The sequence below is a fragment of the Calonectris borealis genome, chromosome 21, assembly GCF_964195595.1.
Source record: "Calonectris borealis chromosome 21, bCalBor7.hap1.2, whole genome shotgun sequence".
NCBI classification, from domain to species: Eukaryota; Metazoa; Chordata; class Aves; order Procellariiformes; family Procellariidae; genus Calonectris; species Calonectris borealis.
The window spans coordinates 9,477,172-9,759,001 of NC_134332.1; the positions used below are offsets into that span (position 1 = coordinate 9,477,172).

Consider the following 281,830-nt stretch of genomic DNA (forward strand, 5'->3'; position numbering starts at 1 on the left):
TTCCTGGGGCTCCTGGGTGCACCCAAGCGTGGTTCGGGGAGGTCCTCCCTCCCTCCCTCCCAGGCATGGAGCCTGCCGTGATGGGGCACCCCATGATAAAGCAGGCGGCTCCGGGGAGGCAGCTGGTGCCCCGCAGCCTCTCCTCTCCGAGCGGAAACGGCATCTTTCGGCCGATTTCTCCTGGTTCCCGTCTTCGTGTGCCTGGCTTTGATTCGCGGCCGAGCCCTGTGATAATGTGGCTGCCTGGGAAGGAAGGGAGTAGAAGGAACTGGCTATTATGCTTGGCCCATCTCCAGGAGGTGTTTTTGCTGGGAGGCACCAAGGTCAGAGCTGGGTGGGAAGCGTTCCGCGACAGCAGCCCATGCGCCCGGCCATGGTGGGGGGGATGCAGGAGCCCCCACACCACCCCGGCAGCGGGGCTGCCATCCCAGGTGCCCATAGCCCAAAATGCCCTGCATCAGCGCAGAAGATGCGCAGTCCCCTCTGCATGCGTTTCAGGGGGGAAAGAGCTGCTTTGCAGCTGCTCTGCGAAATGAAACATCTCCAAATCTTCCCGTTTCCATGCGGAAGGAAAGAGGGGGCGGTGGGTGGGAGCGCCCACGAATGGAGCAAGCAGCAAGGGCTGGGGTGCGGAAAGCACTTTTTCACCCTCTTTTTGTAATCACTTAAGAATTTCAGCTGGTTTCAGCCTGGCACAGGAGCTCCCAGGTCCCAAATCCCATTGCTGTGAGAACAGAGCTGGCACTGAACTGCCCCTGAAACTACCTGCCGGCATCGGTGGCATCCCAGGACCCTGCAACCCAGCCCCCCCAGGCCAGCGCAGCGAGAAGGGGCATGCCCAGGTCTCCGGGAGCGACGTCTCCCAAAAAACCTGCCCGAAAACCAGCACGGAGCGAGTGTCCGCATGGCATGACGTCTTTCTTGAGTGCTCGCCCTGGGAGAGGCAAATCCCAGCAGTGAGGAACTGGGTGAAACTGCGGGGATGCCAGCGTAGCTCAGATGCACTTGGCATTGCACGGCGGTCCAGAAATCCAGTATCAGGTTCATGCCCGGGCTTGTGCACAGAGAATCATGCTTGGGTTTTCACTGCTGCGAGCGATGGTTTTCAATTATTTAATGTAAATATCAGAAGAGGTCTGATCCTGGCCCCTCCACACACTCTGGTGAGCAATTTCTTTGCTGAGACGATGAGAAGTCCCATGTGCCTCAGCAGGAAAAGGAGGAATGGAAGAAAAAGCAAAGAAACGGATGGTTTTGAAAGAAGATGCATATGAAACGCAGGGTGTAAACATGTCCCACACAGCCCGAGGGCTGGGGGCAAGTCTGGGCTGGGGTCTGCACTTCGAGAGAGCCGGGGTCACCACCTGCGTCCCCCCCATGGGCGAGAGCCAGCGGGTGCAGAGCCACCCCCTGCCCTGAGCTGGGTGCCTGCGACACCCGGAGGAATCGCCCCAGCAAGGGAGGGGAAGGGACAGGGACACGCAGGGTCTGCAGCACCAGAGTGCAGGCAAGGACAAGAACAAGCATGGAGGGGACAGGGACAAGCACCAAGGGACGGGGGGGACCTGCATCTGGAGCCAGCCAGTGCAGGTGGGTGCACCCACGTCCCGGCACCCACAAGGGAGCAGCATGGGGATGGGACGGGCGTGGGGCCACATCGTCACCCGCAGCTCCATAAACCCCATCGGCCTCTGTTTACACAACATGGAATGTTTCAGTTGTTTTATGGAGGCGGATAAGAGCAGCGCAGGGGACGGCGAGGCCGGGGCCGGGCTGAGAGACGCCTGCCCAACACCTGCTCTCCCTTCGCAGTCCATAAAGGCATTTTATTTTAAACGTGACATAGATTTTATAGCGCGATAGCGCAGCAGCACCTTTCACCCAGGTATAAACAGTGCGGGGAAATCTGCTCCTCCGGGACATCTCCCCGCCTGTCGCTAATCCCGTGGGTGAGAGTTACTAAGCTGACTTTACACACCGAGAAATGATGGCCAGAAGCAATCCTGCAATTAAAACCAGTTTCAGCAGCCTGTGAGGAGGAAAACCCTGTGGGTGCCAAGCCCGGGCGCAGCAGCCGTGCTGGGGCAGGGACACGCGTGGCACCGAGCTCTGCCCACAGCAGCGAGGGCTGGCTGTCCTCTGTCCCATCCCGACCCCAGACACCCTGCTGGGACCGATCCCCACAGCACTGCCAGGAGGAAAGTCATCCTGCACGGGCACGTGCGGCCAGAGGCGCTGCCATCACCACTGTGGCGGAGGGATGGCGCGATCGGTGCGTTTTCTCCTATGGCCGTCCATTCACAATCCTCCACTCAGCTATTTAAGAAATAAAAAAGAAAAAATCAGGATTTATACCATTCTTGCAAATCCAGCCTCATTTCTCTGGTGCCCCGGGGAATCGCAGCTTAATCCCATTATGGGGCAGCTTTGGCTGGGATAGTTTTACATCACAGACTCCATGTCCGGCTGTATTTTTATCTGCTCAGACTTTCCAGGATGCTCTACCCACTTTGGTTCACGCTTAACTACTAAAAATTGCTTTTTTTGAGAGCGTGAGCAAGGGTGCGGGTGCGTGTAGCAGTGCGAGGAGGGCCAACCCTGTGTGCTGCTCCAAAAACGGGCCGGCGGAGGAATGCCAAACCAAGCACGGCAGGGAAAGCAGGAGAGATCCAGTTTGATGTCTGCCTTATCGGTCCTATTTTTATTGCACTGAATGTATAAGAGCAAAATATTGATTGTGATGATAAAGAGATGAAAGTGTCAAGAAGGAATAGGCACACTAGTTACTCAGGCGATTGGAAGCCGCGTTGGTTGTATTTAACAGGCATTTGCCATTAAAAAAACGCCTGTTTTTATTTAAATAGCCTAGGGCAAATTTCTCACTAAACCAACTTTCCCACGCCAGCCCAGTGCTCTAACTCTGGTTTTTGGCAAATTTTTTCCTGAGCTGTCAAGGCAAAATATATATAAGAATGCTGGTCTCACTTAGGTTTTTTTCCAGCCCCTGGAGACATGAAAATAATTTACAGATGTGCATTACCTGTTTATATTTGTATTAAGTTTTGCTTAACGGACATAATTTTCTTAGCTTGCAGTAACAAAAAAATATTCCCAGAGTTTCACTCATTTAATTTTAACTTATTAAAACTTTTAGACATGTGTGGAGGTTTTATGTTTTTAAATCACTAATCACATGGACAGTTGCCAAGGTTTCTATTAAAGCCTTTTACGAACGCTATTTTTAAAAGTACCTAAAATCCCATTATTTTTAACCCCTGAAGACCACTCAAAATAAAAAGTTGCTTTGGATTTATGTCATATTCACCTCTTATTGCAAAAAGATTTATGCTGAGCGCTGACTTTTCCCTTCCTCCCCTTTTTCTTTAACTGGTAGGAGTCTCTGGGGGAGGCATTTGGGAGAAGGAAACTCGAGGAGGTTCCCTGCGAGGATCTTGCACCAGATCCCCCCCGTACCAGGGGAAGGATGGCACCAGATTAAAGCGGGGCATCTCACAGCAGCGCCTGGCTGGAGGAGTCAACCCCGCGCTGAGATGCTCGTGCCCCCGTCCTGCCTGTGGGAAACCACAGAGGAGCCTTTTACCTCCCCCACGGCAAAGCCTCCCCAGTGCAGAGCCGCCCCACGGCCGTGAGGTCACGGCAGCGCCCCGGTGATGGCAATAAATAGATGTATTTGACCTTTCGTGTTCAGGGGGCGCGGCGGCATGGCTGCGCGGCTGCACGCAGGGGTGTGTTTGCGTTTATCCACAGCCTTGCCCCCGGCTGCCGCGGGCAGACCCTCCCCACCGCAGAGGAAAGCCGGGGCCAGGGCTTGCACATGGCTTCCCACGTGCTCTTTTGGCCCCAGGCTCGCGGGTGTCCAGCACCCCGAGGCGGCGCAGGGGACAGCCGGCAGTGCCCGCCGCGGCAGTGCCGGGGCAGCAGGCAGGGCTGGGTGTCTCCACTACCCGGTCCTGCCGCCGTCGCATCCCGCGCATCCCTGCGCGGCAGCCGGCATCACCACCCCTCCGGCCCCGGACGGCGTGGCACACGGCAGGGACGCCGATGGCCCCATGCACCCGGGCACAGCCACAATGGTCCGGTGGGGCTGGGGGAGCTCCCACAAGTTTTGGGGAGCAAGGCCCTGAGCGCAGCTAAGCTGAATGCGCGGTGCTTTCTGCATGTGGAGAACAAGCCCGGGCAAAGCTACAGCCGGTATTTCCAGGCAGGTAGAGCCGAGATGCTCCCTGCTCGCTGGGCTCCAGCAGGGAAGGAAAAGGGAGAAGATGGAGAGAAAGAGAGCAGAAGTTTCCATCTCCAAGGAAGCCCAAGCAGTGGAAACCTCAGGCTGCCCTCGCAGCTGCCTTGCCTCCAGCTGAGGCTGAAGATGGTGGCATGGTCGTGGTGGCACAGGGACATTGCTCAGCCAGGGCGGAGGCAGGGGCTGCATCCCACTGCCCAGCCGCTGCCATCCTACTCGTATCTGCAGGGAGGATAAAATGGAGGGGGGACACCCACTTCCCTGCCAAGGGTAGAAAATGAGGGTGAAGAGGCATTGCAGCAAAGCGCTCACGTCCTTTGGCATCTGTTATTTGCTCTTGAAACGTGCCGATGGCCTGGCCTTGCCCCAGCTCTGCCGCGACGGAGCGAGGCAAGTGGCATCTCCCCGAGATGCTTTAAGGTTTCAGAGGGGACTCAAGCTCCCAGTGGCACCCGAACCCCGAGCGGCACCATGCTCCACTCAGAGCCCCGACTCCCCAACCTGGACCAGGGCACTGTTTTAGAGCCCAAAGTGACGAATTGAGGAGGAGCAGGGAAGGAGGGGAGAGTGCAGCAGCGAGGTACCGCTGCAGGGCTCACTCCTTTGATCTGACGAGCAGACTCTGCCCTTCGGTTTGTTTAATTGTTTCACACTTGCTCTGGAAATAATTTACAACAGGAAGCAGTGGGATAACACCGGGCCTGGCATGGGATGGGATGGGGATGAGCCCGGGGGCTGGCGGAGAGGTGCCCTGTGATGAGAGACACAGATGACAATGGTGTCACCTCCTTCCCATTAACCCGTTGCTGACCCTCGCTCCTCTTCCTTTTTCCCAAGCTTTCAGCCGAAGGCCAGCAGCGGGCCCCCCATGTCCCCATATTGGAGAGCTGTAAAGGAGCCATCTGATGGCCTCCAACAGCCACAGCTCGGAGGGGCTCGGGGGGAGACCCAGGAGCCCGATGGTTTTTAGGTGCCCCCGTCCCCAGGACAGTTAGTACCCCAAATTCTCTGTGCTCTGAGCTTTAGCCCCCCCTCCCCTTTTGCAGGCACCGCGGCACAGTGCTGCAGTGGCAGACACCAGGCTGCTGTGGCGTGACGCAGTGGACCGGTGTCACAGTGAGCCTTGCCAAGCAGGGTTGGCTCCCACAGCCCCACGAGGAAGCATCACTCATTAGCACCCTCACACGGGCTGTTTCCGGCGGCGGTGTTCTGTGGGTACAGCCGTTGAGCCCCCTCCTGCAGGCACAGCCCTCGGGTGACAGCGGCAAACATAAGTTTAAGTGCTTAAGCCCATCCCCAGGCTCAGGGCCTGGCTGGGTTTTGGGTGGGAGATCTCCACGCCCCCATCCCACAGGCTCTGGGGCAGCGCGGTGTGCCAAGCTCGACCGCGGCACAGTGACCGCGGCTGGGGGCTGGAGCGGGGCTCTGGGGACACGGGGATGAGGGTGCGGGGACCCACAGGCAGCGCTGCGTGTAAAGGAAGCCTGCGCATGTCTGGGGGTTGTTGGGCTGCCTCCTGGGTTTGGCTTCCCTGCTTCTCCTAATTTATTTGTTTATTTGTTGATGCGGCGCATTGGGCTGGCCAGGGCTCTGCCTGCGAGTTCATTAGTTCACAAAACAAACAACATCCGACCCCAGCTCCGCGGGTAGCTGCCTGCACGTATGGTGAAGGCGAGTAGGAAATGGCTCGGCGTACCTGCGTGCGTTGTGGTGCGGGTCAGAGGGTGAATCCCACCCCGTGCCCTGGAGCGCATCCTGCACCCAGCTCTCCCGCGACCCCCAGGGGATGCTCAGCCCAAGCCCTGGTCCTCCGGTGCACCAGCCATTTACAACCGCCCCATTCCTGTGTGTCCCCATGGTTTGTGTGCCCAGGGCCCCTGCGGGTCAGGCTGGGGGCCTGGGTCCTCCTGTGGTCCCTGAGCAGGTGCTGCAGCCCGCAGGGGCTGTGTCTCTGGGGCTGTGCAGGGGCTGGGGGGGCTGTAGTGGGGGGGCCATGCAGGGGCTGTACTGAGGTTGGTTAAGGGGGCTGCACCAGGGCTAGGAGGGGGCTGTACTGGGGCTGCACTGGGGATGTCCAGGGGCTGCATTGGGATTATGTGGGGGCTGCTTGCCGGGGGGGCTGCATGGAGGTGTCCAGGGCTGTGCTGGGGCTCTGCGGTGGCTACATGGGAGGGCTGTGCTGGAGCTGCCCTGGGGATGGGGGGCTGCACTGTGGGGTTGTGGGGACTGTGGGGGGGGGCTGCACTGTGGGCGTCCGGTGGCTGCATGGGGAGGGGCTGCACTGCGGGTGTTTGGGGGCTGCATGGGGGGGGCTGCAGTGGGGATGTCCGGTGGCTGCATGGAGGGGGGGGGGGCCCTGCACTGCGGGTGTCCGGGGGCTGCATGGGGGGGACTGCACTGGGGGTGTCCGGGGGCTGCATGGGGCTGCCCGTGGGGGCTGCGCGGACCCCGCAGCCCCACTCCCTCCCACGCAGGGACCCTCCGTGGCGGGAAGGGGGTTCCCAGCGGCGGCCCCCCGGGCTGGGTGGGGAGGAGCGTCCCGTCCCGTCCCGTCCCATCCCGTGCAGTGCCGTGCCGTGCCGTGCCGCGGCGTCCCGCCCCGCGCCGGCCCGCCCCCCCCGCCCTCCCGCCCGGCCCGGCCCGGCCCGCCGGGGCTGAGCAGCCGCGGGAGGCGCCGGCGCTCGGAGTCGCTGCGCTCGGCGCTGGGGCGCGGTGTGTCTGGGGCTACCGGCGGGGCAGCGCCTACCGGCACCGGCTCGGCTCGGCTCGGCCGAGGCCCCGCGGATCTATGCGGCTGTGAGCGGCGGGAGCAGAGCGGGATGGAGCGGCTCCTGGCGCCCGGCCTCCTGGTGCTCCTGCTGCCCGCCCTGACGCGAGGTGAGGGCCGCCGCGACGGGCCCCGGACCGGCCGCCCCAGCGCCCGGCAGGAAGTTTGCTGAGAGCGGGGCCGGGTGCGGCGTGTGCCCCGGTCCCGGCTGGGCACCGGAGCGCGGCGCCGTCGGGGGGGGGGCCGGGACGTGGGGAACCCGTGGGAACCGGGACTCGGTGCGGTGGGATGCCTGGGAACCGGGCTTAGCTCCTGCAGGGGGACAGGAGCTCGGCGCCGCCGGGGGAAGCGGGGCCGGAACCGTGGGGGGGAGCGGGGCTCAGCACGGCCGGAGGGGGGACGGGGCTCGGTGGCCCGGAGGAGGTGGCGGGGGAACGGCGCTCGGGGCCGCCCGGAGCCGGAGCTCGGTACTGGGGGGTGCCGCGGGGAACTGCGCTCGCTGCCGTCGAGGGGACCGGAGCTCGGGGCCGCGGGCGGCCGGCTCAGGGCGCGGCGGGGAGCCGGGGGAGCCGGAGCTCGGGAGGGGCTCGGCCCGGCGGAGGGGCGCGCAAGGCGGCCGCGCTCCTGCCTGTTGTTCCGCGAGAGCTTTTGACCGTTTTGCAAATTTTTCTCGGTTTCCTGTTTCTTGAAAGTCAGCCGGGGTCCCCCCGGCCCCCCCCCCCCCCCGGCGCCGGCCCCGGGGCGGGTCCGGGTGCTTCTCCGCAAAGCGCTGGGTGACCGTCGGGGGCGGCCAGTCGGGGCCGGGGAAAAGAGCCCTAAAAGTGGCCGGAGGTGCGGGGCGGAGCGGAGAGCAGCCCGGCCCGGGGGGCCGGGGCCTTGCGATGCCCCCGGGGCCCAGCGATGCCCCCCCTCGCCCCGGGACCGAGCGAACTGCCTCCTCCGGAGCAGGAATGTCCTGGGAGGATTTTGGGAAGGGAAGGCAGTGGGGCTGCCTTCACCCCGCTCCGCACCGGGGCAGCTGAGAGCCCGGCCCCTCGGAGGCAAAGTTTGCAGAAAGTTGTGCCGGGCCAGAGTGGTCCCCTGCACCCCACTCCATCCCCCACAGGACACGCGGGGCTGGGGACAGAGCCCCGAGCGCAGCAGGGTGTCCCTGGGGCGCGTGGGGCTCGGCAGCCATCCAGGGGAGAAGTTTGGTTCTGGCGGTGGCGGTGCGAAGCTATAGTCGCTCAATGTGAAACTGCTCTGGCTGCACACGCGTGTCGCAGAACCGGTTACCGTGAAGAGGTAGCGGGGCAGAGAAGGGGAAGAGTGAGCCGGGGTGGAAATCGGAAGCGATTCTGGTACTTTCAGCGAGTTGCTGTGGTAACTGCGCAGAATTTGGCTCTGAGGGCCAGACAATGAAACCTTTACTCATAGCAAGTTTTGACGGGCGACTCATTTCGTTACTGAGTTAATGATAACTAATGGGCCCTCGGGTGGATGGTTTTTCCCAAATGGCATTTGTCACTCGAGCCTGATCTGGGGTTTCTCTCTGTCAGCCCTCCCACTGGAGGAGAAGGCAGAGCCTACCCTCAAGCCCACCCCGAGTTTATTTTTAGGTGAGCCTCTCGGCGCTGGGGCCGTGTGATCCCTGCCCGCCTCCATCACCCTGCGGGTGGGGGCCGCCGGGTGCTGCAGCCCCCATCTCACCAGGCTGCGCAGGGGCAGGGCACTCCAGGGGTCTCGGCGAGCCTGTCCGGGTGGTGCTAGGGGATGCAGCCCCCCACCCGCTGCTGCCTGGGACCTGCGCTGTGGCTAACGCTCTCCTTCTGTTTGCAGGTTTACGGTGCACGCAGCTTGCTGAATCCTGCCTCAACGGGGGCAAGTGTGAAACTTTTCTCAATGGGACGGAGGTGTGCCAGTAAGTATGGAGGAACCAGAGGATTTTCATCTCCCCCGACCAAAGTATTGACATGCATGTTGACTTTGCTTTGAAGGCTCTGGATTTAATAGGGCAAGATGCGTTTTCTTTCCTTGAGTGGCAAGAATAACCTGCTTGTGTAGGAGTCGCCGCGAGTTTGGCAGGATCGGGCTTTGTTCCTAGCTGGGTGGAAAAACATGGGCAAAGGGCCATGTTTTGCTGGTGTTAACCTATGCAGACTGCCCTGCTGATGGAGCAGGAGGTAGGGCCAGCCCGCGGCGCTCGTTGGACCGTCGGGTGGGGAGGGAGGCTGTCTGTCTGTCTGTCTTCCAGCTTCTCCCTCCTGGCCCCGAAGCATTGCCTTTCAGTCCCTTGCACCCTGGCAGTTCATGGTGCGGTGTCCAGCATGTCTCCAATAAACGTTCAAGAGAGATTTCATGGCGTGGCTCTGGCTGCTGGTGCTGCCCCGTTGATGTCCGTGGGTCTGTGGGACATCGCCTGGGGCAGGCCACCTCCTCCCGCAGCCCTGCCGGTGCCAAGCTGCGGTCCAGCCTGGCGTTCCTGGCGGGACCTGGCACCCAGGCAGGAGCTTTCTCCAAGCTGATTGTGGGGAAACGGATGTGTAAAGCGTTGGGACTCTTTGAAGGACCAGCCGACCCACCGCAGCGATGGCCGATTCACTCCAGGCTCCCAGGGAACAATAACCAAGAGAAATGAATAAGACTCCAGCTCCCTTTTTAAAACTATTCCATAAAAGAAATGTGAATGGGCAAGGCTCTGTTTTCCGGCCAGATTTCCCCTCTGCCTGTTGAACGTGGCCTGAGCTGAGAGCAGGCGGGGAGACGTTCCCACCCACCCCAAATTTCCAAATAGGAAGTCCTCGGCGGAGGAACCTGAAGGCATTTCCAATCCCAACCTGTTGAATGGCAGTTTCCCTTGACAATGTGTGTTGCGTTTTGCAAATCCGCCTGGGTGCCGTTACTCTGCCCGGTAGCCGGGCACCTCCCACCCCCTTCACCAAGCTGAGCCCCCCAACCCTTTGGTGCAAATAAATCAGCAAATCAATCAGGCACATGAGCAATTTAATGGACAAAGGCTGGGTCCCTTTGTGAGCCACTAATGAATGCACGCCACTTTTTTTTGCACAGAAGCCCTTACCAACGCTTGACGCTCTAAATCTTGTTTTCTTTCATTCAAAGAGCGACAGCTGGGATTCGGTCGAAATTCGGCAGCTATTGTTAAGGGAGGCAGATTAATGCTGTGTGACTAATCATGTATGGCTTCCCAGAATGCCCAACCCTCCACCCCCTCCCCAACCTTACACCCCTCCTTTTCCTTGTGGTCATTCTTCCCTTTTTTTCTTAAGTCTCTGCAACTCCTGATTTACATTTCGTGTGCAGATGGTGATGGAATCTAATTAGATCTGATGTGTACGAGCTCTATTTGGAGGAGAAGCCTCCAAAGTAGGCTTGGGGTGGGTTTTTTTAGGAGAAAAAGTTAACTTTAAAGAACTACTTCGTTGCTAGCTGTGAATAACCGCCACTCTCTTGGCTGCAGACGCCAGGATGGCTTCGCAAGTGTGTGCGAGTTATTTTTGCAGGAAACCAAGGTGTGTGCTCTCAGCGTGTTAAAGCGCTTGTCCCGTGCAGGGTACGCTCCATGTGCGATGGGGGCAGATATTAGAGGTACTGCCAGACTGGAGGAGGTGCAACTTTCCAAGGTATCTGATAGCAGCTCGCAAAATCCTGGTTTTTCACTTGTTTGAATATCTCTTTACGAGGAGTTTTGCTTCCAAGCTTCTTAAACAAAGCAGAGCCAAGAACACAGATACCAGACGCAGAAAAGCTTGGCACTGCCCTTTGGCGCCTGCGTGAAATGCACCATTTTGGCTGCTGGCCACATCTCTGCTCGGCCTGGCACTTAACAAAGTTTGGCCATAAAGCCCCATTGTGCTGCCCCCACAAATCCAATTAGAAAGTGGAGTGAAATAAATAGCGTATGAGGGAGACGCTACTCCAGCGGACAAGCGTCCCGGCGTTTGTGGTGGGAGAGAGCTCGTTGGGTTACATGAAGACGACTCTGATAACACCAAAACCGAGTTATCAGCCCCGTTACGGAAAGGGAATCGCGGGTGTGAGATGAGGAGCGTTCTCTACCTTTATTATTTTACAGTGATAGCTTGTAAAACTCCAGGTGCCTTATCTTGCTTGTCTCTTTGCCAGGCAGTCCGGGGCACGCAGGGCTTTAATTGAATGGAGAGGACTGAGCATTTGATCGGCTGGAGGGCTCGTGACAGAAGCGGCGCAATTAAGCCGCCTTTGGAGCTGTTTTCCATCTTGGCAGGGGTAGTCGGGTCTTTCAGTGCTGGAAGAGCAGCAGCAGCAGAGTTTTGTGCATCTTGCACAGACCCCAGCTGAAGGCGCGGGGTGTTTGTGTCCCATGCGTGGCACTTGCGCCAGATCTGGAGCTTTAGAAGGTCCGGTCTGCAGACGATGGCTGCTGCGGTGTTGCAGTGTGGTTTCACGGCGCTGGGGAGCTGTGGCTTTCCAGAAAAGGCACTTGCCTTTGACTAAGGCATTTTCCCAGACAAAATGAGAAGGTTTTCCAAAAGGTCATTTTGACTTCCAGTGATAGCTCCTAATTAGACTGTTGGATAACTGTAGTTTTGACTGGCATCCCTGCAAATGAGCGGGACTGATTTTAGATTGCTGTGCCATGTGACATTTATTCCCAGGACCTCCCTTGCTCCGCTAGTTAAAAGCAGATGGCATGAAAGAGGGCTGAGTTTCAAACCCCGCTCCGCCAGTCTTTCACCACTAAAGTCAGAGGAGCTGCGTCTGAGTTGTCATACTCTTGCCCAGAGAAGCCAAAGAGACTGCAAAGGAAAAGAATAAGTTAAATTAATCACTAGGCTTGCGCTGAAAAGGGGGAAAAGTCGGTTTGCTAAAGTACTTCCTCTGTTTATGAATCAGCGCGGCGTTGTAGTTCAGCCGGGGCGATGGCTCCTGAGCTGGTGCCCGTTGCCACCACCAGCTTCCACAGGCAGCGGGCCAGAAACCTTGAAAGAAACGTTCAGAGGGGGACCGTAGTGGGAAGAGATTATTATTTTAGCTCAAAACTCTTTCAGGAGACAACCAGGAAGACAGAGGAGTGATCTGAGCCCTGCAGCTCCCTGTGCCCTTCAAGTTATTCAACTGCTCAGTCATTGTTATCTCATTGTAAAGGGCGGAAGTTTCCTTCTGGTTTGGTTTTTCTCATGTGCTTTAACCCAACGTTATTTCCATGAAATAATAACAAAGAAAAAATGCAGTCTCCGTGCTGGAGAGGAAGAGGGTGGAGTGTTGAACAATCAACCAGAGGAAGCTCTTAAAGAAGTAGACAAGCGGTGATTCAGCCATGTTGAGAACTCTTCATGGCTTTTTCGAGTCTGATCTCATTCTCGGAAAGAACAAGGTGGAAATGGGTAAAAGGGTAGATTAAGAATACAAAAGCATCACCTGTTGCGGATTTTAGTGGAAGAGAAACTTAGCTGAGCAGCCCAGCTGGTGAGGTCACTGGGACAGCAGTGGGATTTATTAGCTCTTTTCTAGAAGAATCTCTGTTTACATCTCTCCTCTCTGCAAGGCGTCTTGATGGTTATCAGTTGTCTCAGGTGGTCCCACTGACTCCTGCTAACTTGCCCTGGGATTTTATTGGTTGGGCTGAGTTTTTTTTGCTTGATTTTTCTCATGGCTTGGTACTTGTCATGGCCAGAGGGTTGTACTGCATTTGGGCAGGGCCAGCATGGGTCACGCTCAGGAGGAGATATCTCGGTGGGTCCCTCAGCAGTACCTGTGGCACGGAGGTGAGCAGGAGAGGTGGGATGATGCCTGCTGAGATGAAGTTGCTCAGGGGCTCCCCAGGATCCAGAGGGGATGAGGTATTTGCAGTGGCCATCACCACCTGAGATCAGAGGGGCTGTTCCCCACCAGGTACTTGCAGCTGTTAAATGTGTGATCCCGCAGTGTGATGCAGTGCACAGGGCTCTGCTCCATGGACAGCTTCTGGAGGTGGCTCGCTTCGTCATACAGAGTACGTTTTATTCCACCAAAATCTCTGATTTGTTGTCTTCTTACCTGCTGGAAGCCACGATATGTCCATTTGTTCCAGCTGATATTACACACCCTGATCTCACCTCCACGGCTGTTACGGTTTATTGTATGTAGCATGAGGGAGACATGCTTGGTCATTGCAAGGCCAAGCTATTCACCAATTAAGGGCTTGGATAACATAATCAGCAGGCAGTTAGCAAGTTTTAAAATAACATTGTTTGGAAATTAACCTGCTTTTTCCAGGCCTAGAGGTGTGCTGACCCTCGTTTTGCTCATGTTGGTAGGTGTCCTGAATGGTAACGGCGTGTGTACCTGAGTGGAATGTGCAATTTATAGAGCATCAGCATGTTTAACGAGGGAGTAGCCTCGGGGTGCAGTTACCGAGAGCTGGTAAGCTCTGGATCTGGATGGAGACTTCTCCATGGTTAACGTGTCACCAAACTCCAGGTGAAGGTTTTAGGCCATGTATAGGAGCTGTGGAGTGGAAGAGCCTCTGGCATACAACTCAAACCCCGCTGGGAAAGCAGACCTGCAGTGGGGTCTCGGTTGAGTCCTGCCTCCATCCCGGGGCCAAAAAGGTGGTTGGGGTCCATCTGCTTCACTGCAGGTGCGTGGCTTTGTGTCCAGCCGGCTCCTGCTGCCACCCAGGATGGGGCAGCACCACGGGGCACTTGGGCTGCTCGCTCACCGCTCCCCAGGCTGGTCTTGGGCTGACCTCCTGCAGCCCTTTGCTTTGGGCACCAGGGTTAGAAAGACCATCAGGCTGGAAAGGTGAGGGTTTGAGGTGATTCCAGATGCTTTCCGAATGGTCTTTTCATCTCATTGCATGCCCTTGGCACGCAGCGCTGAGCCCCAGCACATGGAAGTGGCAGTGCCAAAATCCTGCAAGTCCCTGACATTGCCCTGCTCCATGGTGCCCTCATGAGCCTGGATTTGCTGCGGTAAGAGGTATCCCAGCTTCCCCAGTCCCTCCATCCATGGAAGGGCTCCATTCTGCAGTGCTGGGCTTCTTGGGGTTGGTCTCAACAGGTATCGGCAGCGGTGGGTTGGTGTTACCGCCATCCAGGGACTGCTGGCAATGGGCGTTGCGTTGGGCGCTCACCAGCCCAGCGCTGTGCTCACGCATTGGTCTGGGGTAAAACTGCAGCTACTCATCAGCCAAAGATCTGGAATGAGCGGTAGAAATGCTGCTCTGGTGCGGAGGGGAGTGTTGCAGTTTTGGTTCTTGAGTGTCTGAGCTCGGAGGCATCCAGGAGCAGAGACGTGTGAGGGTCAGGGCCCTGCTTTGGCACTGCCAGCATCAGCAGGGTCTGGTCAGGGTTGCGGAGCAGGGGCTCTGAAGGGCTGAAGAAGACCCAGTTGGACTTAATAGCACAACTCTCTCTGCACATCTATCATGTGTGATGTTGGGAAGTCTTTGCAGCACTCCGCTAGGTCTTAGTGACACCGGACAGTGGCAGCTCCCATCTGCCTGCTTGGAGAGCCCCAGGACAGTTAGAGATGCCCACCTGGGGACACCCCAGTCTTTACTTTGACATCGGACTCTTGCTGGTAGAGCAGCTCGGCGCTGCTTCCAGCTGGCCAAGGTGTGATGGTGCCTTTTCACACTTGCGTGCCCTTGTCTGGACTCTGCCTTCCTCAGTGCGCGGCAGCGCCTGGACCCATTGCAGCATCTCCGTCTACAGCTCTAGCGCGTGTCTGGCGGATCGGGTCACCTCGTCTCACCGCCCCGCATTGGTGAGTGCCCTGCGGGCACTGGGATGGTGGTACGCGTCTGCGGTACGGGACGCTGTCGGGGTTTCCACATACATCAAGGGTCTGCATGGTGCCTCAGTTTCCCTCCATGTGCTGTTGCTTATCTGAACATCAAAACCTGTCTTGGTGCGAGGTGGAGCAGCGTGACCTGCCAGGCGCGTCCTGGCTTATGGAGGTGAATCAGGCGATGGAGGTGCCTGTCGGTAAGCGCAGTGCTCGGTGTGAGATCCAGGATCAGGACCACGACTAAAGGCCGTGTGCGGGGTTGAGAGGGGAGGCATCTGGCTGGGTCCTGTGGGGAGCCCTGCCCCAGGGTGGAGCAGCATCCTGCCCACCGCCCCACGCGCAGCGAGGTTCGTGCCCCGCTGGCGGCCGGCGATGTCCCACGTCTGCGTCTGCAAAGGGCTGTTGGGAGCGTGTGAGCGGTGTGTGCGCTGGGTGCGCTTCCCTCGCACAGCAGTAATTAATGACTACTTCAGGCTTTCACCCGTCACGTCCTGCCCTTCCCCCACAGCAGTCTGGAGTTAATATTGGAAAAGTCAGTTAAACAGTTAATGTTTAGGCCCTGGTTATTAGGCTCTTGCACATTTCCAGCAAAGGGAGCGGAGTTGCATTTTAATGGGAAACTTTCACGCTCAGTCAAGTTGCAAAAATTTATTTGCGCAGAAGTCATTTTCTTTTAACAAGTTTTCACCCTAATTCCCTTCCCCAAAATCTGAATTTAATGGTATTTATATGGGAAATGGATTTATTAAGTTTTAATGATGCTATAACGTTGCCCTTATTTAATATAAGGGGCACCCTGCAGGCAAGCGGCCTTGTGGTGGTGGGCTGGGAGGGCTGGGTGCCGGGAGGGGCACCGATGGGCTGGGGAGCCTGTTGCTTTGGGCTTGATCTAAAGTCAATGTGGCTGAGAGTGGCGGTGCCAGGCTTTGCTTGGACCTCCAGGGCTGTGCAGGATCAGTCCCAGGCTGTTGCAAGTGCTGGGGCTGCAGGGCTGAGCCTTGCCTCCTGCTGCCGATTCCTCCTCATCCTCCTCTGTGGCTCCTGGCACGATGTGACACTACCCGTGTCCACCACAACTGTCCGCAAGAGGAGCAACGAGAGGAGCCTGTGGCACTTGGGCTCTTCCCTTTGTCAACTGCTCTGTCCCATGTCCCCTTGCTGAGAGAGCCGGCGTCAGCGGGGCAATGGGGACCCCAAGTTCCGTACGCTCCCTCCTGGCATCGCTGCCTGGGGGGTTGAGTGTGAGCGTGCAATGGTTTATTTAAGATAGAAATTATCTGCTGTCGATGAGCAGCCGTGGAGGAGAGCATGTCCCCAGCGCTCCCGCCCCACCGGTGCATCCTTGCGCAGGGGGATCAGGAGAAGACGCTCCCAAAGGCACTCACGGCCCGTTAACCCATGGAGTAGCTCCTCTCGGGGCAGGTGGAGGAATGTGGCTGTCGACAGCGGGATGTGCAGCGCCGCCGGCTCCCGCCCTCGCGCCCGCTGCCCGTCGGCGGCTGCAGCCCTGCGCACCGGCTTCGGGGCGGGCTGGGAGAGTGACCCCGCGGGGGAGCAGCCCGGGAGGAGGGGGGGGCCTCTCCCCAGCCCCTATTAAAATGTTAGACACAGACCTCCAAGTCAAAAGGCAGGGCGACAGACGGCCCTTTCACAGGGCCTGCTGCTCCCCACAAAAGGGGGGTTTCCAGGGGAGGGGGGCAGGAATGCGGGCTGCGGCCGGAGGGCAGAGCCGCCACCATTGTCCCCGCTCCCTCGGCGAGGGCGTCATGTTGACACAGGGATTTCTGCCGGCAAAAGGTGTCGGAGGCAGAGTCTTCCCTCCCTCCCTCGCCGTTTCCTTGGTTAAACTCGGCAGCAACAGAAATCCCAGGATACAGATCCCGGGAGCAGATACCCGTCTGCTCGGAGGTGCTTTACCTCCCTCAGGCCATGGTTTCCAAGGGGGCGAGGTTTTTGTTACTAATAACTATTTTCAGGAGCTTTGCTTTGCTTGCAAAGAGAAACCAGCAGCTTCATGGCTGTGAGGTTGGGGGGAGCTGGATCCATCGCTGTCCGGCCATTGCCGTCTTTGGCCAGCCACCGTCTCACCGAAACAGCCCCGGCACGAATTGCTCTGGCTTTCGATAGTTTGTGCCGCAGGGGCACCCGTGTGCTCTGCAAAACCCCCCTCTTCTCCTGTTTATAAATATCGGAGTTAAATATAGCTTGTTTAAACTCTTGGTGGCTGTTCAGATCCTAATCTCAGGTTTTATGTTCAGGATTAGAAGAGTGGGATGGTGGGGTCACACGTGTCGCGGGTGGGAGTTTTCCATATTTGGCTCTCGGGCAGCGCGGTGTTTAGCCAAAACTTGGTTTGAGGGGGAAAAGGAAAAAAAATAAGAGAGTTCATCATCGCTTAGTGAGATGGTGACACCAGCACTGCGTGCGTGCCAGAACTCCCGGGAGCAAGGCAGTGTGAATTCGCCCTGCACAGGCAGCGAGTGTGGGCAGCACTGAGTCCAGAGCGGGGGAAAATGGGCATTTACCCCGAAAGGGATGGGGAGGGGAGGGTGGCCTCGGGCAGCAGCGGTGCTGGGCTGGTGGGTGGCCTGGGTAGGTGGAAATTCCTCATCTCCCCCAACTTTTGACTTTTCCTTCTGTTGGCTTAAAGAATAAAACATTTTAAAATGGAAAATGTTTACAAATGAAAAATCAAAACAGGGAGCAGTTGCAGCGGGTGCTCTCGAACGCCGCAGCTGCTGGGCAGCACCGTGGAGGAAAAGAAGTTGATGGTGTCTAACAGGCACACCAGTCACCGCTTGCTTGAGGGACCGGCCCCAGGACACTTGCCCCTGCCCTGATGTGGGCGGTGGGACCATTTGCCGGCCTCTGCCCAGGTTGTGTTCCCTGGGGATCCTCTGCTGGACCTTCATGGTCGCCCCGTAAATGGGCTCCTCCAAGAGAAGGAGCAGGGACCGGGATGAGCGGGGAGAGCAGAGCTCAGCGCAGGGCAGCCCGCTCCCACAGACAATGGGGCTGTGCGGATTTACACCGGCAGAGGATATAAAAAGCATCAGCTGGGGAAAAAAAAAAATATTTCATAGCAGCCATTGTTGAGGGTGGGAATGAAGCGAGTTTTGTCTTGGTCTCTTCCTTCGACATCTTTCATGTTTATTGTGAATGAAGCTCCATTGAAAGGCAGCTCCTTCCCAGGTAGCCAGTTACCACCCTGTGAATAGCCTGGCCACTTTGCTTAGTAATGGGATTATATTGTCTTTCATTACAATGGGAACTTTGATTCCCAAACTGACCTGACTAATGTCTGCTTAAGAAACAAAGCCATTTTTTTTTCCCCTCTCCCCTTCACACTGGTCGGAGGAACAGGGCTGTAGCATGTTTTTCCCCACTCCTGTCCATGAGTATATCCAGCTTTGGGAATTCCTTTAGTTTCTCTCCCAGATGAAAGTCTGGGTCTTAAAATCTCAATTAGATGGCTTGGGCTAGGTCAAAAATGAAATGGAACAAAAAAAAACACATCAAAGACTTTGGATTGCAGTTTGCTTTTTTTAATTAAATAAGACTGGAGATCTGCTCTTGCTTTATTAACCTGATGTCACTCGAAGTAACCTGCTGCTTTGCCAACCACCCTCCCTGTGTGAGACTCTGTTTGTTTCCCAGGCTGGTGTCCCAGAGTGTTTAATAAAGCAGGGCCTGGATGGGACTGCATAAAAAACCACGGGTTTGGTCTAACGCTGGTTTTCGGTGCTGGGAGCCGCATCGCAGCTGCCGGAGGTGTTTGTGGGGCCATGCCGGCGCCAGGGCCGACGGGAGCTTTGGGGTGCATCGGCCGGTCGGGGTGCCCCACATGGGCGAGGGGGAGCTGGGCAGCTCTGCTTTCTCTGCCTTGGCTCTCCTGGGAGCCGTGGCGAAGCCTTTGGTTTCTTAACGGACGCCTGTGCCAGAAACCACAGAGCGAAGCTGCAGGCGAGGCGCGGTGAGCCCGGCCGTGCCTGCTGCCAGGAGGGGGCTCAAGCGGCCCCCGCCAGCCCCTGGCTGCCAGGGCAGGAGGGAGCATCCACGGCCCCACGTGCCCCAGGGAGGTCAGAGCAGCATCCAAAAGTGTTCCCCGTCTCCCTGCACCCATCTTCCTTCTGCCGGTTCCAGGGGTGCCGTGCCACCCCGAGCAGGGTGGCGATGCCAAGGCAGGAGATGGGACCAGAGCGCAGGGTGCTGAGCTCTGCTTTCCCAGCGGGACCGTTTTCCAGGTCTGTTTGCCTTTCCCTGGCTCCGGAGCGTGCTCCCGTGCTCGGCGGGGTGTTTCCAAGGCAGGCTGACGCTGCTGGACCGTCCCGTAGACGGTCGTACGCACCTGCGGTCCCTGATGATGCTCCGTGAAGGAACACGGGAGGGGCTCGTGGGGAATAAGAGTGGAATAAGAATGAATGGAATAAGATGGAATGGGAAGATGCAGTAAGAAGCAGATCTCTTCTCTCAGTGACACGGAGACATATCCCTGAGCGCCGGCCGTTTCTCTGGTCGGATTGGAGCTGGGGGAGATCAGGGTTCCCTGGGCTGGCACCGAGCAAACGTGTCTTAGGGGAAAGGGTGTAACTTCAGGAGAAAGCTGGGGTGTTGCTTCCAGGCTGTGCCAGGCGGGAAGCCACTGGCACAACTGGAAAAGTGACTCTTGTGCGTGGATGCCGGATGGAAAGCAAGCTTAACGCCCAGGGTCTGCAGCTGCTGGGGTTGCGCCGGGGAGGGGGTGAAAGCAGGCAGTTGTGGTTCCCGTTCGTAAGCCCAAGGGTGACGGTTACCCCGAGGGGTGTGGGGACGGTGGGGTAGGATCGTGTCACCGCTCTGCGGCTGGGAGCAGCGTGCAGTGGCTGTGGTCCTGTGTGCAGCTAAGGGAGACTCTCCTGCTGGTTATTTCTCCTTCCCTCAGCTGTTGCCAGCAAACACGTGAAATCCAAGTGTCCTGCTCACGTTTGGCCACTTGCTTCGCTCCGCAGGGTCCGGACCGCACTGGCACAGGCATCTGCTCAGTCACACAGCACGTTTGCTGGTGCAGAGGGCTCTGCGGGTGTGACGGTCCCTTAGTGGGGACCCTCTGCACCATGCAAGGTCATGGTCGTGGTTTCTGAACCGCCTCTGCACTGGGGTGGCTCTGCCGGGGACTCTGGGGCGCAGGTAGGGTGGCTTGTCCGGGATGGCTGCTCTGGGCCACGGGTACTGGGGAGCAGAGAGCGGCATCCCCCCCAGCCCAGCCTGCACCTGGGGACGGGTGTTGGGGTGAGGGCTGCTCCCTCCGGCGGGCGAGACCCCACACCCAGCGCCTGGGTTCACTGCTGCCCCAGAGGCAGTGGGGACTCTCCTGGCCCCATTAGTCTCAAAAACCCCCCAAATGGGGCTTGAGTAAAGACCTGAGCCTCCCCTCCTCGGCTTTCCCACGGTGCTCATACCTTGGGGAAAACAACCACGGCCGTTTATGCTTCCAGCAGATGAGGGTGAGGAAGAGGTTACGTGATAGCAGCGCAGATAAGAGGCAGCCTGGACGCGGGGCCAGCAGCCGGGATGGGGCTCCCCGCCAGCCCCCCGTCCCCTCCCGCAGCGTGGGGCTGCCCCCTGGACTTGCCCCCCACCATGGGATGGGGGACAGCCCCTGCGTGTCCGGTGGCCGTGCTTCAGCTTACAGCTGGTTTTCATTTTGCTTGTTGGTTTATTTTGTGCGTTTTAAGCCCGAGGTGGGTTTTACCTCCAGCCCCGCCACAGTCTCAGCCCTTGGGAGGACGCCCTGGGGCCGGGCAGGAGAGCAGTGGGTGCTGTGAGCGCGGCCGTTCTCAGCTGCGGGGTGATGCAGGCTGAGCCTCTGCTGAGCCCCCCGCATCCAGGGCATCCCTCATGCGCCCAGCACCTCTGAAACCCCCCCGGGTTCCCGGGCTGCGCTTGTGCAGGGCTGACGCATCCCCAATTTGAACAAAGCCCCCGTGCCGCCATGCGGGAGCCGTGCCGGGGCGGGATGGGCTGCGGGAGCGCCGGGGTGTCATCTGTGCCGGCCGTGGCAGATGGCAGCTTAGCGCAGAAAGGAAAACATTAGTCTTGGGTCAGAGGTCGCAGAAACATCTGCCTCGGGATGCTTTCAGTGCCCACATTGCTGCGGAGGGACAAAACCTGTTGCTGGTGGGTTGGAGGAAAAGCCTTGCGCGCTGCAAGTGGAGAGGGAGCGAACAAAGGGCCGGTGGCGCGCATGGAGCCGCACACACGGAGCACCCGAAGCAGGGGCTGTGGGCTGGCGGGGGGCCTGGACGGGCACCCCAACTCTGCCGGCGCTGGGTGCAAGGGGGTGCTGGAAGCCGCGGTGCCCGGGCAAGCACACGTAATGCAAAGCTGGGGCAGCGGCGTGGCAGCAGGCAGCAGAGGTTGTTGGTTCTCTGATATTTCTGCAGCTCATTCATGCTTTTGATTATATGATCTGCCGAGCTGTTCTGGAGCCTCGCTGAAATAACTGCAGCGTTGGGCTGTTGTTTGTAACTCGTTAAGGATGTGCAGCAGACACAACAAATGCACGTGCCCACGCTGAGCAGATCCAGATTTGGCCTGGGCTCGGCGCTGGGAGCCGGGTGGGAATTCGGGGCCGCTGTTCCCGTTCCCAGGCTGTCCCCCAGGACTCGCTGTCTGACCTTGGACAAGGCCTTCTCCATCACCCTTCGCATCACCCGTGAATCGTGCAGATTTATGGGTCAGGAGCGTGGTGCATTATTAATTGCGCCTCCCCCTCGCAGCGGTTTGCGCTCCGGGCGTGGGTGCTCGCTCGGGGCCGGTGTGGAGGGGGTAGACACGTCGCAGCCTGGTGTCGTGGGAATCCAGCCCCCAGCCTCTGCCTGACCCCCCGAAACAAAAAGCCACCGGGATGGACAGCAGCCCCAGACGCTCGAGTGTGTAAATCAGTGTGTTCGCACCTGCAAGAGGCACGTGCAGCATCCCCATCCGCAGGGATGGGGACCAGCAGCTGTATCGCTGTCCCCTGTCCTGCCTGGTGCTTCGGTGACAACTCTGGTCCCTTAGGTCACGTAGAAAACACCCTTCAAGTGAAAAGTTGTGAGACTGTTCGCCCTGACTTGCTCCTTGTGCTAGCACGGTGCTGGGAGAGGGAGCATTGTGCATTGGAGCAGGGCTCGGCCGTCACCGGGGTCGGGATGCCGTCACCCTCCGTCACCGTCTAAAACGGCGGGGTGGGTCGCGGCTGGAGCGTTTGATGCCTCTTCAGCAGGTTAATGAGTCAACGGAAACGTTTCTCAGCTGCATGCTCAGGGGAGGGAGAGACACCGGTATTTTTAGCCGTTCCTGCCTGGTTCGGGAACGGGGCGTGCGTCATGTGTGGGGCTGGGAGCGTGGCCGCGCTGGCCTCTCCGGGGATTTCGCGGAGGCTCCTCAGGACCCCAGGGAGCTCGGCCACCTTTCACTGCCTTGGAGCTGGTTTCTAATGGCCCTTCTGAGCTGTTTTGATCCTGGAGCACCCGCCCTGTCCTCTGCCAACACATATATCTATAATTAAAGCATAGCTTTAATGTCTCTTATGCTAATTTCCATAAGCTGCTTGGGGTTTGGTTTGGGTAGCCCTCACTTGGGAAATGCCAAAGGAAAAACCACAGGGTGATCTTCACCTGGCTGAGCCCGCAGGGATGTCGCATCCTCCACATCTGCTCGCCTGGGAGCCCTGACGCCACCACCCGCTGGTATGTTTTTTACAGAAAATAAAGCTTAGCTCCCTGGGCTGAACTTCAGGAGAGGTTTTTAGCCCCTGGATAAGTAGATGGATGCATGATGAGGTTGCAGCTGGGAGCTGAACCTGGCTCTGCTGAATCCAGCCTTTCCAGACCTGGGAGAGCTGAAAAATAACTATGTCTTGGGCTGGCCTTATTCTTCACCTGGTTTTTGATCTTTTGCTTTGCATGTGAGGCTTGTCTCCAGGCTTTCCTCTGCAGCCAGGACTCTCTAACGCCGTTGCAGTTGTTGGGCTTTTAAATGCAGCTCCAGAGTCTCTGGCTGTGAGTGAGCTCCGGGACCGGCGCGGGGAGGAAACAGCGAAATTCATCCTGTGGCTTCGGTCCACAGCCATGCTCTTTCCTGCCTCGTCTCAGACTTGCTGTTGCAAATGTGGACAGGAATAGCATCGTTTCTGTGCAGAAGCGTCTACAGATGATGCAGGAGCGGTGTCAAAGCCGCTGGGTGCAAGGCTGCCCGTGGGCATGTCCCGGGCGCTGCTGTGTGCGAGCAGAGGAGCGTCCGGTGCCCTCGTTTTGTGCTCTTGCTGAGCAGCAATATCACTATCGTGATAGTGATATCCCTGCCATCAGAGACCTTTTGCTCTGAAACCTTGAAAAGAAACTGAGATGACTTAGAAGCTGTAGAAGGAGTTTGAGAGGGCTCCTCGAGTTGGGAGCCGGTGCGGTGTGTGCAATGGGTACGCGAGGGCTGTCCCTGTCCCTTCCACGGCTGTGGCTGTGAATTGGGAATCCCCAGGCATCCACAGTGGGTCTGTGCTGCCCAGCTCGGCTCTGCGCAATGCAAACTTCTCTGTGGGTTATAGTGACTACCGGATTTTAAGGGTGCCTGTGTTGTATTGCATTTTTTCTGAAGAGTTGCTTCACCAGCATTTCTCAGTGGCTGGAAATACCCCCTTGCAGGGAGCGTACCCTGGTCCCACCTGCGCACGCGTGCCCATTGCTCAGCTCAGCCCCTTCTGGCCAGGGCAGACCCATGCCAAGCCCTTCCCCGGCATCTGCTGCACCCTCCTCAGTTCTTGAGCTGATTGCATCCATAAACCAGCTCTTAAAACAAATAGAAAACCATTTTAAAAAAAAATTGAGGTGTTTCCTGAAGCAAAAGTCTGCAAAGCACCCAGGCAGCCCAGCCAGGCACAGGGCAGCCCCAGCCCGGGCACTGCCAGTGGCCCCAAACCCCCCTCTGCCTTCAGGCAGGGGCTCCCCTGCCTCCCAGGGGAGTTCCTCCAATCACTAATTAACCTCCTGGCTAATAACTGTGCCCGGGCTCGGGCTGGGCTCTGCTCCGGCTTCCCATCCGTGAACTCAAACCACCACTTGCCTGCACTGAAATTGGAAACGGTCCGAAAACTAATTGGGTGGGAGGGCTTTCGGCTCTGCGCCCCTCGCCCCGGCCTCATTTAAGCCCCGCAGCGCAGGAACCCCGATCCCAGCGATAGCCCCACCGGGGTCCCACTGGCTCGGACCGGCATGCAAGCATCGCCTCCCGGTCCCGGCTGCCCACGGCGGCACCGCCACGAGCCAAAGCCCGCGCCGCGGCGGTTCCCGCGCACTCGGTGGTTCCCGCGCTGCCCCCGATGCTCTTTGTCCAGCATCAATTTTTTTTTTTCTTATTCTTTTTTTTTTCCCCCCACCTTTTTCTCCTGTTGGAGAATCTCATGACGCTTCCCTGTCTGCCAGCCACTGCCAGAGCCCGGAGGATTGTTTTAAGAAAAAAAGCGTGTGTGGTGCGGGGAGGCGGGGGAGAGCGGTGCTTTTAACAGATGACTGCACACTTGAGCGGTTTGCCGGCAGCGTGCCTGCGCCGGCCGCCCGGCCCCGCACAATGGCCCCTCTCAGGCGGCCGCGGCCCCAGCCCTCGCATTCCCCCGCGCAGGGCTGCGGCGCAGCCACCCAGAAGCGCCGTCGCCCCGCGGCCGCAGCGCCCCAGGCTCGGAGCCGCCGGCGAGCCGGGCATCGGCCGCGGGCGCCGGCAGCTGCTCTGCCTCATTAGGATGCACACCTGCTCCCCGCCGCCCTTTGTGTGCCGAGCAGATGCCCTGATTTATTATTATACACATTTTCTTTTTCATTTGGCCTGGATAATGCCGTCTCATTAACTCAAAATGTCTCCGAATCCTGACAAATTCTCACACAATCCTCAACAATGAAATGAGAATTGGGTTAAAAAAAAAAAAAGTAGGGGAAGAAGAGAGGGGGAGTGGGGCCGAAACGTGGTCATGGCGCGGCAAAGCACGGCCAGCACCCGGCTGAGGGTGGGGGTTTGCTGGCTGTGCTTCACCAGAGGAGCCCCACGTTCTTGTTTTGGGGTTTGCAGGCTGGTGGGGTTTGCAGGTGAGTCCTCTGCTGTGCAGCCGTGGGGCTGCAGCGTTCCCTGGGACCCTCCCTGCTCGCCCCAGGGGGGCTGCCTGCCTCGGGAGCCTTGGAGGCCACGTACAAGGCTCGGGGAGGCAAGGTCCCGCCAGCTCAGGTGGTGATGGGTGCGAGCATGTGGTGGGTGCCCTGACCCCCAACCTGCCAAAGCGCAGTGGGGACCGCAGCCCCCCAGTGCCCGGGTGCTGTCGTCTTCCCCGGCCATCACCTCCAGCGGTGGTTGCCTTACCCCGAGCTCGCAGCAATGCATGCGACCACCCCCAGATTTATTTCTGCTCTCAAGGCCTCTGATAGCAGCCGGCAGCCCGGCATGAGCTGAGCGCAGCATGCCCTGCTCTGCTGCGGTGGCATTGCCATCGTGGTGTGGGACAGCAGCATGCTGGTGTCGTCTCGCTCCTCCCATGCCCTACGCACGACGGCTGCTGGGCGCAGCCCAGCCAGGGCAGCAAATCCCCCTTTGGAAGCAGTGTAATGTGAGCAGAGATGGCTGGGGACAAAACGCATGGCATCTCGTGATGCAAGAGATGCTGCACGGGAGGGTTTGTGCTGGGGAGGTGCTGAAGGGCCTTGTCCTCAGGACCTTCGTTGGACGTCAGATGCCCTTGGTCTCTCTGTGCACAGCTTTGCTCTGTCCTCTTCCTGGGGGGCAGCTCCCCGCTCCGTGGGGTCCTTTGCTGGCCCTGCATCCTGCCCAGCCTTGCCGGGATTTGCCCTTGCGGCGTGTCCCCATCACCTGCCCCGGTCCTGCAGCAGGCAGTTGCTCCAGCCCTGTTGGCCAACGGTGACAGATGGTTGAGCCGGTGGCCGCGTCAGGGGGCCTTTTCTCAGGGCCCCCACCCAGAGGGACGCGGCAGCCGGGGCCACTCGTCCCTCCTTGCGCAGGGTTTGTCGTCGAGGAAGATCTCAGCCGGCTGCGAGGAGCAGGAACGTGTCCCACCTGCTACCAGCCAGCGCTGAGCCTGTGTTTGATGGCGTTTGAGTGACTTCTTAGGATGGAGGGAGGATAAAAATCGCCTGGAGCAGGGACCCCGGTGCAGGCAGGGACGCAGGGCTATCCCTGTGCTGCTCGGCCCCGTGGGCCACTGCGGGATTTCCTCTCCCTCGGGGTCCGTAGGTGCCCTGGGTGCGGGTATGGGGTGCCCCTCCCGGCTCCACCGCGTCCCCCCTTGTGCCTTGATTTCCTCTTCAGTAAGGGGGGGGACAAAAAAAGCGTGTTGCGATGAGAAGCAGGACGTCAGCGCTGGAGGCTGCGGTTTTGCAAGTCAGTGCAGGCCCCTCGATGGGGGACGCCTTTGTTCCTGGCGCCTCTTTCATCTTCCTCTTCTCAGCCCAACGCGGCCAGGGCAGAGCCTTGCCATTGCCAAACCCGATGTGCCGGGATGCGGTGCGGGGTTGGGCCCGGGGAGGCGTTCCCGGAGCCAGTCCCTGGGGTCCCTTGGGGCCGATCCCGCTGACGGCGTGTCTTGCCCCTGCCAGGTGCAGCGGTGCCCACGTGGGCGAGCGGTGCCAGCTGCCCAACCCCTGCCTCAGCTCCCCCTGCAAGAACGCCGGCACCTGCACCCCGGTGGTGCGCGGCAGCACCGTGGACTACACCTGCGCCTGCCGCCTGGGCTTCACCGATGAGCTCTGCCTGACGCCCCGCGACAACGTCTGCCTCAGCAACCCCTGCCGCAACGGGGGCACCTGCGACCTGCTGACGCTCAGCGAGTACAAGTGCCGCTGCCCGCCGGGGTGGTCAGGTGAGGCAGTACTGATGTGCGGCATGCGGACACGGTGACCCAGCCGGGAGGGAGAGGGACAGCCTGTGACAGGGGTGGCTCCTGGAGAACCCCCATGGATGGAGAAGGGCGCTGCCTCTGATTTCGGCTTCCGCTGGTGCTGGGGGAAACAGAGGGGGGCGGTCTGCAAACCCGAGTTGGGGCTTGGGAGGGTCCCTGGCTGGGTGAGCTGCAAGCCTCCTGCACGGGTGAGGGTTTTACGGGGCTAGAGGTGGGGGGAATTAGTTGCAAACCCTGTGAACACAGTCCCAGCGCCAGGTCTGCACCCCAGTACAAATATTGCTTCTACCAAGAGCCTGAGCTGCAGTTTGCATCCTCATCCTCCCTCCCTGCTCTCCCCAGGCAAAACCTGCCAGCAGGCCGACCCCTGTGCCTCCAACCCCTGTGCCAACGGGGGCCAGTGCGTCCCCTTCGAAGCCCACTACATCTGCCGGTGCACCGCCGGCTTCCACGGAGCCAACTGCAAGCAGGACGTGAACGAGTGCAACATCTCGCCGCCCGTCTGCAAGAACGGCGGGAGCTGCACCAACGAGGTGGGCACCTACCAGTGCTCCTGCAAGCCGGCGTACACCGGGCAGAACTGCGAGCACCTCTACGTGCCCTGCAACCCCTCGCCCTGCCAGAATGGGGGGACGTGCCGCCAGATCGGAGACACCACCTACGACTGCACGTGCCTGCCAGGTAAGGGCTGCCTCCGAGCGGAGGGACGGGGATAGGGGACCCCCTTGCAGCCCTTTTGCCCCCCCTAAACAAGTAGTGCTCGATCTTCCCCCAAGTTACAGCTCTGGGAGGGACAAAAACGAGGGGCTGTGGGCTCTGCTGCGCCACGTGCGTTTGGGAAGACGTTGGGCAGCGATGCCCGAAGAGGAGAGGTCATCTGGGGGCTTTTTATACTTGGTGATTCACCAAAATAGCTCTTCCAAAACAACTGTTTCAGCAGAGGCCCCTGTGCGGATGCTCATATTCCAGAATAAGAGTGCCTTTTTCCGCTTTAGCTTAATCCACTTCCAGAATGGAATAATTAGCCCGGAATAGCTATTTTGGAAAGTTTCCGAGTGCGAAGGGAGACCCTCCCCGTGCTCGCTGCTGCTCCCTCCGGCAAGTGCCGGAGCAGCCCAGCCGAATGACAGCCTCTGAAATGAAGGGCTCTTGCAGGAGGGAGCCCGGCAGGGGCTGTCCCAAGAGCTCAGCACCCTATACAGAAGCTCAGCACCCTGCAAAGGAGCTTGGCACCCTGCATGCTGGGGAAAAGAAAAGCAGCTGTGAAAGGGCCCTCTGACCCCGGCAAGCCCTTTCGCTTCTGCCCTCAGGCAGCGGTCTGCAGCGCGGTCGGGGCAGGGAGCGGAAGGGGCTGAGCGCAGCCCCACGCTCCCCCCGTCCCCGTGCTGGCTGGAGAAATGAAATAGCGGAGTTTCCTGCCGGCGGCCGGCACAGCCCAGAGCCACGCTGCCGCTTGCTGCAGCCCCACGCTCAGACCAGGCTGTGTTTGCCGTTTCTCACCCGAGCCAGCCACGCCGGCCAGCTGCGGCAGACGCGGAGGGGACGCATCCACCCTCTCTCTTGGAAGGAAGCTGTGGGCAGTGCTAAATTGCCTGAGAAGTCTCTTGTGGGATTGCTTTGATCTCCTGTGGTCACCCATAGCCCCTCAGGGGCTGGGGCAGGACGAGGGGTAGGCGGCTTCTCTGCTCTGCACCCTGGGTGGTGCTTGGCATTACCGTGGGGAGCTCCAGCCTCCCTGCGCTGTAACTCCTGCCCCACCGCCGCTGGGGACGTGGCATCGGGGTGGGGATGGGGTCTCCCAGCTGGCACAGGCATACCCGCATCCTGCTGGCAGCCCAGCCCGGTGCGGGGGGAGGATGCGCGATCCCTGCAGGGCAGCATGGGAGATCTTGTCTTGATCTCTGACACAGGCTCAGAGGTTCAATCCCTTTCCCAAAGCTTTTGGCTGCAATAACTCAGGAGACTCGTTAACCATCCAGGGTTAACCCACAGGGCCCTGCAGGATCTCCTGCTTCCCCTCCCTGCCTGCTCACCCAGGCTGGAGCAAAGCTCCTGTCCTTAGGGGCAGCGAGGCTTTGGGGCTGACCAGGCGAGCGGTGCCGGGAAAGGAAGCCTTTCCTTCCGGGATGAGCTGGTGCAGCCAGGAGCTCCGAGGGGTGATGCTCCGTGGGAGCAGCTCCGAGCCCTGGCCCGGCAAAGCGGCATTGCCGCAGGGACGGGCAGGTGGAGGGGGGCAGGAGGAGCGGCGCTGGCCCTGCCCTGCTGTTCTGCTGACGAGGCACTTTCCCCAGAGCAGCCCAAGCGTCGGGCACGTCGGGGTGAGGTGTGGCCCTGCGGGAGCATCCCTGCTGCGGGGGGGATCGGCGCTTTCACGCCCAGCTGCGGCTTCGTGGGCTGCTTCCAGGAGATTTGCATGCTGCACGAGCTGGTTTGTCTCCCGCGGGGTGCCACGGCACGGCGCCTGCTCTGGGGGGACTTGAGGGGGGTCCCTCAGCACCTCCACCATCCGGCATAGCTTGCTGCAGGAGCTGCATCAGCTTCAGGCAGAGACAGGAGGGACCGGGGGCTGTTTCTTACGATAAGAGGGCGATTGATACGCTGGTATGCAGCACAGCGGACCTGAAACAATGTCCCCTTTTCATTCCCGGAGAGGCCTGGCTGTTCCGGGTTTCTTCAAGTTAAACTAATATCGGCTGTTTTATCATGCCATCGCTGTAGAATGTAACCCTGAGTTTAAAGTAATTGCAGTACTAATTACTCATTCAGATGGTTCAAAATGAGTTAATCCTGGTATCTAGGACATTGCCAGTTATTGCTGTTCAGTCTCAGCCCAGCTGCTTAAGAATGAGGCACAAATCAACGTTATCTGCTTTGGACTCCTACCAGCAATCGTAAATAGCTGTTGCTGCTCCCTGTGTGATGGGGCTGAGGCTGCGGGGGAGAGGAAAACATGGCCCTTTGGAGAGAGCGAGGGGAAAAACCCCAGCTGGGCCAGGGTCCGGGGTCCCAGAGAGGATGAGCCTGGGCATCTGGTCCCTTCCCCGCGGAGGCGAGGTGACGTAGCGAGCTGCCTGCGCAGGGGAGCAGCCTGCTCTGGACCTGCAGAATGCCTTGGGGAGTCTGGGGGAGCTGCAGGTGAACGCCGGCACTGCGGGGAGCTGCCACGGCTGGCATTGCTGTCCCGACCCCGAGCGCCTGGGCAGGCTGGGAAGGCTGATGCCTGACGGCGGCTGGGTCGGAGGCTTTGGGAGTCTTAGAGTAAATGCAGCTCTTAACCCAAGTGGCAGTTGGAGGGGGACGGGGCGGCTTGGCAGATGCCCTGAGAAGGGCCTGGCCATTTCATTTCTGCTGCAGACACCGCGGGGAGAGGCCGGGGGCGGCGCGGTTTCCATGCGTGCCGCACTATCAGGTGGAGGCGATAACATAAACCCGAGCAGCCGGGCTCACCGCACGAGAGGCGGGCTGGGATTAGCGCAGCACCGCGGGGGGCGGTGGTTCACCCTGCCAGGGACTTGGATCCCCCGCCGGGGGAAGCGCTGCTGATGAGGCTCTTTACATGTGAAATTAAAAGTCGGTGATTCAGCACCAGGTGCCGCAAGCTTTCGTGGGAGCAGCCCCGGTTCATCCCGGCTTGCTGTGGAGCCGGATTCTCTGCTGCTCGGGGCAAGCGTCTCCAGAGCCAGGGGCTTTGGCAGGCGAGCCCCACGCCGGGGACGCCCCGTCTGCCCTGCGCGGAGGAAGCTGCCGCTGCTTGCCAGGATCCAGCGATGTCGCCCTGGCAGGGAAACCTGCGTAGCAGAATCAAGCCCCGCAGAGTCGGATGGGGCTGGGGATGAAACCGGGCGGCTGGCTTCAAAGTCAGGCTGGGAGCGCTCGGCACCCGATAACGAGCAACCTGCCATGGGGGGGGGGGGCTGAGGCAGTGGCACGGCTGGTTGCTCAGTCGGCATCATGGCAGACATCTCCTTTGCACAGGGTTCACGGGCCAGAACTGTGAGGAGAACATCAATGACTGTCCGGGCAACAACTGCAAGAATGGGGGCACCTGCGTGGACGGCGTCAACACCTACAACTGCCAGTGCCCGCCCGAGTGGACAGGTAATGCCACCGCCAGCAGTGAGGGTGGCACGGAGCTGGGCTGGGAGGACGAATCCTGCCCCGGGGGATGCTGGGGACCGGGTGGGGAGAGCCGTCCTGCTTCGCAGCGATGCTCGTGGAGCCTGCGGGAGCTGGGCAGCGCCAGCCTCATGCAGGTGCCCTGTCCCTTGGCAGGTCAGTACTGCACCGAGGATGTGGACGAGTGCCAGCTGATGCCCAACGCCTGCCAGAACGGGGGCACCTGCCACAACAACCACGGCGGCTACAACTGCGTCTGCGTCAATGGCTGGACGGGTGAGGACTGCAGCGAGAACATCGACGACTGCGCCATGGCCGCCTGCTTCCACGGGGCCACCTGCCATGACCGGGTAGCTTCCTTCTACTGCGAGTGCCCCCACGGCCGCACAGGTGAGGCCCCGTCCCATCCTGCCCCCTGCTCGCAGTGCAGGGTGGCAGTTCCCCGCATGTCCCCTGGCTCCTAGCTGAGGTCTTGGTGCATGATGACTTGTGTGCCCATCACCCTTGATGTGCGCCTGCCTTTTGCTGCCCAGGTTTGCTGTGCCACCTCGATGACGCCTGCATCAGCAACCCCTGCAACGAGGGCTCCAACTGCGACACCAACCCCGTCAATGGCAAAGCCATCTGCACGTGTCCTTCGGGGTACATGGGGCCGGCCTGCAACCAGGACGTGGACGAGTGCTCGCTGGGTGAGCACCAGGGCTGAGTTCGCACGGGCGGCTGAGGAGCAGCTGGGGAAAGCGCCGGTGCAGCCAGGAGCTCGCGTGCAGCCGGGAGCGTGTCCTGTGAGCTGCGCTTGTGTGTTGCAGGAGCCAACCCTTGCGAGCACGCAGGGAAATGCATCAACACCCAGGGGTCCTTCCAGTGCCAGTGCCTGCAGGGCTACTCAGGCCCTCGCTGCGAGATCGATGTCAACGAGTGCCTCTCCAACCCCTGCCAGAACGATGCCACCTGCCTGGACCAGATCGGGGAGTTCCAGTGCATCTGCATGCCCGGTGGGTGGGCGGCCCTGTGGACCCCTGCCCCGGTGCTGGGTGCGGGTGGCGGGAGGGCTCTGGGTGCCCCTGAGCTTCAGCTCGGTGTTGGTTTGGGTGAGGATCCACGGGAGGCATGTGTGCCTGGGGACAGCACCGAAAAGAAAGAGCTGCCATCTCCTGCAGCGGTGGGGGGACGGGAGGTGAGAGTTGGGCACCACCAGCCCTGCTCTGGACTCCTCCTCTTCCCGACTTTGCTGGCTTGGATAAAGCCAAGGACAGGGAGATGTGGGGTGGACATCCATGGAGCAGCTTGTGCGTCAGGTCCCACCACCTGTAGCACAGCTCCTGAGCTGCCTTTGTAAAGACGGGGGGACCAAATGTGCCCTGGTGTAACCTGCCCGTCCTGCGCGTTGTGCGACCCCGTGCCGCGGTGCTGACGGTGCACCGGGTCTCTCCGCAGGTTACGAGGGGGTTTACTGCGAGATCAACACGGACGAGTGCGCCAGCAGCCCCTGCCTGCACAATGGCAACTGCCTCGACAAGATCAACGAGTTCCACTGCGAGTGTCCCACCGGTACGCGGCATCCGTCCCGCTGCCATCGCGGCAGAAACAAAGCCATGATGCATCCCGGCTTGAGCTGGGAAGGAGCCGAAAATGGGCTCCTTGCATTTTGGAGCCCACCGAAATGGGGAGAGGGGGCTGAGCACCTCTTGGCACTTTTGGTGGGGAGTTCCCCCATTGCGGCGAGGGGCTGAGCCCTGTGCAGGCGATGCTCTGGGTCTGGCCCATGGGAGAGGGGAAGGAGGATTAAACCCCACGGCTTTGCACTTGAAAAGGCCCCTCTTTGGGAAGGAGGGCCGGGGGCCGGGGGGGCCGCACCAGCGGCTTTGAATGTGGTGTCAAAGTCACGGGGTGGAGCGGAGAATGGGGAGACGGTTAATCTGTGAAAGGAGGTTTTGAAGTTCAGAGACTTTGCTCCTCTAGAGATGTAAATAAGATGCTCTCAATGGCGGGTCGCAGCCCCGCATTCAGGGCCCCCAGCAGCCGTCCCCATGGAAACCCGGCGCCCCGGCCGGGACGCGGGGGGCCCGGCGGGATCTGCCTGGCGGCGGGGGGAGGCTGGCGGGTCCGGCCGCTGTGCCAGGACGTGACTTCTCCCTCCATTCCAGGCTTCAACGGGCACCTGTGCCAGTTCGACATCGACGAGTGCGCCAGCACCCCCTGCAAGAACGGTGCCAAGTGCGTGGACGGCCCCAACACCTACAGCTGCGAGTGCACCGAAGGTGAGGGGTTCCCGTGTCCCGGGGGGCTCCGGGGGTCCCGCCCCGCCGGGCAGGAACAAGCCACCTTCTGCCCCATGATGTGCCATAAAACCATGTTGCTGAATTATTAAGTGCCCACCTCCCCAAGCACCCGCCCTGGGGGGAGTCCCCAAACCCCTGGCAGCGGGGTCGGTCCCTGCGGTGACTCCCAAGGGACAGGACCATCCCTTTGCCAGGCGGCAGCGGAGCGAGCCGAGCCCCACTGCCCGCCGGCCCCAGGGCCGGGCGTAACGAGTGCTCATTAGGTGTGGCCCTGCAGCAGCCGTCCCGCCGTGCTCCCCGCCGCAGCGGCGGGCGGCAGCGAGGGGGAAAGGCAGGAAGGAAGGAATAAAGCTGCCTCTATGGGGACGCAAGGTGCAGGGCTGCGGGGGCTCGCCGACCGAAACCCAAGGAGCGGTTGCACAAAATGATGACTTGAGCCCTGGTGGCAAACAGTGGCTCTTTTGTGGAGCAGCTCCCGCCAGAAATCTTCCAGCTGAATGGCCTCTAATTAGTGTCTTGCTAATGCCAAGCCCCGATGAAAAGCTGCTATGTGGGCTTGGCGGGGTCTAGTCAAAGCTGTACTTTGTCCTCAGCTCTCCACCCCCAAACCTGGCAGGGAGGGAGCTGGCCAGGAGAATAGGATCTGCCGGGGGGGTTATTATTCGGGGGTGCCTGCGGCCGGCCCCCCCGCATGCTCTGGGACGAGCCGCGGGCGAGCGCGGGGCCCCGCTCCTGAGCCGAGGCGGCTTAATGCAGGTCATTGTGCGCCCCGGGACAAAGCCCGCGAGCCGGGGTCTGACCAGCCCTGCCGGCAGCACGCCGGGGTGCTCCCCTGCCTGCGCCCCGCTCCCGGGGGTCCCGGGGCTCGTGGCGGGGCGGGTGGGCAGGTCAAGCCACCCCGGTGCGCTGCCTCACACCTGGCCAGGGTGGGAAGGAGTGTCCCCCATCCTCACCCCGCATACCCCATCCTCACCCCATGTCCCCCATCCTGACCCCGTGTCCCTCCCACCGGTGGCAGGTTTCTCGGGCGCTCACTGCGAGATTGACATCGATGAGTGTGACCCCGACCCGTGCCACTACGGGACCTGCAAGGACAGCATCGCCGCCTTCACCTGCCTCTGCCAGCCTGGCTACACGGGCCACCGCTGCGACATCAATATCAACGAGTGCCAGAGCCAGCCCTGCAAAAACGGGGGGACCTGCCAGGACAGGAACAACGCCTACAACTGCCTCTGCCTCAAAGGGACCACGGGTGAGCAGGAGGGACCCCCCGGGGGCTCCACGCGGGTCAGCCGTGCCGCGCAGCACCCCGGTCCCATCCCCGTCCCCGGGTGGGTTCGCCCTGGGCTGCCGCCAGCAGCCGCCCCGGTGCCAGGGCCGGCCTGGGCGGCCTCAGTGAGGGCGAGTTCTCCCGGTTTGGTGCCCGGCTCTCGCAGGAACTGCGCCCCAGCCGGGAGCCGGGGAGCCACTGATGGCGGAGCAGCTTTGTTGTGGAGTTGCGGCGGCGGTCAGTGCCAGGGGGCTTCATTTTGTTTTGTCAGCGGGGCCGGGGACCCCCTAATGGCACCACTCTCCTCCCCAGGGCCCAACTGCGAGATCAACCTGGATGACTGTGCCAGCAGCCCCTGCGACTACGGCAAGTGCATCGACAAGATCAATGGCTATGAGTGCACCTGCGAGCCGGGGTACACAGGTGAGAGCAGGGCATGGCAGCCACCGCAGCACCCTGGGGACTTGGCCCAGATCCAGCCTCGCGCCAAGGAGCCCTGGGATGTCCCCAGTGCCCGCAGCGGTGCAGGGATGCCTGCAGCTGGTGGTGCTGCACACAACCGGGACGAGGGTGCAGCGAGGAGGGGAGGTGTTGCCATCCCACTTGCTGGAGGTTTTGCACCCTCCCGCCCTCCTGCTTGTTCAGGAGGACGACCCTGGCTCAGGCCGAAATCAAAGGGGCGTCTGGTGCCGCGAATTCGACTCCTGCTGCGCCCACTCCCATGGGTATCAGGTTGCCGCCTTGTCCGACTGGTTTGTTTGATCGCTGCTGGAAATGGCGGAGGGCTTTGATGGGAGCAGCCCCCGCCGCTCCCCACTCGCGCGGCCCCTTGTCCTCCTGCCTGCCGGGAGCCGCAATAAAGCCTGGCTTTGTCGGCTGCGGCAGGTAGGGTTACAGGCTGAAACCGGCTCCCTTCGTTACTCCCTCCCGGACCAAACGAGCCCAGGGCACAGCCTCTTCCCAGTTACATTTAATTAAGCCAGGCGGGCGATGCAGGGGTGTGAAGTCACCCTACCTGGAGGGCAGCCCGCTCCTACGCGGCTGGCACACGTGTGCCCGGAGATTCGAGCCTCCGGCAGCCGTTCCCCAGGTGGCTGGAGGGGGACCTGCCCGGTGGGTGCCCCCCGGAGGCGGTGCGCACCCACCGTGCCTGCATCCTTTGGGGTAACGTTTCCTCACCCCCCTTTCCCAGGGCGCATGTGCAACATCAACATTGACGAGTGCTCCAGCAACCCCTGCCACAATGGGGGCACGTGCAAGGACGGCATCAATGGCTTCACCTGCCTCTGCCCCGAGGGCTTCCATGACCCCAAGTGCCTGTCCGAAGTGAACGAGTGCAACAGCAACCCCTGCATCCACGGGAAATGCCACGACGGGCTGAACGGGTAGGCTGGAAGATGCGGGGGCTGCTGGGACCAAAGGGCCACCCAGCAAAGTCAGGGTTAGAGGCAGGGAGAGCAGCCGTCCTCCGTGCCGGTGCTCGTCCGTGTTCTGTGCTAGTGCCGGGGGATGTTTCCCTGCAGGGGCACGATTAGGAGCCGGGGTTTGCTGTGTAAGTGATGGCTGGTGTAGCCAGGAGGGCCAGGATGGACCAGATCCTGTGCTTTATGCCCCAATTTTTCCCCAAAGCTACAGGTGTGACTGCGATCCAGGCTGGAGTGGGACAAACTGCGACATTAACAATAACGAGTGTGAATCCAATCCCTGCATGAACGGTGGCACCTGCAAGGACATGACCAGTGGCTACATCTGCACCTGCAGGGAGGGCTTCAGCGGTAAGGGTGCAGCCAGGGACACTGCCCCGTCCCCCCCACGCTGGGGCCTGGGTGGGAGCTGTGGGTGGGCGTCCCCATGATGCTAGATGGGCTGGGGCTTCGCTGCGGGGATGGTGGAGACCCCAGGCCTGGTTGGGAGATGTGGCAGCGCAGCCAGCCTGGGGACCTTCAGCAGAGTTTGGGCGGCCGTGGCTGGAGCTGAGAGCAAGAGGCTCTTCCAGGGCGATGGGTGGGCCATTGCCATTGTCACCACGTCCCCACTGTACCCTCAGCCCCCTCCCATCGGCACATCTCCATCACAGCCGCTTTTATCTATTTTTCTTAACACAGGACCCAACTGCCAGACCAATATCAACGAATGCGCTTCCAACCCCTGCCTGAACCAGGGCACGTGCATCGATGACGTCGCCGGCTACACCTGCAACTGCCTCCTGCCCTACACAGGTGAGGGGGAGCGCCCCGTGCCCCCCAGGTCTCGCTGGGGCTCTGCGGGGCTGCTGCTTCGGGTGTGACCGCAAATCGGTCCCTCTGCACGTGCAACGAGCTGGCACCAAGTGCGGAGGATTCCCTCACGCTGCCCTGCTGCGGGGCTGCCCATGGCCGCGGCTCCACCTCCCCGTGCCGCGGCACAGCTGGAGGAAATTTGGAGGAGCATTGGGAAGCGGCCAGCCAGAGCTTCCTCCCTCCTCCTCCTCCACCTTCTCCTCCTCCTGGAGGTGGTGGCTCGGCCGCAGCCTGCACCCGGGGCAGCAGCCCCAGGCGGCCGCCCCACTCGCACCCCACCGCCCTGGGGGGTCGGTGCTGCCGGTGGCCCCGTTCTCCTGCCATGATGCTCGTGCTGGAAAAAGCGAGCCCAGGCTGAGAGGCCAGGGGATTCTGCTGAGCCAATTCCTGTTTGCCGGCCTCCCGCTTCCGCTCGCGCAGAGCGGCAGCCGGTGCACAATTGCAGGAAGCTGTGAGCCGTTTCCTGCCCTCGGCAGTGGCCATAGAAACCCCTGGGGGGACGGGGACGGGGCAGTCGGGGAGGGGAAGGCTCTGGAAAATAGCAAAGGCCAGCTCGGGAGATACTGGCTGACAGGGAAGATAAGGGTTTGGAGGGAACGTGTCCCTTGCCTGGACGTAAACAGGAAAAGCGGCTGAGAGGGACAGGGGGGAGCACAAGGGGGGAAGGACACTGTGAGCGGCGCTTCCCTGCCAAAGGAAGTGTGCAGCGCTTTAATGCAGCCCAGATTGCCAGGGCTTAAAGGATTCATGGGGGGCCCGGGGTCATGGGGGACCAGGGATGGAGGAGACAGCCCCAGCTGGGCTGCACCGGGGCAGTGGGGAAGCCCAGATCCTGCCCCAGGACTGGCAGCCGCCCAGGGCAGGGGACAGGGGTAGCAGGGTCTTGGGCCACCCGTCGTTTCAGAGCGGGTGTCAGTGGGTGCTTGTGCCTGTGCAGGAGCCACCTGCGAGGACGTGCTGGCCCCCTGTGCTGGCAGCCCCTGCAAGAACGGCGGCGAGTGCCGGGAGTCAGAAGACTACGAGAGCTTCTCCTGCAGTTGTCCCTCCGGCTGGCAAGGTAGGGGCACGGCCCGTCTGGGGGTTCAGCACACCCCGCTCTCCTCAGCTGCTTGGGGAGTGAAAGATGGAGGGAAGGGAGTGTGGCCGGGGAGCAGCGGGCAGGTGGCTGCCTGCGTGCCCTGCCAGATGGGAGCAGCCCTGCTCAGTGCCCAGCCTCGGGGAGGGCCCTGACCTGCCCCACGGCTCAGCCGGGTGGACGCGGTGGAACGCGGCCATTGCCCGCACCCCTTGGCAAGGGCGATTTGCTGCGGCGGCTCCCGCCCTGGTGCGAGCGGTGCCCAAGATGTCATCGTCGTCCCTGGGGCTTTCACCAGCACCTCCAGCCCATGTGGTCCCTGTCCCGCTCTGTTCCACAGGTCAGACCTGCGAGATCGACATCAATGAGTGCGTGAAGAGCCCCTGCCGCAATGGGGCCACGTGCCAGAACACCAACGGGAGCTACCGCTGTGCCTGCAGAACTGGCTTCACCGGCCGCAACTGCGACACCGACATCGATGACTGCAAGCCCAGTAAGAGCAGGGGCTGCTGCGCGGGCTGCACTCAGCCTGGCCCTGAGCCGTCAGCTTTATTGCCTTTCCTGGGGCTGGGATCGTCCTCCCCGTGCATGGGCGAGCCCCGGCCGCTGCTTTGGCCTGGGCCGTGCTGCAAGCCCTGCTTGGGCTTTCGGGCCACCTCGAGCACGTCCCAGTTGAGCTGCGTCAGTCCAAGGCCAGATGGGAGCTGGCAGGAAGGAGGCTGGGGGGGGAGTGTGACGTGCGGGCAGTGAGCAAGTGTGTCCCGTGTGCCCTGCTTCTGCCCAGTCCCCCGGTGGGGCTGGCCTGGCCTCTGCCTGATCCACGGGCTCTGCCCCATCCCTCCCCGCGGCCAGGGGACGTGTGCGGGGACAATGCTGTGGGGCAGCTCCCGGGCAGGATCCAGGGCTGGACCCATTGCATCTTGACATGCATGTCCCTCCTCTCCAGATCCATGCCACAATGGTGGCTCCTGCTCCGATGGCGTCGGCACGTTCTTCTGCGAGTGCCTGGCTGGTTTCCGTGGGCCCAAGTGCGAGGAGGACATCAATGAGTGCGCCAGCAACCCCTGCAAGAACGGTGCCAACTGCACCGACTGCGTCAACAGCTACACCTGCACCTGCCCCTCTGGCTTCAGCGGCATCCACTGCGAGAACAACACGCCTGACTGCACAGAGAGGTACAGCCCGGCACGGCTCCTGCTGCGGGCACAGCCATCGTCAGGGCTGGAGCAAGGGGCTGAGGTCCCTGCACTGCCCTGGGCCAGTTTGTGGGGGCTTTGGCGTGGGGCACGACCAGCGGTGACTCACTGGGACGTGATGTCTGTGTTCCCAGCTCCTGCTTCAACGGTGGGACCTGTGTGGATGGCATCAACACCTTCACCTGTGTCTGTCCGCCTGGCTTTACGGGCAGCTACTGCGAGCATGACATTAATGAGTGCGACTCCAAGCCATGCCTGAACGGGGGCACGTGTCAGGACAGCTACGGGACGTACAAGTGCACTTGTCCCCAGGGATACACCGGGCTCAACTGCCAGGTAGGGGAGCCTTGGGCTGTCGGCCGCTGAACCCAGTGTCTGTCCATGCGTGCTGGCTGTGGGGATTTGGGGGGGGTCACTGCAGTCTCCGCTCCTGCAGAAGCCCTGCTGGGTCCTGACCCTCATCTCTTGCTCTGCTCCCCCAGAACCTGGTGCGTTGGTGCGACTCCTCTCCCTGCAAAAACGGAGGCAAGTGCTGGCAGACCAACAACCTGTACCGCTGCGAGTGTAACAGCGGATGGACAGGGCTCTACTGCGATGTTCCCAGTGTCTCCTGCGAGGTGGCTGCTAAGCAGCAAGGTAAGTCCCTGCCATGTGTACGGCCTCACAGGGCCAGGGTGGGGCCCCCAGGTGCTCCCCGTGCTGGGCTCTGAGCAGGGGCATGCTCAGTTCTCTTGGTGGGGATCTTTGGCACAACCAGAGCGATCTCAGGGATTGCTGTAACGTGCACCCCCCGGGGCTGCAGTCCTGGCTGCGATCCCCGGTGGGATGCGCGGTGGCCAGGACGTGGCCCTGCGGTACGTGGATGTCACCGAGGTCCCCACGACTCACTGTGCTTTCCCCGGCAGGTATCGATGTAGCACATCTCTGCAGGAATTCGGGGCTCTGTGTGGACACCGGCAACACTCACTTCTGCCGCTGCCAGGCTGGCTACACTGGTAGCTACTGCGAGGAGCAGGTGGACGAGTGCTCCCCCAACCCCTGCCAGAACGGAGCCACCTGCACGGACTATCTGGGAGGCTATTCCTGTGAGGTGGGTGCTGTGGGGGGCAGAGACACCCAGGGAGAAAGCACCAGTTACTGCCTTTCTGCTGGCCAAGGAGCTGCCCCAGCTTCAGGCTGGCTCAGTGCCCCATTACAAGTTGAAGGCTGGGGTGCTGGCTGTGCTCCTGCAGCCATGTGGGAATTGAGTGAACCTCTCTGATAGCTCCCCTCTTTCTTCCTTGTAGTGTGTGGCTGGTTATCATGGAGTTAACTGCTCAGAGGAGATCAATGAGTGCTTGTCCCACCCATGCCAGAATGGAGGAACCTGCATCGATCTCATCAATACCTACAAATGCTCCTGCCCCAGAGGAACTCAAGGTAAATTAATTCCCCAGGCTGGGGCATTAGTGGGCTGAGCGTAGATATCCTCGGTATCTGCTCATTAGCTGCTCAGGCTAGCAGAAGCAAATGCAACGGTAGAGGTTTGTGTTTGCTTGCGAGCTTAGCCATCAAGGCCATGCAACCTTGGACGTGAGCTGCGCGGTGCTGCGCGCCTCCTGCCAGAGCGGTGGCTCAGACTGCCATTGAATTGGTCAGGCTCAGCCCCTTCGCAGGGAAGGTTCACACAAGGGACCACCGGGCACCCCGATACTGTTTGATGAGCTGTGTGGGTTGTTCCCCCATTTCTCTAGGGGTGCACTGTGAGATCAATGTGGATGACTGCAGCCCTTTCTTTGATCCTGTCACCCTGGGGCCCAAGTGCTTTAACAATGGCAAGTGCACGGATCGGGTAGGTGGCTACAGCTGCATCTGCCCCCCTGGCTTTGTAGGGGAGCGCTGCGAGGGAGACGTCAACGAGTGCCTGTCCAACCCCTGCGACGCCCGCGGCACCCAGAACTGCGTGCAGCGGGTCAATGACTACAAATGCGAGTGCCGACCTGGCTATGCAGGTGAGCGCCGCGTCCCCCCGGCTCCCAGCGCCCAACCCTGCAGCCCCCAGCCACCCTGCGCATCTCGCACGCCTTCCTCTGCTCCTCACGCACTCTTCTCCTTCGGCAGGCCGTCGCTGTGACACCGTGGTGGATGGCTGTAAAGGCAAACCCTGCAGGAATGGTGGAACATGCGCAGTTGCCAGCAACACCGGCCGCGGCTTCATCTGCAAATGCCCCCCGGTACGTACCTCCCCTCTCCAGCCCTGAGCGTGGGATGTTGCACGGGCCCTGCAAGTCAGCCCCTTGCACAGAGGGGCAGTCAAGGGGCCAGTTTAGCGCCGAGGCTTCCCCGGCTGGGCTAGCCAGGGGGAGAGGCTTTGCTGCGGGTGCTCGCTGGAGGGAGGTGTATCCGAATATCCCTCCTCACTAGCAAGGAGACTGGGTCAGGGTCAGGGAGAAGGAGGTGGCTCAGCAGGTACGATGCACAGCTCTGTAGGACAGACTCTTGCCTGACCATTATTTGCTCCAGGTAAAGGTAGAGCAGGCAGCTATGGAGAAGAGCTCCCTTCGTTTCGAGGGGGATGCTCTAACATTCCAGATTATTCTTGCCCATCACTAGTTTCAGAGGACGCTCCAGAGCCGTGCCCTGATTCACTGGGTTTGTGCCAAGTTTCCCAGAACACACACGTGTGTTAGGCTGCTCATAGGACAGCGTCAGTCATTCCGACTCCCTCTTTGCTGTCACCTCCCCAGGGATTCGTGGGTGCCACCTGCGAGAACGACTCCCGCAGCTGTGGGAACCTGCACTGCCTGAATGGTGGCACCTGCATCTCCATCCACAAGAGCTCCAAGTGCATGTGCACGCCGACCTTCACGGGTCCCGAGTGCCAGTACCCGGCCAGCAGCCCCTGCACGTCCAACCCCTGCTACAACGGGGGCACCTGCGAGTTCTTCAGCGATGCCTCCCCCTACTACCGGTGCAACTGCCCTGCCAACTTCAACGGCCTCAACTGCCACATCCTCGACTTTGATTTCCAAGGTGGGATCGGGCAGGATATCATCCCACCCAAAATTGAGGAGAAGTGCGAGATTGCAGTTTGCGCGGGGTATGCCGGCAACAAGATCTGCGATGGGAAATGCAACAACCATGCCTGCGGCTGGGATGGGGGAGACTGCTCCCTCAATTTCAACGACCCCTGGAAGAACTGCTCCCAGTCTCTGCAGTGCTGGAAGTACTTCAACGACGGCAAGTGCGACTCTCAGTGCAATAACGCTGGCTGCCTGTACGATGGATTTGACTGCCAGAAATACGAAGGGCAGTGCAAGTAAGTGACTTACTCATTGACCCTCTTGTTTTAAAGCCGTGACCTCTGTGCTGATCGTCTTGGGGGTATTTTCTGGTTGCATCTGCTAAAGCTCCTAAGTGCAGACTTGCTGTTCACTCTCTACATTCTGTTCTGCTGCCTATGGGGCTGCAACTCAAGCAACCACACTTCCCTGTGGTCTTACTGAGTTTATATAGACTTGGAAGCTCTCTGGGTTTGGCTCATTCCAGATGGCTTCCCTGTCCTTGCCTGTATCCCACCATAGATGTGAATTCTCCAACTCACAGGAGAAACACAGTGAGTTTCAGTGTAGGGGGACCCCGGATGGAAGAGCAGCCAGAAAACATGATGATGTTAACATCCAGGCATTTACCAAACATGTCTTTGGAAATAGCAGAAATTTAATCCGAGATTTCTGGACAAACTCTGGTCTGAGTAACTATTCTGTGTCCCCATGTCTTCTCTGAGTCACAGTAATTTGTCCCTTTTTCTGGCATCTAAATTGCAACTTATAGTTTAACAGCTGCTATCTTTTACCTGCAGAAGTGAATGCTTCACAGCGCTGCACGAAACGGTTGCCTTCTATGTAAACTGGTTTAGTGTCTGTCAGGATGAAGAATATTTATACAAAAGAGAGGTCCTTGTGGACCACCGCTTTTATTTTCTCAGCAGATAGGTAATATGCGCAGTACTTGGTCTAATTCATTCTTCTGCCTTTCTTTTTCTTCTGCCCAGCCCTCTGTATGATCAGTACTGCAAAGATCACTTCTCGGATGGCCACTGTGACCAGGGCTGCAATAATTTTGAGTGCGAATGGGATGGTCTGGACTGTGCAAACAACATGCCAGAGAAGCTTGCAGATGGCACGCTGGTGGTGGTGGTCCTGATCACTCCCGAGAACCTGAAGAACAACTCTTTCAACTTCCTGCGGGAGCTGAGCCGCGTGCTGCACACCAACGTGGTCTTCAAGAAGAACCCCAAGGGAGAGTATATGATCTTTCCATACTACGGCAATGAGGAGGAGCTGAAAAAGCATTACATCAAGAGGTCAACAGAGGACTGGTCAGATATGTCCAGTGCTGTCATCAACAAAGTAAAGAGCAGCCTCTACGCCAGGGCTGGCAGAAGGCAGAAGAGAGAGCTCGATCAGATGGACATCAGAGGGTAGGGGGGACCAATGGGTTCCTTTTTCACTGAGCAGCATTTGTTTTCCGTGTTGATAATAGTAACACGCTATAAAGGGAAGGATGTAGGTCAGATAATTGTATTTAGACGTTGCTTTCTGTGTGAATAGAAACCGGATTTTGCTCTCACGTGGGAAAAGCGAGTGATCGCTCAGGAATCCCTGATACAATGCTGCGCCGACTCTCACGATTGAAGGAGTCCTGTGTATTGTTGGGAGCCGGGGCTGGGCTGGGTGGGACCTGGAAGCAGAGGCTGGCCTGACCGACTGTCTGACTGCAGGAAGCCATTAAGTTAAGCCTCAGTTTCTCCCTGGGAAATGCTTTCGAGAGCTTTGTTGTAAAAATTACTGCAAACTGTGTTTGGAGATCTTTGGTATAAACATATAGATCTAACCTTCTCCCTCTCTGTGGGCTCAATCAAAAGCCACCGAAAGCAAAGGAGTTAAAGCAGCGAAACTGATGTGAAAAGATCTGACGGCTCCCAAACAGCATTATTTAAGATCCTGTAGTGTCTGGGTAATTTTAAAACATCGTGAAGCAGAGACTCCCTTCCATTCCTGTAGATAAGGAGTTAGATTTCACAGTATTCATTGAGGCAAATCCAATAGATCATGAGTGCGAGCTGCAGGGCTTGGGCCACAGGGAAGCAAGGAGATGGGTTCCCACCTTCTAATTCCCACTGATGGGGGGTTAAGGAGGGAGGGGAGACAGGGCTCATCTGTCTTCTAGGCGTGGCCATTGCTCCGTGTTTCTCATTGACTCTTCTCTCGCACAGATCCATCGTCTACTTGGAAATTGATAACCGCCAGTGCATCCAGTCGTCTTCCCAGTGCTTCCAGAGTGCAACCGATGTGGCAGCGTTCCTGGGTGCCTTGGCCTCCCTTGGCAACCTAAACATACCCTACAAAATAGAAGCCGTTAAAAGTAAGTACGGCTGGTCGGCTGGGGAAGAGAGACAACCAAAACTTTCCAGCCTTATCCGTGTTTAGTTATCTGTCAGCTGGCTGCATTTGAGCACAGTCTGCTTTTAATAACCTTGCATCTTTTTTTTTTCTTTAAGTCTGTTCTTAAAAAAATTGCAAAAACAGTTTATTATTTTTGCTTATTCCAGGTTTATTTCAAAATCATTATCACTATAAAAGTTATAAAAGAAAAAAAAAAGAAAAAGAAAACCCAACCAGCTCCAATCAATCAGTGACATGCAAGGAGTTGAAGTTTGTATCTTGAAAATCCCCCCTAAATCCTTTTGTCTTAACAGCTCAATGCAAGCGCAATGATTTGAAGTTTGCTAATCCTTTTCCTTAAAGGAGAAAAAAGTGAAGCTGTCTCCTGATGCAGGCTGGCTTGTGCAGCCGAGAATTTGCCGATAGTTTGCAATTCTGATTAATAGCGTATAAAATGACCTTATTTTGGGGGGGCTGATTTAGATCAGACTTAGGTACCTCTATTAACTAATTTTCCTTCATTTCCACTCTGTCACTGGTTTGCTATGCAGCTTAATGTCTCAGCATCTCTTTGTGCCCCACTGTTTTGTAGGTGAAACAGCTGAGCCCACGAAGAACTCCCAGCTGTATCCTATGTACGTGGTGGTGGCTGCGGTGGTCTTGCTTGCTTTCATTGGAGTGGGAGTACTGGTGTCTCATAAGCGGCGCAGGGAGCATGGGCAGCTTTGGTTCCCAGAAGGCTTCAAAGTGACAGAGTCGAGCAAGAAGAAGCGACGAGAACCACTTGGGGAGGATTCTGTTGGACTGAAGTGAGTAATTTGCTTGCTAACCTGTTAGACATAGCACAGTGGGGCTGCTCAGGGCTCTTCTGAAAGAACCATCGGAGTTTTGTTCTCTAGTGCATCATATTGGCTAGCGGGGAGGAGAAAAATCAGGTTTCTTAAAGTTCTGCATGGGGAAAACAGTGTTCCCATCTGGAGGAGGTTTTTAAATGCTTCGTGGTGTGTTTGCACTTGGTAAAAAATGACAGGCAAGCTGAGGGGAACCTCCTGGAAATTGCCTTGTTGATTCTTCTTTCAGTTTGTGCATGTAGATAAACACAGTCCATCACAGACTAGTTCCTGCAGAGGAACTAATTTTTTGTATGGTTTTGTTTCTAAAGACCCCTCAAAAATGCTTCAGACGGCACGCTGATGGATGACAACCAAAATGAGTGGGGTGATGAGGAGACCTTGGACACCAAGAAGTTCAGGGTAAGCTCTCTGCCACGTTCCCTCTCTGTGCTGCAAGTAGTCACACGCTGGATTTTGTCGTGGAAGGAGCAGAGCGCTGCGGAAAGCAGCAGAGCAGAGGGACCCTCGGGGGCCCAGCCTGCGCTGCGCGTTGCTGCTGCCGGCTCCTTTGCAAACCTGCATGTGACAAACGCACCTTTGAGACTTGCAGAGCTTCCCACGCTAGAGCTCAGCCCCCTCCTCCCACCCTGACCTGTGCGCTTTGCTCGGTGCTCATTTCCCGCTGTCGTTCCTCAGTTCGAGGAGCAGGCGATGCTGCCCGACACGGACGATCAGACGGATCACAGGCAGTGGACCCAGCAGCACCTGGATGCCGCTGACCTGCGCATATCCTCCATGGCGCCTACTCCACCGCAGGGGGAAATCGATGCAGACTGCATGGACGTCAACGTCAGAGGTCCCGGTAAGGTGGAGTCCTTTCACTTCTGCGCTGCTTGTCAGCTAATCTAAAATCCTCCCTTACCCCTTGCAGATAAGCAGTCCCAGACAGCCCTACCTGTCTCTATTCATAGTACGGAGTTGCTGCTAGCCGTTCTGCATCGCATGGTTGCTGTTGTGTGTGATTTAGAGATAGACCCTGTCACCTTTTGATGTCTATGAGATCTCTTTTGTTTAATCACTGAGATGGAAATTAGAGAATACAGAAGAAGTACCTATTAAGTAATCCAGCTTCTCTCTGTGCCACTCCTAGATTACTCTCCTCCCACAAAATTGCACGTTTCTCAGTCTTCTTTTCAGGTTTTTAACTATATTAATAGTTAATAGGCATTTAAGTTATTACAGATATTTGGTCTTCCCCACATCTGTGAAATTGTCCTCTGAAATAATAAAAACATTTAAGGCTGCACTGTACTGTACTCAAGTTTGCTTTGAGCAACCTTCCTTATAAATTGCACCTTACATGTTAGTGTGCAAGCTAGCAGATGAAATAGGAAAAGCAGTGAGTGGTGAGATACCACTAAGGAATTTCAGATCCATATCAGAGGAAGGATATTCGTGTTTGATGTTTAGAACCAGTCAGGAACTCAGTCTTGATGCACCCATGAGAATAAGCATCTATCGCAGACAGAGCATCTTGCTGAGCTGCCTGCATTACAGAAGGGTAAAAAGCCTTTTTTCACCGAGTTCCCCTGTGCTTTTCAGATGGCTTCACCCCCCTCATGATCGCCTCGTGCAGCGGAGGAGGGCTGGAGACTGGCAATAGCGAAGAGGAAGACGATGCTCCTGCCGTCATCTCGGATTTCATTTACCAAGGCGCCAGCTTACACAACCAGACTGACCGCACCGGCGAGACGGCGCTTCACCTGGCTGCCAGGTACTCCCGCTCGGACGCTGCCAAGCGCCTGCTGGAAGCCAGTGCCGATGCAAACATCCAAGATAACATGGGCAGGACGCCCCTCCACGCCGCCGTCTCTGCCGATGCCCAGGGAGTCTTCCAGGTAATTGATCCTTTTGCCACCAGTCTCGGGGTTTTCTGGGGAAAGTGCTGGTGCTACGTGGTGAGTCAGTGACACGACTGAGCTTATCGCAGGGTCTCCAGTTTGCCCTGGCAAGGTGCGGGGTGGAAGTCTTGAAACCTGAAGCCCCTGTTGTCTCAGGGATGGGCACATCAAAGCAGCTGCCCTCGGATGTGCACCCCCAGACTGGAAAGGGGGTTGCAGGTCCTGAGACCTGGGTACCTGGAGTGTCTGCTGTCTGTCCCTCCTAACGTTTGTGTTTCCTGCGCTTTGGCCCTTGTTGCGGCAGATCCTGATTAGGAACAGGGCAACTGATCTCGACGCCCGAATGCACGACGGGACCACTCCTCTGATCTTGGCCGCTCGCTTGGCTGTGGAGGGCATGCTGGACGATCTCATCAACTGCCATGCAGACGTCAATGCCGTGGATGATCTAGGTACTGCAGGCAACGGGCTCCCTCAGAGGCAGAAGGAACGGGCTGCTTGCTGTTACTCTTACCACTCACTAATGCACGTTGTATGTCGTGGTCTTCCTCCATAGGCAAGTCGGCACTGCACTGGGCAGCTGCTGTGAACAACGTTGAAGCCGCAGTAGTCCTCCTGAAGAATGGTGCCAATAAGGATATGCAGAACAATAAGGTAGGGGTCTCCTGGGCTGACACAGGCAAGGAAAGAACCATCTGGGGAGTCTGTTAAAGGGTAATTTTTGCCTAAAATACAACACACTGGCACTGAGACTCTGGTTTGATTGTTCTGCTGTCAATGAAACTGTTGGATTTAGTTCAAAGCAGCATTGTGAGATTTGGTCCTACGGGTGGTGTTGAGGGGCCATGCAGTGCTTGGTGAGCAGTATGGTACGGTGTTAGTGTGGCCACCTCCTCGCACGTTCTGGGTCACTCGTAGGGTTCCTGGTTTGATACCAGTATAAGGACATGGCTCAGCAGGGTGGGAACAAGCAGCAGCAAAACCTCACCAGAGGCGAGACGATTACTGTCTCTGCCACCCAACTGCATGGTGTTGGGCACGGAGCTCAGGATAGTGTTAGCCAGGAGAATCTGTGAACTTAAACCTAACCATCTTTGCTGGGTTTCTAGGAGGAGACCCCACTCTTCCTCGCAGCCAGAGAAGGGAGCTATGAAACCGCCAAGGTCCTGCTGGACCATTTTGCCAACCGCGACATCACGGACCACATGGACCGGCTCCCACGGGACATAGCCCAGGAGCGGATGCACCACGACATCGTGAGGCTGCTGGACGAGTACAACCTGGTGCGGAGCCCGCCGCTGCACAACGGCCCGCTTGGGGCACCCACGCTGTCCCCACCGCTCTGCTCTCCCAACAGCTACATCGGCAACCTGAAACCTGCCGTCCAGGGTAAGAAGGCCAGGAAGCCGAGTACCAAGGGCCTGAGCTGCAATGGCAAGGATGCCAAAGACCTCAAAGCCCGGAGGAAAAAATCACAAGATGGAAAAGGATGTCTGCTTGACAACTCCAGTGTGTTGTCTCCAGTGGACTCCCTGGAGTCACCCCATGGGTACCTGTCGGATGTTGCCTCTCCTCCGCTGATGACCTCTCCATTTCAGCAGTCCCCTTCCATGCCTCTGAATCATCTGCCAGGCATGCCTGATGCCCACATGAGCATCAATCACCTCAACATGGCGGGGAAGCAGGATATGGCCATGGGAAGCTCCAGCAGGATGGCCTTCGATTCAGTGCCGCCGCGTCTCTCTCACCTCCCCGTCTCCAGCCCCAGCACAGTGATGAGCAACGCCCCGATGAATTTCTCCGTCGGCGGAGCGGCCGGTCTGAACGGGCAGTGTGACTGGCTCACCCGGCTGCAGAACGGCATGGTCCAGAATCAGTACAACCCGATGAGAGGCAACATGCAACCAGGGGCGCATCAGCAGACGCAAAACCTTCAACACGGCATGATGACCTCCCTGCACAACGGCTTGCCCACCACAAGCTTGTCGCAGATGATGAGCTACCAGGCCATGCCCAACACCCGGCTGGCTTCCCAGCCTCACCTGATGCAGAGCCAGCAGCTACAGCAGATGCAGCAGCAACAGCTCCAGCAGCAAAACATGCAGCCGCAGCAGCAGCCGCAGCAACCCCAGCAGCAGCCACAGCAGCAGCAGCCGCAGCAGCATCACAACCCCAGCTCCAATGCGAGCGGCCACATCGGCCAAAATTTCCTTGGTACCGAGCTGAGCCAGCCCGACATGCAGCCGGCGAGCAGCAGTACCATGGCGGTCCACACGATCCTGCCTCAAGATTCCCAGATGCTGCCCACGTCTCTGCCATCCTCCCTCGCCCAGCCCATGACCACCACGCAGTTTCTAACTCCACCTTCCCAGCACAGTTATTCCTCCCCCTTGGACAACACCCCCAGCCACCAGCTCCAGGTGCCCGACCACCCTTTCCTAACGCCGTCTCCGGAGTCGCCGGACCAGTGGTCCAGCTCATCTCCTCACTCCAACGTGTCCGACTGGTCCGAGGGCATTTCCAGCCCTCCCACGAGTATGCAGTCACAGATGGGACACATCCCCGAAGCCTTCAAGTAAAAGACGGTGTTTCAGAGACGCTGGAGCTCAGTGGGAGTTGGAAGCTTGAGGGAGATCTTTTTTAAAAGGACATCGGATGCTTTTATTAAAGGATCCTTTTTAAATATGTTTTTATGAAAAAAATAAAAAGACAAATTAATTCCTTTTTTTTTAGTATTTATTTATGTACTTTTTATTCTACATGAAAACACTGCCTTTTTATTTATATGTTCTATTGTTAAGAACTCAATGTGGGACACCAGTTGTGTTTCAAGAAATCAAAAAAATAGGTTTTTATAGGACATTCTCTTTTGTTTGGGGGGGTACATTGTGTTTGATTTGAGAGGAAATGTTTATGTAAAGCTATAAGCAGCCATTTGTGATTCTGAAATGCCATTAATTTATTTTTTTTCTCTTTCAACTCAGAAAGAGAGGTGAGAAAGAAAAGGAGAAGGAAAAATTGACTAAAAATACCACTCCTGGGGGGGGGGGGGGGGGAATTAAGTATGGACAGATTTTTGAAATGTACTTTAAAATGTTTCCTTTGCTATTATATCTGAGAGGACATTTTATGGTACCTGTCATGAATCTTTGTTTAAATTTCAGTATTATATAGTTGTACATTTGCCTTGATAATAGAAATTTTTGTTCTCTCTTGTTTTTATATATTAAAAAAATATATATATTTAAATGATTTTTATGATCTAAAAAAAAAAATCAGGATTATAGACCTGTAAGAACAGGTTCTAAGCTAAAAAAAAAACCCTACAAAACATGAATACTGGCCCCCACCAAAAAGAAGTGCATTTGCCAAACTTTTAAGAGAACAAGCCCATAACTATGGAGTATATACCAAACCCATAACTGTGGAGTTTATACACAAAGGAGACTTAATTTTACTTTGAATATCTTTACTGTTTTTTGTTTTCATGTTTGCATTTGAGTAACTGTTTAAGAAATAAATGCCAATATAAACTTGTAAACCACATCCTTATTTTAAGGATGGCCTGCCTATTTTAAAGAAGGTGTGTCTCGTAATGCAGACAACCTGAGTGAGATTACAAAGCATTATAACACTGCCACCACCAAGTGCTCGCCCGTATCCAGCTCCTCTGGCAGCGCGATTGCTGGGTGCTCAGTGGAAAGCGCTGCCGGTTTTGGTGGGATGCTGGACTGGCTAAACAGGAGGGCGAAGGACAGCACAGCCGAGGCTGTGCTGTGAAACGTTAACATTTTGTTCTTGTTAGTCTGGAGTGATGCATCTTTTTTTATATTGATGTACACTCTTTCTGTGTATCATGTAAAATATAGTATAAGCCTGTGGCAGATTTAATGTTTGTAAATATGTTTTTTTTAAGAAAAGGTGGATTTTGTTTCAAAAATCTAAATGAGCAAGTCTTAAATATATCATAAATATATCACCTTATAGAGGTGTTGAAATATCACTCACTCGGGTGCAAAGGCAAGCAGACACCCTAAGACTAGATATGTGTATGGGACAGGCAAATAGAGAGCAGTTAATCAAGAAAACCTAAGAAAAGGTTCCTTTTCCTCATTCCTTTTTATTAGAACACCAAATAAAATGGATATTTCTCAAGGCACAGCGCCTTGCTGAGCACTCATCTTAGTTAACATTTCAGACCATTGTTATTGTGACATGCCTAATATGAGTGATAAAAACATCATGTGGTGTTGAATCTTCCTATGTTTTATAAACTAGAGTGTAGTTTAAGAAAAGATATCTTCTGTAATAAAGTTATCTACATGCAAAGTTGTAGTTTGCAAAAATGATGTATTTTTTTTGGTTAACTGATTTGCAATAAATGATGCTTCTGGGCATCTAGATTTTACTAAAACTGGAACTTAGTGTTTTTGTTACGGATTGATTGAAATCTGGGCTTGATACCCGCTGTCTTTCAATACTGCAGGGCTGCCTCTCGGCACAAAGTACCAGCACTTTCCTAACATCTTGTTCTCTGTGTTAAAGTTCAGAGCAGGGTTTTGGACAATGAAACTTTCTCCTTAACTTGTGCAAAACTCTCACCAACTCGAGACGTCTGGTTTGAGCAAGGCGGGAGGGGCTCTGCGAGGCTCTCAGCCAGGCTGGGCTCTGCCCAGGTAGCCCTTTACCTGTTCTGTGGGTGCTCTGATGTTCTCTCAGGCCTCCGCCATTAGGTCAGGATCTAAGAGGGGAAACATTGAAAAGTTGTTTCAAAGAACGTCGCTCACACATGTTCGAAGTACTGTATTCTGTCACTTGAAAACTTTGCTTTCTGATCAAGTTTTTAGGAGCATTCTCTGGCTGATGAGACAGCCAAGGGTAAAAAATGGCCACGTGCTTTTAATTACATAGTGCCTATGGAAACAGAGCCCTCTACGAGTGGTGTTACGAATTATGTATAGTGCTTCCTACTTCACACATGGCGCTGAGCATGTGGCTGGGCTCTCAGATGTGGTGGCTTGTACAGATAGGAACTGGGAAGCCATCCCATGACACTGCCGAGGGGCAGCAGCACCCGAGGGAAAGTTTCGCTAATGCCACTCTGGGCACAAACAGCACGCAGAAACATTTGCTGTCCTTGCTGCACTCAAGATTTTTAAGGTAATTTAATTTAATTCTTTCTCTTCCCCACAGGGACTCTGTAGTCCAAATGCAGCTGCGAAGTCCCCAAGTAACTGGATATAAATAGCCGAGCCGTGGACCTCCTCCCAAATCAGATAAGCCTGGCAACTCCTGGAATGCTGGTATTTTCCACTCCGCGGCCGGGGAGGGAGTGGGCATGTGTGTACACGTACCCAGTATCCAGCCCCAGACGGATTCGGGGCTGCCAGACATTTGCTGTACAACCGGTCAGAAGCTGGTGCCGCACCAGTGGCATTTTGTGTGCCACCCAGCAGCAGTGAAATGCAGCACCTTCAGAGGTCAGCGAGGCGATGTGCCAGTGTGCACTCGCAAACTCTGTGGAAAGGGTTATTTTAACTGAGGACAAATCCCTCTTCCCCCCTGCAAAATGTGGTTCACCAGTGAGGATCTCGTTACCCCAAGGGACACCCTGGAGATGGGCTTCCTGAGACGTGCTCTTCCCCCAGTTGTGTCTCGCTGCATCCCATCTGGGATACGCTAGATGAAGCGTGTCTGCCTTCACTGCAATTCGCACATGTGCTGTCCATGAATCACGTCTGGGAACATCCAGCCATGTTCCCACGCAGCCCATCCTTCCAGGCTTCTCCCACACGTGCTCATGCCCGTGGCTGGCTGCAAGCACGGCGTGCCTCCGTGCTGCCGGTGAGACTGGGAGATGCTCGTGCCAGTGTGAGGCGTTGGTAAGACTCTCTCCTATCTGGTCTAGTGTGCAGCACTCTGGTCACTCATGGTCTAGGTGGGAATTTGGCATAGAATGGATTAAAAAAAAGGGGTTCTGAGGATGTGCAAAACAACATGTCATTTCATGAGGCAACTAAACACGTGGCTCATTTAAGAAATAAGGGGCTGCAAAGCACATAATTTTCCATGAGGATGGGTCAGAGGGACAGAACGAGGAAAGAGGGGACTAAATACCAGGGAAAGAGGCAAAACAAAAAGGTCTGCATTGGCACATGAATAGATACTAATAAATTCGCCACAAGGTAATTCAAACTAGAAGTCAGAAAATGTTTTCTAAGCAATAGAGGAGTAAGGATACACAGTTTAGTTTTTAAGCGTTTAGCCCCAATGACTTTTACATGTATGAAGGCGTCTGGTGACCCACGAACTCCTGCCAGTCCCTTGTTCTTGCTTTTCTGAGCGGGTACGTGAGATGATCATGGGGTCACAGATCCCCAGCTGGGATTGAGGCAAAGTTAAGTGAGAAACGAGAAATGGCCCCAGTTTCAAACCCTCCCTCCACGCTTGGGGCTTTCCCACCAACTCTCTATCCAGAAGGATTTGCCTTCCCCAATCCCCTCCAACCAACCCATGTTGTCCAACCACAAGCTCATCTTTACCTCATGTTGGTAAAGATGCTGTGAGCTGAGTTTCAAGCTCTCATGTCAACAGAAGATGCCGAGGAATTAATGGGTCACGTCAAGCACAGTTTTAGCATTCCAGGTGAAAAAGGCTGAGAAGCACTAAAATGATATCCCATGCCAAGGGAAGGGTTCAGAAGTGTTTGCGTAAGACAAGATTAGCACCCAGCTATTCTGATGGCAAGTATGTTGATGCTATGAGGAATCGGTGCCTCTGAACTATTTGTTTACATGCTGGAGGGCTTGGTTTTTTATTCTTTGTTTTCATTATTCCTGCTCAATTAGATTGGACATTTAGAAATTGCTACTCTGTATTGCTTTTACCTCCAGGCTATTGGTGTTTGCTCAGAAAGTTGCTAACAGCTGCTTGAACCCTGATTGCCGAATTGTTACTGCAGTTCAAATCACCCCCTTAAGAATGTACAAAAGGAGCCAAATTAATCTAAGGTGTAGCCTCTCTGGAATTACACATGGGTTAAGGTGGCTGGGGTAGTTTGAATAATCACAGCAACGAAACGAATAAATAAATAAAGCTCAGCTTGTCCAAGTTGGCTAACCTGATACAGAATACCGATACTCATAAGAGGAACTCTCCTTTAGCCATTTTCCCTGTTTCCAGACTCAGAGGATGATCCTTTTAATAGCGAGCTCCTGGGGCAGGGCTATGCTTATGGTTGCCTGCAACTTGAAGGCTGAATAAATTATCAGAATTTAATGGGAAAAGGTCAGTATCATTTGTGTTGTATCAGGTAAGCTGATGAAGCAGGAAAGAAGGACACACGCTGTCCTCTTCCCACCAGCAAACCTTTTTATTTGTAATGGGTCACTCTCCAGTCCAGAACTGGCTGCATTTGCTGAGTACAGCAAATCAGTTAGAAAGCTTCAGGGTAAAAAGGGATTGAATGTCTTAATGTGACAATTCTTTACAATCACATACTTACTAAGAGAACAGCAAAGGTGAGAGCCCATCATTAGTGTTTGCATTGTGTATGTGTATAGGTGTATAAGAGGAGGGTTAGATATGTAATGTAAATACATAGCTATAGATACAGATGTAAGCTGTTGATGGTATTTACAAAATACATATGTATTTTTAAAAAGCCAGTCAGGCTAATTAAAATCATGTTTCCTCAGATTACACCTGTTGGGGGAAATATCAAGGGAGGACCAGGGCTTTATCTGCAATTCATGCTTGTGTAGGGAAATTGTATTTGACAAGCTGGTTTATAAGAATGTTCCTACAAAAGAGGGAGATGAAAGGCACTTAAAAAATCACAGCGCTGCCTCTGGTTCCCACACCAGCATCAAAGTGCTGCTTCCCCTGCTTGGACTGGGCTTTGAGGATACTACCCTGCTTTAATGATCAAGCGTGCAGAAACAGCTCTTGTGCTGATAATGACCCTTGATTAAGATGTTTATGTCGTTTGTGTTTTTCCCTCCGAGGCTTGTTGTTGGGTGCAGAGTGTGACAATATCGGCACAGTGGCCACAGCCTGTAAATGAGACACATCTTTCTTACGTTTGAACAGGGACTCCCTCCTTAAAAGCTTCGTGTTTGCATGAAATAGACCCTCAACACAGAACTAGGACACAGAGCAGAGTGGAGAAAAATCTTCAGACTTGCACAGAACTGTTTGGTATCATGCTACGAACTTGTCTTAAAAAAAAAAAACATGCAAACATATGCTTCTCTGGAGAAGTGCTTTTATAAGCCTTTAAAAGTTAACGCATCCCAGCGATAGCTGTGTGCAGCAGGGCTGAACCGAGGCATCTGCTACGCTGCAGCTTTTGGACACTTGTACGCCAGAGTTCGCATGATTAACGTCCCTCCACACAATTAACATCCCTTCACAAATTAATCCCCCATCGACCTGCAGGACAGGGACCTCGCTTTGCAGCGAGTAACAGTTTCTTGCGTTTGCCTCTTCCTCCAAAAAACCCAATTTTTCTCGTTCTCAGCTTCAGCGACCCGGGGCAGTCTCCTGAACCGCCCCGCTCCCCCTCGTCCCCCCGGACCCCGCTGCCTGCAGCTCCCGCCCTGAGAGAGAACGGGCCCCAGCTGCAGCCCGCCGCGCAGGCCGCCCGGGGCCGGGGCCGGCGGTCCTCTGTCCCGCCCTGGCGGCCACCTTCGCAAATGCACCCGGCCCAGGAAACCCGAGGGCTCGGAAGTCCCGGCGGACGCTCGGCCGGGCCGCACCGCGCTGTGCCCGGCGGCTGCCTGAGGAGAGCAGGACCCCCCGGAGCCGCGCTCCGCCAAACCCCGACCGGTGGGAGCGAGGCCTGTGGCGGACAGGGGCTTGGCAGCACGGCTCCCCCGCGGGGAGAAGGGCCCCCTCGGGACGCCCGCAGCCCAGGCTCCGCCGAGCGGACAGCCGGGAGTGCCGCGCCGACCCGGGGAGGCGCAGGGACCGGCCGCGCCCGCAGCCGCCCCAGCCGGGACTCGAACCGGCGATACCGAGTCCGCAGCCGCACTGCGCCTGCGCCAGGCCGCGGCACGGCGATATGGGAGCTGTCGAGGCCGCTTCCGCCCTCAGTGGGGTTTTTTTTTTTTACCCTCCGACGCTTCTGCCTTCCCCCTTTTCCCTTTAAAGGAAGGTGGAAGGGCGGGGGGAGCCGGCGGGAGAGAAACACAAACAAGCGCGCGCAGCGCCGGGCCCTGCACGCGCCGTGGCGTCATCGCGCGACGCGGCGTGACACGTCGGCGGCGGCGGCGGAACTCCGAGCCGGATGTTCCAAGATGGCGGCGGAGGGGGCCGGTGCTGCGGCCGTGAGGGGAGGCGGCGCCCGCTGCTGAGGGGCCTCTGTCGGCGGGGGGGGCTGCCAGGTACCGCGGGGCGGGGCCGGGTGCTGCCGCAGCGCTAGGGGCAGCTGAGGGACGGGGCGCGCCGGGCCGGGGACAGCCGGAGGGCTGGGGATCCCGGGCGGGCTGCGTGAGGAGCGCAGGGCCTGAGGTGCGGGCCCCGGGGGCTGGCGGCGGTCGGTGCCCCCTCTGGGCGGCTGGAGCTGCCCGGCGCCGCCGTGCCTCAGCGCGGGTGGGCCGCAGGGCGGTGGCAGCCGGGGCCGCCTGTGGGAGTGGAGGGAGGCGGCGGGTCGCTGGCAGTCCCGGGACTCGGCCCCTGGTCCCGGTTACGGCAGGTTGTGATGCCGCAAGGAGGGGCGAAGCGCTGAAGCACTGCCGCAGTCAGCGGGGCTGGGCTGCCGAGGCGTCTTTCCTGCAGGATTTGGGCTGTTCTGGGTCGCCTCGAGTACCACGGTGGGACCGGCGCACACACTGCAGGCGTTCCGAGTAATATTTCATGGGGTGAGGGAGAGAAAAAGAGGTCCTGGGGTGAGAAGTATCGCCTGACGTTCGTTATCGCGTATTTCCTTTGACGAGACACAATACTTCTCGCAACTCAGGGTTGTTTTTTCGACTTGTCAAGTGTCATAGGTCTGTGCTTTATTGGAGTAGCAACTGGTGCTGACTCAGTAGTACAGTTGCCTGAAAGTGTTCAGGACCTGCTGGTGTGATGAACTGGTAGACAGTCTCCTTTACAAAACAAATGGGAATGTTTTATGCTGCTGCTGTCTGTGAATCATATTAAGCTCTGTGTTTTTGATTCCCAAAGAGCTCTTTTTGCTGAATAACATTTGTAACTATGAGAAAGCCGGTAGGAAGCCATCAGCAGTACTAAAGATGTAGAGTGTGTTCAGTCTGAGTGTCATCCACATGTGTGCAGATGTGCAGCTGTCTACATAGGAAAAAAAATTAGAAAAACTAGTGTCCCAGATACTGATTTTAAAGCTGCAGATCTCATTTTTCAGCTATTCTTGTCTTTGGAATTGCAGTGGGTTTTTTATTCACTTTGTTCTCGTTGGTAGGAATCTGTGTATGTGAACATGTTATTTATTCTTTGGTACATGCACATATGTGTGCAAACGTGTGTGTGTATATATAGACACACATGAGAATTAATATTAGTACTCTGTAACCTGCTTTGTGGGCATACTTATTCTTGTTTAAGAGTAATTTATTTAGCTTATGTCCCTTGGAGATAGGATTAAATTAATTCCCCCAAATAAATTATTCCTATTCATGCAGATAAATTTTCACAGAGGAGTTTAAAACTAATCATGACTATAGAGCTTGTCAGGTGAAATTTATTGGTGGCCTTGTCTAAAGGGTAATTTTAATCTTTTTTTTCCTCTTTGGTAACATTTTCTTGGCATGTCTGGAAACACCTTCTGCAATTGTTATTTCTGGTGACTAATGTTTAGAGGCTGCTCTGCATTATCTACTAATAAACCTGCTGAAAGTTAAGAATTTCCAAACTAGATAAAGCAGAGATGGATTGCTCTTAAATTATGTAGTTATTTCTCATTTATAAATTTCTTAAAATCAGCATTTCTGTTAATACTGGATTTAGGGTGGAGAGGGTCAGTATCACCGAGTTGATATCTTCTGTTTAAATTACCTGACATGGGCATGTTCATTTTATTTGGACTTAATTCTTCAAATCTTGCATGCTTTTACTACTGTGTGCAGTTCTGTTAATATTAACTTTCCTTCTGTAAGGAATCTGATACTATCATATTGAACTCCTGTAATGCAACATTAGAGATCTTGTTATAGGAATGGCAAGCCAGCGCTTTAAAGTAGAACTCTACGCTTAATTAGCTAATTACTGGTACTGGTTGTTACAAAAATGTGGTAAAGTATTAGGATTTTTTCTTTGTGTACATCTGATAAGACACTGTAAGGAGTGAAGTCCACGTTAGAAATTTGGAAGTGGGTATTTAAGTTGTAAAAACAGTTGGCTTTTGTGCTCAACTGTATTTCAGAAACAACTTTTCTATTAAGAACAGAACTGTTAGGTAGATATCAACATTTTGTTCAGTTAAGCTAGTGCTTTCCAGGTGGTAACTGTCTTGGCAGATGTTTTAATTAGCTTTTTTCCCTCCCCACTTTGCAGTATGTTGCATAAAAACACTAGTTTGTTTGGAGGGGAGGGAGGAGTTTTTGCAGTTAGGTTAATACAGTAAAGAACATGATGAAAAATAAATGGGGGACGTCCAGAACAGTCTGGGTTTCTTAAGCATGTGTAAACTGAGGTGGGTGTTTAGGCAGGGTTTCCATGGTTGGCAGTAAGCATGGCCAGCTGGAAAACCTTCACCTCGGTATCATAATAGGAGAAAAGATTGCAAAGCACGAAAACCTTTTTGTAAGTATTCCTTGATAGGAATTCAACAGGCAGCTGTGTTTTAAAAAGAATGTTGAAGACAAATGCAAGTAATGCATGAAACTAATGAAGCTTTCTATTTAATGCTTTTCTGTTGAAGTCAGTTTCTGGTCGTCTTTCCCATTTTAACAAAGCACAAATTTTAACAAATTTACGAAGTCTTAACTTAAGATATGGCTATGAAATATATGAATATGGGGGAGAAATTGAGAGAGTCTCTGTTGACTGGTACTTTAGGCCCTCTGAAAGAGGGACCTGCATTATACATAGGACTGTTGGATTCTGCAGTGATGAGTGGAAGAGGTTTTTTCCCTAGAGTAATTTGTACTGGTGTCCGATAAAGTCTGTATAGATCATGCTGGGTACTGGTCAGTATGCTTTTTATTGGAATTTTTTAGTTATAAATCTTTATGAAATACATGTAGTTACACAGTGTTCACTCAATATGTATTTTTGTTAACCAGAAGTGTTTTGCATTTGAACTTCTCTACAGCTATAAAAATTTTTGCTTGATTACAAACATCTGACTTTTCTGGTTTCCCATTTTATTATTCTTACTGACAAGATGCTGAATCTTTTAAAAAAAAAAAACAGCTAAAAATTACACAGCTTTTGTCTGTCTTCTATAAACAGAAGTACATCTGGTGTGAAACAATTGCCGTGGGTACTTCATTCTACATGATATAAACCATATTTGTTGTGTACTTTAGAAAACAAGTCTATCACATGTTGCAAAAGCTTCACTGAGCTGAACTGGACAAGTACTGAAGAAGTACTGTCAGCTTCCCTCCTCCCCAGATTGTTAAGGGGTGATAAAATTGAAAAATACACCTTCTTGATTAATTTACTGAACTTCCTGTGTACCAAATTCCTAACTGGTATTGTTTGGAGTTCTTGCTGGCAGAGTTGGAAAAATTCTGTGCCTGTCCTTTCCAACCTGAAATATTGCTATAACTCTGATATAGTGCCAAAGTCCAACTAGTGTTAAAGCGAGAACATTGATTAATTAATAGGTGGGGGGAGTTGATTGTCTTTTATATTCTTAAATGCAGTTTTACTATTATGCAGTATTCATCTAGAAGAGAGAATATTTGTGATGAAAACCCAGTTGCCTTTCTCAAATTAAATAACACTACTGTCCTACACAATGTTTTCTTTATTAAAACAAAAATGGACTGTGTTCTGGAATAACATCTGATGAATTCTTTCTTGAGATGCTTGCTTCTCATCTTACCTGTAAAAAGGTCCATTCACATTGAGCAACAGTGCAACAGAGCTGAAGATCATCTCTAATAGAATTAGAGTTAGATAATAATTTCTTAACTATCATTAAATTGAGCTTGCCATAGTGCTTGCAGGTTCTATTGTAGGCTGTCTGCTGCTGTGTCTTGTCTATGATGCATACTTCTGCTTAAAACAAATTTGGGGAAGTGTAACAGTATAATACCATTGGTGCTTTAACAGTTTGAGATTTTAACGTTTGTACAGGACTGAACTTACAAATAGCTCTTACTTAAAGCTATTTGTTAATACGGTTGTTAAATAACGTGCATTGTTACCACACAGCATTAAACTTCATTAATACTGGACTTGGATTTAGAAATACAATGTTATGTATAAATTTCTTATGCGTTCTGGAGAAGAGAGATATTTTCCACTTCACCTTCTTTGAGTAATTTTGTTTCTAAAATAAAAATTGCTTAAGTGCTGCAAGTATTGTGAGAAAGGAAACTGACTTGTCATCTATTTTGCCTCAACAGGGTGGAAGAAGGAATCTGTCTACGGCATCCACTACTAGCTTGTCATCTAGCATCTGACCTGCTAGAAGGCCATCATGCAGCAGCCTCCACAGACTGTTCCAGCAGGAGCGGCAGCTCCACCTCCTGCAGGCATTGCTCAGAACATGTACTGGAGAAACAGCTCGCTCAGTAAACGAGCAAATGCAACAGCTGCCCCAGTGCAGCCTGTGACAGACCCTTTTGCATTTGGCAGACAAACTCCACAGGGTTCCCCTTTAGATAATCCATCCAAGGGCAATGCATTGGTTATGCAAAGTTCTTCCCCAGCGGTGTTTCCGCAGCCAGCCATTATGCATACTTCACCGTCACGTGCAGGGGACAATCCTCATGGACCGCATACATCTTTAGCAGCTCCTGTATCTCAACCGGGAATAAATACCAATACGTTTTCTAATGTTCCGATTCCTTCACCATCCCCAGGATATGTTATAAATAGTACTACAGAAGTGCATCCAAATGCAGATCTTGGACTCCATGGGCCTGCAGTACCATTGCATTATAATACAGGAGCAGCAGTTGAAAATTCTTTCAGTGTGCATCCTGGAATGGTGTCTGCGTCAAACAAACCTAGACAAGATGTTAGTAGAGATCCAAATGATGTTCCTTCAGGACCCAATGCAACAGCACTCTTCCCTCCACTGCCTCAGCAGGCTATGTCTCAATGGAGGCCTGTTCAAGGTAACCTGCAGTCTCCAGTTCGAAATTTTGTGCCCTATCCTGAGCCGCCTTCTCAGATTGACGTTCATAACATTTCTCAGTCTTCTCTTAGCACTTCTCATCCTCCTCCACAGACAAATTTACAGCAGGGTCCTGTACATCAAGGTATTCCACAAAATATCATGCAAGCGCCTTTATCCGTTGGTTGTGAAAAGAATGGGAAAAATGGCTCTGCAAATAGCAGTCATCACATGAACAGCATCCAGCCTGGAAATGTGTTTAGGCAGAACACAGAAATGACTAACGCTTGGTTAAGTCAACCATACCAGGAACCGTTTTACCCACAGCCACCGTTGCAAGACTTCAGTTTTGTCATTCCCACAGCTCAGGAAAATAACCCCAAAACCCAGTCTCCAGATACGTCTGAAACATCAAATAGACCTATTCCCACAGATCGAGATTCAGGAACTCTCTCTATGTTTTTCAAAGGGGATGAGGCAGAAAATGAAGAAATACTTTCATCTGAAAAAAATTACATAGTTGAGAAAACGGAGTTTGATGCTTGTCAGCCAAATTCGGCATCCTTGTATCACCAGCCAATGCATCCTCAACGGGTTGCAACTAATGTTCTCTCTCAGGCGCAGATTGGTACAGGTTCAGCCAACGAGATGGTACAAAAAGGAATGGATGTCCAGTACTTTCCTAAAATTGTAAGTCAGCAGGAGACACAGGCCACTAAGCACTCTATGTTTGTTTGTGATGACAAGGCACGTGTAGGTGACACATCTGGGAATGGTGGGTCACAGTATGAAAATGTTGAGAACCTGGAGTGCATTCAGAATCAAGAAGTGCTGCCAAGTGAACCACAGAACATCAGTGCTTCATCCCCTGCTGCTGGTCCTGATCTGTACAGATATGGATCCTTTCCAGGTCAGATGCTTCCAAAGAATGCTGTTGTGAGCCATGCTGAAGGAGGACCAAATTTGGAGGCACCTGATTCATTACCTCATCCTGTCCGGCCAGACAGTGTATCTTCAAACTATAGCAACATTAGCCATAGGAGCGCTTCTAGCTCAGCAAGACCTCAAGAGCAAGTCGGTACATTTATTCAGCAAGAAAGCGGGAAGCCTGATGAAGAATCTTCTGCTAGCTTCTTTAAACAGATTGACTCCTCTCCTTTGGGAGGCGATTCAAGTGAGCTAAACCTGGGCAAGAACTACCATGGTAATCTATCCCAGCCTCCAACTCCAAGTCCTCCTAAGCCTACAGGGGTATTTCAGACGAGTGCAAATAGTTCTTTTGAACCTGTGAGGTCCCATGGAGTTGGTATAAAACCTGCAGAGATTGACCAAGCAAAGATGGTGGTTGAATTAAGAGAGAACCACTCAAACCAAAAGAATATCAAGAAGAATACAGCTGTACCAGCTGCGTCCCCAGGCAATCTTGAACAGCCACCAGATAACCTGGAAACTATTTTCATGCCTCAGGTACACCCACTGCCTCTTGCAGTCAGTGGTGAAGCTGGAAATATGTTGCACTCTGGACCTGTTACGGAAAACATACAATCAGTATCTGAGAGAAGGTCCTCAACAAGAGCTCAGGGAGCAGTTAAGAAGTGTGATAGCCCAGCAACAACTTTGTGGGCTCATAATGAGTTACCTAATTTTGGGGGAAACGTGCTTCTAGCTCCTGCTGCTCCTGCAGTGTACGTACCTGCCAAACAAACTGTAGAAGTCATTCAGCCACCAGAAGAAGGCCTGTCTAATCAGCAGCCAAGTAAACCAGGGACTATTGCTGTGCAGCTTTCCCAAGATGGAAATATATCTTCTGAAAATCTTGAGAATCCTCCCAAAATGGGAGAAGAGGAGGCACTTCAGTCTCAGGCAAGTTCTGGTTATGCAAGTTTGTTGTCTTCTCCACCTACAGAGTCTTTGCAAAATCAGCCTATCCTGATTGCTCAGCCTAATCAAAGCTATAACTTGGCTCAGCCAATTAATTTTTCTATTTCTCTATCTAATCAGCTAAGCAGCAATGAAAACATTCAGCCAATGAAGGACTCTGGAGTTGGGGACAAGCCTGCAATCGGTCCCCAAATTTCACATGCTGGTGGGATCATTTCTGGGGAAAACGTGCCATTACCTGTGATGCAAGTTGGATCTCTATTAGTTAATGCACTTCCAAATACTAATCTGTTAAAACATAATTTATTACAAAGCCCTGTTAATTCCTCTGATACTGCTTCTAATCAGCCTGCAAACTTGCTTATGAAAACGCCGCTTAATTTGGCTCCAGAAGGGCAAAAGAATGTTAATATGGAAGGTTTTGTTCCTGAATTTGCTAGCAAGCCAGGGTCTAACGCATCCATTTCTCCTGGGATGAATCTCCCCAGTGGAAGTGCAAGTGCACTAGTCCCCCCTGTTAATTCTGTAGTACAGGCTAATAATTCTGCAAATCATTCAAAGAGCAAAGAAGAAGCTGCTGGAGTGCTCGACTTCACAGTATCACGGACATTGGAGAAAAGCAGTGCAAGTAATTCTGTACAGGTGCATAATCAGTCACTTTCTGGTGGTCCAGTGTATCCTCAACAGTCAGCTGGTAGTGCTGGTCAGGTGGGTCCTGAGATGCATGACAAACAACATTTCTATCAACAGGTCACAAAAGATGTACAGCATCAGGCTGTATCAGACAGAGCTGTACAGGGAGCATTGCCATCTCAACCACAAATGCAAGCAGCTCAAATGCAGCAACCAACATCTCCTGGGCAGTCCTCCATTCCTTCAAACTACCAGATTGCCGCAGGGACTAAAGCCATGCAGGCATCACAGCAGCGTGAGAACCAGGTGATGAGTAACCATCCTCAACCTGTGGGTCCCCAAGAGGCAGGTTCAGCACAGCTGGCAACAAGGTACGATCAGACGAGTCCTGATAAGCAACCAGTGTCTGGACAGCCGTTGAGTGCTCCAACTTCCACAGCCCCTTCTACCACCACCAGTCAGTCAGTCGTGCCAAATGTGCAACAAGACCTGCAGCGTCCATCCCTGCCTCAGACTCCTCAGGATGCCTTTGGTCCACCTCAGAACCCTTACTACTACTATAGACATCCTTATGATGCTTACCAGCCTCCATATCCGCCATCTTATCCTCCTGCAGACCCTAGAACAGCAGCTCATCTTTATTACATGGTAAATTTTTATTTTTCCCTTCCCCCCCAGTATGTATTAGTAATTTTCATCTTTGAATTATGAGTTTAAACAGTTGTGTCATGATCAACATTCATTATAGCATTCATGTTAAGTATTTAATTGTAGGGAAAATCCAAATAGCAGTAACAAAACTTACATTATAAATAAGATTATAAAAACTTAAAGTATTTGCTAATATCAATTCCAGTTGGCACAGATGTCAGCTGATAGCAATTTATTTGGTTCTTTGGAAAAAGTTGGCAGTTATAATGATCTTGGCTGCCCAGGTGTTCAAATTTGGTTCCCATCTGCTGCCTGAGTTATTGACAGTTTAGCAGAGTGGCCAGCATAGTAGTTGAACTGCCTTTAGTCCAGACGTAATGTTTTTTTCTTAAGTTTAGGATATTAATAGGCTTAAGTATAACTTCCCACAACAGGTATCAAAAGCTATACTGCAGTCTATTGATCTGCATCTCTTCAGGTATCACAGCTGTGGTGTGTATGGTGATTTGTTTGTTTTTAAAGGTTTATTCTTGGAGGTGGGAAGCTTCTTACCTTACATGTCAATCTCTTTTCTAGGAGGATAGCTACGGACAGTATGACCCACGTTACAGACACTATGATAGCACCAGTACTGCTTATATGGAGCCTGGGAGCTATCGGTATTCTGAGCCTGAACGTCCTAGTTCCAGAGCTAGTCACTGCTCTGACAGGCCTTCTTCTAGGTATGCAATTCCTAAATTGAGTAAAGATCTGGTATACCCTGAAGCAGTGCGTGTAATGATGCCTGTTGAAGTTTTATAGCATAAGCCACAGTGAGGAAGTTGAAAAACTCATTGTGTGCTGCCATAGGAACGGACGGTATCAAATGCCACGTCTGAAAAGGATATGATTCTGCAGCCTTTTCTGTTGCTAAAGCCTTATTACTCCTTTCATTCAGTTCTCTGGGTGGCTGTTGGCATTTCTGCCGGGCAGGAAGTCGCTGCGATGGACTCAGTGCTGAAGTTAGCTCTTTTTCACATGTGCTGTGAAAGAGCAGTGTAGGCCATGGGTTTGTTATCAATCCTGGTTTAGTTTCTGGCTAGCACTTAAGCGGTGGCCCCTAGTTCTGTTAATAAATGGCACTTTTGCACATAGGTCTGGGATTTGCCTTGCAAGCATAGCAGTACGTGTGGCCTACCGATATACGGTGTTTCAGATGTTCAGAAGAGAGAGATGGTGAATCAAGTGAAAACATCCTGGTGCTGTGTCAGGTTAATTTGTCGGATGATTAGTTCAACTGTGTGGTTAAGCTTTCTCACAAAACTCTCATGTAGCAAAGGTGCTATGTGGGCATGTTTCACCCACTGACTTCACTACAGGTTTTCATGCAGGTAGCACATGAATTAGGAAAACTTAAAAGCCTTGGTCTGTCTGATTATATGAAATAAATTTGAGGGAGGGAAACAATGTGTTCAGATGTTACTTGCAAATATTAAATAAAAAGCAGAAGTTAAATCTCTAGTATTTCTCAAGCAAGAAGCAGCAAATTACCTTCCAGGAATTACTGCTTTCTGATGATTATTGCATAAGTGATTTGTATGAACCTCAAATTAATGACAATGTTACTGTTGCATTATCTGGTGGGTGGGTTTGCAGGTTTCCGAGAGAGAACCCCAGTTATCTGTCTGGAAATGATGAAACCCTTTGTAGTATTTGTCTGTTGTTGTTGGTAGTTCACTTATGGAGCATTCTTCAAATTAAAAACATAATATTTTGCTTAACACCTCCAGAAGATTATAGGAGGTGTATATTGGCCTTGAGGAATACAAAACAATGGCTGTAGCTGCATGTGATAACTTTTATCATCTTCTTAAGTGAATCTAAGTGCACTGTGAGCTCTTGTAATCAGATAATAACCTCTAGTAGCACTTCCTGGTGTATACTCTTCCTATGTACTATTTTTATAAGAGGTTGAAATTCCTATAGGTGACATTGGGCCGATCAAAGCCTGTTACGAGTAGCTCTGTCAGTGTTCATGTGTGACGTGACAGTGCAGTCAGATGTGCTATGGTACTGCAGGGCAGCAGAGCCTAAGAGTGGCAAAGTCGGTGTGATAGCGTGTCTGAAACTTGCCCTTAATGTACCAGTACTGATGATGCAGCTTTGTAAACTCTGTTTGGGGAGGGGAATAACATCTTTCTGAAGGAGACTGAGAAGATTGATTGGGTGGATAAACCTGATCTGATAAGATCAAATCTCCTCCTCTGCAGAGGTAGGTGCTGTGTTAGCAAACTTCCCACACGTTCCAGGGAGGAGCATCACTTGACTTGCTTGGCCACTTTGGAGTTTGCACTATCAGTTGTATGATCAGTTGTAGAGGAGCATGAAAGTTCCCATCATTCCACATTGGCATTAAATATCTTTACCTCCTGTGTGTGTATGTGTTTGTGAGTGTATACACACGTGTATATACAAACATATATGTATATACATACACGTATATGTACATGTATATGCATATATGTGTACTTACATATATGTAGACACACTACTACATTTTGCATCTAACGTTAATCTTCTAGCTTTTTTCAGAAATTGTGGGAAGGTGTCATAAAAATGGCATATAATAAATGCTCATGATTTTTCAAGTAATGGCTACATCTTTCTTTTTCCATCAGAAGTATTCTAATTTGTATATGTACTGACTCTTACTTTGATGTGTTAGTTTTAGTCAGGTTCTTGTGCTTGTTCTGTTCATTTGGACAATCAGTATTCTAGCATGGGCTCTGTAAATGAGCATTTTCTTCTGTTCAGTCCTCTCTGTTTGCTCAAATGAAAAACAAGCCTTTCCTGCACACTACTGTCCATCCAAGCCTATTGAGAAGGGTAATAACCTAGAAGATGCTTGGAATTAGTTGTGTAGTGATCTACTGTGTTACAATTGCATCTCAATGCTATGTCATTTATTCACTGAAGTTTTAAATGTAAGGATGTGCTAACACTCAAAATATTGCTGCATCTACTGAAAAGCTGAGATTGAGAAACAGACTGAGCGCAGAATGAAAATAAAGCATTGGGATTATGGTAGTGCTAGCCCTGCAATGGTAGTATACTGTGTGCTTGCCAGCCACAGATTGGCATCAGCTCCAAGTTGAACAAGGTGATACAATATTGAGTTCTTTGGGCAGGTACCCAAAGAAAGGTGTAGTGTATTTTAGTTTTGTTTCTTTTCTGTCTGTATTTAACGTTGGTGATAGATACTACAATGGCAGCCCCAGAGGCTGAAACCCTGTGTTCAAAATTATCTATGAGAGTGCTAGTTCATGTCCTGACCCATTTTCATGACCTCTTCTCCAGACCATACTCCTCTTTTCATCACCGTAAGATATATAACAAAACGCTGTGGAAGTTGAGGGAGCGATTATTTCGTTACTTGTTAAGTTGCTGACTTCTCTGTTGAGACAGTTCAAAGGATTCTAATTACAGCAGTATTTTTTTGTGATCAATTGTCTGTAAGTAATTAAACTTATCACCAAAGCAGTTTACAAAAATCACTAAATTACTGTATAGTAAGGGCTGTCAGCTTTTTATGGCACACAATGATTTAGTGATATATTGGTTTGTAAAGTCTTAATTTTATGATTCATTGATTTCCTGTTAATACATTATTTTAAATATGAAAATCTACGTAATCAGTTGTGGTATATAGTTCTTCATATCTCCTGCTGACTTTAGAAGAGATTGAAGGAGGAATAATAACTTTTTATACCTGTGTGCTTTCTTTCAGGCAAGGGTATACTGAAGATTATTACACAAAAAGTGGATGGAGTGATTATTATCCAGGCTATTACCCAAACTCATATGATTATGGAGGTAAGGTGTCAAAATGAACTCTGAATTTTTCTGTAGAAAATTGCAGGTTTAAACAAAAACTTACGGGGAAGAGGGACTTTAAGATCAGAGAATTATTATATTTTTCCATATTAATAAAACTGATATCCTTTCTACAATCAGCAAGAATAAAGTTACACTTGCTGAAAATTGATTTTTGGGCCTACTTCAGTTCTTAATACCATTCCATCCTTCCTGTATGTTTTTTATTCAGTAGAAGTAGTAGATAGAAAATAAATTAAGTTTTTTCCCTCACTACCAGCCTTCAATTTGCCTTTCCATTGTGAAAGCACACCATTATAAGTCTACAGAATAGTTTTCTTCAGTGTCTTGCAAGCCTGTCATTCACTGGGGTGTATCCTTGGTGTGTAACCTGCAGGCGGACTTCTAAAGTAAATTTTAAGTGGGTGTAAACAGAAATTGACTCATGACTAGAATTTGGTTTTGTCCATAATTATCTGAATGCTCACAGAGACACACTGGCGTTGGTAATCTGAAAATAATTGCTTGTATAGTGCCTGGGAGGATTTTAAGCAACATCTGTCCACATCCTGAGACATTTAGCATGATGCTCTGAAGACTGATCACAAAGATTCTGTTAATATTTGTTGAGTTATTATCATGTTATGATCGAGTTTTAAAGTTGTTAGAAAAGATCTGTCTGATGGTGAACACTGTCCTTTCAAGAGTATCTAGGTAACTATAATAACCATGTTTCTCTGAAAGATGTGACATTAATTTTTTAGTTGTTTTTTGTTCGTTTTTTTTTTTAACTAAAAATGAGTCGACATATTTATGTAGCTTTAAGTACATTATTTTTCTCTTGCTATATGCTTCAGGACCAAATCAGCATGTGATTAAAGAGGAAGGAGTAGAAAAAGGTTATAGGCAACAGCTTCCGATGCCTAAATAATTTCTTTTTATTTTCCAAAGATCCAAGTCGCTGGGAACGTTACTCGTCAGCATACGACCCCAGATACAGAGATCCTAGAAGTTACGATCAGAGGTATTGGTATGATGCTGAACACAACCCTTACCAGAAGAGAGAAGCGTATCCATATGGCAACAGGTTTGTCCATTCGATCCATGTTCTCTCAATGCTCTTTCCCGATCTAGGGCAACACGGGGCCTAGGTGCTGATCAGAGAACTAGTGTGTATGTCTGAGTGAAGGCGGAGAATCTGGTTTTGGTTTCTTCAGGGCTGAGTCCCCCATAGTCAAATATGTCACCAGAAAATTAAGTTATGGCAGCAAGTGTTAAGGCAAAGGCTGAGGCTTTGCTTGTGCACTAACAGAAATACTACTTTATTTGCTGAAGATCTGCCCCCAAGCCTTCAAAATTTATGAACTGTTGTGATAGTTGTATCAGACATCAGAATTTCAGGGTATCGTGCAGCTTTGTAAGTAAAATCCTCTCAATATTCTCTAGGAATGCAGATGCATTCTGTAACAGACTATTAAAATGCAGTATTACACGTATTTCGCAGATATATGTTGCTAGTCCTTTCTGTAGTTTTAACATAGATTGTTGAGGAAAAACAGATGAGCTGTCACATCACTCTTAAGAAAAGAATTTAAGCCACTAGGACTTCTTTTCAGATTCAGGACTTCTTTTCTGTTTCTGTGAACATTCTGTGGGTTATCCTAGAACAGATTCTGAGTATGATATTGGTCTTGATCTTGAATATTCTGGATGAACTACTTAAAGAAATGTCAATTTGTTTACTGTAATAAAAACCTCCACCTAGGAAATAATCTAAAAGCCCTTCTGAAGTTACGTACAGTTTTCTTCTTGACAGGTATGCAGTGAAGTCACTTCCCTCAGGGATATGGGTGGCTATGTTCATTCTTGCTTTGTATGTTTCTTTGTTCTTCAGACATGACCGATACGAAGATAACTGGAGATACGATCCTCGTTTTACTGGAAGTTTTGATGATGAATCTGAACCCCGCAGAGATCCTTATGGTGATGAATTTGATAGACGTAGTGTCCACAGTGAGCATTCTGGTCATAGTCTCCGTAGCTCCCGCAGTGTTCACAGTCACCAGAGTAGTTTCAGCTCTCGCTCTCAACAAGTGAGTTTCAAATGGTCACATCAAGTGTTCTTTCAGCTGAGTTGGGCCTTTCTCTATGTTAGGGGTGGGTGAAACATTAAAAATATGGAAATATTTCTGGGTTTAGCTTGGGGAATATGTATTTTGAAAACTTCTGCTGTGTAAGTTAAGGCTGTTTTGTAATACAGTTTTGAACTTAATATTTATCACAGTTGTCAAGAGAACTTTAACCAAAATCAGCACTCAGCTGTGCAAGTTGCCATACACACAGAAATGGAAAATTTCCTCTACTGAATCCATTTGCTGTTTGTGAGAACTTTGCCCTTACTGTGCTTGGCTTGATAATGTGTCTGGCTTTCAGTGTTATGTCGTTTTTCTCATCACAAGCATGAATGCTATTACTGAACTTGGGATCTGTTAAAAGACTAACTCCGTATTTGTATGATGCTATTTTGACTTTAAAAGCAAAACCCAAATCTAACTGATTACTCATTTACTTATGCCATAAGTACAAATACCTGAAAAACACAAAGAATGTTTGGGTAAATTTTGAGGTACAGTCTTTGCTAGTAGAATGTGTCATTTTAGCTGTACTCTTGTGTCGGTTCACCATGTTTCTTGGAAGTTTAGGTGGTTTTCCAGTCTGAATTCCAATTCATTTAGTAATATTGGAAGTAGTATTGGAGATCATTTAGGCACTAATCTTTAGGCACCTGAAGTCATTTAGGCATTCATTAGGTTTAATCAGTTGAGATTTTGTGTCAAAGTGATTCTGATCCATAGTTGCTGATACAGCAACACTTGAACCTGTAACTCCTTCTTTAATATTATTCTTCACACAAGCACGTAGACATTCTGTTGTGAGAGAATTGAACATACTTGGATGTGAACAGATCAAATGGTAGTAAAAACACTGAGGGAGAGCACTAAGATATATTAATTATCTTCTATAGCCTATTGTTGCAGGGTAGCTTTCTCAAATGCAGTGATGTAGCAAGCCTGGTTTATGAACAGTAAAAAGAATCGAAGCTGGGGGGGAATGCTTGCTGTCTTGGGCCATGCTTGCAGTATTGCTTGCTTTGTGTAACTTCACGCTCTCTGCTAACAATTACTAATATGATCTATTTAGAGCCAGCTGTATAGAAGTAATCATGATCTAACGGCTAATACGTATGAAACTACTGCGCAGGCAGTGTCGCTCCACACAGATTATCCATATGGCGGATATGCTGATAACTTTGATGGACAACAGCCTTTTACAGATTATGGCTACTCGACTGAAACTGGATGGTCAGCTGTAGAACAAGGTATTGGCACCATTGGGGAAGGAGGAGGGAAGGCACTGTGCTTGTGAGGCTGTCTACCAGTAGTAGTTTGCACTACTATGGGTATGAGATGCCCTTCATGTATTCACTGAGCCTGTTAACAGGAGAAAAAAAATGCTGTTTTACAGTGTATGTACACATGAATAAAGTTTTGTTTCCTTTTCAGTGTAAGGATAATTTGCTTGCTGAAATCTGGGTATATTATAAAACAGTAGTAGCTAGACAGTGTTGGCTATTAAATACTGCATGCTTCCATTTGTAAATGTTTTTTTTAGATAGCTTTCTAACTACACTGCTTGTACTTCATGGGGAATGATTAAAGTTTAACTTAAACTTCAGATTTTTCCACAATTTTTTTCTTATCCTTCCGGTGTGGAACAAAACACTGTTTCTCTGGAAAAGCTTTTCCAGAGTATGTTGAAGTATATCATTAGCTCTTTGAAGATGCGTCATGTATTTGTATAGAGATCACAGAAATGTGTCTGATACAAACAATCAAAGCCCCGGCACTGAAAAAATAAGTGGATTTTAAAGTTCTGTAGTCTAGTTCCGTTCTTGTTGTTGCAAATTTTCAGAAGATCTTTGGGACTATAATGGAACTGATTAATTGTTGCTTATAAAGTTTAGCCAAATTTTGAATGGCAGGGTTTTTTCCACTGGTACTGCAGGATTACTGAATTGGATAAATACATCATCAAGTTTACTTAGTTGCAAGACAGGTTACTTGTTCTTATTTTTTCTTTTCTTCCCTTTTCAGCACCTTTAAGGCCCTCAACACCTGAGAAATTTTCAGTGCCTCATATCTGTGCTAGGTTTGGAACTGGGGGCTTCTTAATAAAGGTGCTGCCGAACCTGCCTTCAGAAGGACAGCCAGCTCTGGTTGAAATACACAGTATGGAGGTAAAGTTTAAAAGAAAAAAGGGAGGTGGTGGAATACGGGCCTTTCTTTTGGAAGGGGAGTAGGCAACTTGGATCTATAGCTTCCTGACTTTTTTTTATATGTCAATGCATGTATCTTTATATTTATCTGTTTGGGCTGTAATCGTAAGTAAAACAGTAACTTTAAAAATTCTTTTGCTCTGAGAGATGATGTAGTCATGATCAGGTCATCCAGCTCCTTATAATTTTGTTCAGGTAAAATCCTTACATCCTAGAAGGGCTGGAGTTGTCTTGGTTTGTTTCCAATGTATTGCTGTTCATGGAGACAACTTTGTCCTCGTACATTCTTCGCAGGGCTGGGGACTGCTTGTCATCTAGATGGACTGGGGATTAAATATCATGGGTATATTTTCATTCTTCTTGTGCCGCAAAGAAATGCAATACTCAAGTCATGTAACATATACAGAAGGACGAGCTTACATGATGAGGGTAGAATTCATTGATAAAATATCACTAGAAGAGAGTAGAATTGTACACAAGTACTAGAACAGCATCAGGAAAATTGTTGGACTTGGCAGTGTTAGGTTTATGGTTGGACTCGATGATCTTAAAGGTCTTTTCCAACCTAAATGATTCTATGATTCTATTCTATGATTAAGGAGATGTGAGGAAGATTTTTATACTTTGCTACAGAATGACTTCCATGTAAAGTAGATTTCATCATTTATTATCCTTGTGCAGGTTGCAAGTCACCATATGTATTTTTTTTAAGAGCAATAGGCTTGATTACACTATGGGTTATGTTCAGGTCTGGGATTTTTATTGCTGAAAAGCAAAATTCATAGTTACAAGAATTTCTTATGGTTTATATTTCTGTTTTAGACTATGTTACAACATTCTCCAGAGCAAGAAGAGATGAGAGCATTTCCTGGTCCTCTTGCTAAGTATGTTCTTGCAGATTTCAGAAATAACTTTCATGCATTCAGAATTCATTTCTTCATCGAACTTTTAATTGGCTGCAAATTACAGGATTTAAACTGACTTAAAGTATTTGTGGCTTTTCACCTGCTTAAATAATACATGAGCTTTAAATTTGTTCCTGATACTAATCACAATAATGATCTGAATGTTTACATTTGTCTCATTAAAAACTTTTTTCTTCTTTTTTTCTTTTCTTTTTTTTTTTTCAGGGATGACACCCATAAAGTGGATGTTATTAATTTTGCACAAAATAAAGCTACACAGTGCTTTAAGAATGAAAATTTAATTGACAAAGAATCTGCAAGTCTGCTTTGGGACTTTATTGTACTGTTGTGCAGGCAGAATGGGGTATGTCTCACTGCTTGAATTTTTATCTATCCTAAAATACTTTATACACAAAATGGTATTTATGTAAAAGACAGTAATATGCATATAGTGACTTATCTTGGAATAGTTCATAGATTGATGGAACTGGTGACTTGCCCTCAGGTGCTCAGAGGTGCTGATATTTACATGTTGTTGAAGTGACAAATAAAATGAAGTCAATGTTGAAATAATGGATTTTTTTATTTTTGTGGTTTTTTTTTTTCTCTACGTGTATAGACTGTTGTGGGAACCGACCTGGCTGAACTTTTGCTCCGAGATCATAAAACAGTGTGGCTTCCTGGGAAGTCCCCTAATGAGGCAAATTTGATTGATTTCACTAATGAAGCTTTGGAACAAGTGGAAGAGGAATCTGGTGAAGCCCAGCTCTCATTTCTCACTGATAGTCTTATAACCACAATTGACAGTCTTGAGAAAGAGACAGAGAGATTCAGAGAGTTGCTGCTTTATGGCCGCAAGAAGGTGAATGCCTATACTGTTGTTCCAAATACTGCATGTGTCTTAATTTGTTTAGTTATTTTTCACAAATCTTAAAGCTTTAGGCATCAGTTAAAATAATTTTTGCAACTTGCAGTGCATATAATATTTCATGGCACTGCACTACACTGATATGGAAAAATGTTATGCCCTACAGTTTATAATATAAAACAAAATTATATTCATGTGTTAGCGTTTGATCTAAACAAACATTTTTTCATTCAGTCACAAAGCACTGCTGTAAAACAATCATTGTTTATCTGAGTAGTATGTTAAGCTATTCCCAGGAAACTAATTTCTGTATTAATTAGGATGCTTTGGAGTCTGCCATGAAGCATGGTTTATGGGGTCATGCTCTGCTACTTGCCAGCAAAATGGACAGCAGAACACATGCAAGAGTTATGACCAGGTACTGTTTTGCTTATTGATTAATACAATATGACTACCTATTCTGCTAATGAGGTAGAGACTTGGTGCTCAGAAATCTTAATGTCAAAATCATGAGTTATTCTTAGTGGCTCATGCAAGAATTATGTTTTAATTTTACCTGTATATTCAGTTGTCATCTGTTACTTTTTATTCTGGGGCCTTCTGGCCATGAACTTAAAGCTGAGAAGTTATTCTATGCCACTCGTTCCATTTAAGAGGTATTTGAACAGTGTCATCTGTGGGCTTGCTTGACGGGTACTGTTAGTCAGGCTTTGGAAAACTGCAAAAACCCAACTGTCAACCTTGTTAAAGCCAAGTAACTCTGTTGTACCTTTCATTCTCCTTGCCTGAAAGAAGCAGATGTGTTCATGGATGCTTTGTCTGTAGACAGAAAAACTTTCTCTCAGCTTCCTGAGCTTGTGAAATCATGTACTAGGTCTAGTCAGCTGGCATGGGGAGAATCCAGAGGTTTTTCCTAGCTTGGACTGACCTATGTCAGAGTGGCAGATCCAGTTAACTAGTAATGTTTTGTTTTTTAACATTATCCACTGGGCAATTGCTTATTCAGTGTAGTATTTTCAAACAGCACTTCCTTCTCTTAAACTAAGCTAGATTAACTGTCACTGAGTGTTCAAGTACATTTTAACTGCTGACCCCATGTTTGTGTTTTGTTTTTCTGTGTAATGTCTCTGTAGGTTTGCCAACAGTCTCCCAATTAATGACCCTCTGCAGACTGTTTACCAGCTCATGTCTGGAAGGATGCCAGCTGCATCCACGGTAAGATTCAAGTGTAAGCAGCAGTTGAGACTAAAGAGGTAGTGTAGTTCACAACATAATCTTTCCATGTGCTTTTCCTAGAATTGTCAGATAAGTTGTTTTAGTCCTTTTTAGGTTGAAACACTTACCCATGCAGAGCTCCAGTCACTGGTTTGACTAAGTAATTCTTCTAATTTTAGTGCTGTGGAGATGAGAAATGGGGAGACTGGAGGCCTCATCTAGCAATGGTGTTATCCAACTTGACCAATAATGTGGACTTGGAATCCAGGACCATTGCTACCATGGGAGACACTCTTGGTAACTCTTGGGGAAACGAACAGGGTGATGACTGAAGGAAAAGCTTTCTGAAAGCTTTAATTACTCAGCTTATTTTTTTTGAAAACAAGCAATTGCAGTGTAAAATGTAAAGTGAAAGAGTTTTATATGGGTGCGTCTCTATTGCGAAGGTATTTGAATACAAAGCCAAAACAATACATACGGGACACTGAATTACAATATGCCACCGAGAGGAAATATCCTGAGTTCTCTCGCTTATTTCTCTACAGCTTCTAAAGGCCTGCTGGATGCTGCTCATTTTTGTTATCTTATGGCCCAAGTTGGTTTTGGAGTTTACACAAGGAAGACAACAAAGCTTGTCCTAATTGGATCAAATCATAGGTTTGGCTTTCCTTTTTTTTTTTTAAAAAACATGACTTTTTAGATGCAAAAATGAAAGCTTGGTGGCTTGAGAGACTGAATTGCACTGCTCCCCTTATCATCACTAGCCACAGCTGGTTTTGAGATAATTATTTGATGCCTTGTCCTTGTTTGAGGAGTAGAAGTTATTGATATTGTGTGTCTAATAGAGCTATGTTTCTGACTTTATTTCTGATTGTCTTTATTTATTGTCAGCATATATAATCTCAATGTTACATATTCTTCCTCTCCCGTTCCCGAATAGCTTGCCATTTTTTAAGTTTGCCACCAATGAAGCCATTCAAAGAACAGAAGCTTATGAATATGCACAGTCACTAGGAACTCAGCCTGGCTGCTTGCCCAATTTCCAGGTGAAGAGCTGTTTAATTTTTTCTTTTATTTTGGCAGGTTTTATGCAAGGTTTTAATCTCTCATGTGCTGTATTCAGCACAGCAAATATTTTATCCATTGTAACATGAAATATTCGTCGATAAAGTAGTGCAAGATAGCTTTTTTCCTGTTGTGACTTAAATCTCCTTTTCGCATTTTTCATCTGTGCATTCTGAACTTCTGAATTTTAAATTTTGTTGTTATCATAACTGTATTCCAAAAGAAAAATCCAGCAGAATGTGTTGGCACTAGCTGTAGACAAATAGATAACTTCCACTGGATACATTGGGTGAAAGAGAAGAATTGAATGCTTTTTCCTTCTTTTTTTTTTTCCTGCCTAGTATAGATGTAATAATGGGATATCTGACCTTTCAACTGAAGTGACAGACTGCATTTCATTTGATACTTCTAAGAATGTTCTGATCACTTAGTTTATTTCATCTGCTTGCATTCCATAGGTTTTCAAATTCATCTATGCTTGCCGACTAGCTGAAATGGGACTTGCTGCTCAGGCTTTCCATTATTGTGAAGTGATTTCCAGAACTGTCCTTAAAGATCCCCATTACTATTCACCTGTACTTATTGGCCAGCTAATTCAGGTAACATAAAGAAGAATTAAGTGTTCGTGGCTTCATATTGTAGGTGGTAAGCTGTGGCTAAAGTTGCCTTTTGTTGGCTGGTTAACTTAAACTTTACACTGATTCCTTTCTCTAGGTGTCATCACAACTATGCCTGTTTGACCCACAGATAAAAGAAAAACCAGAACAGGAATCTTTTATTGAACCTTCATGGTTAGTAAGGCTTCGACATGTGGATGGACAGATCAAGGTACAGAACGTACTTTTCAACATGAAGTATTGTCTTTTAAGGATTAGCGTAAATCCAGATTTTTAAATGGTTTTGTTTATACTGCTAATTACAGAAACATACGAAGTGACCTTATGATATATTCATGTTGGAAAGTGCAAGTGTTATGATTTAAACCAAGTGGATTTACCACACTTTAGTGCCCTACGGTTCAATACAGAATAGTCAAAGGGTGGTGTACATTATATGAGACAGGCTTTTCTTAGTACTGTAATGCAAGGATAATTGCAAGGCTCATCAGGTTGCAATAACTCCTGCTGTAAGCAGAGGATCTGCTTGCCAGAAAAAAAAAAGTTATGTGTGACTTAGTGTAGCTAGATTGTAACAAATTACAAATAATTACCATTTATTTAAAGAGATCTGTTAGAACCTTTAGTTAATTAACTAAGTTTCCATTAAAAAAACACAAAACAAAACAAAAAACAACAAAAAAACCCCACACAACAAAAAACCAAAGAAATAAAGAAACAAACCAAGCAAACAAAAAAACTTCAAATTAATTGGTTGGACTTGGCCTGCAAATGGCTGACAGCTCATTTTTTGACTGAACACTAAAAAAACCTGTGTGCTGTTTTCACTCTTAAGATTTCCTTTGCTATATGTTCCCTTGGTTATGAACTTAATGTCTCGTACAGTTAATAAGATTTTGCTTTTTTGTGCAGGAGGGTGCAATAGCTTATAACACAGACAGATCCACCCCACCAACATGTGCATGTAGTACACCAAGCTCTGAATTAGACCGTGCTAGTCAATGTGATGGAGCAGGAGTTGGCCGTGACATGGGTCCAGGTGCTGAAAATGCATTGTTAGCATCCTTATTACCCAATATGGCTCAACAGATGCAAAGTGTGCAGCTGATGCCTTCAGGTTAGTGTTTTATATCCTTCTTCATGACAGAGAAGGTAAATGTTTCAGGTTTCTGGTATAAGAAACCACTTAAGAGGGTGGTAGAAACAGTGAGATTTCACTTCTGCATTGTATCATTTTATTCATAGGGTAAAAGGTTCACACACTGGAATTCCTGTTTGGTTATAACTCTTCGCTTTTTTTTGTGCTGCAGTACCTCAGGCTGTCCTTGATGGGTCAGCTGCTATGATTTCTCCTGGTGACCAGGAAGCTGTCCGAAGTGTCCCTTTCTATTCAGTGGCTTCTCAGCCTATTGGACCAGGACCTGGCTTTGCAGCTCCAGGATTTTCAAATCCGTATGGAACTGAACCATCACCACTGTATTTAGGGTCAGCACTACCGCCAGGAGGACCACCACAAGAAATTGAACCACGGTCAGAAGAGCAGACAAACCTGGAAACAGGTCTGGGATCTTAGTAAACAGCTTTCCTCCCTTGTAAGGGGAATGAAGTATTTTGGGGAATAATGCAAAATATCTCAATATTTAGAAAATAGTAAGTCAAGTCTTAGGTAATGGAATTTAAAACCACCATGTAATGGTATAGAAATATCTGTGGAAAGTTATAGTATTCATCCTGCTTATTGGGCTTAGTTTAAAGAGAGGTCAGACTCAGCAGATTATGATTTAGACCCTAACAGGTAAGTTTCTGTACCACAGAATCACTGAGGGCACTGGCATAGGCAGTTCTGTTTGCAAGGTCTGTGATTGGAGCCTCAGGGATTTCTGCCTCTGGACGTCAGCTTCTAGGACCCTGCCAAGTTTTAATTCTGTGACAGCAGAACCTGACACATGTGAAGGCAGGCATACACAAGTTTGGCAGAGCTGTGTTAGAGACGTGAAGAACCTTAAACTGCCCCATACTGATGGTTGCATCCCTCAGCCTGCTCTGACCTGTGTTTAGAACAAACATAATACCCATGCAGGAAGGGGGAAAAAAGAAAAATCACAGCAACTGCAGATCATATTCTTTAAAAGACCAAGTTCTTTCTAGCACAAAATTCATTACTAGTGAAAACTTTTGCCTTAAAAGTGTTGGGGGGCTTTTTTGGGTTTGTTTCTGTCGTGTTCTGCCCTGCTAACATAATCTAATTTGTTTTTTAAGGAATGCAGAGAATTGCCCCGGAGTCTCCTTCACAAAACTCTTTCCCTGAACAGAGAGAGGAGGATTTCTATGGCAGAATGGCTAGCATGGTATCTTTATTTCATACATCTCTTCAGCAAGTGTCAGCTGCATTGCAGATCTTTGGAAACACAAGAGTGTACTGGGGCTCCGTCTTGCTCTTCAGCAAGACTTGAAGCTCAGTTTTTCTTCCCCACTGTCCTTCCCCTTCAGTGGAATAAATAATGAAGAACAAATAGAAAAATTCTAGACATAATTTTCTTCTCTAAAAGGATTTTTCTTTTTTTAAAAAGAGGATATCAGGCTGTTGTCTGAAGAGTTTAATTTATCTTTTTCTGCCCTGCCTTCCTCTCCTATCTCCCAGAATGATTCTTCATAGCCAGAAGAACTTGTAGCATACATCAGCAAGTGAGGCAAGCAGGCCCTACAGAACAGTTCTGTGAATGAGTTTTAAAAGCATAGTATTCACTACCACTTGATCATGGCTGGAAATGTGGAAGATGTTTATCAAAATCCCAAACCCCTTTTTTAAACATACAGTATTTTAAATGTTTAAATATCACTGAAGTTGGTATCTCCTTGGAAGTTAGTTTAGTCTCCTGAAGTGACAATTGTTTGAAAGAATTAATATAAACATTTTTAGTAGGGATACATTGGGAACGGATCAAGGATGGGGAGACCTTTTAACTGGAAGTTAACCATATGCATAGAAGAAACAGTGATTTAATTTTTTTTTTTTTAATGCTTGTATTGCTATATGAACATTAGAAGAACAACCTAATGTTGGAGGGGAAAAAAATGCAGCAACCACTCCCTGGTGCAACATTTTAATCTCTCTCCTCTTGTGGGCTGGTTAGCCTGCACAGCAGTGCCCTGTTTTAACCCTTTTTAATGGACCAGTTACATGATACAGCAATTACTTGGCCAGACTTCAGCTCTTTTTCTGCACCTCCTGCATGTCAGAGGAGATAAAGTACCCAAATAACCAGCTTGAATATCTTAAATTGTCTGGGAATTTTTGATAAAAAGTGAATATTGTGTCAGATATTTAGCTGCTTGCTTATTAAGCATGTCCTGGCTTTATATCTAACCAGGCACCAGGACGAAGATCCAGATCTGCATCTCAGTCTTCAGCACATATGGTATGCCACGAGCAGGCTGTTTCTTTCACTAAATCTTCATTCTTGTCATTCTTATTTATGTTTATTTTTATGTGCTTGTGTCTCTCTTCCTATTACTAACTTTTCAAAGAAGGAATTTGTTTAGCAAGATGAAATGTAATCCATCACTCCAGCAGTGACAACTTTGTACTTTCCTGTATATTTGTAATACAGGGCTATGGGCGAAGATCACGAACAACTTCAGAGTCCTCTGCTCATTCTGTGGGACGAGAGAGATCCAACTCTGCAGCAAAACAGCCCTCTCCTCCTCCCTCTGTTCCTGTAGGGAAAGAGACTAAAAAAGAAACAAAAAAGGAGCCAGCACCTAGAAAGGTAAACTTTCTAAGAAAGGTAGCTATAGTTAGAGGAGATTTGTTAGTACATGAGGTAACTCCTGATCTGGGATACTGATTTAAGAGGTCCGGACTAAACTATTTGTTTCTGTTTATTAGGTGCAGCTCTGGGCTCAGAGTTGAAGTCCCTAACAGAAAATGAATTGTTGCATGAATGTTTCTTTTAATCTGCCTGTATAGACAATGTTGAGCGAATTAACTGAACAGATAAATTTTTTTTTTAGACTGGTGCAAACTGGTTTCGCTGGCTGATGGGAAAAGGAAAGAATGAAGCTCACCTTCCAGATGACAAGAACAAATCAGTAAGGCCCCTAAATCACAAAAACCTTTATATTTTTTTAATGCATTCAAAATGTTTTCCTGGATGACAGATGAACATTGTTTTGACAAGTAAACAAATGAGTGTTTCAAGATTTATGCTTATTCCAAGACTGACTTTTAAAAGAAATGTTACAAGTTTGTTTTTTTTTTTTTTTTGGTTTAACAGCTGTGTTTGAACTCCTAATCTTTGACTGTGATTTCCTTGTAGATTGTTTGGGATGAACAGAAACAACGCTGGGTTAATCTGGATGAACCAGAAGAGGAGGTAAAAATCTGAGGACTTATTATTTCTCCAAGTGGAAAACTGAAATCTGTATGGGCGCACAATTTTCTTTAATCTGTTATTAGCTCTTAAGAGTTGCCTTTTACTGAATTTGGATTAAAATGTGCAACATTTTTTGAAACTAATAAACAGGTTACATGTTCTTGTAGTCTACATCCTTATCTTTAGTTGCTGGTGTGGATCCAGTAATTGCAATTGAATTACAAGGGAATTTACTCTAAACTTAGTCTGGTGTATCTCTTCATAGAGGTTGACATCACCTAGGCAATTGCTTGTTAATTGATTCGCTGCAAACAATATAGGGGGAAAAAAGGTAGGAAGTCTATAGTTTTGAAAATGTAATGCATTGTGAAACAAAGAAAATCACAAATCCTGTCCATCCTTGCCATTCAAGGATCTGTCTCAAAACACAAATTATAAGAACCACTGTTGCAAATGTTTCCTTTTAGAGTGAGCGTAGATGGGTTGTAGAAATGCCACTTAACATTAGTTATCAGATGGAAGATGAGGAATACTGGTCTGCACTACAAGATGTATGTCTGTATACCCAATTTTATCTACCCTGGAATAGGTAAGGAAAAGGAGAAGTCAGACAGATACTTGATTTAAAACTCTCAGTCAATGATGTGGTTGGATTTTTTTTTTCTCCCTGCAGAGTAAGCCTCCGCCACCACCTCCAACAGGACTTCCTAAAGTTCCTCAGACTGTTCCACCTGGACCTGGAGGCCCACCTAGTGCCCCTGTCAACATGTTCTCCAGAAGAGCAGGTAACAGACAATACTGATGCTTGAAGTATGGAAGACTTCAGATTTTCTCTTGCATAAAACACAAAGGCGGAAGTCTTGGCTTTTCTGGAGTTGTTTGGGAACAGTTGGCAACTGGGTGATATCATGGAGCTGTGGCTATTGCTGGCTTTGCTTGTGCCTAGCTTCTGCACTGAGATTGCTGTCACAACTGTATTGTGACTAGGGTAGTATTGTTTGTATTCCTGGAGCATTATTTTCTGATTCTGAAAGATGGCTTAACCAGCAGGCTGTTTGAAATAGACTAAGGGCTGACTAACACAAGGCTTATTTCTGTTATTTCTGGATTTTTCTGTTTTAGCCGGAAGCAGAGCCCGTTATGTTGATGTCCTGAATCCAGGTGGAACCAAGTCAAGCGGTGCTGTTCCTGCACCATCAGATCTGTTTGCCCCCTTGGCACCAATGCCAATTCCTGCAAATGTATTTGTTCCAAACTCAGGTGTGTCATGAGTGGATAAAATTGTAAGAAGGTTGTATGGTTATTTGTGGTTATATGGTCATCTAAGTCACTTTTGCCAGTGTGTGTATTATGTAGCCTTTAAACATTCTTAAAAGTTCATTAATCTCGTTAACTACAATTTGTTTTAGAAGTAGAATTAGTCTGGGAACTGCAGTAAAACAAATGGGTTAGTAAAGCCCAGCTCTGCGTGCTGCAAGCGAAGGGATTCTCGTTTTTGCGTGTTTTTTTTTTGCTCCCCACCCCCGTTGCAGAGTGGCTAGACCATCCAAATAGCAGAATTTGAACTGTGTAGTATTCGTGTTGCTCACTTTTGACACCTGTTCCTAGTTACAGGGTTGCTATTTGGGGAAAGAAAGGGGGAAGGCTTACCTGCACATTTGCTTACCATCTTTTTTTTTTTTTTTTTCTGCTTTGACTACATGGTGTGTTGCACCAGGGTTATCTGTATGAACTGTATGCATCTCCTGCTTCTGCAGACTTGTAACAAGACTGGGGTATCTAGACACATTGACACTGCCCTCTTTAAATTACCTTTTTCCTGGGAGAAGACTGGTATTGTAGAAATTCAGTTCTGCTGACGTCTCTGCTGCTTGTTCTGTGAAGTCGAACACCCTGGTATGCTGTGTTTGGCTAAATCGCATTTCCTTTGTAGTTCCGGGGGAGCCCCAGCCAATGGAAGGGAGCAGTGCAGCAGAGCACACACCAGCTGCAAATCAAACCAACACAGATCCTGCTGCAGCTGTAGAACCAGAGGTGGGTTGGAAAGAATGTCTTGCATATACAATTCAAACCTCTGATTAAAAAACCCTCATGATTCGGAATAGTACTTTCATAGTATGTAGAAAGCATGTTGTTGTTATACACAAACGGAATGCCTACATTTTAGTTAAAAACTGGAGAAGAGAAATGCAAGTGAAAATGGAAGTGGGAAACCCATGAAAAATGACCAAAGGAGCCAAGAACATACCATAGGAAGTAGCCTGTTTCACGTGGTTTGGTGTATTGTAACATTGTTTTGCTTCAGTGGGATCAATATAGCAGAAATGTGAAATAGCATCATAGTAACGAAGATTAACAGAAGTGCCTTGTTTTTCTTTAGTATTTAAACCCTGCAATCCTTCCTCCTGGATCTGGACTTCCTGTTTCTAACCCTGATGGCTCCCAATCAGGCGAGGTAAGGCTTGATTCAGAATAGTTAGCTAATGACCTGTGCAGCATATTTTAACCACTAATTTGTAGTGGACTTAACATGGGCCATCTAAAACAACAAGTAACTGATTCAGTTGCTGATAACTAGCCAAGATGGAATTGTATGACTGCCTCCAAAATCATACAGAAAAAACCTCGAAGTCCATATGAGAAGTTCAACCTCTGTGACCCACATTCTGTAATGTGATCTCCATTTTCTGTATAAGTAGACTTTTACAAGCCTTTTTCAGAGTAAAATGTCAATAGCAGTTTGAGGATGTCTTCTTGCCCCCATGCATGCATATAATTTCACTAATATTACGTGCGAGACACAGAGAGGAGAATAGATCGCTATGTGCCAGGCAGAGTAACATTACCTTTGTTCCTACTAAATGTTTTCTATATCTACATGATTTTGTGCTTTAAGAAGTCCTTTGATTTAAACTAACTTCTGGCTTTACTTTTTTTTTAACTTGAAGTTGGTTTAACCTTTGGCAGTGAGACTTTTAAAATTAAATAAAACAACTGAAAGCTTGGGGCAGTGACATGCATGACGACTTTTTTATTTGTGTTTTTTTGTATTTGTGTGTTCTTGCTGTTTTGTAGCTTTCGCGCTCTAGTTCAATGAGTTCATTATCACGTGAAGTAAGCCAGCATTTTAATCAGGTACATGTGGCTGGCCATTCTCATTTATGTTAACTTATTTACTTTTCCCCTCTTTATTTTGCATTTGCTCAAATACTTACTAATGCTACTTTTAGTCATTTTCCCCTCTTCTCATTTCACAGAAATAACACAAAAGTGACTAATGATGTAGTGTTCCTTTTAACACTCAAACAGGGTCTTCAGAGTTTTTCGTATTTATGAGAATGCATGTAATCCAGGCATGCTTTTTGTTTATGTTCATGTTCCTAAGAGATTCACTTAATAATTTTGATCAGCTCTTTCCTGCGATACCAAAGAAGTCAGTTGATTTTAAACAAACAAACAAAAAAACCCCACAAAAAAAAAACCCTAAAAAGACTCACAAGCAAAATCTTGTCGTTCTGCTGATGGCAGTCTCAAATCGGTAATAATACCATTGCCTGTTTCATCTGCAAAAGCCCCTGTAGGAATTAAAGGAATGCTTCATCTCTGCTGTAAGTTCCAGTACTGTGGGGTCACCATAAAGGGGTGACACAAACTCTTTCTGATATTTCTTAGTAAAGCAAAACTCGACGTAGAATGTTTATTTTGGGGCAAGTCCTAAGGTCTACTAACAAAAGCAGAAGGTACTAATTCAGTGAAGTCACACCGGTGTCTTGTTTTGGTTTTGCATGCTTTGGATTTTCAGAGCTATTTACAGTTTATGCATGTGACATTGTTTTGCCAATTCCTACATTAAGCAAGCAATATTAAAGATATGGATGCAAACTGTACCAGCACTTTTTGCAGTTGTTACAATATGCTGCGCTGTCCATATTGTTGGCATTATTACTGTGAATATTTTCTTTGTATGACTAAGCAAACCACATTTGAGAGGCAGTGAAACTGCAGTTCTGTAACTTCAGTACTATCTACTTTCTAGCCTGCCACTGTGCCACCTTCGGGGGGACCTTCAGCAGGAACAGTACCGTTCTACAATCCTTCTCAGTTTGCACAAGTGAGTAAAGGCCTCATCTTTACTGTGAACAAAACCATAGACTCGTTAGCCCTGACTGTCAAACCAAGTAGTGAAATGTTGCTCGAGTAAATCATAGTCATGCGGAACCTTCTTGTTTTAAGTGACTGCAGGCCACACCTACTTTTAATAAGTAACTTGGTGTGGCCTTAAATATCAGTACAAATTCCACCTTTTCTTCTCCCAGGCGCCGTTTGAACATAGTCTTTGTGTTTCTTCCCCCGCTCCCCACCCCCAGCTCATCCTTACAGTGAGATAACCCAGTTTGTCACCTGGTTTGCCTCTGGGCTTTCCCTGCCTTTGTAGCGTTTGGGAATTTTGCAAGATAAAGTAATGGAACAAGCAGCTGCTACACTGCAGGCTTTTTCATCCGTTCTCAAACCAAGTGTGAAGGGTTAAAATGTTGTGTGACAAAAGAGGCCATCTCACTGCCACAGGTACCCGCATTACAGCGAGGCTTGTTGTACATAGAACAAGGCTGTTGTTACTGCAGGATGAGTTTCTCTTGCCACAAAGCCACAAAGATGAAAACTGTTTAAATGTGTACTGCTGTGAAAATCTGGTGCCTCTGAAGTGTGATTTAGCTTTGATAGTCAACATCACCTGGCAAGCGGAGTCTTAATCTTGGGTGCATTTTGATTTTATGTTTTACTAGCTTAATCTGGACTGTTGCATGTAGAGTGTTAAATGTGCACATAGACCAGTCTAGCACCTGTTGAAGTTAACAGGTTTGCGTTCAAAACTTTATTGCCAACTCTTTGTATTTTGTCTCCAGTATGACACTTTCACAGAACTTTTTTTTAATTCCTGTAATCCTTTTTCAGTCTCCTGCAGCCACTGGAAGTTCAAGGTTGGGAAGAATTGGACAGAGAAAGTATCCAACATTGAAGTAGAATACAATGGCTTTGGTTTTGGAATTCTCACTCATGTTCTGAGTATACAAAGAACTATTCAATCTTACGGCACATGGTATCAGTACTAGCTGCAGTTGACGTGACAGAAATTTAATGGTGGGTGACTTTTTCATGGGTCTCCCTACTTGCACCTCATCTACGCAAATAATTACCAAACATGAAATACATGTAACTTTTCCTTTTAAAAAATCTGGCTAGAAATAGCTTTGCTGTGATAAAGAATAGACACAAGGGAGGAAGTAGTTGCTGTCTGTTACAAAAACTATTTGTAAATTGCATAGGCAATTTATTCCTTAAGTTTATTTTAAACCTACTAGTATGATCTTGGAAGACATAGTTTCAGGGATTCCTTAATTTCTGAAGGATGCTCCCCTCCCAACGGGGGGAAAACATGTCCACATTGTAACATAACACTCTGTGGCCTTAAGAGGACCATGCACAATTGTAATGCTTATCAAACAGGACTTGGTTTGTCGGTGTATGAAATCAGAGACGTTCATCTGGGAAATGGCTCATGCTGGTTTGGTTTTTGAAGGGGGGAGGGGGCCACAGCTCATCCAAATAAATTGACCTATATTGAATGAAAACTGTGACTGTAATCTAATACTAATTTGATTTGGATCTTACCTAGTATGTATGTAGTTTGTGGTTTAGACTACTTGTAAAGCAAATTGTATAGTCTGAAAGAAGCTCTCTGTATAATAGCCAATGCTGTACTATTTGATGAGTGAGTGTTCTTTTAAGTGCAATACGGTTACTTGCTTTCTCTCAAACTGCTGGCACTGTACAATTAAGGTGGTAACAGCTTGAAAGTTGTTTAAGTTTTTTCCTGTTAAGTGCCAGAATCAGCATAATACTCTGTTCTTGAATTTCCATTACTAAAATAACCAAGGTCTTAAATAGCTAACAGCTGAATTTCAAACATACTAAAAGTAAATGGATTACACCTCTACCGATGGACTTTAAAATCTTTAGGTTCAATATAGGAAATCTTGAAAACCATGATATGCAACGTTCATATTCACTGAAGAATCTGAATTATCTGCAAAGAGAGAAATAAACTTTAAATATTTATTAAATCATTAGGCCATATTTTATTTAGAACTTGCCACCAAACTATTTGATTTTACTTGAATTTCTGCCCATGAGTAGAGATAATGTGAATGTGAAATTGCCAGCGTTGGTCCCCAATTGTTGTTGGGTTGTTGGGGGTTTTTTTTGTTTGTTTTTTTTTTTTGTTTTTGTTTATTTCCTGAATAACGCCACCTTTCTGAGATCTCGATAGCCTTACGTATGTCCTAAAAGGTTTGTATGTAGCCGAAGTAAAATGCTGTTTGGGGGATTAGAAACCTTTGCATAATGGTCCATACTCAATTCCAGACATGGTCAGCAGCAGTCAGTGTGGTTTACTTTTCTATAATTGAAACCTAGTCAGACACTTGGCTTTCCTCTAGTTCAGCCAGGCTGCTGATTATTTTCTCCTTTCAGTAGAGACTGCCAAACAACTTAATTCAAGAAGGCTTCCTTTGAGCTGGGAGCGGCTATCTTTCCTAAGTGTAAGATTTGACACTGTAAATTCTTAAATAAAATATTTTGCGCTCTGGAGCACTTTCACATTTTACTTCTTCTTGTGGTTATTGCTTTTAGCAAGCTGGGTGAAGGAGCCTCTCCTGTACGTTTGGAAATAATCCGTTTAAAGACAGGGAGCTCGAGCACACTGCCTCTGACCAGGGGCTGTTCTGTACTGGAACCAGCTTCAACCTCGGCGTTGTGCATGAGTATCTTCATTGAAGTGTTCAAAATTGAAGCTGTAGACTTAACATAAGCAACTTCTAATTTTTTTTCAAGTGTAAAATGTTTTGCTTTAAACTGCTTGTTTAAATGCCGTCTTAATCTAGAATGGATCGTGACAGTCGCGGGTTTATACGATTGATTTATTTATTTATCGTCCCAGCAGGGCGGGGGCTGGCGGCGCGCTCCTCCGGCCGCCAGGGGGCGCTGCCACCGCCCGCGGGGCGGGCCCAGCGTCGCCGCCGTTGCTACGGCCGGGCCGCGGGCGCGCAGCGGGGCTGGGGCGGCCTCCACCGCCGCCCGCTCGGCCTGCCCGCCCGCCGGGCCGGGGCAGCTGCCAGCCCTGCCTCTGAGGCCCCCTGGGGGAGGGTGGCTGCGGCCGCGCCCGGGTGGAGCCGGCGGGGCCCGGGTCGCGTCCCACCCGCAGCGGCGGGCGAAGTACCGCCGAGGCCGGCGCAGCGGACCCGGCCTCCGCAGCGGACCCGGCCTCCGCCGGGGCGGCAGCGGGCCCCGCGGGCCCGGAGGTCGGTGGTCTCTCAGCGGTGAGCGTGTCCGTGCCGCGTCCGCCGGGGGCGGCCCGTGGGTGGGGTCTCCGGGGCCGCCGGTGCCCGCCGCGCGCGTGTCGGTGACCGCGGCCGTGGGGAGTCTCGTCCGTCCTCTCCTCGCCTGGGGCTGGCGCGGCCGCTGTCAGGGCTGCGGTCGTGGCGAAGCGGGTCGGTGAGAAGGCGAGGTGTGAGGAGCTGGCAAAGCCATCCCTCCCGTCTGGTCAGTGGAGAAAGCGGGCGGCTTCACCTCGGGTACAAAAACAGCGTTCTGGTGTGCTTTGACAGCATTTTGCATTTCCAGAGTGTACCACTGCAGTGGGAAGTTTGGTTTGCAATAACCTCCCACCTTGCGAGGTGCTTCCCCCCCCAGGTAGGAGTTTTCCTTGAACCCCAATTCCGTATCCTTGAAAGCACTCCTCAGATATTTTCTCAGTTTCAGCGGCAGTGGCCAGGGGTTGGCGCAAAGCAACGAAAGGTGGCAGCGATCTCCCCGCTGTGAGATCACGGTAGAAGCTGAGATCACTGGAAATTTCCTGGCCTCTGGCACTGAGTGCTGTGGGCAGCCTGGAGGCTGGTTGTGCTGGTGACTCACTGTACAGCAAGGAGAACAATCTGTGATTTATGTGCAGTTTTAATTTCCTTTCATGCTAACAGTATACACCGCCTTTTCTTAAAGAAGTCTGTATGCAGCTGTGATGCCTACAGCAGTGAGGAAGTTGGTTCACTGCTCTGCTCTTGGAAAAAAAAAGGCAACAACACTGGTTTTCTGACAAGGTCACGTTAAGGTTTGAATTGTTCTAGAGGGAGGTCCTGTGAGGAGCTTGCTTTCTGATTAAGGAGCAGAGTTTGCAGCTCAATAACTTTTCATTCTTACGTGTTTCTCTTGGGGAAATCCAGGTACCCCACCTCTGGAAATTTTGCAGACAATGCATCTGCCTACACACATACCTGCCCTTCGTTCTCAACTAAAGACTGAGCTGTCTTCAATTTCTGTGTCGTTCTGGCTTGGTTAAAGCTCTGTGAACCTACGGGTTAAGCAAGGGAAGGAAACTATGCTGTGAGGAACTTTTCATGTGGAGCAGTGTCCATAGCTGGTACTCGGGGGAGAATGAGTACTCCAAATGGATTTCCACAACACTCAGGGGCATGTGTTACTCGGAGCACGGAGGGTGGAGCAGTACAGGACCTGCATGCTAAAAAAGCTGGCAAAGCAGCAAAGAAGGAGGCTGGTGGCAATGGGGTGCTTACCTTTGAAGATCCTCCAAGTGTAGGCACCTCTTTAAATGAAACCTTAAAGCTTCTACCAGATGAACTCAAAGCTAATACGAAAATTAAATCGGTCACTCCAAGGCCTCCTCGGAAACCCCGGCTGGAGCGTGCTGCATCTCTGGATGAGAAAAGCTGGAGGAGGTGGAGGCGGTTTAGAACGAGTCAGGAAAGTCTAACTGATCCTAATGAGACAAGTTCCTCAAACGGTTCTCTGCAGGAAGCGTCCCTCAGCCCTCCCGTCAGGGGTAGGGCAAGCCCCTGCCATCAGTGCTGCCAGCAGAATTCCTTGCACAGTTCACCAGACGCCTCGGAAAACAGTCTCATGGGGAAGAGCAGAGGAGGCACCTCCGACCTGGGGAAACGAGCCTCCGAGATCTCCAGTGCCTTTGGTGGGCTTCTGCGGGGGAAAGCGTTTGCAGGCGGCAAACCCCGGCTGTCCCAAATAATGCCGGCTCGACCTCTGCCACCCATGGAGCTCAGCGTGGCCTCTCACACACTGAGGACAGCTAATAGGATTGACTCAGATTGTATGGATTATCGACATTATTCTCAGCACAAGTTTGGGAGGGTAAGCAGCAGCTTGAGCGATACCAGGCTACATGGCAATGGGATGGTCTATGATAATTGCTCCACAGACTCCATGAAATCTACGTTCAGCCTGCTCACTCCCATTCGTTCCAAGGATGTTCGAAGCAGGTATGTCCCCCAGCTTCTCGTGGCAAAGTTTGGGGTGTGTTAGCAGGGAATCCTGCTGGGCAGAGGCAGGGAACTTCAGGCTGATCGGTAAAGCACAAAAGTTGTTCTGTGTTGTTTAACCTGCTGTGGAGACTGGAAACAGTTTGAATACGAAGAGGTTGGTACAAATACTCTATATTTGCTCATTTAAGCTGGGTATTGTTTTTCATAAATATAAGTTTGATTTGCTGTCAGTTTGCTTGTAATATTTAAGTAATCTGTTTTGAAAATTAAGAAACAGTAGCTGTGCATGCTAATAGTTGGGAAAAACTTTTTTTTTTTTAATCTAAAAGTACATTGAGCTTGAACTGAAATGTTAAATGGCAGGAAAAAAACCCAAATATTTTAGCTTGAAACTATTACGCAGTACATGCAGTACTATCACAATCCTGTAAGGTGCTGAGGATCCTCTGCAGATGTTGAGCTTGTTTGGCTTCTGGCAGGATCAAATCATGTACTGTGAACTGCTTCAGTGTCCCACAGGAGCTCCTCTGCCCCAGCTTTTCCAGGAATCTCTTGAGGAAGAGTGTGATTCCACTCAGATCTCAGCACTTTTTCCTTCTGTGGCCCTGACCTCTTACTCTGGTTGATCATTCGTCTTCATTCTTAGTTAAGTTTAGATTATTGATTGGAGGGAGCTGAGGTGGGTATATTAATCTGCTTACTAGCACACCGAATCTTCTTCTTGTGTTGGCTGCAGACTGTCTATTTGTGAAGACCTGCCAGCACACAGCAAACACTGCAGCCCATATTATTGATAATGCTGCAGGTCAGGAAACATGTTAAAAGGTAAAGGATATCAAGCGCTCAGCTAAAGGTTGTATGCTATAGATACACAACAGTCTACAAGACCTCGAGGGATAAATCTGATCATTGATCCAAAGAGTGGGAGTCAGTGGTACAGGGGAAAATAATTCTGAGAGATAAATTAAGGTGTTACTAACTGGTAGAAAAGCCCCAAAGATGGACTGTTACTTGTTTGCCGTGAAGGGTTTTCTTTCACTTCCCTGTGCAAAGCTGTTGGAGTCAGGTGGGCAGCTGGGTGCTGTCACCATTATTTGCAGAGCTTAAGCAAGATTAAAAATGCTTATTCAACTTGCAGTCCTTTTGCCAATACCCCTTGCTTTTGTAAGCAGTGTGTTCTTCAGAGAGGCAGGCGATATGGGGCAGATATATCCTTTTCGAATTATATTCTTTTAGACCTCGGACTCAATAAATGGTTTACTTGAAAGCTAATTTGACGAGCTGAATTGAAGGAAGAATGCGAGTTTGAATCCTTAATTAGGAGCAACTTGGTGCCAGAACATTGGGAACGGTGGAGCTATTTTCATGTTTTAAGTAAACTGAGCTGCTTCAAGATACTCAAATGTCAAACCAATCTCTTCATTTTGTGTCTGCGGTAAGTACTAGGGGGATTGAAGATTTTGGATGGCGTAAGTCTTCTCATCACAGAACCTGTGCAGCATCAGTCTCACCGTCATACTTGTGTCCTGGCTTTGAAAAGGCCGGTTTATGACAACAGTTTTTTTTTCTTGCATATGATCCATGAAATCTCTATAAGGGTTAGAACTTTATGAGGAACTTCAGGCAAGCAGAACGATACATAAATACTAAATGCTATTTTCTTGAGCTGAAGGTATGTTACTGATTAACTCAAGATTCAAGTGTTACAAATCATTATTCCAACTGTCATGCCGTTTCCTTAGATGCTATTTTATGGGTCTTCTGTTCACAGAAGCTATTTGGAAGGCAGCCTTCTGGCGAATGGTGCCTTACTGGGAGCAGAAGAACTTAGCAAATATTTCCCTGATCGGAATATTGGAATTTTTGTGGCCACCTGGAACATGCAGGGTCAGAAGGTATGTGCACATAAGTCTCCACAGGTCTTTTGGCAGTGGTAAAGTTACCCCATCTTTACTGCAAGGACTGGTGCAATGTTTTTTTTCTGTTCATTACTAAGTTCCTCATCAACCCGAGTTCATTTTCCTTATCAAATTACAAGACCCTCTCATGCATGTTCATCTTAGCCAGAGAGTCGCTGCAACAGAGTTCCTCAGCAACTAGGTGTGAAAACAGTGAGCTTGTAGTGCCACTCTGGCTTTTTGTGGCAGCTCCTTTACGCTCCATTGCAGTTAGGGTCATGTGAAGATGACTGACGATTTAGTGCTTATGATGAGAACATCTCTGACGATTTAGTGCTTATGATGAGAACATCTCTGATGAAGAACACAACCTCCTGCCTTCATCTTTACGTAGCCTAGGAATTCAAGAGTGATTATACCAGGTGTCTGAGAAGCTATGCTTGGAAGAACACAAGCAACCCCTGGGGTGTTCAGTAAATAGCCTGTGAGATTGGTAAAAAGTAAGCATCACAGGAAATTAGAAACCTGACATTACTGGCCCACATGGCTGAACTGTGGAATCCTGGTTACTGCTGGAGCGACAGCAGTTGAAGTCTGCCTTTGGGAAGGAGAAATTTTAGTATTATCACTTAACGTATTTTTTGAAGCTTGAATTGTTTGCATGTGCTGTGGAACTTGTAGCTTAGCCTGGACTTTTCCTGAACTTTTCTAGTAAATCTTTGCATAACTAATATTGCTTTTTTTTTTTTTTTTTTTTAAAAAAAAAATGATAGGAACTTCCAGTGAATCTGAATGACTTCTTATTACCAACTGATCCTGACTATGCCCAGGACATGTATGTCATTGGGGTTCAAGAAGGCTGTCCAGACAGGTAGCAAAAACAATGTAATGAACCATCCTCTTTTATTGTCAACTAATTACTTTGTTTTTAATTAGTCTGGAAATAGTCTCCATCATATTCTTAATATTTTCAATAAACAACCCATTTAATAAGACTCTGAATTCCATTGCGTGAGCATCAGGGGAAATAGGTTTTAGAGGAAAATGTCACAAAAATCTGTAAATACAGAACTTGGTCCTGTTGTCAGGGCAGCTAATAGCAAAACTCCTGTCTGATTTCTGTGGGCATCTTACCATAGATCTGAGCTGGCTGTGAGCTAGTTCACGGGCTGGCTGTTAGCATTAGCAGCCGCGTGCTCATTAGTAGTATGTTGCTGCAAATTTCTAGGCTGTCTGAGATTGACCAACCCTAGAAGAGCAGGTTGAAGCCTCATGTCAGACTCTGCTTTTTTAGGGTATTTTCCAAGAGAGTGGGACTCTCTTTTCCTCAGATTTGCAAGCTTCTCGGTGCAGTGGCAGTAATATTCTCTCACCAACATGCAAAGCCTGCTGCATGGCATGTGTGGAGTTACATGTCAAACTGAGCAGCCTTCACTGCATCGCTGTGGCAGAGGTTTTGCTTACGCTGACGATGTTCTTTATGAGAGGGATTGCTCTGTTTCCACAATGCTGATTTCCTTTCCTGGTTATTGTCTCTCGTACTGTCCTCGTGATCCAGCTGTTGTTCTTTCCTGCAGAAGAGAGTGGGAGATCCGCCTGCAAGAGACACTAGGCCCCCACTACGTCATGCTCTACTCTGCTGCACATGGGGTGCTGTACATGTCGGTCTTCATTCGGAGGGACCTGATCTGGTTCTGCTCAGGTGTGTGGTCCAGTAAGAGCTGGGGAGTGGGGAGGTGAAAGGACTGCTGCCATCGGGGTCTTGTCCTTTTCTTCAGGGCTCTCCCTCGCCTAACTTTCCTGCTTGCTGTCTCTAGAGGCTTTTCAGTAAACGGAGGTGCTTTTTCTCCTTCCAGAAGTGGAGTATGCCACGGTGACAACTCGAATTGTGTCTCAGATCAAAACCAAGGGAGCTCTGGGAATCTGCTTCACATTTTTTGGGACCTCCTTTCTCTTCATCACCTCCCACTTCACATGTGAGACATTTGCAATCTTGTTAGAAGTGTCCTGATTGAGGGAGGAGGGGGGTTGCTTTACAAAGGTAAAAAAGCTGCAGGGGGATAGAGGAGCAGGACAGACTGAAGTCAAAGCTCAGGATTGCTGAGCTGAGAACAATAAGGGAGGAGGATTTTTTGGAGCAAACTTACAAAAGAACTGTGTTTAGAAAAACAGAAATGAACTCTGCGCAATTGTATCCCTTTTTCCACACTTTCTGGTAGTATTTTTCAGTCTGTATGCTCCCTGGGTCAGAGTGTTACATTTTATGTGTGGAAAATGTCTGATGACCTTTGGAAGCTCCTATTATAACCAAAAACGGTAATTGAATGAAAATGATGTATCGTTGGCAGTAATGGCATTTCTGTCTTTCAGCTGGGGACAGTAAGGTGAATGAGAGGAAACTGGATTACAATAAAACCATTCAAGCCCTTACACTTCCCAAGAACGTTCCGGACACAAACCCGTATCGATCCAGTTCTAGTAAGTGTGAAACCATGCTTGTGTGGGAGCCCAAATGAACCAAGTTTGTGCATTGTCTTTCAGTCTACACTAAGGAAGAGAGAATGAGAGTGCTAATTTGAGACGGTATAAAAAGAGACCAGAGGTCTTTTGTCTGAGGATGGTTATTATTCACATGATTTTTTTTTTTTTTTAAGGTGGGGCATGATTTGGGGGGGAACTTGAGAGAAAAAGATGAAATGGAGGGGGCAAGAGAAAATTCAAAAGGAATTTTCATGTGATGTATTTTTTCTCAGAATAGCAGTAAGATAATTTTGGTGTAATTTTTATCAATATCATGGAGGTGTTTCACTTTCCAAGTGTTTTCTAGAACAAGTGTAAATTACTTTATTTCAAAACTTAAGAGAAAGAACATTATTTCAGTTTGCATATACACAGGTCAGCATATTGTTTGCTAAATTCCATTATTGTTTCTTAATACTGTGCTGTTAACATGACATCTAGATATATACTAAGCCCTTTTTCTAGAAAGATGAATTTACTCCTTATCTGCAGCATAGCATTAGGTTTTTGTGTTAATGCTATTTTTAGGTCCTATAGATAGTTTGGTCTTTTCTCATCTTTTTCTATCATTTCTGAAAATTTCTGTTCTATTTTCTACTGTTTTTTTTATTACCACATTCTGTGATGGTCACAGGCAGAAAACATGCTCAAGTATTATATCTCTTGGTAGTAAAAAGAAAGAATTTATGTCTGTTCCTTGAACATATCTAGCAGCACTCTCTGTAAGCTATGCATCATACAGCTCTCACTTCGAAAGAATTAAGTGAATTTCATTTTAATGAGCACGTAGCTACATGATGTACTTTAATTTTCCTCAAAAGTCAAAAGGAGATTCAGGGAAGAAAAATTCGGGATTTTTTTTTGCTTTCAGAACTTTTCAGGATGTTTACCTTTATAATGACTTCTGGCTTGAATTTGCAGGTGATGTCACAACTCGGTTTGATGAAGTATTCTGGTTTGGTGACTTCAACTTCCGACTAAATAAGGATCGTGAGACCGTGGATTCCATCTTGAACCAGAACCCGGAAACGGACGTGTCCAAGCTACTGGCATATGACCAGCTTACTAGTGAAATGAGTAGGGGTGAGGGACAGCTGTTTTTCTCCCTAGCCACCAGGAACAGAGATATCTATGCATAGAAATAATTACAGCCAAATCCCTATTTCCTACAGACCTTTCCTGCTTTCTCTTATTAAGTTCCCTAAAAAAGGAAGTCAGCAGTTGTCAAATACAGTGGCAGAATGTACAAGGGACTTTTTGCTATAGCGTTTTGCTATATATAGTGTAATCTCCCAAGCCATTTACTCCTCTGTTTCATCCGACTCCTCTGTAAACTGGACATTGTTCTGTCACAGTGTCTAGGGCATTTAGATTTGAATAGCTAGCATTTGCAAAGCATCATGAGCTTTCAGTGGAAGGGGAAGTGCATGTACCAAATGTTCTTTGTTTAAATAGCCACTGACTAAATAGTCACTGGCTATTTTTTATCCTCATTATGGAAGAACTTGAGCTTGCTCCCTTTCTGGAGCCCAAGCCCAGGTTTTTCTAGTCATATATGTACATGGCTGCTGTTTCTAGCCATCACTAGTTAAGCAGTGTTAAATAAATGCAGAAAGTGTGCCAGGTTCTTAGGAAGGAGGAATTTGTTGATAATGCTGTTCTCCCCTTCCCTTACAGGGTCTATTTTCAAAGGATTCCAAGAGGCTGCTATTCATTTCCGTCCTTCCTACAAGTTTGACATAGGAAAGGACAGCTATGACACCACTTCCAAACAAAGGACTCCTTCCTACACGGTAAGAGATGATTTCAGAGCAGCATGCTTGGAAGGGCTGCTCAGCTTCACATCTGCCTCCAAAGGGGATTCTCACCTGCGAGAAAAAGCTTCCACAGTTGGTCTGCGTGAGATACAGTCGTGCTGAGATTTGTTGCTTAAGGGCAACAGGGCACGTGGAACTGGTTTGGAAGAAAGGATTGCTCAATTTGTGAGCACAGGGGGAGTTTGGCAGAGGCTACTAATCTTATTTTGCCTGCCTTACATCTTGTTCCAGTGTGTTCTCCCCTGTGCTCAGAGCTGGGCACAGAACACTCTTGGGATCAGACCCACATTCTTCATAAATGTATCCCTGTCCAAGAAACTTAATTTCACTGAGTGGAGTGTGATAAATGAATGGATTTGTCTCTTGTGAACCAGTGCTTCTTTCCAGGGTGGATGTGCAAAGGGAGTTACCGTCAGTCTCCCCTCTCTCTCTGCCTCCCAGGACCGAGTTGTATACCGCAGTCGGTACAAAGATGACATCCATGCTGTCAAGTACTCATCTTGTCCTGTGATCAAAACTTCAGACCATCGGCCTGTATTTGCCTTGTTTCGTGTGAAAGTGAGACCTGGCAGAGACAAGTTAGTACCTCCTTATGCCACTCTGTGATTGCACATGGCTCCAGTGATCCTGAGGATATGCTCCTGTTTGGAGTTTGTCCTCTCAGGAGGGTCCCTGAAATAGTTAATCCCATGTAGCTCTTTGCAGCCTGTTTGTTTTTTACCCAATACATGTTCTCAGTGGTCAGAGCAGTAAGAGCACTTAAACCTCGCACTGACATCTGAAATCCCTGCTGCCAGATCCCTTAATTCTCCTGAGGGAGATAGCTGGGGTCCATTGCAATTGACTATAAATCTGTGTTTCATCTGAGATGCAGCTCTCTGTTTTTCCTATCAGCATGGACAGCTTTCCTCTTCTGTTCCTCTTTCCCTCTTTGGGATCAATGCAGTTTTCTCTCCCCAGTGGTGGCTGCATTTCAACATAGCTGTATGTCAGTGGAGTATTTTGAGATCCTCCAGGTTTCCTAATGTTCCACTGTGGGCTGCCATGCTAGTAGAACTCCTTAGAAAATTTGGTTAAGTGACTGAAATTTAGTTAGTCTCTTTTCTGTGAGTAGCATGCTCAGGGATTTCAAGACCCATGTATCTAGAAAATGCTGATTTCTCAAAGCACTTGATCAGCAGTGCACTTAGAATTGGGATTTTTTTTTTTGTTTATGGGTATTAAATACCCATTAAATAGAAGTATTGCAGAGTCTGTGAAGCTGGGCTGCTAAGGTTTCCCTCTGGCCCTTCTAGAACAGACCAAGGTAAGAACTGTTGTGCATGAACCATACCAGCGAATACAGCAAGCTAACAGTACGCTAGTTTAGCTTTTCAAATTAGTGTTTTTTGGTTTAGGGTCATAAAGAATGTCCTCCGTGTATGTCCCTTATGAATGTGGGCATGTTCATGCTTAAATTGAAAGTACATTTGCCTTTTACAACCGATATTTTCTCCATTTAAGTGTATTGTGAAAAACGTTAACTTGTTGCTGTGGAAGAACTTTGTTTTACCCATTTTCTCCCACAGCAGTAGCTGAATGCCTTAAGAAAGTAAAAATTACGTTTCTGGTCTTTGTTGTATGAACTAGTTGGGAAATGTTGGGCAAACAAGAACGTATTTGTGCCCTGATCTACTTGCTTGTGTTTATATTGTAGCATTCCACTTGCTGCAGGGCAGTTTGACAGAGAACTCTATTTAATTGGAATAAAGAGGCGGATTACAAGGGAACTTCAGAAACGGCAAGAGCAAAAGGACCAAAAATCCAGCAGCGTATGTAGCGTTTCCTGAGCTGAGAACTCTGCAATGCTTGTGTTAGAGGTGCCCGGAAAGAGGATTTCAGGCCACGGCAAACTCTGCAGGGAGTTGTCTGCTTAAGCACCTCTGGCAGTTGCTGTGGCTTGTGAAGAATGGCTTAAACCTCATCCTGGATTCATTTGCATGAGCTAATCCATGTAGCTCAAGTGCTTTTGCTGAAGAAAACGGAGTCAGTTATTTAGGACATCCATCCCAACAGATGTAATTGATTTATTTTTAACCGTACTATCTTTGGAAGCAACCAGATGCTATCTCTTGGTTCTAAGATGACTCCACACAGGGGGCACAGCTCTGGAATGGGCATGACCATGGGCAGGGGACCTAAGAAAAGCCTGCAGAAAGGTGAAAATTTTTGTTTGTCTGTTTGATTTGATCTGGTTAGCTTATGTACATTGTGGGGTTGGTATTTTTCTCCTTATCTGTAGCCAAGTGTATGGTATTCTGTAAAATGCGTAACAGGGACCAGTTAGGGGACTTGAGCAGTTTTGTGTAGGGATGGTGCTCCTGTGTTGGGCTTTTTTGGTCCTCTACAGCAAGACCCGTGTGAATGTACTACTGTACATTTGAAGTGTAGAAACATTGCCTTTCAATAATTATTCTATAGGCCTTCTGTTACTAAGGGGTTAAATATCAATCTCTCACACCATATATTCGGCTGTTGAGACTGCTTGAAACAATCTCTTCCTTAACTCACTTGCCTTCCCCAGGGGTGATAAAACAAACCTGCCTTCAGCAGCAGGACACTTCGAGTTGAAAATAACGGCGTAAGTACAGTACTATGTAATGCTTCAACAAAGTGATTAAGATGTCAAGTGAGTACTAGGGAAGTATGCAGAGAAACTGCAGGAAGTCAGATCCGCGCAGTTCCATTACCTCTGATTACAGTTAATTCCTTTTGTTTTTATTTTTCCAAGTCAGTGAACTGTGAATAACTTGCTATTTTTGAAGTAGTGTTGTCTTAAGGCTAAACATACTACATGGACCAGTATGGCACTGGTAAAATGTTAATACTTAAAAACCCTTCATGAGCACAGATCAGCTGGATCATTAATCACCTTCGTACATAAAACACCGTGCAAACAACTTGGAGGAAGTGCTGCTAACTATGCAACCTGTCCAAGACAGAGCTTCTGTTCTGCGGTACAAACACTTATGGCACTGACATGTCTGTAGCCATCAGGTATTTGGATTTCCTTTCTTTTTAAAGGAATAAAAATAAATTAATGCAATACCTTAAATGAGAACCAGCTCTTATTGCAGCGTTGTCAGAACTAGAGTTCTTTGACTGTGTGATGCATGCTAACCGTTCGGGTGACCTGAGCCATCTGTCTTCATTTGGAAAAGCGGGATAGTTTTCTTTGGGATCATTTGCATTGAACAAAGCAAGCACATCTCACCTACCAGTTCAAGAAACCCAGCCATTACCTGATGAATTTCAGAACTCTTACTACTTGCTCCAGTCATTTAGAGGTCTCTTTATTTTCTTACAAACATACACAACAACTGAATAGGACTTCCATACTGTGGGTTCCACAAGAAGCAATGCAACATGTTTTCTTCTAGTTGCATGAGGAAAGGTATGGGGATAAAGCAGGTAATAGCTGCCTCACAGTGTTCTGCTCCCAGTTTGATTGCTCCTTACAATACACATCTAGCCAGTCAAGCACTGCAATGCAGCTGCCTACATTTTTAAGCCCATATGTTAGGGGATTATGTAAATCAAATGCTTTATTCCTCTCTTTTGGGTCTCCATTTCTTCAGTATGTCAAATGCATAGCACTTAGCTTCATGTCTTTCTTTAACATGGTGTCAGTTACTTTCAAGATTGTAAGCTTTCTAAATGTTGTCATTTTGTTGATCTTGACTCCTAGCTGCTGATCAGCTCCTCGCTCAGCTCTCTCTGCTGTGAGACCGATAATTATGTCTTCTTTTTGAAAGGCCTTAAGTTCATCTGAGTGACAATGAAGAAAGTAGGTATGAGTTTAAGGTGCAGCAGCAGCCACTCCTTTAATAACTTTCTGTTTGTGTACCAACTCTGGAGTAAAAGAACTTTTATTCTTTAGCATAGTTCACTTGCAAGTGAAAAACGTGAAGAATAGAATCGCTTTCATTCTAGAGTAAGTGTCCATGTAGCGTTATGCATAGTATCTCTGTAGATGAACTCCACAGATACTTAGTTATGCCATAGGTCTACTTTCCTCTGAGCTCTAGCAAAATTATGAAGTTATATCCAGACATGTGACTTCTATTAGTACTACAGAATGGTAAATTACACTGATGAAATGGATCCATGATGCTTGTAACAAAACCGGGACTGCAGGAAACTTGTTGCCTAACTTCACATGGATAATAACTAGTATTTTCCTAATTCAGTTTGATCAAGTCTTTGTTCACCTTGGTTACAGCTATATTCGTTGAATTCAGATATGTAAGCCAACCTCTTTAACAGGCCACCACATTCCTCAAGAAGGGCACACACCAGGGCCTCCAGTGTGACAGCCCCACTTCTGCTGACAGGATTAAGTGGTAGCACACAAAAGTGACTTACTTCTTCTCAGATACATGCTTTCAGTTGTAGTGATGAATATTTTGGCTTGTGTTCTCCCCAGTGCCAAGAGAAGGCTGTATACACCCATCATCATCTTCTCTTGTAACCTAATCAGAGGGTCAAAGTATTCATCCAGAGCCAGGGTAGGTCTTTAAGCCCAACATAACGAGCTCTTCACAGTCCAGTGTTCTGAAGCAGCTTTGTTCCGCTGTAGCATAGCTCCATGTTTGCACAGTATGCCTGGAAAGATGGGGGGGAAGGGCTTGCAGCAATATTAGAATCTCAAAAACATATGAAAAAAGAAGCAAGTCTGTCGGACGTGCAGGATGCACTGCTTTATCGAAAGAGCCGGTACATCCGAGGGAGTCGCCCATCCTTACTGGAAAGTGCTGCCTGGATGTGTTCGTAAGTGGGCAAATCTGTTAAGTCACCCAGTGCAGCCACAGCTGGTTTTTTGTGAAGCATCTTAGTGACCACTCTCTTGATATCAGTAGATTTCACCTGACCTGCAGGAAAAAAAAAAAAGCACCAGAGTTGTGATAACTACATTCTAAATAGCACGAAACAGCTTTATTATGCTGAGTCAGACCCCGTGCTCAGAAAACCAATCACTAACTCTAGACCTTCTCTACCTTGCTTGTTTTTTCCTTCCTTCTAACAAAAATAAGCATTGTGCTAGCTTGCAAGCAATTGAGAATATCAGTTTGAAATATGTATCTGTAGTATTTGTGCCCCCAGGCTTTCTAAGGCAATTCATCTGTGCTACAAGAGTATGTTAGCATACTCTAACATATGTAGAGTATGCATATGTGCCCTGCTCCGACTGTACCCACAATTCAGTCAAGGGAAGGAAAAGCATTGTCTACTCACTGATCAGGTCACAGAGCTCATGAGGTAGCTTCCTTGTGTTTGTTGCCAACACTTGCCTTCCCACATCTTCAAAGATAACTGGCCGAGACTCAAGGTTCATCATGAGCATGGACTTCAGCTGTGTCTTTGCTCGCTCAAGTTCTACCTGTGAATGAGCAGCAAATACAAATAGATGTTCAAAAACGTTTGGCCACTGCTCTCTAATACAAGATACCATGTGAGAGTTCTGCAAACACCTTCCTCTTTGTGAATGTGTTGCTAAAGTTACTATATCCTTTTACAGAAATACGTAACATACGTATCTACAGAAATTCATTCTAGCAAAGCCAGCGCAATGCATTATTTCAGCGCAAAGTCCATCTGCATAGTCTGCAAGTTAGGCTGCTGACCTCTCCTACTGCTCCTGCCATTAGAATGAATTCTCTTGTGATGATTTCCACCATCTCTCGAACCTAGGAAAAACAGATAATTGAAAAAAGATTAGAACAATGCTTATTCTGTTAATATTACTGTCTGGTAATAAGTGATGTGATTACTTTTTAAGGACACCTGTCTTTGAATACAGGATTATATACCTGTTTTGGATCTGCACTGGCATGTATACACAGGAGACCTGTATCCTCGTAACTGTGGTGGTAAGAGGTCGCATTATACATCCAGTGGTGCCTGTGAGTATACAAACAGTATTTAAAAATTTAAAAAAACAGAATTCAAATGTAAAAATTAAACAAACATGGACAGCGAGTCCCCTCCTAGTGCATTTTCAGGATTCTCAGCAATTTCAGTAAGAATTGTCAATCCCTGCCTCTGACAATTTCTGCATGTGCCATGTATTTCCTTCTCTCCACTTGCATCCTTGAGACCAAACCCAGAACAAGACAGAGCAGTATTACTGGTACCAACTGCCAATTCTGTTAATATCCCCTGATTAAAGGATTGGGCTAGTGGAGGCAGACAGGATTCCTGGTCACTTCTGCCCTTTACTTTCACCCTCTCAAAATGCCCACTGACAAATCAGTCCCGCATCTTTCAAGCAGAATAAGCTGATGTAAAACCTGGGGGTGTTGGCTTTCAAAAGATGAAGCCTTCCATGTGAACCTGCTAGAGAAAACTGTTTCTGCTATCCCTTAAACAGAAAAAGCAAACAAACCTGTTGAGCACATTGAGATACAGTCGGGTGAACATGCCCTTGCCAGGCCCTCCAGCTGAAAAAGAGCCACCACCTCCCATCATCATGTTTAATACCGCAAAGGGAATGAAATCTTCCTCCTGAATTGCAACAAGAAATTCAGTCAGCTAATAGCAGAGCTCTCAAGGGTCTGGGATGAGTAAAGAGGGAGAAAAAGAGTCAGAAAGAAACACGGCACAAGAAGAGTGTAAAGGTCAGTGCCTTCATCAAACTGTCAATGAAAAAGCTGCTTGTCTGTACGTGCAGCATCAGCAGCAAGAGTGCCAATGTTTACATAATGAGATAGTATTCTGTGATTCTTCAAGGACAGGGCACCCAGAACAAAGGATTTTAGGTTAATACTTACTAAAAATGAGCAGCTTTCTAACCCAATCATGATGTGGGTAAGCTCTGGGATGGGAGTAGGGCCCAGACTCACATCTGACATATCTTTTTCAACCTGTGGGAAGGGCAGACAAATTATTAGGACTGATTTTCACCTTTGCTGGATCCAGCTTGATACATTCCCAATAATTAACCTGTCACCCAAATAATGGCTGCCATGGCCAGTTTTGGCTCATATTCATGAACAGTATGTAATTTTAAAAAAGCAAAGCCTATAGAGAAATAAGCTCAAGTCCAAATCTGCACCCCAACAGAGAGGAAGAGGCATGATGCCACCTCCGCCTTCCTTTTACCTTGACAATGCCTCCTGTGTACTGAGCCACAGATCTGTCCACGTCCTTGCTCTGCCCAGTGCCCCACACCGGCTCCGCTCCAAGCAGATGTTTCTTCGCACACTCCACTAACTGCTCGTGCTCGATTCCCACCCCGGCAAGCACCATCCTGTCTGGCGTATAGTAGTTGCGCAGGTATGAATGCAGGACTTCTCGATCAATTTTGTCAGTATTTTCCACTGGGCAGAACCTGTTCAGTCCAACTGTATTGTCTCTGTAGGCTGCCTAAAAGGAAACAGATACATTAAAGTAACAAATATTACTTCACCCCCCTCCATCTAAACCTTCTCTTTCTGTTTTAGAATTATGCCTACCTGTTTGAGACATGTAAGAAAGGAAAGGCTGAGCATTATTTCACTAACATCAGCGTAAATCAACAACTCATGGTTGTCACCCATGTCAACAAAGATAAGTTATAGATAGTTTTAGTTTAAGTTAAAATCTTTCATGTGTGTAGAACGTAGGACTTCAAAGTGGAGGGGCAGCAAAATTCTCCCTCTCACCACTGAAATCTAATTGAATAACAGAAAAATCTGTTTTCAGAATAGTCTAAAATAAACCCTGAAGTTGAGAAAAAACTGAGGAAGAGAATGCAGCATGTCTCATACAGGGGACTGTATGCAAGGTAGACTTTTCAGTGTTTTACCGCATGGATCATTTCTGTGAGGAGAGGCTCTGGATCAGGTCTCATATTCAAGTCTTCAAGCTCAAATCGTATAGCCATTCGAGTCATCTCAATTTCTTCATCTGTAGTAAGAGAGAAAACAAGAGATAACAACCACCACGCATAATACCTAATTGCTACATGATAACTTCTTGATGAGCACAATCTAATGAAGAATTCTGAAATCTAATAGCAAGTCATGCGTTGGGAGTCTTTTTTTGAGACAGAGACTTTTGTTCCCTGACCTGATAACCTGGGTTGTAGCGCTACATCAGCCAGCAAGTTGACCACTGTGTCCAGGCCTTTGGCGTCAGCAGAAACAGCGTACATTATGGTATCCCTGCAACACAAACAGACAGGTACTGCACTGAGAAGTCACATCTACAATCATTCAGTAAATATGCATCAGGAAGTCACAGATAAAGCTGCTTGACCATTATCATTAAATGCTTTCAAAAGGAAGCAGAACTGACTTTCATAACCCGTTCTGGTTCACTTTCGTAGCTTCCTGGCAGTCGCCACAAATGGATTTCTGCTGCTTAGAAGCAAAAAGTGGCTTTTACTGTCACACACCAGAAAAACCAACTCAAACTACTGTCCGTGTTACAACCACTCAGGTAGCAGAGCACAGAGAAAGAGCGTCATACCTCGATGCCTGGCAGTCACAAATGCCCCCGTGCTTTTCTAAGGTGAGCAGAATTTCATCTTTGCTGCCAAACTGAGCTGTGGACTAAAAAGGAAGATACCAGTGTTATTAATTAGTAAAGCTATAACTGTTCATAATCCTTCAGTGTAGCCCAGAACAAGCATCATCTTCTTTAAGTTAAATGGTTTGCTAAATACTCACTAACCTTGGAGATGAAAGCACAACAGACTTTCAAAATATACTTACGGTCGCAATAATTAACTAGGAGTACCATCACCATCTATTTAAACAGATCAAACCCACAGTGCCGCTGCGAGGAGCGGGCCCTGCCCTCGGCCGCTCACTGCTGTGCAGATTTACGGCGTTTCGCACAGACTCCGGGTCCCCACTACTACTCACGGAGAAGGCCAGCTTTTCCAAGAAGTGAGAGATGCCACTGAGGTATTTCGCTTCATGTCTTGATCCCGAATTTATAAGAACTAGCGTTAAGAAGAGAAAAAGTCAGCATGACTTTTACCCCCCCGGTCCTTAGACGCACGACAGGCACCCGGCTCCGAGGGGAGGTGAAGCGTCACCGCCGCGTCCCTGGCCAGGCCTGCAGGCAGGGCCGGTGTCGCTGCCCCCAGCTCACGGCCCGCTGCCCGCCCCGGCCCCCCTTTGCCGGGCGCGGGTACTCACGGCCCACGGTGCAGAACTGCCCGAACTTGTTCTGGGAGGCGACGCGCAGCCCGTTCTCCAGCACCGTCACCCGCGTCTCGAACCGCTCCCGGCCCTCGGCCGCCGCGAAGACCGCCTTGGGCACGCCGGGCAGCGGGCAGGTCAGCGACACGCTGGGGTAGGCGCCGCCGCCGCTGTAGCTCCGGCCGGCCGCCAGCCCGCACCTGCGGGACAGCGGGAGCCGCCGTCAGGGAGGCCGGGAGCCCCGGCAGCACCTCCCCCGCGGCCGGTACCGGGCGCTGCATCCCCCCCGCTCCCCATTCCCCCCGCGGGTGACGGAGGGAGCGCTCACCGCCGGGCCGGGCCCCAGGCGCCCCGCCGCAGCCACGCCATGGCGACCGCCATCTTGCCGTCACCCGGGAGCGTCGCTGCCGCCCGGCGCGGGATCACGCGTGCGGGGCACGCGGCACTGCGCAGCCGCGCTGACCCCGGGAGTGGGTGGGCGGGGAAAGGAGCGGGGCCGAGCTCCCCGGGGAGGCGGGACTGGGGTGAGGCCGCGATTGGGTGAGGGTGTGGTGCCTCTCGCTAATTGGTCCGTTCTGAGGGGAGGCGGGGCCAGCTCTCAGGCGACGCCCCGCCCCGCGGCCGGTGGCTGCCCGGATCACGGAGAGGGCCGGGGCGGGGCGGGGCGGGCATGGCGGCCGGGGGGCTGCCGGCAGTCGGCCCGGCCGAGCCCAACCCCTTCTCCTTCCACGAGTTCGTCCGCAGCAAGGCCCGGAGCTGCGAGGAGGCGGGCGGCGCCCGCCAGGTAGGGCCCGGGCGGAGGCGCGGCTCCGCCCCGCCGCGCTGAGGCGCCTGTCCCGCGCCCACCTCAGCCCTTCTGCTCTGCTCTCCCCTCCGCAGGCAGCGCAGCCCGGCCCGAGCCTCGGCCACCCCTTATTCCCGGATCCGCTCGGAGAGGCGGAGGACGAGGAGGAGGAGGAAGAGGAGGAGGAATGGAGCGAGAGCTACCAGCCCTTGGCCGTGGAGCAGGCCCATCTCGCCGCCGCGGGCCCCGCCTCGCCCTCCGCCGGCTCCTTCTGCGAGGGCGCGGGGCTGGCAGGCAGCGAGGACCCGAGCGTGGCCTCCCTAGGAGCCCCCCCGGGGCCGGGCTTTCACTCCCTGCGGCAGCCCAGCTATGAGGAGGTAAGCACCTCGGCTGTCCTCCGGCACCTTTCTCAGGGCGGACACAAACGCCGCCTGCGGGCTCCGTCTTCTGTCAAGCGAGCTCGGAGCTCATGTATCAGGTTGTTACAGAAACTTGGTGTCGGCCTGCAGTGTTATTAAAGCGTGCTGTTAGCAAGGGCTGCGCAATACGTGGCAGCTTGTTCTTAGAGATGCTTGCGGAAGGTTTGAAAAACTGGTCTACAGCATGAGTCAGATTCAATACCTTGTCTGTCCTACTGCTTTAGGCATGACCCAGGTGACTTCCTCATGCTCTTTCCCTTGAGGTCATAGTAATTTAGAATTACAGTATTTGATTAGTCACATCTGTGCTGGTTGCTTGCCACATTTCTGTGCCCCACAGCGTTAGCAAAGTTGAATGGTTTTGAGAGGGGAAAACTAGGTGCGAAAGTAAGCTTGAACATAATTGAAAGTGCAAGACTTTCCAGTGCTAGAGTTAAAGCTGAATATTTCTTTTGGTACTGGTCTTGGAGTGTTAGTAGTGTTGTGAAACTACACGCTCATTTCTAATGAGAATTTTTATTTTTTAGCTAAAAGAAGAGAACGCCAGTTTGAGAAGCAGGATCAATAAGCTTCAGATTTTCTCTGAAACTCAAGCAGACAAGTGCGTAAGCCACAGTGTGGGGGAAAGTAACCACATAAGCAAGGAGTTGTCTTAGAAGAGGTGCTCACTGGAAACAGTCAACGTCTTTAAAGAAGAAAAATGTAGTTGAAGTCTATGCTATTTATTAAAAAGCTTTAGCAAACCTGGTTTTCTTATTGAAAAAGGCTTGGAAAGTAAGTAGCAAGCTGACATCTGATGAGTGTGCTTGTGTGGCTTATTCTTCATGCAGTTCAGGTGGTTAGTGAAAATGAGGGTAGGGCTTGACAGGATGCATTTCATAAAGCTTCAGATTAATAAAATAGTGAATCTTAGTCTCTCTCCTTTGAAGCAAGAAAAGCCTTTCTATTTTTGCTGGTGAGCAACTTGATATTGGGAGACTTGAATTTCCTGAGGTTAAACAACCTGGTGACCGATCCAGGGTAGCAATTTCTTAAGTTCCTGTCTGAATCCTCTGCACTCTGCTGCTCCTCACAGTGAGGCAGCTGGTACTTCCATGGTGATGGGGTAACCGTTTGTTTTAGAGTTACCCTTATGCAGACTGATTGTGAACAGCCATGTTTTCTGTACGAACTTTCTGTGTTTAGCTGTATGGTTCCCATTAATGCTAATGGATGTTGATCAAAGAAATACCCTGAGCTACAGCCTAGAAATGTAGTTCTATGGGAAGACTTCATTTTTCTTATAACGTGAAAGAATGAGTTTCTTGATCCTTCCCTAGAATTTTCTTCCTAAAGTATTTAATGTTACAAGTGCTTACTGTACATTGTCTCTTCTTTTTTAAGGATGAGGAAGCTTGAAAAAAAGCTTGAGGAAAACAAAATTAAAGAAGAAAAAGAAGCGCAGGATTTGGAAGCAATGGTGCAGCACGTGGAACAAAATCTCCAGCTGATGACTGTAAGTGTTGGCGTTTGCCATAGTAGCAGAAGCTCGTTCGCAGTGGAACTGTGTAGTTCCGTTCTGTTTCATTCCTCTCCCAGGAGAGTGAGGGAAGCTGAAGTGATTGCTTCACCCACGTGAGCACTAAACAGCTCTGACATGAGTTCAGATTCTTCTCTTATAACAAGACTGTGTCCCAGTCTAGAATTCCTTTCATTATCTAGAATAAGGGAGGTCTTTGCAGAAATACCATTTTCGGATTCATGAACCCCTTCAATTGCTTTTCTGCAGCCTTCTGAAAACACCTCCTGTATGAACTAAGAGATGTTTTTCCTGCTTGCTTTTTTATACTGAGTACCTTTTCCTCTTGTCCACAAACAAAATTTAGTGGCTATAGGTGATGGATGGCGCTTGAAGGTATCCGAAAGGAAAAATGGGGAGGGGAGGAGACAGCTGATCAGACATGACGAGGGGCACTATCCCCATCTCGTAAAGCATTCAGAACACAAGGTGGTATAACACAAACCATATCACTTTAAGTTATGTGCTGGAATCATGCATTCCTATGTAGCTCAAACTGCCTGCTGTGTCCTAAAGCACTGCTATGATATAACTAACCTTCATTCTATTTCAGAAACGGGCTGTTAAAGCAGAAAACAGTGCTACAAAACTGAAACAGGAAAACGCATTACTTCAGGTACGAAGCAGTATTCTTAAGGCCTTGCTGTTTGTACTGGGGCTGAAAGCATACACCTTGAAACTGAGGGGCTATTCAAGGTGTAAATAAAAAGGATATTGAAAAATACGCCTCACTTTTCCTAGCGAATGTTACAGAAAGTGCTCTACACTGACTGTTAACTTCATCTCTGCGATGTGTGGTACTTCACTTACAATTTTGCTGAAGTTTTATGTGATGTTCAAATGCTGTTCGATATTTGGGACCTGTGAATGCTGTAATGCAACAGGGCAAACGGTGTTTAGCTGTAGGAAGGTGCCTGACAGAGAAGGGAGAGAAGCTTGGGAGAGATTACAGATAGCTCAGCAGAGCCTGGTAGCGGTAGATGATAACATCGGTGTCAGGGAACAGCGTCCATCCCCACTGTCGGAGCTGGAATACGCCACTCTAACACTGGATCGGGTCTATGAAGCAAGCAGACTTGAGCGCCGCTGGCTGGCCGGCTTTCATGAAAATGCTGCGCACGTTTTCAGTTTTAGGAAAGGCTTCTAAGTTGTAGCTTTCCGTCAGAGACTGCTCTCCAGAGCTGGGAGGACATTCGCTTAGGCAGTCTGGTTATGGGATCTATTCATTAGTTGTCGTACCTAATACGTTGCTGTATGAATATATTCATTAGCTCCTTTAGTTGTAAAGTATCTACTGGAGTTCATATTTTCATATGAAGTTTTTGTTTCTTTCCTCTCTAGATTCAGCTGAAGAATTACAAGACGGAGAATGAAGCCTTGAGGTCGGGCCAGTCGGCGAGTCTGGCCATGGTGAAACAAAATGCAGACATTGCCTTACAGAACCTTCGCACGGTCATAACGAACTCCCGCTCGTCAATCAAGTGAGTTGTTTTAAGACTCTCTTAACACTATTCCAGATGCTTGTCTAAATACTGAGGTCACAACTAAATGTCCTCAGTGGTGTTTTTTAGGATTGAAACTCGGGTTCTTGTATTCTGTATGCCAGATCAGCTAGTCCACGTTCTTACTTACCTGCCATGTCTTTTCTTCCAAGTTTAGGTAATAAAAATAACTAGAATGTTAAGTCTTATTTTTTTTTACTTAATGTAAAACCGTTACACTTAGACTCTCTAAGTCTCTCATACTTCTCTTCTCTAAGACTCTCATACTTCACTTCAAGAAGTGAAGTCTTCAGTAAAGCAGATAAACTGCTTCTTGAAAAATCACGTTTCAGGGTAAACCCCACCAAAGCGCTGCCTGGCTACTCCTCCTCTCCTCCCCGGTCTAACGCCGTCTCTCCCACCTTCCAGGCAGCTGGTCTCCGGAGCAGAATCACTGCAGCTCGTCGCTGATCTCCTTAAATCAATAGACAGAATTTCTGAAATGTCAGATGATGGACAGTAAAACTACAGAACGGACTCAAATGGAGAACTTGCTTTCATGCAGAAATAATTGCTTAAAAGTTAATTTCTGATACTCAACCTCGTTACAACGTGCGAAGCTGTCAGTGCTCCTGCAGAACCGGCTTTTCCGTCTCTACCCCCCGCGCCGACGCCGGGTTGCTAAAACTCGCGTGGAAAGAGTACGTCCCTTTTCCTGCCAGGCGGGGCCACGGCCCCTGCGCCCCTGGCACCCCGCGTTCCCGCGACCCCCCGGGTTTTGGCTGGGACCCCTCCTTTTTGTCTCCCCGACAGGGTGTTCCTTGCCGCGGAGGGAAAAGGGCTTGTGGCGAGTCGGAGGGGCTCCGCCTCCGGAGGCGGTTTGTAATCCCCGTCCCGGCCGCTGTAACGGATTTCGCGGAGCCGTTCCAGGGCGCTGTGCGGACCCGGGGCGGGGAGCGGGGACCCGGCGGCGTCCTAACGCCGGCCACGTGCGCCAGGCCCGCCCCGCCGCGGGATCGGCGGCGCGCTCGATTGGCTAGGTAGCGTCACGTGCGGAGGGGCTCAGCTGACCGAGGTGCCCAGCACTGATTGGGCGGAGGGAGAGGGGGCGGGCCCCGCGGCAAGGCAGTGCGGCCCAGGCCCGGGAGCCTGCGGCACCGCCATGTCCCGCTGGCCGGGCCCGGCCGGGGCCCGCTGCCCCCGCGGCGCTGAGGCCGCGCTGTCCTCCGCGGCGCTCGACCTGAACGCGGAGCGAGAGAAGATCCGGCGGGAGATCGAGGAGCTGGAGCGGAGCTTGGAGCCCGGCGGGGCCGGCATCGAGATGGCCGTATCCGACTCCAGCCTCAGCTCCGGCACGGGTACGGTGGGACGCGGGCTCGCCCCTCTCCGATCTCCACCGGTGCTTCTGCTCCTACATTAAGTTACTGCTCTGGCTCTTGAGACGCGTGTCTGGCGTGACGGGAGAGAGGCTGGCGTCGTTTTTCTGTTAACCCCACCGTTTCTGCCAGGCGCTGCGCACAGGCGGTGCTGGGAAGGAATTCTGGAGGAATTGAGGCGAGGCGTCTCCTCAGGGCTTTCCTTAGCAAGCGTCCTTGCAGGAGAAGCCCCTTGCAACGGTGTTTTGCATATTTTCATGATGAAACCCATGGCAGGCTAGCGGGGAGGGTTTAGAGAGCCATCACGCCTCCTGATGGAGGTTTCTAGTCAGGGCAGGTGGTAACGAGCTGACTCATGAAACGCAACAGCCCGACAGATACTGTCAATAGTTAAATCCCAGCCGTTTCCACGCCGTCTGAATGGACAACACAAACTCTGCTGTGTGAGCCACTCCATCTCGCAGCCTGCCCGTGCCTCTTAAAATTAATTTTTGAAAGCAAAGAGGGGGTGGTAATAGTTCGGCTATCTGTACCTCTGGTGGCTGTCACAGTCGCTGTCACAGTCATCCACCTGTGTTTTGATCATGCAAGGCCAAATAATATGTGTCAGAACTGTGTAGCCACAGTGAATGCGAAATCAAATATTGCTGAAGGGTGGGGAAGACCCTGTTAGGTGCTTACAAAGTTTGTGGGTTTTATTGGGGTGGAGCGTTCACTTGGCTGCATACTCTGAAGCCTTTATTTTACTGTGATGTGTAGGACCAAGATGCAGCTTGATTCTTGCTATAGTTATCAGGAGCTGCTCTTTTTTCCTACTGTAGAACAAAAAAGTGCATATGTGGAGTATAACTAAATCTCATTTTTCCTTGACAATATTGGCAGTATCTAAAAACTCTAATGGTCATGTCTAAGATACTATGTGGGTTTTATTCTGTATGCTTTAATTGAAGTCTTTGGTTTTGAACCTTTCCTTTTTTTATCCCACTGCAGTCAGCTTTTTTGTATTTTTGTTGTCTAACAGATGATGGTGAAGATGATGACTCAGATTCTCATGCTGAAATGGTAACCATTTTCTCTTTAAGCATATCTTTCTATCTGTCTGTTGAAGGGAGCAGGAGAAAGGGGAATTTCACTCTGTTCTGGGGAAATCTAAGCAGCTAGCTAGACTTGACTCCATAGCTTGGGAAGGATTAATAATAGACCTGGAGGTTTAGTTATTACTGCCCAGAACTTTGTTATTCACGTGTAATAGACAGACTTTTTCATGTGAAAACAAATGACAGGGCTCAGAGGCCTCACTGCTCTAGTGCTTGCTGATCTCTGTCACTGGAAACACACCAGCTTCTGGGGACGTCACAGAGCAATTGCACACAAAAAAGAAATTATCAGCTTGCAATGATCAAGAAGTCTTTTACTACTTTGTACCTGAATAATACTGGGTTTGTACATCAGGCGAAAATTACTTCTAAGAGTTTTGACAAATCTGTTTATCTTTAGTGTTGTTTTAAATATAATATTTTCTCAGACTTCATATAAAAACATTTAGCAGAGAAATATCTTAATACCTGTACAGCACAGGAAAGGAGAAGCTAGTTTGTGAAGACAAATCTGCTGGTGCAGTTTGGACTCAGGTGCAGAGCACTTTCTTGAAGCAATCAGCCCTGCTTTGTGTCTGAAGCATGTTGTAATAAATCATGTAAGGGAAGAATTGCTTTAGTAGAAGCACAAATGAGGTGGAAATTTGGAGGAGTGGTTCTGAAGTACAGATTTAGCAGGTAAGAAAGCTCCAGTGTAAAGTACTACTATTTTGCAGTTTACTTATAGTTTTGCAGTTGATGGCACAAGACCAGATGTTGGCAAGGTTTGGAGTCAGACTTTGGTTCAAATAGCAGCAGGCTGAACTAATGAACAGGGCAAAGGGGAGTGAGGCAAAGCTGGTAACTCTGCTTCTGGGAGCGTTCAAAACAACTGCCAGGGAGAGACACAGAGTTACGTGCCTCCAATTCATTTGAAAATCAGTTTTGTAAGATAATAGAAGTATTGAGTTACAAAAATAATTACGTTACATACCTGCTTTTAAAGCAAGCATTCTTCTCCCTTTCCCTTCCCCCCCCTCCCCCCTTGCCCTCAAATGCCTTATTTGCTTCAAGGAAGTGGAAAGAGAAGATGACAGTAGCGATGATGATATTGAAAGTAGTCTGCCACAGGATCCAGAAACATGTCTGCAGATGAACCATGTATACCAGGAAGTTATCCAGGAAAAGATTGAGGAAGTCGAGCTTCTCATTGCACAAAACAAAGAACAGCAGGTGAGCGAAACAGGAGTAAAATGTTCATTCCTGTGCTTTTCTGGGTTGCCATTTGCCATCTTCCCCTGCCCATCAAGCCCAATAAAACCTTCCAGGACATTCTTAATCAACCACAGGTACCAGTGGAATCAGCTGCAGCAGTCATAGTCCCTTATTCATATGCTGCTGCAGTGCTCAGCTTGCTTGGCCGGGAACCAGGTTCATCTTCTTCATGGCAGTTCAAACCAATGTCACTTGACTGGCTTTTTGAGTGGCTTATTAGACTGATGTTTCCATGCTTTCTTATCACCAAAAATGCTACCACTAGGGTATTTTATATCTTATATTTTAGCTTCTTGTAGCAAGTTAGTACTTTTTTTTTTTTTTAAAATCATCAGCAGCGTACTGTACAAACTTAGGAAGTTCCAAATCCTGGGGATTTAACACGTACACTGATTTACAGTCTGGTGTTGCAAATTTGAATTCTGTCTGGGATGTCTGTGATGGCTCAGCCACTGCTCTCTGAAAATAGGAATTTGAAGGAGACACTGATACTGTTTAATTCTTGTATTGCAGAAGGAAATCATGTGCGAGCTCGGTGGTCCAAAAATAGCAAAGGCAGGAGATGGTAGAAATCTACCAGCAAATATATTTTTGGGTCATTTTATGAAGCCGTACTTTAAGGATAAAACAACAGGAATTGTAAGTAAATGTAACTAGGTTACATACTGATATGTCTTTCAATGATAGATTTAAATTCTAACTGTTAAAACTATGTTACATTTCAACTGTGTAACTGTGAATGTCACTCCTCAGTTTGAAACCTTTTTTTTCTCACTTGTTGCTTACCTACCCTCTTTTGGAAATGTTTGTTCAACCCATGTCTGGCTGGGACGTCTGAGTTCTGAGGAGCGACATTCCAGCCACGGGGCACTTGAACATTCTTGTTTTCAACTTAACTTTGGTTCTTTGTCTTCATCTCCATGATCCAATTCCATGCTGTTGTTTAAAGTACTCATTGAAATCTGATTCTCTTTGAAACTGAGTTTTCTGAGGCAAACATCACTACTTTTTTCATGCGTTTTTAAAGGGTCGCTACCAAAAGATCTTGTCTTTTTGTTGTAGCTAAGATGTCAATTGACACCATACATATATTAATATAATATTCAAGCAATGACTGGTAATTTTTCTACTAAATCCTACGCAAGTTGGTAGAGCATCTTAAGTAGGTGCAAGCGTGTGATATGTGTCCCCATGTTCAAAATGCTTCTTCAACCGTCAGCTAATGCGAGCAGGCCTGGCTCTGAGCTGAGAATGTGCTGTGTAACCATGGACAAACTTACTTGCCTGAAGTATCTATTTGTATTTGTTTTCTTATGTCTTCTGACATATCTCTGAGCTAGTGCTAATAAAGGTAACTTAGCAATTTGAGTGTGACAGTTTGCACAAGTTTGAGTTACCAGTCTTTTTTGTAGCGGTTCATGCTAGAGTTCTAAGAAGAAAGGGCAATTTTTCTGTGTATCTGACTCTTCCAATGTATCTAACCCTTCTAATCTTCATTAGGGCCCTCCTTCCAATGAAGATGCCAAGGAAAAGGTAGCTCAGGGCATAAAATCCTTTGAACAACTGCTTTCAACAAAATGTAAGTAACTCTATGTGCTGTTCAGCGTTCTATAAGAGCTATAACAAATGTATAAGTTCCCTCCCCATTTGCAGGTAAACATCAACACTTCTGATATTTCATACTTGACTCCACAAAAAAAGTAGTTAAAAGTAAATGGGATGCTCTATAAATTGTTTCAGTGAGTGATTAATGACTCACTTCTTTCATTTGCATTTGTTTTGATGCATCAACTCCTGTGAGCACTCCAAAACCAAATGAGATCGTGCAAGGGTAATGCTCAGATGAGAGAAGTTCAAGGGACACTTACAGCTCTAGATGGTTACAGACACCTGGGTGATGATCTTTATTGAGGTCTCTTTGGAACTAAAACTGAGCAAGAGGCTGCAACCCGCCCAAGTCATACATGACATTAGTGATTTAGGAGCGGAACTCTTATTGAAGACCTGGGGGAACTTTAACAGGGGTATTGAAAGCAGTGGGTCTCTCTTTTTCTTGGCAGTGGTTTTGCACTAATGTCTGAATGCTTAATTACTTTCTTTGGTTTAGGGAAAAGCAGAGAGAAGACATTATTGCAGAAATCAGTAGTAAGTGACCGCTTGCAGCGCCTGCTTCAGCCAAAGTTACTGAAGTAAGTACTGTGCAAAAATCTTCTTTCTCCTGATGAGAACGTTATATATGAAGGAAGGAGAGGATATATGTGGAGATTCCACCTTCCTTCAGCAAGTTCTTGCATTAACTGTTTGCGATTTGGTAAGGTTACAAAACGCAGCAGAGAGACTTTGACTATCACTGTTGTGCCTGGGAGAGCCGCTCTGTGAATTACAGCAGTGGTCCTCAAACTCCCCTGTCCTGTGGGCACCAGTGCAGAGGGTGACACTGTTGTAGGCAGCAGCATCGTTCGTTCTTTGTTGATACCTATATTATCTGTGTGTGCATGTGGTACCGAAGGGTCTTGGACTGCAATCTTCTGACCAGAAGTAAGAGGTTACAGCATTCGGGTTGGGTTGTAAACGCTTGATGATTGTTTTGCGGCTATCTGGCAGGTGGAGAGGTTTTGTTTTGTATTGTGGCATTTTATAGCCATCTATTTCTTCCCACTGACACAGTGGTATAACTTAAAATAGTCTACAGGGCTTGAAGTTGAAATTGTGATACGTAGCGAGTCATAATGGTGTGTCCAGCGAGAGTTTTCTGTGCCTGGAGCTGGTATGGTCTTTGTTGCTGTTGCAGCAACCATTGGTTCTCTCTGTAAATACCAAAATGATTAATCTGAGACCTGTTCTGGGTCAGCGATTTGCATTGAAGGGGCAAAAATAGGACAACGAGTGTGCCATGTGGGAAAACCTAGAAGAACAAGAGTTTTGTGTAACGTGGAAATAAACTTGAAGGGAAGAACAATACTGATGGGGAAACCATCTTTGCCATACATCTTCTGATGCCATTGATCTCATTCCCATCTAGTCGTATTAAGTAATGATAAAAGTGTCTTTGAACAGGATGAGTTATTGGAATCAGAAACTGGAAAAAGTCAAGACTGAAACGGAGAAACAGATCTTGGAAAAGCAAATCAAAGAAGTGGAGCAAGAAATAGAGGCAATTAAGTGAGAAGTCTTCTTTTTATGTTCTTGGTGAAAATGACAGTCTGTTCTTGGAGTTTACCTCTTAAAATTCCCTCCTTCCTCAAGCACTTCTAGATATGACATTTGGAGAAAGCTTTATCTGTGTTGGCTTGCAAAAAACTGAGGGCTGTTCAAACTCTGTAGAGCTCTCATCTCCACAGCTCTTTACTAAGAGTTGTGTTTGGGGTCTTGATATACAAATCTAGTATCTATACCCAGTATAGAGGTGCTGTTGTAAATTGGTCTTGATTTAGCAACAAGGAAGTGGAGAGCTTGGTAGTTCCGAGCTTTTGCTCATTAACACGTCTGCAATTCATGTTGCAGTAATTGTTTCTCCTGCTAAACCAACATCGTTTTGTAAGGGACTGTTTTTTAAGAAGAAACATTGTTTTGGGCAAAGTTACTGTGTTAAAAGATAGTAAGTGTTCAATTCTTGTGGAAATCAGTAACAGGTGGGAGAAGTAAGATGAAGCAAGATCCAGAAGACAAAGTGACTGTTTAATTAACCATTTAATGTGGTTCTTCCTTTGTACCTTCTGCTTTAGCCAACTCCCAGAAAGTGACTTGTTAGGAAACAGATTTGATGAGCACGACTGGGAGAAAATTTCAAACATCCAAGTAAGTTGGGAGATCAGCTGTTTTATTACTTCTGATATGTGTCCCTTCTCTTGAGAATTACCTGACCAGGTCTAGTTTGCATCCACTGTTCCCATCATGCATTTCTTGAAGTTGACTCTTACGTGATCTCAACTTGTTAAATTTGATGATTTAATTCTGGAAAATTTGATGATTTAATTCTGCTTTAGCCAACTCCCAGAAAGTGACTTGTTAGGAAACAGATTTGATGAGCACGACTGGGAGAAAATTTTCAAACATCCAAGTAAGTTGGGAGATCAGCTGTTTTATTACTTCTGATATGTGTCCCTTCTCTTGAGAATTACCTGACCAGGTCTAGTTTGCATCCACTGTTCCCATCATGCATTTCTTGAAGTTGACTCTTACGTGATCTCAACTTGTTAAATTTGATGATTTAATTCTGGAAAACTTAGTGATAAGACATATCTGGAATGCAAAATACATTCCTTGTATTGGTGTTCCTGTCTGTCCAGGTGTTTCAGTCCCAGCTACAAGACAAAACAGACTTTTGCTGTTTTTTTTAGTTTGATGGACAACGTAGTTCAGAAGAACTGAGGAAGTTTTGGCAAAATTGGGAGCATCCAAGCATCAACAAAAAGGAGTGGACTGAGGAGGAAATAGAGAGGCTAAAGAAGATAGCTGCTAAACATGGTTATCTGGACTGGCAGACTATAGCCCAGGAGTTGGGGGTAAGCTCAGAAACAAGAGGTGACAAGTCAGTTAATTCTGACTTAACTGTGCCTCATGTCAATTTTCAGAAAAGGATGTTAATGTTAATTCACTGTTAATTAATGCTTTTCTGAGAAGCGCTCAAGAACAGTACCAAAAAAGTTTGGTACTTTAGCCTTTCCCTCTTGGTTTTTGTCCTCATAAATAACCAGTTATACATATATCTCTGTTTTCATTGTATTAAGACAAACAGGACACCTTTCCAGTGCTTGCAGAAGTATCAGATCTATAACAAAGATTTGAAAAGGAAAGAATGGACCAAAGGTGAAGATCAGATGCTTTTAGAGCTTGTTCAAGAGATGAGAGTAGGAAGTCATATCCCATACAAGAAAAGTAAGTGACCTACAAGTGAAAATGCCTTCCATTCACCTGTAACTTTTTTTTTTCATTCTCCCAGGCTTCTGTCTGTTAATGTTTCTGGATACTAGAGCACCCAGCCTGCTCTGATTCAAGGAATTAATGAAGTTTTATTTCCTGTGAATGTTTCCGTTTCCAGGATAGTCACAGTTCTGTGTTTTCACCTTACCATTCTAGCCTGTGATCTAGGCAAGGCACAACAGTGCTGTGGCTCATCTGAAACTACAGATGTACTGATTTCTAAACCCCCTCCCCGCTGGCGAGATGAATGAAAGGACATGGTTGAGTCTTCCCTCTCTTTTTCCTTGGTGGGAGCAGTGATATATGCTTTTCCTGTACCTGCCTAGAAGTTTCATTATATTAGCAAGAACTTAGTATCTCTTGGAACTTTTATCCATCTTTGAAATTTGGTTGAAACTGGCTGAGAGTTATTAACAAGTACTGATGGTTGTGTGAGCTTTGTTTTTTGTAGCAAAATCATCAGAATTCTTCCCTAGAAAGTCAGTATTCATTCATGACTAGCTGTTTTGGCAGTTTTCAGTGCTGTGCCCAGAAGCCTTTTCTAGGTGGCCAGTACTGCTGCTTCAGTTCCTCAGTAGTGTGGGAGGCAGTATGACTAGTGAGGATTAGAGCTGAGAATAGTAACCAAATATCTGGGGTCCTAAATCCAAGCCTGTGAGTATAACACCTGGTGTCTTGAACCTGTCAGATATGTATTGGAGATGAAACCTTTGCTAGTTCTCTGTTGTTGCGAGATGGATTGTTGGGTCATCATGTGTCTGGTATGGATAATGCCATTACAAATAGTAACATTTTGTGTATGCCATGCTCTTTCAATTCTTGTTGTGTACTATTGTTTAAGTATTTAAGCTGAGATTTAAAATGCTTGCTTGTGGCAATCCACTGCTTGAAAATACTGCAGTTACGATGTAAGTAAAGGAAGAAACATTGCAACAGACTTTAAAATACACCTTTGCATTTCTAGTTGCTTATTACATGGAAGGAAGAGATTCTGCTCAGCTGATTTACCGATGGACAAAGAGCGTGGACCCCAGTTTGAAGAAAGGACCCTGGACACCAGAGGAAGATGCTGTAAGCCCTGTTCTCTGATGCCTAGAATTGCAGGGTGCAGAAAGTGGGAAGGTTAGACTGTTGAGATGTTGCATGGCTATATACATCTGAGCTTTAACAGTGGCACAAAGGAATGTAAAACAGACCAACGTGGGCAGTTTACAAGTCAAGAGGGCTTAGAAGCTCCTAAACACTTCTGTTCAGAGATTTACAACATAGTGGAAACAAATAGAACTGCTTCTGTCTCAGGCCTATTAGGATTATTACTGATGAGAATTTCAACTCTTGCTTTGTCTGATTAACATAGATGCTGTTGGCTGCAGTTAAGAAGTATGGAGAGCGTGACTGGTATAAAATTCGGACAGAAGTGCCAGGGAGGAGCGACGCTCAGTGCAGAGATCGGTAAGTATGCTAAATGTAGCAACTGTGCTTTCAAGTTTATTACAGAGAGCCCAGATGCAACTTATTTTACAAATATGTTTGATTTGCTTAAACCAGCATCACCCTAAGGGCTGTTTCTTAAAAGTGGTTATGGTCTAAATATAGTCTCTAACATTGTCGCCACGTAACCCTGCATTTGTAGTAACAGAAGTCAAAAAGTTGAAATTGAGTTTAACAGAACAGTGCATTGTTGCTTGTGGCGTGCGACTCCCTCAGTATAATTGCCTGTGGGTTAGCAGAAGTTGGGAAGGATGTTGTTCAAAATAAAGGAAAGGGGTCATTAAACGTGAATGAGTGCATGTAGGGAGGGAAGGTTGTCATCCATGTATTGTCTGTGTATCTATGAAAATGATCTAGTCAGTGACTTCCTGTAACTGAACACCAATAATGAGGTGCTGAGCAATTTTCAGCCTTGGACTGAGCTTCAGGAGACTCGGAGTACAGTATGTCCTAATTTCAGTGACCTGTTTTACAACTGCTTGTTGTAATTCTTTATCATGTGGCTGATCTTTTTGAGAACAAAGAGCTTGTAGCTGTGCTGTATTAAAGGAGTAGGGATGGGACCCCTTAGAAAAAGGAAAGATCTGATAAGGAATGCTGGTTTTGTTCAGCCTCGGAGTATGCAGTGACGATTGGAACTGTACAAGCAGGACTGAATGTTCCTTACTTCAATGTTTTCATTTTGAAGGTACTTAAAAGCATTGCACTGTGATGTAAAGAAAGGCAAGTGGAGTTTAGAGGAAGAGGAGCAGCTAATTGAACTGGTTCAAAAGCATGGCCTGGGTAAGTGTTTCTGTGGCTTAATCTTTAGAAGTTTAGAGAATTATTAAGGAATTTATCATTTAAGTTTTCTCCTCTTTTATTTTAAGCCCTGCAGCTGATACTAGCAAGCTCAGCTTTGTACTGATGATTGCAACCTTCCTTATATTGTGTAGTCTGTTCCTGGAAATTCAGTTATTGAGGGATTGTGTAGTAAAGAGTTCTACAGCTGTGTTAGCAAGGTGTCAGAGCTATGGCAGTTTAGAGGGGTGAGTTCCCCTCTAAACAGCCTGTGAAAGAGTTGTCTTATTTTCTGTAAGACAACTTTCCTTAACAAATAGAAGCTTTTCAGCATTCAGCTTAAGCTTTCTTCTAAGCGCTTTCTTAGTGCTGCAAGGGAGTGTGTAGTTCTCCTAGGGTTTTCATTATTGGTTCATCTTTTAGTAGTTTCTAACTTTAGCTGAGTGATTAGTAGTGCAAAGTCTGATCGAAGGACACAAATGGGTATTAAGGTTTTGACATCCATTCATATAGTAACTGTCTCTTATATAAGGAAATGTATAATACGTGTATAATGTTCTGCACTGAAAAGGCCTGTCGCTCAGTTTGTTGCATTAATAGGTATGTTCAACTCTGCATCCTTTTTAGGTCACTGGAGTAAAATAGCTTCTGAATTGCCACATCGGACTGGCTCCCAATGTCTAAGCAAGTGGAAACTCATGATCGGGTCTAAGGTATTGTACAAAATTGTGCTATGTCACACCTATCTCTTTAATTAAGATTCTCTAAACTAAAAGTGAAATCCTGTGAAATCAATACGAAAATTGACACCGATTTCACACAATCAATGGTCATGGTCTAATTTTTTGATGTGTTAAAGCAGCCTTTGTTCTGAAGATCTGAAGTTAACTTGCTCTATATTTGTATATTATCCAGAATTTCTTTACTGCCTTGAAGTGCCTGTAAGGATGGAATATACCTAGGTTTTCATGTATGTACCTCATGAGTTGCCAGTTTTGGTACCAGGCACTCCTGAAATTATGGCTGCTTAAGACCGTGTTAAAGATAGTCTTGCTTCCATTGGGAAAGCGCCTGCCCTAGGGACAACCCAAATGTGTCGAGATGGGGCACTGTACTTAGTTTGTACTTCCATGTGCACCAGTTCTTAACACAAATTTGGCTCTATCTGTAGCTTTTTCTTTGCATACAAGAATCATCTAAACCAATAAAAATCTGTGTCCAAAGGCAATTGTCAATTGTACTGGATTTAGTTAATCTTAGCAGAAGTAAAGCCGAACTATCCATTTGGAAGTCACACCTTACTGATAGTCTTATGGGTCACTATCCTAACTTACTGATTGGAGAGATTTGTAAGTCAGGGGTGAACACTGGCTGAAACTTATCTGTGCTTTTTTTGACTGAGAAGAAAAGATCTAGGCCAACAAAACGCCGACATGTGCAAGAGAGTTCCAGCTCTTCAGAGAGTAGCAGTGAAGACATAGAACTGGACTTAGCAGACAGTTCAGAGGAGGAGACAACAAGCAAGGAGGAGTGTGGATTTCCCAGCATTGATTTGTGGATACCAACACGGACAAATACCCAGGAGTCAAACAAAGAAAGATATCAAACTCCATCCCTTTTCTCTCCTGCGAGTGCTGATGCAAAGACCAGTAGCAGTGAAGTTCCAAGTGCAACGTGTGGTGGAGACAAGGACAGAGTTGCCGATAAATCGTCAGAGTTGAACACCCTTCTGAGGGGCATTGCACGTCCACATTCAACAGACATCATTGTGAAGAATCCAACAGAAGTAATGAACAAGGTGAATCCTGAGATTCTCAGTCTGTTCTTGATGGGATTGGAGCTTAGATCAGAAGTGACCAGGACGTGCAGTTGCTGCAGTAAAGAGAGTATGCGATGAGTAGATGGCAACATCTTTTTTGCGCCTCTGTTGGCTGCTTTCTCACCATGCCATTGGGGGTGCTGTTGGAAACTGAGCTGTGGGATTAAACAGAAATTTCTCGCACTGCCTCCCCTGCATTACCTAGAAAATAGCTGTGTTCTTTCCTACCCATAGTGTCACAGAAACAAAACTTTTTATATCTTCATAAAGCAGAATTGTCCAGTAATCAGGCACTGAAACAGTACAAACCCTCCTAGCTCATTTTTGCAGAAAGATACTCCTTAGCAAAATATGAAATGTCAAAATTGCTGTTTAAGTTCATGTAAGCAAAAATGTTCTGACTTTTGTGTTAAGAATTGCATGTGTGCCCTAGACTGCGGGGCCAATTGCACTGATGACAAGTTTGTTGGTTACAGAAGTGGTGTGTTCTGGGGGTTATGGTATATGCAAGGGTTCCAAGTGCTTTAATTTTGATTACAGATACAGCATTATTTTACTAGTAGAAGTTTAGGGAAGAGTCAGTGGCTTTTCCAAACCTCTTCCTGTTCCTTCCCTTGTACTGTTAAGCCAAAAAATGCAAAGAGAATCATCCAATAAATTTTGACCCTCAGTATGGGCTTTTGTAGATACTTCACACAAAGGCTTTTACAAAGTAGAGATTTGGTATTGTGATAATGCACAAAGACTAAAAGGTAAGGTAAGCATCTGCACTTCAGGGCTGATTTCATTTAATAAGATACTTCCAACAGTATGAATGTTGAAGACTTTTGTACCTTCTGTGTTTAGTCACTGCAAGTAATTTTCTGTGAAATACTTTTGCTTTTATTTTTTCTTGTACACTTCTGTTTTAAGGCTTCCAGATGTGGAAAGCAAGTGCTACGGGTTACCCTGGAGAATGTGAGAAGAGTATTAAGAAATAACACGTGCTTTCAGAGGAAACTTGTAAGTGCCTCTCCTGTCTTGTCTGCTCTTATGATGTGAGCACTGCCAGGCTGTATTTAGTGGGGAAATGTTTTTTGATAGAATCACAAATCTTCTTGCACTGTAGTCTCAAGAGGAAAAGCTCATAATTTTTTTTTTTTTTTTTCACGACTGCCCTGTGAATAGTTTGTCCTGGGACTAATTATGGTAGAACCTTCCTAATTGGAACTCTAATTATGTATTTGTTCATGCACAGCAATCAAAGATACTAAAACCTGCGACCGTTTTAACAAAAATATCTGGAGTTAGTAATTCTGTTGGCCAGAAGCTTCAGGGGCTGCCGAACATCACAGAGAAAACTTATCGTCAAGAGAGAGAGCGTTTGAGAAGAATGAACCTTGACAGAAAGCTTCTAATGGCAGTGACACCTTGGGTGGGCAATGTACTACTGCCTTGCACCTTGCAAACTGGGAAGATGGCTTTTCATCAGACAAAAGGTAGTGGTGACCTATCGGGGATAGTACGCGCCTACTTTTTGTCCTTACTTTCTGACACCTTGTAAGTGAATGCCCAGCTGATTTTGATGTTGGACTTTTTTCTAGCTGATTCTATTCAAGAGAAGATTAAGTCAGTCAGTCTCACGAGCACTCCTCTTTTCACGCTTTTCATTCAGGTAGGTTTTACTGTCTTAGTAACATTATCTGCTTTCAAAGAGTGGTAATCTTTATTTCTGTATTTGATGCTTAAATAAATGGTTTATCTTTGTTCCTTAAAGTAATCATCTAATTACTGGATTAATCTGACCTCATGGCTTGCATATGACGTTTCTTAAATAAATCCTGCATCCAAAATCTAATATTGTGAGGATTTTTTCTGTAAGTGTAATAATGTCCCAAGGATCTTGCATGTGAATTGAAGCCTCTTCCATTCATCTTGTATTGTCACTTGCTCTGCCAGAACATTTTTGTTCTCAGTCAAATTTTAATGAAATTCTCATCCTGCAGCTCTTTCAGATTGATACCAATGGCTGCATGAAGATTATTCGTGAGAGAAGGCTAAGGCAGTCAGAGCTTCTTAGGGCTAATGCAAAAAGGCCTCAGCAGGTATTGCACATGGTCTCTTTCTAAGCTTTTCCCCCTTGAAGCCTTGACTAAAGTAGAGATTTTTTCATTGTGTGTGGCCAGTGGTGCTGTTTGTGTGCGTGTGTTACCAGTTTGTTTTGGTACAGAAGCATAACAAAATGTATAGGATGTTGGCAGATGTGGGTTTGATTCACATCTGTGCTGTTTTAATGATCTTTAGATATCTCAGAAGTATAATTTAATATAATTTTTTTGGCAGGCTTCCCAAAATACGGAGACTTCTTCAGGTACCTACCAGAACATTTATTTTTATCATGTGCAAGAACTTTCACTTAATTCATCACCGTTGCATTAATGACCAATTTAACTGAAGGAGAACTTTTGGAACAAAACTACATTGTCATGCTCATTTTTGCTAGCTCTTGGATTTTCAGTTATTGGCTAAATATGTTACCCTTTGGTAAGGACTTGAAAAAATACTGAAGGGCTGGGGGACCAGTGGCACTGGGCCACCAGTACTGTAGACTATCGCTGTTACGCTTTTCTCCAGCAAGGTGCTGGCTGTAGGCTGTAGTGAACGTGCTGGCACTGACCAAAACCCCAGTTTGTTGTTGTCATCCTGGCTGGTGTGAAGTGCCAGTGTGGTGCTGACCAGTACAATTCCTCGTGTGCGGTGTTAAGGTGCGTTCCTAGCCCATCTGTGATTTCTGGGGAAAATTACATCATTACTGAACAAGTGGTAAGCTTGCTGCATCAGAGTTATCTGAAGAATGTCAGGACAGGGCTTGATTAAATCAAGACTGTAGTGTTGTAGGAACTCTCACAAACAGGAATTTTGCTACTTCTGTGCAGGGAACTTGATGCTTAATAGCTAAGGAATGGCTTTTGAAAATACTGTTCAATCTTTTTAATTGTGGTGGGGGTTTTTTTGTTGTTTTATTTCCCCTCCTCTGTAGGCAATTCATCACAATCTTGCACTCAGAGGAACTCCCGAAGAGGCATACCAAGGAATGCTGTCAGGAGACCTGCTGCCTTAAAAGCAAGGGAGACTTCCGCTGCTGTCTTTGAGACCAGCACTCCTGCCATGCAGGGAGCTCTTCCAGCCCAAGTGCAAAGGCAGAAGCCTAAAACTGTCTCAGAATTACTGAGAGAGAAGCGGCTAAGGGAATCCCGGGCGAAGAAAGCTATGCAGCGGGCAGTATTTGTTGCCCCACAGATGCTGGTTTCAGGGCCTCTGATAATCCAGCAGCCACCACAGCAAATCATTCCTTCTGCACAAGCAGGGAGCAAACCTGCAGCAGTTGGTTGTACAAATAGCCAAGTACAGTGTGTACCAGCTCCATTGCCAGCATTTACTTCTGTGGCAGGTTCAACTTCTACTGCTATTGTGCTTGAAAATCATTCCTCATCAGTGCCAGAAACTGGGGAAAGCCCTGGCTGCTCACAAGGGACAGAACTGCAATCCAATAAGGAACGAAAAGAGCAAGCTTTGGAAAGCAGCCCTGAAGGAGGGTTTTTTCCAGGAATGAATCCAGCTGCAGCAGAGAAGGCCCCACATCAGGGAGGGTGCAATGGTCAGGTCCTAGCTGGTAGCTCAACTTCAGTAGTGTTGCAAAACCAAGCTTTTGTGCCACATCAGATTACAGTGGTGCCTGTTGGCATTGAGTCTGGCACCAACAAATTGTCTCTTTCCACACCAGTTACCTGTGAGCTGAATAGTAATGGGCCACAACAGAGGCCAGTCAATCTATTGCCTGCTCTTGTAACTCCACAAACTGGCTCACATTTGATTCCCAACAGCATACTGCCTTTCACGTGGGTCGTAACGCCACAGGCTTTGCTCCCCACCGCTGTACAAACTGTGGTGGGTGTTCCCCAAGGGCTGCCACCTGCTGCTGTGAGAAGTCAATGTCAGACAACTGTGACTTCCAATGGCAATATCTCTTGCTTAGGAGTGCCTCCTGTACCAGCTGGAGCAAATACGCCTCACCCCAGCAGTGCAGAGACAAAAGCACCAAGTGCCCAGTTAGCAGAAGGAGTTCCTTTGGGAAAGACAGCTAACCATTCCACAATCCTCTTACCTATGGCCTCAGTGAGTCCTGGATGCACCACATCCAGCATTTCTTCTGCAACGCCTGCATGTTCAGATGGCTTCTCCAAGGCTTCTGACTCCTCTGCAGCTCAGACTGCTCTTCCACCTGATGTACCAACCCTGCATGCTGTGCTGCTGCCCCAAACGCAGCTACCTGCAAGCACTCAGGGGTCTGATTCCCAATGTGTGTCGAGTCTCACTAGCTTGGGAAAGAGCCATGACTCCGTTAAAACAAACGGATCATCTTCCAACCCAAGCATCATCACGAAAGGGATTGTGCTCCAGCCAGGAGATCCAGTTCCCCATAACAAAGTGCCAAGGAACTCTGATTCCTTTGCTGCACAAGCATTGAAAAATAGACCTATTGCCGCCAAACCTCTGACTACGCAGCCTGCTGACAGTCCACCGCAGCCAACCACTTCCAGTGCAGAAAAGAATCTACTTGACTTCAGCCTGATTTCCCTTGAAGATGAGGCGCTAGTGAAGGAGTGGCTGAACGGGAAACAAGGTGTCCAGGTACCATCACTGCAAACCAGGTTGCCTTATTTGCCACCTTTTCTGTGCAACTTAAAAACTCTCTCAAAGCTACTTCTGCAGAAAGCAGCTCTAGAAGAGCAAGCGGCATGTCTTCTGCCTTCTGATGCCAGTCAGGATGAGGGCACTGGGGTTGATTTGCACGCTATCGGAGAACTGGTGCAGCAGAAACTTGGCGATAACCCTGCTTACCTCCTACTGAAAGCCAGATTCCTAGCAGCTTTTACACTCCCAGCTGTACTAGCAACTCTGCCTCCTCCAAAAGTGACAACAACGCTGTCAGCCAGCAGGAAGCAATATGAAGAGAGTGATGAAGAGGAGTGGCAGAGCGAGAAGGAAATGTCTGAGGAAGAGAGTTGTGGGAATGAATTAACAGGGGTACGGTTGGATTGGGCAGTTGGTGATGAGCCTGGAGACAAAGATGCTGATTTACTAAATCAGGTAAAACAGAGGTGCCCGGGACTAAAAGCAGAAGGTTATTGCCGGCTAAATATTGCACTGGAATCCAGGGTGAAAACCCCACTGTTCTTCAGTGTGGCAGAAATTTGGTCCTTCTAAATAAGCATAATTTTGCAGCTGATAAAAGGAAAAGCGCTCTAGTTCAGCTGGGAGCCCTTAGTCCTCACAAGGGTAAAAGTCCGTGTTTTATGTAGCATGTTAAACTTGACATGATAGTTCCCAGAAGTGGGTATCAAAACTCCCTTCCTCTTACAGTTTATAATCTGCTGCACTGACTGTTGTATTTTTGAAATCAGGCCCTTGTTTTTCATTGTATATGTCCTTTAAACCCCAATAATATGAGGGAAATTGTGTATGTTTGCTCCTATTGCAAACATTCGTCTCATTGCATTTGAGGTTTTCGTCCTGAATTGTTTTATGACTAGAGATTATTAGAGTATATGGATCGATGTAAGCCATAATGTCAACCTAAAATCAGTCTCTGATTTTTTAAGCTAAATCCATTACTGCCCAACACTGTTCCTTACAGAGCAGGCCAGGAAGCTGTGTAGCTCAAACTTGCATTTCAATTCATTGTGACTCCAAAATAAACAAACAAAACACTAATGAAAATGAATAAACAAGGTAAATGGCTGTTTCTACAGAAAGATGGCAAAGCTGCCTAAAAATCAGAGCTTTCCCATAGTAAAAGCCAGCAGTTATCTTTCTATTCTGGCTCTGACTTTTGGGTCTGGGCCAAGTTCAGTGTAGTTTGAACTGTGAGCAGTTGGTCCAAAAGTCACCAGCAGTTCTTCACTGCCTGATAGTCTTACTGCGAACCTCTGCCCTGTGTCATCTTCCACCAGGCTCCCTCCCACTCCTTTTATTAAGGCTATAGCCAGGTTGTTTCCTTGGTGCTTTTCAGTGAATAGTTTGTGGTAGGGGTATGTTTTATGAGAAATCAAAAGCCTGTGTTGACCTGTGTTGTCTGGGACACTGGCTCCAGCAATGAGAGCTAAAGCATCACTTGTGGCAGGCGCGCAACCTCTCTAACGAATGGTTGTGCACGCAACCTCTGTAACGAACAGATAGAAACTACAGCAGGAATTGCTCTAGTTTGGTAGCGGTAGCAGAAGCAGGAAGAAATGTCTGTGTTGGCGGAAGGTTTCGCACTGAAAACTTTGGGATGTTTTGTGCTTGCTGTGACATTAGTAATAGAACATTGTTGTCCCATGCTTAATTTTGAAGGTAAATGGAAGATTGTTGTGGAAATCTTGCTGAGCTTCCTAAAATAAAAAGATGGCTGAAGGGGTTCTTTTGCAATTATGCCAGCTCTCATGGTGTTGATAGTCTCTTCTGCTTATGTTGCAGGGCATGGGAGCTGAAGAGAATGCTGCACAGTCTGTCTTGGACTCCTGCACTGACGTGGCTGATGCCAGTGCTCCTCAAATCAGGAGAAGTGCCCGCTTCAGGAAAAGGAGGAGGATCTGAGAAGGAAATGTGTTAGTAGCTACTCAGTGAATCTTGTATTTCTTGCCTGAGAAGAGAACTTGAAACGCATTTGTCTGTGGTACAGCTTAGACAATGAAACATGACCCTAGGGAAGGACTGAAATTATCTCGACTTTTGTTCCCTTAGAACACAGAGTTCTACAATCACCCAGTAATCATAGACCAAGGCTAATACTTTGACTTTGAGGGGGAGAGAAAGTTGATGTCTGCATGATAAAATTATATACAAAAGTCATGAAGTTCAAACATTTGGCAGCCTTTTAGTCCATGCTGCTGCCTACTAGTATTATATCTAATTGGTAGCACTCTATAGGCTTGGCTGCTAAAATGAAGCTAGTAGAGGGTCATCATTGGTGGGACAGGAAAGCCTGGGCAGCTACTGCTGAAGAGAGGGTTTGTGTGTGTGAACACTAAACACTTGCAGCAGAATCCAAAGCAAATCCTTGCTGCAGTAAGGTGTCCTTGCTCAGGATTGTCAGGCAGTCCTCTAGATCCTGGGCAGGTAGCAGCAGCTTTTTGTGTAATTTGCTTGCTGTAGTCTGGCTCGTGAGTCCTGAAGTGAAGAATAGTATTAAAAGCTGGTGGGAAGCTGGGGTTTAAGACCAGTGGGTACTTCATCAGAGTTTGTCTGTAACATTTCAACTTTGAACAACTTCATGGGTTTTTTTTTTTTTCCCCCCTATATGGCTTCATTTCTCTACATGTATAACAGGACAGCTTCTATAGGGTACAAGTGTGTGATGTCAATATCTGTTGAGGCTTTTGGTGAAACAGAGCGAATGAACATGAACAGTGCTTGATTTGCATGGTTGTCAGATGAGACTGTTTGGGTTTTTTTCTTTAAAATTGGTTTTAGAAACTCCAGAAGGGCAGCTTCCCTATAAAAATGCTGTGACTAATAGGAATTGTTTGTGCTTTGTTACAGGAGTCACTCGAATGAGGCCTGCCTTCCTACATGGCAGTAGGAGATACTCTTTGCACTATTCACTTTTAACACTTCCAACAAACTGACTTAGACGGACCTGGGGAAGAGAGGAAAATGGCTGAACTGGTTTTCCTATTGCCTAACAAAGTCTGCATCTTTGGACAAGTTGGAAAAAATGAAACAAAATGGCTGGAGGGAAGTCTTTCAGACATAGACCAATTCTGTTCTCTTTCAAAGTAGCACCTGCCATAGATGCCAGCAGGGAAGATTGCTGGAGATCTGGGGAAACCAGCAATGATGGTTATTTATTTCCTTTTTGTGCTAGCCCCTATTTATGTGAATGTTTATCCATGTTCAGAATATGTTGTTCATTGGGTGGTTTTTTTAGTGCTGTGACAGTGGTTTTGCTTGATGGCTAACTGACTGAATACTGCTGAATAAGCAACAGATTAATTTTGTATCAAAATGAGTCTTGAGTATTTGTTGAAATACAGATGTTTTATTTTTCTCACTTAAAAATTACTGATGTATTCTGTGTGTTTTTTTTCTGGTAAATAGTGCTTTTAATACTGTGTGTATGAGTGTGATTGCTAATGAGAAAAATGAAGTTTGCAAGCTGCATGAAAACCAGGGAAACGTGGAAAATGAATATGCATGTGGCTAAAACTGTAGGATTGAATTAGGCTTGGATCCTTTCTTGATTGTTCCACAGCCTGCCCTATACAGACATTAGCAAATCACTTAACAAAAACTTGTTTCTTCATTCATAAAATAGCAATTTCTGTCTCAGAGAGGTGCAAAGCTAGCTGAGTCAAAGCTGATAAAATCTAGTGGGAAAGTGCTACAGAAAGCTTCATTCCAGTGTACTGGCTAAGCTTCCTGAGAGTGTAATGGCGAGTTTAGAGCCCTGCGAGTTGCAGCTCTTCTACGAGGGCCCTTTAGGCAGAGCTGGGGTCAGGGTACCGATGTTGCTGTAATTGGGTGTCAATACATTATGGAGCAAAAGGAATGATTTTGCAATGGCTTTCCTCTTGCAGTGTACTCTCTTTTCCATAAGCCAGTATAGATAACATTTTTCCAAGAAATTCAGATGTGGTAGAAGCTCTGCCATACAGTTCTGTGTGCTATTCACCACAGGGCTGTTACAGTGAGGCACTGGTAGTAAATGTGATCTGTGCTCTAAATGATTGTTGTCCTTTGCAAATGCTGTTCAAGAGATGCCCTTGTAATCTCACTGCTTGTAGAAAAACTTTGTATAACTATAAGAAGAAGCTGTCTTTATTCTTTTTCAGGATTAAACTGATCTGTTACTATAGAACAAAAACTGAGGCTAGATTGGTCAATTAGCAGACATTCTGATTACCTTCAGCAAGAGCAAGCTAATAGAGGTACTGTATCTTTTTTTAGTGTAAAGCTAATTTAATGCCTAACAAGAAGCACAGGCTTAGAGAATCTCTGAGCATCTCTGCCCCACTCCTAATGGTAACATGGAGAAACTCTCTAGAAACTTAGTAAGCAGAACAAAGAGTAGAGTGGGAAGCTAATGGGAAAATGTGTCATGCTACCATGGTATCAGAGCGTGTATGTTCCCGAGACTTTTTTAAAACAGACTGTTAGTGAGTTCTTGTTGCAGCTACAGTTCTAGGACTGTGGGAAGGCAGGGAGGCAGTCAAAAGTATGATGTTGATGCTTAACATCATCACAATGCTGCTTGCTGTGCTGCTCCTTTAATTACTGTTAGAGCCACAGCCTGTAATTTGGGAATCGTGGGTTATGTTCCTTGCTTTGCCAAGACTTGACTCCCTTTCCCTCAAAATAATTATGCTTGAAGCTTAAGGACATCCAAAATTAGAGACATCATTATAGAAATCATACTTTTCAGCTGAACTCTAAACCAAGAGAGAGTTCTTGCTGCCACCTGCTTTCCTGTATAAAGATGTTATGTTAACAGCTGAAAGGCCATTTGAAGAGCCTCTTTCTTCTCTGTGGCTTGTTTTGTCCCCTGAAATCAGCTGGACAGACCTATGCCTGTGACCTTCACTCTTTTTAGTCTTTCTGACCATTACACAAAGAAACTTTCTGGACCCTAGCTGGTATTTCAGTGGTACAGATTGGAAAACAAAGCCAGAACGAGTCTAAAATCAGTGCATATGTAATGCTGCTGACTCGCAATGTGACTAGCGTTTTTCTCCTTCCCCATCACCCATTCTGGCTTCCCCTTTTTTTATCTCCCTCTTTTTTTTTTCCCCCCTCTTCCCTTTCCTGTCTCAGAGTATAGCTATAGTTTCCCCTTTTCTCTTTTCTCAGACCAGTTTTGCTCCTGGAACGATCTTTGCTCTAGCCAGAATATAAAAGGAGGCTGCATGCAAGACAAGTTTTCTCAGAGACGGGACACAGTTGAGTGTTGCTAGACCAGGAGAGGAAACAAGGAGGCTTTTGACTGCACAGGCTCAGGTTGGTCCGTGTAATGCAGAATGGTTTATATTAAAAGGGAAAAATTTTTTTGTTTTACAGCTCTGAGGTAAAGATGTGGTGTTTATCAACAGGGGAATGCATTTCTTGTGATCTGCTGGGGCTGGTTTTATGTCAGGCAGAGCAGAGTATTTTCTCCATGATAAGTAATGACTAGTTCTATGTCAGTCCAGCTCATTAAAGTTAACTGACAATGTAATGTGTAACAAGTATGTGCTGAAGATGTTTGGAGTCTTTCTCTGTGTTGGAGCAGAAAAACAATGAAGGTTTGAGATGACCTTGGAGAGAGATGGAGTAAGATCTGTGTGAAATCCCAGCCCTGTATAGCTGCTGATGGTCAGAACTCTGTTCCCACGCTCCGGCCCCCCAAACAAGATGACTAAAAACGTGAATACTAAGGTTTCTGGCAGCCTTCCTGAGCCACTGAAAATGACAATGGCTACTGCAGTCACCTCATACATGTGATATAAGCGTAGTAATTAATGACTGGGATTTCAGAAGGTACTCATTATGGAACAGTCTGACCAAAAGGGGCAAAGAAATAATAACGCCAGTTTCTTACTCAAAAGACAATGAAGCCTGGGTATAGAAATGTTGGGTTTTCTGCATCTGTTTACCTGCATGCTTCCAGGCTGAGAAGAAGTAGTTTTTCTGACCCTATGGTTAATAGCAGGCTCTTATTGGGAAGCAAGTAACTAGTAACCTCAGAGTACAGCTGCTGCGGGGGAGCACTGCAGCAAGCTCCCACCAAACAAACACACCGAAGAACTCTTCATCAGTGGGAATGCTTCCATGGCCTCTGCCTGACTCTGTATGTTAGTCACGCGGGTGGTGGTTGTGAGCATAAATTGCTGAAGTGGCACAGGTGGAATCTGTGAGGTGGATGTGAGAGGCAGCTGACCTTATGGTTTCCTAGTGCATGATTTGCACCTCTGTGTTTACACTGAAAATCGTATACAGGTGTGTGTTCCCCTTTGTTGCACATGGGTAAAGTACAGCATGCAGAAAAACAGCTTTTGTATGATTACAGCTGAACGCAGTTAAGGCTATCGCCATTGGGGGTTTTCACATAGGCTTTTGTGGGTGTTAGATTTAGTGACTGCGTGGTCAGACAGAATACAGGGATCTCTCAAATGCTGGGAGATGGAGAAGGAAGAGTGTGAACTGTTCATAAAGCAGAGACAACAGCTAATTAGGAGAGCTTTAAAGATGTTTTCACTTCTTCAGAGGATGCTTTGTTTCAAATTGGAAGGTTGCGGTTTGCCATCAACTTATCCTGTGTTGCGTTCCACCCTTTTTGTGTTGTTTATGGGGATTAAAGATTTAATTCTGAGCATCTAGAGAACCCATGGTGAAGTCCGTGAGATTTGACAGCACTTTCTTGGGGTATGCTGTTGGGAATCTAGAGTTAGTTGGATTTTCCTCTATTCGTAGGGCTATCAATGACTTGCCTATCGCCAGTGGACCTGTTGCTAAATAGTTTCACTTTCCTCTTGGAGTGAGATCTGGGATATGTTCAACTGGTCAGAGGGAAATCACCAAGCTTTGGTGACTTCCATTTTCTCAGAATTCCACACTAGCTCTCCTTCACGTATGTGTCAGCAGCTAGCCTTGCAGCTGCTGCTATCTCCAGTGTGGTACCGCACTGTTCTTTCAGGTATGGCTGTAGTGTATCACCATGTTCTGCAGGTGATTCGGAAGCCCTGAGTTAAAGACCACATGGGAGATGTGTTCCTGTACCTAAAAGGCACTTTTCCATTCTCAGTCTGCTAACATACTTGGTTTCACCACCACCTCCCCAACTACTCTAGGAGGCTCAGAGTCTGCTTGTTTGTTTTCTGTTTTTGCTTTTTCTAGACAGGACAATACTGCTCACTAATACTTCTCACTCACCAACATGTTGGAAGAAGATAATGATGAGACATGTTGGAATAACCTGGAGAACTTCCGGGTGAAGCTGATCTCTGTGATAGATCCTTCCCGTATAACACCCTATCTTCGCCAGTGCAAAGTGATCAGCCATGATGATGAGGAACAAGTTCTTAATGACCCCAGCCTGGTCATGCGCAAACGGAAGGCAGGTGGGTGAAGTGCAGCCTTCGACTCTGTAGATGCTCCCGTGCTCTGTCGGCTCTTCGGAACAATTGGGACAGAGTGCTAACGGACTGGGCCTGAAGGAACGCATCGCTTCTAGGTTACCATCTGCCTGTGTTTAGACACAAACGTTGTAGGCATTGCTATGCAGCCCCTTTGCCCACCCTTTCCCCACCACATCGTTGTGGGGAGAGGAGGAATGGAGATGGCTCAATCGATGCATTCCTGAGCTGTGTGAGGGTAACGGGAGCACAGAGGGTGTGCGGCCTTTTGGTGTTCTGGATCTCTAGATCAGCATAAGGGAGGGACTTGCTTTGGTTTGACCCACAAGGCTATTTTGTGTTACAATTTTGCAGGGGGAGATTTCTGAGATTAACGCAGCATGTATTGTCCTTCATTCCTACCTTCTGGTGTTTGAGGGAACGCCGGCAGCAATTAAGTAAATTCTTTGTGACTGTTCTGTACAGTCCTGGTCTTCTTCCAACCAGAGAGAATGACAGAATTCATTATGCAATTTTGGATTGGATTAACTCTTATTGATAAATTACTGAGGATCATTGAAAAAAATTTATTTTCCCTGTTTTCCAGATTGGAAAACTGCAAAACACAGAAAAGAAGCCCCCTGAGCTTGATTTGGTACAGAGTATTTCTAGACAAAGTAGGGAACTGAGCTCAAAGGATCTCTTAGGCTTGTCTCTGCTACCTCTCTGGTTTCGCACAGTGTTCTTACACTAGTGGCCCTTTTTTCCCCATATTTGCCTCTGGTATTTGGAAGTGGAGCCTCAAGCTACAGAAACTGTCATGGTGCTTTGTTTTAGCTTACCTTTTCTGTAATTACCAGCAGGATAACATAAAGTGCTCTTCTGAGATCTGCTTTTTGCACCCACTGTAGTAGGAGCTAGGTACAAGGGTTAAGTTTTAACTGTTCCTTCACGGTTAAAATACTTTTGTATAGTTACTGGGCAATTGTTAGGATTGGCTGGGGGATTTGATCCCAGGGACTTTAATCTGCATGTGGAGAAAGTGGAGCAATTTTTTGTTATGTTAGAAATAGGTACAGAGATAAATAAATGAATAGAATATCCTGTTGCTATTATTTCAGGTGTTCTTCTGGACATTCTTCAGCGAACGGGACACAAGGGCTTTGAGGCATTTCTGGAGAGTCTTGAGCTTTATTATCCACAACTGTATAAGAAAATAACTGGCAAGGAGCCCAGCAGGGTTTTCTCTATGATTATAGGTAATGTTTGTGTTCTGAAAAAACAGCTCTTCCTTCGGTGTTGCTGTGCAAATTAAGGAGGGATTCACCTCTGCCTTTGCCTCTCCCCAGCTTTGGTGAGCAGAGTCGGGAGCGTTCCCTGGCTTGCTCCCTGTGTGCTTCGGAAGGGTTCTGGCAAGAATGGCCCTGCTGTCTGGCGTCACAGGCTGGACCTGGGAGGGTGGAGGAGGAAGCAGAAGGATCAATTCTTCCTTCTGCCTGTTCTGTCAGCGACACTGTGGTGTAGAAAGGCACAGAGCAGGGCTGAAATGGGGGATAATTTGATCACACGTGTCTTCAGGGTTTGTATACTTGTGCATGGCATGTGATGGTCCCGAGTGATAAGTGGGTGGGAACCTGTGCTGTATGTGTGTCCGAGGAGCAGACGGGACAGCGGTGGCTGATGCCTGCCCACCAAACAGACACCGCTGGGGAATCAGGCCTGAGCCAGGTCCTGATGAACGAGATCATGAAGCTGCAGAGCACCGTGCAGGAGGAGCGGCGGAAGGCCCAGGAGCTTACTGTGTGGCTGCACACCAAAGAGGACACGATCAGAGAGATGTGGGTGAGGGACAGCCTGCTCCGCAAGCACCAAGAGCGGGCGCAGAAGATGAAGGAGGAGAGGGACAGCCTGAGCAAGGAGCTGCGGAAGTGCAAGGACGAGAACTACAACCTGGCAATGAGCTACGCCAAACAGAGCGAGGAGAAGAGCGCTGCCCTCATGAAGAACCGGGACCTGATCCTAGAGGTCAGTCACCCTTTTCTAAAGCTTTCCCCTTCTCACCTGATCCCTGGAAGGCTGTGCTGTGCACCAGACTTTCTTTGCCTGGGATGGTCTGGACCAGGCCAGCATGAGGTTCTGTGCATCTTCTCTAACAGGTGGCATGTCTTGGTGGTCCCTAGCTCAGCCCACGTATTACAAGTTATGCTGTGAAGAATTAAGAGTCTTCCTCTCATTCAAGACTGGGCCCTCTCACAAGAGTAACATGTTGTATTCATTTAGCACACAGGCAGGACTCTGGTCCCCAGAGCACCGAGCATCTTGAGGAAAACAAAGCTGGGGAGAAACTTGCCCCATGTGTGTCTGGGGAACAGAGTGAGAACTGCTTTTGCAGGCCAGGGTTTTCTCTTTGTTACCAACGAGCTCTGAACCTTCTTGTAGATCGATCACTTGAAGCACAGCCTCATGAAGGCTGAGGATGACTGCAAACTGGAGCGTAAGCACACTATGAAACTGAAGCACGCCATAGAGCAGCGTCCAAGCCATGAGGTGATGTGGGAGATCCAGCAGGAGAAGGAGTTGCTCTTGGCCAAGAATCAGGAGCTGGAGAACACTCTCCAGGTTTGTGGGGGGGTTGGATATGGACTCCTGAGAAGTGATTATTTGTAGCAGTCAGGGCAGTGGTGGGGCTGCACTGAAGATTGTGTGGGTCAGCTGTGGCCTTGTTCTCCCAAGTCAAATAGAGCACATGGGACTGTGGGAGGAGAGTTAATACGGAGTTAGATGGTCGCTGTATCTCACTTTTTTTTGTCCAGCAGGTTGCCAGGGAACAGAACTTGGAGAAGAGCCTCTCCAATGAGACTCTGGAGAATGACTGTAGCCAGATACTAGAAGAACGCCGGGAGCTGATGAACACCATTTACAGCCTTCGCAAGGAGCTGCGGCAAGCCGAGGTGCTCCAAGACAAAGTACGTGATGCATTGCAAGTTCCTGCCGAGGGTCAGTGGGTAAGATAGGCAGATGAAGCACCTGCAATGTCTTGCCTATGGAGCAGAGGAGCTGCTCAGCAGCAATCCTTGCTGCTCCTACTCTAGTGTCTGTGTTACAGTTTGTTGAAAAAAGGCATGCTAATCTTTTAGCATTCTGTGTCTGTGGCATTAACTGTTACCTGTTAATGCCTGTGTTAAGTAACAGTCCCTGCCTCAGCCTGGAGGGTAATGGGAGCTTTAATCATGATTGACAGCTTAGGTACATGTAAATCCATCATGTTAGCAGTCCTCCTAGTCATGTTGACCTACCTTCTGGTTGGCCTTGCTCCAACTGGACAGTCTGGCTGAACTTTCACATTGCACGGAGGTTTGGCAATAGCAATCTGTGGCACAGAGCAGAAGTGGTGAGCGTCTAGCTCGGGCTCTGCCCACAAGCGGGGTGCGTTTGACCTTGTCTCAGCAGTATGCAGAGGAAAAAGAGATGCTTGAACTACAGTGCACGTCTCTGAGGAAGGACTCCCAGATGTATAAAAAACGGATTGAAGCTGTCTTGCAGCAGATGGAGGAAGTGGCTTCAGAAAGAGACCAGGTGATAAAACATTCCTCTTGGAGCTGCTGCTAATCCCTGCTTCGCTGCTTGAAGTGGACAGATAATATAACCCTGAATGTACTGTTGTGTGACATGCCACGACATGTTGTCCCTTACGCCAGGCACTCCTGTCCCGAGAACAGTTCTATATGCAGTACTCCAAGAACCTGGTTGAGAGGGACGCTTACCGCAAGCAGATTCGGGAACTGGGGGAGCGATGTGACGAAATGCAACTGCAGCTCTTCCAAAAGGAGAGTCAGTTACTGGCTACTGAAGCCAAGCTGAAAAGGTTGCAACTGGAGCTACCCACACCGGTATGTCTGCGGGGTTGTCATCTGTATGACGGGTGGGGAAGCTGAGTATTGGGCCAGAGCGGGGCTGTTCGAGGCCCTTGCACCTAACCAGTTCGAATTCAGCGGGCAGTGGCCAGCTGCGTGGGTAACCATTTCTGTGCAAATGCTGAGTTTAGAAAAATGAAAGACGTGATGGTTCCTATTACCTCACCCTGGTGCCAGGCATGGATAAGCTGGACTGATGCAAGCTGAGGCCTTCTGTATTTGTGTTTAGAGCATGTCCAAAGATGATGCGGGGATCCTCAACCACCAAAGAGTGAACTCTGTTTAGACACTGTGTATGAGCCATTTGGATGAAATGGGAGCAGGGTGTAAGGCTGCTAAATTTTCTGGAATGACATAAGATATAATTTAGTTAATGTGGCATCTTATGTACTTCATCCAAGTGGTCAGACAGGAGTGTAGGAGGGAGGAAGTCCACACTTCTCTGTTTTCTGGAGTTTTCAGTCTCCTGTATATTCCCTTACTACCACGTCCTTGCTTATGAGGAATGATTACTTTATATTGGTTTTATTTCAGACCTCTGACCTGGATGATACCTCCTCCAGAGATTCCCAGGAAGTGAGTAGGGCGCCTTGTTTACCTTTTACTTTCTTTTGGGATGGTTTCAAATTCCTCACTTGTGCTCAGTTCCCTAAGTAATAGCAGTTTTCAATCCACGGCTCAGGCTCATTTCAGTGATATCAAAAAGTACAGAGGCAGCAAAACAGACCAGTGACAGAATCTCCCTGTGTCCTGAGATTTCTAAGTGTAGGACACAGTTACGGCATTAGTCAGCAAGACTTGTTGAGTCTACGCAAATCAGGGGAATTGAATTATTTGGAGTTGCTTCTAATTGTCTCTCCTGTGGGAGAACAGGCAAAAATAAGTCTTACCTTGGGGACATCTGTAGTAAAGAGTTTTCACTTGGTTCATAACTTCAATGTAGAAGTGATTGTCACATTGTTTGGAGGCTGAAAGTATAAATGAGGCCAAAGGAACTGGATCTATTCATGGAGGATAAATCCATGAGTAGATCTGTCACTTCTGGCTCAGTCTCCTGTTTTGCTGACAGCAAGATGCACTAAGGAAATGTCGGTTCTATGCATGTCCTGTTTCTTATATTCCTCCATCTGTTCCTAGCTACTGTGTGAGACAGAATAAGGGGCAGTTCTCATGTTCTTACTTTGTTTCTGTCCCATAGCTTACTCTTCACGGTCATCTAGATGAAGATACACAACCGACTAAAAGTAAGGCTTTTCTTGGGAAAACGCAGAGTAGAATTCTTGAGAGGATAGTCCAGTGTTCCAAAGGGACAGGAAAAGACATTCCTGGGTTTTATTTTTAGTAAAGAACAAGTAGTCTGACTGGTGACTCAGTTTGTAAGAGATACTTCTCAGTGGGGTGTGCTTGGCACTCTGAGCAAGACCTCCTTGAGATGACTCAAAATAGGTACCCATAAATCAAGGCATTCTGTCATACCACCATCTTTCTCACCTATAAAAGGGAGAACATGTCCCCACATGCTGGGAACAGTGAATGCTTGTTAAGCTTTTTTGAGAAAAGGCTCCACATGCTGTCTTTTTACTACATGGTCTCTGAAAGGGTCTTTCATATAGCTGAATGACCTGGGAAAAATTAGACCATCTTAGGACCTCGAGTTGGTTTTTTTTGTGAGGTAATCTGTCTACTGAATTTGTCCAGGAAAAATCACCTGGTGCCTTTGAGAAACAGCTCCTGGGTGTCTTCCCCCACACACACTCTTCTTGCATTTGTGGCAGAGCTGACAACAGAACAAACATCCTTCCACTTCAGCTGGACCATGTGGCTTTCTCCAGGGATTTTTCCCTCCCCTCTTCCCTTTTATGTTGCAGGCTATTTTCACAAAAGCAGAACCATGGCGTTAACACTGTCACTGGTTCTGTTTCTGTGGCATCCTCAGTGGAAATGATTCAGCAGTGTGGAAAGGAATTAATAGGCTCCTCTAAGAACTTGAAATTCTCTTTCAAAACATGTTGAGAAAGGAAGAAAACTAGCACAGTAGAAGAAATTTTCTGTTTTGATCTCCTGGAAGATCTAAATAATCTTTTCAGTCATTGAGATGGGAGATTTTTCAACACTGATCCAAAAAGCCTTTTATTATTATACCTCGCTCAGTTCAAAAACATGTATCACAATACCTGATCACTACCTAAGGAGTTTCACTAAAATACGGTCTAATGTTAAGTGCCTTGATATGCACAACTTAGTTGTTGGGGAACAGGGACAAATTATGGCTAAAATAATTATTAACATGATTTCTCGTGGTGACCTCTAACGTGATTTTTTTTTTTTTAATGATGCTAAGCAGAGGTGCTGGTTTTCAAAGGTTCATTTTGCTCCTGCATGAGCAGAAACTGGAAAGCTGCTATCTCTTTCTGAGCCTGATGGGGAACTCCATCATCCTAAGTAAGATTCAGGGTTCAAGTAAAATGAGAAGTGACTCGTGCATTGATCACAGGACTGAATCCTGAATGTTTTGGCGCTTGGTTTCAGTTCTGCTGTTGACTCTGTGTAGTGCTGGGCAGCTGTTACATTACAACTATTGCTGCTTGACAAACCGGCAGAGGGAGAAGTTATTTTGCAATGGCAGCTATGACTAAAGCTGTGATTTTTCCTTCTCTTAGAAGATTGCCCCAAAGGACAAAACCAGCAATTTAGCACTCGAGAGAGCAGTCTGCCTCCAAAGTCACCCAGTGTAAGAGAATCTTTGTGGGCTCTTCTTTACTATGACTGGGGTTTGTGATCTTTGATGTTCTTGTTAATGATGGATTTACCAGGTTTGAGAAGCATGTAAGCAGCTACTGCTTTTCCAAAATCTGAGCACTCTGTGCAAAATTCACCCTCCAAAAAGGGTGACCTCTGAACAGCAGAACACTTACGGTGGTTATTTCTCCATCTGTGCCTAGAATCCTCTTCTAATTACTTTCTGGCCTTCATCTCTGGGTATGGATGTTTTCCAGTTTAATTGTCTGCAGTATTACTGTTGGTACAGGAAACAGAATCCCAAATTTACAAATGGGAGAGAATGAAGATGGTAAAACTATGTGAAACAGATGTATTACCATCCTGCGCACACAATAGTGGACAGCCCAGAAATGAACATGCTGTACTTCATTCTGCTGGCCCAGGCAGGTGCAGGAAGCTAGCTGTACGCAGTGGATTGCTTTCCTAGATGAAGGTTTTGGTAGTGAACAGTTGTTCTTGGTCATCTGAAGGCATAGGTTCCCATTTTTTTCTCCTTCATTTAAATTCATTGCATGAACAAGTCAGAGAGGACACATGACCAAGCTTATTTGGGTGGTCTGCAGCCTTCTACCCTGAAAGGCCAGATGCAGCACACCAGCCTCAAAACGGGCCACCTTTGCAGAGCAGGTTTGCACTACCTGGTGCTAACATCGATCTGATCTTCAGAGGAATCCAGTTCATATTTGTTTGAATTTTTTTTCCAGTTCAAGGAGTGTGGCTTAGCCAACGAGGAACTGGCAGAAAAGGAGCGGAGGAGGATGAAGGACTGCTTTGAGCGCTACCGAAGGTCTGGACTTTAGTAAGCAGGACTAATTTAGACATACCCGTGTGACTTAACTGATTAGCTTGTATGTATTTCCTCTTTTCTGTCCATGCCCTGTCCCCAAGCTTGATTCATGCAGGACATAAATTCATTACAGATCTTATCTTCAGAGGCTCATGCTTCTAGCTGAACTGGTTGAGACTCCTATTTTAGTACCAGAGGTAGCCAAGATAGCAATGATCGCCTTCGCTCTGGACCATGCAGATAGTTCCACAGCAGGGTAGTGGGGGTGGCTCCAAAGAATTGCTAGTTTAATAAATTCGATAGATTTCTCCTGTGCGAGTGAAATCTGTCTGATACTGCTGACATTCAAGATCAAGCTCCCATGACTGTGAATGGGAGCAGATTTCCCCCCTCTGTCCTCTTGAAACGCTTGTTTGAAGGCCCGTTCTCCAAATGCCTCATCTCTTCACTGATCACTGCCTTTATGGAGCATGAGACCAATGAAAACCTTGTAAAATAGGGACCTTGGTTCTAGCATTAGATAGAAGTGCTCCTAATGGCACTGTAAACAACCCTTCTGAGTGTTGACAATACTGTTTTTATTAAAGAAAGGACTTTGGGTAGGATCTCTTGGGTTCTTCAACTAAGCATCAGCAATATATCACACTTCAAGAAATGTAAGAATGTCTTCATCAATTTAGACTAATTCTCTTTACCCTACGCTTGCTAGCACTCACAGCTTATGTTGGGTGTGATTGATACATACTGAACCTCCCCAGTAAACTCCCCAAAGCATTCAAATGCCACCTGTTCGCAGAAAACATGAGAAAAAAAATGAAACGTCTAGTCTTGTTTCCAGAAAAAGAGCAATGCGAAGGGTACCGAAGGACCGACACCACGAGGCCGACTGGGAGAACACCACCGGCAGCGACAACACCGACACCGAGGGCTCCTGAGAGCGGGAGCCGACCTGCGAGGGAAACACCAGCCTGGTCTGGGGGCTGCCGTGCCCTCCGTACTTCTCTCTCAGTGGACTACTTAGATTTTAAAGCCATCTAAACAAACATTTATCGGAAGTTAATGTTTGTAATGGGACTGTATTTCTTAGCTCCGACGTCCTGTCATCAATCCCTCTCTTGGAAAAGCAGTGCTGCGAGAGGTGTGCGGTGCACAAATAAAATAAACAGGATTAAATGGTCAAGGGCCCAAAGCCCCGAGGCCGCGTGTGGGCGCTCGCCCCGTGCCCCACCCGCTCTGGGCTGCTCTTTAATTAAAGGCGGGCCCCTGGTGCGGCGCCCCTGCGGCCCGGGGAGGCCCAGCTCCTGCAGGGAGCTGGAGGAGCCTCGGCCTCTGCAGGGAAGAGGAGGGCTGGGGGCGCTGCTCGGTTCCCGGCCCCCGACCGGGGCCAGCCCCGGGCCTCAGGCCTCCCGCGGCGGGGCGGGCGGGCCCGGCTGCCGCCCGCCTCCGACATGGCCGCCGCCGCCTCAGCGCCCGCCCCCTCCGCGCGCCTGCGCCAGCGCCATGCAGCGCGCGGCGCGGGCGTTGGTGGGGGCCCTGCTCCGCGCCGCGCCGCCATGGCGGAGCTGCCGCCCCCCGCCCGCCCCGCCGCCCCGCCGCCCGCCGCGCCGCCCGGCCTGCAGCGCCGCCGCCCCGGGGCAGCCGCGGGCCTCGCACTATCGCCTGGTGTACACCTGCAAGGTGGGCTGGGGCGGGCCGGGAGGGCGCTGCCGGGGCAGCGTGTGAGGGCCGGGGCGGCGGCGGGCGCTGCGGGCTGAGGTAGACGGCTCTTCCCAGAGAGAAGTCCCCTGTCCGGGGGTGGCGGGGGGGCCTGGTGCGTGGAGCGTGTTAGTACAAAGCTACACGGCATCGAAACGCGATCGAGCCGCCTTGCAGGCGTTAGAGGGAGGGGGAAAGAAACCTTTTAATCAGGTAAATAAAATGTTTTTCTCTTAAAAGGTCCAGAAGCTGCAGTTACCACGGTCATAAAGTCCATTTTGTTTGCTTCGTAGGTCTGCCAGACCCGATCAGCAAAAACAATTTCCAAGCTAGCCTACCATAACGGGGTGGTGATAGTGAAGTGTCCCGGCTGTGGGAATCACCACGTCATAGCGGATAACCTGGGATGGTTTTCCGATCTGGAAGGAAAGAGGTAGGTGCACAAGCAACGCTCTTGTTTAGCAAGGGAAAGGACTGCTGAGCCGTAACTGGATCCTCCCGAGCTGATACGTTATTTCTGTGATGCTTTGAAAATGTGGTTCAGAGAAAACCAAAGTTTTTGCTGGGTGTAATTCTGTTTCATCCAGTTTCTTAAAGCACACAAACTGAGCTTTATAATCTCCTCTAATTTGACCGTCGCTACCTAGGATCCAAGTAAATGGTGTAAAGCTGTAACAGAAGCTGTGTGATACACAGGCGTCCTTGCTGGTGCCAGCAGGTGAATTACAGCATGTGGGGTTCTCCTGTTCTCCCTCAGGCTTTATCAAATCACTGCTAGGTTTCCCTGGCTAAGCGTTTCAAATGTGTAGAGCCATCTGCTGCTGAATTTCAATGATTTCTAACTCCCTGAAATACCTTTAAAAATTTCTGTTTAGCTAATTTAATTGCTAAATTATTGATCCTAATGGATGAAAATAGTCCCAGAAGGTTTGCGTGGTTTTATCTGCTTCCCAAATTCTTTATGGAGAAATACCATGGTAATGCTCATGTGTGATTCACTGCGTAGCGTTAATCCTGAGAGCAAAGCGTGAGAGAGCGAGCCTGCGCTTGACTCTTAGGTCCGGCCTTTGCTGCGGTGTCACTGTTGGTTTTCAAATTGCTGTTAAGGAATATCGAGGAAATCCTGGCAGCCAAAGGGGAGAAGGTGAGACGTGTGGCTGGTGAGGAAGCCTTGGAACTGCTTCTGGAAAGCTCAGCAGATACCGGGTCTCAAGGTCAGCCCACGGAGGGAGAAAGCGGGGAAGCTCCCCCAGAGACTGGCGGCAAGGGACAGACCTGATGAATGGGATTTGTGTCGTTCTGCTGATGGCAAGAGAGACTCTTAACCTTTATTCCCTGATTTCCATGGGAAATTTCTGTGTTTAAAATAAACTCGGGCATTTGTCTTTCTCTGTTCTGTGCCTTTGTCTTGCATAGTTTTGCCTTTGATCAAGCTAATGTTTTTAGAGATGGAGCGTGGATATTTTTCCTGGTACTTGTTTTGCTGACTTTTAGGCGGGTCTCAGTGCTTCAGCAGTGGCAGGAGCCCTGCTTTGTTCTCTGCTGAGAAGGGAGCCAGTAATTCTTTGTCCGTGTGCTTTGGCCTAGGGAGGTGCAGCTGTAGCCGGAGGCTTTAGCGATGTCTCCTGGCCTGCCCAGGTGTTGCTTGTCAGCAGCTGCTTGCAGAGCTGGTGGAGGTGCGTCCCATGGCAGAGCAGCTGAGCAGAAGAGGCAGTTGATACCACCTGAGGAGATGTGCCCCACCCTGCCTGAGTCTGCGAAGCCCAAACGAGCCTGCAGGAGGGTCGGATCACCAGCTCTTACTGCAGTCATGTGCTGCTTTTTTCTTTCCCTTGCCATCTTCCAGAGTTTCGCTTCTGTGCCTCTCGCATCAGGGCTGAAAGTCTTCTGTATTTGTGGGTTATGGTGTGAGCCACCCTGTGGGAGCGTCAGCCCTCGCGCTCGGGAATCCCATTCGGGGCGATGAGTCGGCGAGCAGCTCCCCAGCGTTGGGGTTACGCAACTTCCACGTTGGTGAGGGGGAGGATGGGCGTGAAGGCAAAATTAATACTTGTGAAGCATGTTGGAGATAAGTAGAGCACCTAGAAAGTTGTCTTAGAGTTACTTGGCAGATATTGAGGTGCTTATTAACAGCTACTGCTGCATGTTAAGATCAGTTAGAAGAAAAAATAATAATTTAATAAATTACAAATGTAGGTGTTTACCAGCATATAACATTCAGTGATGAATCAGGCAGTGAGGTGATCATATTGCACTTTGTTAGGGCTTACTTCCTCTGCCCGCATGAAAGTTTAACTTCTCTTGAGGTCCATTAGCCTGAAGTACAGTGAAGTATCTGCTTTCTTAAGGTTTTAAACCTGCAATCAGAATCATAGAATCATAGAATCATTAAGGTCAGAAGAGACCTCTGGAGGTTTCTAGTCCAACCCCCTTGTTCAGAGGAGGATGCTCAGGGTCTTGTCTTGAATATCTCTGAGGATGGAGATCCCACAACCTCTTTGGACTCCATTCTGGTATTTGACCAATCCCATAGTGAAAAAAAACCCACCACCTAACTAAAATTTCCCGTGTTTTAGCTTGCACCCATTACCTTCTTTCCAAACACGTGCATTTCTGAGGAGAGCCTGTCTCTCTGTTCTCTACGCCCTCTCATTAGCGAGCTATGAAAGCAGTAAAATCCCTCTTAGCCTTTGTCTCTCTGGGCTGAACAAACCCAGTTCTTGCAGCCAAGCATGTCCAGGTGCTCGTGGTCCTTAACCAGCCAAGTGTTCCCTGGGGGCATTGCATGTATTAATAAGTATTAATGACTTTACTTCATTCATCTGAAACGTTCATAATAATTTTATACGTGTTATAAGCATGGATCAGAGTGACAGAAAAGTAGTCATGTTCTCCTGCTGGTACGTAAGTTCAGGGTGATGAAACGGTGTTGAGGGGCAGCAGCTTCATCAGCCGGCTTGTGCGTGTTCAGGTCCCAGTGAAATACAGCGCGCTCTGAGACAACTAGATGCTAGAGTAATCCACATATTAATTAAGAAACAGGAGTCTTGCATCTGGGAACGTTGCTTCGTGCTCACTGGGTTGTGAGTTGCTGGCACGTATTAGCACTCTGCTGGAAGAGTGGTTATTTTGTTACCTTTTACCTGAAAATCAGCATTCTGCTTCCATTGCACAAATGCCTTTAATGGGGTGGAACAGAGTTGCAGGATCCGCATTGCCTCGGAAACAGTTAATTTACAACCTGACTTTTTTATACTGTTTTCCTTACCTTTCTTACCTGTTACTGTGCTCCAGCTACAGAAAGGTGGTGCTAGTTTTGCTGCGTTACAGTAAAAACTGTAGCAAAGTCTGTCCATGTTGGCTGTTACTAGATTTTAGTGTTTCCTCGGTCCAGCGTCCTCTGGCACTAGGCGCTCTGGAGGCTCTGCAGCACCCAGAGCTGAGGGTGGAGGGTGGTGTGTTTTTTGCTGCTGCTCTGAAGGTTCAGGCCAACATCGTGAACAGAACAGGAGGCAGCAGATTACAGGGAGCGGGCAAATCTTCAGGGCGAGGCGCTGGTGCGGAGCGCAGAGAGCTCGCTGCTCACCGTTGCCTGTGAAAGGCCTGCAGCAGGCAGGGTGCGTATGGCGTGCAGCACCAAGCGCTGAGGCTGCAGTATGCAGCAGCGCAGGAAATCGGTGCTTCTCATGACAAAACATTCTGGGGCTTTCAGCTGGAAGGGGAGAGGGTTGCAGTTATGTGAGGGAATTTGCATATGATACAGGAGGTTTTGCTGCTAATACATTGCAGGTAAAAAAAGAATTTTGTGTTCCCTTTTGAAGTGGGTTTTTCTGAAAAATGTTGTGTCACAGGGAAGTGTGTCTGTTCTTGAAAGAGGACAGAGGTGAGCACGCTTTGTCTAGGAGGAGCCCAGCAGACCTTGCTTTAGCTAAAGACAAGGGAGTGGGAAGAAGAGGAGCAGCCTTTCTCCTGAACTGGAGGGGTGTCAAGATGGGCAAAAAGTGACGTGAAGGCCTGGTGCAGCAGAGCAGAGGAGAGCGACTGAAGGTGCAGCCGACCAGGGTAAGTCTTTGCGGCACAGAGGAGAGGTGGCGATTTCAAGGGGGGGCAAAGTAGCGTTCACAGTGTGGGCGGCAAACGTAAAGCCGTTTGCACGTTCCTTGAAGCATTTCGCTGTGGCTGTTAAGGCATGGATCCTATTCCTGAATCCTGTCCCGTGAGAGCTTTTCTGCAAAATGGCAAATACTTTGCCTCTTGTTTTCTGCCTCTTTGAGCAAATCCTCCTTTTGTAATGCAGCCAGATTCCAGAGTTAATCCGGCCGTTCTGGGACTCTGATGGGTCACCTCTGTTGGCGGCAGGGGTTACTGGTGTTCTGGCCCACGCTCAGCAGGAAGGCAGTGGTGTTCGGTGGTCGAGGTGGGGCCCTGTGGGAAGCGAGTGGTGACGGGACTTGCTGAGGGAAGGCCTTTGCGCAGGCCCAAACAAGAGGGAGGCTGGGGGTGCCGAGGCTCGTTTGCTGGGGCTACCAGGCATAACCCCCCGCTGCTTTTTGTTAGCAGTGTACATGAATGTGTTGTGTGTGCTGCACGGGACTGTGCTTCCTGCTGCCTTACACAGAGGTGGCAGTTCTACAGCCCACCACGCTTGGGTGTGCTGCGGAGGGCTCAGCGGTACGAGGAGCCACTTGGGAGCCTCTCCAGGGGATTTGCCTGCCTCACTGAAGTGGCGACTGGGCAGGTATGTTCCTTTTCCAGTAGCACCAGTGCAGGCAGTGAGGAGGGGCTGTGAAATGAATCACTGCTTTTTTTGTGCTGCTTGCATAGGTGGGTTCTGGGCCTCCAGGTCCTACTGTAGTGCAGGCAAAGAGGCATGGCGAGGGTAAGCGAGCCCTCTGCTCAAAACCCTGCGTGCATGTGTCTGTGCTGTGTCCCTGGGCTGGGATATTCAGTGCAGATATGGCCCCGCCTTACCGCAAAGCTGTGCAGGAGTTAACTTAGCCCATGGCTGTGTCCTGGCTTAGCGGGGTCCCAGGAGATTGCTATGGAGAGCTGCCGAAAGCTGCCCCAACTCCAGACTGAAATTTACAGTGCCTGGGTGCTCTGGGCCGGCGTACCCCTTCCCTGCAGGCAGAGAGCCTTTCCAGGCAGATGAAGATCAATGGTGGCTGGAGCAGTAACAGCCAGAGGCTCTGAGGAGGGCGTGAGGTAAGTGTGGAGACTCAACCCTGATGTGACTTGGCCGATGAGCAATACAAAAAAATCCCCACATCAGCCCTGTCTCGCAAGTGCCTCTCAGGGCATGTGTACAGCTGAGTAGGAGAGATCAGCATCTTGTTTCTGCTGGTTTTTTTTTTGAGTTCCTCTTCACCTCCAGACCTGCACCGGGGACAGCACCCTGCGCTGTAGTAACTCGCACTTTACAGCTGCTGCAGCAGTGCTCCGCAATCCAAAGCTGAACAGTGAGTCGGTCCGCGTTAGCTCTGCACAGGCCCTGGCAATCCCACATCTCTCCGGCGGGTGTCAGCATCAGAGAGCTGTTCCCTATGTGGGACCAAGCTCTGCTGGCCTGGGTGGCTTGGCAGAGTGGGAGAGGGAAGGGTTAGCGCCGGACACTGGCACACTGCTGTCTCTGCTTACTGCAGGGTAGAGCAGGGCAGCAACCATTGCAGGCTGTGAGCTGCTGTGGCGATTCAGTTGTAGCCACTGCCTCCTGCTCACAGGGGCTGTCTTTCTGTTTCATAGGTGCTCTGAGAGAGAGAACATTTACTGGAGAGCATGTGCTCCCTTCCCCAGCTGCTAAGGACAGAGAGAGACCGCAGGTGAGACCCCATCACTCACTCACACGGATTTAATCTGTTCCTGGGAATCTAAGCCGCTATCCTTTGCGTACCTGGGGGCATAGTTCTGTCCCCAAGTCACACATAGAGACTTCTAGCACAGAGCTTCTTGTGCCCAGGCAGCGAGAGGCGTGAGAATGCCTGATGAGAACGAGATGGTGGGTCTTCATTAGTCTTTGATCAGGACTGGCAGGGGCCAGCACAAGTTAGCCAGGCGTGGGAAGACCAGCTGTGACTTGGCTTTATTCTCACAGGGCTCGGGATCCAAAATCTGCTGCTCTCAGGCCCACCTTCTAGTGAAGTCTAATGGCCTGCTCACGCCTGCTGCGTTGGAATGAGCTAGTGCTGCTGCCTGCTGCTTTGTGAGTATCTTCACTAGGCTTGATGCCAGGGCTTTGCGCGGCACTCGCTGCCCTTTTCCTCTGGTAGCTGCCGCCAGGGAAACAAGACAAGCTTTTGGGCCAGGCGCCGAGAAGGCACTGAGACAGGGCAGAGCCGGAGCCCCCAGGCAGGGCCTGAAAGGAAAGGCTCGGCCACGTTCCTAGAGCAGGGCTCAAGATGACTGAGAAAAGCCAGCCTTTTCTCGGCCACTGCAGGGCTGCTTGTCTGCCCTGTCGTCCTGGTAACTCCTGGGCTTGGGCCGCTGCCCTGGGCAGGGAACGCTCAGGGCTTTGTGTCTCCCTCCACAGCCACGCAGTCAGATAGATGCTGTGCATTTAAGGCAGGCAGCAGGCAGAGCTGGGGATAGTGGCTGCTGCTTAAGAGACCCGTGTGCTCTTAATATAAAGGGATGTGTAGGTGGGTGCATACACCCTTTTCTTAACACTTACACATGGTGGTGTCTGCCACAAGAGACTACCACCCACCCCCAACCCCATCCCGAAGGGCCAGCATTAGCTCTGCTGTCAGCAAAGCAGGCAGGCTGGCCAAGAAATAATGGAAATGAATTTTTGTCACTGAAGCTTAGACACAAATATTTATTAAGCACAACCCCCCTTCCCCTTGAGCTGTATTCATTTCTAATATATTAATTCATTTGGCAGATTATTTTTTAGAAAAAAAAGTACCTGTGGGTTGGAAATTCCCCATTAAAATGACATTAGCAAATGCACATGTAAAAAATAAATAAGCTCATACATTCAAGTATATGGCAAATAATTAACACCTCTGAAAGCTTAATGGTCAGATTCCAGTTCACCACCTGGCTGAGAGCTGCACAGGCCCGAGCCTGCAGCCGGTCGAGTCATCTTCATCTTCAATGTTTTCCTCCTCTTTACAAATGCAAGCTGGGTCAGTATGTAGGTGGCTGGGCAGGTCCTCCTATCCCTTCTCCAGAGCTCCGTGCAGCCCCAGGAAGGAGGCCACGCCTCGGCCAAGCAGTCCATGCAGCAGCGTAGCAGGTGAGTGCTCCCTGGTAGCAGGTAAAATGCAGCTACCCCTCCACACGGTCAGTGCAGGCAGGTTAAATGCCCGATGAGCATCATCACTGGTCTAAAAATCTTACTGCTGGTTGGAAATGTTTCCATCAAATGCATTTCAAATAGAAAGTGCTGATTTGTTCTCTATAGGAACATACCTGCTTTGGCAGAACTCATTACTGGAGTTCCTGAAGTCCAAGATAGCCTATCTGGTCAAGCAAAGAAAAAATACTCCACCTCTTGAAGTTAGATCCCTGCTCCCTCCTCCCTGGGCTTGCTTTTCCAGCTGTTCCAAAAGGGTAAGGAATGAAAGTAAATATAGACCCTTGCGCTTGTGTGTGGGGTGGAATTGACTTCCCAGCTAACACCCCAGTCTGGAGCTCTCACGAGGTTCCATTTTTTGGAGACAGGTTGGGCAAAACAGGGGTGCCTCGCCGAGAGCGGCTCTGCCGGGGCCTGCAGGGAGAGGGAGAAGCTCCGCACTGGTCTTGGAAGAAACAAGGGGAGGGAAGGGCTATTATCCACGACTGCTGTTGCACACAGAAGGGAGGAGGGGATGGTTCTGCTTGCTCTCCTGACAAGCCATAGCCAGAAGACTTTGCTGGCTGTCAAAGCAGGTCATTGCCGAATGCAGGCTTCTGCCTCGGGTACACTCACCTGCGCAGAGGACAATCCTGCACGAGACTTCTGGCTCAGCAGCACCAGAAGCGATGAGTTGCCCAAGTTTGCCTGATGCTGAACAGAGAGACTTCCTTCCTCCCTTCCCAGGCACAGGCCCCTGTCTCGGGCCCGCAGTTCAGGCTCACAGCGGTTGCCTTTCAGGCTTTGTCCCAGGCTGAAGCTGGGCTTTGCTGCACAGCTCTTCTCTAGAGGTAACCAAATCCCACTAAAGCTCAGGGTGGGCAAGGCTTTGCTCCTGCTCAGGAGGTCCCAGTACAGCTCTGCAGAGGACTGCGGCAGGGGAAGCAGAGGGGGTGTCACAGGGCTCACTGCAGAGTCCTCAGCAAACCTAAAATAAACTTTAAGGTGTGGGGGACCATGACTGCAGCTGGGGCGGGGGTGAGGTTTAAGAGGACTGGTGTAGCCTCTGACTTGGGCTCATTTCCTCCTGTAGAAAGAACAAAGCTGAGCAGGACATTCCAGGGAAGGATCCAGAGCAGTTTGTGTCGCCTCGTGATGCAGGCAAGACAGGAGGACTTCAAAATGGAAAAGGTGCTCTTCCCTTCCCCCATTAAATTAAAAGTGGTGTGGAAATAAAAGACATAAAGGCTGGAGTTAATTGTCCTCTCTGCACTCCTCGTTTGGCTGACACCACAAGTTCCTGGATTTTTAGGTGATAAGCAAAGGGGCTGCCAAAGTCTTCTTCCCTCATGCTGTGCCCAGTGTTACAGTGGCCGTGTGTCCTAAAAAACCCCTTGTTTAAAAACAGTCCCCCATCTGTGGGCCTTCCTGTAACACTGCAACGCGACGGAGGTGCGGCTCCCCGCGTCCCTGGGGCAGCTCCTGGGAGAAGTCTGTGGTAGCGCAGGAGCGATCGGGTTTGAAACCACCTACACTTTTTTTCTTTTTAAAAAACAAAATGAAACCAAAACAACCCCCCCAAACCAAACCCCAGTTCTTAGCTGGAACCAGGCCTCTGCTGCTCCTCTCCTGCCTCCTCCTGGGCTGAGGCCAAATCTACCCGCTGCTCATCCATGCGTTTGGCCTGGACGCGCTGGATGAGGCTGAAGAAGTCTTCGTCCGGCATGGTGGGGCCACGGGGGATGGAGTCTGGTGGTGCACAGCGCTGGTCGTCTATCCTGGAGGACTGCACGGGCAGAAGAACAGGTTTTAGGACTAAGTACTGACAGGACAGTCCTGTCATGGAAGTAAAGGGCTGGGATCAGTGCCCAAGAGGTGTCCAGAGCACGCGCTCCCCATCCGGGGGCGCAGGGCAGCGGGACCAGCAGTGCTGCACCCCGCTGCGGGCTCCAGCATAAGGGAAGAGCAGTGACCCAGCCCAGGGCTGTAGGGACTGCGTGGAGGGTGGTTCTCCAGCCACCCTCTCGCTTGTAGAGCGCTGACAGCCCTTAGTACAGGGTAAAAAGAAGGACCTGGAGGCAAAGACAAGTATCTGCCTGGGTGCCCAGGGCGGTGCGTGAGGAGCTGCTGGCCACAGCCCCTCCCTGCAGGGCAGGTGGGATCAGGGGGTGGTGTTTGCCTGTGTCCCCGCTCCAGCTCGGCAGCCCACTTGGCCCTGCCAGTACCTGACACTTCATGAGCATGTTGAAGAACTCATCCCCAGGCTCCTGGGCCTCCCCCTCCACACGCAGGTGCCCCAGGTTGTTGTGTGTTATCCGGAGGCCTGGCAGGTTGCCCACGTTGGCACGCTGGTCATCCAGCCGTCTGCTCTGGGAGCTGGCGATGAGATCGAAGAATTCCTCCGTCTGCGGAGACGCCATTAAGGAGGACTGTGCTGTGAGCGGGGAAGAGGAGCACACCCCAGGGTCACAGCTCTGCCTGCTCATGCCTAAGCTTCAGCTCTGCTGTCTGCAGAAAGCCCAAATCCTTCTCATCACCAAACTGCTGTTCAACCACCCGGGCTGCAGCTGAGCCTTACACACTCGCCCCGAGGGACAGAGGCTTGCCGTACAGCGTGCTGGCTTCTCGCAACCACTTGCTCTCTTTTCTGAAGGCCGGTGCTATAGCACAGCCCTTGGTACCCGCCTCCCAGAAAGGCCTTGGGCTGCATCCCCGCAGTTGCCCTGCATGAAGAGCGCGCAGGACCGGCTGCAAGCAGCCTGCCCGCACACAGCTCCCAGCCCAGCAGCCAATGCCTTCAGCAGGACCCTCTGCCCCGCCTTCCCTATGGGAAGCAGAAAAGCTCTGGTTCAGCAGAGCTGCAGTTTCCATTTCCAGCTGGGGAGCAGCTCCCCCAAAAGCTGTGCACGCTGCCTCCAGCACGCTCCCTGGCCGACAAACTTCTTAAACGACACATTCAATTTATGGGGCTGGGCTGTGAAAACAGTACGGTACCCTCCAGAGCATGCCTCCCGCAACAAGCCTGCCATGGACACACAAACCCATCAGACAGCACAGGGGAAAGTAGGTGCCTTGGCAGGGTAAAGAGCAGAACCTCACGCACACATCTCCCGCTGCTGGACCTCCACGAGGGGCTCCCTGCTATTTACTGTGCTTTGGCCAACTCCTGGAGGACACCAAAGATGCCACCTCAGGCCAGAAGATCCAGTGCCCAGACATTAACCGCTGCCTGGGAGCGATCACTGTTGTTTCTAGCACAACTACAGGCAGCTTCCGCTGCTGCTTCCGCTCGGGTTTCCACCTCGAGCCAAGAGGCACCGCTGCGCAAGGGCCAACCCGCACCTCGCTCGGGGCACGGGGCTGGGCAGACACTGGCAATTGCAGGCGAGCGCAGAGTTCCTGAGCACTTGTGTGGCTCGGTGACGGGCACCCTGCTCGGTCCCGAGGGCTGGGTGTAACTACAGGTGGGTAATCAGCAAAGCCCAGGCCTGGCTAAGCCACTCACCTGGCGGCACGTCCTTCCCAGGCCCCCCAGAAGCCCGGCCTTTTTGGGACAGCTCAAGTAGAGGCGCTGCCAAGGTGAGCCCTGCAGATGCTCTGGCTGTCACGAGCTGCAGGACCTGCGTCACAGCACGCATAAGGAAAACACTCGTGGGGTCTGGTTCTTCTCATCACACAGAGCAGAGCGGAGCCAGCCTGGGCTCAGTCTGCCGGGAGGGTGCTGGCAGGAGCTGGTGGTGGGGGGTCCCAGTCCAGAACCTAAACTTACAATCTATACTCTGTAAACCCTTGGGGGGAGCATCCCATCCAGACACCCAACACGCCTGGTACTTTCTAGCCATGGGGGTGGAGCACTGGAGGAGCCGTCAGGCCCCGCACGGCCGGAGCGCAGTGTGACCCCAGCCTTGGCACGCCTGCTCCGGGCGGCATCGCATTGGCACCACCGAGGGGCTCACGCGGGGCAGAGCAACAACGGGACAAAGGGAGGATTTTCAAACACAGCAGACAAGCAATGCTGGGACCTCGGCAAAGCGAGCAAGTCAGCCCACAGGCCTGGAAACGCTTCTCGGGCAGCGCTCAATGGAAAGAGCCTGCTGGCTCCTGGCAGCTGAGGACAGTGAAACACTCCCAAACAACAGACACTGCACTCGGAACAGGGACAAGCAAAAGAAAACCGTAAGAAACCTGGCCCGATGGGTGTTACTGTCCCAGTGAGCACAAAGCACTTGAGCAGAGGGTGCCCTGAGCCTCCCGACACAACGTGCTCTTCTTAGAACCCCAGCTCGTGAAGTTGCAGAAACACGTAAAAATCTCATCGCTGATGTGAAGATGAGTTTCTTCCCCTTCAGCTCACAAAGAAACCTTGAAAATAACATGTCTGAAAGGCTCAGAGACCAAACGGAGAGCTGAACAGAACGTGTGCCTACTTGTACATTCTTTATAAAGCTTCGTATTTTAAACTCAGTCTCCTAAATTATACAGCTGTTACAGCCAAAGGCACTTCTGTATCAGAAATGTGTATCTTGAAAAAGCGATGCTCATTTCCACCCTATTTTTAGAAGATAAAAACCTGCTCACCTCACAGCCAACGTGCCTTCCTGCCACAGCCTGACCTTTTCCGCACTGCTCTGCTCTCACTGCCGCTTCAGCCCCTGCTCCTGGCACCTACTTCTCTGAGCAGTCCTGTGCTGCGGCTCTTGCCGCACTCAGAGGGATGTCAGGGGTCTCTCCTCTCCTGTTTGTAGTTCATGTTCATTTGGAAACCGATAAACAAATCCATGAGTTCAAATGAAGTGGTTTGAGCCCTTTGTGTTGGTGCTTAAGTGACCTGCACATTTTAGTGCTTCTCTCCAGCTTGGTTTAAACAAAGGCCCTCAACACCGTATCATAAAAAAAGACATGAAACTGAAGTGCAAACACAGACCTGACCTGCCTTTCCTGTCCCAGCTATTTGTCAGACAGCTTCCTCAATTTATCCCCGTTCTTCCTACGGGTGAGCTAGCTGTCTGCCTGCTGGAGCTTCCTACTGTTTATCCATCCTTCTGCTCTTACACAGCACCTATTGCCACAGCATCCAAGAACTGTACAAAATCCAGAAGTTTTTCCTCCATGGCAACGCTATGAGAAATACTGGCAACGCTTTAACCTGCCTGTGAAAGCCCTTCCCAGCCCTCTGCATGCCCCAGCTCTCCAGGCTCTTACAAGGCTCCCTCAGTAATGACCCATCAGCATCTCCCTCCTGGAGATGCTGGCAGAGGCAAAAGTCCTCGTGCCAACCAGGCCTTCAAAAGATCCGTACTGAAAAAATCCAAGTGTATTTTGCATTTCTCTTGCTAGTTTACTCTCCAAGCCTTAGTTCATATTCTCCAGCCTTTCCCTCAGCAACCATTTACATAAGAATGTTTCTTTCTTCCTTAAATAATGATGGAGATTGCCAAAGAACTGCTAAGTTCAGAGAGCTGAGGCTTGGGGAAAACATCACAAGATTCACAGTAAAACCACGGCAGCTGGCCACACCATGGGAGCAGCGTCACTCCCATGGTAATAGTGACTTATAAACGCATTGATGCTTACATATCCGTTCTTCCAGGGCAGGGACCGGTGTGGCAGCTGCCTCTGCAGCCTCTGATGGGCATTCTTCCAACGGGCAGCGCTGATCATCCATCCGGTTGCTCTGGAACTTGCTCAGCAGGTCAAAGAAGCATTCCTCATCCGAAGGGGTCCGATTGATTTTCTGGAAAGACAGTAAAATACAGAAGAAAGTCAGAACGCCCCCAAATAACTCCCCGTGTCCAATCGCTCCATCTGGCGTGGCCTCGGCAATGCGCCGTGCCCTCTCCTGCTCTGTTCAGAGGCTGGCTCCTGGCTGTGCCTGCGGCTTGCCAAGCTCCGCAGCCTGGAGCCTGCCAGGGGTCACTGCTACTTGGTCCCTCTGTACTCCTGGCTCTGAAATAACCTCTCTCTTTTTCTCTTGCCACCCTTCAGTGTGGGCGATCTAACACCATCCTCCTAGAGGAGGCCACAGGCAGAGCATCACAAAGGTCCCCTCTCCCACAGGGACCCCTGAGTGGGAACGGAGTGAAGAGCTGCTCTGCGACTTGTGCTCCATGAGAGGGGCATCCGTGGAGAGCTGTGGCCTCTCCAACAGGTCACTCGCGCTGTGGCCGGCCCCAGGGGCTCTGAGCACTTCCACAGCCCGAACCGGAGCCGGGCTCCTACCAGTGAGCAGATGAGCCCCGCGCAGAGCAGCCTCTGTTGCTGCAGAGCATCTTGAGCGCTCAGAACAAACTGGAGGCTGAAAGGCAAAGAGGGGAGGAAAGGGGACAGCAGTCATCCTGGCACAGCTCGGCGGGGAAGAGGAGCTCGTGGGCTGGCAAAGGGGTGGGCTCAGAGAGGGACCTCGGCTGGGAGCGCGAGGGACGAGGGGGAACCGTGCGGACGCCCTGGCTGAAGTGTGCCCAGCTGAGGCTCAGCTGAGCTCAGGCATGCCAGCACTCAGCCGTCCTTTCTAACCAGCTAAATTTAATCTTTGCAGGCCACTGCCCGTTGCACTCCCAATGCTTCCTTTCGGTGCTCCTGTGACCTCAGCACACCGCTTGTTGTAACAGTCACCGAGCTGCAAATGCCACAAAATTATAGTTCTTCAGGAAAACAGTTCTTGCACGAGAGGCCCAAATAAGCACCTTGCACTAGACAGCGATATATTTAAGTCGCACTGCAGAAGGCTTCGCGTTCAAGGCAGGCAGCCTTTCGAAAGTGCTGTGTTGTGTCCAGTTCTAGTGCAGAGGGGGACTGCGTGCCCCGTGCTGGGAGAGCAAACCCAGAGTCCTGCTCGGGAGCGGCCAGTGCAGTAGGAACAGCAGATCTTTCCGAGGAGCCACTCAGAATGGGATATAAAATTAGACAGCGATAAGAGAGGCATCTGCCAGGCTCAGGAAGGGTCCCTGCATCTGGTGGGACCAGATGCTGAAAATAATACCACAACAGAAACCAACCAAAAACTCCTACAGCTGGGTCTGCCTGTGCTGAGCTGTTTTCCAGCATGGGTTGGGGAAGGCCGGTCTGGGAAGGGGCACTGGGTCCCTCCTGGGGAGCAGCACGCTGCGCTGGAGAGATGGAGAGAGCACAGGGAGAGCTGGCCTGGAGCACCAGGCCTTTCAGCTGAGAAAGGGATCTCCTTGGCTGTTCATTAAGCAAAGCCCCTCTCCCAGCTCTGCCAGTGGCCATCCTGGGCGATCCGGGAGCCCTCCCTCTCCTACCATGTGCAGTGCCGATCCCAGCAAAGAGATCTTCACCAGGACAGAGGCATGCGAAGTCCTTCCAGGGAGGTCTGCAATGGGGAGAGACTTGTGCTGACAGGGTTAAAGACGCAAGTTGGATTCAGTAAATGAAGGAAAACAATTTTCCTGTATGCTAAGCGCAGCAGATGAGATGCACTCAGCTTCTATTTAGGGCAGCGTCAAAATTAGCAGCGGGCCAGAGAGGAACATTAGCAATGTGGGAGCTGATCGGGGAGGGGAAAAACCCCTCTCGCCTCTTTCCACGTGCTGATCCGCTAATGCAACAGCAGCTCAGACGGACCCTCTGAACCATCAACAGTTGCACCTTGGAAATCAAAGCTTGCTTGGGCTTGAACCGAGGATGAACTACATCTATCACAGCTCTGCTACGTTGGTTTGCATGACCCAAATTTCAGGCTAGAGGAGGAAGCCGGCTCATTCACACCAAACCTTCCTCTAGCTTCCCCGCAACTGCACAGAGTAAATCAGAGCAATCGCAGGTCCACAGGAGGTTTTGCCTTGCAGGGAGCAGCCGGGCAGCGCATTGGTCAGAGCCCCCAGCTCACGGCCTCCCCCCCACAGAGACCAGATGCCCCCTGAGAGCATCCTGCCAGGGACCCTGCAATTTCCCCTATCAGGATCTCTGCTCAAAACGTGCCCGCGAGAGGAAAGGATGCTCTGAATCAGGAGGAAGAGCAGCCGGTGCACGTGAAGTGTGGGACGGGGCTGGCTGCATGCCTGGGTACCTCCCGGTACGGTGGCACCCGGAGGGGCAAGGAGGCCAGTGCCCGCGGGCCAGCATTAGGGCTTGCACGTGCTGCGCCAGCCCGGGACGTGGGGTGCCGCGGGGCCCGCAGCAGCACCCGCTGACGCCAGGCTCCCTCCAGCACTGCCCCAGCCAAACCGCGCCCCAGGCCTGCACCCCTCTAATTAAAGTGCCCAAATATGACAAGCCACGAAACACTTGGCTCCCTCCACTCACAGTCTGCTCCTGGCCCCGAGGAATGAGCTGCAAGGGCAGATGGATGTGCAATCACACCCTGGGGTCCACCGTCTGCTACCGAGCTGTGCTTGCCCAGGGCTTGGCACATCTAGGATGGTCAGGAGTCTTCCCAAGAGCCAGGGCATCCCCTAATGGGGCTGAGCAACAGTCCTGCGATAGCACAGACACACAACAACCAGTCACCACGGGCCCAAGACCCAGAGCCCTAAATGGTTCCTGGGCAGCAGAGCTTTGGTTTCCAGCCCTGAGATCACTTCTCACCCCACGGCTGGTGTCCCTGCCTGGCCTCGTCACCCATCCTTCACGTCTAGCACCACAACTACACAAGTTCTGCCAACTGTTGTTTTCCTCCGGTCAGCCAGCCTCCATCACGGGCAAAGCGGCAAACCAACCCCTTTTGTGCTGGGCAGAGAGACCCGGGGCTTTTGCTGGCACCTGCGGACCAGGGGCTGCTGGCGCTGCAGAGATCACCCCCGGCCGGCGCAGCTTCGGCTGCAAACATGCTTACCCTCAGCACGGGCACAGAGACACACACATCTCTCCCCACGCGGGGACCAGGACGAGCGTGGAGCCTCTGCTCCTGCTCCCCGACCCCGGGCAGGACAGGGACAGCCACCATCTCAGGCAGGCAGAGGCCCCATACCTGGGGGACAAGCTTTGTTCCCATTTTCTGCAAGTGCTATTTCTACCTGGACGCTGCCGGCTCATCAGAGAACTGAGCAACCTGGCTAAGGACAGCTTGGGAGCAGGACTCACTCACCTGAAACAGGCCTCCCTCACTGGAAGGCATCCAGGCTTTTGCATACATTCATTTGCTGGTGGATGAGCTGTTTAACCTGCCAGGTTGGATCCAGGATGTGTAAAACACAGCTGAGGTGTTGGAAAGACAATGAACAGCAGCTGTGGAGCGTGATGGGGAGCCTGCTGCCGCTCTTCTCCCTGCAGCGATGCCACCCCAGGGAGCCCCTCTGCTCTTCAGGAGGGATTGGGGGAGCCCAGTGCTGGGGCTGCCCCAAGCCCCTGCCTCTCCCAGGCTGCAGGTCACTGCCCTGCGGAGCACAAATGCACCCTTTTTCCTCTCCGATAAACTCTCACTCATGCTAAATAAAACCTTTCACAGTCTCCAGCCGAGAAGGTCCTGGGCTGCCTGGCTCTGCCCCCTGGCACAGGAGTGCAGGGCACAGACCAGCATCTCATGGGGAAATCCCTCACGTTGGCTGCTCCGGATGCGCAGGTGAGGCCAAGGCTGAAGCGATCCCAAGCAAAGCAAAGTCGGAACAGACTCCTGTGCCTAAAACCCCTTGGCCCTTTTCACTCGGATTCAGGAAAGCCGTTAAACAAACGAAGAAGGCCTAATTGCAAGAACTAAACCACCTTCCAGCTCCCAATACTTGAAGCCACAGCCCACAAATGCCCTGCAGGGTTTCTGCCCTTGGACGCCGCTGCTCACCGGTGCCTCTGCAGCGAAGAGCCTTTCTCCGACACGTTCCCATTCCCGAGCCCCATCCCGGGATCAGCAGAGAATGTTTTAATTATTTCTGTGCTAGTTTCACATGGTGTTCCCATGCCTGAGGGCCCTGGGGAGCAGGACATGGTGCTCCTTGGCAGGCAGATGAGGGGGGTCCCTGTGCCCGGCCCCACACACACATCCCAGGCCAGAAGCCGTAAGTCTTTGGCCGGAGCAGGGCAATGCCGCTGGCACCGTGGCTTGGGCTTTCTGCTCCACAGCGCTGCTCCAGCTCCCAGGCAGCACCCTGTCCCCAGTCTCGCTTCGGCACCCGAGCAGCCCATACCCCCCGCCGGCCCCGGCTGCGCTCCCCCATCGCGCACCAGCACCTGCTGTCAGAAATACCCTCAACCGAACGGCTCTGGCGACGGCGGCTTCTCCCGCAGCTTCCTGCTGCCCCACAGGGTTTAACGTCAGCTCGGGCAGAGCCGGAGGGCTCCCTGGGAAGCAGCGGCAGCCAGGGCGGGATGCAGCTCTCTCCGCATTTGCTGCTGAGACCCACCAAAAGCCTGTCTGATCATGGCTGCGCAACAACACGCTCCCAGGTTGCTCTGGGACAGGGCTCCAGAGGCCCTCAAGAACCACAGCAGATGATTTCTGCGCTGGCAGAGCCATGGCACGTCCCCCAGCGATTCCTGCCGCTGCCGCATGCCAAAAGCACCTGCCGTACCACGCACGGGTGAAATGTCCCCTTCGAAGGGAGCGTCGCCCAGCAGACCAAACTGCAGACGCTCTCATGAGCTACCCAAAGGGCCAAACCTTGTTCCTCCGTCAGATCAGCTTCTCCTTTCACAGCCAGCGTCCCCACAGGCGCTGGCCTGCCTTTGGTCCCCCTCCTCTCCTCCAGGCTCAACTTCTTGCAGACCTGCCCCGCTGCAGCAAGGACTCATCAAGCTCGAGGACTGCTCACTCTGGCTTCGCCCAGCCCCCCGAGCGGGACGGCGCTGCCCTACCTGCAAGCAGGATGGACCCTGGCGGGTCTGGCACAGCGGATCCAGCTCAGGAGCTGCTGCTCGAAGGCAGTCTGGCTCTGGTGTGTGGGCCAGGTCAGGGACAAGGTGAGGACGGCAGCAGGTTCAGGGATAACGGCGCAGTTTTCACCGCTACTCCCACAGCAGCCCCTCAGAGAGCACTGCTTTGGCATTTAAACATATCCACCAACAATTCCTCCTCCTCACTTTATTTCAGTGAGGAGACAACCTGGAGGTGAAGTGACTTGACCACGTCCCGCAGTGGCAGAACTGGGACAGGACCCAGCGATCTGTCCCCAGGGCCAAGCTCTCGACTGCGGACGGTTCTTGGAAAAATTGTGTCCCTTGTTCCAACAGGCAGTTACCTGCCCAGAGCCTGGCAGATATTCATTCCAACACATCTACACCCACGTGCCATGCCTTATCTGCCTCTGCATCACAACTGCTTACCTACCCTCTTTTCAAGGCAGTCGACCCCAAAATCACCGGGCAGGAGCGGGGCTGGGGGGGTGCTGGTGACTGCCAGTGCTGGGAGCACTTTATCCTGGGCTGCCCCCGCTGCCTGCCAGTCCCCTGCACGTGGCTTTGCTTTACCCCCACACCACCCCAGCACCTCGCCCCAGAGGAAACTGCCGCGGGGGCCAGCACCGCTAGCATGGCCGCAACCCCAAACCCCCTCACCTCGCAGGTGCATCAGCCACTGAACTAACTTCCCCACCTCATCGCTTCACCTGGTGAAAGGCATCGGAGGGGAGGTTTTGAAAGAGCTTTCCAGAAGGTGAGGAGGGGCTGGAGGAGAGGCGTGGAAGGAAACCCCTGGCCAAAAGCCTCAGCCTGTTTTACCGAGAGGTGAAATGTCTGGAGCATCATCTCTGGGCTCGGGAGCGGGGCTCTCCCAGTCCCCGGCCACCAACAGCTCGGTGCTGGCTGGAGTCTCCACTCCTTGATGAGACCGTCATCTTCAGAGTCAGAAAAGCTGTTAAACTTGTCCAGTCTTTGCTGAGGACAGCACTTCCCTTTCCATACCAATCCTTAGTACTGCTGCCACACTCCCTCCGAAAGGCAGGGCTGGCCAGCAGACACCCGTCCTCCCCCAGTAAGCACGGCCAGGCGCAGAGAACCACCACCACACTCACCACGCTCTACTATAAGACATCGGCAGGCACCCAAGCAGTCTGTGCATTGCTTGCATCTATTTCCCAGAAAGTTGCAAAAATGTTAATAATAAAAAGTTCAAACTGAAGCTACCTGTAAACTTTAAAAAAACAAGCATACACAGGCAATATCCAAGCCCTGGCCCGAATAAATCTCTCTTCTGTATCTCTGTATCTACCTCCTTCTCTCACCCCCGATCTAGCCTCTCGTTTCAGAGGACAGAAGAGAAACACAAACAAAAACCGAGTTTTACTCACTGACCTCAGCAGCCAGCTCTTCCCCAGGCTCCAGCTTTTACATGTCCACGGGCAAGAACGACCTCACCTCGCAGGGCAGAGGCTGGCGATGCGGGGCTGCCACTTTGATGCTCTTTAGCTACTGCTAGCAGCCAGAGAGAGCTCTCCCCAGCTCCGCTCTCGCTGCCGGAGCAGAGATTTATGCGGAGCGCGCAGCCATGTGAAGAACGTCGCCAGCACCAATGACCCGCTGGGTGCGAGATGCAGCTTAAAGCGACAGCCCTGCTCGCCACGCTCCTCCCGGAGTGACCCCGTGCCCTTGCGCGAGGGGGTGGGCTCCAGCGAAGCGCTCCTCTCTCCCTCACCTCGCTGCCACGATCCCAGTGTTATTAGATGATGCTCTTAAACACACAGCGGAGCTATGTGAATATTTAGCTTCCCTTCCACCTCCTCACCTCCTACCCACCACACACACTTTACCTTAAAAATAGATTGGGATCAATTTTCCTGAACTACATCTGCAAACACACTCAGCTCTACAGGCACACGCACCACGACAGTAAATGCACGGTGCACATACAGACACAATATGATCACTCTGATTTAAAGCACCAAAATATTGAATGACCATTTTTAGCTCCCGATAGTCCTCCTGCTCCTCATATTATTAGATACGTGATTTTTTTTGTCCTATTGCAAAAGCCAAATATGCTCAGCCATAAGCATCTCTTAATTTAAACGTACCACTGTTTAAGAGAGAAATTTCTAATTGAGACAAGGTTTTAAACATAGAAAGATGGAAATGCTACGCAGCAGCCAAAGAGCTGTTCTTACCTCCCATGTATGAAATGTCAATATGAAATGTGGATTTGTGACTGTGAAATGGGTCACTGGAAAGAGAAGCAGCTTGCCAAAGACCACCTGGCAGGGCAGTGGCAAAGTGGGGACCGAGCCCCCTTGGCACTCTGGGCTCTCTGTCCACACTGTCCTCTTACACTTCATTCTCATCTTTCATTGCAAAAATAGGAAATTTCTTTATCCTGAACAAATGCAGCTCTGGGGGACTGCCTGTGCCTTTCCATACCAGTAATTTATTTCCAGGAGTCACACAGTAATTGGAAACGTGGAAACTGTGTGGGGCCTGAGGTCAGGACTCCTGGCTCGGTACCTGGCCCTGGCCCCCGCTCACTGCCAGGCAGCGTGCAGGGCACGGCGGGTCTCAGCCCCCAGCCCCCTCCCATCCCAAGAGGGGCTGTGAACCTCACTGGGCTCCGCAACGATCCTGGACCCAAGGGCAAGGCATCACGGATGCATAAAGCATCTCCAGAAGGAGAGCAGCAGGGCTGGGGCAGCCATGAACTGTGGGTCCGTCGGTGCCCACGAGGCCGATCTGGCTGACGGGGAGGGGTCAGGCTGTGCTCAAGGGCAAACACAAGCTCTGAAGCAGCAAGTGATAAAACGCCCTGTGCTGACGAGACAGAACCACCGCGGTGGGGACACTGCAGACATGCAAGATGGACCCCCGGGAGCACCACTGGTGCTGGCCAGGATCTGTCCTGTGGGGCAGCCCCATCTGTCATGTGCCAGGAGAAGTCCACTCTCCATCACACAGGACCTTGCAAAATCCTAGCATCGGGACAGAGCGGGCAAAAGGCAATTACTCTGCACCTATTTTGTTCTGGTGCCACAGGCTATGGAAGGCAAGAGACAATTGGGAATCGGCCTCAAACTAAGCTGCTGCCTGGGGAGCTCACATACTAAACTTCAATTTAGTTTGAGATTTGATTTTTAAAATTGCTACAGCAACTGAGGAGGTAAAGAAGGAGCAAGGAAGGGCAAGAGGCAGGGCACAGCCGACCTGCCTGCTGTCACGCTTGGTGCAGGGGCACAGACGCTGCCGCAGCTTGTGTGAGCTGAACGTCTGTGCTGCGGCCGCCATTTCCCCGCTGCCACACTGCTGGGGGGCTGAGTTAAGGGGATATCAAGGGGTAGAAGGGATACTAAGGGTATACTAAGGGTAGGAGGGGAACGAACCAGAACTGAGACTCTGCCCCTTATCTGAAGAGCTGAGTCGACTTGGGACAGCTACAAAAGGGGGCATGTGAAGCTGGTATTGAGGGTGAAATGCAGAAGACAGGTATAATACAGGAACAGAGCCCACACACAAGAGATCGGTGCTTGGAACAGCAAGAGGAAACGACTTTTTGCATCTGGGTTTAGGATGCAGCAAAGGAGAGCGAGTGAGACATCCGTGATCTGCAGAGACACCACCTGCGACTTCAGGTTCCAGCTCTCACACCAGGGAGCTGCGAGTGTGCGCCCGAGCGTGCCCTCGGCACACGTGTGCCCTTCAGCGTGCTTTGCAAACCGCACAGCCACAGCCCCTGGTGCAGCCCATACACACACTGCTCAAACACAAGACGTGCGCACCGCGCTTCCCTTGTAGGATGAAATTATCACCCTTACTTGGACTGTTTTCAAAGATTTTTTTCCTTTAAACAACTCGCCCACTCATCCCTATAAACGCCGGTGCTAAAAGCTGGTTCTGTTGTTAAGATTTCAAATAACTTGGGTTTTATTGTTTCAAACAAAATCAAAATAACTCACCCACGCTCCCTCCTTCCCTAATACAGTTACTGCTGACCTGTTGGGAACATGCCCTACTGCCACACATGGCTTAAATCCACGCCTTTGGATCAACAGCAGGTGACAATATCGTTTTTTATTTTATTTTGAGACGGAGCATGGCGTGCCTGTGTGGGTGCCTGGCTGAAGTGTTACTGACACCTCTGCTACTTGCAGTGCCAATCCGACTGCCTGAAAGCTAGTACCACCGTGCTCAGATTTGGCAATTTTGTGCAACAACCTTATTAATACTGGATTTACACTTTTTCCCCAGCTACACGGTAATCTACCCTGAAATCACAGGTCAGGTAGCCAGCCCTCACTGCCGAAACCAGTGCATCCATGGCATGGAAATTACGTCTGGTTTCTCTTTGGGAGGCAATATGTTAGTCAGCGTATTCAAACAGTCCTCAAAGAGCTACAGCAGTACTCTTCAGTTAATGTAGCAACTTTTCCACATAGGTTTTGACAGCATTTACCATGCCAGTCTGGGTTTCCCTGTCACCATTTAATAGAAATGCACAAGCCTAGATTTAGCACTTGAAGCTTCAATTACCAACCAAGGAGACAAGTTAGAAGCATTATCATTCCAGGTCAGTCTCTCCAGTCTATGGAAGAAGATGGGCAGCTACAGAGGTCAATCTAGCCCATCAAAAACCTGGAGGATCCCTTAAATACCAAAACGGAGTGAACCTGAACTACTTGCTCAAAACAATTCAGGTTATAGGCAGATGCCAGCAAGCAGTGAGTTCCTGGAGCTCACCCTCACACAGAGCTGCGGTACCTGGCCGTGCACACCGTAACACAGCCAAGCAGCAAAGCACAATGTTTTAGCTGAAACAAGTTGCAGTGATTTACTTTGCAGTTGGAGGGGGGTGGAACTAGGACCACGCTCAGCTGTTGAGTCTCAGTTGAGTAGCAGTAATTTGCTAAACCGAAATAACTCCGTAGCTTTAAAGGATATAACCCATATTCTTGATTAATTAGCACAGAAGCCAAGGTTAATATATAGTGCTCAACTCCCAGTCACCTACTTGATCCACTAGACTGCACCACCACCTCCCCACTTCCAGCCCTACCGAGGAGTAGGAGGTGATGGAGGAGACAGGAGCCTATAAGCCCGCTGCCAGTGAAGGACACGCTCCTCTTCAGCGATGGAAATGATCCAACGCTCCCCCAGCAGCCGATATGCCCTCCTCCCCACAATATACTGCGCTCGGTGCATCTGAAATTGGAACCTACTGACAATTTGCTTTGAAAACGCTTTGCAAAAAAGCCTACTTGTCTCTGGATTGCCAAAATTGTGCTGCTTCCTTGAAACATACTTTTATTTAGACACCTACTTGCTCTTAGCACAACGCTGTTTTAAAAAGCAGCTGAACAGATGCAGCACCTTTACCAGGGGTGGTAACGCTCGGGTGAAGTTAGTCGGTGGATCCTCACACACCCATCTACATTAGCACCCATAACGCACATCTAACCTTCATATAAACACCCTTCACTGCAGCAAACGCCCAGATCTTAATTATTATTTACTCATATTCCAGTAATGCCTGAAGGCCGTGCTCAAGATCAAGGCCTTGTTATGCAAGGCACCCCACAAAACATGAAATCCTGGCAGGGACGGGGGCAGGGAGGATCCTGGGGCCGGTACCCGTGGGCTTACCATTTCAGCGATGGTCAGACACAGCCCTTCTCAGAAGAGCTTAAACAGGCAAGGCAAAAATCACATGCAAACACAGGTACAGCTTCTCCTATCAGCAAAAAGCAGCTCTTGCTCTGGTACATGCTGTTTAGAAGGGCAAAATGAAACTATGCCCCATTTGGGGAAGGCAAAGACAAGGAGGCTGATTTGCTCCACATGAGTGCCCAGAGAATATGAGGATGCAAGTGGCTTTAGATACAGGCAAAAAATCTTCCAGGGACTTTTCTGCACATCCCAGGGGAGTTGCACATCCTGCACCCAAGCATATTCAGTGGTCTCACTCTTTGCTGGCTCTCAAGAGGGGACTGCACCGATCTGCAGAAGCTGGTTCCCCTTCTCCTCCAGCATAAGGAGCACTGCAGGGAACTGCAACTCTCTCTGTGGCACAGACACCACGATCCAGGATGGAAAAGTTGGATCTATGGGATCATTTGGGGTCCTTCTCTAATTGCACATCTCCCCGAGAAGCTTCCCCAGCAGCCCCTGCACACTTAACTGGGCTCAGCTCTCTGCCAGGTTCGGGCTGCAGTCTTCTGGGGCCGCATGGGAACAGGAAGGAGCCGGGGGCTCTGAAAAACCATTATTTAGGCTTTTTTAGATTAATTGGTGTTAATTGCCTTGGGAGGCTCAAAAATAGCACTGCTAATGGGAAACGTGGACGCAGGTTGAAGGTGAGGTGTGAGCAGAGGCTCGTGATTGCCACATTAACCCCGGACGCAGGTTGTGCCCTGCCCAGCGGGCAGCCAGCAGCGACTGCCAAAAGCAGGGAGACCTTCTCCTGTCCAGCTGGGCTTTGCCTGCCCGCACCTCTAACCCTGACAGGCCGCCCCAACAGCTGCATTCACACCCATACAGGGGCAGACGGAGCCTTCCTGCTGCCATGACGGTTTTTTATCATGAGAGCTCCAAGAAACAGCACTTGAACCTTCCTCATTTCAAGCTCCTTTGATTTATGGATTCACATCTTTCTCCTTACTCCTGCAACCGAGGAGGACCCTCAGCCAGCTCCCAGGGAGCCTCAGTTTCCTGCACCTCGTCCAAGCACAGACACAAGGACAGCCCAGAGAGACCCCAAAACTTCCAGTCACCCCAAGGCTATCCTAAATGCAGAAGAGAGGATTGGCATTGGATAGACTGCGTCTATCCATAAGCAGTGGGTTAGAGAACAACCTACTACCAGAGGAGGCTACTGCCCGTCGCCTGGGTCGTTGAACTCTCCCTGCCTGACCACAAACGAACGCTGGGGATGGAGCTGCGCTGGTGATGAACAAAGGCAGCGGGGTGGCCTCTGGGCAGGACGCCCAAGTGACCACACGGGACAAGCTGCTCACAGGCTGAGATCTGACCTCCCCAAAGCTGGGCAATAACAGACAAAAGCCAAACTTGCTCCAAGGTTGTGCTGTTTGTGTCTTCTGGGAGAGCCTCCAGCACCGTAGCCCTGTCCAGCAGCTGGTAACAGCCGCTATCGAAGATAAGGTACAGACAAAACTGCTCTGATGATACTGGCTCCTGCACGGCTACAGGTCTGTCCTTAAATGAAACCCAAACCCCATTTATTAGGGTGCACCTCCCTGTTTTTAAATATAGCTCATATAAAGAGAAACAAGTAAGAAAAGATTATCTATGTAGACCCAACCAAACAATGGAAAAGCACAGAGCAGGGCTCCAGCAAGCACAGCCAGACCACGCTCCCTTCCCCGCCTCAGTCCATGCGCAGAGACTGGCTGGATCCATCAGGTGCTCCCTTACATGCCAGATCCCACCAGCCATGGCTGGGAGCTCAGCCCCCGGCGCTGGCACGGATACCGGTCACTGCTGGCACCCCGGCAAAACACAGGCACAGCCATGCTGCTGCCTCTTGCGCTTGCATTTGCCTGAGCAAGAGATATTCATGCAAGAAAACCAAACAAAATCCCCAGTCACTGGAGGCCCCTGTGTCATCTGGTGTCATCATAGCTCCAGTGATTTAAGCAGAGTTATACTGATTTACACCCGAAGAGAACTTGGACTATGATATTCTTAAGCTCTTCTGGCACGTGCAGTTTATTAAATGCGAGAGGCCGGAACTGTGAATGTACAAAGTGCCCCAGGCACGGCAGAGACCCTAGAAATTAATGAAGAGTTCCAGGTTTTGAGAGAAGTCAAACATTTGGAGTTTTATTGCTCTGGGTCTGGCTCCGATTCATCACTCTCTTTAGTATTGTTCTCTTTAAAGTGACAGTTTCTAGGAAATGGTGAGTGTAATATCTCTTTTACTGTCTCATACCACTTGATGGCTGACAATTTGCCGGGAGAAAAGGCTGTGCAACGAGGAAAGCAGACCTCAATTATGGCTTCAAAGTACCAATAACTGAAAACTCAGTTACGATGAGTCAGGGGAAGAAGAATGTATTTCGGTAGCTTGGTTAGTCAGCTCCAGCCTGGACCACTGGACTCGCTGACCTTCTGTCGTAATCTCCAACAAAGGTCTCCTGGGGGACCTCGGACAACCAGTTCAGTTTTTACCTCCTTCCTAGAGCAGGTTCCTCTGGTAAGAAGCTCTTTCTTACACTTTTCTAGCTCCAAAACTGGCCTCCACACTTAGCCAGTTATGGATGGAATATGGGGTCTCAGACATGCTTTCATTCATTCCCCTGATCCTCAGCCCAAGGGGTCTGAGAAACACCCAGACCTTGGGTCCTTAGTGTAACTTTTGCACAGCCGAGGGCTTGGACAGCCATCCTGCACATGGAGCAACTGGTACGTTCTTTTTTCTGCGTGTGGTTGATGCACAAGCACAGGCTTGTGTTAAATCCTGCCTCCTATCTCTTTTCATAGCACAGCTTTGATTCACAACCTGACCTCAGTCTGGGAGGAGGAAAAACAAGGGACAGGCGTAGTGGGAAAAAGCAGAAAGAGCGTGTCCCAGCAACAAGAATATCCCGAAGACAGGAAGATAAGGAATTCAGCTTTATCTCTGGGACCTTAAGCACTGAAGCATCTCACTGAGGACAAGGCCTAGGGGCTGACACACAGGCACAGAGGCAGCGATACCTCTGCCTTGCTTCTGTTCAGAGCAAAATGTGGGCAGGACACTGCAAGGGCAGCCCTGCGCAAGCAGTCCTAAAGCCATCGCCGCCCCAGATGAAGGATACCGATCATGCTGTGGCCCATACGGATACCATCTGCCCTGCCAACATCAGTCCTGCCCCACAGAGCGCGTGGGAGTTATCTGCCCCTTTTACATGGTGACAGGTTCTCTTTTCTGCTTGGCTTCTGTCCTCCATATTGTCTGCAGGACAAAGCGGAGGGAATAGTTAACACTATTCCTGTGCTGCGCAATGCACCTTGTAGGGGTAATTTCTTCTGCTTCAGCACCCAAAAGGGTCAAATATTCGCAGGTGACCCAGAGGTCACAGTCTGGCTTTTTCCTGGCTTAAATTAAGAAATGTCAAAACCATTCACAGCACCTTCAAGGGCTCTGTAGCAGAGCAGTTGCTTTCCCAAAACAAAACCAGCATCAACTGAGAGTCTCCTCGGTGCTGCAAAGCCCATTGCTCTGAGCAGAGACACCCCTGGGACCTGACTGCAAAGGGTGGTTAAAGCAGCCAGTGCCTGTAACCTTCTCATAAGCAAAAGCTGTGGGTAGAAGAGATGATCGCTTCTTCTCAAATCCAGCCAGGCAGCCGTCTCCATTGCACCCAAGGCATGTAAGGCAGAGTCTCTGGGCTCCCATTTTTGGACTCCGCAGGGGTGATTTTAAGGAAGCCTCCTCTGGCCACCCAGATGAGCAAGGCAGAGGATGCAAAGGAAAATCCTTGGACTGGCATTACATCGACTTACTCAGCAGCAGAGCGCAGGGAACCATGCACAGTTCTTTGAAGACAGCTGGTCTCTCACAACACCAAATCTCAAGCTATAGAGTTGTCCGAAATGCAGGTGCCACCCCCAGTGAGGAGAGGGTTGTCCAGGGAGAGACAAGTAGAGCATTTGGCCCCAGTGCTCCGAAGAATCAAGACGGCTCCTGCCTCACCTCTCCCTGCTGGGGACGCTGCTCCCTCCCCAGGTGCTCTCCCAACCACACCTCACCAGGACCAGCTTCTCCTCTGTGGGATGCCGAGGAGCCTGGCAGGTAATTCTGGCTTTTACTCCACCTGTGTATGCTAGCCTACCTCCCAAACCCACTCCTCTGCATGAGAAAAAGTAACTTAGTGATGGATCGTAAAACCATAAGCCTCACATAACTGCTTGTGCAGCCCCAGCCCCACACACCGGAGCTGCCCGCGGGGAAGGGTCGTGCCTGGGTTCAGTCCCCCAGGCACGACTCTTGCCTGCAGCAGAGCCTGCAAGGCCCAGCTCTGCCGTGCCTCCCTCTCACTCACACACTTTCATTGGATAATTACAGAGAAAACCAAGGCAAATCCCAAATTTAGTGCCATTATAAAACAGAGAGGGGGAATTCATTACCTGGCAGCTGTTAATATTTAAGGAAGAAACTGATAATTTACCTCTGAGGCAATGAATGCAGCAGAAGCAGTGCAAGCCAGAAAATGCTATTGCCTCCCCCCACCATCTCTGTGCAGTTACTTTGCAGAGATTTTCTATCTACCCGTTTATTTCCCTGTCTCCCATGCTAGCACCAAAGTCCCAGCAAGGAACAGCGTGTGTCAGGCTCTGCATTGCAAAACTCACAAGAGTTTTGGCTCTGGCTCTGCTGCACCTCTAGATTTGGGAGAGCATTTTTTAAATCTCTCCTGGCTCATGCAGCATCTGTGCAACCAGCCCACCTGAGTCAGAGAAGAGGAGCTAAAGAAGGACCCTAGAGCTTAACAAAAACTCATACAGACATATGGAAAGAAAGGTCAGACAATTTCAGATGACTTTGGGGAGGCAACCAGATCACTGGCTGCTTCTCCAAACAGCCCAAATCCGTGGAAGAGCCTCCCGATACCTGTCAGACTCAAGCCCTCCAGAAAGTTTTCCGGCACATCCTGCCTCCAGCCAGGAAATATCTCAGTGCAGCCTCTCTCCCAGGTCTGCGTCTGCCCGACGCACTGCAGCAGGTCCCACAAACTGAACAGAAAGATAAAGGGTTACAAGAACGAGCCGTGGCTCAGTGTTTACCTGCTCTGTTCCAACAGGACTGACACCAGCACAGCAGCCTCCAGGTGTCATAGGAACAGTCTTAAATTTAGCAGCAGCCGCCTTCCCTCTCCCTGACTCTGGCTTCTCTCTTCCTCTCCATCCCCCCTGCTCTCGGATTCTCGGAGCACGTTTACACCAGAAAGTCTGACCAACGATAATGGCATAATTATACCCATGCAGTTAAACAAAACATAAAGGCTGTGGGATAAAGGAGGGTGTGCATTTGCACTGCCCTTGCATTGCGGTAGTTTACACACCAATGAGACAAAGAGGCTACCTTGTCTTAAAAGAGAGGGAAGATGCACAGACAGCCACCACAGAGCAGCAAAGGCTGCCTGGTGCAACCCCCTATGTTCAAGCTCCTGAGGGACTGCAAGGAAGTATCAGTTTAATCTTCTCTCAAACAATACCAGACAACCAGGGAAAAGATGCTTTGGGGCCAGCGCACAAGTGTCTGGGAGGAAGCCCCCGAGGCAGTATTTATCCTTGCACCCCAGCATCCATCTGGCCAATTCTGCAGTCCAGAGTGAAGCCACGGGGGATGCATGGGGGCACCTGACACCCTAGAGCTGCCCGGACAAGACATGATTCAGCAGGGACAGGCAGGACCTCCCCGCCCGGCTCTGCCACGGATGCCACGCTGCCCTCCAGCTCTGCTCCCTGCCCAGTGACACCAGGAACTGAACTCTCGTACTTGCAGGCCAGGCAGAGGGTCAACCATGAGCATCTGCTCTCTGCACTGCTCCTGCAACCTGATAATCCCCTAGTAAATCATGAGAGAGGAAACCATCAAAAGAGCTTTGGCAACCTGCCTTTGGGGCAGGGGGTAAGATCTACAAAATTTTCCCTTCTTTTATGGTTGCTTCTCACTGCAATCATAAAAAAGGTCTTATAAAAACATTTGTCCTAGGGAATGTTTGGCGATGCAGCATGCTTGCAAATTGTTCAGTGTCTAAATACATCAGCAACCCATCTCTGCAAGTCGTCACGGCAATCAAACACAGCTCCTCTTTCTCTTGACTATAAATGGTCTTTGCTGAGGACAGGGTGGAGGACAGGTTTGAAGAGCAAGGAAGCACTCCCTCGAGCTGATGCACTCCCCTGGGAAGACGAGAGTCCAGATGAACAGGACCATTTCTAGAGCACAGATCCCCATGGAGGGGAGAGGATTGGGTTTGATCCTTACCTCTCTCCATAGTATTTGCTCCAGCTGTTGGACCTTGACCCAATAAAGTGCTTTAGCCCTTGAACTCTGGCACATGCACAGTCCCATTGATCTCAGAGACTTCAGCTTGGTGCTGACCTTAACGCAAGGCCCAGAACTGAGGCAGGTCCCCCCACAGTCTTTTCAGGAATACACAAGCCCCTTTCTTCCATGGACCCTCTCCTTTTTCCATAGTGGTTGCTCTCTCAGAGAGGGGGGTGAGGGACACACAACCTCTGATATTTCTGAAGTGTTAGAAAAATCCCATCCTTCCAGTAACCCTCTAAAATACAGCTGTTACCAAGTCAATCAAGAGCTGGAGCGTTATGACCTTCTCCACAGTGGAGCAGAGGGCTCAAATTTATGAGCAAGCCTTTGATGTCTGCAAGCTTCATGTGGTACAAAACCTTCTGCTTTGATGTTACTTTTAAAAGAGAGGAAACTCAGAAGGTGTGCGGTGCACAAGTCCCAGGGAGCACTTGGATCTGGCTGCCTGCAACTGTAGGCACAGGGACCGAGCTCTAATGCGGCTACTTTTGCTCAGGGCTCTGCTGCAACAGAAAAAAATGTGACCAAATGCGTCTCACCCTCACCAGCTTCTCCCAGACCAAACCCACCTTTGCTCTGCCTGTGGAGAACCAGGCACTCACAGCCCTACGTATTCCTATGGGAGCTCCAGACCTGACCTCAAAGGTGAAGAGGACCCTGCCCTTGCCCGTCCCCCAGACCCAGGCAGTGCCGGTCCCTCTCCTCCCAGTGACCACCAGCCACAGCTGGGAAATTCCACCGTTTCACGGGGCCACGGGAGGGTAAGGAAGCCCATCTCTCCACCCAGCCAGCGACAAGACTCTCCTGCACAAGCTCTCCATCATGTGCATGCTGGTGTCCCACACCACCATCTTGCACAGCAGCAGCAGGAAGGTCCAAGCCGCACAGAGGGATCTGCCGCGGGCCCTGGCACGTTCTCCTACCTTACGCAGCACCTGGGCCATGGCTTCTCCTATCCATCCCAGCATCCCCACGGCTTTGCCAACAGGCTGAGCCCTTCTCCCAGGGCCTGACAGAGCTGCCAGCAGGGACAGGCTCCTCTCCATCCCCAAGCTCACTTCGCCTCCCTTCACTTCTCCCTGCCTCTCCTCCCCTCTCCCGCCTCCTCCCATGGGGAGTTTCCCAGCAGCTCAGTAATTAGCATCATCATCACCAATGCTAATAACACCACCACAGCTCCTGCCATCCAAAGCTCAAACAACTTTACAGCCATCATCACGCCTCTGTAACCTCCCCAGGGTAGGCAGGGAAGCAGCATTACCCCATCACACAGATGGGGAAGAGGGAGGTAAACAAGAGGCAGTCGGCGGCAGAGATGGGCAGCAAACCCAGGAGTTCTGACTCAGGCACCGCACCCGCGGGACCTCCCCGTCCCAGGGAGCTGCCCGCTGCAGTAAGGCCCCTTTGGAAGGAGGTCAGAGGCTGTGTGGACAGCAGGACTTGTCCAGAGACTACATCACTCGGATTGGGGCCTGGGATGAGTTTTTTTCCTGGGCATCCCTGCGCGGAGCCTCGGTTCCCCTCTGCAAAACGACCGTGGGAGAGCAGCACACAGGACTGCGTGCACAGTTTGAGTTCATGCCTTTTGATGGGACAGCGGGTATTGTGGCATCTTAAATCAACCATTAGAGCTCACCTCTAATTAAGGACTTGCTGTTTACTGATGGATTAGAGAGTTTTTGCTTTGAGCATTCAGAAAATGAGAAATCTGGGGGGATTCTTGACTGAACAGCCTGACCAAGGAAAGCTTCTCTCCCATCTTGGGTGGAGTTTGCTACATTTCATTTAAAAAGTCTCACATGGATGGGAATTACAGCTTTTCAATAAAGCCCACCCACACTCCCATACAACAGACCGACGTGGCCCTGGCAGCCCTCTGACAGACGCGGACAAACGCAGAACACAAGGCAATGGGTTGCTTCGCTTTTGGCAAGTACCTGCAAGACATTGACTTTAAAACATCCTGAGGTCTGGCCTATGCTACGAAGTCAGGCTGGCCGAACTGTCAGCTGGGAGCACCAACACAAAACAAAATTCCCCTGAAGTGACCCAGCCCTGTCCACCAGAACATACTGCAGAGACGTTCTCCTGGCAAAAGAGCCTTTTCTGGAAGGTATTTCATGTGTGGTGGGGCACGGTCTGAAGACAACCAGCTGGTGTAAGCCATGAGCCGGCAGCGCTCTGCTGTCTGCAACAGGGGTGACAGACAAACCTCTGCCTGGACAAACAGCACGCACGCAGCACTGCGAGGCACTGCAGGGATCAGGGCAGAATTTCAAACGCCTCCTGAGCCTCTCCAGCTCTGGCTTCTGGGGAGCTCCTGGATTTCTGAGAGTGTTTCAGAAAACTTTAGGGAAGGGGATATAAATACACCTGCCTTCACGTTGAGGGTGCACAGGCAGGGGCAAAACCTAGCTGGGGGCTCTGGCCTCCTTGGCAAGGAAGGACGGCAGGATGCCCCACTGAGAGCAATGCTGGGAGGCTTTGGTGTCCTACCTGCATTTTGCCAAGCAAACTTCCCTCTGCCGTTCAGAACATCTGCCTACAAACACTGCAACCCCAATCGTGCTATGTATCTCTGTGTATCTACTGGCCTGAAAAAAAACGCAATAAAACACTTGTCACTGCCATTTTTATGGGATATGGACTATGGCCTATTAGATACCAAATAAGGGGCATTCTTTAAAACGTAAGACAGGCAGCCACCCTTCTCCAGCGAAGAGCACTGTTGAGTACATTGATCTATTCTCTCTTGGGATAAAATGGGACATGTTTAGTGTCTGCAAGGAGGAAGATGTCATTTTTTTCCACACACTGCTGCTCTGCATATCCTGTTGAATTCACCCTATGCTGTTTTACTACCATGTGCACTAGGCGTGCCTGGGAACTGAACTAAAAATGGGCTCTCAGGGCTCAGCTCCCAAATCCAGAGCAAGTGGGGAGCTAACACACACACACTGCAAAGTCAGGGCACACAGGGAAGAGGCCTTGGGAGTACAGTGGGTGAAAGAATCAGACTGCAGCAGTCAGGTAGAGCCTGAGCCACCCCTCTGCAAGAGCAAACCCTGGGCTTTGCATGCCTGCTGCACTGTCGCCCGTTCCCTGAAGGGTGGGAGGAGCAGCGTGTCTCTCGCCTACTCACACACTTCCATCGGAGTCAGGAATCAGCATGTACCCCAGGTGTCTGAAAGGCAGCTCCTATGACTGGAGTGCGTATGTCTACACTTGCTCTTTCATGGACGTTCACCAAAACCCCATGTGTACTATCGCGAGGTCACTGGTGGTTGGCAACGTCCCATGGGGCCTTTTCTTAGACACAGCCTATGTACTCGCAGCTACACTCCTGAGGAATGCTTTTTGCCTTGCTCTTGGATGGAGCATGACTTTTGTTTGGTTTCTGGCTGAATGTCTGAGTTAAAAATACAAGGCTATTTCTGGCAGAAGTGGGGTTTTTTTGTGCCTTTGTATTGCCTTGGATGCCCCTGTGCTGCTGTCTCCTTTCTGGCTCAGATGAGCTTTGTTTTCCTTCTCAATGATTATGTTTGCACCGGTGAGCAGTAGGAAATGCTTTTCCTATTAGAACACTTCCACGAGCACTGTTGGGAATGAAGAATGAGCTCAGAGAAGTCTAAAAAAAACCCAGTTGGTATAAAGATCCCGTCTCCAGTGGTCAGAGAACTGAAAATCAGGAATATCTGTGGTCAAAAATGAATGTGTACGTACGCACATGCACACAGGTACAGCGGGACATGTTCTCCCCACGAGCCGCAGACCAGGAACAAAGGACTCAGTGCTAGAAACACTTTCAAGCATCCCCACTCTACAGACAGGCTTCATCCCAAGCTCTGCAGCTCAGACCCTTTCTTACCCAGCATGAAAATGTTTTATTTCGCTTTTCTTAAATACCAAGAAAAAATAGGTCTGTCTTTCCTGGCTTGGATTTATTCCATCTGGAATCACTGCATGATCACAGGACTGTGAAAGTGCGTTACAATACCTTCAAGAACCCATGCAATCATTAAATCTTTGCCATTACGCTCCATCTCCTGGCAACCACAAACTGACGACTTGGGGCTTCTCACTTGAGATCACTGAGTTCAAGTATCTCCAAGCCCCCTCCCATGATCCAGAAACATGCCATCGTTTGTGGGTGTGATCCCTGTCTCCAGGACTGAGAACAAAACCAACACAGCTGCAGAAAACCTCCCCAGTACATTGTATTTGCCGTGTGTCACAACAAACATCAACACAACCAGAAGATAACAGCTTTACAAACAGCTCAATTGTTCACGCTAAAGACATCAAAAAGGCACGTGGAGAGCTTTCCGGGACACGGATCCCCACCACCTTCCAGCGAGCCAAGCACGGACTGAGTCAGCTCTTCAACACCCAACACAGCACTTACTGCATGCCAGCAACCCGTAAATCACTGACATCAGGGCCAGCTCCTCTTGCCAGCTTCTGCTCTTTAGGAAGCATGCTCCACCTAACTTGCTTCCAAAGAGATGCTCCTAGACAATGATCTTCTATCATCTCTGCCTAATGACTGATGAATTCAGAGACCACTCTGCACACTCCCACTCTCTGGAGACCATCAATGTGATCAGGAGATGAGAGGGAACAATACCGAAGGTCCCAGATTTGGCAGAGGCAACCAGCATTTTTGGTTGCTCATCAAAAACCTGAAAAGAGCTCTGTTTCTTGAAGGCAACAAGCCCACTCCTCATGAACCCCAGGAGGCTGATCAAGTCAGGCTCCACACAGCAAGGGTTCCAAATTGCTGCGTTCTTCTGGAATTCAAGGCATCACATCCTGACAGTCCCAAACTCAGGAAAGTTGAGGTCTAAACTCTCATCCCTCAAGAGAAGGTTACCAATACCACCACTAAATACCAAGCTCTCATGAACCAGTTCATGATGGAGGTTGGTACCATTGTTCTGCTTAATGGACAGTGAAGCTGAGACTCAAAAAGGCAAAATGATTTGCCTACAGTTGCCCAAACAGTCAAAAGCAGAGCTATACGCAGGCTCTGTTTTCCAGCCAACAGGCCACACTGCCACCCCCATACCAGGTTAGGAATGAGGTAAAAACACATATGCTATAAGAAACTCCCAGATCAGTACTGGAAGAAAAAAACATCTTCCTACCGACTGCGAGACCTGGACTCGGACTTCGCTGGTATCCAGTGGCGATGTACTTGACCCCTGGGACTTTCTCTCTGAACTGGATTGGTGTTCCCGGTATTTCTTTGACCTTGCAGGTAATGACAAGAACTCTTTTCCAGAGATCTTCAGGTCTCCCACGTGATGGCTGTCCCCATTCTGGTCCTTGGGAAAGCAAGAAATAGTCATTGCAAAAATTGCCTGTCTCAGGTTTATTTGGAGATCTGCTGGCAAGTGTCCACAGAACAGGAGATGCACAGAAGCAAGAAGTTAACGTGGAGTGTAGACTGTATGAGTTGCCACTCATGATGTGCAGAGTTAAATGAGGACATTTTGCCTATCTCTGCAGCAGGTGATTTTAATGAGTGGAGAGGAAGCATCACCCAAACAACACACAGTAGTCAACTTCTCCACAGGGAGAAGTCAGGGAGAAGCAGCATCCTCTTAAAAAAATCCAGGTACAGAGGTACAGACATGGCTGGTTTATTTACAGGCATAGGGAATGATGGATGAAAGGTCCAGAAGCAGTCACTGCTGCTAGTAACTTCTGGCAACTGCACTCATAAAAACCTTCCACAGAGTGGCAAGCTCATCTTGCCCAGGATACCAAACTCTTGGCACAAGTCCCTCCACTTGCTGTATCTTCACTTCTTCCCAGTGCCCACCTGTGTTGCAACCCACGCTGACCCATGGATAACATAACCACGTCCCAGGGAACATGGCTATCGTAGACGCTCCGCAGCATTTCCCACCTCTAGGATTTGGCTCCCAGCACACACAGAGCATTGCCTGCCTCAGTGTCTCTCACTGGCTTCAGCAAGAAGAAGAGCCCTTACCCAACAGTTTCCTAAAAGGCAGATTAACATGAATGGTTGGAGCCCCATTCAGCTCTTTTGCCAACCCTCACGCTACCAGAAGCGTGCGCGGACCGCAGGGTAACATGACTAACTACAGCAGATGGTTACAAGCAGTCCCCTGTTCTCTCACTGCTGTCCTCCTTTGCTCTCTTAGATTCTTTTGCTCAGTGCTCCCATAGACATATAAAATATAGGATTATCACCCCTGTGTAATGCATGGGGAAACTGAGGTCACAGAGATTATACATTGCTTGAATTCTAGTTTTTGTCCCTTCCCACTGCAGCTCCTCACTTTGCTTTTCCAGGCCCTGCCCTGTGCCTGGCTCCTCCGTTCTCACCCCCTTCCCATAAGATGCACACAACTCTATCCCTTTTCTGTCAAAAGACTCAGGTTAATGGCCCTGCCTGTATTATCATAACAGCCTCATTACTGCTGTCATGCAGATGAGGCCCTCATACAGAAGCACCAGCAGGAGTATTCAGCATTTAGCTTCAAAGACACTTATTAAAGGCACCAGGCATTCTACATGTAACCGGTGGGAACTGAGTGCCTAAACCTGCTTGATGCTTTGCGCTTCGGTGCTTCCGGGCTGCAAACCACCTCTTTATCATACATAAAGCACTGACGGGACTCCCCAGGGTATCCTCACTGCAGCAGCTACATGCAGGTGAAAAAAGCTCGAGCACAGCTCAGGAGATGACCCAAGAGCCCACGAGGTTGGAATTTAAGGGCACGTACACCGAAAAGCCAAGGATACTGAACAGGATCTGAAGTCACAGCACACCAACAGCACAGTGGGATGCTGTAGCCAAAAAGATTTTTCCATTCCTTGCAATACAAACAGGAATAGTGAGAACAAGTAAGGAGAGATTCATTTCCCTAGATGCTATTGATGGGACCAACTGCAGCCAGGCCGGTGTCCGTATTTTGAAAAGCAGCCGCAAAAGTGGATTTCAGAACTGGAAAGAAACTGCCTTACAATGCCCTCAAACTGTTTAGTTCATGACAAAAGAATAGATGACTCAAATACGGTATGTAAGCACCTTCAGGGTAAAAACCAGCATGTGATAAAGAGATTTTTAGTCTGAGGGTGCTGGAGAGATCACAGTTCACTTCATTGATTTATTCTTTACAATCTTATCACCCTCACCATAGCAAGCTTGAAGCAAACAACCCTCTCCCATGACTGTAATCACCTCTCCCTAGGAGCCGCAGCAGGGTAACTGCATCCAAAACGCTCTCGCAAGGAGAGGTGAACTTGTACACACCCCACAGGACCACTGCAGGGGGAACGGGACAGCTCACGTCTGACTCCACGGTTACGGACTACCCGCAGCTCCTCTTTACTCCATCCTCCCTGTGAAATCCCTGAAATCCCATAACCTTGCCTGAACTATTGAATGAGGCTCAGCTTTTACAGCAAAGAGTAGGAAACCAAAAGCAATGACAGCATTAGCAGCAAATCGCACATCAGCAAAACTTTCCCTGCCAGTCTTCTGGGCCATGCTGCTCCGATGAAGATACACAATCGAACGTCTCCCTGTCATCGGGCATCACTGTCCCTGCTATCAATACCCCAGAGATGGTTATAGCAGGTAGGAGCCAAAATGGCCAGTGGGCAGTTGGGAGAATTAATAAAAATACTTAAGTGCATTTGGCATTTAACTCCCAAAGAGAGTTAATTCAGGGAGCAGCTTTTGTCTGGCCCTCCCAGTGCTTACTGGCATGTTTAGTCACTCAAATTGTTTTGCAAGCCTGAGATTGTTTCCCATTGACCATCTGCACCTACCTGCAACTTGGGCGAGTTTTTTCTCTCTGTAACGCTCTTGCAAAAGGGGAAATGCTTCCCGGGACACTCAGGCGAGTTGTGCCTGGAAAGCGCTAGATGAATGTAAATTATTTGTGCCAAAGACATTCCAAAAAGGCGGAGCACAGCTGCCTGCCTGGCACCTCATCTGGGAACAGGCATGACTGAACCCCATGGCAGCACCAGTGCCTGCCGCTGGGCAGACCCAGCGATCCTGCGCAGGATTTTCTGAGAAACTTAAATGATCCCTGTAGGTGGAAAGGCTCAGTGCCTCCCAGCTGACTGTAGAAGCAGCCTTTGCCCTGGGGAGACTGAGAAAATGCTGATCTGCTTGGATCTAACATTTCCAGCAGCAAACCAGAGCAGAGGCAATCCTTAGAGCCCCGTGGAACAAAACTCTCTGCCTCCTGCAACGCACCATCTCCTGCTTCTGACCTCTCCTTCCCTACTTGTGCTGAAAGCAGCACTCTGCTGGGCTAACAAGGCACTGAGATTTGCCACCAGCCACTAAAGGGGCTAAAATGCTAATGATTATCCTCTCAATAAAGGGCTGTTTTTTCAAAAAAGCATAAAGTGGCTTTTTCAGCTTTCAGTTGTTAAGTGCCTTTTTAGTTAGACCAGCTGTTCCTCTCCTCCAAGCTCTCTAGAAACCCTCTTTGGTTAATCCCATTGACTCCAATGATATCTGCTAATTGCATACTTCCCTGCAAATGAAGCCAGTCAACAAGCCATTACAGATTCCTACTGATATTTAATCTTTGAGGCCAGACATCTTTGCTTACCTTTTCAGAAGGGAACTTCAGGAGGTCTAAGCTGTCCATGCTGTTCCTTTGGAGTCTCTTTGGCCTGGCTCCTGCAAAACAACGCACTCTCACATCAGGAGGGTGTCACTCACCGACAGCACTAATGTCACATAGACAAAACTCAAACCAGGGCAGACCCTCTGCTCCCGCTAACTACAAAGTCGAAAGGACAAGATGCTGCAGCTGTGCTGTCCTTGAGATTCAAACGTGTTTTTTTCCTCTATTGTTTTGGCTTTTTTTCAAAACACTATCACAGCACAGTCAGCAGCAGCTACGGCTGCGTGAAGCTTTTGCTATCGAACTAGTGGCTGGGTCACACTATGACCCTGATCTCAAATGAGGTCTCTAGCATTCAGGAGTTACAAACCCCACTCTAAACAACAAAAGTCAGAGGACTGACATTGAAAAAATCATAACAAAAATGTAGTTTAATAAATGCGCGGATTTGGTGCTTTATCTTCATGTTTTTAACTTAAAGAATGTATCTGGGACGTAGCTTTGAGTTCTTCTCTACAGTCACGAGGGCTGGAAAACTAAGTAAAGGAGCAAATATTTTCTAACTATCATAGGCCCAGCCTTAAGGGTAGTAAAACCTTGCCCTGAAGCTGACAGAGAAATCAGAAAATTTAGCAGCATTCATTATATTTATTTTAGACTTCATTAAATTCATTTTAATGTAGTATTCTAGCAATAACAGAGTGGGTGAAACACAGTTTACCTCTGACACCTGCTTTCCAAACTCTCTTTACCTCCATGTCTCCCTCCAACTTGCTTCTAGCTTCTATTGCCTTGCTCGCTAACACAGACAGGATTTACAAAATGGCCCTGGATGCCTTCATCACGTCTAGGAAAACTTCTGCCTTTTCACCCTCCTGCTCTCCTTCCCTGATCTTTCCTGAAGGTTCAGTTTAGCTGAGCACCGCATGACATCCCACACCAGCAACACCAACCAGAGCAGAAATGAAAGCTTTGGACTCGAGGTCCCATGACAACTTCCAAGCTTCAGGGGAAATCCTGGGGGAGGGTGAATGAATGCATGTGAATTGAAACCCATCCCCACGCTGAGCCCTGAGAACGGAAACCACTGAGCTTTGTGTGGTTCCTGCAACAGCAAACTCACCAAACCTAAAGATTCCCCAGTTTCCCACCACCACCTAACAGCACCGTTGCTTGTGTTGCAGCAGCCCCCACGGACCCTGTTCAAACCCAGGATGCCACTGAGCTGCTCACTGGACAAACTTAATGAGAGAGAAGGCACAAAATTAATAAACCAATTAAAGACTGACTGTAAGCAGAACATGGTGATTAAATGGAAAAAGCCACCAGGTAGCAGGGATTCCTGCACTAACACACATCCAGTTCAGCCAGGGCTCCAGCTGCAACCACAGTTGTATCTAAACTACAGCAACACTGCTGCTTTGAGAAATTCAACCTTGCTCAGCTTCATGAGATACAAAGAGAAGCTCAGATCAGCTGGGACTTCACTAAGGGTCATGCATATATATCACATCTTAGTTATAAATGACCTAAAGTTAATTTTGCTGCCCCTCGCTACTTCTTCCTACCCTAAAATGATTTACTTCTTGCATCCATAAAGACTCAAATCAGCAAAATGTTTCTGCACGTTTCTGCCTCTCTACTCCAAAAAACACATTAGCACCAGCTTCATTTTAAGGTGACTTCATTACTAGGCTTTGAATTCAGAAGGGACTGACATCAGGGCTGGTGAATAGGTGCAGAACAGATATTGATGTGAATATACATCAACATATTGTATATTCCCTTGCTCTGGCAGAGCAAGGAAAACATGTAATGATATGCAGTCACCACTCCTACTAAACTCTACCCCCTTCCTCACTGTAAAGCCAGTTGCTTACTTGGCAGCAGCTCAGTAACAACAGGATTTGATCCTGGAAGGTCCACGATTGCTGCTGACACTGGCAAGGGTTCAGACTCGGGGCTGCTCTTCCTTTGGAGCAGGCAGGAAAAAAAGGACTTTGCTGTCCTCAACAAAGCAGGCAGAACCCTTGATTTTACTGTTTTATTCCAGTCTTTGTTTATGTTTACTAAGATACCTCATCTAAGGTATCTTATGTTTGCTAACATATCCAAAGCACCTCCTGTGAGCAGGATGAGAAAGGCTTATACTGTTGGATACCAATGAAATGATATGGTTATTTGGTAGCTGAACGCACTTGTTATCACAGGCTGGATGTGCACTCAGCCAAGAATACAGCTGAAACGATCAAGCCCAAGTCCTCTCCCACCATAAAACGGAGACAGCTGCACCACGCTCGGTGGGCAGGCACAACCCCCCACCCTGCCAGAGACACCAGTTCCCTCCATACAGGACTCCCCTTCCATGTGCTAAATGCCGCCCAGGGCATCTGACCCTCCTCAGGGGCATCAGTGATACCAGTTTTCAGCTAGGAGGACCCAGAGCTCTTAAACAAAGCTGAAATCCTGCCCCAACTCAGTAGGAGACAGAAGACACCCCGCACCCAGCTCCCATCGCTCCACCACGCTCCCACCAGCAACCTGTGGGCATCAGCACCGAGGAGGTGGCTGTGCAGCGGCAGGGCAGCTGCCACCAGCCCCAAGTGTCCTCCCACGCTGCCAAATGAGCAAAGGGCTTTTGGCTGCTGCCACGTCAGTCAGGCAGGAGCTCAGCAAGGGGAAGGCAGCGGCAGGTTGTGCCCGGTGGCTCCCGGTTACGCACGATGACGTTCTGGACATTGCTATAGCTCCTCATGGCTCTCAGCGTCCCTCAGAATAACCTACAGTCTTATGTGTGGAGCAGCGAGGAGGGTCTGGAATAAAAGACACCTACAAACACTTAATCAGATAGTACGCGTGGGTTTCAAAGCAATGCCCAAGAGGTGAGGCCAGCATCTGGAAGTGAGCGTGCGTCACAGCAGCTTTTAACAGCCACTTCCAGGAAAGCAAGAAAGAAGCAAAGTGTTTCTGATTAGATAAACACACATCATTTCCAACAGTCTAAGGAGTCATTAATTATACACCTCTGTCCTCAGGTGCTTTTGTACATTTGCAATAGCATTAAACCGCTGGCCAGAAACTATTAATCTCTGATCTGAGAAAACCTGCCTACCCCTTTGTTAATTTAATATATGTAGTCAGTTGAGACTACTCCAGCAATTAGGGCATGCAGAACAATTTGTCTTTTTCAGTTGTTTTGATGCTGGCATTCCGGTGCTACCATGTGGATTTCACATTCAGTTGAGCTAAGAGAGGAAGAAGTTAGGAGTTACAAACTCAACTTCAGAGCCACCCAACTCAGCTATTTTCTTCCAGAAGAAAACACAACCAGTGCCGGGGCCAAACGCTGGTCTCACAAAAACCCACAGTTCTACCATCCCCACTCACGCGAGCTGTCCTGCAGGTGGAGCAAGCAGCGCCATTAAAACAAGCGGCTAAAATAATTAAGAGGCTACCTATCGGTCAGGGCTATCGTAAACCAGATCAACGCAGGCAGCAATTCCCACCACGCTTGCAGGAGCTTCCCCCCTTTACTCCACAGCAGACAGGTTTGGTAGCCCGTGCACACTCGTCTTCCAGAAGAGCAGAGAGATTTCCATACTCACAAGCACCCCACGACAGAAGGAATCCCGTTAACTTTCTGTCTCCGACCAGGACATTCCCTCAGATCGCTCCAGATGTAACTTCCAGCTTCCTCCAAAGTTATTTTTCCCAGAAATACCTGCAGCACTGCATAATGCTCAGCAAAAGTTCAACTCTGCCAATTTCTCCCCAGTGCTGATCAACAGCAGCAGCAGCAGCCACGGATGCAAAAGATTGAGCAGCTGAAAACCTGGGTCTGTTCCTCTGGAAGGTTTTTTCCTCTCTCCAGTATTTATTGGCATGTTTACCAAGCCTACTGCAAAGTAACGGAAAACCTCAGGGGCATTTATAAATGCTCTCTCTGTCTTTAAGGTTTACTGAGATCTCTAATAGAGCAAGTTGAAACCTTCTTGTGAACATCAGCTGAGCAATGCTACTGACTGGCTGTATTCATGCCTTGTTTTCCTGGAGCTCCTCAAATGTTGTTCTTTTCAGTGCTCGGGCTCAGGGTTGTTGTTTCTTTTTTAAATATTTTTTTTCAAAATCTCTCCCCCCCCCGTGATCTCAACACCACCACAAACCAAAAGCTTGGTGGTTTTTTTTTGTTTTGTTTTGTTTGTTTTTTAAATTTTGCTTTTGCAATTTGGTTCCAGAGGAGAGTTTAACGGTTTTCACATTCCTGTATTTTAAAATTCGATGAAGCAGTCACCTCCCTGGAGGGGAGCAATGAACTGCAGCTTACTGCACAGAGCAGAGGGGGATATTGTGTGCTTGCTCGCATGCATATGAGACATATTTGCTTCCTCCAGCTCCTTCATATCCCCCCGTCTCACAAATACTCCCTATTCTTCCATCTTTGGGACACTAACCCAACATATCCATGTCAGATACCCATCCTTTTTCTCTGTCTCACATCCCCACCCTGCAGAGATGGCGATGGCCCCACTGCACGTCCTTGTGCTACCTGTGACGACATGGATAGAGGAACCTTTATCTGCAATCTCTTCTTCACAGCCAGAAGGTTGGTAGTGCGTGCTCCCTACTTTCCTTGGGCTTTTTAAGATGATCAGTGTAGAGCAACACTTGGCCCTGCGTGTCTGATGGAGAGGCTAAACCAGAGAACTGACATGGTGCACGCAGCAAGCACAGCATCTTCCTCCCCCCATTCTTCCCCTGTCCCCTTGGTATCTGTCACCAGCTCCATACTGCCTGGAAGGGCAGGATCAGTACGGTCTCCAGAGGGAAGGGCTCTATTCCTGTGCCCCAGGCAGGCCCTCCAACAGGCAAGTCCTCGGTTTTCAGGGTACAATTAGAGGAAAAATGCTCATGTAGCAAAAATTCTCTAGCAGTACCTTGCTACAAAGTGAGATGTAGCCACAGAAAACACAAGGAAGTGTTTTATCGTAGGATGGTGATGGGATCATCCCATGTAAATTTGCAGTAGGGCAAAGCTGGGTAGACAGCGTGGGCAGAGTTTTGTTCCTCTATGGACAGTCTCCATATCCAGCTGGCACTCCTGAGATTTCAGAGTTGACAAGATCGAGCTGAACACATGTAGCAACAACTCAGGGAGCCCTGCCAGGAGCTCTCATCAAGTTGACACAGGCTTTGATAACTCCTAGGCTCTCCCCCATCTCCAGCAGCTTGGAGAGCTGCCCACTCCATCCCTGTTTGAGACGAAGCAAACCCCACCCTGATGCAGATTGAGCGACAGTTCTATTTGCAGGCCGGGAACACGCTGTATCCCTCTGGGGTGGCTGTACCAGAGGAAGCAGAATTAAACCCGACAGTGGACTCCACAGAAGACCAACAGGGAAAGGTTGTATGGCCAACATGATTCCCCTCTGCCTCCAGCCCCCCCGGCTGAGCAGCACGCACAGCTCAGCGGCAGTGGTTACCCCACGGAGCACAAGCTTTGCACCACAAAGAACATGACAAATCTTGGCATAAGCACCTGCTGTATTTTCATGAAAAGGTCATTTCTCTCTGTACCTGTATTAACCGAGATACTTGTCTTTTGGGTGAGTTCTTCCAGCACAGGAGAAATGCCTCCCCACATTTGTACAGACCCCAGCATTTCAGAACCTTGATTTTAGCAGACAACTCTAAATATTGTTCAATATGATTAAATTAGACCAGCCAGCCAGTTGTTTGGTGTTTTGGTCTGTAAACCCTACCAAGCTCAAAAGTGACAGTGGAGATATGGTCCAGCAATCCAAATGCACACAGAGCAATCTCAAATCATACACACTGACATGTAATCAGGAAAGTTCTGTCAAGCTAGTGCTCCATTATTACAGCAAGCTCTTCAAAGAGGAAAAGGGGAAAAAAAAAAGCACAGCAGCAAGAAAAGGGGGCGGGGGGGCAAGCAGCCTCCGGTAGGACAAGCATCTTATTTAAGGCTTTAATTAGTCTTCAAACACAGAATGGGTTCTGGCACTATAAATCCAATTGACCTCTATTATTACCAGCACTTGCATGATAAATGCTGGCATTTGTTTTCCCAGTTGTTACTGGGATAGAACAACACTTTTCTCCAAATAGAGATAGCAAATAATATCAGTTATTTATGATGACTGCACCATAAAATACTGGCACTAAGCTGTGGCATGTCAAAACATGGGAAGGACCATCTGCTTACCCCCCATCCTTTAGACAGGAAAGGACCAGGGGAATCCTGACAGCTCTGGCCCCTTCTGTGCCTGAGGATACGGCTAGGTGGGCAAAACAACATTTTTCTCTCTATCAGTTATGTGAGGGCTTTTCTGGCTGCACGGTCCAGACAAAAGTCAAGAGCAGGTATGGCTTACAACAGAAAGGATAGTACAGGTGAAAATAATAAAGTTAACCCATAGCTAAGGGCCAGGGAAAGCTGTGGGGAGGTTGTTTTCAATGAGGTGTCACATCAGACTTCCTCAGGAACACGTTGGTCCCATGCAAGACTCTCCATCCTCAGCCCTCCATTGTCAGAACTGGGAGCCAGGACAGGAATGAAACCTCTTCTGCTGGGAAGATCGGGCTCCAGTATGTTTGCTCTGACATGCTGTATTCATTGGCACACAGACAGCGCACAGCTGAACAAATATCAGCCTTCCAGACAGATCCTGAGCACTACAAAAACCTTCTCCAGAATAACAATTTTGCAGTTTTTTCCTCCGTGACAAAGCTGTTCCTTTAAAAAAAAAGTATATACAATATGAGGTAATAAAGAGAAGTTACTTTTGAATTAAGATGCTCGTCTGCCTGATTTGGCAGAAGATGCTTTGCATATGTGTCACCTGAGTTTCGCATCCTCCAGAATCCAGTCTGACAGCTGAACAACTGGCTGAAAATAACAGCAATATTGCACATCTACATGGCACCCAGGAGCCCCCTGACATTTGGCTGACTGCATTCAGGGGGAGCAGCTAACACAGAGGCTTCTTGGATGGGAAGAGGGAATAAGACGACACTCTGGACCACAGGCCAGAAGAGCCTTCACATTCATGTGGAAGAGGTAAGACTTGCAGCAAAAGCCCTCCTTGGAGACAGAGATGGCACAAGGAAGTTACTTTCCCCCAGTGGGGGCAAAACCAATGTAGCTCCGGAAAGCTGCAATCTTTGAGTACAAGGTGATCTTACATCTTGTAGCCTTACATTAATTGCCATGATGTTGGGCACATCTTTGATGCCAGTCTTCCCACACACATGCAACGGGCATTAGCTTTTCTCTAACTGAGCAAGGCTGGAGTAAGGCTTATTTGCAAATAAAGCGTTGGCAATTCAGCTCAAAGAATGAAATATTTTGGTGTGTATTTGCAGGATCTAGAAAATACAGAGCACCCAATCATGCCACACCTAACAGATAGTCAAATACAAGCCTTGGAGCTTATGGGAAGCTTGGAGCCGTGTTAGAGGCAGCCTCCTATAACCATAACCTCCCCCAGGCAATGGTCTGCTTAACAGATTAACAGTTGTGGGGACAGGAGGATTTTCTGGGAGATAAACTCAACTGGGTGGAACAGGCTGGGAGGAGGCATGTAACCTCGGGGCTAATTCAAGAACAGCGTGAAAGGCTTGGCAGGAACACCTGGCTTTCTTCTAAGAGCAGGATTTTCTCTGCCAGTATACAGCAGAGTCTCACAACCTCCAATCTGCCATTATCAGCTTGTGTTGAACAAGCAGAGATCAAAAAGAAACTGAGTTTGAGCTAGAAAGTGACACACCATAATTAACACAGGCAACATCTCCAGCAGTTAGACAAGCCCAATTACGGCAGCTGTGTCCTACAGACTGACTCAGGGAGGGCAAGAGAAAGAGCAACACACATGTCAGAGCTTTGCAGCGATCAAACACTCACAGAAAAAATCCTCTAAAAAGAGGGGCAATGTACTTGATCCCTCCTCCTGGATGCTGTTGTGAATCAGTCACCAGCTTGCAGCAGCCAGACACCTTCCAGCTACTGGAACATGGCTGGCCACACTGGACTCGGAATTCATGAGCTCTGTCTCTACAAGCTGCCAGGTCTCTTTGCTAAGCAAAGGTCTGTTGTCTGAGTGCTTGTCCCTGCCAGTCTAGGGGCCAGCCTTGCTGCTGAGTGAAGGAGTATGGTTCCTGAGGTCAGTCAAGAGATAATGGTGACTCATGCTGAGGGTCTGGCCTTGCCTTGCTCAGTGAAGTGCCAAAGCAGACCATGGTCATCCATACAAAAACCTTTAAGAGATAAAAAGTAATTCTAGCTGTGTGAGAAAGAACTTTCTTCTTCTTGGTCCTTTTCTTGCTCTGCTGCAAGAAAATACAGTAAGCAGAGGCATCTTGTTCCTAATACTAACACTGTACTGTTAGACAGAAGATCATCGTAACCATAGGCATTTCCTACCTGTTGTCTACCAAAGGAAACTGTCTGTGGAAAGTGCATTCGGGAACCAGACAGCACACACCAGAGCTGGGATGGCTGCAGAGGCCCGGAACAGCAGCCAAAGGGAACTTCAGGCTTCCCAGATCGGAGCAGGAGTTTGTGTAAGGAACTGACAATTTCCAAAAAGTTAGCTCTCCCCACAACAAGAGGTCCCTTGATGTAATGGATGGCTTTGCCAAAAGCCACGTTGCACCTTCTCTGCCACAGGCTTCAAGAACTGGCCTCTTCCTCATCCTCCTTTCCAGCACTTGCAGTCTCCCCTGGCATCAAGATAAAACACGCACCTGAGTTTCATTAGCACAGATATCTTCTCATCCAGTCCCGGAGCATTTCCTCTGCTGTGAGCTGAGGAGTCTTGCTGTACTTTACATTGACGCTGGGAAGGAAGCTTGCGTACAGATCAAGATGAAAGAAGAACATAAAATACTTCTTAACACTTTTAGAAGAATATTTTAAAACTTCATAAAGCCAATACTGGGGCAGTCTGAACTGAGTGCTAAATTACTCAGTTTAAATCCAAATGACTCAGAGGTTCGTTCCTCCGTCAGTGCTGTTGGAATGATTTAACAGCTGTAACAGCAGAGGTTACTCAGATTTAGAAAAGACTCCTTACAAAGATAATGAAGAGGCATCCTTTAGAAGTCCTAAATCTTCACCCAAGAAGCCCCCCACGCAAGCTGCACTCCTGTCCTCCCTGCCTTGCTCCCTTAAGCATCACAGCAAGGACCACCAAAGACTCAGGTGTTTTTGGACACCTTCCTGCAGGTGCCTTACTGGGAGGCACGTGGGAACATTTGCGCTAGCACTCCTCTGAGCATCTGTTAGAGCACAATAAAGCAACCAGACCACCTTGCATTCTGCCTTCCACTTGGCCAAAAGCTACTCTGCTTCAGTCAACAACCTCATCCATCAAAACCCTGCATAAGCAAGTATAATTAACCAGCACGGCTTCGGGCTTTCATTTTCAGAATGAAAAAAGGCTGAGCTGCAGCCCATCAGCTCTTGGGAAAAATCAAATATAGTTGAGGATGCTTAATATTAAGTAATTTCAATTGCTATGCTTACTCAGTCTGACAGGTAAGAACAGGGCAGGTTCCAAGACGTCAGTGATGTGACCCCTGTACTTGTCTGCTGAGCAGAAGGCAAACGCTACCTCGACACTACAATGGCAGCCTCAGTGAGCAGGGCTGCCCCACTGTCAGAAGGACGCTGGTCTCAGAGGGCCACATCTCTTGGCTGTCACCCAGCAGAGTCCTTCGCAGAAGGGTTGAGCAGAGAAGGAACATCCCTGTCCCTGGGCAGCATCCCAGCCCGATGCACAGGCTGGCACGAGTTAGCAGCACTGCCTCCTTCCTGCTTTGCATCAATAGAGGGCTGGTCAATCTAGCATATTTCAGCAGCCCCAAACGCTTCTTAGACACTTCAAAGATATTTAAAGCAAGCAAACAAACAAAAACAAACAGGCTGGGAAACATAAAAGCAAGTTTCTTCTATCCCTAATTGATCCAAGGGTTCAAAGATTCCTGTGAAGAAGGCAAGCTCAGAACTGCACTGAGGATGCACAGACCCACATTCAAAGCCACACAGACCTGATTTCTGCTCAGGAAGAAGAGGGGTTTCATGCCCACCCAGGCTCAGTTGCCCACTTCACCACCTGAGAACGCAACCTGAAGCCTGCCTCTCACGAAGGGATGAGCAGTACCCAGCACGGAGGCTCCTGAACACCAAACAAGCAGACTCCCCCTGTGCCTACCCTTTTTCAGCAGAAGATGTGCAGAGAGCAGGGGAAGTCAGGCTCACAGCCGAGTCCTTTCCTGCCCTCAGAGCTTGTTGAGCATGGCTGGGCAACAGTGTCTGCGTACTGCAAACAGCGCAGAAACCATGCCAGCAACCAGCTTACAATGCTCGAAAGCATCTACATGCCAACACCTTCTGGAACACCTGCATCCCTCCCCACCTACACCCAGCTGCCAGGAGAGGTGTTGCTCAGTGTCTCCTAACGCTACCGCTGCCATCAGAGATGACGACTGAGGCTGACGTGCTGCCGAGAACAAATGAAAAGCAACCCAGAGTCAGTTTTCACCTTGGAGAGGCACTGAGGCTTGGCCAGGGCTGCTCTCTGCCTTCTGTCCAGCACCTCCACCCCTTTGGTGGTGGGTAAGCCCCTTCTCTGTGCTCCCCTCCCAGCTGGCAGGCTGCCCCGGCAGTGCCAGCCTCCAGAAGGGAGAGCTGACAAGGAGGAACTGAAGAGCGGAATGCTGCAAGGCAGCACTCTGTTCAGTGTACACCAGAGACCTGAGTTACCCACCCCGGGACAGCCCAGGCAGGCACTGCCACCAGCCTTAGTCCAGGAAGGGCTCAGCTCCATGCTCCCGATTCACTGCTGCCCGCAGAGCACTAGGCACAGTCGATTCCTTGCTGAGCAGATGCTGAAACCTCAGCCCAAACCAACTGATCTAGAAATGGGCAGCCAGCGAGGGTGGCACAGGCAGCCAGCGCTCCCACCCTGCGTCCAGCAGTGGTGCCGAGGGCAGAGCTGCCTGTTTGCACCGTGGGACATCTCCCAGCACCAGGTAGCGCTTCTTCTTGTCCATGGTTGCCTTCACCTCTACAAAACAACTCCCTTACAGGCACAGCAAATGCCTATACTTGGGCGTTACTTCTCTCCAAAGGCAAAAGACTACCAGTACTCGATGCTTAAATTGCAGTGTGTGAAACAGGGAAAGACCAGTTTTCAGGGCCACATTTTTGGGTGTTTAGAGAAACAGACACAACCTCTGTTTATTTGCTTCATGTTTTAGCTACTCTCCAGCTTCTTTCCGTTTGTTGCTTTAAGCTCTCTGTGTTTGCGTTTCTCGACAAGGTCGTTGCTTTCACAAGACTTTTGCAGCACTGCCCCACTTCCCTGGCCTCCAGCTTTGTCTTCTGACGTCCAATTGCTCTCAGAATATTAATTAAAATCACAAAGAGCTCAGGAAGAGGAGCCAAAACAGCAGAGGAAAACATCAGACACTCCTTCCTCCCCCAGGCCCCCGGCAGAGGGCAATGCCCAAGACTTAGAAGCAAAAGTAACCTGTGAAGGACATCATAGTCTCATGGTCTGGTTCAGGGTTTCTCAGCCAATTTTTGTACAGCTCAGTACAGATTTTCCCAGAACTCAAGTTTGCGATGAAATTTTATTCTATCTGCTTGATGAAATTAATGTGTTTTATAACATGCCTGCCCTATCAGATGATTTTAGCATCCTTATGAATACGCAGACATTTTATAACCTTAAGCAGGGAAAGTAATCTGAAGGGAAAAAGATTTGAAAGCTCTCTTCACTATGAGATTTGTTGACATCAAAAGGCATGGCTGGTTCAGAAGTCAACTTGAATCTCAACTCTCTCACCTGCTTCCTATTACAGAAACAGATGTTCTTCTTGCTGTAAATTGCTGCTATTAATACTATAAATAATTATGCTTTTCTAATCATTTAATAGGTGCACAGGAGGGTACCAAAGTTCCTGGCAGCCATTAAATACATCTCCTTTCTTCTCAAGGGCTCAGAGAACACATTGGTGGCCTCTCTTATGCTCCACTGAAGTTCAGAATAAGAGAGCTAAAGCCAGAATAAAAGCTAAGGAGAAATCAAGGGAGCCAGGCTCCTCTCCACAGGCTGCCCTGCAGGCCCATCCTCTCTCCAAATCTCTACACAACAGGGGCAGCACCTTTCCCACCTGAGATGCACGTGTCAGAGCTCGCACGTGGCTAAGCACTGCAACACTCACGCTCCCTTCCTCGTGCAAGATGCTGCTGCACAGCCCCAGCTGATTTTTACCTCCCCAGCAGGTTCCCAGGACCCGGTGAGCGGCAGCATCCCCCATATCCCACTGACTGGGGAAGCCCTACTCTGCAAGGGAACCTGCCCCAGGCCCTGCGGTCCCTCCCTCTCCGCACTGCAAGCCTCAGTCATTTGCTGTTTTTCCTCCAGAGAGCACTTTGTCCTTCTGTTTACAACAGCCCCAGCCTTGGGAACATCAGCAACGACACCACAGATTAACAAGGTCACTGCAACCTCCAGCGAACACTGCTCCTGACTACGGCTGGGCAGCCCCTCTTCCCACCCTCCAGCAATCACGCACGCAGACCAGCATGGCTCTGGCTCTGTTGGATGAGAGAAAAATCACCACTGGCTCCAGATGTTAACACAGCACAGGCACATTTGGATCACTGGAGGGCAGTGAGCAGCCCGCGGGCCACATGCTGGCTCTGCCTCACCCTGCCTCACCTTCAGAGTTAAGCCCAGTGACTGACCAGGCTTGCCATGTGCCTTAAGCAAAAATCCCAACCCTTCAGTGCCGCATGCTCTCCGAGTCTCGTGCTGCAAGATGTGTTGGTGGGGCTGTGCCAGGGGGACAGTGGGGCTGTGTCACCGCCCGTGTTGGGGACGCTGCCACACGCCAGGCTCAGCTCTCCTCAAGTGGGGCTCTGCTCGGACTGAGACCCGCCCTGACCCCCACGGCACACTGTCCTGCCTGCAGTGGGACACTAGACCAGTCCATAGCAGGTTGCATTCAAGCTCAGATTCAACGGGGAGTGTGTTATGAGAGCAGAGACCCTCTTGCTTTATTTTTTTTTTTTTTATAATTATTTCTAGCTCAGAAAAGGCTGTGCACTCCTGGTTATGCAATATGGTCAGAGCTGCAGAGACCCTCTTCCAGATAAATCTGGTCCGACTCCTTCCCGCTGCAGCTCTTCCACACAATGTGCTCACGCATCCAGACAAACATGCCTCGGCATGCAATGCCCACGTGGTCCTTGGCGCTGCCCTCCTGCAGCCCTCCATTCCCCAGCCCGAGGGACCTGGCACCCCATCAGCACATTTCCTCCACATCTCAGTCTGTCCCAGGAGCAGCAGCAACATCAAGGTTAATTTCCTGTTCCCCTTCCAGAGCAAAATAATTTGCCAAAAGGAAGCCCCTAACGAGGTGCCAGGAAAGAACAGAAGGCCCTAGCTAATAAATTTCCCAGCAATAATAAAGATGGATATGACGTGCAAAAGGAGACCGGGGCAGCCATTGTGGCCCACACAGCCTTTGAGGAAACAGCTCGGCTGCAGTGCAGCTCCTGATGGGGCATGGCAGGGCACGCTGGCTCCCTCACCCACAGCTCGACTTCTCGGGAAAGATTTAGCACTGACGTAACAGGTTACACTTTCAAGATCAATACAGAGAGCAAACACACGCAGCCAGCCTTTCTCCCTCCCAGAACACCGTGCCTCAACCCAAGCATCATCTTCTCTATGCCAGTTCTACCAACAGGAAAGAGAACACACCGCCTGAGAAAACATGTTTGCACTAACAAGGTCATATTTAATCAGCCAGCACCTCCCGGGATACAGTTTCGTCTGTGTGAATTAATAAGACAGAGCAACCAGCTGGAAGTGCCCCATGCCAGGCACCCACAAATGTCTGCAGTGGGCAGTTCCAGGACAGGCAGACGGTCCCCGAGCTGGGCACACGTCAGGCTGGCAGGCTGACAGCGCTCTGTGGCGAGGACTCAGCTGGCGAGGGCTCCCAGGGAGCGGAGGCAGAAGAACCCAGGGCCCAGCGCGGTGAGTAAAGCCATTTTGTCTGCTGTGACCAAGTCTTGCCACATCTTTGTTTCCAAGTTGGGCTTCACTGCAGGTGTTCCAGGGGTGAGACAGCACCCAGCGTGCTGATGCTTAGGCTGTAGGCTCGTTTCTTGGGTGCTAATCAGAACAAGAGCAGCCAAAAATCCCTGCCAGTCACCTTTTGAAAGCTTGCTTTATCAGTCAAATCAGTTAAAAGGGCCCTGCAGAGCTTTAAAAGAGACAAAAGCTGATTTGCTGCTTGGCACGTGGAATTTCATTCTCAATGCAGATTAATTTCATTAACTCATTCTGTGCCCTTCATGGGGCAGCTCCTTCCCTGCTCTTGCAGCTTATGGAAAGCTCAGAGCAAACATACTGCAGTCTCCTTTCTGGTACAGGCACTTGATAGCCTCACCTTGCTTTGGCATTCGTATTTCCTCCCGTGTTGCCCACTTGCAAACACCTCCCTCTCCACGCACCATACCACATCTTTCATGAGACCTTTCAATGCCAGCAAAAGCCCAGAAACTCACCTTGTGCTTCATAGCCAGAACAGTGATGAGCTGTACCCATGTCCTCATCCCCGGGGCCCAAGCCAAGCGCTGACTTGAGCTGGGCCATGTTCACCTGTGCCGTCAGCTCACCGTTCCGGTCCCCGATCTACAGAGTGAAAATCAACAAGGCAGCTGGTTGAAAGGCAACATGGTCTAAGCAAACAGCCCCTAGCAAAGGGTTTGCCAGTCCCATATCAAAGCAAACACACAGCCAGCCAGAAGAGACCTTGGAGACACCCTGAGTGACCATACAGCTCAGCTTTCAATACCAAAGCAACTCTCCAAAACTATTCCTCAGTGGTAATTTGGGAGAGGGTCCATGCATGCTGTGCTGCGTACTGGCTGCGCCTCAAAACGCGTTTCTGCGGAGTTCGGTACAAGGAACTGAGGAAGCACAGCTCTCCTCCTCCTACAGAACTGGGACAGAGGTAAACGTGCACATCTGGTCCGTCCTGTAGGCACATATAGCTTGGCAGAGAGCCCTGAAACTCTCAACCCCCTTCCTCAAGTATTTCCATAGTTACTGAGCACCAGACAGCCACACTACTATCAGCCACGTGGGCAGTGTCACACTCAGGGCTTGGATGCTCTGAAAGCCCTTCTCTCCTGGCTCAGGTCCATGCAGCTTTGAGTTTTTCCTAGTGATCTACCCACACAAGGCTCCAAAATATTTTGGAGTCCAGATTTTTCCAAATTCCCATCTCTCACTAGGCTGAGGCCGAAGAAGATGATGTTACATGTTCAGGAAGAGATCTTTCCAGTGGCTCCTGCTACTTAAAATGGGGAGTTGTAAGACATGCTGCTGTGCCCTCCTCAAAGTTTAACCAAAGAAGAAAATTACTGTGCTGCATATCACTAGCTAGCACAGAGAGGTCACTCAGAAACAGCCTCTAATCTTTAGAGGAACAGCAGCCTCTGTTACAGAGGAAGACCTTGGCTGTTCCCTTGGAGAGGCTTGACTCCCTATTAAGTGCCTTGCAACAGCTCTTTTGTGGTCCTTCCAGATAGACCGCAGTGTGAGCCATCCTAGAACAAAATCATAAATCCCCACATTATTTATGACAAAGCCCCAAGCACTAGTAAAGGGAGACCAATCAAACAGCTTATCATCAGGCATAAATCCCGTGCCAATTACAAGAGATTTGCAGTTGACATCATCTCCAGAGAAATTACTATGTCCTGGTTAGGTCTTGCAGTCCTTGATGCTCTGTTCAATGCTTCCCTGACTTCCACGCATTCCAGATCCTCTCCAAGGCCCTATTAACATCAGAGGAACACATTGGCAGGACAACTATCCTAGGCAGGACCTACCACACACACCATAGCAGAGCCCTGTTTTCTGCCCTCAGCTCGGATGTCTCAGTTTCCCAGGAGCCTCCTGCCACATGCAGAGATGGGAAAGATATTCCGGAGCAGTGTCTGAGAGCTGGGACAGCTTCCAAGGGTTTTAGGTACACATCCTTCACTCCAGCTGTTTCAGAAGAAATTTTTCAGTAACCTCTGATTATCCTGCAGCAGCTTCCAATGCGCTTACCCTGAGCAAATTTCATTTGGATTCAAATGTCACCATTTGTCAGGGCAGAAGGGGGAAAGGGTGATGGGAAGTGAGCTAAACACATTAGTGTGCAAAGGTTTAACTTTACTGGGTTTTTCACTGGGCAAAACACTGGTGCTTGCCACCACAGCACAAGCAGCTCACTTGGTTCCCAAGGCTAAAATAAAACATCAGCTTTAGAACAGAATCATTAGCTGCTAGCAGCTAATACAGGCTCTCCTCGCAAGCGGACAGTCTCTGCACTGCTCCATAATTAATGATGTGGGGGAGTTTATTAGCCACCTGCCATGAGTAACCTACTCCTGACATGCCCTGTAATCACAGCCGTCACCCCAGAATGAGAACACCACTGTGAACCCCCACTCTGTCAGGTTTCCCCTCCACCCCCAGAAGTCACCAGGACCACTAGTGTTCCTGTCCTCCCATCACCCCTCATCTGCACCGCACATTGCCGAGCTGCCATCTGCTTCTGAGTAATCATCCCCGTGCTGCAACGGTCCTAGCAGACTAAAGCTGGAGAAGTTAATTTGCCCTAAAATGTGCAGGGCCAAAGAACAGTATTTCTTCTGCATGTCTGATAAGTATAATTAAATACATAATGAGGCTGGTATGTCAGCCCTACCCCAAGATTTAGCCAACCTAACAGACAGGCAGGAGAACACACAAAGCACTTACATATGGTGATTTCAATTAGTGCTTCAATAGGGCAATTTCTTCATCTGGGCAAGACTAAAGAGGCCACAGCTGATTTCCTCATAACACACTGGAAAGAGCAAACAATGGCATTTTTGCTTGCTGTACCTCTGAGACACCTAAAAATGCCATATGTTTTTGCACCAGGAAAGCTGCAACTAGCTGGGCAAGCACATCTGTGAAAACCAGAGTAGCTGCACACATGAAACCCAAATGGTGCAGCAGCAGTACAGGGCTAGCTTCAGGCTGTGCTCAACCAGCGTCAGCAATCAATTGTATTAGGACAATGCTAAAGTTTACCACCTCACAGCTGAGACCCCCTGCCAGCTTCACTGAGAGGAAATAACTTGTCACACGCACACTCTGTTGCAGTGCAAAATATAGCAGGTTTAGAGCACACAGCCACCAGGTAGAAGCTGGCCTTGTTTCCTCCAGGTACTTAACTTGCCAACAAATTGGGTCAGACCACACAGAATCACAGGGTCCATCTCAGTCAGGATCTCACAGCCTTGTGCTCAGGAAAGAGGGGTCTTACTAACAGATTGGACACCAAGAGGTATCCGAGTTCCTTCACGCTAGCTAGGTGCACAACACCTTGGCCAGCAGACCAGACAATAGTCCCCAGGTCCTTTCTCACCCAGGAATATTAGTTAAGAGCAATGTACAGCAAATGTATTAGCTTTAATTAAGGGGAAGGCTGGGAGCCTCCCATAAAAAGAATATTTTCCAGCCAAACTCTGCAGTTCCTAAAGACACCATTGAAACAGCACATAGACAAGGACTTTTGAGAGCAGTCATAGCAAGAGAAGAACTACATTAATAGAACTCATTGGCATAAAATAAAGTCTCTTAACAGGGAGGACTGATTCCCTCTGATCTGCACCAGCTTCTCTTACCTCTTGGGAGATTTCAAGATGTTTCCTTGCAAAGTGCAAAGCTTGTTCATGGCTCCCCAGGGAGACATAGGCATTTCCGAGACTCCAGCAGGCTCTTCCTTCTCCCACCCTGCAAAACAGGAAACTGTCAACCACAGAAATGCTGGGCAAAACCCAGCAGCACAGCAGCCCTTTCAGGGCCTCCTTCTCGAGAGCACTGACACAGCCAGGCCTCCTAGCTATGCTTTCACCTACAGAAAGGTTCTGCAAAGGAAAATGAAATGCACTGTACGTCTTAAACTCTTCTTATGCTGAGATCAGTAAGGTCAGAGGATGAGCAATAGCCTCAGAAATGGGCCTGCACCCTCAGTGTGACAATGGCCCAGAATGATGTGGCTTCATTTGTGAGCACCAGCCTGAGAGCAGAAGCCAGAGCTCCCGTCCAGCTTCCACCTCACACAGCAAGGCTTCCAGAAGCACAAAAGGCTTCCTCCCCAGAGATGCACAATGCATCAAGAGGGCATGTGACATCCAGCCCTTTTCTTCAACAACAGCCCAGAGCTGGATTAACAAGAACATGGCAAGGAGGAAATATTGCAGGCATGCAACATTCTCCTGCTAAATACCAGCACCGTGTGGCCTGGGATGCATGCACAAACTGCAACTGCATGCACCAGCCAAGCAAATATTGACCTGTGTCTACAAAGCCTCCAGGGCACTGCTTGTTTTCAGAAGCCAGAGAAAGCAGGTGAATGTGAAACCTGCCCTGGGCAGCCCTCACCCCCAGCCCCCGAGTGCAGCCAGCCCGAGCAGACACCCAGGTGTCCCTGGAGCAGGTTTCAGCACCTGTTTGCACAAGCAGGCAGAGACCTACTGCTCAGCAGAGCCTGCTCAGCTCTGCAAACGAGCAGATGTGGGGGGTGATGGGATAAAAAAAGCACATGGGGGCGCAGGGGGAGGTTCAGCGTGACTGCAACTCCCTTTTCAGAGGTTTGGGCGGGTTGATCAGCATTTAAACATTTTTCTTGTCACCCTGTTCAATACCTTCTGCTCATAGGGTGTGTTCCCAGAAATGCAGGAGCCCACAGGCCTGCACCCCCACAGCATGATTCACCCTTGGGTGGGATTATACCTTCTTTGAGCAGATACTGCCCAGATAGTGCCACAGATTTCCCATTTTAATGTCTCTGCTCCATCTAGTGGAGGACACCCAGCTTCCCAAGAGCCATCAGCAGTAACACCGAACAAGGTGGCTGCAAAGTCACTTAAGCTGCAAGAAGGCTCCAGGATCACAGAGACAGCATCCAGGAAAAAGGATACTGTCTTTTTTTTAAGGGGTATCTTACAAACAAAACAAAACAAACAAACAAAAAACCCCCCAAAACTAAAAAAGGCCAAGCCTCCTAAAGAAGAGGGAATGAGGCCAAGAAGGAAAATATATCATCTCTACATGTTCTATGTAACATCATTTGTTTCTACATGGAAGTTTCCAGCATCATCTTAGAGCAACAGGACAAAGTGGCATGTACATACGTATGCCCTAACCACCCAGTTTCTAAGGAAGATACAATTTTTGTGAACTTGAAGGAATTTTATAGGGGCCATTCTGAGATAAAACAGCAGTAGCCTCATGGCAAAGCACTGAATACAATGCGTTTTCTTGAAGTACCTTTTATTAGAAATCTCAATCGCTTTAAGGACACAATCTCCACGTTTGAATGACATGATAAAGGTGTCAATCATGTTACAATTTTTGACAGATGACTGGACTAAAGCCTGACATTGAGAAATTTCTAAAGACTTTCAAGAACACATATTGCTGCTCTTTAGTCCCAGCAGTAGAGAACAGTAAGCAAACAGGGAAGGGCCAGTGCTCTGAGCCCATCAGAGCACAAACGCCATCTCCCGAGGCAGTCCCTTACCTGTCTCCCAGCTCCTGTGCTATCACCAGATGTTTTAGATGGTACTCGATTGCTCTTTCATAGTCTTGAAGCAGTGTGTATGTGTTTCCAAGACTGTAGCAAGCCTGGGCTTCTACTGCTTGGTCTTTGAGCTGTCTGGAGAGCTGGAGTGTTTTCCTGCACGGAACAGGTGGAAATGAAGAGACCTGGTCACTGCAGGGCACCTCTGCAAGGCGATAGGAAAGTCACCGCTTTGGCATGCGCTGTGTTGAAGCTGATGCCCATAACACACTGCAGGCTGTCAGGTGGCTGTTTTACTCGCCACTCCGAGCACCACACATGCAACTGGCCTCCAGGTCCCTTGTCACATCCCCCTGAGCCTATGAATTCACTGCAATAGGTCAAGATTTCCAGGGAACGTGTGCCCTGAGACTGTCTTAGCCCCTGGCACTTACTTGTAGTACTCAGCAGAGATGTCAAACCTCCCAAGGAAGATGTGTGCATTGCCCAGGTTGCTGTATGCTCTCCGCTCGGCTGCCTTGTCCCCAAACTCCTTAGCAATAGCAAGGCGCTGCAGCAGACATAGATTAATGAGTACAGGCTGGCCATTGCCAGGTTTCTGTTACACAGCAACTTTTCTGGGAGATTAACTTCTTGGTTTGCAAAGTTCCCACCCAGCAAGGTAGTGGTGCACATGCCTATCAGGTGCTGGATGCAGCAGGAAATCTCTCCCTCTTTTGCAATTCAGGATCAGGAAGGGCCTTTGGAAAAGTGGGAGTAATGTCGCATCCTCCTCTAACTCCTACTCCAGCCTGGTCAGTACACATCTCTTTAGCTAAAGTGCAAAAGGAGTTATGCACATACTTCAACAGCTGAATAAAGAGGCCAACGGAGAGCTGTAGGTCAGGCTGTGAAGGGATGTGGTTGATCAGCAGACTAATGTGCAGGAACAAGGCTGCCACTTTGCATGGTGCTGCGGCACAGAATGAACATGCACGTGTGTGCACTCCATCTCACCGTCTGCGCAGCAGCTGCTCCCCAGACCTCTGCCCTTACCTGCACCTCGGTCCTGCCTCTCTTCTCACACCCCCCTGCCCCCCATGCTTCCCCACTTTTCACCCTCCACTTTGCAGCACCTGCTCCAAATACTGCAACAGGGTTTCCCTGCCCCTTTTCAAGCCCCTTCTCCCAAAGCACTGCTGGCTTTAAATCCTCCAGCATTTAAAAATCAGATAAGCTGTGGCAGGGCTGACTTTCCAAGGAGCTGAGCACCTTCCACTGCAAGGAAACTGATTATACTCCAAACTAGAAGCTGAATTGCATTTGAATTGGGGCAGGGACTGTGTCATCTCACCCTCTGTAAAGCTTTACAGAAAGTTATTATGTTCTACAAGCAACATTTATCCTGATCAACAGCTCTTTGAGCAGCTTAATTAAATTCATGGCTTGCATTTATTAAAATCTAGACCGATACAAATTAAGAGCAGAAGAGCCTTGCTAGGCCCAGCTGCAATTTGCCCTTGATTTCCAACAGCACCCTTTCCTCAAACTGCTCGTTAGGTGCTGATGGGGACTGGAGTACGATGTTGCTCAGCATGAGTTAGGACAAGAGAGCCAGACTCCGAGGCACACACAGGAGGGAGAAAAACAGCTGAGGGCAAACGGCTCCCTGTACTTCCCGGGCTGAGGTGAGAAGAAAGGCTGCTCCCCAACAGCCAGTCTCAGCCCCTGACCCCAGGAAGAAGGCACAGCAGTTTCCTACCTCCTTGTGGAAGGCGATAGCTTCACTGAAGTTGCCAAGTAAGTACTGGGTGTTGCCGAGGTTGCCATAAGCACGGCCCTGCGCAGCTCTGTCCCCCAGCTCCTTCACCAAGGACAGGTTCCTCCTGAAAGAAGTCAGAGCAGTATGTCTGGTGAGATACAGCCAACACTCTCTGCAGGAGACACAGCAAAGAGACTTGTAGCATAAAGAAAGGAGGGCTAACCCTGGAGAAGGCATTGCCCTTCCCCAACCGCCTGTCCAGTGCATCCCTTGGCAGGTGAAAGTCTGGTGATCCACGCTAGCTGCAGCTCTGGGAGCTCGTGCAGATCCAGTGGTGTAAGTCCCTGCTGCTCTCTCGACCTCAGGCAATCTGCAGCTGTGTATGGGAACTGCTCACACACCAATAGTCTGATAGGATCCCACATTAAATAAGAGATGGCCACCTCACTGTACAGGGGAGAACCAGGAGCACAGGAGAAAGGAGATTACCTGGGAGAAAGGACAAACCTGGGAAGAGGGGAAAGATCCACAGTCCCATGCCAGGGCTCTGCTCATGGAGCTTCCCAGCATATCTTTACTTTGCTTTTTCCCCCTTTACACTTACAGCAGACATAGAGAAGCGTAGAGCTCCCAGCTGGCACAAATTCACCCACTGGCTATGCTACATGCACCATTCTTTGTAAAAGAATGGCGAGTTATATATAGGCACTATCACATCCTCAGATATGAGAAGACGGATATAAGAACTTGTCACTCTCTTCATTTAAAAAGGTTACTTAAAAAAACCTGCATTATTGAAGCAAAACTCTTTCGTACGAGGAGAAAAACATTAGCCCAAAAGTCTGGTGACAACCTTCCTGGGTGGAACATCAGAGTGATCTTTGAAACTATTTAGGAAAGGGAAGGATGTTACAAGCAAGATAACCTACAGATCCATGAGAAGGACAACTGGGACTTCAAGTGAAAGCCTCTTCCCTTGGGTGAAGGAGAGTCTCTGTTTGTGGCCCCAGCGATGGAGACACACAAGGATCCTTCTCATCGAGGCCAGCAGAGAGCAGCAGGGGCTACAGGAGCTACCAGTTTAGCTTCTAAATACAGCTCTGAGAAGGAGCAGACTATTGAACTTAATTGCATGATCATAGTTCAAACTACACTGAGTTTTACCAAGGCAATGCCAGGATGAATTTTAGCTCTAATTTTATAAAAGCTTGCAGTCCCTCTCTGACCTTCCTTGAGATTAATTTGCCATCATAACTTGGCGTCTCAGGGGAATATTCCTAATTCATTATAACATGCAAAATATCATTCAATGGCCTGACTTTCAACAATGCTGAGCCCACAGTCTCATTCTTTGCAACAAACATCTTCCAGAGCTCCCACATCCTCAATGGCCCACGAAACAAATCCCCATGAGAAATGCTTCCAACAGGACTCAGTAAAAATTGCCGTCTTGCACCCCATACAGCTATCATTAGCCTAACGGTTATCAGAGCTCAGCTAACCTCCAGACCCTGAAAGCTGTCAGCAGAACAGGAACACCACAAATACAGATTATGATCTGAGCAGGATGAGCTCAGCGAAGGCGGACCTGTATGCATTTTAGCAATCACTGATGCCTGACCAGCCCTGTTCCCTGCGGAAGGAAGGGTTGGCCAAGCTTGAATACTTACTCATAATATTCTGAAGCTTTCTGTAGCGTCTCCTTGACTTCTTGAGGCAGGTAGCCTGGGTCTTGGGCCATGTTCCAAGATAAGTGCTTTCCCTTTGCATGATAAACATTTCCTATATTATAGAGTGCTCTGGCTTCACCTACCTAAAGGGAGGAAGAACAGGGAGCAGCAAGGTATTACACTTCACATCCCAATACGAACCTTTCCATTGCTGGGCAGAGATGGTCAAAGCCAGGAGGCCCACATTTTCCTTTCCCATCTTCACTGGCATGGCAGCTGTTACTGTCAGCAGCATAAGATCTGTGATGCAGTCAGAAGGGAGAGCTTTACACTCCACCTCCTTCCAAAGCCCACCTTCAACATATCACATTTACTGACTTGCAAACAGATTATTTTTAAAGCTAGGAAATATTTCCTGTTGGATGCCATGAACCAATTACCTTGTCTCCCTGCTCCTGAGAAATGTCCAAGTGTCTCTGGCAGCAAACGACAGCTTCATCAAACTGCCCAAGTATTTTCAATGTATTCCCGAGGTTGCCACTTGCCTTGGCTTCTCCAATGCGGTCCCCGATGGTTCTACAAGATGACCGAGGAAAGAAGAGAGGTGTTAAAGAGCTCACAGGCTTTTATTCACCAACTGTTGGAGGCAGAATTCAAGCTGCAGTGAGCCAAGCTGCAGCAAGCACTGCATGGTATGTACACCGCATCCAGCAGTTCCCAGCACACACCTGACTTGGAAGGCTTCATACAAGCTCTCTGAATTTTGAAGACACATTGTTTTTTGCTGTCTCAGGTGAGCTTCTCTAATGACTTCAGGTGTACTTACAACGAGTACCTGGGGATAGGAGAACTGGACACTGCCCTGCTCTTGCTCCTATCTCTTTCTCCACCTCCCTGCTCTGAATGTGACTGGCCCATTCTTGTTGCCTCCCGAGTTCTCCACAGGACAACAACCCCATGCCTCAGGGCTAGTTTTGGATGCTTATTTCTGGGGCAGATTCCCTCAGGCTGCTGGATTCAGACCCACAGAACTTGCCTTCGCTCAAGCCCTGACAGGTTGTGTCTAATTAGGACGAAGCACTGCTGACATGCTTACCTGGCCAGGGTAAGGTCGTGTTTATGGTACTCCAGGGCCTTGGAGTACTCTTTTAGGTAGAAATAGGCATTGCCCAGCTGACTGTAGATGGCACTGAGAGTCTTCAAGTCCTCTGTCCCCACCTGCACCGCTGCTTCGAAGAAGGCTGCCCCAGCTTTGAAGTCCCCAGCCTTGCACAAGCGCTCTCCTTCCAGGGCCAGTTCCAGGCAGGATGCCTCCATTCTGCCAAAAGCAAGACCGTCATTTCTACAGGAGTTAGAATGCAGTGCACCCATGCTGCTATGCAATGGTTAAAAAGTTCACTTCATTGTACGCCTCGCTGCACCAGGAAAAAAACTACAAAAAAACCCTGGAGGGAGCCACCCTCCAGGCAGCAGCTGCCTCTCTGCGTTCAGCCCCAAGGACCAAGGCACCAGCCCCAGGTCAAACACTGCTTAGGTGATAATAACTCAGGGACACACAGCTGGCACACCTCACCAGTGTGGACAGCAGCTTTCAGGGGACATGATGGGCACTCAGCCCCTCTAAGAAACCAACCTCCTAGGCATGAGACACAGGAGCATCCAGATTTACAGACTGCATGGGCAAGTGGCCAAAGGCAGCCCCTGGGTTCCCAGCAGGAATCTGGACAAGAAACTCGGGGCTCCTGGCTCTCAAGATGCACATTCATGTCACAAGAGTAACATGGCATCTGTTTTTCTTCCAGGTGGTGCAGGGAGCAGAAGCCACGTACCCAGGCTATTCACGCCTGCACCACTTTCCCCAGGGTAACAGAGAGGGTAGCCAAATTGTAACACATTTTTATTGGATACCAGAGAAAACCCTGGACTATGCAGAATTTCTTGGCTGAGCAGCTCCCAGTGCTTGGTGTCTGCTTTTCATTAACTCCCCTGCTGTCACTTTTTCCACAGGCACTCTGCACATTACCCTCCAAGGCTAGCTTTCCTCCCTTGCATTTCTCGACACCTTTGGCAACGGTGCATGCCATGCTGTCAGTAAGTGCTCTGCAAGCCAGCAGAGAGGAGCAAGACCAGTGATACTGCTTCAAGAGAAAGGAAACATGCTCCTTTGAGTGCTGCACTAAGTCCTCTCAAAGTCACAACTGTCCCTGTTAGACCATGTGTATCCTCCAGTTCTCAGAAGGGACAGAGCACGCATTTGAAAGCTTACATTTGGAAGCATCTTGCCTGCTGCAAAGCCAGCCACTTCATGAGGCAGATGGACACAGCATGTTCCTACTCCTCTATTCAGACGCTTCTCTTTGCTCTTTTTGGCTTTTTCATTTCTGCTAAATGTAATTTTAAAAGTCAAAACTATCTAGGTCAAAGGTGGACATCTGCTCAGAAAAAACATAGCCCATTTGTCCAGAGTCAGAAAAGCAAGGGTCAGACAAAAGATAATAAACATCCAAAGGCGATTTCTATTCTGTTCTCAGTCAAAAAGCACTTGCAGGAAGTTTGACTGTGGTACCCAGACTAAGAGAACAACTTGCTCATCATCGCTGCAATAGCAGCAGCCCAGCTGATGTCTCCTGCAGCAGTTTCCTGCTGAGCCCGAGAAGATGCTTCCCCCAAAGCCACCCTTGTGATGAGCCAAGGCCCAGCCCCTGCAAGCGGGGTCTCTGCAGACCAAGGCTGAGGCATGCTGGCCAAGCCGGGGCACTCTGCGCTGCTCCAGCTTCTCTCCCCGAGGACACCAGCTGCCACCGTGCACCCACACATCCCCCGGGCACACCGACTTCGGGGCAGAGTTCCTCCTGCTCCACGTCTGCGCCCCAGTATCTTCTGCCCAGATCTGCACCCAGCATTTGCCTCCCCCTGCCGCGAAGGGGCACAGGGAGATGCACGTACAAAATACCAATCCTGATACATTTTTCCTACAAACAGGCAGAATGGCGTTTTCTCAGCTGCCGAGAAACAAAGCCAGTTCCTCTATGAGCAGTGCATAAGCTGTCTAAAATCCAGCCCTATTTGTCTGGCAATCTCCCTGCTGAGTCGTCTCCATATGGCTCCAAACATCGAACGATTGGCAGCCCAATGGCATCCTCCAAAGCAGGACAACCCACAAGGACTGTCAAAAAAAAAAAAAAAAAAAAAAAGGCAAAAGAGCTGGTTTCAGACTCTCCCTCCAAATACACTTGTGACCTCTCCTGTCTCACTGTTCATTTGTCCCTAAAACCACAGAGTAACAAGAGGGAGAACGGGATTGTGAAGCAGCTCATTTGAGCTCCCACCTCAAACTCCCACACAAATATTTGATTTCAAGCTCCCTGCAAAGCCCACATTTGAGCGGCTATTTTTCTTGCGCAAGAAGGCTGCTTGCAGTGCCAGTGCGGCATCAGTCCCTGCCTCAACTTGTTTGATAGGGGAAATAAAAATACTAAGACTGTTAAATACTAAAAATGTTTAACTTCTCTCTACTGATCCTCTTGCTAGACCACATGAAAAACTTAGTAAGAATGAGCTTCTGCTAGAGCATGTTGAACTAGAGGGACCCATTTGGGGATCATACCAAACTTCCATCAGTCCCAAGGCACATTCATGGTTTGTAAATCACTAGAGTGGTCATCTAGTGTCATCATCAGGTGCTGACAAGTCTCTGCCGATACATCCCAAACAGCTGAAAGAAGGGCTTGGGACTGAAGAAAGCCAAGGAACACCTTATACTCAAATTCAGGCAGCTTAGCAGAGATGAATCTTGAGATGACTTGAAATGCAGGAATGAGCCACTATCACAGAAATTAATGTTGGATTCCAGTTAGAAGACGGCAGAGACAGAAGCAAATTTCAAAATAATTTCAGTTCAAATTTCAACACAAACAAAACTCTTCCCAACATCTAGGTTCTCTTTAAGAAACTGAGTTCACCAACTGTAAACAGTCTAAAAACCGAGGTGGAGACCAATTTCCCCAATTCATGGCACTGCAGTCTAGCTCAGATCAAACTTGTTGTGTGATTTGAATAGCTTGAAGCAAGGGTTCCCATCCCGCAACACAGAAAACCCTATAGCAACAAAACCCAACTACACGCTCCAAGGGTGGCATCTCGCTCAGGCCATATTTGCCAGCAGAAACATAACCAGAAGTGAAATCTGTGCCTTGGGGCCTGCATTCTGATACACTCACACACTTGCACACTCGCACTCTCTGGGTGCTTTCCTGGTGTTCCCATAGTAACTATTCAGGCACAATGCAGGGACATGACCTTCCAGTGCACACAGCCTTTAATTAAAATCTGTTTGTCCTTGAACAGGCTGCTTTGCAGAGTATCTGACTTATCTAATTAACATCACTGGGACCTAAGCAAACAAGGGGAAGGGAGAGGAGGCTTCTTCTCTACATTGCACTCTGCCAAGCCTTTTACTGCCATGGAAAGGGACAACAGTCAAGGATAGCAATTATTAATAGAAACACAACCCACTTCCAAAACCCACCTGCCCTTCCCACATCCTCAGGGCCCCACAGCCAAAGCTAGTTCTGGGAAGCAACTCTGCATGCAGTTCAGTCACCGCAGGCTTAAAAGCACTCAGAAACACAATGCCAAGGGCAGAGGAACCAACTAAAGGTCAACGAACAAACTCAAGCACACTAAAACACTACACGTACAACAGCTTCCAAAGGCCATAGCTCAACTGTCCATAAGAAAAGACCAGAAGGGCGATTTAGGCAGAAGATAGAAATCTGCTGTTCAAGTAGGCCAACCTGAACCCCCTTGACAGACTGGCAAAGCAAACGGAAAACAGTGAATAAAGACAGACTCAAGCTACAGCCCCAGTTCCTCCCACAGCACATGCCTGAGCCCTCCCCTACCTCTTCTTCTGCAGGTTACGCATTTTCTGAACATAAACCCAGAGCTCCAAGCTCACTGGCAGAAGGAAGCAGCGGGGCTGAGGTCTACTTGGAACAATTTTGCAGACAGGTCTCTCTGTTAAGTTCACAGGTAGGATCCAAGGTTTTGAAGATGCTGCTGGCATCTTCATGTCTGTACAACGTGCACTGCTCTCCAGTTTTCACTCCATCTGCTTGGGCAACGTTATCAGTAAGTTGCTGGAATCTTGAACTTCGTTTATCTGGGACACTTCTTTTTCTCTCTGTAGAGAAAGACTTGAAAGACTTCCTTGAAAGGGAAGGAGAAAGGAGCATTGCTTTTGTTTCCAGAGCCCTAGAGAAAGTAATGTCCCTTTCCTCTAAGAAATATAATATCCTTCGTCCACTGTTGGTTTCAGGTACCAGATAGGCGAGTTCACAGCTGAAATCCAGAAACAAGAGAGTGTCTTGGTTCATTCACATATTTTCAGTGCTGCCCAAAAAAGAAAAAGGGCCCTAGAAGAGTCCATGAGATGGCCAGTCAAAGGCAAATAGCTCCCACCTTTCTGAATTGGTCTCTTCCCAAAGCATTTTGCCTCTGTGGTCACATCAGCTATTCCTGTTGGTGCCTCTTTGCTCCAAGAGCAGAAGGACTTCTGCTGCTATGAACCTCTCCTTGTCAGGTGAGGAGCTCAGGGTTCCTCCAAAAGAGGGTCATCTTTGGGCAGAAGCCACACATTAGTCTGACAGGCTCAAAACAGGCCTCATCTGTCTGCCACCCAGGAAGCTTTGCAAGTTCCAGAAATGATCTGAGCAGTTCTCAGACTGGGGAAAAGCAGGAGAAGTCAGATCCCACAGAGCTCATCCCTGCCCATTTAAATGGGCCCCAAAACATCCCCATCTGAAAAGACACAGACCTCTACCCCCCCCCCCCCCCCCGCCCCGGTATTAAGTTTCTCCTCTGCTGACACACAGGCAATATGCCTGGGCCTGTACCACCTCAGCAAGCACCTACTATTCATGTCTTAATACCAGAAAAGAAGATTCAGTCCCTCCTGAGTCAGCAAATTACCACTGACAAGCTGAAGGTGCTGGGCTTGGCCATATGGTGTGCTTCAGAAGAGACACTGCAGAACATGAGCTGCTTTTCTTGCCTCCACAGCTAAGATGCTAGAGCTTGTTAATGCAATTCCCCCACTACTCAACCTTTTACCTAACAGCATGGTATGTCCCTGCCTGTGGGTTTGAACAAAGACACAGGGAGGGGGCGATGCTCGCCTGGAGCAGCCCCTGTTCATAAGCCTTGCCCTAAATCAGTGCAAACCACTCATACAGATTTTCATGTTCCTCCAGATAGGAAGATTTCCAAGTACTGGCAGAAGTCACATCCCAGACTCCAGGCCCACCACAAGCAGCCAGGAAGGTCTGACAACCTTCCCAGATGATCAAGACCCAGACCAAACCAAGACTACACCACGTACAGCGAAGTGTTTTCTTCTGAATGCATGGAGATGACAGACCATGTCAAGTCTGGCCAGGTAAGAATAAAGTTTTGAAGACTCCAGTTGTAATCTAGAAATCAGAACAGTGCTGGTGCGTACAGCAAGGAGCCCCAGCATCAGTTCCCAGCTGGAGCTCTAAGCAAGTCCCACAGCTCCTCTGCACCTTGGGTTATGTACACATCTATAAAACAGCAATGAAGGTGGCTCCCAGAGCACTTTGAGATCCTTTTGCAAAAGATATTTCAAAAAGGGTAATATATGTTTTTAAGAAACAACAACAAAAAACAAATTTTTTAAAAGCAGCAAGAGGCCAAATATAAACCCAATGTTTGGCCACAAACGAGTTAGGCAATCTGCACAGCATTCTGCCAGAGGAATGAGTGAACGGCATAACACTGGCAGATCACTCGGCCCCCATCAATGCGACAGCTGAGAATTTCAGACCTGGGAATGGATGTTGCTTCTAACACTCATATGAGGCAGCAAAGGGTGACCTTCCACCGTGCAGTGACGGGGATGAGGAAGTCTCTTCCCAATCCAACACAGGGCAGGGCCACCCTCCCTCCTCCTTAACTTCTTCTTTAAAGGATAACTGATCTAAAAGCAAAAAGAGCTGAGAAGAACAGAACAGCAGATATTACCTTAACATCAAGATTTCCCAGGGTCATCCACCACTGTCAGATAGCAGCTAATGATGATCTGTATCACAGATGGCCTTTTGGCTGACTTGCCTTAAGAGTGAAAATGTTCCTTTACAAAAGGTGCACAGGCAAAACACAAGGACTCTCACACACCAAATCTTTTCAAGCAACACAGCAACATGGAGAAGGCAGTGAGGGTCCCGGGAGCGCTGGGGATGCCAAGAACACCGCCAAGTAAGAAACAAAGCAAACAGCACAAGGTGTTATCGGTGCCATTAACAATGATCACCATGACTGCTGTCAAAACAGCACTATAATTAGGACTTGGGTGATGATATAGATCCCCAGAGGGGGAACACTACTCATAACGTGTGTTCAGAAGCTTGGAGCTACAGTCAGACCTCCCAACACCCCGCCCTCCCCCAAATCTTTGCCCCTCACTTGCCAAATATTCCGAGAAAATAACACTGCATGGACAACATCACACTTGTCCTCCCCCTGCTAGGCTGGAAAACAAGAGGGCAGACTGCCTTTAGTCAAGAGCTGTTCTGCAGGATCGTGGGCTATGCACTGACCTGAAGCTCAGGGCTGCTGCAGCTCCCACAGCCCAGGAGATACGGCCACAGAAGCCAGAGTAGGACCCAGGACACCCCACCTCTCAGGTCTGCACCTCAGCCCCGCGTCCACTCCAGGCAGGCAGCAAAAGAGACCATACAGTGTCCAGCAATTAAACTTGGCTTACTCCAACCCTCCCTTTCACACATTCAGGGCTGCCTTGTTTGGACTGTCTTGCTCACAGCATTTACCCTGCTGACAGCAAATCCGTCGAACTACCAGAAAATAATCATGTCAGAAGACAGAGCTAGGAGGGAGTTGTCTGCTGACTTAAATATTGTAAATCTCACAAGGCAAGAGAACCTTTTCCTGCCTGCAAGGTGAAAGTGCTTTAAAAAAAAAAAAAAAAAAGATATTTATAGGTATTTGATTCATATTAGTGGGGGCGTTTGCAAAACTCATTCCCAATCAGAGCTGCTGTAGTTCTAAACTCAGGAATAAAAAACAAGCTTTTAGACAGGAGGTAAGGCAGGAAAAAACCCCACCAAAAACACCAACAGTAGTAAAAAAACCCTTTAGTATATCTATTGATATGAATTAATGAAGCAACAGATTTTAGCATCTTTCTTGCAATCTGATTGAATTTTATACAAAAATAAATATAATTTCAGAGCACTGATGATAGGGGCAATTAAACATTTTTTCCCCAATCAAAAAGGGATCAAGTTTATCAGGTGCTCAGTGTAAAGGTATATTCACTGGCTTAACTAACTGAATATGCATTTAAATAATTAACTGGCAGCACGTCCTTAAAGCAAGTAATCAAGCTGGGAATTATTCCCCTTTAGTAATTTCCTTTCCCAGCCTTTGCACAGCTCCTGTACATGAAAAGCAGCCGATGATTCTGAACCACCAGATAACACAGCCAGGTAGGAGCTGCTCGAACTCCCCAGGGATGGTCACTGCACGGGGACACGACGGAGGGAGCTCACATCCCACACGAACCAGCTCAAGACTCACCTGTGCCCAAGCCCATGCTGCGCTTGATGAAGGGTCTGACTATTTTCATGGGCTTCCCTACATGAAGAAAGCTATCCCAGACCCTCCTGATGCACAGTCTGAATTTATTCACGGTGAATTTATACCTGTTTAGCCGTGGGCCAGCACTGCAAGCCAGACTAGAGTGCTCTTCTCTGCCTGGGACACTCTCAGAACGTGTTTCAGGCAGCTTCTCTCTGGCTACTCTGCCCCAGGCAGGGTCCTCGCTCCTCATCAAGCAATGCCTCCTCACAGCAGGCTGGGGGCTCACGTCATTGTATCACCAGCACATACACAGCTGCCGCGCTCTCACTTGCTCTCAAATGATGAGCTCCCCTCTCTGAGAAGAAAATCTTATTACTAGCTCCTAAGTACACGTGCTTGCAACTTCATACCATTAAGTATCATCACATTGCTATGACACCAGACCTATCAATCATTCAGTTCCTCCTATTCAATACTCATCCTCCCCTGCACTGCTCGTACTACCTCCATATCATCAACACACCCATTAGCAACCTGCTCTGTTTTGCAGGGAGGGCACTAATGAAAATACTCAGTTAGCTCACTCCCAAGACCAGTTCTTGTGCAACGCAGCCAGCAATGCCTCTCCACCCTGCCGACAGCTCTGCTTGCAGCAGGGCCCCTCGCTTCCCACCCACGTCACAACCCAAGCACTAATCCCCTCCTGACAAGCAGTTTCCCCACAAGGCACCGTATCAAACCAGGCTGGCAGGGAAGGGTGACAAACAAATCAAGATATACGTGAAATTAGCCTGACTCAAACTACTTTTGGTAGTTTGAAACCAGCACACGGAAGCTGGTTTCTCTGCAGTCAATGGAGGGCAGAACCCCTGGGGCACTTTGACCTAGTATCACCTTATTAGCGAGGGGAAGAAAACAAAACCTCTTGTTTTGTTTGGAGAGGAAAAGCCAAAGATGAAACAATGAATGCTGCACCCAGTCCTTTCCAGCTTCTGAATTAGTTCCAAGCATCTGGGCCAGTTTTCTTCACACCTCCTGAAGCATGTGGGGTGCTGGAGAGGCAGCTCTGTGCCACCAGCACATCTGGAGGCGAGAAGGTTTCCACTCCACACATTTTCACTGGTAGTAGTATTGCAGTGAGTCCTTTTAGTGACCCCTGAACTGAAAATAATAAAATTTTTTATTTTTTTTATATATACACACACACACTTACTGCTGCTTGAGGAGTGTTTGCTCAAGCTGGAGCTCAGGGGAGCACCAAGATGAAGCAGTTTTCACTGCAGTCTTTTGATAAGGGCATAAAACAGAGAGTCCAGAGAAGAAAACTACAGGGAGTTCTGGAAGCCACTGGGTCTGTGCGCTGGCTCCAGATTTCCTCTTCCACTTACTGATGGTAGCATCAGTGCTCAACAGTAGTCATTTCAGTTAATTGCTATCTACCATTAGCTGCAGAGTACTTACAAGGGATTCAATTCCACTGCATATTTGCTAATAAATACCAAATGACAGCGAGGAAGACAGCTGTATTTAGTTGCATTTACCCTCTTATTAGCAGAGCTGAATAAGACCCCATTTCAATTTATAATGGCTCCAGCAAGCTGCGTCACTGTCAGAAATTCAAATTCAAACTCCCCATTGCCTGCCTGAAAGCAAAAGTCACCCAGCACTCCCCTGCTTACACAACTGTGGCTGCACACAACTCTCCATTTGACCAAGTGCTGCGCAGAACAAGTACCTCTGTGGCTCTGATCCACGGGGTAGTGAGAACTGAGTGCAGATAGGAATTATTTGCTGGTTTAGTAGCATTTTGTGAAGCAACTTATGATGCTGAACTGGTACACATAGAGACTTTTCAACCTAAGGACCAGGTGCAAAGGTAGCGATTACCCCATTTTGCAAGAAGGAAGCTAAGATACAGCAAGACATAACTTGCCCACAGTGAGTCAGCTGTAGAGAACGGAAAGGACCCAGGAGCCTTGGCTCCCAGAGCCTCTGCTAGGTCCTCCCTTGCAAGCACCAAGTGAACCACTCAAACTAGAGCCTCTGCGGGAGATGAGGCGCAGTATTTTCCACCCAGGCCAGGATGCTCTCACAGTTCGTGCCACTGGCTCAACATGACGCCAAATGATCACTGAAGATCTAACCCTGCCTAAAGAGATGCCCTCAACTCCAGGAGCTTAAGATACTCATGACCTCTAGAAACCCTCTCTACACCTGGAAGGATTGGGCTCGCAATAAATTCTACACAGGTAATAATGATCTTAAATCCATGTAACAAATCCTTCCACAAATACAGCTTAATCCATAGCAAGAACAGAGAATGCAATGAAATTTTTCTGTGTTATCTGAGGAGTGAAACCTCTAAAAGGCAATGAGCACAAATTTAAGCCTCTGTGCTCCAAAATTACTTAAATATCAAAGGATCATGATGGGATGTAATTAACCGGCAGCATTTGAAATAGCTCAGATGGGATTAAGGTGCAAATGTGAATTTCATCTCATCCTGGTTAACAGTTTCACTTGATGCCTAGTACTTAAATTTTAAGATGCAAATACTTTCCAGGGTCTAAAGAAACCATGATTAAGGAGATACCAATCTGAAAATTAATTCATTAAAACATGTTCTGACTCCCGAATTAAAAAAAAAAAAAAATCCAGCAAAATATGAACTGATCAAGATGCCTTGGAAGAGGGACTGCGCAGGAGAACTCAGTTTCAAGAAGAGTGAAATGGGTATAAACCCAACCACCATCACCTGCCATTTGAGCTAAAGGAAAGTAAGCGTAGAGGCCAGCAGCACTAGCTTGCCAAATGCTAGTGGACTATAATGCTCATGTCTGAGGATGCTCTCTCCTTCCCAGGAAGCACAAAGGAGGACGCTCAATCTGTGCTGTCAGTAGTTTCTCTCACTCCTGTACCTGCAGACCACAGTCAGAGGTAACAGCTCTAAATCTGCCATGCAGAGTAGCAAGCAAAACAGCCCCTGCATCAGGATGAATTTTTAGGCATTCAGATGTTGTCACTGAGGATACTTGAAATGAACTCAGTGATTTCAGCACAATGAGGGGAAACTTCCTGAGTTTTCCAAGAGCGTTTTGCTTTCTTGTACAATGCTAGTGCCTTCAGTGAAACTAATCCATCACACTGCAATGAAACAATACTCTTGGGATGATTTCACCAGAAGTGAAGTGCTATTTCCTTCAGTCACTTCCAGAAACCAAAGGGCAAGAGAGGACATGCAGTCTGAATGGCTTTTCATTATAACATTAGTTTGGCAAGTAGGTCAACACATCCTCTCACTAAAATATATGCTGTGATTTAAATCAGCATACTGCTCCTGCTACAAAATACACTGCGTTAAAATTACGATATACATTAGAAAAACAAATAGTCAGCTTATCAATGGCCATACAATGCAAACAGCTGATTTATTTATTTATTACCCGTTTTATTTATGCTATTCAACTTCTTTTACCCACCAATATACAGGGGTTCATCATGCCAAATCTGTTACTGGAAATGGCCAGATTCTGGTTTGGGGGATTATCTTTCCAAATTTGGAAGCACTTTAAATGAGACGAGAGATATCCAGACTCAGACACATCTTCTCCAGACCGGCCTCCCACAGACACGCAGCAGGGGCTCAGCAGCCAGCTCCCATGGGGCCAGCCGGGACCCCAGCCCAGCTGCTTTCCCGGGATGAGAGGGGACTGCCTGGCCCCTCCTGTCCTCTTCATCAGAGCCAGGGATGAGTCCCCATGGACCATAGTGGAGCTACACCACAGCGGTGCCAGCTCAGGTTAGACGAAGTGAGCATGCAGCCTGGGACTCAAGCTATAAGACAGCTTTCACTGCAAAGCATCACAGTCTGACGGTAATTCCTGCCCCGGGATCCTGCCACCCCGCCACCCGCCTGCAGGGTCAAGCTCAGCACCACAACGCCACCCAGCACAATTGTTTCAGCTGTGCTGTGCAATTGCACAGGCTGAGGGGCCTTAGGAGATTTCCTTTCCTGCACACCCAGACTACCTTTCTGAAGCCAAGTGAAAGCAAGTCTTGTTTTCCCAGAAACGCAGAGACCACAAACCCAAGTCTTTTCTCAGTTCAAGCTGCCTGGAAACCTCTCCAACTGCAGCCCCCGCTTCTCCTTCCTGTCTCAACCTGCCAGTTGCTCCTGCCTTGGAGCATTGACTTGCAGCAGGAAAACAACTGCATCTTCAAAAGATGCTGCCAAGGCCCAGCAACACTACGGACTATTACGGTTAAGCCTGGCCGAACAAAGGAAGCCACCTCTGCCTGTCCCAGCCACCCTGTCCCTTGCCCATGCCCCCTACACATGCACAGCCTCATCCCAACCCTCGTCTGCATCTGCCCAGCGCCAGCAGTCAGAGAGGCTGCACACACTCCCTGCACGCTGCCTCTTTCCTACCCACATACCCATGCAAACCACTGATCCACGCTCAGGGCACGGCAAACGGTCTGATGTCATAATGCAGGGTAAAAGGCAACGATGACAAAGTTCACACCGCGTTTTTTCCACTGACTCCTCAGCAGCCTACAGCCAATTTGATTCTGTTCGCTTCCTGTCTCTGCTTCCCTTCAGCCCCAAGCCAAGTATTTCAGTCCAAGAGAGAGAGGCCTTTGGGATCTATCTGAAAACACACACCCCAGATCTCATGTTCCTGGGCCATCCAGGCTTTGAGCCAGGGAGATGTTGAGCGATCACAGCTCACCAAGAGACTGCTCGGGATGCTCTGCACCAACACTCACACTTGAAAGGGATCTGGATGTGATCTTAGTGACAAAAACAGCATGAACCTGGCCCTCCTTTACTTTCTGCAGAACTCGTTGAAAAGCAATTAGCAGGAACCAAGCAATCAAGTCCAGCGCATCTAAACAAGAAGCAACTCCTTTTTCAAACTGCCACTTGATAAGCCAGCGACGAGGGCGACATCAAGCCAGAGCATGCCAGCGAGAGCCCGTGATAGTTCCTCCCTCGGTGATTACAGTCCTCTGTGCCCGAACCAGAGAAAGCCGCAAAGTAAAACAGGCACGGCAGTTCTCCCAGGTCACAAAGAGCAGGTGGGCAGAGCTCGCGTCCAGGCTGGAAGCAACGCCAATACTAGGACAGATTTTCCTTGGCAAAGCTGTAGCAGAGCAGATGACACCAATTCTATGTTGTTTTTCTGCAGCTGTCTCACGTTCCGAGGACTGTTAAAAGCATTGTCATGCTCTCTCTGAAAATTTCAGGGGTGCTAAAAATCGGAAATCAGCCCAGACACACACATGCATTTAAAAGGCTGCCTTGGCAAACAGTGCGAGAGCTCAGGTGCAGGACAGGGCTGTTCTCCCTGGCTGTTGCACAGCCACAGGGCACCCCTCTGGATTTTGTAAAGATAATATTCCACATCTTTCTGAAAAAAACAGGAAACAGGCTTCCCAAGAGTTCAGATATCAGCCAGGGGTCCTCTGCAGCCCTCGCCAGCATCTCTAGACACAGTTTCTGCAGCTCCTTCTGTGCAAACCCAGACTCAGCAGAACAGCAGCAAAAGTGCTTTTGGGTTCTTCATGGCATTACGGAAAAATCTATGCACGCCATCAGACTAATCTGCAAGCCCATAAATCAGAGTGTGGCAGGATTCCCAGAAGGCCAGGCCATCGCCTCACAGCAATGCAGCTCGCCTTGCAAGGCGAGAATTACACTCTGCTTTGCTAATCCAAGGAGAACAGACCCACCGTCTAGCACTGAATGGCACAGCCTGTGGCAGGTGTCTGCTGCCTCTGCGGGGAACCCTGGAGCTCCAGCATCCTGCAAGCTGGTTTCACTTCTTCCACAGGATCGTGTGGTTTAGTCCTCCACCGCATTTTCCTGAATTTTTAGCACTTCTGTCCTAGTATAACTCCATGGATAACATCTACTCTGGAAACGCTTGGCACCGCTGCACTGAACGTCTGTATGAATCAAGTGCACGAAGGCAAGTCCCCGCTCCTCCCGAACACAGCACCACATCAGGTTTTGCTCCGACACTGTGGCATTAGTGTAATTCAATCACATGTGTAAATAACAGGCAAGCATATATCGTTATATGAGTTTGCCACATAGATCAAAGCATGGTACCCTCTGCATCTGTGAAATAGACTCTGGTCCTGTTCTTCCGTAGGAGGAATTTGTATAAACATCATGTTTATTGGAAAGTCTTCCTGGATACAGCAAGAATGCTGGTAGTCTCCCTAATAATTTTCTCATTGCTATCACAAAATCATGAGTTAGTCCATAAAATGATTTGCTTTTTAAGCAAATTGCAAAACTTATTATGAAAAAAAAAAAACAAAATTATGTATTTTCATATGTTTCTTGGAATTGAGCCTTTGATAAGGGGAATAAAAGGATGAAGCATCAGACTTTTAAGTTTTTCTACGCCAAAAAGCCTCCTGTTTTCCTCACAAAGCAGGGTAAAGGCCTGCAGCACATCCAACTCCAGCAAAATATCCTAGACTCCCTCCAAACCTCGGCACTTCTCTCTCCAGTCTGACACAACAGCTACTGTTATGCCACAGCAGACAGTCTCCCAGCACTAGGACACCAGGTGAGGTTTCTAGTCCAGCTCAGAGCAGGAGCAGATCCTCAGCTTACCAGGACGTTCTACCTTCGCTGTACGTAGCGGCAACTAGTCATGCAGCTGTACCGCACCTATAGGCATGCCTGCTGGGTTAGAGGCAGAACCCAATATCCTTCGGAAAAGAAACACCCTTTCCAAATCAAGCTTCCTAAGGCCATGTCCGTCATGGCTTTAACTTCCGATTCCTTTTTTTTTCCCCCCCATCACCCATATTTCTTTCTCACCCTCACCTTCCCTGCTGCTGCACAGTCCCCCTCGGCACGGCAAGTATTTGTTAGTGTGCACATAGAAAGGATGAAGCCAAAAGTTTAATGTTATATCATGTATTACCTGCCTGATGGAAACACGCAGTTTCTATCACACAGGAGACAGAACGAGCGGGAATGGATAGTGGAGATCTCTCCACAGACCTATTTTAAGTTAGCTCCTTGTTGCAACCCCAGACGTACTGCAATGGCTTTATACAGAACACAGGCTGCTCTGTAGCACTGAAAGAATTCACTGCTCCCCTCCTCCCTCACACTGGTGAAAGAAGGGAGGATATAGCATCAGGGTTACACACATGCCCAAATCAAGGGAGTTCATTTATCCTGACTACTGAATAATGCATGTCTTCAGAAAAATATCTCTGTTCCTGCATAGAGACATCATCATCTAGCAGCAAAGGAAGACATGGCACAACAGCAGCCTGCACGGAGAAACGCACTTCAGGAGCGAGGCAGTAGCGACAGGGAGGACGAGACAGGTGACAAGACAGCTCCTTACCTTAACCCGTAAGGGCGGTGGGCTGTGGGAGCTGCTGACATGCAGGAACAACGCTGCTTCCACACAGATTTCGTGTGCTGGAGAAGCCTGCCTGTTTTAATCCAGGGCATTATGGAGTGGCTGCATTTGTGCTGTTAAACAGCCTCTTGCGAGCCTTTCGGGAGCAGTTACATCCTCCAACACACATGGCTTTAATTGGGAATTCTTTTTTTTAATTTTAGTTCCAGTCACATGTTTTGAGCTGTTACTTTTCTCTCCTCTGTGTATGTATATAGATAGATATATTTTTACATCTCCTGTCTGTGTGCCACGTTAGCCTCAGGCAACCAGCTCTGAAAGAGAACCGCCAGCCTTGACAAATGACTCAGTTCTCCTTTGGAGTCAGGTCTGTAAAACATCTCCTTCCTTCCCTTCCTAAGGCTGCTGTTAGCACAGCCTCCCTGGCCCTGGGCAGGTGAGCTCTGCCCTCTGCACATGGGCTTGGAGCTTCACTGAGCACAGCTGGATTCCGACCCTACTTCAGCAAACCCAGAAGCACTCCCTGAAATCACACTGGTCAGACCCTCACCCAGGGCCCTTCAGAAAGAGAGATTTCCACCACAGGAGAATGTAATTTTTGTTCAGTGGGGGGAGCCAAGAGCAGGTCACACAACAGCTTTCTCCGCTCATTCCTCATCCTCATGTCATAGCGTATTTGGCTTTAAAACAGGGACAGGGAGAGTCCTGGATGCTGGGGCCAGGACCAGTCCGGTCACAGAGATCACAGACCATGTAACAGAGGACATTAGCCATGTGGCAGGACAGAGCCACAGCACGTGGCCCTGGCGCTCCTTCCTGCAGACATATGGCATGGCAGGACTCCTCTGTTGGAGGCCAGTGTCTCAGACGCCCATGCAGCTTTCACAGGCTTTCTTTTTCCGCTGCTGATCTCTCACACAACTGTCTGCAAAATGCTCGCTCAATGGCATGACTGATGACAACTTTCTGCCAAAAACACCGATGCCAAAGAATGCTTTATTGAAGGAAATGTACATTTTGCAGAGCGAGTTTTCATTTTCTTCCAGAACAGCAGAGAACAAAAAGTGGGTATTTTCAACCATTTCATTGTTAACTCCTTAGACACCTGAACACATTGTCAAAGCTCCCTGTCGAACACAATCTCCTCACAGAGCCCGTGGTATTTGCTGGCACACTTTTGCTGTTTGCAATCCCAGCGGTGCACATGAAAGGGATGAATGCAGATAACACAACAGCTTCCCTTTCTCCAGTGGCTTTACCCAGGAAAGCACCAAACCACAGACTCCAATCAACCAACTAATTCATGCTTGCAGTTTCCTGGATTACAGCCCTGATGGAAGCAATTGAAAGAAGAGCTGGCCAAGGGCTGCAGCCTTAAAATTCTGGGCGCGTCACAGTGAACTCGTATGTTTTATTATTTAGACCCGTGCAGGAGCTCAGACACTCGGCTGAACTCAGAGGCCAGGAATGCCTCAAGGCACACGTGGAGTCTCACAATTCCAGGACACTCATTTGCATTTATGTGTGTAAGTCCCTGTTCACTCGCCACGAGATGTTGGTTTCCCAAGCAAGCTACTCCTCACTAAAATCAGAAGGGCTTATTTGTCAGAAAGGAAAGAGAAACACACATTGCTTATGATGCTAGATATTTTCATTTGTTTAGTCATTGGTGGTTTATATTCCTGCCTTCATGCTGCAGAAAGCTTGGCCAGTAAAGAAGTCAGATCTGATGGCCTCTGTGTTTTGCAGCAAGATACAATCCCCCATGCCATTTTCTCAATACAAATCTCTGCAGACAGTTGCTAAAAAAGGGGCTGTTTTCTGATGCAGTTCAGCTGTGATACGGTAACTTCACAAGAGCATAGCTGCAGTACAGTAACGACAGGACTCTCCTCAAAGCACTGGCAACCACTGCCCATCCCCAAAGCTTCCCACCCGACTGTAAGAATTGAGATGTGCGTATTGCTCTCTCCATCTTTCACCACACCCCAAAAACAACCACCCTTCAAGGCAGGGCACCCAGGAACTCCACTCAGTTCTTATGTGATTTAACTTGCAGGCGATTTTCTGACAGGGAACATTTTTCTCTGTGCCCCTCTCTCCCTTTTTAAATTAACTGCTCTCTTCTTAAAGCCTGAGAGACAGCTAACTATGTAGAGTCACAAGTGCCTGAGCACTCTAACAACTTGGGGCTGTTCTCCCGCTTACTTCAAGCCAATACCTGGAGTTGGACTCTGCATGGTGACCAGACCCCATGGCCACCCAGGCTGCTCCTTTTCCTCTCCCAGGGTCTGTGGTTTGCAGTGTTCCCACCACATTTGCAAGGCGCACCTTGTAAATGGGCAGAGCCTGGTATTTAATTCACCAGCTGGTAACTTCCTTCTAAACAACCTTTTGCTCCCTCCCATATTAGGCAGAACAGCAGAACCATTGTAATATCATGCAATGCAAGTGCTGCACTGCCCTCACGGTTCAGTAAAAGCCAAAGCCAAGGTCTCCTCTTCAATTCACAATTAATCTCACTGTGACGTGGGTAAGGAAGTGCTGAAGGGAAGGAGTGGGAGTCAGGACATTCAGCTCCCAGCTTTGCCACCTATATTCTCTTTCACTCTGAAGACTATACAATTTCTCACCCTTCAAAACAGGAACAATATTTCCCAGAAAGGCTGCAATAAAATACTGATGTTTACCAAGCACTTTGAAACCCTGGAACGGATATAACCCTTCCAGGATCCACTCAGTCTGGCGCAGCAGCATGGGACACCAGGCAGTACCGTAACACAAACCATGAATAACAGTAATTAACAAGTAGCCCCAGAGAGATGAATATTAATTGACACTTTCCAGCTCTCCTCGAGCATGAATGGATACTCCACAAGACGGAGTACACAAAGAACAACCTCAATTCTGCAGTGTGGATCACAGGAGAAACTTGCCCCACAGCTAATTTGCACTCAAGCTGCTCCAAGCCAGAGCACAGGAAATCATAGCAATTTACACCAAAGTGCCCAGGCAGGTACCACCAGCCAAGCCCTACTGCACTGTATGGGGCGAATGTTCAGAAAAGGCACCTGCTGTGATACCCACCGAAAAGCAAATATAGCCCGGTGGTCTGCAAAATCGCAGGAGCGTCAAAAAAGTCATGGAAACCTATAACCTGGCAAAGCCATTTGGTACAGCAAACCCCTCCATTCTACCTGTAAATACGCTGAGCTGTGCAGCTTTTTTAATCAAGGCATGGAGAAACGCCACCGCACACACATGGACCACTTGCCTGTCCCAGCGGTGTGCTGGAGCTTCCCCTCGGGAACTCAACACAACTATTAATTATTTGTGTCACCACAACACTTGCAAGCCCCATGGCAAAGCTGGTCTCGTTTGCTGAGTCTGCTGCGATCCTACAGCAGAAGTCACTCCTCCACGGGCTAGACGGGGCAGGCAAGCAGGAGCAAGGCTGCACATCAAATAACTTGCCCCAGGTCTCATCACGGATCAGCAGCCGGACCCTTGTCCGCAACAAGTTCTGCACAGCGTCCAGGAAAGGGGGTCAGAGGGGCAGCGCTTCGCTGTCGCAGGAGCCATCTCGGGCTGCTCCCCGGCAGCTAGAGCATGGGAGGGAAATGGAGCTGGATCCCCAGGGCCGGAAAGGAGCCCTGTTGCACGGCGTGTGTTCAAAGAGCATAACGCAGCCATCATTTTCTGCAGCTCAGAGAGCAAACTGCATATATCAACTGACGGCTCTAAGTTTTATCCATACATTTTTAAAAGCAGCTTCCAAGACAAAACATCTGCTCTCAGGTGGAGCCAGGGCTCAACATGAAATGGCTTCTACACCAAGTTATGTTATAACATAGGTGTTCTCCCCATTTTAAACCCATTTTCTTAATCTTTCTCCTGCAGCATCTGGAAGAAAGATGCATTAGCCCCCAACTCCCAAAGAAGAGCTCCTATTGCTGCTCCAGAGGGTGTAAGTGCAAAGGGTAACAGAAGAGCATGAGGGGAGAAAAGATAATCCAATATTCTTCATTCAAAATTCCTTCAGGTTTAGCAGCTGCAGAGAGCTACTGACTCACAGCAGAAGATGAAGCTTCTTTAGATATATCATCTCTAATCTCAGAGTCAAAAAAAAAAGGCCTGTGGTTCCAGTGCCTGTCATCCTTGGGCAAAATCCTCTTGCCGAAAGAAAATTGGGAATAGCAGAAGACTTTTAAGCTATTTATTTCTACCCTGATTGTAGTGATCAAATAGTAGCACTGCCTTGCAAGTAATTCATTCAGGGTTTGTGTTGCTGCTCCAATGTCTAGGGCCTTGCATAGGAGTCATTTTATTGCTTCCACTGAAAAAAGGAAGAGCAATCAGGTATCAATGAGATGCTTCAGCACGTGCTTGCTCCCCCTATCCCAGGCTTCCATGGACCAGGGATCAGTCAGACACTTGCAGGATCAGGCCATTACACTGGTTTGGGGCTTGGCTGCCCACTCTGAGGGCTCTCAGCCCGATGCCTCAGATTCAGTTCTAAAAAGAGCCTGTGTTTACTCCACTCCTGGTGGGAGCAGGGGCCACAGCTATTGCAGATACTAGCCCTGTCATTTTATCCCGGGAGAAGTTAGTTAAGTCAGTTAAGTACAGGGTTGTGCTGCAAATTGCTCATTCAATATTGCCCTTGAAACTGCATTGTAATGATAAATTTTCACTTCCTTCCCTAGGCAGTTGCATAACATTGCTGGGCATTGTTTAGAGAGCTGCTGCTCCAAGCCACAGGCAGCTGGTGTCCGTGTCCCTTTCCCCTTCTCCTCACCAAGCACTGGCAGGACTCTTACCTTTCTGGTTGTGGGGTTTTTTAACACTATCAGCTTACTACATTAAACAACCGATAGCCGTGACTTTGAATACAAGTAGCCTTCCAACAAGATTACTCCTACTTTCTTCAGCTTTCAGTGGGGAAAAAAATATCCCATTTATACCAGTTAAATCTAAGACAGTTAGAAAGTCAGATCTGTCAAATAACATTTAGTTAAAAGTATCTTTAGGGAGGGAGCAGCTCAGTCAACGGAAAGCTTTCCCACTGACAATATAAATAGCCCAGGCCCAGAATTCAACAGCCTCACTTTGCGGTCAGGCTATACAGCCTGCATGCCCAGACACAGGATGAATTTTTGTTTCATGGCTTTTGTTGACATGTTTTTTATAACAGGGAAATGGCTTTGAATTCTGGAAGCTGGGCTGGCTGATCAAAGCGATACACAGAGCAGGACTGGGAGAGAGGGGGAAATTAGGTACACTTAAGCAGCAATTTGGAGAGAAAATTGCTCTTAAAGCAGAAGAGCATCGAGAGTTAAACAAGATGCATCCCTCCACTTCAGGAAACTTGCTGCTGGTGACTTCTTGCAGCATAAGACCTGACAGAATTCAAACCTGTTCTTCAAGCAAGGCTGAATGCAAGTTTGGACATCACCTAAAATGCAAAAATACAAGACAGCAAAAAAAGCAACCACACCAGCACAAAAAATACAGTCTATATTCTCTAGTGACAGAAGACCTGATCCATTGAAGAGGAGACAGGGCAGCCCAGAGTAGAAGGCAGAGCTGGAACACGGGAGTACAGGGAGTTGAGGCTTGTGACATACCAGTACTTGCTCTACAAAGAGCATAAACTGCACGTGATTTTGGTGCAGTAACAAAGTTGTGCCCTGGGAACACTTTAAAACCGCAGGGATGCAGGAAGCCATAGGACAAGCTAGGAAGTCACCGGTTGTGCAGGGGACCCAGGACACAAGCCAGGGTCACCCCAGATCCACCTCGGGGCAGGATGAGGAGGGCTGGGCAGGTGGCAGCAGGGTGGTCCTGCAGACCTGCCAGGTCTGCCCTGCCCCAGGACTGCCATCTCCCCACTGCCTTTCCTCTGTCCTCACTCAAGCTTCAGACGCACCTCCAGCTGAAAGCACCAGCAACGTCTCAAGCACAGCAACCAGCTTGGTGCAGGGAGTCACCCCTCAGGGCAGTCCAGCCTTCAGGGCTGGAGATCTCTTACTCTAATGGGAACGCACACACACACTTATTGGTTTGAATCCAGGCAGGATCCTCCATCCTGATGAGCTTCATTTAAAAAAAAAAGTAATTCTATTAGCCCCAGTCCATTAAAAAGTCCCTCCCTATCTGCACAGTGTTTCCTTTCAAGCCTGCAGGAAAGAAACAGATTCTCCAGCCTTCCACCAACGTATCCAATTTTAAGCCTTCCTGCTGCTGGCTGTGATTTTGCTCATCCTCAAGGCACACACCAAGGAAAGGCACCAATGTCTAGGACATTCATCACTGAACTGGAGGAAGGGAATGCCAACTGAGCAGCCCACTCCTGTCTCCTTCACCCAGGTATTTTTAGGCTCCCATCACCTCCCAAGTCTCTGCTCTCGTCACTAGAGCGGTCATGGTTCAGCTGCATTTGGCTGAAGAGAGAAATGGCCACAAAGGAATTTTAAAATCACTCTTCTATAACAAATCAATTTCTCAGACTTCATAAAGAGTTGTCATCCTTTGGTGTAACAGGCACTGCTCCCCTAACTTACTTTGAAAATAAAAGGCAGCAGATCCCTAATTAGTTACATCTACCACAAAACCAGAAATTAATTACACACAAGATTTTCACGTGGCATAAGCAAGCCCTGCTGCAGACACCAGCCAAAGTTCTGACAAGACCTGGATCCAGCAGGAGCCGGAATAGGACCCACCACCCATGGAGGCAACTAAATTGCAACATCCCGTCGCTGTGATCCAACTGCAATCTAGTGGCAAGAGGTCCGTGTTACCACGACAAACCCCAAAGACTTTCTCTGTCCTTAAGACTGCCCCAGCCAGGCCCCCATCAACCTCCTGGTTATAGGAACCCTTTCCAGACAGCGTCTCTCTTGCTGCCATGAGCTCTTTCAGATACTTTCCCAGGAGGGATGCATCTGATGACTAACACAACCGCTAGCAAAAGGCACCTCGGTAGCTAGTCATGGAGCACTGGGTAGCAGGGCTCACTCGTGCTTCACAGACAACATCCCAGCCAGAAAGGGTCAAAGGATGCCTCACTTCCAGACCCAGCTCTCCATTCAGCTAGGCCCTGGGGTGACCACATAGAGTGTTAATGTTCATCTCGCAGGGAACTGGCTTCAAGGGGTGCCCTCAGGCCACCCACACATGAGTCACATAAGCTTATTTGACTTCAGCTGACACAGTAGCAAACACTGTGTAAACCCATGAACATGTGGCCAATGCACAAAGTTCTCTTCCTAGTCTGCTTGGCACAAATGCCTCATACAATGCAAAGTATTTCAGGATAAAGAATCCAGAGGGACAGCTCTCACCCCAGAAGCACGAGGCACAACAAGCAGGAGGTCTGGCATAACTTAAGTGAAGTGCAAGTCAGCACATGGAAAAACAAAACAGCGTATCATCTCAACTTGATTTATATGTGCACATACAAGTCAAATTAACACCCTGAAGACAATAATTGTTTGTATTGCAGCAGCACCTAGAGGTCAGAAGTAAGATGAAGATCACGCTGTGCTAGGAACTGTACAGGTACAAGGCACATCCTCTACCCATTTAACATCAGAGATCAAAGAGAGAAGGAAAAGAGAGCTGCTCTCCCCGCATCCCACAAGGTGAAACACAGAAGAATCAAAAAGGATGCCCAAGATCATGAGGAAACCTGCAACAAAGCCAGACGCCGATTCCCAGTCCAAGGCCTGACCAGGAAGGGTCCCCTCTCCCTGCTGCGGTGCAGACTAAATGTTCTGCTTGGCTCCGCTTTGGGATGACCACATTACTCACAAATGCTGAAACTACGAGTGAGTTGTTCAAAATGTCCCAAAACAGATGTCAACAAAACCAATACCGCATGCTAAGCTACCATATAATTTTTGCTCAGGCCACCTATTATGCAGCACAGCTATTTTAGAAATGTTTGTCCCGTTTTTCACATCCTTCTGCCTAATGGAGACTGACTGCATAGGCCTACAAAAGAAAAATTGTAATCTGTTAGAAACCTCTAAAACAGCATTCTCAAATGTAATAATCAAGCAATTTCAAGTTTGATCTATGGAGTAAAGAGACCAAAAAAGGGTCATTTCCAGCTTTCTGGTAGCGCAAGACACCACATTTTCACTGTGATGCCAGCTAGCCCCTACTTCGCAGACCTGCCCACCCAGGACAGACCCCCTTCAGTCACAGCACCCGCAACACTGTTATTTTCCGCAGGAGAATCCTTACCTGGAGACAAGAGGAGGACAGCTGTGGCAATTTGGAACATCAGAATAGGGAGACAGGGGAAATCTGCCAGGAAGTCAGATACAAACAGCAGGTAAAATAGCCTGCAAGCTCAAACAGGTTAAAAATCACATAAACATTGTATTTTCTATGTATTACACAACAGATTTCATCTGCACCACCTCCAAGTATTTTTACAAGGCAAAGATGTACAAGCATTTACTTCTCATCCATGCATCAAGAGCTACCCTAGGCATCAGCACCCAAGCCAGTCCTGCACGCTCCCTGCTCGCACTGCCACCCGCTCAGCCTGGCTGCTCAGCGCGTGGCGAAGCGCTGCTCACCGGGGTGCACGCAGCCAGACCAACTGCGGAGCAGCCTCCGGGCCGCTCGCAGCGTGGCAGCAGCAGCCAGGCTGCTCGGGTGAGGTGTGCTCCCTCTCCTGAACTCTGCCACCACTTCAGCTATTTCCAGGGTCTGCAATAGCTGCTACTGCTGTAGTTCAGAGGTATCTTTAGCAAGTTTAAAGGGATCCCTTCATCCGAGCCTCTTCCCAGTCCCACAGAACAAGCTAATTGCAGTCTTCCTCTGCCATTCTCCTGTGAGCCAACAACTCTCCAACCCTCAGGCTCAGAAGATTCGTAGCAATGCATAAAGCTCTTTGTCACCACACTGCTGCTCAAATCCAGCCCAAGTTAATACGAGGCCAGTAGCTGTCACCAGAAGGCTTATTCACTTGAGCATTCAGTAAAATTCCTAATGAACATCAAAACTAGCACTGCTGGTGGTGCTCATTTCCACCTCTGAGGCAGATACAAAATGTTTATCTTCTTCCTAAGAGGTGGTATTTAATTGCAAGAAAGCAATACGTAACTTTTTTTTCCTTTTGAATGAACAAAAGGCAACAGTGCTTTTAGCATTATATAAAGTCCAGTCCTACAAAGTTTTGAAAGTTTACTTTACAAGCACTAGCACCTGGAAAACGATCAGAATATTTCACGGTGGTGTGATCCCTCGGATGCAAAACGAACAGGAACCACTCCAGAGGGAGGTCCACCCCAACGGTGGACTTTCTTCCCAATTTGCTTTGCAAACACCAGTTTATTCTGCCTTAACCCCCATGCTGAGTTATGCCCTCTCTCACTGCCTTCCATGTCAGAAGGCCCACAATTCTTCCATCTCAGTTTTCCCATCAGAACAGGAGAAAGTTGTTTTCTCTAGAAAAATCTGTGGTGCTCTGAGAGAGCGCTCTAATTGCCCGATGCACATTCAGGTCAGGTACCCACTGTAGTGACATTAATGAGGGAGATGGAGACTGTTTACAACACAATCAAGAGAAGTTAGTAAACATTAGAAAAGCCAACAGCTCTATTGAAAATATGTAGCACTGCAAGAGAACACAGAGCAGGGGAAGGGAAAGGGAGGCCCAGGAGGGAGGAACAAGACGGGTTTTTATCTGAGCTTTCATGCCACATTTACATATTTCTGGTCTGATTGCAGCTTTATCTAAAGTTCTTTCTGTGTGGGATCAATAACGTCTCCATGATGTCAGTGCAGTACAGCGATGGCTTCCCCAGAACATGCCCATGCCCCGCTCCCAGACTCTGAAATCTCCAGGGCGGTCTTCTAAAAGCAAAGGGCCAAATCCAGTGGAGCTCTCTGGACACCGGTAGACTTGTCCCCAGCATGAGCTTGACACACACTCAGGAACCATGGTCCAGGGGAATCATTTGATGGACTTGGTGCTTCCTACGCATTCAAGGTCAGCCAGCCAGCGCAAAAAGGCAAGTGAGATTATATCTGCAGCAGTGGAGAAGAGAAGGGCACCTGCTGCAAGCAGGTATTTCACAGCTCCCACAGCCTGCATTCTGTCCAACAAAAGTCCTCAGAGGTTATTACACACAGCTGAATTGGATGCACTTAAATTAGTACCAATCAAAACCCCACAGAAGGTAAACCATTAGCTCAGGCTCATGTAATACTTGCTCAGCTCAAGTTTACGGAGCATGATCACAGAGCTCGATGTTTCCAACAAGCCCTGGCCAGAGATCCTACGTTCAATACCAGGAGCTGGCCACTGCGGACGCGCCAGCCCTGTAGAGAGTCATGACTGCTCAACTGCTTCCAAAACCCTGTACTTCCAACAAATCTCCCTTGAGACTAACAGTTCTGCTGTAGCAACAGCAATGAAATAAATGGCATCAGAAAGGTTAGCAAGAGCTGACGTAAATTGCTGCACAGGATCTCTTTTCCAAAAATGCATAACGTATTATTGCTGTAGCAGAGATACTCCCAACTTTGGTCTCTCTAAATAGAAGAGTTTGGCCCAGTCAGCACACAGATTGTCTGCTGCAAGCACAACAACAGAACAGATGCCTTTGTTTAGGATGGGCTGAATTTAGGGAAATACCAAGGGATGTAGTAAAATGAACGCACACTTTCATTTCTTTGTGGCACGCTTCCTTCCACCCTATCCCTCTTCCTAGAAGGAATTTACCTCCCCCAGCACCCCCAGATAAGGGGTCTGGCACTCCCTGCCTGCATAGACACCCTCTGCAGTTCTTACACCTGAGTTACTGCTCCCAGGCAAAAAAAAACACACCAAGGAAGACTTTGATACCAGTCATAATGGCTTTACCACCCAGCCACCTGAGGTTCCACCTATCACCCTGGTGGAGTTTAGAGTCATTTACTTCAAGCTACAAGTTTCTATACTGCAATACAAGTGAAGTTAAGGAAGAAACTCTAAGTTACACCTCCAGTTAACAGTGCAGTAAAGACAGAGATGCTCCATCGACATGTACCATCAAGGCCTACAGAGCAATCCTGAAGAGCACTGCAGGGAATTTTAACACCACATGCCCTGCCAGAGCCACCCAGACTAAGCCAAAGAAGAGGTGCTTCCCATTTCTCTTCTTTTCTCTCTTCACTAAGAGAGTAGCAGTGTTTACTGCACTGGACAGGCACATGTTAGTGGTACGCAGCCCCCCACTAGGATTTCCTTCACAAAAATGACCAAAGTCTATTCCCCAAAAAGCTTTCAAGAAAAACAAAAAAGAAAGAAAGAAAAAGATCCAGTCTGATAAAAAGCCGGTGTGTTTCTCTGCAGCTCTAGCTCCACCAGGGTAGGCAGACCAATGGTTTTAACTCTGTATTCTCTTTTCATTTTCCCAGGAGTTGCTATACAATACAACAAAAACAAGAAACACCTGCTGTCCTAATGAACCAATACACATTAAACTAGGCAACCCACTAGCTGCCATACTAATTATTGCAAAGCATGCAAAGAGAATTGATGAAAAGCTACTATATTGCATATACTTCAAGCATTTTTTTTTTTTTTTTGCTCTCTACTCCAGATGCGGCATTACCTCCACTTCTGACTGTTAGAGGAGAAATAAAACACAATGAGGATGAACAGCACAAACAACAACACTCCAAGCAATGCCATAAGGCCTCAAATTGACTCCAGTTCAGACTTCTTTATTTTTGATCTCAATGAAAAGAATGGAGAAAATACAGTATTTTCATGAACACCAGACAGCCTGAAGCTATTTTCTTTCAGCCTTGTATGATCTTCCATAGTGCCCAATTTTAAAGCAGAGACTTAAAAGTCTCTGCAGTACAACCAAGAGCCTCCCATTCAAGTGCCCAGAACAGACCAGGTTTCAGCATCAGCCTCCTTAACAGAAGGAGCTGACCACTCCGGGCTAGTGCCAAGGGAAACCACAGCTTCCTTCTCAGCACCCACCATCCTACACACCAAGCAAGAGCTGCCCCATAGAGGAAACACCACGTCCTTCCCCTCCGCCTTCTCTCGCTCTACTCTTGCTGGGTCCCCAGGCGTGCAACAGCTTCTCACTTCCCATGGATGAGTGCTCCCTCCCCTCCCGGGAAAACCCGCGGCCGCCAACGCCCCCCGCCCGCTCCCCCGGGCCGGCGAGGGGCCCCAGGGCTCTGCGGGGCGCGCTGCCCGCGGCGGCGGGCGCAGCTCCGGGGCCAGCCGGGAGGCTCCGGGGCCAGGCTCCCCCGCAGCCGAGCGCCCGCCCCGGCCCCGCTCACCTCGAGTAGAGCCGGCGGGCGGCGGAGCCCGGGCTGTCCCCGCCGGGCAGGCACGCCATGGGCGCCGGCCCCGCCGAGCCGCCCGCCGCGGCGGAGGCAGGCGCGGCTGCAGCCCGGCACCGGGCAGCGGAGTATGGCAGCGGCGGGAAGTGATGCACCGAGCAAAGAAACTCGCGGGCAGGCCCCTCCTCCGGCTGATGTCAGCCCCGCGGCGGGCAGCGGCCCTTCCTCCTCCGCCCGGCCCGCCGTGCTCGGCGCTGCCGCCCGCCCCGGGGGCCGCGGCTCCCGCCCGCCCGCGCTCGGGCGGCCTCCGGTGGGACGGGGCGGGAAGCGGGGCTGAGCACCCGGGCAGGGCACCCCGCTGCCCCGGGCTGCCATAGCCATCACCCCTCCACCCGAAACACAGCGCAGGGGAGCATGGTGGCAGCCGAGGCCACAGGTCACACGTGCCCCCTGTACTTAACATCACATTGCAGTGCCTCCACACTTACCTTCAGAGCTACCACAGCAGGGAAAGACAGAGCCACAGCAGTCCCATACACACACAGCAAGGTGCAGACACCATACCTGCACGTTAACACAAGGGTGTTGCATAGCATTACTGATTTCTGACCCACATCATATGTAGCCACTTAATTCCATGATAAGAAGTCCCTGGGTTTGCCCTTTTGTCCTAGAAAGTAAATGCCTACACCTGGAGGCAGTTAGGACGAGCAGCAGAGAGCAGGACCACAGGAGCTGTCCTACCTTACGTGAGTCAAGAGGGGTATGCTACAGAGGCCCACACCCTCCCAGTAAGTCTGCACAAGCGGACTTAGCCACAAAGCAAAGTCTGGCTACTATCTTTGGTAGTGAGGAATTCACCAGGAAAAGCGACGTTTCCCTCTGGCCCACAGCAGCTTGCTTTCTGTGGTAACTGTGCCCTGTTGAACCTTGAGGCCTTTACTATTTATTGTCAACCGAATGTCTCAAGGTGGATGCAGGTCATCTTCAAACACTGCATCCAGCTCCCTCTTTTCCAAGGCTTGAGATGCTCCTGTGAAAGTTAGTGAGCTGGTCACTCAGCAGAAGCCTGTCTGTAAATTACTGCCACTTATCCAGCAACACCAAATTAAACATCATTACCATTACAGACATCCCAAGAAACGCAGGTATAAATTGTAGCTTTCAGCGCATTCTAGCGGCTTGCTCTGCAGACATGAGAACCCTGTGGTCAGCAGGAATCCAGAGCCATGCCCTACTTACTGGACTATTTCCCTCTGGGGACCTGCACAAAAGCCCCTCTCAAGAGCAAGCAGAGATCCTGCTCAGGAAAAAACATCATCAATAACACCCCACTAGCAAACCACAGAAGCCTCTTTCCCCAGAGCTAATTGATTGGGCATTTAAATCCAAAACAAAAACCCATAAACAAACCTGTATCTGTGTCTTAGCTTAGGAATAATCTCAATTCTGTAGATAAACCACAGCAGAGAAAGCTGAAACCATCCTGCTGAGAGCTGCCCCCTCGCCCAGGGAGGTGCACCGGTGTCCTGGGTACATGCCATACCACCCAAAAAAAAGGAACCCCTCTGCACCCCTGAGCAACCAGATACAGAAGCCCCGCTGGAGGGACTGTGGGCAAGGCTGGGACAGTTTTTACCAGCCAGTTTTTACCCAGCTTTGTGGTTTCACTGAGAGCAACAAACATCCTGGCACAAGCAGCTATTCTCAAGCGCATGGAAACAAGTAACTGTTCTGCCCTAAGAGATTTTGGTATTTCCAGGGGGTGTGTTTGTCTGTGCCTCCCCCCCCCCTTCAAGTCAAGAATACTAGCGCAGAAGATGAAAACCAGCTGCTGTTGCCGCTGGCTACAGCCCTTCCTTGACCGCAGGAGACAGAGGGTGCTTTGCTGCACTAGGCCCACAGCGCTGGGTCAGCATTTAATGAATGTGGGCAGATAGAGTGATTGCCCTTTGGAGAAACAATGCTGGAAAGGGGAGCAAAAGAAAGGAGGGTGGAGGCCAGCTTCCAGTTTGGGCTCCAGCCAGTTATATGGTATTCCACAGAGCTCTGGGCAAACAGGTCACCCACACATTAATGACATAGGAATCGCTGGGTCAAATTCCACAGCCTGGGTTATGCAGGAGGTCAGACTAAGATGAGCATAATGGTCCCCTTTGGCCTTAAAATTCATGAATATGCAATGGATAATTTATCATATGACAAACTTAGCTTCTTTTTCTTCTTGTAGAAGTGGCAAACAGGTCACAATAGATTTGAATTCATTAGATGAAATAATTCAATTACTTTGCTGTGGGTTTGGTTTGGTTAACCCTACATATTCATGCCAAGAAGCTCCCTGCGAGTACTTGGACCTAGGCCACAACCCAGATCCATTGCTCAGCTGCAATGAAACAGGCAAATTACAAGAATACAGAGAGAAAGAAACTCCAAACCTTTAAAAATGCCACTAATTCATCTGGTAAATTGTGTCCAAATTGTGTCATGTTGGGAAGGACATGGAGCAATTAGAAAGACTCCAGATGAACATGACAGTTGTGACCTATGAGAAAAAGGTAAAAGAAATTGATTTGTTCGGTTCAGATAAGAGGAAGTGGAGTAGTAAATTTTAAACATGAAAAGGGCTGCTGCAAAGAGTGGCAAAAGGGAGAAATGGATCCTGAAAAAGGGGGTAGGATACAAAATACTCAAGCTAGAATGCATCACAGGGGATGCAGGGGTCATGTTAGATAGACATTACATACCTCTGCACCTCCAACAGCTTTTTGTTTCTGCAATCTTAAGGCACTGCTGATTCCTAGCAAAGAGCTAGACTTCGATCAAATTACCTGCATCACCTTGTTCCTCCTAGTTACTGAAGGTCTCTATGTCTTCACTTATAAACACAAGCAGAAGCACAATGCTAAGCAATAGCATTGCAGGATCCTTAAAACTTCTTAAGCGGTTTTTAATGTTTCTTTTAAAAATTTATATCCAAAGCTATCACAACACAATATGAAAGAGCTCTAACTATTGTCACATTTGCCACCACTTGGAAGAGATAACCATGAAAGCAACAAGGCACAGAAAACTGAAGGGAAGACAGCAAGACAGTAATACAGAACTGTGATACAGCAGTCATCCAGCAAATTTTGCCAATCATTTAAGGATTGCTAGGACATAGGAACATTCCTCCACTGCCTTGATGTCTTCATCATCCAGACACACTAAGGAGTCAGGCACTCCGTCCAAAACACAAAGATCTCTCTTAATTAGCATGGAAGCTTTCCTGCAGCTCATGAAATGGATTGCTGGTGGCCTCTGCTGGGGTTTATGTGCAAAAGGAGCACTGTAATTCAGATTCCCAAAGCTGACAGACCCCAGCTGATATCACTGCTGAACTGGGACTATAATTGTCAACTTTTACTGGCAACAGCTGTAATTAAACACCATCACCTTGCACTGTCTTTCAGAACTGGCAGGTTCTGAAAGCACCTTGCTATTGTCCACCGTACTGGAAAAAGTTTGCCATTTTCTAATTTCCTTTAAAGGTAGGCTGCAAGGAAAAGCAGGCTATGGTCTCTGTTTCTGTGGATGTAGAACTGAATATTTTTTCTTGTGCTCTTTTTGGTGTGAAAGAAGGCACAGATGATCCTTGTCTATGGACAGGTGCATCCAATTTCTGCCTCTTCCCCACTGACTGTCATTTCACTTCTGTCCTTCAGCAAGTTTTGCAGAAAGACAAGGGTTTTGAAGATAGAGGGTCCCTATGAGGTTTTGAAAATATTAGGATGAAGAGACCTATTACTGTCTGAGCCAAAAGAAGAGGGCAATGATAACTCCAGTGTTGTTATGTGGCTGAAGATGTTAGTAGGCAGGTAGCAGAACAGGGGTTGTTTTAGAGTTCATACTCAACTAAGAGTCCCATGACAAGACACAAATCCACAGGAAAGCAGGCTTTCATCATCAGCACTTGCAAAAAGATCATGAAATTATTAGCAAGGCTGAAAGTTGGCCGCTATCAGACTGGAGGAGGATAGAGAGGCTATAAATGATCCGCTATCAGACAAAGTAAACAAACCAGAAGAGTGTGGGGATAGCAATAATTTCCCTACCTCCTTCCTTCACGTTTTAGGCAGCTTGATGATCTTAGTCTGGAGACAGAATAGTACTAGTTTAAACCAACCTAAAAAGAATCACACAGCGAAACTGGGAAAACTTTGTCTTGGCTTATATCAGATGTTTTTACAGCCATGAATTTATATGGAGATAAACATATCTTTGAGGAAGTTTGCACCTTTTTAATATCAAAGTACCCCAGTGGATGTAACTTCCTTTTGTGTGCAGGCTTCTAAATGCTAGCTCAATTAGCAGGAAATGTAGAGAGGGGGGATAGATGCATGTTTATAATTAGCAGAATTCCTTTAAAACCAACAATAGTAGTTTACAGTGAGTAGAGGTAAATAAGCAAGCAAGCAACAATGGCTGTCAAAAGCTGTTCTATGGTAAAGGCAAAAACTGAAGAGAAAAAAACTGTAGAGACAGGATAAATCAGGCTGGTGCACGTGCTCTTTCTTTCCAGACAAACTCTAACATGCCTGTGTTGTGGTGTTGTTCATATTTTAACTTTTAATATAGAGTAAAAAAATCCATAGATGTCAAAAGACCTTGACATAATGAACAAGCAAATTTTCTTGTTCCAAACACAGATTTGTATCTACATCACCTCTGCTCTTCTTGGTCACTGAGCAAGGCTGTGCCACCAGGCAGGTCATTTAACCTTTCAAACTTTGTTTAGATCAGTAAACGGCTAAGCCAGTAAAGCTTCCTGTTTCTCCTAGCCCATCCCCGTGGTTCCTGAGCACTGGTCCAGCACAAGTCTTCTTGTGGCCACACGCTGAACTGAATCAGAGAACAAATCCAAGTGAAAAGTGCTCTGCACAGGCATACACATTGGGTATTTTTCAACTAGATCCATTTCTTCCTCAGTTTGTTGGGCAAGAGTCTGCACAGATGCAGACACCAAACAAAGAACACAGGACTGGAAGGGAGGGGATGACGGGCAGCGGAGCCTTGGCCAGGACTGCTTTCTTGTGAAACACCACTGTTGGTGCTGCCATATGCTAGTTTGTAAAGTGGAGATAACACAATAACTTCTACCTATTCCTCCTGGGGAAGGAGTAAGAATTAATATCTGAAGATCTTAAATGTATTACTGAGCTGTGAGCAAAGTAGTTTGAATAAGCCTGAAACCAGTGTAACGATGGGTAAAAGAGGAGTTAGCCTTGTTAAAGAAAAAGGGAATAATAGAAATGCCCCTGGAGGGTGCGAAGGCTGGTGTGCAAACTGGGGCCACACACAGCCTGTCTGAACCAGGAACATTTGCTTTGGCTTTGGGATTTTCCTAAAACATAATTACATGAGTTGCAACAACAGTCGTCTCAGAACAGCCCAGAGCCATGCAGGAAACCCATGATGGGGCAGGGATGGGTTTCAGCAGGAGCGCTTAGCCATTGCTGTTGTTTAAAACAATGTATTAAGAACAAGGTTCAATATCTTTCTTTGGGGAACAGAACCCTGCATGCATCTGGAAGATTTAACACGTCTAAATAAAACTGCTGTGCTGCACAGCTTTTTTTCAGGACCTGTAAAGGAATTAGAGTTTTAAAGGGCTTTTCCAATCCTTCTTTCCACTGAATCTGGTCCTAAGGCAACAACACTCCTCTGTTCAGAGGGAGGGACTCAATGAGGAACCATTATTTCCTCTCCAAAGTAGAAGCACGTTATTATGGTTATTACAATCTCCAGATAACCTGTAATAGACACTCACAGCCAGGAATATTATTCATACCTGAAATAAGGAGGATCATCTGAGAGTGAAGAGTTGCTTTGCTGACTGTGCTTGTCTCTTTTAAAACCTCTTGGAGCACAGAGACCCAGGAAAAGCTCTGACTAACGAGCTTCTCTGAATAATTTAGCTGTGTGCACGCACACCTGAAACAGCCACAACTGCTGAGCAAAGAGACCCTCTCTGGGGCTCACATTCACACCCAGAGCAACGCTGCTCAGGCTAGCCAGTGGTGTGGTGGGTAAGATGCCTGTTGGGCAGTAAAGCTGGATGCAAACCCCTTCGCAGAACCTGGGTAGTAACACAGCAAGTGTGCTCTTAACTTTCTTTCCCCACCCCAGGGTAAGGCCCTCATGCCCGCCCCTCTCTTCTGGTGCAGCATGAAGACACACATCAAGACCTTAGCAGTTTTCACAAGTTACATTCCTTTATGTTTGGGTGCATGCAGCAGTTGAGGATTTGGCCTTTCCAGCTTTGTGCATACTTATACATCCTGTGTCCCTGATGTCCCTGAATTTCCTTTTTATTAATACTTCTCTCAGCCTCGGAAGAGGCAAACAAAGAGGCAGAACTCATCTGCTTCCTTTAGCTTTCAAGCTTGACTGAAAATGCTTCATTAAATGAATAGCAAGAGACCCTTAAAATATCCTTGCCCTCAACCTCATAGCTTGTTTGATGAAATGAAACCCTATGGCCTGGCATTGGCCTGCTTGGTAGATGGGGATTTTTTAGGCAGGGCCAGAGGGGACTGTCCTGACTTCTTTGTGCTAATGTTATGTATGCCTCGTATCCAAAAAGCCAACACCTCCTCTTCATCCAAAATCTTACTGTTTACCTCAGAGCAGAATGACTGTTCATACAGAGTGCCTGGGAAGGCTTTTGAACTCGGCCAGTTTCAAGCACAGGCAACTGATGCATGTTGTAACAGCGTTCTCCCTCATGCCAACCTCCTCTGCCCTGGCATTGCTCTCTCTGGATGCAGCTTGCTAAGAGGAGACTGGCCCAGCCCGCCGTGGCACTGCAGCCCCAGTGCTGCTCTGACCCCAGTGTAGGATGCGCAGGGCCTCTGCAGACACACTCATCTTCCTCCTCGCCTGGAATCAAAACTGGCTACTGGTGTGGTCTGTGTTTCAGCTTGGCTTCGCCATGACCATGAATTATCTGAGACCCAGTCTGACTAATGGGCCTAGAGGGGAAAGCTGGAGCTGACTGCAATATCCAAGATGGATAATTTGATAACCAGCTGGGGGGAATGTGAACAGCCTTGGCATTATTAATTGCCTCTCACACGTGTCCCCAGGCACCTCAGGGGTGTTTGCAGCAAGCTGGACATGCTCGAGCAACACATGGATTTTTGTTTGCCTTTCATCTCTTGGTAAATTCCCATTGCTTCTCACTGCTTGGGGGCACGTGCTCTGTAGAGCATGGTCCCTGCCCGCTCGCTGTTCCTGCAGGAGAATTTAACAGCCTGCAAGGTGCCTACTTCAGGAGGTCTTCTTATGACTTCAAGCAAAATCCCAAGAGGGTGATGGGAGTCTCTCTTGTGGTTCATCAGAAATATGCTGGCTTTTTTATGGGCTTGGAAGTCTTGAATGGCAGTAACAGGGAGCTTTTCTTGGAGGCACTTTATCAAAGCTTTATTGCTCAGGCAAATACCCCAGAGCTCCTGGTCATGATCAGCTCATATTTACAATGATGGCAATGGGTTTGTTTAACCAACTTCAATTTCCAATCGGCAACAGACAAAAACCCAGTTTCTCCTGCTGGAAGTCTGGGAAAACCTCCTGTTAGCATTAACTAAAATAAGAAGTAATCTTTTGTTATACTTGAAAGCCCAGGGGAAAAATACAGATTTTCACCTTTGAAAGGGGCTTTATTTCTGTTTTAAATTGTAAGTGTTGGTAATGACATTAATTACAAGTAAGCGTGTTTGGGTTTGTTTTTAAAACAGATTGCCAATAGTTACACTTTAATTGCGTTGTTTAGTCAAGCTTCTGCAAGTGCTTTCCAAACACTCGCCCCGTAACTGACAGGGTTTATTTCTATTTAACTAACCAACAACTCAGAGAATCAGAGACAGAAGGAGCGGACGGAGCGGGCGAAGTGACTCTGTCACCAACCAGACCGCAAGGTCGCAGAAGCTCCTGCAGTAGCACCAGACTGCGTCACCCCTTGCAGTCCCCAGACCAGCTCTTTGTAACAGGAAGCACATTCTGGTTATAACCAAAGCTGCAGTCTCACCACACAGGCTCAGGTTTAAACCCATCAATTTCTTAATCAGCAGTGAAAGCCAATGCAAAAATATCACCATTTACAATTCAACTCTGCTAAGTGTTTATGGCAGGATATACAATTTTTTTCTACATTTCTTCCACTTGAAGATAAGTCTGTTCTTATCATTCTAATGGAATATTAGGACAATATTATAGCAACATTAAGCAGCATTTTCTAAAAGTAATAATTCTCATTTTAGGACTGATAACTGGCACACAGCACACACTCTGCACTACTAATGCTGATTTTTGAGCAAATAACAGAACACAAGGCAAGTTTCAAAGGCTTGAAAAGAGACTAATAGTGAAATGAAATATCTTAGAAAAGTAACTGGGATGACCCAAGTAATTTTGGCCTTGTTAGTCCAATACTGATGCCATGCTAATATAGGGCACAGTCAAGAGGGACGTGGAATGTCAATCCATTGCTCCAGAAAATTGCTCATCAAACAAGCAATCTTTCTTTTGAGGAGATTATAAATTCAGTTAATAAAGGTAATTCTGCTGACATAATAGACTTAGACTTCTGCAAAGCAGTTGACTTAATCTTGCATGACATTCTGTTAAAAATAGTACTCAACAAAATCAATGTAGCTTATGTTAAATGAATGGAAAATTTGGTAACATGCATCTAAAAGTAATTATCTGATGGAGGAATTTCTAGTGTGTCCAAAAGGATTTACTCTTGGTACAATGTTATTCAATGTTTTTATCAATGATCTGCCATTATTGGCAAAGTTTGTGTAAAAAATGAAATTTAGAAGAACAGTAACAATTAATGAGAGAGGTGGGATTGGTTTGTTTGGTAGGGTGGGACACTTTGGAGCATGCATTCCAACACAGCCAAACATCGCTGCATTTACAGTTCTGATGACAAGAACAAGATGAAAACGCACATGCCCGAAATGAAGGGGCTGAGAAAAGGCTATCAGGGAGCTAACAAACCAAGTGTAAGACTACAAAGCAATGCTGTAGCAAAGAACATAAATATCAGCTACAGGAGTGATGCAAAATTAGCACAGCAATTGATTTAGCTTGCTTAAGTGAATTTTAAGGTGTAACTTAATCTTAGGTGACAGTTAACTTTATAGACATGAAAATTTCTGGGAATAGAAAGCTTTTTGGTTTAGTAAAAGTGGCACATCCAGAACTTGCAGCTAGGCAAATTCAGACTGGAAATAAGATGTAATGTTTAAATGTAGGTAATTAAACAGTGGAACAACTAACTTCTTAGGAACCGAGTGCACCCTCCATTAGTTGATATCTGGAAGAATGGTGTTTAAATATGCTGCAGTTCAAACACAAGTTCTGGGTCTGATGCAGCATTCGCTGAGTGAGAGTGTTTACTCTGTGTTATGTCATAACTCTAATTAGACAATCTGCTCTGTTATCTGTAAAACCACTCTTGTTTTACCTATTGATCAGTTTTATCTGCTGATATTTGATGTTTTTCCTGGGCTGGCAAATCTCAACATTATGGTTGACATGACAGTCGTGTTTTTAGTGTAATGTGTACTGCAGTATCGATCACACTATGTGATTAACAGCCTGTATTGCCTAAGGGACAAAATGAATATTAACGTTTGCTCAAGTTGTCTATTGAGATCAAATATTTGTGTCCTTTGTTGATTGCAGCCTGAAGGCTGCATTGGCCTCTTGGAAAAGAACAGAGTCCTGATTCTAAATGAAAGGTTTGGGAGTGACAAAGCACTAACGTAGTCTTAGTCTACGTTTGCAATCCCATCCCCTCACTTTTCCTTGGAGAAGCAAAGGGAGTGAAGGTGGTGGCTTGGCTCCTCAGAACAGTGTGTCTATCTCCTGGCTGCTGCTTTTCACTTTCACTCGAGAGCTGCTAAATGATGTTGTCATAGAAACACAAAAGGGGCATCTGGGAACCCTTCCAGTCTGGGCTACGCACAGGACAGCACATTTCAGTCGCATGTATCTAGGTCTCTACAAACTTATTACCTTTCTACCAGCCAGCACAATTAACCAAGTCCAGGTTTTCTTACCAAATTCTTGTGTAGTGGTGGCACTCCTTGCTCACAGTGGCTCAGCCCCTAAATAATCATCATTTCCAGGTGTCCAGGATCTGTTCTTTCTCTCAATGAGGTAACATGCCCACCAACTTTGCTGTAAGCAAACAGAAATTCCTCAGGGTCAGCTTCTCTACTTACACAAACTGGGATAGCTCTATTTACTGGCACAGGGCTGTACCACTCTACATCAGCAGAGAATTTAGCCTTCAAACACATGCTATGTTTATTTTCCATTGGAGATGGATATGCAGCTAATATCTATTTTCCTTTGCACTTAGCTCCATATAGATTAATTTTGTCAATAATAAGGCAATATTTTTGCTGGTTTACATTATTATACGAAGAGACAGAAAAAAAAAAAAGCCCAGACAAACAAAATCCAGTCACAGTCATAAATGATCTTGAGTTAAATGACTGTGCTGACTAGCATCCCAGGGGATAGCAGCAATGAAACTCTGGCAAATCTGAGGGCAACCTGACTTGACAGAGCATAACAAGGCAAAAGACAGTCTGTTGTGTTAGCTTATTCTGCTGCTTCTCCATTGACAATATTTTGGATTGGCACTTAGTGGTAAAACAAATATAATCAAGGGAAAAGCATGGGAATTTATGAGCAGAGGGTCAATGGCCCCAGGGACTGTTCTTAGTAAGTGGGACATATAAAGCTCTTCTGCTCTCATAACCGCTTGCAGTCACTGGTACTGGTGTCCCAATTGGGACAGAGCAGATCAGCTCTGAAGCAAGACAGCTGTTGTGCATCAAAGATGAGCTGTGCATCTGTACACACCACAACGTACTAGCCTGCCCAAGAGTTTCTACCTCGGTAATTAGATAAGCTTCTCGCTATGTCATTTGCAAATGATGCAGGTCTGAGATTAATGGCCTGCAAATTGCTGAGTGGAGATAAAGAACTGAAAGGTGGCAGGAGGGATTTTGAAAGCCACTGAAGGTCCAAAGAAAAGCACTACAGAGAGGAAAACATAGAAAAGGGAAGTGGCAGCATCTGCTGTGTGGGCAGGACTCGACGACAAAGAAACAGGCATCAGCAGAGGAAGGACAGGAGGACCAATTACCAGATTTTGATTGGGCTATTTAGATTTTGAACATAAAACTATTCTTGAAGGAAGGGGCTGAAATCTTGCCATTCTTGGTAGCTGTGCTTTGTTGAAAGGTTGAAGCAGAACAAAGTAACATTTGAAGAAAAAGCTGTGGAGCAGAGTAAAACATGCTTACGGAGTGTACAGAGCTTTGAGTCTTTGCTGCCAAGGATGCTGTACTCTCCAGCTCAAAAGGAATTTTCCTTCTTATATTTAACATCACAAATATACCCAGGTGTGTACTAAACTGCATATTTAAATCCAGTCACACTAAGCCCAGGACACATGGTAAGTCAGCTTTGAGCTTTGTTGCTAGATATGACAACAAGGCAGGTTACTTCAGCACATGCAGTTCTGCAGGAGCTAATGACCACACTGGCCCCATGGTGGTTCCATGTAAGTCAGATTTAACCATTACCATTAGCTGGGAGCAGGATCAGGCAGGCATGCAGTGTCTGATCTAGGAGAAGATTATGTGGCACTGTCACTCAGCTCTTGGTAATGTATGGTGATGAAGGCAGCACTGCAAAAATAATGTTGTTGCTGTCTCATACCACTCCATATATCACTGTGCTTGAATGTCAATAAATGGGAGAATCTGAAAACAGTAAATCATTCCCCACTCATCTGATCCCTTGTTACAGATACACTGTTTGTGGCTTATAGCACATTTGTCTCACTTATAGGTGTAACAAGCTGTTTTGGGGGCCTTTACCAGATGGACTCTTCCCCAGCTCCAAACCAAAAGCACAAACCCAGCAGCATTCCTGAGCTGCAGGGTCTGCCATCTGCAGGGTTGTGCAAGCAGGGAATAGACTCTGCTTCTCCTCTCTCTGAGTCTGTTGGACATAAGTATGGTGCATCCTTGTGCCTACTGCTCTGTTTTGGTGCACAGGGAACATACACCTGCTCGTTGCATGCCTGGTCCAGCCCCCACCAAAACCCACAAGAATCTTTGCATCACCTTCTGTGGGTTTTAGGTCAGGCTTTAAGAAACCGCATAACTTTGTACTCCTGTAATTCTCCCCACCCACCTACCCTTCCTTTTTCATTTTACAGTGCACAGAGACAATGTACAAGGAAATGTGTCATTTCACTTGTAGATTGTTGATTTAAATTGCCTAGTCCCAGCCTGGCGCTATAAATCCTCTCATGCAGCTGGAGAGCCCCGTTTACTATAGCGGGTTTCCATGGCAATCCTGCACTCTCCCACGTTCAGCTGCACAGTGCAGGCAGCCCCCCGCCTCTTCACTTCAGATTCCATTCACATAGTCTCCTATTGATAGGAAAAAAACCCAAATGGGCCATGGATAGCTATTTCCTATCTTAACACACTTCCCCCCAATAACTGGATGATATATATGTATTTTAGACATATAGAGAACACTTGCCCTTTTCCAGACATCATTTGGCATGCAGCATAACATCCAGGTATTCTGAAGGTCCAGTTCTTTCCTGACACACATTACTCTTGTTATTTAGGACATCAATAGGAAAATACAAGCTTAATATTTCCTTGTGTTTCTGGCCGTAATCACTGCAAAGGAATTGTATCCCTCTATTGCAGCAAATCCCTCCCTAGGCTTGGGGCAGCTTCATGGTAGCCTCGCACCTGCATTTGAGCTGTTCTCTGTACACCACTCAGTACAACTCAGTAACTGAGTGTATGACACAAGCCATGGAAAAAGTATCTGCTTATTCCTAACAACGTGGGAAACAGCATGAGCTGCTAGGATTAAAAAAAAAAAGAAATAAGATCAGTGGTACCAACAAAAATTCTGCAGCCACGGTCAGACTCCTCCCTCTGTATCTCTGAGTGTTTTAGATGAATATTGCTATTTTACAACATTACTTGTGGAGGAAGAAATTTGTGTCTTATCTCAGGAACTGTGACAAGGCATCGTTAATGGGGCAGCCCATTTATCTCAGTCTTGTTATGCTGCTGATTTGAAAGATGATAAGCACCCTTAAGAATTACTGCAATATGTAGTGGTCAACCCTAAGCGCTTTGCAGGTTCAAATCAAATCCCAATTTATTAAGTGTCTTTATCGTTGTCCCTTTTAACTTCAGCTCGTGGTTTGTCACAGAGTTCAGTTGGTGCAGGATTGGGCCCTTGGCTGTCAGACTTCAGAGCAGTACACTTTTTTTTTATCAGCTGTCTCTTCCCACCATGTGCTTACTACAAAATTCATGTCACATCCAGCTTGCAATCGAAGTCTAGATTTGTGCTTTGATTGTTTGCTAACTGAGAATTGCTGTGAAAAGTGGTTTACAATGTAAATTGCTTAGTCAGGCATTGTAAAAAAAACAACAAACAAGTACCATTTCCCTTCCTTTTAGCTGGACATATTTCCCGAAAATGGGGGAACTCACAACACTCTCACAAAGCTAGGCACACAGAGCAAGCCAGCAAGAGAAAGAAAGGAGTGTGTCTGCCAGAGCTGCGAATTATTGCTTATAAGATCCTTGGAGTATATCTGGTGGGCGCAAAAGTATAGCTGCGTGATATGCAGCTGTGTCAAAACACAGAGACTTAGGAGGAATTTCTGGGTCTGGTTCACATACATATGCACTTCCTGAATTTTGCTAGGCCTTGTGGGTTATTGGTTTAAATATTTCCTAAACAGTGACAGTGCACAACAGCGGAAACTGAAGCCTCTGGGAGGTGAGCCTGCAGCCTGAACGATGTCAAACAAACCTCCAGACTCCAAACAGCCTTGTACAGGGTTGAGCAATTACCAAGCCTACTTGCTTTTGCCTTGCAAAAACACCAGAAAACCACACTGAAGCTCAGAGTGCCACAGTGTGGCAGAGCTGGGCACTCCTAGTCGCACTTCATCATTGTGCATGCAAGTGTAACAGTAGCGCAAATTGCCGGTTGGAAGAAAGCAGAGACTCCTATCCGGACAATATGCTCTCTGTGGGATAATCCCATGCCGTGGGTTAGCAGCATCTGTCTTGGCAGATTCTTAGCTGCAAGAAACTTTGCATTATCCTTTCCAGAAAAAGCCTAAAATGGCTTTTGTAAAACCTTCACTGGGTATGCGATAGCCTGTAGTCTAATTTGCTAAAACAAGTAGGTGATAGTCTGAGTACCTCTGTAGGGGAGATTCATTCATTGTTTGAGGGCTGATGCATCATAAATGCCATATGAGTGAAAACATGGGGCCTAATTCTGTCTTAGTTCCGTGTGACAGGAGCTGTGGAGTCAGCAGGCCAGAACCGTACACAACTGGCACATTTTGCTCATACAGATCTAAAATACAAATCCAAATGGATTTGCTCCTATCTGCCTCGGCTCACACTTGGCTCCCTGATTTGGGAGTTTCACACACTGCAGAAGTGGGATTTGGCCCAATGATAGGTTTCACTTCGTGTCTCAGCAGATTTGTGGTCTAACACTCCGAGATGTGCAGCATAACATGCTGGCAATCTGTTGCTCTCCTGGCTCTCGTCAGCTCCAACAGCTTGCTGAGAAAAAACAGTGCCAAAATAGATGCCAGTCCGACCTGAGGGACTTGAGAAGCATCGCCCGCATGCAGTCGAAAGCTCTGCCTGTCGCAGCACGTGCATTCCCACTCCACTTGGCTCCTCCATCAACCCAGCAGGCTGGGACCAGCCCTGGGCTTTCCTGGTTGCTGTCACAGTTTCCCTCCTTACCAAATCTTCACTGAAAGTTGCCCTCCCACTGCTGAGGTTTCACATTACTGTTCTCTCCTCTCTCTGCGGTGGACCAGTTCACTTGGCAGAGTGGCTGCCCGTGAACCCCAACACTGCAGTTAGGGCTCTTATCACTTGCGCACCCTGAATAGCTGTGGCTCGCCTCTTGGACAAGCTCTGCATTCCTAGCACTGAAACCTCCAATAAGGCCAAAATGTTGGCTTGGCACAGCTTGAAATGGGAACTCCATGACTCCAGTCTGCAGCTCAGGAATTCCTTGTTTGGATAGACTTGAAAAGCTGAAATGCTGGGGATATCTGAGCACAGACTGCAGTGACATTTATTAGATTAGCAGTCTGAGTCTGTTTCTTCAAGAGAACTTCTCTAGAGACCGCAGGGATCCATGTACATGAAAGGATGTGGTATCGGTATCTTGCCTCACCATCTGAGTACTTTCCAGTAATAACGAACACTTACAATACTGACATTGCTGCTTAAAGCAAATGTGTAGAATTATAAAGCATGAACAAATAATTGAGGACACTAACCAGAAACAAGAGCCAGATTCAATATAAACCAACATGCTGATGAAACAGTACATGTCTCCTCTGCTCTGCAGTGAGGTGGGACCTAGAAGAGAATACAAAGCCTCTTCAGTAAGGGTACTTACTGAAATTCAACCCATGACCGCAGTAATTGATGGTCACTGCTGTAGGGTAACAAGAAATGTGTTTTATCCCTATTTGTTTGTCTTCATCATACTCACATGCCTTCCATGAATATCTGAGTCAATGGCAAGTATAGCCTTGGGACCTGCAGAATTTCAGCGTATATGAGAGTCTACTCCTGGGAAGGAAATTTACAATTCAGAAATGGAAAAATTGCACAGGAAACCAATGTCTAAGGACCATCCAACCAAGGAAGAGAAGCAGCATTGGATGATTAGCCTAGTCTTGGCCATTATATGTTGATTGCAATAGTTTTGGTTGTAACCACAGACCCAGGAATTAGCTGTAAGTAACTCTGGGGCAAAGAGCTGCAGAAACCAAATCTCCCAAAGCGATGCATGGGCAGCATGCAAACAGAAGGCAAATTCACCGAGATACACCTTAAGGGATGCTTAGCTATCTGCAGCCATAATCTCGTCAGGTTTTAAGATATGCACTGGCCGGCCTCAGTCCGGGATGTCACTGCCCATTGAAGCCCATCAGAAAGATGCTCTGTGAAAAGGCTGAGTATAAAAATGAAAAGGAGAGTGAATCACTGCTATAGCAAGAGTTTTTCTGCTGCTACCCAATGCAGGTTGTCTTTGACCAAGGTGGCAACTGCCATTCTCCTGAGTTGTCCTGGCAGAAATGGGGGTCTGGAGCCCCCAGCACTATGAGTGTTTCATCTCCTGTCTGCAGGCTGAGTTTGCCCTCTGCTGTTTGCTGAATAAAATGTTCCCTCTGGTTAATCCAAAATGGGAGGGTGAGAAGAGCAAGACCTAAAGAACCAGAATGGTTACCCCCAGATTTCAAATACTTAAACTTAAAAGCTGTGACACTTAAAAAAAAGTGACACCCACAAAGGTGAAAAAGCCTTATCTGAGACTTTAGCGTACACTTACTTTATATTCTCAAGCTTTTCTTTATAATCACAAAGACCAGAAACCCTTTCTTACATTTCCCCCTAAATAAAAGCCAATATTCAGAATTAAGCCCCCTGCTCTCTTGAGACCAGGGATTCAGGTGTGACAGAGTGCTGCTAAGAGCAGGATCAAAGGCTGGATGAGCCCACAGAGGAAGGTGTGAGGAGAGGTGTCCTGGGATGACAAGAGGTGCTCTGCAATGAGGAAAGGTGCCTCTCATGAGGACTCAGATGGGTCTGGTTTCTCCCCCTGCTCTGGCACCGTATTCTCTCTCCATCCCAGAACTGCAGAGCTGCTTCTACCCGGGCCCCAGGTTGGTCACCCTGCTCCCTGCTGCTCTGCTCTCTCCTCTGCAGCCATCCAGCCTTGGGCGCAGTCATCGCCAGGATGCCAGACACCCTGGAAAGGACGCAAGGGCTTGTCAAGAAAGCTGCTGGCATCTTGCCACATGTTTGCAAGCTGAGATCAGCATTGAGGCTCCTCTTGTTGCTGTTTGTTTTCTCCTCTGTTCCTAACAGCCTCTCCCTGTGCTGTCGCTACTGTTGCCCTGCACAGAGGGGCTCAAACAAAGGTGTGGCGACGGTTGATGGCCAGCTGGGCTGGTGGGACTCCTCTGGACGTCCTCCTGCACCTCCCAGCGCTCATGGGCAGGGCAGGGACTGACCTGGCACTTGCCTCAGAGGAAGGTCTGCGTTCCCAGCTGGTACCAGGGAGCGGGTGCCTTAGATGGCTCAGCCCAGGGAAAGAGCAGCAAATGGGATGTTCAGTGCTGAAATGTTTCTTACACCTCCTTTTGGAAGTGGCTTCTGGGATTAGCCATTGCAGAAAGACGGCAGCCCTCCCACAGATCACCTCTAAGGTGCTTCTCTACGTGCTTTTGCACAGCTCTGAAGTGGAGACTTTGCTCCATGCATGGATGAGGCTTCAAAAGGTAAGTGTTAACCAGGCAGTAACAGGGGGACATAGGAGGGAGCTGACTTTCTTGACTCTCTGATCATACAGTCATTGCCTCAGGGGAGTGTGCTAGACTCCTGAGCTCCCAGGGCAGCTCTTCAAGGTATATTGACCCAGAGCAGGACATTTACCAACTACATCATATCCCTGTCTCTCCTCGAGACTCCCTCACAAGGCTGAGAAAATTAATAATAACAGGTAACATTTGCAAACACCACAGAAATGTAAATGATGAGGGTCTTGATGGGCAGTCAGCAATTATAGATGAGAAAAAATATATGTAGGCATAAAAATGACCTAGGCTATTCTCAATGACTAGTCCTTTTGCATGGTTATTTCCGATATGGATGTCAAGTAAGCAGAGCTCTAGCACAGCTCAGATGGATAACAGTTTTGCATCTGGAGAACCAGATCCTCTAGCTGGTACATGCGTAATGACCTTCCATTTTCCTCTGTACGGTCATAGCAGAGACTTGGATAACTTTATTTTAAACCAAGGATTTATTGCTTATTGAAAGACTTTAGTGCTTAGTTTAATCTGGATTGCATGAGTTCAGGCACAATGGAGCAAATATTTTGAAGTTTGGAGAATGTTGTACAGTTTTGTAACTGTGCTTGTAGCTTTTACAGCAACACCAAAACTCCCCATTTCATGCTGCTTTCTAAGAGAAACCTGCTGTATGAATCTTCCTCAGCCTGAAGTCATCAAGACTCAATTACTGTTGAATGTATGCAATAAGTTCACAGTAGGAACTTCTCTGTATCTGATGTGTTGCTTTGTTTTCTGTAAAAAGACATAAGCCATTCTTACTCTCACAAGTAATCCTGTATGGTTTTTTTTTTTTTAAGTGACTACTATCAAATAGGACTGAATTGGGAAATTCAGCTCAGTCTCTTTTAAATATGTGCAAACTACCAGCTAATATCAGTGAGGATTTTGCTGAATAAGCACTAACATAGCTCAAGGAGGACTAGCTCTGACAGAACTAAGCACACATTGAAAACAAGCCGTATATAAAACCAGTCCAGACACAATTTTTCAGGAGCAGTTCCGTGTTTCAGCCACCAGCTCTATAATCTATTCTGGGCTTGGGCATGAGGGGAAATTGCCTATAGTAAAGACACGTGTGAAGAGATGCTAAAACATGTATTTCATCTCTTGCTTCCACAGATGTGGCCGTGGCTTGGAAGAGTCTTCAAAAAGCCAAAGCACTGGTATGTGTGGTTCAGGGAACACTTGCTGTCTCATACTGTTAATGCTTTCTGTCAGCTACCTGTGCATCACCTCCACAGGGTTTTCTTTCATGGAAATAATGTAATTGAAAGCGATGTAAACATGCTATTTGTGTTCTTTTGCAATGAACATATAACCTCTTTAATCTTTTGCTAAATGACAAACAAAGGATAAGGAGAAAAGCAAGGAATCTTACCAAATTTCACAACACTCTTCAAAATTAATGACAAGAACAGATAAAAGTTTGCCTTGCTTGTGGTTGAAGCCCTGAGCAGAATAATAGCTGACGCTCACTGGGCCGGGACATCCTCTGAATTCTCCCTGTCTTATTGTCCTCTTAGTAGGAAACATAATAATGTTTATATCAGGCACAGCAGCTGCAATCATAACAGTGAAATTGCTTGGATGAATGCATAATATTATCCAAATGCATGCAGCGTTGCGTGCGCAGTCAAGGCCAGACGTTAGCATCACACTGTTGAAGTTGCTATTGGCTGGGGTTACTTCCAGCTTATGCTGTTTTTAAAAACATCAGAGCAGCTCTGATAAAAATCTGAGGCACACGTACATGCAAAGTGTAAATAATGGAGAGAGGTGATTTCATCTCTTATCTTCCCAGTCAATTGCATTCTTTCCAACAGTAGGAAATACCACATGGAACATGCTCAGACATGCCAGTATTTACAGAGTAACTAGGAGCTGCAAAATTAATCAGAGAAGCAGTGTGTGCCAGCAAAAGGCTACCACGGAAAAAAAACATATGTCTCCCTTCAAAAGAAAAATCTGCCTTTTCACAGCTACAAAGGATTGAAAACAAATTTTATCATCAAACGTGGAGTTGTGCCAAATCACAGGCAGCCAGAAGAAAGCTTTGGCATGAAAAAAGCTTTGGTGAGTTCTGAGTTACTGGGAAACTGCTGAGACAGGGGGACTGCTTTGGTGCTGGAGGGAAGGGAAGGTGACAAGAGATAGTGAAAGGCCCTCTTTACTGAGGAAAGTGTATATTTTCATCAGCTTTCTACTAATGTTCCCAGAAGAATATCACAATGCACAAGGAGTCACACCTTGCTGGAGAGAGCTCAGGCAAAAGATGCAGCGTTAATACTCACCAGCTACAGCAAAGTAAAAGCTACTTGTGCTTGTCCTCTGAGTTTTTTTTCCTGGAGGTAACTGAAGTGATGTAAATACAACATTTTGTTTGTTTACTTTTGCAGGAAATACATAATGTGTTTAAAATAATCTCTAAAAGACCAAGTAGGATAAGAAAAAAGCAGGAAATTTAACCAAATTCCAGAAGACTTAAAAACTAATGACAAGAACAGACTTCACTTTTTATTTTCGCACCTGCTGGATATTTGTTTTTGAGATGGCTTATTGGCTGGGAACAGTCTAAGCTGCCAGCCTTTAGTATTTATGGATGCTATTTCCTCCCTGAGCAGTAGGGCTTTGTACCATGCTCATGGAGATGGCTCACTGCCTGGACCCCAGTCTCGGTAACAAGGCTAGCAAGAGAGGTGTGTTGAGTTGATCTGTTAGAAGCTTTGCTGGAATTTGTAGGTTTGCATGTGAATCTTTTTTCTTGCTCCCAAGCCATTTGAGCAAGGGAAGGAAAGATGAGATGAATGTTTGTCACTCGGTTTAAATGACAGGGGCACACTGTGACCTGGTGGAGCACATTTTAACACCATATACTATGGTACTCAAGTAGCTGGGACACGGGGTACTAAAGGTAGCATGGGTTTCTGTGCAAGCTAGTAACCAAATGCTCAGTCCTGCCCTGGGTGGCATGGAGACAGCCAGTGTATGGAGAGATTTTTACACCAAAGAACAAACTCTCACTTTTCTGTCCCAGAATTGCAATGCTGGCAGGCTCATTACCAAGTATGAACGAAATTGTACCCAGGTGTCCAAAGGGCCAGATTTGGTTGGGGAATAGTCCCCAGTAAAATGAGCTGGTTTAATTTAATGGTTAAGGAATCTTTTGACATTGACATAATTTTGCTACACTGTAGATGGCAAGAGGAACAGAGGCGAAACAGCTTTGAATGAGAAAAAGAGCAATGAGATTCCTCCAGCCTGCAGGTAAATAATAAATTTAATGTACAGCACTTGGTGGTTGAAGAGGCGCAGGCACACATAAAGGGATTTAAAATTCTGGGATGCAGGACTTCAGAAAAAGTTTAGCACCTTACTATTTATTAGAAAAAAAAGAAAAAGTCACCAGACAATTTCAGCCTCGGAAATGCTGACCAACAAGCCAATGCCCTGACATCAGTTCTCTGTGCTAGTCTATCTGCCCATGCTTGCAATAACTCTTATCAGACCACAGTTCGCTTTGTACTTTCCCAATATTATCTTCACTTGCCAAACTGCTGGTAACTGGCAAAATGCTGATCCTGTGGAGACACTGAGATCACCATCGGAACATGTTCTAGAAACTCAACTGTCATTCCTATTAGCAGTCTATTGAATAATTTAATAATACACCATACATATTCAGTCTTGGTTTTCTTTTTTTTAAGAAAGGGAAACTGTGCTGCTCTCTCCCCTGCTTGGTCACAGACCTGTTTCCTTGAGAGCCCTGCCGTGAGCTCTGGCCCATCCAGAATGACCCCTCTGTCCCCCAGGGGACACTCACGCTCAGCACCTTGCAGCCCTGCCAGGAGGGAGGCTGTGGATGGCGAAGGCACAGCTGGGACATGGTCTCCTGCAAAGAGCCTGTACAAACCAAGAAGGGACAATTTCAGAGAGCAGGCAGATTCAAGAGGTCGCACAGTACAAAAGGAAAAATCTCCCTGCTCTCTGCATCACTCACCTCACTCCCCTGCAGGGAGCAGTGCCTTCTCAGCCGTCCCATGTGGCAGCCGGAGCAACACTCCCATGCCCACGGCTGTCCTGCTTCCTACATACCACCTTTCACCAGCCAGCAGGCCCAGTGATCACAAGCTGGAAGAGTTGTGGAAAAAATCACCCCAAAAGAAGTTAGAGCAACTCAAGAAGAGAATCCAGGAGCAGAAGCAAAAGCAGCAAGCAGCATCTCAGGAGCAGAAGTCTCTGATTTCTGCCTATGCTAAAGAGCCACCACAAAAAAGACCCCTGAAGAGAAAGGTGTGCAAAGTGGCGTCTGCTCCTCCTGCTCCAGTTTACAGAGGTCAGTAGTAGTCTGGCATCTCTAGAGAAAGGCTGAAACTGTGTATTACCTAGCAGCTCTGGCACAGCTGAATAACTAACCACACAGCTTCCACCCCACACTTTGGTTTATGTTGGCAGCAACCATGTTCATGTGATAAATTCATTTACTTCTGCAGCCCTTGGAGGAGCTGTAAACCTCCCTGTGCTATGCATATCAACCTGCTTACTGAGTTCAATTCTCCACTGGATTTACTCCCCAGCATGCAGAAATTTATAAATTTATTTCCACAAAATAGTAAAGAATTTGCTGTAAATATATTCTTTTCTCCCCTTTCCTCCCACATTCTTCCTTTTGCCAGATATAAAGCATGAAATTGGAAATAGCAGCACAGTAGTGCTGAGAGGCATCACAGGTATTTAAAGCAGGAATTGTGTAGTTCAGAGGCATTACAGGGGATTTAACAGTTCATTCAGTGGAACTAGTGTGGATCTGAAAGCAAATGTTATTAGACTTCCTTATCCTGCTTTGCTGCTAAATTTGGGCCTGAAGTAGCATTCATCTACAGCTGTCACTTTAGTTTAGTGTGATTTAAGATCTCAGGTTGCTGTGACTAGTGCGTGGACTTGAGAGCAAGGACTGCCTACAACTAGCCCGGTTAGGCTGTCCACTTGGCGATCTTTTCAGCCAACGGGGGATTACTGAGGGTATATTAGACTAGAGAAGACGAGCTGAAAAGCTGTACATAATAAATCTTATTGCTATAATAGCATTAGTGTTAATTCATTGGGCACTATGATCCCTGTTACACACCACCAGCTTCCATGGGCATTTCCCTTGGATTTGCTCCAAATCACTTTTACAGTGATGTATCGAAATATTTTATGGCTCTCACCTTGGGTGTGTGGGAGCACATGTCCGTGCTGCCATCTCCCCCTTTCAGCTGAATCAGGCAGCGCTTTCTGTCATCACTGCGCAGTGTTACCCTTCCTAATACCCAGAAGCCAAAGCCACAATCCCTGCTGAGCCTCTTTTGAACATTCTCAGGGGGAAGGCTAGTTTGCTTTGTTTTTAACCCAGATCATTTTACATAACTGAGTTAGGGAACTTGCAGAACAGCGGCAGCCTCTGAGGCTGAAGATTAACAGCTCCAGATGCTCGGTTCAGATGCAGCTTGTTCAGTTTGTCTGACTGTACTCCACCATTGAAAAAAGGGTGTCGCAGCTATTTTGCAAATATTCCTTCTGTCAGATATCTGCAGTCTGGCCTCGGAAGCCTGCTTCTGCTTTTCACACATACAGAATCCAATAGCTCAGTGCTATTGGATACCAGCATTTGCACTGCTCCTTGTAGCCTAACAGGTTTCAAATATCTGTTTGTCTAGGTTTTAGTGCTGTGAACCTGAGGTCTGCTCTCTACTTGCCTGATGAAGAGCACAGAACACCAGGCAGAGAAGAATTTACCATCCCTGGACAAGGGAGGGATTATAAAAAAGCCCCCAAGATCCCAGGTTAGCAATGCTGGATCATAACTGTTAGAGGCAACATGCTGAAGCATGCAGTGTTTGCGTACTCTGCAGGGAAAGGTTAGTCTGGATGTCCAGAGAGACACCAAGGGGAAAGGTGTCCCACTGCACCCACTGGATGTGCCAGTCAGGAGAAGGCTGTTTGCACGGTACACTGTTGTATGGATAGATGGGGTCACGGACATAACCTAAGGGATCCATGCCAATGCTTGCTTTGCTGGGACATGTCCAGCACCACAAAAAAAAAGAGTCCTGCTTGTTCTGTGACCAGTGTCATTAGACAGCCTCACGCTTTTGCATTCCAAGTGAATGGGACTGGGTTTGGTTCGATGGTGACAGCAGTCACGTCTGCAGTTTGATTTTAGCTGCATACTGTCATGGTTTAATCTGGCAGGCAGCCAAATACCACACAGCCGCTCGCTCACTCCCCCCGCCCCCCCAGTGGGATGGGGAGAGAATCGGAAGGGTAAGAGTGAGAAAAACTTGTGGGTTGAGGTAAAGACAGTTTAATAGAACAGAAAAGGGAAAATAATAATAATAATAATAATGATAGAATATACAAATGAGTGATGCACAATGCAATTGCTCACCACCCGCGCTGACTGATAACCAAGTAGCTATCGCTACTTCCTGGAACACGCCTACCATTCATATACTGAGCATGATGTCACATGGTATGGAATACCCCGTTGGCCAGCTGGGCTGGCTGTCCTGGCTGTGTTCCCTCCTCCCAGTCTAGCTTGGTAGCAGAGGATAGTTGTCCTTGACAAGGTACTTAGCAACAACTGAAAACATCAGTGTGTTATCAACATTCTTCTCATACTGAATCCAAAACACAGCACTAGGAAGAAATTTAACTCTATCCCAGCCAAAACAAGGACACATACTAATTCTTTTCTGTGGGGTTTTTTTTTTCTCTTCTGATTAAAGACCAAAGAGAGAGAAGCTCAGCACGGAGAATTCAAACGCAAAGCCAGAGGCAGCCTTCACCCAAGTCCTCTGTTCTGGAGAGAGCAGTGACAGGTAAAGGTAAGAATGAAAATCGTAAGAAGTTACACAAATTGATGGACAAAACTACTGGAGATCAGTGCCATCTGAGCACTCACCTGCCAAAATCTTCAGCTGGTTATTAAAATAATGCCAAATCCTAGAATCCACAGTCAAGGACCAGGACCTAGTTATACGAAGCAGGTAACAAAGAAAACCACTGAGAGAACAGACAAAAATCAGCATTTGTTCAAGGAGGCAGAAGATGACCACAGGCAGCACAAGGGCAGAAGGCTTAATTTCTACGTTAGCTGTTGGTGAATCGTGCTGAGGCCCCCGGGATGGGGTATCAGAGTGGCCACCTGATGCCACTTTCTGTCACTGAAAAATAAGCCATATGTCCTAGGTGGGAAGAGCTGTCTGTGGTCTATTCAGTTCTGTGTTTTCTAATGAATTAAGAGTACCACCAAAAGGCAGGGATTTCCTGGCCTGCAAAATAGGGACCAAATCAAAGTAGTGAAAAGTCAGATGAATTATCCACAGCCTTACTACAAAGTCAACAGCAGGAACAGGAGTCCCAATCACTAGTTCTCAGTTTTCTTTGATTGGTATGTCTAAGTGCAGATTTTAATTACTGGAGTAATTTTACCCATTTAATGCTATTACTTTGCATTGGAAATAGTTGCATTCGGACTTTGTGGGGAACAGGACAAATAGTGGAAGTGCTATGGGCGCTGCTCACTCAAAGCGGTTGTATTTTACACCAGCCAAGGTACAAGATATGTAACTTGTATGAAACAGCAGAAAAAAATCCAAGCTATCTAATGCCATGCAGATGAAATTATGAGCATAGTGGCATCATGTGCTCTGCTACCTAAGTACTATTTAAAATGCATGAAATATATAATAATTTTCTTCTCCCTCCTTTTTTTTTTTGTTTTAATGGATTGTTTGAAAAATGGCTTGATCTTCCTCTGAGAGTGGGTCATAATAAGACCATGCCACATGAAGCATTCATCATTGTAACTGCCAGTGTCATGGTGTCTTTATTGGCTATTAGTTTCTGTCAGTGAAAGAGCCAAGGCAGGGCTACAAAGAGATGAATGAGGGGCAGGGGTCAGAGCCAGAGTACTCAGGAATTTGATGAATTACAAATTTGCTGTAGTTAACAAAAAATTAAGTCACAACAGCTATAAAATATTCATCTGTTCATAGGTAGAAAAAAACAGGAGAATATTTAAATCAAAAAATTTCCTTCTAGCAAGTGTTTTCATCAAAAATGTAGGCTGCTTTTGAACTTTAGCATAATAGTTTCTGTAGTTAATAAACACTGTGTAGATTAAAAAAAGATTTAATTGAAATCAGACAACATGTTAGATCTACATATTAATTTGTCAGTTGCATTCAGAAAAACTAAGACAGCATAAAAATAAATACATCCTGCATTTTTAATACTGCTAGACTAGAAAACAAAGTAATGCAGCAAGGTGTTTCATTAAAAACACTGATGGATCTCAGCTGTCCCAAGTCCAACAAATTTTGGCAATTCCATCTGTGGTTTCTGCTGTCAGACACCAGACTGCATAGGTCTAGTGAATAATTCCTCTGGAGGCTTCCCAAGTAAATCCACATGATTATAGGAAGTTACTTCAGCCCCACAGAGAGTAAAGCTCTTCCTTGTCTGAAAAACATCATTTTTCTTGTGACATGACCTACACTGCATGATTAAGATGAGCACATCTCAGAGTCTGCTGCAAATTCTGCTGATGTAAGTGGCTGTGACTCCAAGGTACAGAGCCCGGGGGTGTTAGCTGAGAAGAAGTTGCCTTACAGCTGTTGTTCACAAAGCAAAGGGGAATCTCAGGACAATCCATTAACCAGGCAGTCTCTGAAAGCGCTTCATGTCCAACAGATGATTCTCAGAGGTGCTGCGCACAGTCAGCTCAGCCCATAGACAAGTTTACTGAACAGAAGCTAGAAAAGCCTGACTCAGTGAGCTGACTGAGTACTGAACCACATCTTTGAACGGAGGCTGATACTGACTTAAGAATAAATTTTTTTCTTTAAAAAAAAGGTTGAATATTTTCATTGGTGGAGAATTTGGTGGGGGGCATTTCCATGCAAAAACCAAGTAAGTATCTGTTTAGTCACCTTCTGCTGGAGAAGGATTTGCAATAAATACATAATTATGCCAGTGCAAGTATTGGCATGCTGTGAATGCAATCTGAAATTATGAAGTAAAACAGTGATAAATGTTGTCTATTATATGACACCACCTATTAAGCAAGAATAATTTGTTTGTGCTGCATACTGTATCGTTTATTTTTGCATTATACATTGTCCCTCGTCCTGTATCGTTCATTGATTCTTCTACACTGCATCCTGCTGATTCTCACCAGTTTAAAAATGAATTAGTTTACTCTAGTGAGTTTGAAGTAATCACAAGGAAAATCATATTTTCATTATCCCCCTCCCTCCAGTTTTCAAATCTGCTGGTACCCAGTAACTACCAGCTGCCTGCAGCTGCCATCATAGAAGGATGCTCTCAGACACTCTCAGGTCGGTGTTCTGACCTCCTCTTAGTGTTCTTGATGACTCTGGGAGTCAATGGTTTCTGAGTAAAACTTGTAAGAACTGTGTAAACATGCTACAAGTGTTAAATTATATAAATGCTAATGGTAAAGCCTTAGGAAATCACTGAACCTTCATGTGTTGCCCTTCTCTGATTCGTGAACTGGCTCTCTGTCAGTCGGTGAATGAACACTAGCAGAGCGACAGCCTCCAAAGTTTGACTGCTTTAAAACCTTTTTGTTATCAAAGTAGCATCAACTTTTTGTTTAAACCTGCTCTGACTGAAACTTTTTAGATCTCCCCACAGCTTGAGTGTGATTCCTGAAAATCACCATTAAAAAGATTTATAATAGAGTTACAGTTTTCTTTCAAAGAACGTGTGAGGGTTTAATAATTAAATACAAATCCTCTGTTTCAGGTGCGAAGCTACCTGGTACTTCTGCCTGGAGAGAAGGTCAAAAGTTAGCCAGAAAGTTGCTTGGTCCACCTCCTACATTTCCAAATCTGAGGAGCACAGCTGAGGAGCAGACCACAGCAAATACCTTTGGTACAGTTGCCTCTCTGCTACACTAGTTGTTTTGGCACACAAACAAAAAAGTGGTTTGTTAAAACTAGTTGAAACAAAAGGTTTCAAGGCCCTTCTGGGCACCTATCTTTAATGACTCTTGCAATAACTCACTTGTCAGGTTAACAACCACCCAGAACCATTACTAAAGCTGTTGTCCATGGTCAGATGGCACAATGAATCCATTGTGGTTTTGAAGAGACAATGCAAATGCACTGTATCCTTAAAATAAGACTTGTCTGGATCATGACACAGGTTATGTCTCCCTAGCAGAGATACAGCATCAGCTCCATGTCCTGCACATACTAGCATACTCTGCTTTTTAGCTGGGTTGGTTTGCCAGACACAGCTATAGAGCTTCCCTGGGTCTACCAATAGCTGAGGCTGGCCGCTGAGTTCTCATTGTGCTACACTGACAAGCATAAGAGGTTTACGAGATAATGGGTTTCACTGCCCATGTATATTAAATTCTGCTTATACTGAAAGGCCACAGACTACACATCATTTGTACAATTGGCCACTGCAACTTCAGATTTCACCCTTACAGATTTATCTTCTCCCTAGAACATTGCAGTTTTTACAACAGACATACAAGCCTGGGCTACACATGCAAATAGTCCTCAGATGTATAGTAGGAAGCAGGTTTTGAGATGCACATGATAGATACAGGAATTGATACATCTCTGAAGTAATAACACCACTGTTGTTTCCAAATGCTTTCCACAGAACCTGGTAGAGAATTTGTAGCATTGCCAGTGATGGAAAACAGCTCTAGAGAAAAGGGAAATGAACCTATGGGGAAAAGCCCTGAATTCAAAAGCTGCGTGGTTCCCCCCAGCAAGCCTGTTGAAAGGGGTGGCAATGCACCAACCAAGGACACAAATCAAATACTCAGGAACCTGCATTTGCAAAGCCAGTATCATGATGAGCGCAGACATACCAGGCTCCAAAAAGATACTGCGAAAGGAAAGGTAGAAGTTCTGCAGCAATACCTAGGGAACCATTCTCCTTCACCTGGACCTCGGGCTATAACTCCCTCTGCCTTCAATGGGGAAGAGGTACGATCTTCATTAATGGAAGATGGAGCCAAGCTCAGTAGCTCAGGAAACTGCAGCAGAAGAAAAAGCACATCTCGGAGACAGAAAGGCTCAAGCAGCTCTGCACAGAAAGGGTCTGAGAAAGAAAACCTTAAGCACTCCTCAAAGAGGAGGGTAAACATTAAAAAACCTCACCCCTACAGCTCTGAAATTGTTCAGGAATTTATGTATCAAAAGAATGAAGAAAGAAAGAAAAAAAGCCTAGAAGAGAAAAAGTCTTCAGTGCAGGCCATGGAGATGAGAAATAAGAGATTGCAAGAAGTATACAGGAAACAGAAAGAAGCTATTGGAAAGAAAACAAGTTCTGACCAGATGTGCAAGTTCATCAGGGAAACAGCTTCTGCAAAAGAAAATCCTCAGTGTGAACTTGAGCAAGTAAGTCATAAAAGAGTGGCAGATTGAAAAGCCTCTGATCTTGATCAGTACAGCACCATGTAGGAGATGAAACACTTCATACAAATGCTTCCAAGTGTCAGGGGGAAAAAGTTTAATCTGGAGAAATAGAGCAATTAACTTCTAATTATGGCAAGAACTGCTGGGCTTATTAGCTGGAAGGCTGGAACCCTTGACTTCAGCGCCAAAAGCCTGGAAATCTCCATTGCTTGAGCTAAAAGGACAGGTTTGTTGTTTGCTGCATGCAGTTTTCCAGTTACACGAACGAATTACTAAGTGGAACAAAAGCCAAGTTTTACCTTTATGTTGCCTAGCTATTTAGTGCCTACACTAATGGTCACTTCTGTTTCAGGAGCAAACCAGTGGTGGAATCCTGGAGAGGAGTTTCATGGCCTGGGTGGATAAAACATCCTGTACCCTGTTAAGCAGGTACGTACTCAGAGGCAGGTACTCAGACGTAAAAAGCATCCTAGAAAGCCTCTTTCTCAGCACAAACTGCAGACTTTTCATAGTATTCTGTTGTAAACTGTAAAAAACAGAGCAATGGACTATCACATCTGATCTTAAAATCAGCCTCACTGCACCCTAGTCCAGACTGGTTACAGAACCTGGGAGCATCTGGGAGTGCTTTTGAGCATGGAAGGAGACCAATGCTCTGGTTATCCAGATGAAGGCAAACTTTTCAGCCTACTTTTATGCTTTGTATTTTTATGCTTTGTATTTTTAAAGAACAATTATTCCTTGCCAGCCCCAGACTGATTCTTCTCCCTATGTCAGCAGTTCATGCTCCATCCTGAATCTGTCATTTGACAAATGTATCTATAGACAGGGAAATCTGTTTCTTTTTCCTTTGTGAAGCACTTTAGCTGAGGATACTAGTCTGTGCAGAAAGTATAGAGTACTCTTACTCAAAGTACTCTTGCTTTGTCTTTATAATCTGACATTTCTCATTTTTGTTTAAACAGGAATGAACTTCTAGATACGATTCAACCACCCAAAAAAAGAGCAGCATTAGCTTCTCCAGCACCACTGGAATCCGAATGCTGGTTTCTCAGTCCTCTGAAATGTGAAGACTTGAGGGACTGCTCTCCCCCAGCTCAGCATACACCTTCTCTGAGCTTTTCCCTTCCTCAGAAAGATGCAAAATCTTACTCCAAGAATTCAACTTCTGGTCTTTCTCCATATAGAAGTAAACAGGATCGAGTGAAAGCCATACATAGTCTATCCAAGGAACTTGCAGAAAAGATTGAGATGGCAACTAAGAGACTGAATGAAGCAAGTAGGGTTAAAGACTTTGCTGGCAAAACATCAACAGAGACAACTTTGGACCTTTTGAATGAGTCATCTTCTGTCCCAGAGCCTGAGACATCCCAGGATGAGCAAGACAGGACAATGACTATACAAATACTTCTGGACACCCCAGATCCTGATGAGTTATGTGTGTCATCAGACAGACAATTTCATGGACTGGGCAGGATTAGCCTTGCAGGTAGCACTGAGGGAACAACAGCCCTGGACAGACAGAAGGAAATACCCACTCCTTTGTCTGGTGGGAGTGCTGTGAGTAAAGAATTACTATGGAACTCTCATAGCACAAGACAGAGGCATCTCAACACTGGGGAAGACCTGAGCAACACATTGCAAGGTAGATCATGTTGACAAAATGCAATAGTGAGGCTCAGATGCCATAGCCCAAGTCTTTCAAAGCTACAAAGCAATGTTTAAGCCTGATCTCCCCTTGATTATTGGAAGTGGTGTGTCTTGGAAAATCCCTGAGCAGTAGGTCCTCTAGGCTGTATCCGTACTGCTCAGAGGGAGCAGTTGCTGGAGCCTTGAGTATTTGCAAGCTTGTTCTCTGCACAGTTCACAAATCTAATGCCAAGAGGAGTCACAGGTGCCCTCAGCAAGCAGCACAGGCAGCCTAGGGACCCTCTGGCAGCAGCAAGGACGAGTGCCACTCAATACTCTGTTCAGTATCTTTAGATCAGTAGGGCAGAACCATGAAATTCCAGCAAATCTCCTCAGATCAGAAGGTTGCCAGAATGTTAGTAGTGACCGACTTTTCTTATATGTCTGTTTGGTTAGCACTGAAAAGTCTGTCGGTCCCCCTGTGAGAGGAAAGATGGGCCTGAAGTAGAGGCTATCACATGAAGAAGTAATGATCTAACTTGGGTAATGATCTAATTACTTTCTTCTCCCCTTATTGCACCTGTGAAACTACATCTCTTAATTTTATCTGTGGCTTTGCCACTGATTTTGGACACATCACTTCGCCTTCTGGTGCTAGGCTTTCCCAGAAGTAAGAAAGGAATTATAAGCCTAACCCCATGTACTTAGAAAACTGTGGATAAGAAGAGCTGTATGGAAGTTAAGTGCTCACCCATAAGTAGGCAGAGAATAGATGCCAAAGCTTGGGCCATTTCATTTCTACAAAGAGCATATTTATTAAATGCCTTCATTTGTCTTTTTAAAAGGTTTTCCTGTGAATAAGGGCTCTGAGGTGGACATAAGCCTATTGCATGAAAAGCCAATAACCAGCCCAGCCTCTCCATCTCACAGATTCCTCGCTAGAAGGTAAACAAATTTGGATATATTATTCTCTGCTAAATGCACCACACACACGAAGTTAAAATAAATAGCACCAATTCAGCATGGAGCCAGACTGCTCTTTACTCCCTACACAGCGAATTGCCAAGTAGGCAGATTTTGACACAAGATATACTGAAAGAGGGAACCACCTATTTGTGGAGAGCTGGAAGATCAATAGGAGAGGTTCCGCTGGGGTTTTTTGGAGAGATGGATCTCCCCTACAGGAGTTTTGCCCTAGATGCAACCTCCCAGCGGCGTGAGGAGACCGGGAGCTGAGGGGGAGATTCCTTTCCATGCAGCCAACGCCTGCCCCGCCTGTCCGCGGGAGCTCTGGCTTTCCAGCCCTCTCTGGAGCGGGAGCGGCCCCCGGGAGGCGGTGGGTCCCCGCCGGCTGCGCGCGTCCCCGCGGCGCGGGCTGGGGCGGAGGGCTGCGGCCGCGGCGGCGCCGGGGCTGCCCGCCAGGGGGCGCCGCGAGCCCTCCGCGCCTGCGGAGGCACCGGGGCCGCTCGCTGCGCGCCGCGGGACCCCAGCGTCCCCCCAGGTCTGACCTCCGCGTTTGGAGAGTGAACGTAGGTCGTGCCTCCCGCCCCACCCCGGTAAAATAAACCCCGGTAAAATAACATATGGCATTGGCAGCAGAATAAATTGATTATCTTTATGAGTACCTAGTTAAATCTGCACTGATCTCCTTTCTGCAGGGGATTAAAGAGTGATTTAATCAACTGAATACTATAAATTCATTTTTAGTAATTGTTTTCACTCACTTCGCTCCAAAAGTGGGTGAAAAATTCTGATTACTGCAGCTCTACAGGTTGTGTGTGTGCGGAGCAACACCTACTCAGAAACATTAAGTTTCCTTGAACAGGACACATGTCAGAGCATGATAATTATTATGGAAAATAGGATTCAAAGCAGGAAGTTTAGAAAAAAAGATTACATTAACGTAGCTTGTTTTCAGTCAGCCTGCGTTAATTAAATGTTTAATGTAGATGGCAGTAGATAGAAAACCCTCTGCATTTAGCCTGTATCTTAGAGAGCAAAGACATATTCATATAACTGCCCCAGGTGGGTCATCTCTGGTGACAGGGAGGACCGTGAAGGGACCTGTTAGTTCAGACGCAGTTGCTAACTGCAAACCGGAGTGTGGCCCCGTCCAGCCACAGAGAAGGACAAAGCCAGAGTCCCCGCAGGGGCCACACGTCTCTCTGCAGAGAGGTTTTCCCTTAGGGAATAAATCCCCTGAGCCCTAGAAGATTAAATATGACCTGGACAGGCATTACCAAAGAAAGGTCATATGTGCAGCAAACTGGTCACCGTGTCCCCAACTTCCCATTCAGAGCAAAGGATGAGGTGTCGGTGCTGCGGGATCCCTGCCCAGGCGGGGATGGCGTGGCTCTGCTTAACAGGCAGTTCACTGGAGCCTGGGACCGAGCTGGCTGTGCCAGCCTACTTGCAGTTAAACTGCAGAAAGCTCTAGCAGGAAGAAGAGCAGTTTTTTTAACTGAAGGTGGGATATAAGGCACAGCATTCTTTTTAAGAAGATTGTTTACAGCTTTACAGTGCAAAGTAAACAAGAGGAAAATGAAAATTGGAGAGATAAGTCCAGACAGCTCAGCTTACCAAAGTTATGAACAGTAATTACTGGAATTACTGACAGTTAAACCCCTGTTGTTTGTGCGCAACTACCACATTCACAAAGGTTGGGCTGATTTCTGCTCTGAGAGATCAGTTGCAAGGATTATGGAGCTGTTCTGTCACAGAAGATGGCAAATGTATAAAACACGAACGCTCAGCACTAAGAGCGTGCAGTGAAGACAGTCAGAGCTGTGTATGCACTGCACCTTAGAGAGCGCAGCCCACCAGTCTGAAGAAAACGATGGAGTCCATTACTCTTGTCTTGATACGTGTGTGTTTATATGCAACTCTAATTCACAGTAATGGAAGTTAGGTGCAGGACCCCCATGGACCCTGATGGGAATAGCCCCTCAGCTGTAATGGACAAGCATCAGGCAAAGTAGAAATAAGACAGATTGCACTGATCTCCTGAACAATGCAATTACTGAGAAAGCAAAGCTCCTGTGTGTTTGAGCAGTGGAGTCAAACAAAGTCCTCAGAGCATCACAGAAAAAAAAACACCAATAAAATCTCTCAAACAATAAATCACAACCCTGTTGCATGTGCTGTTTCAAAAGATGAGGAGAGCTACTTGCAGATAAAATATTGCTGTATTTAAAGATTAGAAGCGGAAAGTGTTGCTATATTGTGAACGACTCCAGACTCGTCTCCTCGTGGGTTGAGGGCTCCCTCTGATGCAGCAGTAGTGACCGTAAGGGGATGATATAAAGGAAAGACCACTCCATGTCTAACCTTTTCTTAGCTTCCAGTAAAGTAGATAATACAAAGGTTCAGAGTAAAAGCCTGTCTTTGAATTGTCCTCAGCTTTCATAGATCTAGATTCTAATTTTGCACCTAGGCCTGAAGTCTGCATGTTCACTCACGGGAAGCAAAAGTGGATGAGAGTCCTTCTGTACACACCAGTGGGCAGCACACTCAAGTAAGGACAACACGAGGCTCCCATAATCAAGCTATTCCTGAAGTTGCTCCAGTATCAACTGATTCACACACCTGCTGAGACATACATCTATGATCTGATCAGACAGAAACCCACATGGTAAAGGAGCACCAGTGTGTTAAGGAGGTGACTGAGGAACACATTTTCCGGGGTCATAATTTCTCCTGCTCCAGACACATATGCACTGTGAGTGCATGAACTCCATATGGGGAAGCATTAGTAGGGCGTGAAGGAAGCCTGTCTCTTGACTAGCATACAAAGCTTTACAGGACTCTGCTAACAGGCAGGGATAGTGCTGTGTTCTTAGCCCTTGGTAAATCTGTACCTGTATGGCTCATCACCAGTGTAGCTAGAGCTAGGTTAGAAAATGTGATAGTAAAAGCAGCTGAATTGGGTCTATGCTTTGACTTCCACTGTTGCTACTGGTTATGAGTTATGAGTCCACAGCTGGCTACAATAGATGTTCTCTTCAAGAGTTCATCTAAACAAAGCCACCTGTTAAAAACTGTTTGCCAGCCTCATTCACAAATACAAAACATCCAGTGTTACAAAATCAGCGCTCTTGAACATGATCGTATCCACAGCCAGTTTCAACAGCACAGTTTTGTGTTTACATGTTTAATTATAGCTGTGAAAACAGTGACTCATGTTCATGCAAGAAGTCCCACAGGTGCCTCTTTCCATAAGAAATGTTCCCATTTCATGCACGGCTGCTCTGCAGTCCACAGGGGCGGCTGACGGAGATTTGTTGCTAATGCAAATGACTCACTGATGGAAATTCTCCAAACCGCCAGAAAATGTATATGCAATTTCATCCTTATTTTGATCCAGTTACCTATAGAAGTGGCTTTCTGTTACATTCTGCATCTCTTGAGAGTCAAAAAGATCATAACACTTTTGCTATAAGTTCAGTTCACAGGTTAGGGCAGAGCAAGCAGCCACCAGGCAGAGGCCTGATGTCCTGAGCTGCTAGATCACAGCTCTGCCTCCTTCTGTGGACCCAATATTTTCTCTTTAGCCGGTGCAAATCCGAAGAGCCTCATCTGGGAATTGTGATGGTTTATGCCCACTGCAGGGCTGGTGTTGTCTGGAGGAGAGGGGTTGCTCGTCACTCCTGTGTAATCTCAGTATTTTCTGTATTGATTTCCACTGATATTGGCAGTAGCCTTCCCAGGAAACAGGCAGGGTTGGATTCGGACCTTGACATCAGTCTTTCCAAACAGAAGTAGGCATTTCTCAAGAGCCAAAGCAAACAGTGGCATTGACTAAAAAACTAACACAACACAAATGCAGAGACAATACTCAGTGCATTTGCCCAACAAATATTAGAACTGCTTTTTAAGAAATCCCTGTTACCTCTTCTCTTTCTCTCTCATCCACCTTTGCTCCCACTTTCTGAAGACTACATCCAAGACATGTTAGTGGAAGCTGTTCTAATCGTTTTAGCAGTTTCTGGGTCATGAAAAACAAAGAAAAGCTTATTAATGAGAAAAATGAAATGAGATTTCCCTAAGCTGATTGCCTACAAAAAAAAAATTCCATGTTCATTTTTCTGTATAAAAAAGAAAACATCTGTCACCATTTCAATGTGTCTCAGTGTCCCTGCCTGTGTTTCAGCTGAGGCTTGATCAATAAATGCCCATTTTCACACCTTCCTAATCTTTTTAGTTAAGGTCAGATAGTTACAGATCAAAACAAAGTAAAACCAGTAAAACCAGTTAGCTGAGATCTTCGTTGGTACTGTGAGACCTGGTGCTGACATTATTTTGAAATACTAAAGTATATATAGCAAATCTTAGTTGGGCCATAGCCATGCTCAGCACACGTCCCAGAAACAGTGGAACAGAGATCAGTACTTTGTTTCTAAAAAGATTTCAGAAAACTTTGCCAAGGTTCAGAGCTAGATGGTGCAATCAAGTCCTAACAATGGCACAGATTGTACAGTGCAGCCCTCATAAATTAAGCTTCAAACTGCAAGGTTGTTGTTTCTATTTTCCACCAGATTAAAAAATATCCAGCTCTTTCAGAGCAGTATTTAGAGTAGGTAAAGAAGAGTGTTGTTAGCTTTCCTGCCAACAACAAGGTACAAGAAAGGGGATTTTGTACATTGGCAGGTATGACTTTTCAGTGAGTCTTTTGTTTCCATTTAACAAAATATAATAAATGATAGCTTTGTTAAAATGAAATAACCATTTTTTAGTTCAAAAGATTGCTTATACTCATGCATGATCTCAAAGATTCTGAGTAATTGTTGTTGTTACCTTGACACAGTTTGCAGAGAGAACTCACAGCTCAGAGGAATCACTACCGGTGTGAAACTATTTTCAAAGTTCAGAATCAAGAGGAAATTGCCAACCAGTCTCCCAGAGAGAGCCTGAGGACACCGGACAGCCTCAGGTTACAGCCCTCTGCCTCTCTGAGCCCTGGAGCTGAGACTCACGACGGCTTTGAGCAGGACTTTGGTAAGGTGGCATTTCCCAAAGTGTCAGAGCACGGTGGTTACTCAGTGCCCGCCCAAGGTACTTCTTATGCTATTGCAAAGAATGAATAGTCCTTCATTGCAAGAGAATTCTTGCTAACGGTTCTGACTAGAACTGAAAAAACTTTTAGGGTGAGGGGGAATTCCAGCTAGCTGGTTCGCATTCCAGATTTCAAAGATGAAGAATGAATATATGAAAAAATGTCTCCTCAATCTTCACGTCCAATTTAACAGATAGATACACCCCACTAAAAAATGCAATAGAAATGCTTTGCCTTTTCCATGCAGTGCTGTGCTGTCTCACGGGTGTGAATTCAGCAGAGCGTCACCTCTCCTGTGCTGAATGACACAGCGACAGCTACAGACGGCCCCCGATGGAACAAACCCCATTCAGACCAGAGCCGTTTTCAGCACCTTGCAGCTTCATCTGAAGGTCTCAAGGAGCTTTGCAATTAATTCTTCATAATTACCACATCAGATAAGTGTGGGATATTATCCTACTTGTACAGCAAGAGACATTAAGGCATGGAACATGTACAGGGGTTAACAAAGGATGCAGGCTGAATGGAGAGATCTGCTCAAGGATCCTGCAGGGCTGGCCAAGGCAAGGGTGGGGTGCAGGGCATCCCACTTCTGCTCAGAACAAATGTTTGCATAGAAACAAAGGAAAGTTTGTGGCCGAAAGGGTTAAATGGCAAACAGTAGTATGCAGGCTGCTCTGTCTGAAGAGATCTCTGCTTGCTTCCACCAAACAGCAGCAGATGGTGCATTGTTTTAAGGGCTTTTCTGACACAAAAGAACAAGATCAGATAACCTTTCTTCAAAGAGGGTACTTACAAAAAGCCTTTGCTCTTATTAAGGATTCTTCATTGTTTTTCCCACAAAATTTTATATGGAATATTGGATTTTGAGGTGGTGGAGAAGCCAGCGTTGTTTACTATGCTTCTCCCCATCCCCCAGGGACTAGGAGAGCATCTTACATGATTGGACAGTAAATCCATTGTCTGAAGTGTTTACCATAAGCAAAAGACATTGTATTTATTTAATATTAATAACTAAGGGCCCCAATTCTGGAAGCTATCTGGCAAAAAGACCCTGCCATCCACTATTCACCACATGAACAATAGGAACTGCTGCCTGGTGTCTATGCCAGGAGAAACCTTTACCTTCTCTGAGCATCTGCAGGAGCGTTTGAGTGAGCTCAAGCCCAAGGCTTGACTGTAAGCCAGCATTTCCACTACGGGCCATGTTGCTGCAGATGAGGCACAGAACTGTCACTCTGAAGACAATGTGGTTTTGAAATATGGGTCACAAGTGGATCTGTTCACCACTCTTATCAGGAAAAGGGCATTCAGACGCAAGGCTGTATTGTCTGCTATAATGCATCACACCAGCAGCTGAGTCTGTTCTCTCTCACACAACACAGAAGTCACTGTGCACATGCAGCATAATGATGTGTAATTATACAACTGCTGCAAAACAAAAATATTTACCTTTTAAAGATACATGCATCACCTAACCGCTAATTGCTATGCCAAAGACATGAAAAATTTTCTGGAGTAAACATACTTGGCAAAATAACAAATTTCATTTTCAAACGTAATAAAACACAGTATAAGAAGCAGATATTCACAAAGTATTTGTAACTATTTTCTGCCTGGAGTAAGACAGTGAACCTGTTCTGAACAGTTGAATTTTCTTTTTAAACACAGGCAGTGTAAAATTCAGGATTGCAAATGCTATAAGCACATGCTGCGATGAACACAAATCATCTCCACAGGCATCACTGCAAAGTATTTTACATAGCTTTTATATGCATCTCTAATCAGTTTAGGCACAAAACTTGGTATAATCAAGTGAGCTGATGAGGAAGTGGTTTGCTCATTCTGCTTATCTCAGAGACATGACTACATAAAATCTTTCCATAGTTCCTGCCAGACCACCGGGTCTTTTCCACAGGGAGCTGAGGAGATGAGCTATACTTTCCTTGATACTGCAGCACACCCTCTGAATACAGCCCACAGTACCCAAGTTTCTGTATCGCTATTAAATAAGGGAAGTAGGTGATTTAAAAAACCATTTTGCCTGTGCCCCTTCCTACAGCCTTGCAATTGGACTATGAGCCAGATTGGACTAAATGAGCCAGAAAGCTCATTTCATCAGGCCAGACTCTTAGTTCTCCCTTTTTTGTATTTGAGAGACAACAGGGTTTAAGCTGAAATTCATTGTTAAAAAAGTATTTTCTAAATGTTGAAGCTTAAGCGTAGCTACTGCTTTAAAGTAATTGGCATTAGAAAAGCAAATGGCATGCTCTCCATTATTCTTAAAATGCATAATTTTAACCTAGATTACAAAGAAAATATATTCATATGTAACATCTTTCCCCTTAACTGCTGATTGACATATTTTCTCATATCACTAGAGGGAGCTGCCTTCTTGCTTGTAGCAGAGGGAGAAATGATTAAATTAGCGGCATCAGCAAAGAAGGGTAACGGCATGGTTTCAGCTAATTGTCCTCTGGTTGATACTTTTGAGATAAGACAGCTCTTCATGTTTTGCTTCAAAATCCTACACTGACTTTTGTATTTTGCAAAGCTTGTGCCTGGTGAAGCTTCAGTGAGCTCCATCACCAGACTCCAAACACCTCTAAAGTAGTCTGCAATGATGGCAGCATTGAAGCATAGCATGCTTCTTGACTCTGTGATAGGCAACACGAAAATTGCTCTTAAGAATTGCTCTCACTTCCTTTGATACCAGTTTTCTCCCTCTGAACTAGTTTCCTTCCATACCCTCAGGGACTGTATTTGCACTGCTTATTAGCTGGCTGATAAATCATACTATAGCCTGTGCGTGCACAAGAAGTCAGGACTTTGTCCTTCTCTGTGCTACTACTCCATAGTTGTAAACTACCACTGCAAAGCATGCGGACACACATGTGCATTTCTTGCTCTGTGCAGTCCAATGTTGCTTTGCCATAGAGGTTGGGGCTTCGGTATCCATATTGCAAGTGTAGTGGGTTGAGGGAATTTAGTATAATTGATGAGCAATACAAGCAGCATTCCATGGAAATTCAGGGTTCTGGTTAGGTCCAGATTCAGGCCCAGCTCTCTCTTGCTAGCCTGCGGCAAGAGCTGCTCTGCTGCTCTGTATGTGACATGATGCACATGGAAGGGTCAGCAGCAGGCTGAGGTATTTCCATGTGCTGCAACATCTGGCTGGAAGCTGAACTCTGGCCAACACGCCGCACTAGAAGATTTAGCTATAAACACAAAACATGTGGAGGACAGGAGCAGCACAGGCCACATTAATCCCCTTGTTTAGCAAGCAGCTACTCGTCAATGACAAGTGGGATACCAGACATATTTATAGAGGAGAGAAGAAACTGATTCAGCAGGCGTAGAAATACAGATTCTCCAAGGTACTCAAGCATGCAGATGAGCTCATTAATTTTCTTCTGTAAACAAGTATAGCCTTCAAGTTTAGAGTCTCTTGCTTAGGGATTGCTCTTGGCTCACCCATCTTGCTGAAGAAGGGCCAAACACCATCCTGTTTGCCTGTACTGCATATCTCAGCTGTGATCAGGAGTTAGCAAACCACTTTTGTGTATCTCCATTTACCCGTCATCACTACAGCTCAGTTCCTGCACGCTAACAAAGTACTGAAACGCCTGGGCAGTATTTCACCCATCCCTTCCCTTACCTGAAGAGCAACCTAAAATAATAAAGCAATTGATCTAGCACAGTAATTTTGGAGAGGGGAAGGGTTGCCCTGACCTGGGTATCAAATGGGTCAATTTCTTCTGGATCTGTTGCTCCATTCCACAGCAGCATTTCAGGACTCTTTACACCCTATCTTCATACACCTCCAGGCGATAATGTAGTCAAAGTTGTGCTGGCATCTAAAGTTGCAAGTATGTATTTTTGTAATAACTGGTTTGGACTGATTGCTGACATGGGCAGAAAGAGAAAAAGCTGTCCTTGAATAAAGCAGCAGTAAGTGCTTCTGCCTAGCTTCGAGTGATTAGAAAAATGAGACTTTTAGCCTGGCTTTTTTAATTATATGTCACAGAGATTCTACAGGGCTTTACTGAGATTCTGCAGGTGCAGCGGAAAGTGATTTAATAAATAGCATTTTTTTAAAAAGACTGAGCGTATGTACATTGAAGCTATCTGGGTATGCAGTAAAATGCCATTCATCATAACGTAAAAGGACGTGAAGTTTAGCCAGATGGTATTTTCTTTAACGCAGGATGTTGCAACACAAGAAATGCATCTGGAAATAGCCACAATTAGGAAAATTATGTTGAAAATGAGTAAAAACATATCAGAATAAACTTGTTATTCACTTTGAGATCAATAACATTGGTCAGGCTTTGAGCAGAACAACAATAACGTTGTTCAGTTTGAGGCACAAATTGAAAATACTTGCCGGTTTTAAACTATATCCTAATAGATTATCATACTTCAGAATGGCCCAGATATTAGTATTAAAAGCTACTCAGACAACTTAGCATCAATAAATTTAGCTTGTAAATTTTTTTTATAAAATCACCTTATTTGTTAGTATTGAAGAAGGCATCCTCATCTGGCTTTTGAAAGTGATGAGTGGTCTGTATACCCACTGAAGAACAGTTCACTTGTCTTTTTTCTATTAGATTGCTTAAAACCAGTAATAAGACTTCCCTGTAGAAACAAGAGCTCTTTCACCCACTGGATTTTCCTAAATATACCATTTCACAAAATCCTCTCTGGTAACTATAAGCATTAAAGAGTCTGAATCAGTCCTCAAAATTAGAAAGATTGGTGTAAAAACAAAAAACCTCTTTTAAAAAGGATGAACTCTTTATTGAACATGTGATTCCTAGGTAATTCAGTATGATTTTGCCTTTTCAAACAACCCTGCATAACCAGGAGATATGCATTACTGAAATAAAAGATGAGATTTTAATCCAGTCTCTTGATTCTGAAAAGTAGGGGGTTAAGAAAAGCCTCCTATAGTAACACTGTAAGAGGTAAGTGAAATTTGCAGTCCAGCTGTTTATAAAAACACAACAGCATTCTAATAGAAAATCTGCATCAGACTTGAAGCATTAACATTTTATTTCACTCACATCCACATAAACACAAAAAGCACCCTGCCATGCAAAGAAGCCCACGTCTCTGCTCCTTCCATGTCAAAGATCCTTCAGTATTTAAAGCAAAAGCAAACCTTGCATGTCATGGGCTTATCCTGGCGCATGGGGCGATTTGGATTCAGACAATCTGGATAGGGATACAGATATTATCCGAAGTTTCCAAGACAAACCTATTTCTATTTATGACCCACACTTCAATTCATTTATGACTCTGGTCGCTGTGACAGTCGCACAGCACAGAGTAAACATGCAACCTGTTTGCATAAGCTTAGCAATTCATCTGAGAAGCTCAAAGCAGCCAAGAACATATCACTGGTAAACATTACATCACCTATACTGTAAAAGACAGACAGGAGAGTTACAATAAGGAAGGATCTGTGAAATAGGTGCACCTGGAACAAGAGTGGTTTTCCCCACTTAAAAGCGAAAGCTTTTTTTCACGGGTTTGTCTCCCTCTGTGACAAAAGAGAGAAATCAGGCCTGCACCCCCATACAGGAGAAGCTGCAAGATGGAGGGGGCACGCCCGATGCTGCTGGAGTTCCCAAAGAGGTGACCAGGATGGGAACGTTTTCTTCTCTTGTAACTAGTGGGTCTGATCCTGTTGGTGCAGCAAAGGAGCAGTGGGAACAAGCGTGGCAATAACCCATGCTCTGGACTTCGGGCTTAGCATGGGAATTGCTCCCCAGTCCTTCTCTTTCCTGGCATAGGCCCTCTTGAGTCCTACCTCTTCCCCTCTCCCCATACTTGCAGGACTTTATGCTAACAGATTTCTTGACAGGATGTAGGTAGTGACATTTTCCTTCTTCAGATATGGTAGAAGAAGTAAATGTATGCAAAGAAGTTATTCCAGGAATAAAGGCAGACGTCAGATTTGGGAGGCTTCCAAAAATAGGCCCAGGGAGGATTCAAAAGGAAAATGCAGTTAAGAACAATGTAAACAACTCTCCTTCCCCTTTTGGTGATCCCTTGTTTAAGTCTATGTATTAAGACTCAGGCATGTTTTGAAAAGTACAGTCAGGCCTGAAATGCAGCAAGGAATGCTGAGAAGCAGATGCCCTGGTACCCCATTGAAAATACCAAGATACTGTTAGATTATTTAAAGGGTATACTGGCCTCATGGCGACCCAGCAAGTCAGCCCTGCTGGCAAAACACTTACAAATGCTTATATCCCAAAGGACTTTGACAGTGTAGAAACACATTTTCAGGGCAGCAACTGGAATCTAAAAGAACCTACTTCCACTACCTCCCTCTGGTTAACTCTTCAGCTGGCACCTATTAAATGGAGCACAGTTTTTTTGTTTGGTTTTTTTTTGTTTTTTTTTTTTTTGTTTTTTAATTAAGAAATGGTGACTGTTACCATCTATTTCCTAAGCTTCTGCAGGTGAGGGAGACCCTAGCTGCACAGAACTGGAAGAGAAACACAGGACCCATCTGGACAATTTGAGGCAAACCTCCCTACTACTGTCTCACAAACTGAAGGTACAGTAAGCAACCTACGCAACAAGCAAAGAGCAACTCAAGTTCTGCTATCCCAGGTAAAAAAGGTGCTAGCTATCCCCGGATTCAGGTGTGTTTAGGGTATAATCAGTTGGCATCAGCTGACTCTGCATCAGGTTTATAAACCCCATGTAGCTGTAAAGGAGAGGTGCGACCCTTAATTTGCTATTTGGAGATCCTAGTCTAGTACTGGTGGGCAAGAATGCATTGCTCTACTGCAGCCAAGGCAAGCATTTGTACTGCCTTCCAAAGGCAGCAGGATGCCACAGGAGTTGGCTGCACAATACCTGTGCTGCCTTCTCTTGGAGTTTGCTGTCCTTTGCCCCCCAGCTCTGAAGAATCATGTGACTTCGTCAAAAATATCATTTATAGCATGTCATTTCCTAACACAGGTCCATCAGCTCCAGCAAAAACAGCAGCTTACAGTGCTGAGGGAGAAAGCAAAGCTAGAGGTTCAAGAAAGCCAGAGGTTTTTGAGTGATCTGCTTCAGCACAATTCAGAGGTAAGTTATCATTTCAGATCCTGTGTTACCACTTCTGGATTCAGCAAAATGTTCCTCCAATCCCCACTGTTTTTTTTCTCACTTAGAGTCCCTTAATCAAAAGGGATTTTTTAACTGATTAAAAACCGTAGGTCAGAGTAACTTTTTGGAAGCACCCAGGTCTCTCAGGTAATGGAGTTGCTTAGGCTGTCATTTGGACTGTTGATTTGAAATCATTTAGGTACTACAGCTTTTGGTGTCTATGGCTGGTTTTGCTGTAAAATCAAGAGAAGGGTTTTTAAATCCTCAAGAGATAATTACTGTGATACTTGCCTAGACATGAGAGCCTACTGAGATGCTAATCTTGACAAAAAGGTATCCTTTCAAAAAAAAAAAAAAAGCATGCTGTTTTTTTTGTGGTTTACCTTCCAGCCTCAGATTCTGAAGTCAAGTAGGAACTGATGGACTTCAGTGTCTATTTGTTAGAATAAGGATTTAGCCCCATATGCATCAATACAAGCTCAGACCTCATGTGCAATTCCAAGCTCGTTACATTGTTGAGAGTATTTGGTTTGGAGGATATTTTAGTTCAATTAATGTCTCTCAATATGTTTGAACAGCTCAGACAAAAGTGATTTCTGTATGTTTTTTAAAGCCCTTAGGATGAATACAGTACACTGACTCCCACGAAAGCGGCTCTAAATACACAACAGTTTGTGAGCTGTTATACTACCTTACTTCCATATGCCCACACAGTTTTTTCACTGTGAGTAGCATCCAGCTCATTAGTTAATCCAACTCTTTAGGAATTATTGGCGTATAAAAAGCATTATCTACAATGAAGGGCTTTCCCAAGAGGATGGGGAAAGAACGCTTAAAAGTTCTGCCTTTCAAATGGATCATTCAGGTCTACGGACAATTTCTGTGTTTGCAGGAGTGCAGTAGCTCTAAAGGCAGTTATTCTTCTGTGCCAAGATTGGACCACGCAGAGCAAATGTGGAGAGGATACCAATCGGAAGGTGACAACGCAGCTGGCAGGTAGAGGAGGCAGTATACATCGAGGCACTCCGATGGTTTACCCTGTGGTTTGACTATATGAATGACTTGGGGCTCTAGAGCATTTGCACTGCATTGTTTCTAAAATGGTTGTTCATTTTAAGTCATTTAAGAGCAGCTTACATGGCCGTCACATTATCTTTAAGACTATGGCCTAACCATTTCATTCATTCAGATCTCTGCTGTGAAGTATCCACCTTTGCAATACAGTTTTTCTACTCCAATTTATGCACAAACCATAGTATAAACACCTTTCCAATGTTGTGGGTGATTTTGCATTTTTTTTAAAAGGTAGAAGCCCCTTTGAAACTTGTGGGGAAAATATAATTTTCCTCATTTTGCTTTACCATCATATACCTTGGTATGAATGAGAATATTGTATGTGCACATTTTCATGTTCATTTAAAGTGGCATAGATTAAAGACGAGAATTGCTTCTAGAGTCTCATGGATACAATTACCAGAAAGGCACCTTTGCACAGGTAAAACTTCCAATATTGCCTAAAAATGAGCACTGTGCTAGTTTGAAAAGGATTCAGCCTCTGCAGAGGACTTCGCTAGGGATTGAAATACTATCTCTGACTACGATAAGAAAATATTTCCTTTCTTACCTTCAGTAACCAAGAGATGCATTCACTGAAACAATCTGCATTGAAGATAGAAAGAGATCACAGTCCAGTGGATCCCAAGATAGTGGGAGAAAGAAAACCTCTGGGAGGAAGGGGTTCATATTGCTCAGTGCTTCAAGAAGGTGAATTCTAAGTTAAAGGATTTGGTGGTATTGGGCAAACAACAACATTTTTTATCACTGCGTGAGAAACAGCACAGCATCCAGGGGCTGGAACACGTAATCACAAATTTCACTAATTTGCTAACTGATACTGAAAATTTTGACCTAAATACTTATATTCATTATGCATATTTAAACCATAGCGATCTCCCTTTGTACTCTTGACTCTTCTACAGAAAATAATCTTGGGAGTTGAGAGTTATTTACCCCAATTATAGGCCCCTTTTTTTTCTTTTTGCCTGTTTACCGTGATTTTGCTTGAAAGTGAGGTTAGCGTTCGTAACTTGCTCCTGTAAGTGATCAGCTGTGGGGTGACTCTCCTCAGGCTCCTGCCGAGAGCAGCGCACAGGCCTGGCCGCCAAGTCTTTGCAAAGGCACCTTGAATTCAGGAATGAATGCTAACTATGGGAACCATTTTTGGGGTCTCTTTTTCCTTCTGTTATAGAGAAATATTTTACTTACAGTGACTTTAAATCTTCTCCTTAGGATCTCTGCCAGCAGAGCATGGGGAGCCGCTGCATGACCACCAAACCTTGAATCTGCCTCACGGAGAGACCTGTGCAGGGGATGACTCTGGAGAGAGCAGCGAACGGACCAGCTCCAACAGCCAGGTAAAACAGCTCTCGTACTAGTGTGTGGGGTGTTTGGTTTTTGGGGGGACTTTTTGGCTTTTAGTCCCCATGTCAAACTCTTCACCCACACGGCACTTCTCCAATAAACATGATGTTCTGCTCTGTCCCCAGTGGAGCGAAGTCGGCCGGCACTATGGAGGCTCCAGCACCTTCTGCCATTTCAGCCTGGCCATGGTGGAGCAGTGTCTGAGGGGAGAAGAGCTGCGAGCTCGACACCAGGCTGCCCTCCTCAAGCTCCGCAAAAAAGCTCTCCGGGAGAAAGCCAGGGCTGAGCTGGCCTGGCTGGGCCACCAGAAACGGTGAGGGGGATACATATGGGCAGGACACATGTCCTGACGGGGACAGGTCCTTCAGCAGGAGGTGGAGGTGCTGCTGCCTTCTCCAAGGAAGAAAAACTGTCCCAGCTCAGGGGAAGAGTGCAAATATAAAATCCTTCTCTTACAGAGTAAGTGCAGGTAAAGCAGAAGGAGAGGAGTCTGCACAGTTTTATTCTCTCCAGAGCACATCTGAGCTCCCTACTGCAGCCTCCTTCAGGTGTGGTATGAGCCCCTCCTCAGCGCTGAGGGGGCTGACGTGCCGCCAGGGACGGTGTGAGCCCCGCTGGTGCGAGGCGTCCCTCAGCGCTGACGGGGCTGAGGTGCCGCCAGGGACGGTGTGAGCCCACCTTGTGCGAGGCGTCCCTCAGC

General features: G+C 48.2%; 9 protein-coding genes across 35 annotated transcripts; 7 read left to right on the forward strand and 2 right to left on the reverse strand.

Moving 5' to 3' along the window:
* Nucleotides 1-6,970: 6,970 nt before the first annotated feature.
* On the forward strand, nt 6,971-51,480 carry NOTCH1 (notch receptor 1). 2 transcript variants are annotated; one of them, XM_075170706.1, is made up of 34 exons: nt 6,971-7,135; nt 8,844-8,925; nt 26,387-26,649; nt 27,031-27,369; nt 30,664-30,786; nt 30,961-31,194; nt 31,338-31,493; nt 31,614-31,799; nt 32,242-32,355; nt 32,952-33,065; nt 34,105-34,338; nt 34,669-34,779; nt 35,549-35,741; nt 35,986-36,131; nt 36,462-36,575; nt 37,573-37,692; nt 38,051-38,203; nt 38,657-38,885; nt 39,041-39,242; nt 39,389-39,542; nt 39,812-39,996; nt 40,193-40,325; nt 40,640-40,897; nt 41,007-41,119; nt 41,633-42,204; nt 42,940-43,368; nt 44,164-44,312; nt 44,925-45,141; nt 45,495-45,585; nt 45,862-46,027; nt 46,768-47,063; nt 47,371-47,518; nt 47,623-47,720; nt 48,176-51,480. In XM_075170706.1, exons 1-34 carry the CDS (start codon nt 7,078-7,080, stop codon nt 49,643-49,645), a joined length of 7,650 nt encoding a protein of 2,549 aa, XP_075026807.1. In that variant the 5' UTR covers nt 6,971-7,077; the 3' UTR covers nt 49,646-51,480. The 2 variants fall into 2 exon arrangements, with proteins under 2 accessions (XP_075026807.1, XP_075026808.1); XM_075170707.1 differs by having other exon boundaries at nt 40,778-40,897.
* Nucleotides 51,481-56,344: 4,864 nt separating this feature from the next.
* Nucleotides 56,345-88,386, forward strand: SEC16A (SEC16 homolog A, endoplasmic reticulum export factor). Of its 8 annotated transcripts, none has more exons than XM_075170714.1 (33): nt 56,345-56,452; nt 60,608-63,846; nt 63,955-64,485; nt 65,065-65,210; nt 68,255-68,340; nt 69,292-69,427; nt 70,235-70,433; nt 71,542-71,719; nt 72,495-72,637; nt 73,499-73,560; nt 73,807-73,945; nt 74,201-74,443; nt 74,770-74,867; nt 75,583-75,664; nt 75,844-75,961; nt 76,210-76,321; nt 76,605-76,710; nt 77,188-77,328; nt 77,444-77,557; nt 78,259-78,463; nt 78,657-78,905; nt 79,606-79,694; nt 80,718-80,765; nt 80,958-81,116; nt 81,361-81,438; nt 81,666-81,722; nt 82,396-82,507; nt 82,845-82,982; nt 83,656-83,756; nt 84,103-84,177; nt 84,798-84,857; nt 85,759-85,833; nt 86,676-87,019. In XM_075170714.1, the coding sequence occupies exons 2-33, from the start codon at nt 60,682-60,684 to the stop codon at nt 86,742-86,744; spliced, it is 7,314 nt and encodes a 2,437-aa protein (XP_075026815.1). In that variant the 5' UTR covers nt 56,345-56,452; nt 60,608-60,681; the 3' UTR covers nt 86,745-87,019. The 8 variants fall into 8 exon arrangements, with proteins under 8 accessions (XP_075026815.1, XP_075026816.1, XP_075026809.1 ...); XM_075170715.1 differs by having other exon boundaries at nt 60,608-63,186; XM_075170708.1 differs by having other exon boundaries at nt 60,608-64,485.
* Nucleotides 88,387-88,899: 513 nt separating this feature from the next.
* On the forward strand, nt 88,900-105,797 carry INPP5E (inositol polyphosphate-5-phosphatase E). 12 transcript variants are annotated; one of them, XR_012676813.1, is made up of 12 exons: nt 89,123-91,066; nt 92,841-92,964; nt 93,741-93,838; nt 94,545-94,669; nt 94,824-94,943; nt 95,338-95,445; nt 96,409-96,570; nt 97,165-97,280; nt 97,692-97,882; nt 99,001-99,502; nt 99,868-99,924; nt 105,652-105,797. XR_012676813.1 is itself a non-coding variant. In XM_075170723.1 (11 exons), the coding sequence occupies exons 2-11, from the start codon at nt 90,210-90,212 to the stop codon at nt 99,131-99,133; spliced, it is 2,034 nt and encodes a 677-aa protein (XP_075026824.1). In that variant the 5' UTR covers nt 88,900-89,080; nt 89,999-90,209; the 3' UTR covers nt 99,134-100,398. The 12 variants fall into 12 exon arrangements, 4 of the variants coding, with proteins under 4 accessions (XP_075026824.1, XP_075026823.1, XP_075026822.1 ...); XR_012676812.1 differs by lacking the exon at nt 105,652-105,797 and adding an exon at nt 103,123-103,210; XR_012676814.1 differs by lacking the exon at nt 105,652-105,797 and adding an exon at nt 100,195-100,398.
* Nucleotides 100,616-106,890, reverse strand: PMPCA (peptidase, mitochondrial processing subunit alpha). Its single transcript, XM_075170730.1, has 13 exons — nt 106,803-106,890; nt 106,472-106,674; nt 106,193-106,272; nt 105,795-105,877; nt 105,393-105,487; nt 105,130-105,230; nt 104,445-104,708; nt 104,114-104,206; nt 103,729-103,847; nt 103,154-103,244; nt 102,968-103,030; nt 102,579-102,723; nt 100,616-102,214 (listed from the first exon to the last, which is right to left on the reverse strand). The coding sequence occupies exons 1-13, from the start codon at nt 106,853-106,855 to the stop codon at nt 102,045-102,047; spliced, it is 1,560 nt and encodes a 519-aa protein (XP_075026831.1). The 5' UTR covers nt 106,856-106,890; the 3' UTR covers nt 100,616-102,044.
* Nucleotides 106,891-107,076: 186 nt separating this feature from the next.
* On the forward strand, nt 107,077-111,320 carry ENTR1 (endosome associated trafficking regulator 1). Its single transcript, XM_075170731.1, has 7 exons — nt 107,077-107,258; nt 107,354-107,635; nt 108,205-108,278; nt 109,061-109,172; nt 109,789-109,851; nt 110,577-110,716; nt 111,146-111,320. The coding sequence occupies exons 1-7, from the start codon at nt 107,145-107,147 to the stop codon at nt 111,237-111,239; spliced, it is 879 nt and encodes a 292-aa protein (XP_075026832.1). The 5' UTR covers nt 107,077-107,144; the 3' UTR covers nt 111,240-111,320.
* Nucleotides 111,321-111,331: 11 nt separating this feature from the next.
* Nucleotides 111,332-131,541, forward strand: SNAPC4 (small nuclear RNA activating complex polypeptide 4). 5 transcript variants are annotated; one of them, XM_075170717.1, is made up of 24 exons: nt 111,335-111,417; nt 111,530-112,074; nt 113,114-113,154; nt 114,243-114,401; nt 114,957-115,082; nt 115,944-116,022; nt 116,551-116,632; nt 117,501-117,605; nt 118,169-118,241; nt 118,784-118,948; nt 119,174-119,321; nt 120,331-120,437; nt 120,724-120,818; nt 121,546-121,640; nt 122,265-122,350; nt 123,043-123,435; nt 124,369-124,458; nt 124,694-124,934; nt 125,040-125,110; nt 125,442-125,540; nt 125,779-125,806; nt 126,476-128,586; nt 129,955-130,085; nt 131,020-131,541. In XM_075170717.1, exons 2-23 carry the CDS (start codon nt 111,879-111,881, stop codon nt 130,072-130,074), a joined length of 4,710 nt encoding a protein of 1,569 aa, XP_075026818.1. In that variant the 5' UTR covers nt 111,335-111,417; nt 111,530-111,878; the 3' UTR covers nt 130,075-130,085; nt 131,020-131,541. The 5 variants fall into 5 exon arrangements, with proteins under 5 accessions (XP_075026819.1, XP_075026818.1, XP_075026821.1 ...); XM_075170718.1 differs by lacking the exon at nt 111,530-112,074 and having other exon boundaries at nt 111,332-111,417; XM_075170720.1 differs by lacking the exon at nt 111,335-111,417 and having other exon boundaries at nt 111,469-112,074; nt 126,476-128,127.
* Nucleotides 131,542-132,442: 901 nt separating this feature from the next.
* CARD9 (caspase recruitment domain family member 9) lies at nt 132,443-144,483 on the forward strand. 4 transcript variants are annotated; one of them, XM_075170726.1, is made up of 13 exons: nt 132,443-133,473; nt 135,349-135,572; nt 136,688-136,825; nt 137,266-137,591; nt 138,006-138,185; nt 138,380-138,532; nt 139,017-139,142; nt 139,265-139,456; nt 140,015-140,056; nt 140,679-140,724; nt 142,141-142,211; nt 142,966-143,060; nt 143,875-144,483. In XM_075170726.1, exons 2-13 carry the CDS (start codon nt 135,389-135,391, stop codon nt 143,981-143,983), a joined length of 1,662 nt encoding a protein of 553 aa, XP_075026827.1. In that variant the 5' UTR covers nt 132,443-133,473; nt 135,349-135,388; the 3' UTR covers nt 143,984-144,483. The 4 variants fall into 4 exon arrangements, with proteins under 4 accessions (XP_075026827.1, XP_075026829.1, XP_075026828.1 ...); XM_075170728.1 differs by having other exon boundaries at nt 142,966-143,048; nt 143,887-144,483; XM_075170727.1 differs by having other exon boundaries at nt 138,383-138,532.
* Nucleotides 144,484-144,548: 65 nt separating this feature from the next.
* Nucleotides 144,549-150,562, forward strand: DNLZ (DNL-type zinc finger). The gene is made up of 4 exons (XM_075170733.1): nt 144,549-144,725; nt 145,037-145,176; nt 145,851-149,481; nt 150,486-150,562. The coding sequence occupies exons 1-3, from the start codon at nt 144,549-144,551 to the stop codon at nt 146,020-146,022; spliced, it is 489 nt and encodes a 162-aa protein (XP_075026834.1). The 3' UTR covers nt 146,023-149,481; nt 150,486-150,562.
* Nucleotides 150,563-151,537: 975 nt separating this feature from the next.
* Nucleotides 151,538-234,962, reverse strand: GPSM1 (G protein signaling modulator 1). Its single transcript, XM_075170725.1, has 14 exons — nt 234,927-234,962; nt 207,686-207,907; nt 207,030-207,165; nt 206,590-206,732; nt 204,920-205,043; nt 203,613-203,728; nt 203,179-203,334; nt 201,278-201,386; nt 198,113-198,239; nt 183,487-183,557; nt 180,025-180,204; nt 157,594-157,753; nt 154,245-154,453; nt 151,538-153,805 (listed from the first exon to the last, which is right to left on the reverse strand). The coding sequence occupies exons 2-14, from the start codon at nt 207,904-207,906 to the stop codon at nt 153,617-153,619; spliced, it is 1,941 nt and encodes a 646-aa protein (XP_075026826.1). The 5' UTR covers nt 207,907; nt 234,927-234,962; the 3' UTR covers nt 151,538-153,616.
* Nucleotides 234,963-281,830: the final 46,868 nt, after the last annotated feature.

Bases quoted from the DNA above. Each gene is read 5' to 3' on its own strand.
- NOTCH1 (XM_075170706.1), top strand. From the start codon at position 7,078: ATGGAGCGGCTCCTGGCGCCCGGCCTCCTGGTGCTCCTGCTGCCCGCC. The intron at 27,370-30,663 runs GTAAGGGCTGCC...TCCTTTGCACAG, and splicing joins CGACTGCACGTGCCTGCCAG to GGTTCACGGGCCAGAACTGT. The intron at 34,339-34,668 runs GTGAGCAGGAGG...TCTCCTCCCCAG, and splicing joins CTGCCTCAAAGGGACCACGG to GGCCCAACTGCGAGATCAAC.
- SEC16A (XM_075170708.1), top strand. From the start codon at position 60,682: ATGCAGCAGCCTCCACAGACTGTTCCAGCAGGAGCGGCAGCTCCACCT. The intron at 68,341-69,291 runs GTAAGGTGTCAA...TATTTTCCAAAG, and splicing joins AAACTCATATGATTATGGAG to ATCCAAGTCGCTGGGAACGT. The intron at 72,638-73,498 runs GTAAAGTTTAAA...TTTCTGTTTTAG, and splicing joins TTGAAATACACAGTATGGAG to ACTATGTTACAACATTCTCC.
- INPP5E (XM_075170723.1), top strand. From the start codon at position 90,210: ATGAGTACTCCAAATGGATTTCCACAACACTCAGGGGCATGTGTTACT. The intron at 95,446-96,408 runs GTAAGTGTGAAA...TTGAATTTGCAG, and splicing joins CCCGTATCGATCCAGTTCTA to GTGATGTCACAACTCGGTTT. The intron at 96,571-97,164 runs GTGAGGGACAGC...CTTCCCTTACAG, and splicing joins TACTAGTGAAATGAGTAGGG to GGTCTATTTTCAAAGGATTC.
- PMPCA (XM_075170730.1), bottom strand. From the start codon at position 106,855: ATGGCGGTCGCCATGGCGTGGCTGCGGCGGGGCGCCTGGGGCCCGGCC. The intron at 106,675-106,802 runs GTGAGCGCTCCC...GCTGTCCCGCAG, and splicing joins GCCTGGGGCCCGGCCCGGCG to GTGCGGGCTGGCGGCCGGCC. The intron at 105,231-105,392 runs GTCAGGGAACAA...CTCTTACTACAG, and splicing joins GCTACAACCCAGGTTATCAG to ATGAAGAAATTGAGATGACT.
- ENTR1 (XM_075170731.1), top strand. From the start codon at position 107,145: ATGGCGGCCGGGGGGCTGCCGGCAGTCGGCCCGGCCGAGCCCAACCCC. The intron at 109,852-110,576 runs GTACGAAGCAGT...TTTCCTCTCTAG, and splicing joins AGGAAAACGCATTACTTCAG to ATTCAGCTGAAGAATTACAA. The intron at 110,717-111,145 runs GTGAGTTGTTTT...CCCACCTTCCAG, and splicing joins AACTCCCGCTCGTCAATCAA to GCAGCTGGTCTCCGGAGCAG.
- SNAPC4 (XM_075170717.1), top strand. From the start codon at position 111,879: ATGTCCCGCTGGCCGGGCCCGGCCGGGGCCCGCTGCCCCCGCGGCGCT. The intron at 114,402-114,956 runs GTGAGCGAAACA...CTTGTATTGCAG, and splicing joins CACAAAACAAAGAACAGCAG to AAGGAAATCATGTGCGAGCT. The intron at 125,807-126,475 runs GTACCTACCAGA...CCTCCTCTGTAG, and splicing joins AAATACGGAGACTTCTTCAG to GCAATTCATCACAATCTTGC.
- CARD9 (XM_075170726.1), top strand. From the start codon at position 135,389: ATGTTGGAAGAAGATAATGATGAGACATGTTGGAATAACCTGGAGAAC. The intron at 139,143-139,264 runs GTGATAAAACAT...CCCTTACGCCAG, and splicing joins TGGCTTCAGAAAGAGACCAG to GCACTCCTGTCCCGAGAACA. The intron at 140,057-140,678 runs GTGAGTAGGGCG...TCTGTCCCATAG, and splicing joins CCTCCAGAGATTCCCAGGAA to CTTACTCTTCACGGTCATCT.
- DNLZ (XM_075170733.1), top strand. From the start codon at position 144,549: ATGCAGCGCGCGGCGCGGGCGTTGGTGGGGGCCCTGCTCCGCGCCGCG. The intron at 144,726-145,036 runs GTGGGCTGGGGC...TTTGCTTCGTAG, and splicing joins GCCTGGTGTACACCTGCAAG to GTCTGCCAGACCCGATCAGC. The intron at 145,177-145,850 runs GTAGGTGCACAA...ATTGCTGTTAAG, and splicing joins TCCGATCTGGAAGGAAAGAG to GAATATCGAGGAAATCCTGG.
- GPSM1 (XM_075170725.1), bottom strand. From the start codon at position 207,906: ATGGAGGCATCCTGCCTGGAACTGGCCCTGGAAGGAGAGCGCTTGTGC. The intron at 201,387-203,178 runs GTAAGGGACTGC...CCTGTTTTGCAG, and splicing joins GCACAGGAGCTGGGAGACAG to GGTGGGAGAAGGAAGAGCCT. The intron at 198,240-201,277 runs GTAAGAGAAGCT...TTCACTCTGTAG, and splicing joins ATCTTGAAATCTCCCAAGAG to ATCGGGGACCGGAACGGTGA.